This window comes from Miniopterus schreibersii (genome assembly GCF_964146895.1).
Source record: "Miniopterus schreibersii genome assembly, chromosome: 1".
NCBI lineage: Eukaryota > Metazoa > Chordata > Mammalia > Chiroptera > Miniopteridae > Miniopterus > Miniopterus schreibersii.
Window position 1 is genome coordinate 121,951,118 of NC_138101.1, and position 243,793 is coordinate 122,194,910.

Consider the following 243,793-nt stretch of genomic DNA (forward strand, 5'->3'; position numbering starts at 1 on the left):
TACAGAATATAACTGTTACTGGTTACAGAATCTTCACTACTCATGAGCTTCCAATATTTAATAATTTTATATGAATGAAAGAAACAAACGCATGTCTACCTTGCCTGCCTTAAAGGGCAGCCTATCCATTTATTTCAGAATGGTATGTTGCATCATTCGTCAGCCTAAGGTGTCCTAGGCTAGCTTTGTTGCTAGTGTGGAAGCGCTGAAGAACATCACTCTCCCTATCATTCCATAAGCATGTGAGCAATGAAAGTGATCTTACAAACCCTTGTAAGGAGAGGCATAAAATCACAGAAGTGAGAAGATGCATGTATGTGCGTCTGTGTGTGTGCACACCTTGGATAGAATTTTTTAAATTGCAAGTGATGATAAAATGGAAAACATACTTAAACTAACATTCAACATAAACAAAACTTCTGATAGGAAAGGAGCAAATTGTGCCACCAGTGAAAAGTTTCTAGGAATCAGTAAGAAACACGAAGGAAAAAGAAAAGGAACTAACAAAATGCTGTCGCTCTGCAGCTTCTAGAATAGCCTTCAGGCCGACATCGGAGGGGAGCTGAAACTTGTTTAGTCATGAAACGAAATTACTTCAGTCACCTTATTACAGTGATAACTGTCCTAGAATTAAGGAAACTAACGAGGCACGGTACGTAACTATTTCAGAAGGTACATAACTATTTGATCAATGTTTTTCCTGAGAATAAGAATAACATGAACACTGGTAAATCTCAAGGATCTTCTCATAAAATGTATAATTTTGGAAATATTTATATTAATTACACTTTATTTATGCAAACTTATCAAGGGAAGATTGAATGTGTCTTCGATTTGACAATTATTCCTGTGTAATTCCTAAGTTAGTGTCAAGCTAATTATGAAATGTGGAACATACCAAACACTCCTAATTATTCCTAGCATTCTTCTTTATAAAGTAAAATAATGTCTTTTTTATTTTTCAGGGCCTTCTGGTAACTCTCAAAGATAGTTTTGGGTATAAAAGACAGACTGATTTTATTTTTCTAACTTTAGGGTCTGAATTTGGGGAAGGCAAAACCATAAGAGTTATTAGAAGACTTTGGTTACTTGATTAAGATAGCATCATGGATGTTGAGAACTAGTACTTGGTTATCTATTTAATCAAAGTGTCAATAGAGTCTTTTAAAATAAGATCAAAGAAGGTAACATGATTGTAAGGAATTTTAGCACTTTCGCAAATGAGGAAACCCTATTCTTTATTTTGGCTTTTTAAAAAATAATGAAGGACATTATTACAGTCAAAACAGAGTAGGAAAAAAGTTATTCTGATGAGATACAGAGTCTCTACTATCTGAATAGATTTCATAGAGTGCAGAGTAAAATTTTGCTATCCCTAACTAAGAGCTCTAAGACTAATTTGTCATTTTAACAGAGAGAAAGCTAAATTCTAGTTTTTCATTAATATGATATTAGGTAGTAAAAGATTCACAAGCTCCTTTCTGTTTCTTAAATTATCTGATGAATGAATTCTTCAAAATAAAAATAAAACTTTGCCAAAATGCTGGAATATTTTATAGCTTCTTCTCAGACTCAGTTCTATAATTCAAAGCAAAGAAGATTTACTTTCTTCAAAACTTCTACAACTTGCAATACATGCTCAGATATTGTCCTTCACTATGCTCTCTCATGTTCTAGAACAAACTGACACTTCAATTTAGAATTAAATCACTCTCTTTTTTTCTTGGAAAACCAACATAAATACACAATTGTATTTCCCTCTCACTATGGTTCCTGCTGTAGTTTCAAGCACGCACACTAATTATAACTTTTAACTAAAACAACTTATATTTCACAGAGCAAACTAGAAGATAGAAAATTGAGAAATGTATCATACTTACAGATTTTATCAGCCTAACGAAACTCATGAATACTAATAACAAAGCTTTCTCCAGCTACACACAATCCTTTACACCTTCATAAAGGGGTAAACATAAAGCATTCATCAACACAAATATCCTAAAGGTATAACCACTTTATAGTGCATCCAAATCAGATGCAAAAGGATAAGAACTTGAAATTATGCTTAGTAATCAATGTTTCAGTGTCAGTAGTACTTACAAATTTTTTGTATATTCATTAATCATCCTTTGATTAATGCAATTTTTAAAATCTCAAGGTTTTAAGTTACCTACAGATCTTATAAATGATGTTCAAACTGACACACTGAAAAAAATAATTACTATTAAAATGTCAGAATTATTAAGACAAATTTGCATTGTTACAGTCTTAAGCATTATGTATCTGTAATGTTAGTTTATTTGATCAGTAAGCCAAAGTAAATAGTTTAGGAAGTTTATATTAAACTAGTCTTTTCATGACAAAACATACCAAAATAGTGTTAATAAATATATATGCTAAACTGAACACTGATAAAACGAAGAAAATTATTAAACTAGTATAATTTGTCCAAAGATTCACCTTACTTATGTGAACTCAGATTCCTACATGTTCCTAAGCTAGCAGTTTCTGTAAGAAGGATTCTTTTTCCTCAAAAGCCCAGTGCTTTTAAAGTAGTAAAAGATTGTGTTTTCTTTTATTTTCTCTGAATTCTGGGGACATTTAATTTATATAAGCAGTGGTTTATATCTAAAAGCCATTCAAAGTAGAGTTCCTTTAATTTAGTAGACATTCTAATCTAATTTATTAATACTCTCCAGAAGTAAGAAAATATTTCACATTCACACACAAGAGGTAAAGGTTTTTCTGAATTATAAGCACATAGCTTTTATCCCAGTTGTACAACTCCAGCTGCAAGTAAAAAATAAACCCAGAAACACAAAACACCAGTCTAGGTCTCAAAAGCTATTGTCCTTCCTAATAGTCACATACACACACACAAATTCAATTGATTTGAGCTCACAAGTAGAAAAACAGAAAAAAAAATAGCAAATCCAATTGTCATCTCTCACCCATCAGAAACTAGATCTCCATCATCCAGTTGACAGAAATCACCAATGGACATACCATAATACCAAACTTTCAACCATTGCTGCCACCGATAGGGAATGACTTTATTGAGCGAGCAGGAACCAGAAAAAGCAAAATCACAAAATCAATGGAGAGAGAGAAAGAAAAAACATCGGAAGAAACAGAGCATTAGCCAAGTTAAACTTCTACTGCTCCTTGGGATTTAGTCCAGGGGGCAAGAAAAGATGTGCTTGAGCATAAGCAACTGAGGTGACTGAGCTGAGGTGACTTCTCCAGAAAAGCAGTTTTTCAAGCAATGGCCTTGGACATTTCAATGGATGATCTCCAAATCTGTTGCAAGAATCATTTTCAAAAAGGTGAAGCCATGATTCTCATGCAATATGATATGAGTGTTTTTGTCAATGATGTGTAACTCATTAATTTAAATTATTAAAACTTTACAACAAAATGTTTAAAAACGAGAGAGAGAATCAAAGAGGATTCAAGAAGGTAGGTATATTCAGGTAATTTTAAAAAGGAATGTGAAGATAAAATTGGTAGGTTAGATACAAGACTGCTTAATATCCTACAGAGCCACAAGCTGTGTCCTTTGGGGTTATCTGTTCCACCAAACAGAAATTATTTTCTTTTCCAGCTGACAAAAATCCACACATTAACCTCAGCCACTACAGACTTGTAAGCTAGCTCGGTCAATAGAAAGTCAAGCCTAGGTCTGCACCAAAGAAGCACCCAACACTCTCTTAAACTTATCCCAAATTTTGGATCTTTTTTTTGCTAGCAGAGCTTAAGAATTTTTACCATGTCTCACTTTATCTTTTGACACACGTCCTACTGAAATCTGGTAAGCCCTTTCAGTGTGCAGATATAGATCTTTTTTCAAATCCTGGCCATGTTTGGCTGCTATTTCGTTACTGACCAGTTCCTCTTTCTCCTTCTGGAACTCTTGCAGTGAGTATAGCGGATCAGCCACATCGCTTCCCTAATGATTCCCATCTCCTTCAAATCAGCAACCAAATCCTTTAGTTGAAAAATGATCATTCTTAATTAAAGGTCCTTAATTATGCTACTCTTGAATCTTCTTAAATACTCTGGTTGTTATTATTATTATTATCATTATTATTTTGCTTCAGTTGTCTTCTGCCCCCTTCTACAAGTCTGTATTGCCAAACATGAGTTCTATTTGTACTGGCTACCTACCTTTCTGCTGCTGGGTCCTTTAGGTCACCTGTATTTTATTGCTGGGTTTTTGTTGTTATTAACTCCTCAGAGCTTATGTCTGGCACTTTCCCAGCCCCCTGCCTAGAACAACTCAGCCTACTCACTTGGCTGATTCTTGGCCTGTTGCAGACTGGAAAATCTGACATATTCCTACAAAGCCAATTTTCATCCCCCTTCCGCCACTCTGGGCAGAGTGTGATGGGTACAGACCTCTGCAGACCAAGCTTTTCCCAAGAGCCTCTGCTTCACCCCAGGTTTTCTCTAGTTCTGCTTCCCAAGTTCATACCCAGTCCACAAAGAAGTCAGTCCCACCCACCCACTCCCCTCGCCAGGAATCCCACAGCCCAAGGGCTCACTTGGATCTGGCTACCCATCTGCTTCACCAACCACATGGCTCAGCAGAGGCAAATAGGTTGGAATTGGGGGTGTAGGCAAAAGAAGTAGGGTTTCATTCACCATCCTCCAGAATAACTTCTGATGTTACTAGAAATCCCTGAAGCTGCTGCTTTGTCAGCCCATGATGTGCATAGAAAGTAGGTAACAGGGAGAGGGGTGTGAGGATGGAGACCGTTCATAAGATAAGCAGTTAGCATGTAAAATTAAATTGTATTTGACTAGAGAGGCTAGTCTATCTTCATTTAGCTTGAAATAAGCAACGTGCTCATGCGTAGACTCCCTGTATTGCCAAACCTCAGGCTGGCATTAGGATGGAGTTACCCTCTTGATCAGTTGTTCCTCTTTCAATGAACTTCTTTATCTGGGTCCTTCACTTCTTTTGCTGAATCCCTAGAGGGAAGGCTACTTAAAGAATGGGCCATGTCCAAAGCCACATGGAAGCAGTAAAGAGCTCTTGGTGGAATGAGGGAAAACTTAGAACTCAGGCTTCCACAGAATGGAAAGGTTGGTTTGGATTTGTTATTTTGAATTGCATTTGTCCTTTTCTCATGTTCCACCTGCTGCAGTAAAATGGAACTGGGCTGCCTGGCCATGGGGAGGTCCCCGTCCTGGGAAGGACCAAGTGGGGATGCCTTAGACCAGCACTTCTCTAGGCCTTGGAACAAACCACCTCCTCTCAGACTTCACTACAGCCTTGCTCGGTGTCTTTCCTTTCCTCTTTTCACCCACAGGGTGGTGAAATCCACACGGCTGATTAGCGTGTGGGCTTAGGGGCCGGACACCAGTGAGGCTCTCGGCTTCCTAGCAGTGGTTGCTGTGGTTTCTAGTGTGTTTGATAAGGTTCATCTCAACCACTTAGGTCTGACTGCTCTAGATTAAAAACGTTTTTGTGACATATCATGGTACAGTTCAGCTCCCAAAGAAACTGAATTTAAGTTTGGAAGTAAACCTCCTGCTATTCATAGCCTACCTGTGCCTGAATTCATCTGTTACATATCACCTTTGCAATCTGGTGCAGAGCTGAAAGGCTGATCGCTAATGATACTCTATTAAGATAATGGGCCTAGCTCTGTACAAGTGGAGAGTCACACATCCTTTGGGGTTACATAAGGCGGCTCTAATGGGCCTAAACGGATTTTATGTCTTCATAAAGAAGAGGCTAACTTGAAGCATTGTCAATATGATTAGAACCTTGAAATGGGTTCAGACATTTCCCTGCCTTGTTCCCGTTTAACATCAATAATTTTTCACAGATGCAGTAAGAAAACAAATCCGCCTGAATATTTTAACAGTAGCTTGATTCTGCTCTTTTCTTTTATGAACAGAAAACATTGCTTGCCTTTTCCTTTGACTGACTTGTAGCTTTATTATAGTTTTACTCTTTATAAAAACAGAAAAACATAGGGGAGAATATAAAAATCACCCACAGTTTTAGTAACTAGAGGTTTCCTCTTTTAGCATTTTACTAAATTCATTTTTAGTCTTATCTGTATAAATGAGTTCAGTCATATCTATATACACATTTTAGTCAATGATTTAGACTATATAGAGCTAGGTTTTAAATAATTTAATCAAAAATTTTTTAAATCATATTTTACTTTATTTTTTTCATAATAAAATCCAATAGTTGTATAATTATTAGTTTAACATTCTTTTACTTCCCAATCCTTACCACTACAACATGAGAGTATGTACCTAAAAGATCATTTAATTCTTCTTTATTTTGTCTTTTATTTTTTATTCTCGTATTTCATTTATTGGGGTCCCAATTTAAAATAATTAATTGGGCTTAATTCTACACCATTAGCAGACATTTTGTTCTGTCCAAATTGTCCAAGGAGACATTTGATCAGTAGTTTATATAAATTCTGCTCTTCTGCAAAATTCAAACCATGCCCCACCTACTTAACCCCAGCTAAGCTACGGAGACAGGAAGGTTATTATTGGCAAAACAAACACAACACAATTATTGGACCAATAAAACAACATAGTATTTTTTGTGTTAATCTTATAAATCAAAAATAGCAATAAACATGGACTATTTGAACATAGGAAAGTTTTCTAAGAGTGGTCATTTTGGATAGGACCAAATGTCCTGCAAGACTCTGCACATATATCTGGCATCAATGCCTCATCATGGTCCTAATAGGACAATCTAATATCTTTTATACTTACAAGTAGCCTGTTTATTTTTTCTGCTTGAAAACTTTAAATTGTTTTGTACTGGAAATTTATTTTTTCACCAGCATATGCCTAGAACTCATTTTATTCATTTTCCTAGAACATTTTCCTCATTCTGTAGTCTCAGGTATGTTATTCAGATCCAGAAACTTTTCTTTATATACCTTTGATTATACTCTAAGTTATAGTTTCTGCTCTATTCATATAGCCTCATTTTCAAGGGTGCCAATTATTCATAGTTTCATATTCTATCCCCTAAATCTATAATTTTCTTTCTTATGTTTTTCTGCATTATATTAAAGATTATGTGTTAACTACCTCAATATGGATTTTGATTCTGCAATAGAGTTTTAATTTCAATGACTTTTTTTGACATTAGCAGTTCTTTTTTAGTCATTATCAACGCTTCTCCAAATACTCTTTCATAGATATCCTTTTTGTCTTTTAATGACTCAAAGCAGGTGCATTCTAAATTTTTTTTTTACTATGGTGATCTTTCATACATTCTTTTAAAATAGTACTTTGTAGCAGTGGTTCCCTTTTTTATGTTAATTGAGCTTTTTAAAATATTATTTTTGTGCCCTGGCCGGTGTGGCTGAATTGGTTGGAACATTGTTCCGCATACCCAAAGGTTGTGGGTTCAATCCCTAGTCAGGGCACCTACAGAAGGCAACCAATCCGTGTTCTCTCTCATCAACCAATCAATGTTCTCTCTTACATGTCTCTCTTCCTTTCTCTCTCTAAAAATCATTAATAAGCATATCCTTGAGTGAGGATTAAAAAACAAAAAAGATTCTTTTTGTTTTTCCCCCTTATTTACCCACCATCAGTTGAGGGAAATTTTCGCCAGGTCTGGTGAGTGCCAAGCAGCAGAGGTATCTTCCCTTCGTGCCCACTCTGTTTCCAGCTCTGGCAGCATCTCCCCTGCAGGCCTTCCCCTGACTGTGGATGAGCACAGCCCCTCCAGGTGTTTATCTGGGAGACTCAGTTTCACCAGGAATATGGTGGATGAAGGAAAAACATTTTCTAAATTGAACACAGAGAGAGTATATTGTATTGTATTCCTAACTGTATTTCTTGTTTATTCACAAAAGCGTGGCTAAAAAGCAGAGCTCTAAATAGAGATGCTCAGGCACGGATGAGCTGTTTACTTTCTCATGTCATCAATTATCATGACCAATAAATCAATCATACTGTTTGGCTCCCTACAGCACTGCGTAGGGTGCCTTTTCTAATACATTGATATACTGCCTTCTATCATTACTCTTTAATTATCCTTGTATGGCCAGTTTCCAGTACTCAGTGAATTGGCAATGCTCCAAAAGTCAGCTAGAATCAAATCTTTCCATATCTATTTTTTATTATGATTAGCTTATTCACTTAACTAAGCTTAATACCTTTTATTAATGTTTATTTTAAGAACCATTCTAGGCTCATGGTAATTATATTACAGTCCTTGCTTTCATGATATACGTGAATAGTCATTATTGGAGCTAGTGTTTACAAAATGCTGCACTGCACAAGAAGCCCAGAAAAGTGGCAGGCATACATACAGAAGTAGGAATGCGTGCTCCCACCCGAGGAGATTACGGTTTCACAGAGGACTGAGTATCTGAGCTTATGTGGAAGAGCGAGTAGGTTCCTTACAGATGACATTGGGAGATAATGGAAGAACACTCTCAGTAAATGAAATTGTCTGGAAAAGCATATGGATATCTTAAAAATGGCAAGTTGCAGAATTTCACTGATAGGTGGGGTAGTTACAGACAAAAGCAGACATAATGTGGGAAATGTAGGTCTAAGATAAGTCAGGGAAAACTTTGCATGCCAGCCTTAGAATTTTCTTTTGCAATCTCTCCAGCAAATCTTTCCAGCAAAATAAACCCTGAAATTTTATTTACTTTAAAAATTCTGACTGAATATTTCCAAATTTTTCTATCTGAAGCAATTCCTTATTGACAATAAAAAAGATGTTTTCAAAATCTACAGCGTCAATGTCTTAAGTATCACTTGGGTGATTTTTTGAAATAAATTGAAATCGGACCTTTCACTGTCATTACATGTTAGACAGCGACACCTAATGGTAATATGTTACTTTACAGCCACTTCTATGATCTGGGTGGTAAAGTGCACAGAAAGGGCAAAGAAAGGAGTTAGGAGAGTCCTCCCAGCAGGGAGTCTGCCCCGGGAGAGATGGACTCAGCTAAGGGCTAAGATGGAAGGTAATTGGGAAGGGCCGTAACATGGCAAAGTGTCATAGATGCCTTCGGTCCCCTGATGCTGCTCTTCCCACCTCCAGTTCGGAGACCCCTGCAATAGCTGCCTGCAGAGGCTGCTTTGTGCTGGGAGAACTTCCCCTCTGACTACATCCGAGTCCGGTCGAGAGGGATGATGCAGGCTGGGATAAATGCTATGAAGCTCATGTGGGGACAAATCCATCCTATTGAATAGGAAGAGAGTCTCTGTCACATGCATTCAGTGACTGTGATAACGTCCAAAGCACACGTTCTCTTGCTCAATGTATAATACCGGCAAACTCAGAAAGAAAATGCTCAGCTGTTTAAATGAACAAGAGCTCACTTCCCTTTCACTGCCTGTGTTTCCTGTGAAGACCTGCATCACCTAACCGGTGGGGACTCGGGTTGCAAGCCAGTATACCCTGGGCTGGAGGAGAGAAGGTAAAAGTGAGCACCCCACACCTCAGTCCTTTCAAGTTTTCGGCTTGTCAACAGCACAGCCTTCCACATGCACCTCCAAGCACTTATAAAAAAAAAAAAAAAAAAGGAAGAAAATAATTGCTTCTATGATTCTAACTGGGTGGATGTCATTCAGCTTTTAGCCCCAGTTTTACCGGTTTTATCATTTTAGCTCAGACAAAAACTTTGATTGTATTTCTACTAAGATACAAGTTTGTGGATTTAGCTCATTTTTCTAAATGACATTAGTTTAATGCCACATATTGAATATCTCTTAGGTGGCATCGCAGAATTAGATAGAAGGGAAAGGCTGGCAGGAAAAAAACACACACAAGTATACTTTGTTTCCAATGCCAAGTGTTTGTTTTTATTCTATATTTGCATCCTAAGAAAATACTCATGGACATCAGGTTTACTGAAATCTCTTAGCTTGATTTATGCTAAATTTATATTATATAACAGCTCAAATATACTTCCAAATTTTTTAATTCCCATTCTTGTCTATGCTGTAATCTCCTGAGAACTTGTGGAACATCAGAGGAAGAGAAGGCTGTTTGGATATACAGGACTGTCCTAAGAAATGAACATACAAATGCAAATGCAAATGTTATTGTTGGATCTGGAGGGATTCCATGAGAGCAATCAGAGTATACGGGCTGGAAACTGCCTCTTCCAGCCCCCAGAGGGAGGGAACTGGTACGGGTGGAAGGACCCAATGTTTCCCAAGGTGCCCGTGCACGCATGGCAGGGCCAGAACAGGCTCCTTCTGGCTCCTCTGTGAGTTTTAAAGAGATGGCAGGCGAGATAAGTGCCCCCAGCCACCCCACCGTGGGGTTCTTTCCAGCTGGTCACAAGCATACCTCTGGGGCAACACATATTTCAAAGGGACTGATTTGCCTTCTATCGCCTCTGCTTTCCCTGCTTCTAGCAGAAAAATGTTCCCAGCAAAAAACACAAAAAAGCAGTGATGCCTTTGGTCCCCAAGTTTGTTAATTTCCTTTATCACGAACCGCAAGCCCAATTGGCTTTCTCCTCTAAACCACAGCTTGGCAACATTCCTCGTAAAATTAGATAATAAACATCTACAGGAAAATCTCTCATCTACAAGGACTTTTGAACCGTAATTGGTCATTTTGCAGTGCATGAATTTCTTTAAACAACACATAGCATGTTTTTAACTCAATCTGAACTTCTCTTTCAATTAATGAATTTAGCCCATTCACATCTTACATGAGAGGGAATACACATGCCTTGCCCCTTTCATCTGATTTTAGGTTTACTGTTTATTGTTCTTTACGGTTGTAGGTCTATCTGTTCATAGTGGCTTCCAGACACTAGAGCAGCACCACCCACAGAACATTCTGTGACAGTGGAAATGTTCAATACCTGTGCTACCCAATTCAGTAGCCCTAGCCACAAATGGCTATTAAACACTTGAAATATGGCTAATGCATCTGAGGAACTGGTTATCTTATTTAATTTTAATTAATTTTAATTTAAATGGCCACATGTGGTCAGTGGCTACTGCATTGGACAGTGCAGCCTCAAAGCTTTTGTCAGTCTGGGACACTGAGAGTCCCTTCTCAAGGGGCAGAAGCCAGGAACTTGGGGCTGGCATGGTTGGCTTCAGGCTGTTTTGCTCCAGAGCACAAAAGGGTCCAGGTAGCAGAAAGGAGAAGATGGCCACCTCCCATGGGCTCTGGGTCAGCTCTCCAGGCGTCTTTTGCGTCTCTGCAGACTCCTGGCATCAAGAGCTCTGACATGTGTCGTCTCCAGGACTCTGAAGGTTTCCACAACACCAGGAAGTCCTCTCAGGCCTCAAGGGATCTCAGGCCTCAAGGGATCTCTACCTGATGTTTTCCTGCAGGTTCTGAGAGCCCAGCCCCTTCCTCACACATATTTGGCTTCCTGCTCTGACATTAAGCTCACTTGCCAAGCCAGTGTTAAAAGATGTCAAAGTAATTTGTGGAAAAACTAAAACTGAGACCTGAACCCATGTCCCTGTTTCTCAGGCCACTGACCTTTCTATCACTTCGCAATGTTGCGCTCACGCTAACATATCATGTTTTAACATTTTCCCAGCAAATATTCCATTTGGGTTTAACTTTTCCAAAAAAACAACTCATCATGTTTTTGTCTTTTAATTTTTTAAATAAGTAATACATTTACAGGGTTTAAAATCAAAGCAACATAAAGGTATACCCTGAAAAGTCATGCTCCCGCCGCGTCCCCATGTCTCCATCTCTCCACTTTCATTAGTTTCTTGTTCATCCTGCCAGCCAGAGTTTCTTTGTGTAGATACAAGCAAATAAACATAGTCTCATTTTCTGCCCTGGTTATACACAAAAGGTAGCATATTATATAAGATTTTTGCACCTTGCTTTAATTTTTTTAGCTTAACAATATATTCTGGAAATGGATCCTTATTTTTAAACAGATACGTAATCATGTTGCCCTTTGACATTTAAGTCATTCAAACAAGATCCAGTCTGCAAGGTGTCCCTTCAGCCTGCCCTTGCCCTCTCTGGGATTGGATGCCAGATTTGAAGGCTCCCATTTTTTGATGTCTCACATCACTGTGAGGAGTGTGCTAGTTTTTAATTCATGTTTATTCCTATCAGCACTTGACTGTCTCCATCAACTATTTCCTCCAGAACTTTCTCATTGAATGAATGTCATCTGGCTGATATTTGCTTAGTGATTCCAGGCTGTTTAATTATTAGACAGAAGTAGTGACTTATTTGGAAGATACAGTCACTAAGTGGATAAATTTATAAAGCCAAATATGATATATCTTATTTTTCATACATGTTTGATGTGCAAGTCTATGGAAATTCCATTTGTAGGGCCATGTTGGCATGCCCTTCCTAACATTGTGTGCTACAAGGACTCTTCTGATGATGGAATTTTGACCAAAAGGCACTGGGAGGTGAAAAAACAAAACTGGCACTTAGAAGATTAACATCTAACGGTCCTCTGTGTATAAGTTTAACGACCATTCGTCATCCTCCCCAGGATGTAGTGAAGTTTTCTATTACCCAGCAAATATGGTCAACACTTATTTTAAAATAAACTTTATTAAAAACCACCATCCTTTTGCAAAACATTTAAAAAGCACACAGAGACACATATAAAGTATCAATCATTGGTATTGATAAGCATTCAGTATTTTGGAGTTTCTAAGTGGAAGCTTCAGAATTAATTTTAAGGACAGAGCCCTGGTTCTTAGAAGACAAATATATGCTCCTAAAACTGGTGTCAGCTACACCATCAGGAAGCCCGAGGCTGCTCTGGCTAGAGCCTTAGTAGAGCTCCTTGAGATCTGCGGCTGCCCCAGAATTAGCCGCTGGACTGGGTTCTAACTAAATGGACCCCAAAGTGTTTGTTCGTACTCTTCTGTCACTTGCTTTGAGTGAGCATGCCTGGCCGGCCCATCGGGCGAAGTGTGGAGTCTGGCCCATGCAGCAGCTTTGCACTTTCTGTTCTTCAGTCCCTTAGTTATATGTACAAATCACTTGCAGTTTTCAGTTTCTTTTGATTGTCCTGATAATAAAGGACGGCCCCTCCCTAGACAGCCAGCATCCCTAAGGGAAAATAAATGTGGGACATTAGATAAATAAGAGAAACAGACTGAAGTACACACATCCCCATCTCCTTCACAACACTTTTTTGGATGGCCAATCTCATTAAACAAAGGCTATGAAAACAAACTGTAGGCACAGTGTGGATGGTGATAAAGAACAGCAAGACCACGCGGCTTGGATTATTGATGCCAGAGATGTGAAGACGCCACATGGAGCTTGTTTTTGCCCCTCTCCTACCACCGCTCCTGGAGAGAGACATCTGGGACCCCTGCGAGAAGAGCACACCAGGCAACATGGCTGTATTTGCATCCCGCAGGGCCCAGGACACAGCCAGAACCTGCCAACCCAACTGCTAGACAAGAACGGTAGCCTTGACAGCACTAATCAGTCATTTATTTCTTCCTCATGTAGCTGAGCACTTAATGATGCGAATCTGGGGAGGGAGCTGAGTAATGTGCAATGCTGGACGACCCATCTCGACTTTGGACATTGCTACAGTTTTTCATTACCCTCAAGTGGTATCAGCAAAACCAATTTTCTTAATCACCCCCAAGCTCCCCAACCTTTTCACTAGAATAATAGCAGTAGGCTATACAAATCGGGCATCTGAGATTTCGCTGAATTAGTAACACCCTGAAGATCATTTCTGGCTGCAGTAATCAGCCTACAATTTCATCGAATTAAAGAGCAAGTTTATTTCCTAAACCTTCACTAATATTTCAAATTAACCAACAATGAAGCAATCCTGATAAGGAAAATAAATGAGTTTCATAAAGCCACCATTTTTATGGGAGTTTTTTCTCCCTCTTCATTAACCTGACCACTGTGCCCCACGTGCAAACTTAAATGTCAAAAACAGAAAATATAAGCATCTATCACAACAATCATTAGCCAAGAAACCTCCAAAGAAATCCCTCTGAATCTTCAGGAGCATTTTAACTCTGAGGCCCCCTGTCCACCAGGAACCTTGCTACTACTTTTATAGTTAAATACTTACACACTTAGGGGCAGAGACAAATCTTGTTTGGTCCCTTTTTATGGGAGTACTTAAGTATCTCTCCCAATAAATTACAGCTCATTCCCCAAAGATGTTACTTCTCAAAGGTGTTAAGCATTTTTTAAAAGGACAGTCAGTAAGATTTCATGGGGAAACGACAGTCTAAGCTTGCTCTAGCTGGTCAAACAACTTTTCCTTCTGAGACACATCTGCAGATATGTCTATTTTGAGCACACAAAAGGATATTAAAATAAACGTAAAATTTTAGACACAACATTGGTGAGTGCACTCCATAGGAAACAAGATGGGAAAAAATACAGGAAATGCTCAGAACATGGGATAGAGAATGGAGACTAGAACTGAATGAAGGAAGGGAAGGAGCGTGAGAAAGAAGACAGAAGAAGAGAAAGGTTAAAGGGTGGGAGAAACCCTGCTGACGTCGGCTTGGCAAATGGTGTGCGCCACTTCTATACTCCATGAGGGGATACGCTAGGTCAGGACTTGGGGTGACTGACTGAGTGTCCTGTGAATGTACCTGGCCTTGTCCCAAAGCTTTTAATGTCTAGTAACCCTGGCAGGGTCATTTTATACCTCGGCTTACTTGGTAACATTATTCTAAGGAAAAGAGAGAGGTTGTAACAAGAAAAGGATGTCCAGTGGGATATTAGGGAATTCTGGGTTTCCTCTCCCTCAACAGAAGTAGTTCAGGCAGGGCCCCTTAACATTTGTCCTCGGCAAAATTAAATGTATCACCCTTACCTGCCGTTTACAATGAGATGAGTACAATGGGCAGAGTTTGCAAGTTGCTTTCTGGTAACTTTAAAATGTCTAGTCATTTATTTTAAAGTTAATTACTCACTCTGAGATGTGCAAACTTATACTTCCCCCAAAAGAACCAAACCCCTTGATTTTCGGAGGACCCACTGTATAGCTCTATTAAGGCAAATGTCCGCACAGAAAAGAGGGCCTGTCTGTTTATTGCTTTCCTGCCTCTCCATAAGTGCAAATATCTCCCCAGCGGGAGTCTGGACACCTGTTTATTTGTCATCTAACAAAGGTGAAGGCTATTGAATGATGGGGTCAGATCTGAACTCCACAGTGTGGAACTCAGTGTTGGCCCATGCTTGTTCCTGACCTGTAAACCACACATCAGTCAGTCCTCGGTATTCTGATTAATTACTAAATGTGTATTTCTCAAGCTTCACAGGTATTTGAGAAGTGCTGAGATGCCAAAGAGCAAGTCAAGGGCCCCCACCCTCTGCTGGCGGGCTGCCTGCCTTGTCTGAAGCCATCCTTAGCTTGGTGGTACTGAGGACCCTTTTAATAGCTAACATTTATTAAGCACTTAAGTGCATACCAAACTGTATTCTGAACTTTGCATATGAATTAACTCACATGTTACTCACAGCTACTCTGAAAAGCAGTTATCCCATTTTACAGATGAGGAAACTGACCCCTAGAGAGGTTAAGTGGCCCACGGCCTCAGGGATGCCAGAGCGTGAACTGTGGCTTCCCGCTGCACTTCCTCGGGGACTCCACACCACCTGTGTAAAGCCTGCTGACGTTTTTCTCTACGGTCATAGCCCCCAAATGCTTGGTTTTAAAAAATGTTTTAATATACTTTATCAATTAAATCTTCTACTAAACTTGTAATTTTTCCAAATATTATTGTCTTTCTAGTATTTTATGTTGCTTTTTACTTAAAAAAAACAAAAACCCACAAAAACAGATAGTATATGGTCCCCCTCTTTCCTATCACAGACTGTGCAATCAAACATAACCCCAGAGATAACCAGGGTGAAGGGTTTGGACTGTGTGTATGTGTACCCCTCTATGTAATTATTGCATTATATCTATGTTCTATATGTATTTAAATAAACACACACATACACTCCTTTTTAACATAAAGGGATTATACCTACATGACATTCCTACAACTTACTACCTTCAAAAAACAATGGGTCTTGAAGCTCTTCCAATGTCTATGCATATAGATATGTCATTCTTCTAACAGCTGCAAATAGTCAGTCTTGTCTGAGGCCGTCCTGACCACCTTATATAAAATAGTACCTCATCCATCTGGCTTCTTGTTCCTTACTTTGTTTTATTTTCTTCTCAGCTTTTATCAATTTCAGACATATATTTATTTGTTTATTGTCTACCTCCTCCACTAAAAGGTAACTTCATAAAAGCACAACTTGTTTATTTTTACTATTATAATCCCAGCCTACGAGGCACTCAAACAGACATTTTGAATAACTGAATGCTGTGAGATGATCCTTCAAAAAGGCGTTATCGATAGTGCAGGCATGCCCGTTGACCCACATCCTCGTTAACACTGGATATTGTAAAACTTTTAAATTTTTGTTACTCCAATGGATTATTTTAATCTATACTCCTTGAGGACTTCTTGAGTAAATTACCTGGTCAGAAACTTTCCCCTTTGACAACTGGGTTTTTCTTCTTACCTATATGTGGGAGCTCTTTATACAGCTGCACATTGATTCTTTGTATCTTATGAATGCAAAACACTTTGTCTTATTCTGTCGCTGGAGTGCCACTGGTTAGGTACAGAAGCTTGGACTCACTCCTCAGGGGGGTCCTGCTTCTGGGTGGAAACCAGGAGTTCTAAGGCCTTAATATCACCACGCACTGGCTTGTTCCAGATGGGCCTTCAGAACCACTAGGTCAGGGCTGCCATTCAATCTTACCCTGAAAAAGGACAATTTGAGCACGGTGTTGAATGAGCTGCTATCCTGCTCCAGTCAAGTCAACATAAAACATTTAAGGAATATTGCTGGGGGACAATATTTCAGGCCCTTGTATGTTCTACCCAGCCTAGTTAACCTGAGAGCTGAATACTTGGCCTCTGTTCTCTTGGAGTCACCCTAACTGGCCTCCACTTATCCAGCTTGCCAGTTAACAGATGTTCCCCATTCCTTCTGAAAATGCACCAAGGAAAGCCCACGGCCAGCTGAATGCTAGCAGCCAGCAACTCCGGGCAATTTCTGTATTCCCAGTTATTTCCTTGACAACACTCAATTGTGTTTTTTCTCCAATCTATTTATACTAGTTAATTTTGTTGTTATAATCTATAATTTGGTTAAACAGTATATAAAGTGATCAAAATGTGGGTTAAAAGCCCTCAGTTGTTGAGCTTTAGCCCATGCAACCAAGAGGTTGCTGGTTTGATTCTCAATTAGGGCACATGCCTGCATTTCGGGCTTGATCCCTGGAGGCAGTCAATCGATGTTTCTCTCTCATCAATATTTATCTCTCTCCTTCTCCCTTCTTCTCTTTTTCTTAAAAAAAAAAAATAATAATTAATTAATTAACAAAAATCGATAAAAAAGGAGGGTTGCCCTAGCCTGTTTGGCCCAGTGGTTAGGCATCGGCCTAGGGATTGAAAGGTCTCAAGTTCAATTCCGGTCAAGGGCACGCAGGTACCTGGGTTGCAGGCTCCATTCCTGGCCCTTGTCGGGGCACGTACAGGAGACAACCAATCGATGTGTCTCTCTCACATCAATGTTTTTTTCTCTCTCTCCCTTGCACTGTCTCTGAAAAGCAATGAAAAAAAATCTTTCGGTGAGGATTTAAAACAAAAAAGTGGGTAAAAGAGATTAGTTTTTTTCTGTGAAAATTGTTTTCACACTATATTTCTGTTAAATGACTGTAAAAAATGAAAATTTTCCAAAAATATAGAAATTTAGAACATTTTATCACTCAAGTTGTATTGTAAAGAAAAGGCCTTGATAATGATGTTAATGATTGCCTGTGAAGGGGTTCAGAACTGGCCTCCCCAAGTTGTGCTACTTTGTCATGTGAATTATTTTGAGCTGAAGGCAATCAAGACCCTGTAGGTTCACGTGAAACTTCTACTTCTCCCTAAATAATTTAATTAGGATCCTAGCTCATAATGAGAGTTATCACCAGAAATAACTTTTTATAACTTATTTATAGGGCAAGCAAACATCTAATAACTGAACATCTACTCTTCTTATCATTCTGTGAGTGACCTTCATTCCCTCTGAAGCTACATTCTTACCTCATCCTTAGCGAGGATGCCATATGTACCTCATTTTAACTTCCTGTCTCTGAACCTCTGTGTGGGGTCTCTGACTCTCTCATGGGTATGGAGTTCCCATACATACTTATGAGATTAAATTTGGTTATTTTCCTCTTGTTAATCTGCCTCATGTGGATTTGATTATTAGACCAGCAAAAGAACCTAGCAGGGTACAGGAAAATTTTTGATCTCTTAAAGTTTAGTCCCAATTATAATTCCTTTTTTAAAGATTTTTCCTGGTCATCCTGGAGCAAAGGTTGTTTTCCCTCTAAACTCCAAAAAGCACTCTGTTCATGCCCCCCGAAATACAGATTCACATTAAGCCTCCTTGTGTTTATTTGCATATGTGCCTTGCAAGAATAGTTTGAGGAGAAGGAACATGTATCATTTGGGTACTCTGAAGTGCCTACTATATAGTAAATGCTACATTAATGAATACATAAATGTATAATAGAATGAATTAAGTACACATGATGAAAGTTTCATATGGTTTAAATTCTTAAAAAAAAAAAAAAATTGATACAGGTAGCCAATCTGGTCAGTAAAATGACCCATTACTTTTACATTTTCTTCTTTATTCATCATTCAAAGGAACTCATAATCCAAGCTTTGGTTGGGCATTTTAAAAGTTTACTCACGCCCGGCTGGGCGTGGCTCAGTGGTTGAGCATCGACCTAGGACCCAGGCCATCGGAGTTCCATTCCCTGTCAGGGCACATGCCCAGGTTGAGGCCTTGATCCCCAGTTGGGGGCATGCAGGAGGCAGCCGATCAATGACTCTCTCATCATTGATGTTTCTCTCTATCCCTCTCCTTTCCTCTCTCTGAAATCAATAAAGATATATTTTAAAAATAATAAAAATTTTAAAAAAGTTTCCTCAAAATATGTAAGACAACAAGCATGTATGATGTGACTTTTAAGTCAAGCCAAGGAGGTGCGGTGATAGCAGCAGGGTTGGTCAGATGTCTGTGTATAGAATTTGGGTGTCTGATAAAATATATTTCCATTTTTACCCAAATCACACTGTTTACCTGAAGCTTCTGGAATCATTTCTAAAGACTCACAGACCTTTAGCCAAGCTTTTTAGGTCAAAAAGCTCCCCATGGACTGTCTCATGAGGATCTGAAGGGGAACAAGGTAACATTGACTTTGGTGCCTGAGAGACAGTGCAACACAGCAGTAGACAGACAGCCTGGCACACAGCCAGCCAAGAAAATGAGACATCTGTGTGTGAGCCAAAACATCCTGCTGACCTTGAGCTGCAGGGATGAGCTTATGGCAGGGACCATAAAAGGCTCAACCTCCCTAAGCAGAGAATGAACTTTACATTCAAGTGCAGGGGAGTGGCTCATATCCTGTCACCAGCCTGGTATACAGTAGTAATGAATAAAATCAACTCTGTTAATTAGGGGACACAGAGGACAATAAAATTTGTCAATTCTCTCACCTTCTACTGAGATGAGTGCTGTCTGACAGAAATATAATGCAAGCTACAAAGATAACTTAAAATTTTGCAGTAGTCACATAAAAAGTTTAAAAGGAACAGGTAAAATTAATGTTTTTTTGTTAATCTTCACCCGAAGATATTTTTTCCATTGGTTTTAAGAGGGAGTGGGAGAGAGGGAGGGAGGGAGGGAAGGAGAAAAGAAAGGGGAGAGAGAGAAACCTCAGTGGGAGAGAGACACATCAATTGGTTGCCTCACTCAGGCACACCGACCAGGGATAAGGAACAAAACTGCAACCCAGGTACATGCCTCTGACCAGGAATTATATTTGAGACTCTCTGTATGCGGGCTGATGCTCTACCACTGAGCAACACTAGCCTGGGCAAACAGGTAAAATTAATTTTAATAATATGTTAATAATAATAAGTTATATTTAACCCAATATATTGAAACTATTAGTATTTCAATATATAATCAATATTTTAAAAATTATGGATAAGGTATGTTATACTTACTTTGCATACAAATTCTTTGAAATCCACATATCAATTTGGACATTTTAAGTGCTCAATAAGCACTTGTGGCTAGAGGTTATAATATTGGACAGTACAAACTTTAGATATTGAAAATACAAAAGTGGTAAATTAAGCAACTATAAATAATGAGAAAGGGTCCTGGCAGCCACCACAGTCCTTAGAGAGGACAAATGTGGACTGAAGTGACTGTTTCCACGTGGAGTGAGGAAGAAAGGCTCGGGTGCGCTGGAGGCTGAGAGAACATGTGGTATCCTGAGTGGTTTGGAGCAAATAGGAACCACACTTATGGAACATTCAGAATATTATTCTCAGCTTGGAATTATTAACTGGTAATTATTAAACATCTTTTACATTTCCCCCATCCAACTTCCCACCCTTCACCTTTCCTTTTTTCTTTCATGGTTGCCATTGACAACAATGCAGGAAGAACCTGCTCTTGCCCTCTGAGAATGAGGAAATTCTACAGACACAACATATCAAGCAGGTTGAAAGGCGCTGCTGGTGGGGGAAAAGGACACTTCAGGGAAAACTCTTCCTACTTAATGAAATTCAAAATAGTGTTTCTACAAGAATGATTACTTCCCACATGTTTTATTTTCTTCAGGAAGTTTTGAACTGACACAAATTTTCCAGAAGACTTGTAAAAATTGTTAGCCAGGTTTCAAACAAGTTTCACCTATGGTTTCTTGAGGTCACAGCAGCAAAGTGTGGCTCTTATATAGGAACTCCTCCCTGCTCATGCTGCTTGGCATGGGCCACCACTTTGTGCCTCTGCAGCTCCACAGGATAAAGCCAAGATAAACTTCCCACACAGCCTCACCCTGACGTGGTTCTTAATCTACACTGACTGCAGTATCATGTATTTCAAAACCACCATGGGTCTTATTGGCAAGTTATTATCTATCAGGACATCTGGAATTAGGAGAGGAAGATACCACTGAAAGCAGTGCTTTTAGACTTTTTTTTACCACAGTACAAAATAATTTTTATGTCATAAACCTGTACACACATATACAAAGTACACAAAACTATACATAAACTGAATCAAGAGAATCATGAAACAATACTTGAGTGCCCCCTTTTGCACTCTAAAATTTTAATCCCAGCTCTATTTCATCAAAAAATAAAGCAAACTTGTTGTTGCCCACTGTATTGATCACTGCCCATTAATGGGTCATAACCCTATTAGAAAAACACGGGCTTAAAGGTTGTAGTTTCATTTCCCAAGTTGCTACAGTGACATGTCAATTTGCAAGGCCTCTCACAATCTGGGCTCATCTCTCTGTCTTATATGAGTTATCACTCTCCTAACACAGCTTTTAAAATAATATAATAGCTTCCTGAAATAAAAGGCATCCAAATTGGAAAGGAAGAAGTAAAATGTCATTATTTGCAGATGACATGATGCTATATATAAAGAACCCTAAAGATTCCACCAAAAAACTACTAGAACTGATCGATGAATTCAATAAGGTAGCAGGAGACAAAATAAATATCCAGAAATCAGGTGCAGTTTTATACACCAATAATGAACTACCAGAAAGGGAAACTAAGAAACCAATCCCACTCACAATAGCTCCAGAATAAATTTAACCAAGGATGTAAAAGACCTGTACTCAGAAAATTATAAGACACTAAAGAAATTGAAGAAGACACAACTAAATGGGAGCATATACCATGTTCACGGATAGGAAGAATTAACATCATTAAAATGTCCATACTACTCAAAGAAATCTATAGATTCTCCATAATTCCTATCAAGATACCAATGGCATATTTCACAGAATTAGAACAAATATTCCAAAATTTTATATGGAACCATAAAAGACCCTGAATAGCAACAGCAATCTTAAGAAAGAAGAACAAAGTTGGAAGAATCACACTACCTGATATCAAACTAAACTACAAGGCCACAGTAATCAAAACAGTATGGAACTGGCATAATAAACAGACATGTAGATCAATGGAACAGAATAGAGGGTCCAGAAATAAACCCACACCTTTATAGTTAATTCATATTTAACAAAGAAGGAAAAAACATACAATGAGCTGAAAACAGCCTATTCAATAAATGATTTTGGGAAAATTGAACACATACATACAAAAAAAATGAAACTAGACCACCTTCTTACACCTTACACAAGAATAAACTCAAAATGTATAAAAGACTTAAACAAATGTAAGACTCAAAACCATAAAAATCCTAGAAGAAAACATAGGAAGTAAAATTTTGGACATTTCTCATACCAATATTTTTTCTGATATATCTCCTCAGGCAAGGGAAATAAACAAACAAAAATAAACAAATGGGACTACATCAAACTAAAAGGCTTTCACACAGCAAAGGAAACCATCAACAAAATGAAAAGACAACCCACTGAATGGAAGAACGTATTCGCTGATATATCTGATAAAGGGTTAATATCCAAAATTTATAAAGAACTTAAACTAAACACCAAAAAACCAAACAATCCAATTTTTAAAATGGGCAAAGGACCTGAATAGACACTTCTCCAAAGAGGACATACAGATGGCCAATAGACACATGAAAAGATACTCAACGTTACCAATCATCAGAGATGCAAATTAAAACCATAATGAGATATCACCTCACGCGTGTCAGAATGGCTCCATCAACAAATCAACAAACAACAAGTGTTGGCAAGGATGTGGAGAAAAGGGAACATTTGTGCACTATTGATGGGAATGCAGATTGGTGCAGCCACTGTGGAAAACATCATGGAGCTACCTCAGAAAATTAAAAAATGCAACTACCTTATGACCCAGCAATTCCACTTCTGAGAATTTTTCCCAAGAAACATGAAACACTAATTTGAGAGAATATATGCACCCCTATGTTCATTGCAGCATTACTTACAATAGCCAAGATTTGGAAGCAGCCCAAGTGTCCATCAGTAGATGAGTGGATAAAAAAGCTCTATATTTACACAATGGAATGCTATGCAACCATTAAAGAAAAAAGACATTTTACCCCTTTGCAACAGCATGGATGGACCTGGAGAGCATTTTGCTAAGTGAAATAAGACAGTCAGAGAAAGACAAGTACCATATGATTTCACTCATAAGTAAACTAACAAGCAAACTAGAGACAGACACATATAGCGAGCAGGCAGACAGTTGTTAGGATGGGAGGGCGTGGGGGGCAGAAAGTGGAGCAATTGAGCAAAAAAGAGAGAGAGAGAGAAAAAACTCATGGACACTGACAGCAGTGTGGTGATTGCTGGGTGGAGGTGGAGCAGGGTATGGGGGAATAAATGGTGATGGACGGAGACTTGACTTAGGGTGTTGAACACACACAATACAGTGTACAGATGATGTGTTGTAGAATTGTGCACCTGAAACCTGTATAACTTTGTTAACCAGTGTCACCTCAATAAACTCAATAAAAATAAAATAATGATTTTACTGGGTATCTACAATGTGACAGTTTCTGTACTAGAGACTACATGTATAATATCTTTATTACTAGCAGTCCTGTGATGAGAGTATTGATTTCTCCCCAATAGACAGATGAAGAAACTGAGGCTCAGGGAAGCTGAGCAAGCAAATAAGTGACTGAGCTAGAACTTGAACTAAAATGGGTATAACCCCAAACCCCTTCTCTTTCCACTGGAACACAGTGGCCCCCAAGTTGGTGCCTCTTTACTGCCCCTCCACTCACCCTGCGTGTAGCCCACTGTGTGTACGCTGTTCCCCTACCCAGAAGGCCCTTCCAGCATCTGCTTCTAGCAATTCACATCCGCCTACTCGTATATCTGGACCCAGCTCAATCCTGTACTTTTTGCAGGAAACCACCCAGGTGGAGTTGGCCCATGTTCTCCTCTCTTCTAACTCTGGGAAGCAGTAAACTTAGAGGTTAGAGCTCAAGTGTGGTAACCAGGCTTCCTGTTTTGAATGCTAGTTCAGCTACTTAGTCTGCTGATGGTGTTAAACCTGTGTCTTTGTTTCCTCTTCTTCAAATGGAGATGATAATTGCTCCTAACCCATAGAATTGTTGTCAGGATAAATGACTTAATAAACAGAGAGCAAATTAGTACAGGAGCTGGTACCTAGTAGGTGCTTAATGCATATTATTATTCAGTAATACCACAATAAGACTTCATTTCGTTGTGTAAATGTACCCTATCCTTCTCTGAATTATTTACTTGATAGTGTGCATCTTAGTTCTTTGACTAGAATGTAAGATCTCACTGGACAGGACTGCACCACATTTACATTCAGAGCTGTGCCCCAGAGTTACATAGTACCAAGTGTCCCATACCCATTTAACAATATCAGATTTAAGCATGACCATACTGGTCCATGTCAGGTGAAGAACTTTCTCTTTTTTTTTTCTTTTTTTCCTTTTTTTAAGTAAAGGAACAGCCAGTGAGGACCTGACAGTGCAGGTAAATACTGGTTACCTTTAGGGTGATTTTGTTTGGGGGACCCTCACCAGGATGGTTTTAAGTCCCACATGTAGAAGTTCTCTTGGAGAGATCTGTGGTGCACAAGTTGCTCTGTGCTCTGTGTAGTGACTAAGCCGATACAAATTTCATATATTATGTACTGAGACTGAGATCTGCAGAAATGTACATTTCTTTATTTCTCCAAAACTCATGTTATTTTAGCTGTTGGGCCTTTATTTCACTTAAGTTTACTCAGTCTCTTCAAATTTAAAGCTGTCATTTTAAATATGATTCTCTCTCTCACTTCCCTTTCTCTCCTTCACCAGGGTAGTCTGAGTTCCTAAGTCCAACCAGGGCAAGAATGGAATGAGAAATAGGCCAATAAATTCTGGAGGTTTGCTCCAGCTTCAAGCTTTTAATGAGCCTATGAACATGGCTCTCGGAGATTAGTTTTTTTTTATGAGCCTCTGCAGAAAATAGAACATTTTGAATGTCTATGTAGCCACATTCTCTGTCTCTGGCTTTCTTTGTAGCCTCACCTAGTTTTATTCTTTCTGCAAACCCTCACCCCACAATGAGTACCTACTGTAAGGAATGACAGTTACAGCAAAGGCAAAGACGTGAGCCTGGCTGCCTTTTGCTACCAGTCATAATAGAAGCACATGTTTTTCTTGTACACAGAAATACAAAACAGCAGATACCAAAAAAAATGCACAAAGACAAATCTCACAGGATAAAAACATCCAAACATCTAAAGAAAATCACATATTTTACTGTATTTATTGTCTTTTCCAAGAAGTGCAAGTGTGTGATCCCTTACATACCTGCCTACAGGAAAAACATTTCTGTTCCACTAGAAATACCCTTATTGATTTTTTTTGTAAATATCTTTATTGATTTCAGAGAGAGGAAGGGAGAGGGAGAGACAGAAATATCAATGATGAGAGAGTCATTGATCGGCTGCCTCCTGCATGCCACCGACTGGGGATGGAGCCCACAACCCAGGCATGTGCCCTGACCAGGAATTGAACTGTGATCTCCTGGATCCTAGATCGATGCTCAACCGCTGAGCCACGCCCAGCCGGGCACCCTTATTGATTTTGATGAAGCCCAAACACTGGTCTCCCTTCTAGAATTTCACCTGTTAAATGCCCCCCATCCCCACCCCTCGCCAATTCCAGTGTCCTTTAGGTGTCAATTTTTTTGGAATCCAATTATCTGCCCTAAATTACTTCTCAGCACCTAATACAGTGCTAGCTCATAGCGGGTGCTCAGTGAAACTTTGCTGAATGAATGCCTGAGAATGAATGAAGTTGTGCAGAAGAACACAGGGGGCATTTCAGGGAGTAACAAGTGCCATTTCTTGCATTCTGAAAGCCCACCAGACTAATGTTTCCTATATACTATTGTAATTATAGAGACAGATTTTATAAATTATAAACAATAAATTTGGTAAAAACTTATAGAATAATTTTAGTCTATATTCAAAGCCAAACATGACATTTCTATTAATAATTGTGGGAAAATATACAGAAGGATTCAAGTATGAGTTAATTTTAATTTAGTGAATTTTTAAATGACATATATTCTACTTCCTGCTCTCTGTTATTGTAGGCAGCTGTCCTGGCAGAAATGACGCAGAGAAAGGTATCTGGGCCAGAAATCATCATTGCCAGGTGACAAGCCTGGAACAGGTATTAGAGTGATCAGAGATACTTACCAAGGAGATAAGATCTCTATTTTTCCTGAAGTGTAGTTGAGTTTAAACTGGAGCACCATAACTCAAACTTTTTTGTGCAATGAATCATTTGGGGATCTAGTTAGATTGAAGATTCTGATTTAGTAAATGTAGAGTGAGCCCAACACTCTGCATTTCTAACAAGCTCCCCTCTAATGTCTCACTACCCGTTCAGGGATCACCATTTAAGTAGCAAGCAAGGGCCATGGGTTGACACAGGTCAGAGAGCACAATCATGCCCTGAAATAAAAAATTTTCTTCACTGAGAAGTAGCTCAAAAGTGCCAAAAGTAACAAACGGTTTAGTCACAGGTGGGGCCAGAATCTGAAGGGGAAACAGCAAAGACCATCTATCACCAGCAGGGGGCAGCAGAGGGCAGGGTAAATTGCACTGGACTTTCCACAGGCCAAACACCTGGAAGGTAATTCCAAAACTGCATGGGTAAGAGGGCAGTTGGAAAAGCAGAACACTGAGAAATTCGGTAGCATGGAGGGACATAGTCACGTGGGCCAGAATGAGCTTACAGTAGAGAGCACTTTGTAGCAGTGGAAAGAACGCCCATCCCAGAGTCAGGAGACCCAAGAGCCACTGAAACTAATAAGCAGTGCCTTTGGGCCCAGCACTCAGTCACCTTCAGCCTCACCAGTAAAATAGGAAGAAGTGCAAAGGGGGATCACTAAAAGGCATTCCTGACTTTCACATCCTGTCATCAGTGTTTCATGTTCAGACTTTGTGGCAAGTGGGAGGGTCCTTATGGGTAAAGGACAGGGAGTCAAAGGGAGCACAGAGCCCATGGAGAGAAAGTGAACCACCAGAAGGAGCCCATCAGGGCGTGTGGGTGGGCAGTAAATGGGTTTGGTCTGAAAGTCAGACATCCATGGAGGCTTTGGAATTTTTATTGTTTTTAAATTTTTTTCCCATTTATTATCAAAGATTATATCCAAATTGGTCAAACAGCACTATAAGGCTTACCACCAAAACAGTCCCTCATCCCTTTTCTCTTCCTAACCCTTTTCACCAAAAGCAATGACTTTGCACTCTTTCACTCTTTCTTCTCCAAATATGCCTCCACATTTCAAAAAATATAGATGGCCCGGCTGGGCATGGCTCAGCGGTTGAGCTTCAACCTGGGATCCAGGTGATCGGGGTTCAGTTCCAGGTCAGGGCACGTGCCCTGGCTGTGGGCTCAATAAATGACTCTCTCATCATTAATGTTTCTAGCTCTCTCTCCCTCTCCTTTCCTCTCTTTGAAATCAATAAAGATATATTTTTAAAAAAACAAAAACAAAAAATATGTATGACATAATCCTATTACTTGATTCAGTAGCTATTGACTTTTGACTATGGTGGATTAGGATATTAATTCAATTACACCATCTCTTACCCTTCATTATTCTCCAAATATAATTTTTCTTATTTTTATCATGTTTATTTTCACTGTTTCCATATTATGACTATATGAATATTATTCAAGTAATATGCTATAATTATATTTAATTCTTTATACACTTTTCTGTTTATCCTGGAATCAATTATTGTCTTACTTTGACCATCTGACTAAATTCCCCACATTCTCTAGCATCTCTCTGTAAAATGTTTGTTCCAAAGACAGTTTGCCACATAAAGGATTTCATCAGATTATTCTCGGCTTCACATTTTTTGTGTTGGGTCCCATGTTTCCTGGATCTGATCCTTCCTCCTGGTTTTCCCCTCATTTTAATAGAGCATGTCCCCTGGTGTCGATGCCTCTCTGGTCATGGCCGTGCCTAAAGCAGATTCTCTAGCAGATTTCTCAGTAAGAACTCATGGGGCCAATACTCCTAAGTTTTGGCATGGTCATGACAGCAAGTCTGACCATGACTAGTTTCTGGTTTCACAACTCTAGAATTCCCTTTTCCATTGTTTTTGAAGAGATAAACACACATGGCCTTGGGCTTTCTGAGATATGCCTCCTCTGCTCACCTCTCCCATTTTCATCAAAACTTCTCATTCCTTTGCCACTATTGCTTCCATTCCCAATTTGGATTCTACTCACAGCAGTTTCTCCTCAGTGCAGACCTTTGCCTCTGAATGGAGATTTGGGTTTTAGTTTCTAGAGTTGGTAGAAGCCAACTCTAGACTACCCCAGATATTCTCCCATTAATTGAGTCTCCAGCTCATTACACATTCAACTCAGACTCAGGTATGGTCTTTCCACTGCACCTCACTGTGAGCCAGAAGAGCACAGTGCTGGTCACACTGCCTGTATCTGGTCACCCTCCCCCACATTCATGGTCTCTTGAGTATATGTCACTTTAAGAGGCTAGGCCTGAAAAGATTCAGGGAAAGCCATAACAGTATGATTTATGAATCTCTTTAAATCCTCACCTACATAAATACTGCCAGAGCAACTATTAACCTTGAGATTTTAAATTTTAGCAGTATTTTTTCAAAAATTTGCAACTCATTGGATCTGTGGTTTGGTTTTGCTATTGTAGTTGCACAGTTAGAGCCCCTGATATTGAGGTGACCTTGGGCTTATGTCATCCACTCTTTCACCATTTTGTAAGTAGGATAAACACTAATACCCACGAGTTATCAAAATGATAAGAAGAGGTGATGTGGAAGTTGAAACATGAAACTGTCTATGATTTAATCTGATATTTAAAAATGTACTTATAAACTGTAAAATAACCTGCCTTTGTTAGTTATTTCAAAATAGATTTATAAAATATATGGAAAACCTATAGTTCTATGTTTAACTGCATTGTTTTTGCCCAATGTGCTATTTTTTTCTTCCCCCCAGAATATAAGCTTCCTAAGAGCAAAGATTTTTAACTAGTTTTGTTCAATGCCCTATCCTCACTGCCTACTACAGGGCCTGGCACATCGTAGGCACTCAATAAATACTTGATGGGTGAATGAATTATTTGTGCTAACTTTGCCTTGAAGCATATTACACAAAGGATAAAACAAATAGGCAAAAATTGAGTTATTGGTCCATTTCTGGATGGGCCTATAATATGCACTGCCAACCCATTTCCTTCAGGGTTTTGGTTTGTTTTGCATTCTTGCCTAAAAATAACATTGGCTTCCCTGCTGTAGGGATTTGGCAACACCCGGAGTGCCAGAAACAGCTCCTGCAGAAAGTGTGGCAGTGTTGTGCTCCAAGGCTGCATTCTCCAGGCCAGACTGTTTGTTAAAAGCCTGAACAATGTAGAGAATAACTGGGCCGAGAACAAGGAGCAGCACTGTCTTCCTCTCGCCGGTGTTTATAGAAGTCTGGTGGTATATTTTTAAGTAAATAGACTTGTGTTAATGGAGCAATCTGTCAAAATAAGCTGGGCTGCTCAGAGGGGCCCAGAAGGTGTAGCACCGATTCCCCATCCCCTGGGAGCTGTTTATTTGAAGAGGGTGACAAATGAGAGCAAGGCAGAGCCTACGGTAATGACACTCAAAGCAAGAAAAATAATAGCGTGAGGCTTAGGATGGGCTCATCTTAACTCAACTATAGATGGGTTTTGTGTGTTTAAATAGCCAGCCCTTTGCATTTGCATTTCAAACACGTGGAGAAGTAGCAGACAAATGCAGAGCCATCACCAGGTGGCTTCTAGTCAGTGGGTTTTGCAATAAAAGGGAGGTAAAATGAACAGATTAATGAGCAAAAGTTTAGTCTCTACAGGTTTTCTCCCTCTTTACTAATGAAGGGGTGACAAAACCAGCAGTTTGCTTCATCGCCGCACAGAATTTGATAAATGAGTAGCATGTTTACATCCTGAGATACGTGGGGCGGGGCGGGGTGCAGAGGGGCAGGTGGGGGGAGAAACTATCATGAAGACTCACATTTTGGACTTTACTCACAATATTCACTGCTTGTAAAACGACACAATGAACGGGCCAGGTGTAGGTTAACTCTTTTAGTTTGTGCCAGAACCTTGAATTCTTTGGAAAGAAGGAGAGGATTTAACCTAAACTGCAAATGCTTTAATCAAGTGGCTTTCTTCACAAACCATGAAAGCATTTTGAAACATTCAAGTAAAAAAAAAAAAAAAATCCCTTATTTTCTGAAAATATAACCTCTTAAACACCAACGACGCTGCCAGACCAAGTCCTGTCAAGTATCAAGGCACAATAAGAAGCTTAAAATGGGTAAGGATTAAGTTACATCTGTATGAATAAGCTCATTTTTGTTGTTCAGGCCTCAATCCTTAAATGATCCTACCTCGTGCATGGAAGGTGTCTCCTCATTAAATTATACATTAGTATTCTCAGTGTGGGTCCCAATGGGACCCAAAATGTCCTCAGGGCTCACCAACCTTGGAGACAAATAAACCCATCCATAGCAATAATTCAGAGTTTGCTCACGCATTGTCCCTACTGTAGGGCCCTCCCTTCACCCAACCAGGTGTTCCTGAGACGCCCCGGACACATCTCATGTCTGCAGAGCAGAAATATGCACCTGTTCCCTCAGCGAGCACAGGGCACCTTCTGAGGGAATGCTGCTCCCAAATGCCACCCCTGCCCCGGTGCGCTCCCCCTCCTGCCAGGTCTGCAAACACACCAGCTGCCCGTCAGGCCTCATAGGTCAGAGCCATGCTGGTTCTGCGGCAGAAAGCGAGAGGGTCTCTCATTCCGGCGCATGTCCCACTCTGCTTTGGGGGCCCCAAAACAGCCTGAGGTGTGCCTCACATCTCACAAAATCTTCCATGGGAACACCATCATCTGCTTCTGACTTCTGCTCCTCGCTCCACTGTCTCAGATCGAGACCAAGGCCTTGGGAACGGATAAACACCCCTCTTCCATCACCCAAAGGGGCACAGATGCTCTCCTTTCAAGAAAAATTAAGTATCCATGCAAATTAATTCCTCTGGGGCCTTCTCTACATTTGATAAACATGCCAAGATAGACTTAAACCTTAACAGAGGAGTGTCTAATCCTGCTTCACCCTGCCTCTCACACCTTTCACTTCATAAAACTCCATCCTGGCTTTTCCTTTTCCTTCTCATCTGCCACCATCTTCATTCCAGCTGACCTCTTTGCTCCGGGCTTACCGCAGAAGTTCACTAATTGGAATCATGGCTCTGCTCATTTATCCTGAAAGCTGCTCCCACAACGATAATCCTTGCATGCTGCCTTGAACACATAAACTTTTTTGCTGTAGTTTCTGACTTTCAATTGACCGTGTGAATCAGGTATGTTAAAGTGGAGAGAATGGCAGTCTTGAAACCAGTCACCCTGGGTTCAAATCTTAGCTCTGCTTGAATAACTTTTGTAACTTTGATTACTTGAAGCCTAAATTTCATCATTGTAAAGTGTGATATTAATATGTGCCTCATAAAGCTATTGTAAGGAAAAAATTTAATAATGTGTGGGAGTGGGGTTTTTTAAATGTGAAAATACAAATGTGAAGGATGCTATGAAAATTCAAACACTTCCCCTTGGAGGTAAGTCCTCCGTAAGCTGTCTGTCACCCACTTTTCCAAACTTTTCTTCAATTACTCCCATCACAAGCCCTCCTACCTGGACTCATCAATCTGTTTCATGCCCTTCAAACTTGTCTTTCACATCCAGATAATGGTAGTTGCTGTAATAGATAAACCAAAATGTCAGTGGCTTGATGCAAGAGAACTTTACTGCTTGCTCACTTAAAATCCAAAACAGGTGTTCCTATTTGGTAGGTGGTTCTCCTCCAAGTGATGATTCAAGGATTCGGGATCTTTCCATCTTATGGTCCCATCACCCTTAACATGTGGTTTCTGGGTCGCTCCAAAAGTAGAGTGGACAGGCAGTCATATAAAGGAGATGGTTATGGACCATGCCTGGAAGTGGCATATATCAGAGCTGAGTTACATAACAGCACCTAATAAAGCCCAGGAGAGTGTCCAGCGGAGGGTCCAGTAAGAAGAGGGCACAGGCTTGGTGAACAGCCAGCCGCTCTGCACCCAAAACACACAACTGGAATATATTTCCCAGAATCTGTTCCCCAGATGCAGTCTTCAAACGCTAGCTCGGGCCTTGCTTCATTCACGGGGTCCTTTTGGAGCAATCCAGCTGATGCACTCATTCTCTAAACTCAAACCCCTAACACCTATTCATAATACTGTTCTGAGACTCATTAGCCTTCTTTTGTTCAATCACAAAGGCTTAGCAACTCTCTTTCTTCTCAAACTCTCTGAGACATTAAAATCTTAGCACCTTCCTTGATGAAATACTTCCCTACATCAGGTCCATGATTTCAGACCTTCTCCTGCCTCCTGTGAGCTCTATTGCTGACTCAGGTCTTTTCCCCATGGCATAACTGTGTGAGACATCCCCGCCCCCCGCCCCCCCCCAAATGATTCTTCTGGTGAAAGTGGCTAGCAGGCTTCAGTAGGCCTTGAACCTCAACCTCAAAGCCAAGAATCACTACCTGGGGAAGAAGCCAACCTCAACCCAGAGCTCTCCCAAAGTGTCTAAAGCCTCTGTAACTGTTAGGTCAAGTTGTATGACATTAACAATTTAAACATATTAGGGTAGAATTTATACTTTTTTGTAGCTAATGATCTATGGTAAGTAGAAGGTAGTATTGGCAATAGAAATAGTAGTAACAACAGGCATAAAACATTCAAGGCCGTAGGCTGAGGATAGTGGGAGGTGTAAAGATGTCTTCACTTTGTATAGTGTTCATCAGTCGTAGTAAAGTTCCTGTAATTCATTTTCTCCCCTCAGGTGGCAACGTGTGCTCTTCGCTCATCTCTTCTTCATTGCTGTGAGGAGCAACGAGACTCTATGAGGTGAAAATAAGTATAATTTGGAGAAGGACAAAAATTAGGAAGCCGGATTCAACCGTAATTCCTTATAGAATTTTAAAATATGGAAAAAATTACCAGAATTTGAAAAACCCACCTGTGATTGTAAAATAGCCTCCAAATCCCCTCTCCCCTCCACCCTCGAACTCTCAGCTGCCCTGATCTCGCAGGACAGTTAGGAAACCCCTCCTCTGAAGACCCAGAGAAGGCCGGGAGGGTAGAGATCTTTGCTCCCCCGGGCTCCCAGCAGCACAGCGCTCCAGCCGCCCCGCTCTGCGCAGAGTAGCTGCCTCAGCCCATCCTCTTGAACAGACACAAGCCTCGCTCCCCGTTCCGCTGTTGACAGCATGGAACGCTGTAAACTAAAGGCTCCTGCACATTTATTCATGCAGCTCAGCTCTGGCCTGTTGATGTTTCTAAGCAGGCCCGAAGACAATTAGTGATGATTCATTCTCCAGGACGCCTGCTACGGCAGGCCGCCTGGTGTGAGTGAAAACATCGCTTAGCAGTAGCTGATCTTTTCCTTTGGTTGACGACCAAGTCAGACTAGGCATGGCTTTGAAGTTATTTCTGTCTCGGTGGATTAGCGGTATCAAAAGAAGCAGCTCCACAAACCTTTTAACAAATATTTACAATCCTGCACTAAACAACCTCCACCGTACCTTAACCTTTACGGTCTTGTGAAATGCTTTGCCAACGTCCCTGCCAAACGCCTGCGCTTGCCAGAGCAGAGAGGGCCCAGCTCAAAGGAAACGAGGCGCAAACGGTAAGGCAGCCGCTCTCTTTGCTGGGGAGGAGACTGGCCTCTTTGCGCTGGTCTCCCTGCCCAGGTGGGCTCCCTTTCCCAGGCCCGTCCCTCCCCAGAGGGGCCTCCTTCCACCTGAGGGAGCCCCACTCCTCCAACTGTGCCGAAGGGTGGGCCAAAGGGTGGCCCTTAGCGGCGCAGGAGGGACACGGAACAACAGGTTACACTTCAAAGGAGACTGGCTCTCCAGAATTTTGTCGGTGAGAAGACTGCAACATTTTGCATAGTTTAATGTATGAGGGGGTTTACTTTACTTGCTTCTAAAATGGCGTAGGGATTAGTTAAATGGAGGACGCTGGTGTGTTTTTTAGTTTAAAGACTCCTCATTGTGAGCACAAAGATCTCATGAGAAAAATAGATAGAGAATAAAAGGATATTGAAAGAAGCGGCAGGCGGGATACCCTGCTGATGGGGCAGGGAGAGCAGCGGTCCAGCCCCTGGCCCCTCTCCATCTCTGCCTTCCAGGTCCCACTGCCCAGTACCACTAAACCTCACCCAGAGTCAGGCCCATGATGAGATATGTCAAGGAGGCTAATAGCAGTGGTCAGCATTGGTGGGTCCCCCAAGTGGCTTTAATCAGCAACAGAGGCCTCTATCAGAAAAGTTACCAAAAAAGGCAGAGCATTAGAGGAGCAGATGACAGCCGCTGACATAACCACCACCGAAGTTTGTTGATGAAACCCCATGGCATGGTACACAACACCCCCAAACTTACGGTGAAACTCTGAGGGGATCCAACTAGAAGTCCCACAGCAGTGACAGATACAAGAGCCAAGAGTACATGCCATCCTGTTAACAGGGCTACCTCTTACCTCCACCAGTGTGACCCAGGAAATGCGAAGTAGATAAACTAGGGACTTGGTGGCTAAGGTTGTGGTCAGGCATTTCATTCATTCATTTATTCAACAAATATCTGTATGACAAAGTACAAGGTTAAATGCTTTGCAAAACAAAAATAAATTAAACGTATGTCTTGCTTACACTAGTCACTACTATAAGTACACAAATATCTATAACACAGGTTAGAAAGAGCCCGTTATGTAGTCACAGATACAATCTGCATTGCCTCAGCTCAGGGCAAGAGATGATCTCCATATTGGGGGACCTAGGAGGGTTTTATTAGGAGCTAAGAGCTGAAGTAAAATTAATTCGTGCAAGGAGATAAAGAAGGTATTTTCAAGGAGAAACAGGGAAAGATTGTACACGCTTAAAAATGAGAGCAGATGGTACAGAAAAGGAAATAATAGGAAACATGGTCGGAAGGGTGGAAGAGTCAGGGGGTGGAGGGCCGAGTGTGCCAGTTTGAGGAGTCTGATTTTCAGGTTATAAAATAATTGGAAGTCATTAAAGATTCAATAGCAAAAGAGTGACTTGATAAGATAGTTACTTCAGGGAGATTAATCTTTGTTGACTGGCCAAGAAAACTCTTGCATACAGGGCCAGGTTCACAATCGAACTTTACAGTAACTCCTGTTACAGAAATATTCAGTAGTATGAACAAGCTAGAAGATAGTCAGTTTTCTATAAGCTCAGGGGATGAACTCATGTAAATGATAGTCTATGTCAATCATAATTAGGAAGGGCTGTCCGCTGGAGGGTGGGCCAAGGCAGAACACAATGAATAGCTAATTATTAGATGTAAAGTGATTCTCACCCATGCTTACCAACAAGGGGCACAGTTTCTGGGAAGCCTTTCCAGATGCCTCACAGTCTGCTCACTTCAAATGGATTGGGGAGCCTTCTTTCATAGCCCACAGCCACCAGATACATAATCTTAATGTACTCAATATGTTGTGAAATTTTCAACCATTTAAAAGGCATATAGCCCAGTCGGGCGTGGCTCAGCAGTTGAGCGTTGACCTGGGATCCAGGCGATCGGGGTTCGATTCCCGGGCACATGCCCGGGTTGTGGGCTCAATCAATGACTCTCTCATCATTGATGTTTCTATCTCTCTCTCTCCCTCTCCTTTCCTCTCTCTGAAATCAATAAAGATATATTTTTAAAAAATAAATAAAAATAAAAGGCATATAAAATAATAAAATGAACACCCATGTATCCACCATGCATGGCAAGGCTTTCTTGAGTTTATTTTACATCTTTACTATGTATGTCAATATATTCATTTGTTTAACATTGGTGATGTTCAATATCATGTTTGTGAAGTTTATGCAATTGATATATGTAGCTTTTGTCTTTCATTTTCATTGCTTCCTAATCTATTGTATGAATAAAATGTATCATTTAAATTACTTACCCATTGCCTTGTAAGCAAAGTTTTGTGGGGGGGGGTTGTTCAGTGAACCTCTCGTCCCTACCTGCATACATACAGGTAGGGATTTCTCAAGTATATATACTTAGGAGTAGAACTGCTGTGTGCGGGATGTACACATCTTCACATTTATACTACGTATACTCCTGTTGCTCTCCAGGTTGGTCATACATTTACTTTGCTAAACTAACAGTGTATAAGAGTCCCATGGCTCCACAGACTCACCAGATCTTAGTGTTTTCGAGCTTTTAAGCTTTCACCAATCTGACCAGTTTATTTTTCCAGATGAATTTTAAAACCGTGTTGTCAAGTTCTAATAGAATATGTAACTTCATATGTTTATTTGAAAAATTAGCGCCTACATATATAATATTAATATAAACTCTTCCCATCCCAGAACACAATTTTTCTTTCCAACATTTTCTTTTGCCTCTTTGTAATGTTCTGTACTTTTTTTTAGTCTTGAACATTGCTTAAGTTAATGCATATGCTTTGCATATTTTGTTGCTATTGTGAATAAAATTTTTTCAAAAGTTGATTTTTTAAAACCAAAATTTACTTTATTCTTTTATTGACTTTAAATTTAAGTAGATTAGTGCCCCCCAGAAGATGAAAAATAACTAAGAACAAATAGCTGAGCACATCCATAGCATTATCTAAAATGTCAAATAAAAGGTCAGCACTGAAATTAAATTTCAATACTGTTATAAACACTGCTGGTCCCCCTCCTGTGACCTGCCCCACTCTCCAGAAGCCCTATTTTTCTTTTCTTTTTTTAAAAGTCACTTTCAATGGCGTCTTCTAACAGTCTGGTAACCGTGAGGTCACCCAGAATTCATCACATGGAGGACTGGACAAAGGGTGGGCAATTCCTTTGAGACCCCTGTCCGCAGGGCACTTTGCGTTACCTTGCAACACCTTCCCAAGTTCTACTATCAATTGTAAGGATAGTGTTCAACCCTTAGCTTTAACCATGTGCTCAAGAACACCATCAAGAGATACCAAGAGTAAGAGTAGGGGCTCCTACCTCAATGCTTTCCCCTTCCTCTCTGAACATCCTCCCAACATCAATAGGAGTTACCAAGCCCCTATTATGGGCCAAGGGCTGGGTCTCATGCTGTTAGGTAAGGGAGAGGATAAAAAAAGAGCCAGAGGCATGGTGCCTGTCGTCAAACGGCACATAGTCTGCCTGGAAGAGGGTAAATGTGCATGCAGAACTAGAGAACAGTTCAGCGCCTCCGAAAGTACCCTCTTTTTTCTATACTACTCTAAGCTGCATCCAATTGTAGATAAATAGATGCTTGATAGATACCTAGATAGAAAGATGATTCATGGATGGAATATAGATAGAATATAGGTAGATCAGATAGATATAGATGATGATAGGTAGATAATAGATAAATAGATGATAGGTGATAGATTATAGATAGATGATAGATGATAGATAGATGATAGATAGATAGATAGATAGATAGATAGATAGATAGATAGATAGATGATAGATGATGATAGATAGATGATGATAGATAGATAGATAGATAGATAGATAGATAGATAGATAGATAGATATAGATAGATAGATGATAGATAGATAGAGATAGATGATAGATTAGATAGATTAGATGATAGATAGATATAGATAGATATAGATATAGATATAGATGATAGATGGGATAAAGATATGAAAACTATTTGGGGTACACTCATTTCTGTGTCACTCTATGAACTGGAATAATGGAAAATATTCTTTTAATACCACAACTGGACAGAGGACCTAATTTAATGCCACTGTGTCTCAACAGTGACAACCAGATACGAAGGATACCATTACTTCCCTTTGGGCTCTGTGTCCCTCCTGCGATCAGCACTCACAGGCCCCCAGCTGGGGATTGCTCTGGACCACAGCACTGTCTTCTGCAAAGGTGTGCTGAGTTCCCAGCTCTGTTTAAACAATCTCTGGTGTGAAGCGGTAAACTAACCTGCTTCTCAGAACTTTGAAAGGATTAGGGAAAGAGTCCAGAACCCTTTGTACCTGGGATTAATTTTACCTCTGTTCAAAAAAATAATAATAATTCTTCCCTCCTCCTTATTACTTTACAATGACACTTGGAGTAACATCTACTGTGAGAGAGATTAGTCTGTTCATTTGCCTTGCATTACAGTGTACATCATTAAAGATCCAAATACAAAAGATATACACAGTCTTGAAGATTAAAAGTAAATTGCAAGCTATTTTGATTCTTCAGCAGGAATTAATAGTATCACATTCCTTAATCTTTTGTAGAGGATTTACAAAGAAGTTTCATAAATATGATCTCCTTTAATTCCCACAACAGCCCAGTCGGTAGGCTGAGCAGGTAATATTATCCCCATCAAATCCATAGATCTTAAGGCTAGATGGGACTTGAAGACCTATCCTGCAGATAAGAAAACAGGTTCAAAGCAGTTGAGTTTACACAACTGGTAGGGATGGGACTAGCAAACCTAGTTCTGACTCTCAGACCTTTCTACTACATCACGACGCCTCATCTGTCTCAAGTAGGGCAGGCTGAAAGTGGTCATTTAGTCTGCAGATGACCATGGAAGGAGAGTGAGGTGCTCAAGGGTTTCAATAGAAGAACATTTGCTTTTTGTGACGACATCATCTGAGACCCCTACATTCAGGGCCACCACAGTGTAGGGTATAGAACCCCTTGAACTTCCCGTGGTTTTTGTGCTAGTGTTGCAGCCAATGGAGAAGTGAAAGCCCCACCTTCAGCCTTTCCAACTCTAAGGAACATTGGCTCCCAGTCCATGAATCCCACTGGCTTTCTCAGGGGATGCTTAGGTCTGGAATTTCAACATCTCTGAGAAAAAAGGTCATCTCTAAGGCTGACTGTGATGCACAGGGCCCAAATTTAGTAAAAAATCTTGAAATACCATTAGAACAAATTCCACCTATAATAGAACCAAAGTTTATAGTTTTCCTCCACAATCAAAACCAAGGAATAGTTCCAGGACAAGGATTACTTTCCAGCCTCTGACTCCTATGACTAACTAACCCTTGTATAAGCCCATTGATGAACTGACAAGGTAACAACCAAGCTAGGAAGGGAATGAGGGACCATTTACTTTATCAGGAAATCTCTATGTCTACCTTCATGTTAAACAGCTGACATGGGAGATGCAAAGGTTGCTTAAGGCTTATACTGAAACCTCCTTCCCCTCATGAGGTGGGGCAGTGCATGGCCACCTAACTAAGCTCTTTACTTGGCACGCCACCAGGCATTTGGGACAGACAACTGGATCACCATGCCCCCGTGACATCAACACTGTTCAGACACTGGAGCGAGTGAAACAGGAATTTGATCTAAAGATTGGCTTTGGAGAGAACCACACTCAGACTGGAAGGCTGAGCCCTGAAAAAGATCTGTCTCGCCAGCTGGCCAAAATAAATACGTGCAAAAATAAAATAAAGGGGGAGAAAAGCAGATTATGAATAGTTTTTCCAGACATGCAATTCTAAACCTAAGTCCAGATATGTACTTTAGGGGGGGAAAAGTGCCCTAGTCTTTTGAACTATTTCATCTCTGGGAACAACCTTATTTTACTTTAAATTTGCTTCCATTCAAAAAACATAGAGTGAGATTAAGGAACTTATATGCTTTTATGTGGAAGTGTATTATTCTGGACATTAATACAAGACTGAAATGAACGTCAGTTGGTTATTTCCAATATAAAACATACATGACTGCCTTCCACATCCTGGCAGTTAATGTGGACTTTGTGTTGTGAGTTACTTAAATCCATGTTCACATTTCAAATCCTGCTTCTTCTATGAGAGTTCAAATCTCTCCCCCCCAAATATTAAGTTCATTGACTTCAACAAACACTCATCAGATGCCTACTATGTGCTGTGCAATCCGTTACTGACTTAGGACTGCTTGGCTTTTATGTTGAGGGCAGGATAAAGAGAAAGAAAGCGAAATTCTCCCTGGGGCAAAAAAGCTGATAAGAGAACTGATTGTTTAAACACTAATGTTCATGTAACTTAGAAAAAGTGCATGTCAAATTTGAGGAGATTTTAATACTTTTGTTAAGAAGAGGTGGGGCCTGGCCAGGCATGGCTCAGTGGTTGAGCACTGACCTAGGATCCAGGAGACCCCAGTTAGATTCCCTGTCAGGGCACATGCCCGGGTTTCTGGCTCGATCCCCAGTAGGGGGCATGCAGGAGGCAGCTGATCAATGACTCTCTGAGCATCATTGATGTTTCTCTCTCTCTCCCTCTCCCTTCCTCTCTAAAGATACATTTAAAAAGAGGAAGAAGAAGAAGGTATTATTTTGTTTCTGCTCACAATTAACTTAGTCATCTTATTGTATTTTCAAATGGTAGCATGCATTGTTTGTTTTCAATTCCACAGTCTCAAAGACAACATCAGTGAAACAAAATTGTCATGAATAATATATTATTATGTGCTACAAGTTTAACAGCAATGATATAACTAATAAGTAGACCATTTAAAAGTAAAGTCTTCAACAGTACAGAAATAATTCATCTAAATACTATAATATCATGTAAAATGCAAAAAGATATAATGAATTGCTATATTCCTCTGTTCTAATACTTTTGGGCTTAAGAGAGCAGAATGTTTACAAGCGGTATTACCATCCATATCCCAAATAGCTTTTTAATGATACTGCTCTCCTTTGGTTAAATTATGTCACATAAAACCTCCCAAAGAAATGAAAAAGAACACAGTGATGAACAAGACACACAAGCTGCCCACATCCTTCTCTGGCCTTGCTGATATGCTCATCTGTTACTGAGCATGCTTTCAAAGCAGCCATTCTGACCTTTCTAATGAGCATCTTTGGAGAATCACAACTGTCATAAAAGGAAAGAGATCTTAATAACCAAGAAAGTTCATATCCCACATAAGCCTCACACATTAAACATTGCATAATCTGTTCACTGGGGAGTAGGAAAGATCAATATTCTAAGTATGGTAATCTCAAATAAGCTTAAATGAATGTTTTTATGTTTGGATAATAATGACATACTTTGAACCCTAAATTATGAGTAAACATTTTAATACAAAGCACATAAACACTTCTTATTTTTTACAATCTTTTTAAAAATTATTAATTATGCCTTTGATGCCTGACCCATTTATACATGAGTTATACTATAAATGAAAGTCAAAGAGAAGATGCCTCTATTTGGGCACCACGTAGTACTACTAGTTTTCCATATCAAAGGATATTTACTCTTCTCCATTACAGATCGAGATAGATTGGAGAAGTACTCAGAAATATCAGTCTTTATATAACCTGTCCAGGTTACTGATAAATACCACATTTCTGTAGCCAAATAGCTAAAAATATCTTGTTTTGAAAACTCTCAAATCAAAGAAATGTGGATCATAGGAGATGAACATTAAAAACTTTTCAAAAACAAATCTACTCATGTTGTATTGATGTTGCATCTATATGCTTCACATGTTTAATTATGTCTTAATATGTGCCTTCCCACATCAATGATGTCAGGCTTTGTAGTAAAGCTTAGATTCATTATGTGTCTTTAATAGTGTCAAGCACATTATGGTGCCCATTTAATAAGAAGCTTTGATGATAGTTACAAACCCCCAGCACAACTCCTGGTTACCACAAGGATATTTTGTAAAAAAAAAAAAAAAAGTTAAACTTATAGTCACCAATGAGAAAGATTCTAGCACCGACTTGTCACTAGGCCATTTTTTTTAAGTACTCCTTTTTTGGTAAAAAGGCAACTTTTGAGTAACACAGTGCTTCTCAAACTTGACGTTCAGACAACGCACCAGCAGATTCTGACTCTTCTGATTCTGATTCTGATTCTGATTCTGATTCTGATTCTGATTCTGATTCTGATTCTGATTCTGACCCTGGGGTGAGGCCGAGATGCCATTTCTAGCATGCTCCCCGGTGAGACCAGTGCTCCTGGTCCAGGAACAACTCTGTAGCCAGAGAAGAGACATCTTTTTAGGAAACCGGTAAAAAGCTTCAGAACCTTCCTGGAGTGTTCCTTGGATTTTAATAAGTTTTACTACAAAGAGGCTCATCCCAGACACACCTTCTGTCTCAGCTAGATTAGTGACCATCATTGCTCTGAAGGCAGAAATTTCACATGGAAAATATAAAACATTAACAGTCCAGCTCTAATACAAAGGAATGAAATGTATCCTTTTCCCACCAAAACATTCATCCATCAATCAAACATCTGTTGACCATCAACCAAGTGCCATTATCAGGCAAGACAGTATTTAAAAAGGGGCCAACTTTGTCTATCGAAGGAGTTCTCAGTACGGTAGAAAAGGTGAACTGTCCTCCCCAAACACAAATAACTGTACCCCGATGTGGAGGAAAGGAATCCTGTCCTCAAGCACGTGAAAGCGGGTGGGGGTTCAGGGTGGGGGCTGGGGTGCGGGAGCTGAGGGGGGCGCACGGCTGTGACTCAAGGCCTCCTGAAGGGCATGGGCGCCCCTCTGAGGGACCGGCTGGGCTGAGTGCGGAGAGATGCGCGGTGAGAAATGGTCCACGCAGCCGTATAGGTTGAAATTTGGGTGTTTTTGTTAGCATTTTTATTTCTACAACCAGAATGCTTAACCACCTCACATTTTAGGGCATGTTTTATGAAGAGGCTTTTCAGGACTTCAAAGATCAGAGACTGAAAGCTCCGGCGGTCTCGGAGCAGCGCCGAGCCAGCAGCGGGAGCCCGCGGAGCGCAGGGCTTCGGCGCGCACGGCGCCCCCTGGAGGCAGCCTCGGGGCCGCGCCTGGCGCTCGGTGGAAACGAGCCTCCCGCAGTCACGCTGGGAAAGCGCGGGACCGGCTGACCCTCCAGGGGTCCGCCCTGAAGTGAACCTGCCGCCCCCCCGCCCCCCCCGCCCCCCCCCCCCCCCCCCCCCCCCCCCCCGAGACCGAAACGCGCCTCCTGGTGAGCACCGGCCCTTTCTGACCCCGGGGCACCTCAGGCCCGTTCCGAGAAACCCTGTGAGAGCCTCAGGAAAGGATGAAAGGAAGGAAGGGCTGTGAGGAGAGGCAGCGCCCGCGGGAGGGAAGGAGGGAGGGAAAACAGCTCCAGGCCGTCCACCGCCCCAGCCCGGAGGGAAGGGCCGGGCTCTGCGCGCGCTGGAAACTAACGTCGGTCCAGAAGGCCCCTGTGCAGGCAACTCGCGCCCCTCCCAGCGTTTGATGGGCAGCGCCGCCAGCCTTTTCAGCAGCCACAAACAACTCCTCTTTCATAACGGAGGTCTCTGGGTGCGACCCCTCTTGACATTACAGGTGTGGAGACATCGCTCGAGCGGTTCCCCGCCTGCGGGCCGGGAACTGGATAAGCCGGGCCGTGTGCTGAAGGCCTGTCGTTCATGGCTTGGGGGTCACAGCGGAGCTTAAGGGCAGAGACTCTTCTTAAAGCCTTGTCCCGTTTAGAGCGAGGGCTAGGCCAGCATCAGGCATTTCCTCTCGGAGGCTCCTTTCCTTTTCCTCTAGATTTTAGGGATAAATCTCAGAGACACTTGTACCTAGAAAATGAAGCTCGGACTCGGTAGAAGCTGCAACCCTAGAGCACAGCGAGGTTAATCACCAGGTTTTAAGGTTGAATTTTATCCTGCCTGATCCTCATTTAGAAACACGTTGGGGTCCGGTGATTCCAAACGGAAGACAGAGCGCGGGGCTCCGGAGGGCTTCAGGAGGCTATAATTTCTGCGGCACCAAAGGGTGGAGTTTCCAGGGCACAGACCCCCGAAACCTGCAGGCTGCTGCCTTCCCGAGTTCAGGCCTTGCTGCCCATCCCCCCTGCCGCAGTTTACAATGGGGTAAAGAGCTAAGGCCTTTTACCTAATTGCTCTCTCCTTCAGTTTTCTCATCTGTAAAATGGGCATGGTCATCCTAATAACTTCAAGGGGTGGATGTAACAATTGAAGAGGTAAGAGGGCATTTGGAAAAGGTCTTGACACTTGGCAAGCCCTTAAATGTTTTTATTATTCCACATATTTTATATAACAGAATGGATCTAAGTAGACATGAAGATGGCACTTAAAATGTTATATAAAAACACATGTGTCATTGAAAGTACTCCGAGAAGTGAATCACTCGTCACCTGGTCAATACCTCACTAGATCAGAATCCTAAAAAGCCTCAAAGAGAGGAGCTTCAGCCTCCCACCCCCCCACCCCTTCTTTATTGGTATTCGCATCCCAAGATACTCCTAAAACAGCATTTTTCAAATTTCTCAGGCGGCCTGAGTTTGTATTGCAGCTTCTGCCTTAAATGTAGGACCTTGATGGATGACCTAATCTCTCCGGACCCAAGTCTCCCAGTCTATAAAATGGACTCATGAGTGAGCACCAGCTGTGGAGGGAGCCTCAGAAAGAGTTGATGTGTCACTATGGTGGAAGCTGCTACTGTCTCATGATCCCCAGCAGCAGAGGGAAGTGACTACTGATACCTACGGATCTGTGGCACCTCCCAAAGCAGCCACCCAAAAGGGAGAAATGTCTCCAAAATCTTGTCTTTTACCTTGCAGGTTCATGTGAACTTTTATAGTTCCATTCCATGACATAGCTCTATCTTTCTATGTAAAAATGTTTTAAATTGCTTTCTAGTTAAATTACTTAAATTTCTCCATCTTATCCTCCTCTAAAACTCAAGTAAAACTGATACTCCTTGGCTGCCCATTTATTCCCCTAGAGGTAGGGCCTCCCTTTAAGAAACCCTAGAGGAAAGTTCTATGCAAAAGTCACATTTTCGCAACCAAGCTACAATGCAAAGTCTAGTGAAGTAAACTACTTCTGGCATTGCCAAGGATTTGCAATTCTCAAGGATTCTTCCACCACCTTTCTAATCACCATCAAAGATCCAATACAGGATTTGTGTGTAAACGCGCAGCACAGGAATCAAAAGCAGGAGATGCCATACTAGGGAAGCCAGCATTCCACGGAAACAAGAACGCTCTGCAGAGCTATTACACGACTCATACATACATCATTTAGCATAAAATACTTCCAGGGAAATTGTGGTGAGATGTCTTCCATATTTCAAAAGCACAGAATTGTACTATAGAATCTGTAAATTTTCAGAATAGGGTTCCAAGACTTTAGTTTGTGCGTAATGAAACACCTTAATTTGGACACTAAATCATATCTTGGTCTTCGAATTTAAAAGAGAAATTTAGATTTGTTCATAGCTTATAATAAATGGTGGTCTCACAGTCTAATAAATTCTGAATCCTGTGATTTATAACAAGCTTTAAAAATAAACTTTCTCCTGTGTAACAGTCATAATGCCATAAAACATTAAGTTAAATTCTCAGTTATTTTTCTTTCTCTAAATATATGTCAAACTAAGTTGATTTATAGATTTACCTAGCTCTCCTATGGGAAGGTTACAGAAAAACAAATGCTTCATACAATGACATTAAGGATCTATTCTTTAGGTCTTAAAACCACATTAAGTAAAAATTGTACTTTAAAGTGTGCAATAGTAATATATATACATACATACATACATATGTATTGAGAATAAATGGAATTGTCTTCCCTATTAACCAATTGAAGTAAAATTAAGGAGCATTTTTATATTTGGAATGTAAATGATGCTGTTTCCACTTAATATTTTTCTTTGAAGTGATGGTTATAAAATTACACGTATCATCAGCATAAACTACAGGTCTCTTAAGATTCCTTTTTCTATTAAAATTTGTGTCAGGAAGTTGATGGATGTGTTAACAGAAAGCTTTCAGTGATTTTTTTCTTTCCATCAGAAACTTTGGAGATCTTTATACTTTCAGAGAAGTAGAGCTTTAAAGTAAAGCACAATCACCACATGAGCACACGCAAACTAATATCTTCTCCTTTTGCAAATAAATTAAAATGTAGTTCTGGGAAGATACAAAGAACTCAGTCAAGTTGAAACAGCAAAATTTATATTTTCCTTAGAAATTTAACTATGATTATTACCTTATGTATTTTTTTAAAGATTTTTAAAGCTAAGTGTTGCGAAGAGATAGTCTGGGTGCTTGAACCTGAGATGCTTTGTGGGTAAGATCTGCCAGAACCAGCTGGACCTCCAACAGGGCACTGCCCACCAGCTCGAGCTCAGAGTTCACTGTAGGCACCCAGAGAAAAAGGCAATGTGCATCTTTTATCATTTTAAATGTTGCCTCAAATAAACTATTTAACTTAGGGACCAGGGGAGATATTTTTATATTTTTCCTATTGGAAAAACAGGACAGCCCCAGCCAGTGTGGCTTAGTTGGTTGAGCATGGTCCCATGCACCAAGAGGTCACTGGTTCAATTCCCGGTGAGGGCACATGCCCAGGTTGTGGGCTCAATCCCCAGTAGGGGGAGTGCAGGAGACAGCCGATCAACGTTTCTCTCACCGATGCTTGTTTCTCTCTCTCTCTCTCTCCTCTCCTCTCTCTCTGAAATCAATAAAAACATATTTTTAAAAAAACAAGACACATTCAATGATTAAGAAATAAATAAATCAGAGAATGCAGAAGTGTCAAAAGTAAAAAAAATTAAACTTAGGATCTCTTAAACCTCCCACACACCTTCTACCAAAAAACCTTACACTAGCAGTGTATTCTCCACAGGGACAAAGGTTGGTCTATAAAAATTACCTATGACTTTTTATGAAAATATAATAGGTATATTTTGTATATGCATAATTTTACAATAAAATGGAATTATACCATAAATGTTCTACTTGTCCATATAGAAAACTAAAATTTGCCCAGCCGAGCGTGGCTCAGTGGTTGAGCATCGACCTAGGATCCAGGCGATCAGGGTTCGATTCCCAGCCAGGGCACATGCCCGGGTTGTGGGCTGCAGCTGATCAATGACTCTCTCATCATTGAAGTTTCTATCTCTCTCTCTCCCTCTTCTTTCCTCTTCCTGAAGTCAATAAAGATATATTAAAAAAAAACAAAACTAAGATTTTATTAGATTTCTTGTCCAGGATAGAATCAGGAAGAGAAAAAGTAGTTGAATTGCCTAATGATTTAGTGGCTTAAAGCTATGACAATGGCATGCTCCATTTACTTTATGGGAATTGGTGAACTAAGAAGAGGTCGAAGAACCAGAATGTTCCTGTCTACTCTTCAGAGCAGCAGATCTGCAGACAGAGCCAGGAACACGCATATAAATGCTTGCTCTCTGACCATGCCCTCCTCCCCTCCCCCATTCTAGGTTCACTACACACCCTGCCCCCTTGATTAGTGCAGTCTTTCTTGAATAAGGTAGTAAATTAAAATTTTGTCATGGTTCTTATTCACTATACTTGACTGGATTACAGCTTATGTCATCGCATCATTCAATCATAAAAATTACAGTGATTGGCTTGAGATGTTGATACTTCATGATTTCAGACATTTCACCTTCATCACCTTGACAGTTGTTTTTCAGCTACTTGTTGTCTTTACAGCAGACTGATGTCAGTTGTTACATTTTGCTTTTTCCTAATTTCATTTTCTAAGCTTGTTCATCTTATCTTGTAGTCCTAAAGGCAATGTGTGTGTGTGTGTGTGTGTGTGTGTGTGTGTGTGTGTTAAGCATTGTGAAAGCTGTGCGGATGCTAAGGAGCTCTCCATTCACAGGAAGTGTTAAATAAGAACAAGTTAGGATGCACGCCTCACTGCCATGACCCTTGAAGATTCTGGGTTTGCCTAGGATCTCACAGAATGCTCACCTCATTGCAGAAGTAAGTAGTAAAACATATATCTGTAGTGTGTGGGGTCATATTGTCCTATGTTGTGAGTATCCAGGCCTGCATTCTATTTAAGTAAATTTATGGAATCTTTGTGAAGCACCTGCTATGAGCCATGAATGATGATAAGCATTGGTGATACACCTACGCCTTGCCCTCAGAGTTTCTAGCCTGGCGGGGAAGACAGCCCTGAGACAAGGACATACAGATATGAAAGGCAGTCCAGAACAGTAGGTAGCAGTGCTCTGGAAGTGTAGCGCCAGAAGAGCTAAGCCACCCTCCTGGGCTGGGGAAGGAATCTATTCCTGAGAAGAAATTAGCTGGCAAAGGTGAGTGAGGAGCCCTGGCTGGTGTGGCTTGGTGGTCAGAGCAGAGCATCGGCCCATACACCGAAGGGTCTCAGATTTGATTCCCTGTGAAGGGCACATACCAGGTTACAGGCTCGATCCCCAGCCCTGATTGGGGGGGGGGGTGGGAGGCAGCCAATCGATGTATCTCTCTCACATCGATTCCCCCCACCTCTCTCCCCTCTCTCGTCTTCTCTCTCCCTCCCACTCTCTATAAAAAAAATAAAAATAAATCAATGGATAAAATGTCCTTGGGTGGGGATTAACATCAACAACAAGATGAATGAGGAGAGGAAGACATGTTGAATACTGGGATCTCCTAGTGAATGGTCATAAAATGCCTGTTATTTTTGGAAATCAATGATTCTAAGATATCGGCTAACAAAGCATTTTTTATGCTATTGGAAAACCCTCTGGGAGTAAGATCTTGTTACCACATGCTAAGAATGTGGATTGAGACTCTGTAAGCGCAAGACTATTGCTTCTGGCTCTGAGCTACCAGGCCAGGCACCAACCAACTTCTGCTTCGTGCTCATTCCCTTTCCATCACCCACCTCCACAGGTATTCGATGTTTTTCCCTCCCTCACCCTAAACACTCTCCCAGCTGCACCCATCAAGCATTAATGCTATAGAGAGCAGTGTTTCCCAAAATGTAATATGACTAACTGGTATAAAAAGATTGTTTTAGGTAGAACAGGGACAACATTTTTAATGGTTATGCATTTATTTCTACACATTCCTTCCTTTTAAACAAATTTAATTAATATCCCCAAGTCAATTTAAAGAAATATACTGAGTAAATGAAAGCAAAGCAACATTTAGGTAACATTGTTATAGCAGGAGTGCTCACACTGACGGTTTACTTTCTGTGTCACATACACTCCTTCTATGGTATGGGAATAATAAGACCCGCCTCGCTGGTGCTGGTGACATGATCATGTCCTCAGTTCATAGCTGAGTTTCTGACACATGGTAAGTTTTTAACAAATGATAATTTCCTTTTTCTTCCCTTTCTTATGCCTACATGCTGACGTTTTTTCTGCCAATTCCTAACTAGTTTTTACTATTAAGGATAAAATGTAAGATACTGCCCATTGACTGTACTTCAGAATCATAGCTTGAGATAATCTTATAGTGCATTTATCTAAGGTTAGGCTAGGTAAATACATAAATATGTAGACACAGACACAGATATGCACGTGCATATGTCAATACAAAAGGAAGTGTTAGGAGACTGGAAATCCTTTTTCTACACCAGTGATCATTAATAGTTTTAATATCATTGTGATAAAGATTGTTTGACAGACTATGAGTTTATCTTGTTTTATTTCTCTCTAGGTGAAAAAGGAGCAACAGAGGTCTTTAAACTAGACAAGAGGTTGACTCTCAGCTCCACCATTTACTAGCTGTGCGACCCTGATCATAAACTCGATCCTCTGGGCCTTGGTTTCCTCATCTAATCACACCCACTACCTACAAGGTTGTTTAGAAAGTAGAAACAACGTATGTGAGGCATGGAACACCATACTTTGCTTAAAATAAGTGCTAAAATCATGATTATTATAGTTATTATTTTCAAGATTATAAGACAAAACTGTACAAATACCTCATTACAGAAAAGACACTGTTACTCTCAACTCTATTCATGAAAAAAGAAAATCCCTAAATTAGAGTTTTTTAAATCTTCAAAATAGTATCAGTCAGATTTAACTGTAGACAACAGGAGCCATTCTTATTATTTTAAGCAGAAAGAGATTTTATACAAAGAATAAATGCAAAGATTTTACACGTATCGTCTGGAGAAGCAAACAGGTTCTGGGCTGGTCCATCAGAACAATAATACGAAACAAGCCAAACTTGGGGAGCAGCTGCTGTCCATAAAGAAAACAGGAAACCAGGAAAGGGGCTCCGCAGCCATTGGTTCTAGGAAGATGTACAGTCCATTAGGGCAGGGCGCCAGGGCCATCTCGCTGTGCTCTAGCGCAGGGCTGCTACATAAAAGGATGCCTACGTAAATTTGAATTTCATGTCAACAACAAGTAATTTTTAATATAAGTGTATCCTATGCAATGTGGAATACTATACTAAAAAAATTGTTGTTGATCTGAAATTCAAATTTAACTGAGAGTCCTGTGTTTAACTGGGGCCCTGAATGACTCCTCCTTTATCTGGAATGCAAATCTGACCGGCTCTCCTGTGTTTGTTTGTGTTTTGCTAAATCTGACAGCTACAATCTAGAGCCACCCAGAGCCTACTGTTATAATAGCAGCAGAAATGGCCTTTCATGATGCTGCCTCAAGTGAGTCTCAGGATTGTATCAAATTGGCAGAAAGCAAATCACATGGGAATTCTAGGTGAGAGGACATTTGGGAGACACAACTCTTAGCTTTTCATTGTTCATGTTATAGAAGGCACGCAGGAAGTACGAAGGAACACATGAGAAGCAGACAACTCACCACAATGGCTACACTATAATATTGAGTAATTGCATCTATAATTCGTTTCATATTTAACAAAGACATGTAGCTTGAGCATCTGTTACTTTCCAGGTGCTAGAGGTATTTTTAAATACCTATAAACAAAAAGAAACAATACTAAACAAAAAGAACAAGCTTTTCACAGAGCTTATATACTAGTAAAGAAAAAAATACAATTAAGACAACTACAAAAAATATAATTAACAAAAACCCTTGTAAATTACAGAAATGCATAAAAGTGAACGTAAGAACCATTTATAATTCTACCACTCCTTCCATCTTGATGCAGGAATAAAGATCTTTTCCTGTTCTCCCCTCAAGCTTACCTCCCAGAGATCATCGTTAGTAAAGTTGCATGTGCACTTACACATACACGGTACATAAACTAAACCCGGTCACTAGGTCCTGCCGTGGTGGGAAGTACCAAGGCTCAGTTCATCTGCTGAAGGGGTCAACACTTGCAAAGCTAATTAGAAGACGAAATCCAGGCATCTCTTTCCTCCTCCCTTGGGGTCCTCAGAGCCTGCTTCAGCTCCCCCGTCCATCTGGGCGTCCCCCCCCTGCTGCACACCCCCCCCCCGCCCCCCCCCCACCTGCCTGCAACCTGCCCGGGACCTTCTCCTCACAGCAGACGGGCTCAGTCCGAGTCGGAATGGAGCACATACAGGACAGGGCACAGCTCTTTCTGGAGAGTACTGGGCAATCTTCCTCCGTCCAGTTTTTATTTGGTGATGCTAAACAGACCCCGTGCATTACTGTGAGGATGGAGGGAGAAATTGCAATAAAGGCTCGGCTGTCCCCGCCCCGGCCTCCCCTTCTCTCTCTCCCAGTTAAGCAGCTCCTTGGGCTTTGATCCTTGATCCTGTGCTGACTCCGGCTGCATGGCCATGCTGCCCCGTTTCCTCACAAACGCTCTGCTCCAGCCACTCTCCAAACGCTCTTTTACTTTTCCACTTCTGTATCTGTCCTGACACCAGTCTGCACAGAGGACCTTACCGTTGGACACCGCTGCCCATGGGCCTCTATGCTGCTCGGGATCCAGTTTCGGGGCCCTTCCTTGGTGTGAGGGAGCAGGGAGTGGGGCCGGGGAGGGGGAGGCTAACAAAGGGTGTGCATGGAGGAGGTTACACCGTGGACAACGAAGGGGGTTAGGGTTGCCCCAGGGAGCAGAGCCAGAGGCCAGTGCTCCTGTGCTACGACTCTATCGAGAAGTGCAAATCCAGGCAAGCAGGAGCAGTGACAAAAGGGAGCCAGGCAGGAAAGAAAGCAGCACTAATATGAGGTAAGTTTTGAAGCTGGCTGCCAGGAGCGCCAACTGATTGCTTCAACTCCCAGGACTATCCTCCAGGAGGCTGCATAACCTGCGCGTCTCAGGCCGCTCCACCAACAGATGTAAGGAGAAGAATCCATCTAGCTCCTTTCTCCCATCATCAAAGGTTCACCTGACAGGGACTCAGGCCTGCTGCACATCCACAGTGCACGTGGGTGGGCACTGAGAACTGCAGAGCTTCGAGGCCAGGGCAGTGGGCGACGGAGGTGTGGCTTTGTGTGGGGGGCGCTGTGTGTGGTGCCTCAGGTTGGTCTGAATCTCCTCTGTGGCTGGCACTGGGACGAAAGAGACTGGAGGAAAGTGAGGACAGGAGGACCTGAGCGGCTGATTGAATGTGTTCCTGATTCACCAACCTGCAGAAACTCCCTAGCGATGACCGTATCCTCACGTGGACCCACATATCATGCCAAGAAAATTTTCCGAAGAGTGTGAAGCATCACCACGGTGTCTTACAAATGAAAATCCCCTACCCACTGTGAAAGTCTGGCACATCAAGCTAAAAATCAAAGAAAGCTGAGTGGATAGAGGTACTTTTTCCCCCAATGCCTGATCTAGTTGAAAAAGGGTGTTGGAGGAGCTGGAGAGGTACTGGAAGAAGGAAAAGCAGCTGAGTGAAGCAGGTCTGAATGAGCTCAGTGAGGAGGCCTTGTTACTGTCGGTGAGCTTAAGGAAAGGGGCTCTCTGGTTCACTCAGGAGAGATTCTATAAAGAATGTTTAGCTGTTTCAATTTGTTTTCACTTGTCAACTCTGAAACAAATTACTAATGTATACATAGTTTTATATATGTTTATGAATTTACATTAAAGCAGAGGGAACACTCACAAGGACTCTATAGGTGCCGTACTGGAAGGGAGGGGACATACACAAAGGAGAGTGTTTAGCCGTTGGAACAACAGGAGTAGCAGGAATATGCAAGCCTGAACCGACATGGTTTAAAGGAGAGAGGAACTGTGCATGGCTTCGATTTCTTTATAGTCACCAGCTCTATATTTATTATTTTAACCTGGATACCACTGAATATGTTATGAGCAGATATTGATAAAAAGGTAGGTGACACTTTTTCTAAAATCATGCAGTATTATTTCAAAAGGAATTATTTTACCTTAAAGAAAATATTTAAAGTGTTACTATTTCTTAAGAAGCATTCCCATTTAAATTCTGCACCCTATGAAGAAGTTCAGTTATTGAATTGTTCCAAATATGCATAAAATGATCTAAAAGTTTAAAATTAATATATAGCATAAATATGTTATTAAAATGCACGAAAGGGTTATGGAGCAGAAGAAATATAATGAATACAATAATGAAGATGGAGCAACCTTTGTTTTAAACAATGAATACATTTCGATTTCTGGCTTAACTGCTGTGTAAACTGCTACAGAAACCAGTCTATGTAATCATATCACTGGGCATATTCTTGAAGATCCAGTGCTTGGTTATAGTCAGCCATAGCTCCCTCAATCGCACCTATTTTACCACGAACTTCTGCTCTAAGATTATATACCAGAGCATCATTAGGCTTCAAAGACAGAGCTGTAAAAGAAAAAAAATTTCAAAAGATGTTTTATGCTAACACTCAAAAGGTCTCATTTTTTTAAAATAAAAATTTTATAATATAACAGCTTTAGTATTACTTGTTTGAAAACATTTTTCTTCATATGCACCTATTTAGCTAAATTGAAAATATTAAATATTTCTAAGAAAATTAAATTGAGGAAACATAGTACAATGTCTTTCTTTGAAAGGCTAGCAATGCTTGTGTATAGTTTTCCTAATAAATTTTCTGTATCTTAGCTGACCAATGCTGTAAGTTATTGCATAAAGGAACCCATACTGATTACATTAAAGATGTGATATAAAAAACATTCATTCTAATGTAAGCTTTTCTAGACAAATAGACCTGATGGGATTATTCTTTTATTATTTAAAAACAAACACATCAACCACTGTAATTTTACCCAAAACATTACAAAAAAATAAATACCTTTACTTAGGTCTTCCTCAGCTAGTTCATATTGCTTTAAACAACAGTAGAACTGTGCTCTGTTCAAATATACTGCAGCCCAAAAGGGACAGCTCTTAACCACATTTGCAAAATCTTCTTCTGCTTCTTCGAACTTCTTTAGTATCGTATTTGCAATAGCTCGATTCATGGCAGCACATTCATTCTCTGGATCAAACTTTAAAGCCTTTGAAAAGTAGTCACTGGCCTATAAAATGTGAAGATAATGATAATTTGAATATATTTTAATTTGCAGCTATACAGCAATTTGAAACACTTTTAATATAAAATTAAGGCCAATGGCATTTCCCAGGGATAGTGGAAGCCTTTCATTAGAGTACAGACAATAAGGAGGCGCACTGTCTGTAGAGAAAGCAGAAAACAGTAGTGAAGCTGACCAACAGTTGCTTTGCATTTTGTTATCACCACAAGCAGGAAATTCTAGACAATGTCAATGACAAAAAATAGGAGACTCGACCACGCAGTGCAATATACAGACAATGTATCATAGAATTATACACTTGAAACCTATATAATCTTATTAACCACTGTCACTCCGATAAATTTAATAAATTTTTAAAAAATAAAGTAAATACTCCTCTCTGTTAAAGTGAAATGCTTCACTACCCTACCCCACCCCACAAATCCCACATCCCCGCACAGCACTAGAAAAAGGTAAAATATAAATTAGAAAATAAGGTCCTAGTAAGAAAATAAACTGTAAGTTAGAAAATTAACACTTTTTGTATAAAAGCAAAATATCTAAGAGCTAAAGAGATAAGTTTTGAAAATAAGGTTCTAAACCATACCAAAAGGGATAAAAACTCAGTGACACTATGAAAAGCTATAAGGAAGAATGAGAGAAGGTAAAAACCAGCTTGCCAAGAAGATCAAAGGTTCTAGATTATTCACAACTCATCATCAAACTGGAAGGACCCTTCAAAATGTGGTCTATATACCAGTATCGGAGTCTTGATCAATAACAAATTAGAATTAAAATAAACAACCACAACAAAAAAACTGGTCCTTCACCACAAATGGCTTGAGATGCTGATTAGACACCCTACTACTGAAGGCAGGAATCGCTCCTCTAACACCATGATGGATGAAAATTTGACTCCTACTTTAAAACTTCCCTAAAGGAAAAGTCATTTTCTACAACAGAGTGTGCTCTCTCCAGTTCCTTACCACTAATTTTTTCCCAGTACACCGCAATCTGGCTTCCACATACCTCTCTGTATTCTGTGAGTTCTGCTCTTGTTAAGATTGAAGATGTACTCAAGCCCAAGGGACATTTTCTAGTTATCTTCCTCCATGACATTGCTGGGCATGAACACTCTTGACCTCTCCTTCCTTCTTAAAGCTCTCTCTGTCCTTGAAACAGGGCGCCCCCCTGGTTTTTCTCCTACCTCTCTGATCATTTGCTGCCAGTGTCCTTCACTGAACTATTTTTCTCTGTTTCTCAGGGACTTTTTTCCTCAGTTCACTTCTATCATTGGTGAAGTGAAATTCTGATAGCATGGTAGCCAGGAGCCCAGGCTACTGAGCCAGATTTCCAGGTTCAAATCCTTACTCCACCACTTATTACCTCTGTGTTTTGGGGTGAGTAACTAAAGCTCTCTTTTCCTTAACTTTTCTCATCTGTAAAATGGAGGTAACAAATAGAACCTACATCCAGTGCTGCTATGAGGATTAAGTGAGCTAATAGTAAACTACTGAGAATGATATGTAGAATCTAGTAAGGACTCAATTATTATTGATATATTATTTTTCCTAGTGTCTACAAATGAAGATACATCATAGCCCAAGGCAATACTCCATAAAGCTGGCTGCCGATGACTCTTGAGAGGAAATTAGATCAAGATTTTGTAACCCATCTCGTCCCAGGATGGCAGTTCTTCTATGCTGTGGTTAAGTGTGGTTGACGGATCTGTTAAGATGGCATCAGAATTGACATCCTTCTGTGAAGAACTTAGAGAATTTGTTCCTGAACAGAAGGCTAAACTCACAATCACCAGGAATGAGGCAAGGGAATAACTCTGAGCAAGGACAAGACTTCCTTCAAAAAGCAATTTAGGCTTCATTTTAATTCACTGATAAATGATCAATAAAGGTGACACAATTATATATCACAAAAGCAGGACTTCAGTCAGGTAGAAGGAAATGCTTACCTCAGCTAAAAATAATAGAACTTAGTAAAACACAATAGTGTTTTGAACAATTTACCTTTCTATTAAAACTTTCAAAATACATTACTTAATAAATGAAAGCCTATACATTTAATGAGGTTGTTTGAAGTACAGGAGTATTAATTATGAAGCAATTAAAGGCCAAAAACACCAACCACAATGGATGACCTTGGTTTTTTAACAATTAGTCTAATGCCCTCATATCTGTAATTAATTAGAAAGCAGATCCAAGTATTTTTAAAAGTCACCTGTAGTTCATGATGCATACACATAGCTCATCCAAATGTGGTTTAAAATCAATAAGTCTCTAATTAACGATAAAAGAAGTCAAAACACATACATGTTTTAACCCTCTAGAGATTATTTGTTCTGTTAAAGGACCATTTCTCCTGACCATAACTCTTCTTTCCAGTATAGTCAGAAACAAAGGTGAGGGGGAGCAGAAAATACAAGAACTTTCTCCATAAAGAGGCCTAGAGCATACTAATATAGCTGAATGACTACTCTGAGTCTGCTTGTCTCTGGAAGGAGTGTGCACTGTGAATCCAAGCATCCAATACATCAGGACAGGGGACAAGATACATTTTAGATCAAATATTTGCCCAGCAAATGTGTCCCCAACTTGAAGAAATAGAGCCATACTAAAAAAATAATAATAATAAAATAATCAAACTACACTTCAGATCTAACCGAATAGTTTCATACATGATGCTCACAGTTATTAAAAAGACAAATACATTTAAAATGTGAAGGTCTCTTCTCATGTGGATCTTAAACATTTATGGAAACATAAAATTGCCCTGGGCATTGTATTTGTTTTCATCTCATTAACTAACTCTATGATGCAGAGAAACATAGCTAGGACCCAGCCAGACAGTGATCTGAGTTTGATGGAGTTTAAGGCAATTGGCCCTGGCTTGTCAGCCTAGGGAAACATTAGCCTCCCAGCTGTCCACTGAGGTCTGAGCTATGACAGAATCATTCGTGCCTTACAGAATTATACCTTCAATAATTCAGTGTTCTGGCATCTAGCTTCACCACTGAGGTCAACCAGGCTCATCACAGGGATCAGGAAGCTGTTCAGGGTCATGATATAACTTGGGAGAGAATAAACCTAAACTAAGGCAATGGCAGAAGACACAGAATGAAAGGGAGACATATGAGAAAAAATGAGAAATAAAACTGATGGGATTAGATGAAGGAGGAGAGGAAGAGAAAGTCATGGTTGACTCTGATTTTTTTACTCGGGTCACTTTATGGAAGATGACATCTTGAATTGAGAGAGGGCTCATATGAAGAGCCCTGGACTGGTGGTAGAGGGTATAGAAATTCCGTTTTGGCCCTACTGCACTTGTAAAATATACAGTTTAGCAACTGGAGAGAAATATGGGTCAGGAGCTCAGAAGAAAGGCGAAGGCTGATATGCAGTCTAAACCATGGGTATAGACAGGCTTTCTGAGTAAAGAAATCTAGGGAAATGAGGAAGGAATATGCTTCCACGCCCTTAAGAGCTTACAACCTAATTGGAGTGAAGAGATAAAGAATCAACACAGAGAGTCAACTGTGGAGAAATACAAAAGAACATTGAATCTGTATAGAAAAAATTGTACACAAAGCAGTACGGAGTCAAGATCTCATTTTAAATCCATAACCACAAACCTCAAATCAGAACTTAATGTTGTCTGAAAACTATGTACAGAGCCAGGTGGGAGGATTGCTTTGCAAATTATATAAATGTTTAACCACTATGAGGTACCCCTAAAACTAATATAAAATATTGATTGTCAACTGTAATTGAAAAAAAATTTAAAGAAAAAAAATAAAGAATTGTGCACTGAAAGACACAAAAAGAGAACTTAATGTTTTCTGCTACAATCCCTAGTATGTTCATCCTGCCACTTTCTAACACAGCTTTTCACATTTTCTCTTTTCTCCTCAAAATTCCTAGCCTTCCTGTTCTTCTTTTTAATGGTCCACCCTCAACTGATAACTGATACTCATATCCCATGGAGAAAATATAATGAATAGGAATGCCTACTATTAATATCTACCAAACTGTATTCAGCTGTGCCCTGACCCTCTGCCTTCCCTCATGACATAATGCATAGTGCATCCTGCTCCAAGCAAAGGCCACCCTGCAATTTCCAAACTCTAATCCCATCAAATTCTCAAAGATTTTGATCCTAACTCTCCCTGCCACTCTCTCCTGCATCACCAATTTCTCCCTTTCTACTAGATCCTTCTCATTAGCATAGGAGCATGAATCAATTAGCCCTCATCTGAAAAATAGAAACAAGAAAAAACACTTAAGCCACTCTAGCTATTGCCCCCATTTCACTGCTTCTCTTCATGGAAGAGTGTCTTGACCCAGTGGAACTGTCCCTAATTCTTCACCTCCCATTTTCTCCACAATGCTTTCCACTCAAGCCTCTGCTCCACTGCTGTTCCAACAATGTTCTTGCCAAAGTCATCAATGACCTCTTCCATTCTCCTCTTCCTTGACATCTCAGCAGCATTTGACACAGGACACTTTTCCCTTCTTAAAGCACTGATTCAAGAGAGAGAGTGATGTGCTGCTCTCCTGCTTTTCTTGCCATCCCGCTGGATGCTCCCTTCTCAGTCTACTTTCTGGCTTCTCTCTGCTTCACTTCTAAACATTGATGCTACCTAAGGCTTATTTCTTAAACTTCTCTCTCCATCTATACTGTCTACCTGGGTAATCTTATATAGTCCCACAGATATGCTAATACTGATATAATAATGCCTACAAGAGATTGTATTAAGCATGTATTGCTACAAGTATTTTCTTATTTATTTTCTATTTCTTCCTCCAATAAAATGTAAGCTACATCATAAAAGAATTCCTTCTTACCTTGTTCTACTCTGTATCCTCAATGCCTAGCACATGGCAAGTACATCATAAATATGTGGAGATTGAAAGAATGAAGAGCAAAGTGGAAACAGGAAATATCTGCTGAATTTTTCCAGCAAAGTATAAACAAGAACCATAGCTTCTTTACACCTAAAGAAGCCTCAAAGTTTGTTTTATTAAAGAGTATGGTGACAGTAGTGGGTGGTGAAGGAGAGCATAGAGGTGATAGCTCTCAAAAAATGTAAGCAATAAAAACCAAGTTTTAAAATGAGCACATCATTTTAGATGGCAAGGGTTGTGAAAAGCTCAGAGAACCACAGAGCTTGTGGTAGTCTTCCAAACCCGGGTAGGCTAGAGAGGACAAACTAAATTCCTTTACTACAGCATAGGAGGGAGCCCAACTTGGAAAGTTATCATGGCCCACCCCCCTATTCCCCACAAGAATCTCTGCTATTAGAACAGGAAAATAATTTATTACATTCAAATATGAGTAACAAAAGTAATTTACCTGCCTTCATGGTAAAAACAGGGATGAAAAATAACTTAATTTTTGGAAAGATAAAAGCTCACCAGAAAAAAAATACTGCTACAGTCTAGATTAAAAATTATAACATAGGATTTCAAAATGAACTAGAAAAAATTTATTATAGAAGCAATTGCATTTAAGAAAAAAATAATTCAGGAATAAAGGATCTTAGAAAAGTATGACATTGAAATGAGATGGAACTACAAAAAAAAAAAAATCTAAAAAGAAATTTGAATTATAACATCTACAAGGGGATAATAAATATCTCAAAAAACACAGTGAAGAATGCAACAAAAATTAAAAAGAAATTAAGAGGTTAAGAAACTGGAAAAATAGTTGATATACAGAAGTCAAAGGACATGAGATATAGATAAATAGATTATAGATAAATAAGATAGATGATAGATAGATAGATGATAGGTAGATAGATAGATAGGTAGGTAGGTAGATAGATTAGACAGATAGATAGATGATGATAGATAGATAGATAGATAGATAGATGATAGATAGAGATGATAGATAGATGATAGATAGATGATAGATAGATAGATAGATAGATAGATAGATAGATAGATAGATAGATAGATGATAGATGATAGATAGATGATAGATAGATAGATGATAGATAGATAGATAGATAGATAGATAGATAGATAGATAGATAGATAGATAGATAGAGATAGATGATAGATAGATATACATACTGAGTGTCCCAAAAAATGTATACACACTTTGAATGATTATAAAGTCAGTGTTGCCCGGCCGGGCGTGGCTCAGCGGTTGAGCATCCCCCTAAGATCCAGGAGATCGGGGTTCGATTCCTGGTCAGGGCATATGCCCAGGTTGCGGGCTGCAGCTGATCAATGACTCTCTCGTCATTGATGTTTCTATCTCTCTCTCCCCCTCCTTTCCTCTCTCTGAAATCAATAAAGATATGTTTAAAAAAAAAAAAAAAAGTTGGTGTTTATTAACATACAGTTCATTTTCAAAATTAAGTGACTTATCATCTGTTAAAGTGTGTGTACATTTTTGGGGACCCCCATATATGTAGTGAATATTCCCAATGAAGAAAATCAAAACTATGAAACAGAAAAAAATTTCCACTGAATTCAACAAAACTTTTCTGAAATCTACATATTGAAAACACACATTGTGTACTTGTTAACTTTGACTCCAGGGGTCAACTCTAAGACAGGTGTTGGTAGAACTTTATATTTAAAAACAAATCTTTGGTTATCCTAACAAAAAGAAGTCACAAATAGCAAAAATCGAATTTGCATCCAGCTTCTTGACATCAACATACAAAACCAAAAACAATGAAACAACACAAGACACTCAAGGAAAGAAAAGAGCCAAGGATTTAAAAGCCAGACATGCCCCCTTAAGATGTAAAGTCTACAAGCAAATAGTGATAAACAAGAAAAAATTCAAGGAGTACTATTTTCAGGAGCCCTTTCTAAGGACTCTACTAAAGGACTAATTTCAGACAACCAAGAAATGGTTGGTTGGGAAAGAAACTGGCAAAAAGCCTGGTGATGAGAATTGAATATACTTAACTGGCAAACTAAGATGAAAATTTGAAATAAGAGTAACAAAATAGTATGCAAATATTAAATCCTCTGGCAGTATAAGAATCATGAAATTCACTACAAAATGGGATAAAAGAGACAGACATGGAAAGTAAGCTGATACAATAAGCTCAAGCATATTTAAGAATACAAATAGAAAAAATTTAAAAGAGAATACTATGAGGATTAAAGATGGTGGTGGACTGAGTGGAAGCTACACTGACACTCTCCCTGGACCAAACTGGAATTACAACTAAAATATAGAAAAAACATCCTGAATAATCCACTGCAACTGAAGACAAGCTGGAGAGCAACCTCATAACCAAGGAGGAAAAGTGGAGACCACACAGAATCTGGTAAGAAGTGCAGAAGGGTGAGAGGGTGGCTGGGCTCCCACAGGCAGCAGCTGAAGGTCTGGAGGGATATCTCAGCTGTAGGGGGTTCCCACTGAGGACTCTGGGGCCTAAACCCCAGGCTGGACTCCCCATCCAAGAGCACCGAAACTAAGAAAGGTGCCCACATAACAACTGGCTGTGAAAAGCAGCAGGGTTCTTGTCTGCCAGGGAAATATGGCTGGAAATGCAGGCACCTTCTTAAAGAGCCATAGCACAAAGTTTCATGTGCAGCTACTCACCTTGGGCTCTGGCAGAGGGAGGGCAGAGTGGACTAGAGCTGTGTGAGGAGAATCTAGGATTGTGGGATCTGGAGATTGAGATCAGAAAGCATCCCTCTGGATCCTTGTGCCTAGTAATTCCCCCATACTGCAGAGGACATCTTTCATAGGGAGACAATTTGCTGCTTTTGCCTGAGGGGGGAAGCAATTGCCCTATCCTGCTGGAAAATCTCTCACCCTACCCTGTGGAGTTTCTACAGCCTGAAGCTCACTAAGAGAATCAGAATAATCAGCCTGAAGGCAGAGGCAGACCTCAGAGTGCTTTCAGTCTTTGCCTGATCTGCTTCTGGACCCTGGCTTTGGAAAAGCAGACTTTGGTGTGCATCTTGGTCCTGTCCAACTTCACCCAACCCCAGCAGAGGAGGCCTCAAGCCGAGGGTTGTTGATAGCTCCAAACAAGGTACTCAGGGCCAGTGACAAACTGTGTCTAACATTGGCCTGCACTAGAGACTGTCTAAAAAGACTGAGAGTCCTAGCAGATCGACCTATTACATAGAAACAAACTCAAACAGACAACGAAAATGGGGGGAGGGGGGGAACAAGCCCCAAATGAAAGAATAAGGAAAATCTCCAGAAATAGAGCTAAATAAAACGGGAGATAAGCAATCTATCAGATATAGAGTTCAGAATACTGATTGTAAGGATGCTCAACAGCATGAAAAATGATAGGGAAACTATGAAGGAAATTAAGGATGAGATAGCAGAAATAAAGACTACATTGGAAGGAATAAACAGTAGATTACAGGAAGCTGAGAATCGGATCAGAGAATTAGAAGATAGGGTAGAAAAAATCACTCAATCAGAGATCCAAAAAGAAAAAACAATTGAAAAACAGGACAGTCTAAGGGAGCTGTGGGACAATGTGAAATGTAACAATATTCACATTATAGGAGTTCCAGAAGAGGTCATAAGTAAGCAAGGGTTAGAGAACCTGTTTGAAGAAATAAAGGCAGAAAACTTCCCTAACCTGGTCAGGGAAAAAGTCACACAAGTTCAGGAGGGACAGAGAGTCCCAAGCAAGAAGAATCCAAAGAGGCCTATGCCCAGACACATCATAACTAAAATGCGAAGAATTCAAGACAAAGAGAGAATCTTAAAGACAACTAGAGAAAAGCAATCTGTTACCAACAAAGGAGCTCCTATAAGGCTGTCAGCTGACTTCTCATCAGAAACTCTACAGTCCAGAAGGGAATGGCATGAAGTATTCAAGGTAATGAAAAGCAAGGATCTGAAACCAAGACTACTGTATCCAGCAAGGCTATCATTCAAAATAGATGGTGAAATAAAGAGCTTGTCAGGCAAAAAAAAAAAGGCTAAAGGAGTTTGTGACCACCAAACCAGCATTGCAGAAAATGTTAAAGGGACTGCTGTAATTAGAAGTAGAAATATATAGAGAGAGAAACATAGGCATAAAAAATTAAAATGACAGTAGATATCTATCAATTATAACCTTAAAGGCAAATGGATTAAATGCTCCAATAAAATGACATAGGGTGGCTGAATGTATAAGAAAACATGACACAAATATATGCTGTCTACTAGAGACCCACCTCAAAAGAAAAGACTAACACAAGATGAGAGTGAAGGGATGGAAAAAAAATTTCCGTGCAAATGGAAATGAAAAAAAAGCTGGGGTAGCAATACTCATATCAGTTCAAATAGACTTCAAAATTAATAGCAGTGCAATGTACAATAGCTAAGATCTGGAAACAACCCAAGTGCCCATCAGTAGATGAGTGGATAAAAAAACTGTGGTACATTTACACCATGTAATACTATGCAGCTATAAAAAGGATGGATCTCCTATCCTTTGGGGCAGCATGGAGGGAACTGGAGAGTATTATGCTAAGTGAAACAAGCCAGTCAGAGAAAGACAAGTGGCATATGATCTCATTCATATGTGGAATGTAATACACAAAATAAACTGATGAACAAAATAGATCCAGAGACACAGAAGCATGGAACTGACTGAGGGATCTCAGAGGGAAGGTGGGGAGTGGGAGTAGGTGGGGAGAGATTAATCAAAGAACGTATATGTTCATAAACATAACCCATGGACACAGACACTGGTATGGGGAAGGACTGGGGATGGGGTGGATGCAGGGTGGAGGGGATCAATGAGGGGAAAAAGGGGACATCTGTAATACTTTCAACAATAAAGATAAAAAATTTAAATTTAAAAAATTGAATGGATAAGTAGGAGGGTATTTAATGTTTATAGTAAAGAAACTAAAAACACAAGGAAATACGGGTATAAAAGTATTTTTATAAAGGTAGCCAGTAGAGCAAAACTGTAAATTTTCCTCAATATCAGAAAAACTGGGGGAAACAATTAAACAGACTGCAGACCAAAATTCTTTTAAAATACATGAAAATAAAAATACGACATAACAGAACTAAGAGCAAACATATTATGCCAAAATGTAAATGGCCTTAACCCACCCATTGAAAGATAAATATTTTCAAATTGGCTTTTAAAGCAAAATCCAACTCTATCGTACATAAGAGAGACATATCTAAAACAAAGGATTCTAAATGTTGAAAATAAAAGGAAGGGCAATGGAATACCAGGCAAAAGCAAACCCAATGGAATCAGAGGTTACAATCTTCATATCAGATCAAGTAAAATTTATTCCAAAGAGCCTTAAAGAAACAAAGGGCATTTATAAGGCTGAAGGCTACAATATATAGTGCATATGTAATATGTATGAATATCTATAAATGAAACAATGCAGCAGCAATTTTCATAAAGCAGAAATTACAAGAAATATAAAGAAAACTATATAGAACCAAACCAATGATAGGATACTTAAACCTTTCACAGTCCAAGATCAACCAAATTAAAAAAAAAAGAATATTGACTAATTAAAAATATAATTAATAAGGTAGATCTTATACATATACTTTAACTTTACATTTTGACAGCAGAAACTTTTTGAAACGAACCCTGGAATATTTTTCAAAAGTCGTCATATATTAGACCAACATTAAAACTCAATAAATACCAAAATTAGAAAATATAAAAGTCCTTCTACCTGGACATTTCAAATGCCTTATTAATTTATTCTTGAGTCAAAGGGGAAATAAAATTACAGGTATAAAATTTGGGGAAAACAAAAATTAAAACTTCCAAGACCAAAATATATGGGATACTGTTAAAAGCAGTACTTGGGGAAAAGGCATAACCTTAATAATTTATCACAATAGAAATGAAAGGGTGACAATAAATGAATTAAGCTTCTGACAAAAAGATGGACAAAGAATGACTAGCAAGACAACTGCTGACAATTGGGTAAGTCCAAAATAATGTTTGCTGGACACGTGTTAAATGATTGGGGACAATGAGAGAATAAATCCATAGGGGTTAAATATTTAAAAAATAATTATAAACGTTCTTATGAAGGAGAACGTTTTTAAAGAAGAGCTAATGAATGATTAGCCTAGAATCTAAGGACTGAATTTTAAAACTATATATAGCAAAGAAAGCATTTAGAGTAAAAAGAAAATGCTTCACATTACCTGGGAAAACTGCCTGTGGTGAAAGTAGATATTTCCTGCGTTAAAGTAAGCCAGTGAATACGTGGGGTTTAAAGAAATTGCTGCTTGATAGTCTCTCATTGCATTTTGTTGCTGACCCATAAACTCATGAATCACACCACGATTTGTTAACACTTCTGCTGTAGTATTGATCTGCAATATAACAGTATAAGTATTAGCTCCTGGGAATAGTATTATCTCCGATTTCATGTCTGCAAAAATGAACGTTATGAAATTTACTTGTGGGAAACTAGTAACTTTATAGTTCAGGTGAAGCCCCATTAGAGCAAATATTTTGAGAAAGGACTCGGTAGGAAGTTGGTTCAAAGTCAACACTTTGCTGATTTGGTTGTAATAAAACAAATAATCTTAGTGCTTTACTCAGTTCCTTTCCAAAGAACAGACACGGGAAAAAGCTTATCTGTTTAGCTCTGTTAAAGCTGGAACAGAAATTAAAGAGTTAACATGTTTATTTGTCCTAAGCAATAGCAATTATCTTTCAGGTCTTTCCTTTTTTCTCACCTCAAGGATTACAACATCTACCTGAATGTACAGAAACAGAATCTAAAAATCTAGAAAAAATGAGGGAGATTTTCTGTCACCATATACAAAACCTGAGATATGGCCATTTCACCGCAGAAGACTCCAGGGATTTACATTGTCCTTTCTGTAGTGCCTTCAAACCCAGAACATTATTTTATTTTTTGCATTTATTTTTTTAGTACAAAATAATATTGATGCCCCATGAAACTGTAAATTGTATTTACTGAGAGAATCAACATTTATCAGGAATTTGTTTTTTGAATTTTAAATGTATTCAGGTTATAGAATTGGCAAACCATAATAACTCTTTAGGAATCTCCTGGAACAAATATATATATATATATATATATATGTGTATGTGTATGTGTGTGTATATATATGTATATATATGTATATATATGTACATATATATATAATTTCCTCTACAAGTCATTTAAAAAAAATAACAATTTTTTTACTTGACCTTATTCATTGATGGTGCTAATTTATGCTAATTGAATATAATCTAAGTGTACTCTTACCTTTATGGCACTATTAATATCCTGTATTGCAGCAAAATTATTACCCATCTGAAGACAGACCACTGCTCTTCCTTCATAGGCTAGGTAGCTCTTTGGATCAATTTCTATGGCAATGGTAAAGTGGTTCCAAGCTTTCTGGAATTTTCCTTGGGCCTAAAATAATTTTCCATTTACATGAAGTAGGAAATTACCCATAACATGACAATATTTGATTCTAACTTAATCAAATAAAACCTTTAGAAAGGGTATATTTATACAGTGCTAAATCTAAGATATTTTAAACAAGAAGTAGGCTGTACTGTGAGTGCATTCAATTGACTAATTACCTCTGAGTATTTACACTGAATTTTTAATTAATTAAAATAAATCTAATTGTCAGAGTCATCTTATACCAATCTTGGACAACATAAAATCGCAGACACCATGTAAAACACCTATGCTTTGGAAAATTGCCACAAAATTTACCTTGAGCTCAGCACACACAGGCAGAAATTGTATTTATTTGCTTGGCATTGAACCTCCAGTTATACATAATATACATAACAAAATAAATATGTGTTGAATAAATGCATAAACTATTGGTATAAAACCAATTTTGATAAATTGTACCAGCATCTAGAATTATGGGCTCACTATACATATTCCATGGAAAATGCATGCAGATCTACCAAGCATCTATTTATACCAACCTTAGTGATAACTGGAAAACAAGAAAAAAAGGTCAGGAGAGGGGCATTGTGAATAGAATGATGTCAGAATATTTCCTAGAGAAGACCAACTGGCAACTAAATACCTCATCGCAGGAAGGCAGTGAGTTGATGAATTCAGCATGGTCCAGGGCCTGTCCTTTATTCCTGTGGGCTCAGAAACCCAACTGGCCAGAATCTCAGAAGCTGATTCACATTAACCAAGCTGAGCCCAATGACTCTTGCATAAAACAAATAAGGCATATAACTAATAACATATAACCAATAAGACACTGTTTTTTAACCAGCAAATCTTCTCCCTTTTTACAAATTATGTGGAATTCACCATCACCATGACAGCTTCATTTGATAAACAAGGAATTAGGCAAATCAAGACTAAGTTATTAGACTATTAAACTGCAAACAACCTCACGGTAGGATTATACCTGTCATCTGGTTTCTGACATCTGTTTTGCTCACTTTCATATCCCTAGTGCTAAGCACACAGTGGGGAAATCTGTATTTGTTGAACAAATGGTCACTCTTTCCACTGAGTAGGATTCGATGGGCCTAACTCTCTTTTTTCAGTCCTTCCTTTCCTGATTCAATCCTTCCTCACAATGATCTGTTTTTCAATCCTCTTTCAGGTTGACATATACCCAGTGACATCTTCATTTCATGAATCTGATGTCACTGCTCTGGGTAGCGAAGTTCACATTTTTCACTGACTTGCAATGACCAGTCATTATTCAATTCTCTAGCCTCACCTCACCTCACCCCCCCCCCCTAACATTCCATCCACTGGGCCCTCCAATTCATTGTCTGGAACACTGTGTCCTATCCCCAACTCCTACCCCAACTAATTCCTAGTCTTTCACACCTCAATTTAAATGCTAATATCTTAAAAAGCCCTCCTTTACTCCTCAAAGTTATATTCCCTTGTCATAAATTGTCCTAAAACCCATCCTTTTTCTTCGTTGCACTTACAGTGCATAAAACTAAATAATGAATCACATGATAGCTCGATGCTCATCTCTCTACTAGGTAGTAAACTCTACAAGGAGAACCAAGTATGGTTTGTTCATTGCTGTATCCCTAGGCCTAGATCAGTTCCTGTCCCATAGTAGGTGCTCAGTAAATGCCTTTTAAATGCAGTAAATGATGATAACACATTTCATTGAATTGCAGTCAGCTCTAGATACTTTGGGAGTCATCCTATCTCTTTAAATTGACTGCAAATTTCTATTGTGATCCAATAATGGCTAACTTTATGTTTAATTCTCAGAAGGCAATCTTTTTTCCTTATTAATAAGCTTTTAGGAATACCTCACTATAACCACCAATTCCAACAACCACCTCCAATATTATTAGTCTCAGATCACCAAACTCACTTATTTTTAAATGAAAAAAAATTCTACTTTAATGACAGATTAACAGGAATTTCTGTGGTTTACAATATTTGAATATACTTTTGCCCATTGTTTAAATTTTTGAATATTAAAAGGGATAAAACGAGGGTTTAAGAATACTCAGTTGCTTTTCACAGAGAATACAGCACTTTTAGCACTTTATTTTGAGAATGTCACTACGTCTTTTATTAGTGCAAAGAACTTGATTAGTGCATAGGTCAGGCCAGAGTGTCCCAGAAAGCACTCAGAAAACTGCTTGGCCTCACACAGAGTAGCACTCTTCCATCTTGCTGGAAGAACAAATGCCTGGTGCCTTGCCTTCCCAGTATGTTCTAATTCACTGCCATTTGGAAGATGGCCTGAATGAAGAAGTCCCTATACAGTGACTGTGTGACCCCATTGCATGGCTAGGGTCCACTTCAAAACTTTCATACATTGTTTATTCCCTTTAGCTTTCCACTAATTCAACAGGACAAAATCTATGAAGCCCAGGTATGAGCTAGCGAAACAAATGTTAGCTAGTTTCTTATATGTGAAATTCATCAGGCAAATTTTAAAAGTTGTCTCTAAGTATGAGGTCGAGGTAGAAAAGGGTGAAGGTATTAAAGAAACTCAGATTCAAAAGATCCTCATCTCACCAGCATACCAAGTCCCCAGGTGTGTTTCCCATGCAGGCTCCCTGAGAAACTGCTTCCCACTGTTGGGAAAGGTAAGGGAAAGGTAAAATGTTTCTAACCAAAGAAATAGCATGTATCCCCATCCCAGTAAAGAGCCAAATATATTCTTCCTTTTGTCCAAAAGGTGCTTTTGATACTGTTGTAATTAGCTAGTTATTAATAATAGGAAAGGAGTAAAAAGGGAGGCCAGACATTATAGGCATGTCATTTAGGCAGCTTCACCAGAAAGCTGTAATTTCACTCTCTAGGGAACCACCGGTCCATTCCCCACAGATCACTGGGGGAAGGGATCTAACAAAGGGGAGATAGATGCATGCCCAATGAAGTTGGAGTGACATAGGGAAGGAACTTGTCTGTCAGCCAAACCTGGAAACAGAGATCAGTGGCTAGAGTAGGAAGAGCCACTGCAAGCATGAGAAAATTTGGGAATACGTGGTCCCCTAAACAAGGAGTTTGCTTTCCTGTTGCTCTTGGCTCTCTTGCATTCACCTGTATGGCCCATGGCCATGCAGAGCCCACACACACTAGACTAATGGACTGCAGCAGGGAACACAAACAAAGCTAGCCTGATACTGGACTGGAGTGTGAAGACATGGAACAGAAACTCTGGACACTGGTTCTCATTTTAGCCCTACTAAAGCCAACGCTACACTTCTTCTATGGAAGGGCTAAGGGAGAGGTGACCTTGGAAACTCAGAGATATAATTCCATGCAAATAAAAAATCACTTGTTCTCCCACACTAGTCTCAGAAAATTCTTTTTCTCTGAATATTGCAAGGAATCCACTTCCACCAGCAACCAGAAGGGACAGGACCTCTCCCCACCAGTAGCACTTTCATGGCCCAAAATGTTCTTATATAATATTACCTGCAAATTGTAGCCTAAACAAATTCTGGCTTTTGTATATGTTGGATTGAAATGTAATGCTCTCAGAAAGTCCTTCTGTGCTTCTTTGGTACCCTCATCATGACCATATTCCATGTAAGAATTTCCCCGTCCAACGTAAGCATCCACAAAACAAGGATTAATATTAAGAGCCTGGGTGAAGAAATTGACAGCATCTTCAAACTCTTTGTTTCTGAAAATAAATAAAATTATTGGTGCTTTCTATGAGTATGTAAGTGCTTTCCTGTATATAAAGTTTTCATAAAGATTTGCATTGACCCTAATACAAAATTTTTCACTTTTATTATCCATTATATGAAGTAAGTACATAAGTCCATATGACCTAAGGAAGGCTGGAGGGGTCTTTGAAGATTGTGGTAAAGGAAGGAACGGAGATAAGAGCCATTTTCATAGCAGAATATGCTGGAATAATATTCTAGAGTCCTTTTTTCAGAATTATAAAAGGCTGAATGGCACTCTTGAACTGGTTTTTAATAACTATCAGTGGCCAATATAAAAAACACACACATATGATTTATTATTGATGGAATACACTATTTCAAGCAGATTATAATACATTTATATGTATTTAATATTTCCTTATACAATAAAAAAAACCCAAAGTTTTATACATTGGAGTCCTTAGTTCAGATCTTTTATAAAGACAGGACCCTTTTTTTTTTGGACACCAGGAGAAAAGAGCAAAAGAAGAAAAATACATTTTATTTATTAGTTTGTAAATATATGTGACTAAATAATAACTCAGTTTTTCTTCCCTATTTATCCTCTTGCAGGGAGGTGAGAGTTGGTAAAGGAATCAAATATTTTTCATAAGGGAAAAATCAAATATTTTTCCATCTCATGCATATCTAATCATTATATTTCATTTCCATTAACATGGAGAAAGTCATTTTTCTATAACTATCTAGTTATCAGCACTGGCATGTATTGAGCATCCAGTCTGTTTTGACTAAGTAAATGATCATTAAACTTAAACACTAGAAAGGGACCTTAAAGCCACCTAGCAAGCTCTTCAAAGCAGATGACAATTAAAAATCAAATCCAGGGGAGGTAACAGTGTCAAAGCCAGAGACTCCACAGCTCCCTGCATCAACAGGGGGAAAATGAAACAGATACCACGATAGAAACAGCACTTTCATCTTTCTGGAGATGAGTATATCTCATAGTGTTCTGTAATTGAAGCTCTTGTTGAATGACCACATGACATTTAGACAATGGAAAAGTGCAGCAGAGTACCGATGTTATGTCAGAATACATGTTCATCAATACCTAAATTGTTAAGTATCAGTTACCACAAACGTAAAAGCATATTAAGTTAGCTTTTCTAAAATGTGTTTGTATAAAGTAATGTGATCAGGGACATAGGTGAGTGCGGACTGAGGGCCCAGCACTCAGTGTGGGCCGCGTGCTAAGCTTACAGGCTGAGCCACAGACCCAGAGGCCCACCACGTTTTCTAAATCAATCACATACGTGACCAGATGTGCCCTACTGAGTTGTACAAATAAATCATAAATACCTCCCAAAACTAAAGAATGTGGCTTGCAGAGTCAAAGATTCAAAAATATTTTATGCAAATATAAAGAGTAGTAAAATCAATTTGCTAAAGTGAAAAAGGGGATAGGATATGAAACTGAGTAATCAGGCTCTCCCTCGGTGACTTTTTTTTTCTTTTTCAGATGAAGGTGGCTTCCTCAAAGAGATCTAAAAATTAACTCTAGTACAACACTCTTCGTGACCAAATTGGGCAACAAGTAGGATATTCAGCCTAAGGAATGCTGTCTCCTAGCAACCACAAGAGTGAGAACCAGAGATATACAAAGGCATACTTCAAAAGTCTGCAACCCCATGAGTTCAAGGATCAAAGTCCTAAAATTTAAAGATTTATTCCTTTTTAAAATCTTTTTCCAATTGGGAAAATTTTTACTTTCCCCACTATAAGATACCCGTAATGAATCTCCAATACTGATGAACCATGCTGATGTGATATAAGTATGTTATAGACTACCTTGAGAAGCAAAAATATTTTTCCTGAAATAAATATAACCAATCACTAAACATTTCTTATTGTTAAATTCAGAAAAACTGTTAAAACTCAAAAACACATGGCATTGGGACTGAGTTATGAGGGCTTTACTGTTGATTTAAATTCTACTTTTATTTAAGGACAATAGAGATTCTAGTCGACTGATGAAAGTGGTTGTTTGGAATTGCAAAGCAGTATCAGCTTAAGAAGGCTCCTCCATATAGTATATCCAGTGATTACAATTCATGAGAGAGATTGGGAACTGACACACAGAGAAATTTACTGACTCTGACAGTTACAAAGGAGTGAGGTTGAGAGAAATTTTGGAGTCTGTTTTTAACTTTAAGAGAATGCAATGACCTCAGACATTTTTGCTCTGTACTCACCCACCAAAACAAACACATCAGTCATCCTTGTTCCATCTCTTTTTAAGAATGACAATTACCTAAAGGGATGGATTGCACAAAGGTTGCTGGATTAAAATAGACAATGCTGTGACTATGTTTTGCTGTCCATATAAAATAAAGGTCCCAGTTTAGGCCTTTAAACCCACAGACACCTTCACAAGTTTTAGTTATTACATTATTAAGCTCATAAAATAGAAAATGTCTCATAGGGAAATGTAGCTGTGCTATGTCCTAAAAGGGAAAAAAGAGGAATGTTGATTTCCTAAATCATTCAAAATTGGATATTTATACAGCCTAGTCTACATAGTTTATGAACTATCCTAATTTCCCCCTCCAATTAATTGCTATTATATCTCTCTTAAAAAATAATGCTATAAACTACCACTTAACCAAATATATTTTATCTCACATTAAAATCTTCACATGCTGAATCTGTATACTTTTAAAAGCAAAATGACCAGAAACTAATTTTTAGATGTCAAATGTATAGATAGAAATGTAAACATTATAGTTAGCAAAATCTATGTAATATTATCTCAGAACAAATTGTAAACTGATCATCTTCTGCTGTTCAGCCTCATGTAACCGTTCTCTTCTCCCCTCTGTAACCTGACTTACTCTTACAGCAATCTCAGAAACAGGTTTGAAGTAATGCATTTCTGTAGCTTTTACAGATACTTACTGGTACTTCTTTAATTCATTTTAGATTTATAATTGTTTTCTAAATGCCAAATTTGTTTGAAAATATTTAATTTTTTGAAATCACTCTCTCTTGGAGGAAACTGGCTTTTTAAGAGTTAGTTTCATTTTAGGAACAAAGTTAATCACTTAATTTTATTCTTAGACTTTTCAAGCTGTGCATGATTTTATTCTGTGTATCTCCCAGGTCCTTTCCCAGTAAGTGGGCTTGAATCGGGTGGGTACCCAATGCCACGATGCAGGTATTTGCTTGAAGACTTGGTTAAAATACTTTACTAGAAGGTAGAAGAGGGTTGATGACAGGGATTCTTTTGTCTCTCCCCATTTTTGCCCATCACTTACATTTTTCCTCTCTATTCGTCTTAATATGTTTTATTTACTTATTATTTTATTTTTGAGAGAGAGAGAAGGGGGAGAGAGAGAGAGAAACGATTGGCTGCCTCCTGCACACCCCCTACTGGGAATCGAGCCCGCAACCCCGGCGCGTGCCCTGACCGGAATCAAACCAGTGGCCTCTTGGCACATGGGACGACACTCAATCCACTGAGCCGCACCTGCTGGGCCTATTCTTCTAATATAATTATCAGATAGTCCCACTTGCTTTCACTTCAACATAAATTGCACTCCATACCTGTGATAGCACATGGCGGTAGCTTGACAAAGGCTCACGTCAGTCTTGCTCATTAATGCCGCCTGTTTAAAATCCTGAAAACAGTTTGATAAACTTTTGTTAACTTTGCAACATTATGCTTTTTTGCTTTCTTAAACTTCCTTCTAACTTTGCTTCTACCATGAATATACTTAGCATAAGCATTAAAATATACATCTCCTTAAAACTTTTTTTTCCTTTTAGTATCACATCTAGTGAGAATGGATGGAGTAGAGGAAATCCAGAACTGAAAACTCGCTCAGCAGATTGTGCTACTTGTCTCCACTCTTCCTGTGGTTTCGCTCTGCTATGTGTCGTGAAATCTCATTTACTTTCTTTTTATTGCTTTTTTCCCAGTGCACACCACCAGAGACTTGCCCATCTAGATAGAATTGGAAATTCACCTACAGAGAAATTTTGATGTTATAGGGCAACACACACCCAGGCCAGATAAGGGCCTTTACGTGGATTAGCTAAGGCTGCTCCTACCTTTGGAATTCATACTAATGGAAAGAAGTCTGTCACTTTGTCCAAGGCCCTAGAAGCCTCCTGAGAGGGAACAATGGGAAATTCCAAGACTTTGAGTTAGGGAAGTTAGCTGAAATGGACTGAATGGCTCTGGGAAAGAGGTGTTTTAAGAAATTTAAAAGTCTGCAAGAGATCTTGCCTCTGTGGCCATGAGCACTGTCCTCTATTAGGTACCAGACACATGGTGTCCAAAGCGCGTAAGCTTTTCAAAGACCTACAGAAATATTTGAGAACTGAAACAAAATAATACCACCACTAAACTGAAATTAATAAAATACTTAAATAAATATCTACATGTCAAAATATTATGTTAAGTGAGATGATTCTGCTTTTTCCCAAAGCACTGCTACAGCAGGAACTTCATGGACAGTTTTGATTGTAACCTCAGGTGACCAAGCTAAAAAGTGGAGAACCCTGTCACTGCTTCTGGAGTGGCAAAGGAAAGTCCCTCCAGACTCCCTCCCTAAGGCTGGGACCCTGCACTCTCCAGCCTCAAAGGGCAGGTGTCTGCCCTGGAGGAAGGAGAGGAGCTAACCAACCACAACAGACAGTCTCCCTTTCCCACCTCCCCATTTTCCTTCCTCCCTTTTCCCCCTCCACAGCTTTCCCTGACTGTAGCAGAGGGAGGAAGCCGGTTGTCTTGTGGGAGTAGAATAAGTTTTCTGCAAATATTGGGGGTGGCAGAGGGAGTAGTGGAGTCAAGCAAAGTCGCTGGGATACTATTGGAAGAGGAAGGTTTTAGTCAGACTAATATGTTTCTGACCAATATGTCAATATGTAGCATCCTCACTTAGATTCCTGAAGCATATTTTGATACTAAAAGGAACTATCTGGAAGACAATAAGAAATCTCTTGTCTAATTAAATGTAATCTAATCAAATACGCTACCAGATAACTCCCCTAAGAGGACTGTTTTATTTTTTTATCGTTTTGTGTGTGTTTTTAAATCCTCACCCAAGGACATGTTTAGAGAGAGGAAGGCAGAGAGAGAGAAACATAGAGCGGTTGCCTTCCATATGTGCCCCAACCAGGGATAGAAGCCATAACCCAGGGATGTGCTCTGACCAGGAATCGAACCAGCAACTTTTCAGCACACAGGGCAATGCTCAACCAACTGAGCCACTCTGGCCTGGCTAAGACGACTGTTTTAAAGTGGAGGCAAACTTACAAGTGAAATTGAGATTAGAAACTTCCCTATTTATTTTGGGATTGTGAGGCATGGTCAAGAACTTAAAAGGCTGAGAATACCAAGTTTAGTTTTGTAATCAGGTAAAACTTACAAAAGTCAACCTGACTCTATATACATAATTATCAGCAATAGACGTAAGTGATGACTATTAGTATTACTTAGAATAAAGCTAACAGCTGTTTTTTTATGATTTTTCCCTTCTGTATTAATCTTTTCTCTAGTATGAGGATCATAAATAACAAGCCACACATAGTCACTCATACACAAAGCAAATTCCTTCCACTGATGAGTGTATTTGTAAGGACCTTCACTCCCACTGTCTTTGTTTCTGTGTCAGAGGGTGGGCTCTTGACCTTGTTCCTTCCCCTCTCCTCTGGAAACTTGCTCCATCACATTGCTGCTTTCTGTATTTTTAATCCTTGTTTCACTGCCCTGACCTGACATGCCTTCCCTCACCCTCCCTGCCTGCAAACTACACATGGCCCTGTCTTTCTAGTTCCTGTCACTACCAATCTCCCTGAAAGCATAGTTAACACTCACTGTCTCGACATCCCCCGATTCCATCAACTTCCTATTATTCGTGCTTGTTTAATTAAAGCCACTTTTATCTTGTCATTTGTAAATTGCATCTAAAGACATATTTTATTTATTTACTTTTATTCTTATCAAAATAATCCATGTACAAAGTTTATAGGGCCTAATAAAACTAGAAAATTTACAGAGCTTGCAGCAATCCCCTGCTCCACCTCTCCTTACCCCCGAGCCCCACTCCCCAAAGACAGTTGTGTTTACATCTTGCTATTATTTCTTCGGCTGTTTATCTTCAAATTTAAAAGAGCATGAGAATTGTATCATGTTTAACTTCCCACATAGGATAGAATTTAGCTATCTTACTCCATCATTCCACACGTCTTTTCTCCCACCATCACTATACCCGTAATAATTTGTTTTAGTCTCTATTTTACTTCCCTCAAGCGTAGGACCCTTGGCTACCCATTGATATTTAAGTTGGAGGCATTAAAACACTTACGGAATGGTTGTTTTAGGTGTCTGAACATCTTTCCTCCACGATCTTTAACCCTGTGGAATTATATCCTTTTTATTTCTTTGCTGTCTCCCTGCTAGGTTTTCAAGAGGGCAAAGAGATAAACACAGGCTCTCGGTCCAGCAAGCCTACCCGTCACCTTCCTAAACAGCGCCAGGCCAGCGCCGCGCTCCACTTCCAGACGGAGGCGACCCTGCGAAGGTCACACAACTGCCGCTTGGCTCCGCGCTGTCAGCGCTCATCCTGCCTGGCCCCTCTGTCCAGTGCCCACTAAGAATGTTTCCCTGGGCAAGTGTCAAGACTCCTGCCTCCTGCTTCTTCTTCACTTAGCCCTTCTGTTAGTCAGTCTTACACTTCTTGGCTGGTTCTTTCTCATTTTTCTAATTTATTTTTTCAAATTTATTTTTTATTTATGTAAAGGAAATGAGTTTTTAGGGGGTTTGGGGATTTTTTTTTTCTTCTTTAGTGTTTGCAGGGCATATTTTCCCCAGGATTTTTACCTTACCTATCTATATCAATGTATTTAAAGTGTGATTTTTGTAGCCAGAATATAGTGGACTTTTTAAAAAATTCTGATCTGATATTCTCATTACCTAAATTGGTCTATATTTTTACCATCTACTAAACCAATAAGGTCTACTACCTTACTGTTTTCTGCTGCTCTGTTTTCTGTTTCTTTGTTTTCCCTGTCCACACTTACTTTGCATTATTTTAACTTTCTAATGTCCCATTTTAATTAATCTACCTTTTTTTTCTGACTGAGGGTGTCACATTTGAGCAGAAACCTAAAATGAAAGCAGGGCATGAGGCATACACAGATCAGTAGGAAGAGTGTTCCTTGTATAGAGAATAGCTTGTGTGCGGACCCCCAGGCAGGAAGGGAGCCTGGAATGGCCAAGGAAGAGCAAAACGCCAGAGTGGAGGGGCCTGAGCGCCGAAAAGACTGTTTGACAATGAAGTCAGATCAGTGAGCAGCAGTCAGATCATGAAGGGTCTTGGCTGGCCACAGTCAAGGGTGCAAATTTTATTTTGAGTGTGAAGGGAGGCTACTGGAGGGTTCTGAGCAGAGGAGTAACTTGATCTGCTGCTGTTTAGAGAACCGCTTGGAGAGAGAGACACAAGAGCAGGAGCAGAGGGGCCGGCTGGGAAGCTCCTGCAGTAGTCCAGGGGAAAGATGGTGGGAGACAGATAATAGTGGCAAAAATGAGAAATGACTGAATTCGAAATATGCTTTGATGGTAGAGTGACTGCACTGGCTCATGAGTTAGATGTAGGGTGTGAGGAAAGAGAGGGATCAAGAATGATTTCCACTAGTCCATGAGCTCCTCAAGGACTGGAAATCTGTCTTACCCATCTCCATACCTCCAATGCCAATGCCAGTACCTGCCTTGTTGGGGAGAACATGGGATTTGGAATCAGGTGAGACCTGAGATCAAATCTTGCCCCAATACTTCCTGGTTAAAAGACTCTTTAGCTTCTTTCGGATATCAGCTTCCTCATCTGTAAGTTACAATTATAAATTGTGCAGCATTGTTGAGAACCTGGTATGTTGATATTAAATACTAAATAAATACTTACCTTGTAGATACCACAGGCCCTGCACTGACTTCTCCAGCACTGGCTCTTTTGTTCCCGATCCCCTTTCCTGACTTCTCTACTCCCAACACTGTTACCCAGAGTCCGTAACTTTCTTGCCTACTCCAAACAAAGAAGTTCTTTAGCTCCCCTCCCTGAGGAAATGCCAAACGGTATATCTCAAAACCAAAACCTAAAGGAGTTCAATGTTTGGAATTACATTTCATCATAGTGTAAATTGCCTAGAATAAGATTTCTCAGACACTTCCCTAATAATAAGTAATTCCATGGGGCAGAACCTCAAAAGATGACCCCAGAAGTCGAAAAATAATACGAGCCATCTTTGGAGGTGAAAAAGCAGGAAACACTCCACTGCATAATAAATTTCTGCTGTGGTTCCTCAGAAACCAAGAAGCAAAGCTACCATTATTCAACTGCAAACTGCTGTTTAATTTGCCTGGTACCTCTTAATCTTTATTCCAAAATTAATTTAAAATAGACAATACAAATAAGATGAAAACATTAGAATGGTGAATTTTGTTTAATTGTTCTATAAAGAAATGCATTTTTAACCACCTGTTCCTTTTTGATATATTGCAGATGCCATCTTCTATTGCAATGCTGAGGGCCTGTTCCCACTATTCTCAGTAGCCTATTTTGAGCAGTTATTTTCTACTCTATACAAAAGAGATTTATTTTTATATATTTTCAATGGGGAATGAGGAAAATTGTAACTGAGGAGTTAGCATTAAGCAGCAAAGTACACAATACATGTCATTTTATTTGCTTAATAATTGAATTTTGTGTGTAGTCAAGATACTCCATGGGGGAAGTGATAGTCTTATATTTTCATCAAATCAGAAACTTTTTTTTTTTCACACATTGGCTATCTGCCTGTATCAAAACAAAGTAAAAATACACATCTTTCTAACAAAAGTTCTATTAGTCATTCAAAGTATTTCAATACAGTTCTTGCTAAAAGGTGAGTTATTGCTCATCAATACTGGCATTTGGTCTTGAGAAAAGGTGTTCACTATTTTCAGAAGTGCGCAAGAAAAACCAAGTGGGTTCATTTTCACAAGTGAACAGGAAGGTTTACCTCTAGAGCGAAACTGTGCTGCTTTAGTTCTACATAGATGAGTCCACGATTAATGAAGGTATTTAATGTCACTGATTTTCCAGCATCAAGAAGAAGCACAATTCCATAATCTGTTAATGCCTAAAAATGAAATAATCACTTACAATCTAGATTCAGCGCTTTAGAGCCTTACTACATTGGCCAAAGAAATATGTGTTTATGCCTAAACTAGGACCCCATAGTTAGTATTTAATTTTACTTACAATTTATGGTCCAAGATAATCATTTGTTGAATTTAAAGAGTCCCCTTAACTAAATATTTGAATAATGCTACATTTTAATAGGTGGTGCTGACTGTGGCTGCACCTCATGCTCTTTGTGACTCACCCTAAGCATTTCTGCTGTTATAGGTGGAAGGGTCATCCAACATGTTTCCCCACCTGGCAGTTTCCCACATGACTGCTGACATTAAAGCAGAGCACTTTTATCTTTCGAAAATCAGTTTCTTTTTAGTATTTTATTGTTTTCCTCACGGGAACCTAAGTTTTATGGACGCAGAGCTTATCCTTTTTTTCACCATTGTAAAGCCAGTAACTAGCACTGTGCCTGCACATAATAAGCAATCAATAAACTTTTGTTGAGAGAATAAATCATGAATCAATGAAAATGGGTCTTAATATAGCTAATGAGTAAGCACTTATTGGAAAATTACTTCAAAATATTATGATAGATATACTAGGGGTGTGGTTTTTTTTAATACATTAATCTCAGTTGAGAATTAATCAACTCAGAGAATCTTTCTCTATCACTTTTATCTTTTTATTTCATTCATTTAATAAACAAATTTTTACTGGTCATCTACTCTGCACCAGATAAAAGGAGCATCCCAAATTTGAGTTGGAGCTGAATCTCTTAACTCATTTTTCTACTGAACATTTTGTCCAAAACAGCCATATAATTTCATCAGAAAAGGGCCAAATCATATATGCCTGTAACGTGTGCTAACTGAAAATGCAAATAAATAATATTTTACTAATTGCTCAGTGGTCTTCTAGTGTTTCATGATTAGGTACTCAAGTGTCTAAAAGAATTGTACAGTTATATACATTGTGGCATAATTATTAACAAACTTTGCCAGGGTTGTAAAAATAATTCATAATAATTAATAAAACTAGAATGCTAGCACTTTTCATAGAATCACAGAACATAAAGCCTGTAAGATGCCTCAAGATCCACTAGGCAGCTGAATATGTGACACAGAGGAAACAAAAGCTATAAAATGAGATTCATGAAGGTTAATGAGCAGGATTTGTATCATGCCTCTGCTATTATTACTAGCTTTTCATTCTTGGGTATGTTACTTAACACTAAGCTTCAGTTTCCTCATCTGCAAAACTGGGATATTAATAATTCACCATATTGTTGCAGAAATTCATTTTGATGACATATTGGTAAAACATTTAGCCCAGTGCCTACCACACAATAAGTACTAACTGTTACTATTTTTATTAAGGCCATAGGAACCTAGGAATCAGAATTCACCTGTTAATTTTTATGAAACCATATCTTGGGAGAATGTCTAAGTGCATTTTCTGCAGTAAGATACTTGGGTTTTCTCAGTGTAGTGTTGGCAGGAATGCTGAAAAACAGGTGGAGGTAGACATAAAGGGAGGAGGTGACGCTGTTAAATGACATCCGGTCCCCATGCTGGAGGTCAAATGTTTTACAAAGCCACCTAAAGACTGTTAACCAGAAGCAAATAAACTTGTGAACAGCAGTGTCTTTACTCCCTGTGTGACTTGGATGTGTTTCTAACCTCTCCCTACTTCCATTTCCTCATCTGTAAAATGAGTGATTGGGTGAAATGGGTTGGGTACATGGCAGCTCTAGAGTAGTCAATATGATTTATACTAGTACTGAGGTCCCTATTTAGGTAGTTTTTTTCATTTTCCTTATTCATAGAGCACTGGGCTCTGCTCCTATGAGAGAGAACAGAAATGGGAGTTCCCTGCCCCCACCCAGCCCATTGTTTGTAACTTCAGAGTTACCCAGAAAAGGCAGGGGTGGGGGTGGGGAGGGAGTCATCAAAGACACCTGCTGAGCAAGTTACCCTGATAAATGATCCCTTAATTAGTCCTAGAATCTTAACAACTCCTTTGTTAAAAATTAGTTATTCATTTGTCAACGGTCCTCGAGGAAACCTGATCCTCTGGTTGCCAGGAATTCTACATCCTTTTAGAAACAATGTTTCTCAACTTCCCTTCCATAGCAAATAAATTTCAAAATCTCTAAATGTTTTAAACAGGTTTAACTGCCCACTTTCCAGGAGATTGGGGGAGTTTGTGCAAGCAGAAGTGCAGGAGTTTGAGGTAGTCTTTGAAAGGAGTGCCTCCTGGGCTGTGGAAGTGGATAGAAACCAGGAGGGAGACAAGTAAAGGGAGGGGAAAGAGCTGCAAGTGGAGGGCCCAACACTGAGGCCCCACGGGCCAGGGGCTCCCCACTGACAGATCTTGACTGGAAACTGACAAAGGAGGAAAAGGGGGGTAAGATTAGAAATCATAAAAAAGGGCTTGCCCAGGTGGGAGCTGCCCAGGACAAATAGCAAAAAAGGTTTGCTGCAGCCATCAGCTAGGCCTGCAAAAAGCACAAGCAATAGTTGCCACTGGCCACTGATCCCAGAGCTGGAAACCGTCACTCAAAACTGCTGCATCTGCGGTCTGAGCGCTGTGCAAAAAAATACCTCAGCAAACTGCTCTAGTTGACCCTGGGATTTTGAAGCAACAATGTTGCTAATGATCGCTGCTTAAAAATTATGCACATAGTCTATCAGTAGAAACATTTACTCTAATGAGCATTATGTAATGTATTTTAATTTATATATGTTTTTTAATAAGCACTGTAAAATCAATTTTTCATTGGACATTTTACTGAGATTGTATAAGAAAATTTGGTGAGCACTGACAAAAAATGAAATATACTTTGAAATGGTTCTTTGGTTTCTCAAGTTGTGTGTGTGGGTGTGTGGGGTGTGTGCATTTCCACAAGAATTGTTTTTCAAAATTGCAACAGAAATAATAAGAAAATATTTTACACGTGCTTTAACATTTTGTTTACTAAAATGGTCATCTTACCATTTGAAGTTCACTTATCTTGGTGTAACACAATGCTCTGTTGTAAAATGCTATATAGCTGTTTTTGTCCATGTTGATAGCTGTAGTTAAATCTGTAATCGCTAGCTTATAAGTCTACAGAGAAAAAAATAATTAGGTGAGAAGGGTTAGTCGTAATGAACTGAAATTTAATTGTAAAATAAATTCTTGATTCTATCAGAGTTTTTGGAACACTCTGTGTGGCATCTGTGATATTAAGACGATCAAGCTGCTCTTTCACAGAGTTAATTAAGAAGATCTCTTGGTAGGAATTATTATTATAGTTTCTGTTACTTGCAAATAAAATTAAATATATAAAAAACTTTAATTTAGATGATTATCTTATTGCCAATGTTGATACACAGCAAGGAGAAAATTATGCTTCTTATTGGTAAAAGAGAAGCAAGCCATATTCCTCCAGCAAACATTCACCAGAGCTCGCTGGCTGTCACTCATGCTGTCAGATCACTTAAGAGTCATGTTTTCTATCCATGTTCTTTTGCTTCCTCACTGATGTTTCTTTGATACCTTAGATCATCCATTTCTATAGACAGTAATTTTCATGGAATTAATATATAATACAAGGTCTTACCTTTGCTTTGAGGTATTATTTACAAAATATTTCATATGAAATAACTACAAAAAAGGTCAGAAAATTAGGAAAAATAATGTATTCTATGAAGTATCAGATATCAATGCTGCTACACACACGCTTTGACCCAGTAATTTAGTAATTAGCTATAAACTCAAGCAATGACTGTGTTCTCAGTGTGTATACCTGTACTGTTTAAAATAGTAAAATAGTAAAAAAAAATTAAAAACCCAAATCTCCAACAATCAAGTGGTAAAAAAAAGCTATGATGGAATATTATTCAACCATTTAAAAATGGTATCTTCAAAGGTTAAGTGGGAGAAGCAGGGCACAATGCAAGTTATATAAGTAGCATAATCTCACTTTGGAAAGTATAGACCATATATTATTAGAAGAAGAAAAGAGACAAAACAAATACACCAAAATGCTCTCAGAAATTTTCAATTGATGGTGAGATCATAGGTGACTTTAGTCTTCCTTATTCCCTTGGTATTTTCCAAATTCTTTACAATGAATAATAATATACTACTGTGCTATTTAAAATGTAAATGTCAAAAAATGTCACTGTTTTGTAACCCTTTTGATGTGCTTGAGAGTGTAAGGTGTTCTATGCAGCTCTGTCCTCAGCACCACGTGGTTCTTCTCTCAGAGAAAAAAGAAAGGCATCGGAGCATCGCCCGCTCCGAAACGTCCATAAACGAGACAGGCCCCCCTACCTTGTTGTAGTATTTCAGAACCCCTCTGCAGATGTAAGCTCGCACACTCTGAGGGTAAATTCTGATGGCCTCATTACAATTCAGGATTGCTTTGGAGTATCTGCCTTTCAAACCATAGAAGGCTACTCGGCTTAAATAGGCCTTTTCAGAGAAAGAGAGGAAGAAAGCAGGGATGGGTGTTATAGTAAAAGCACCAATTCTGCCAAAATACATGGTAGTTTGGACAAATCTATGCCACCCAGAGATGGTATAAAATGTAGTTTTTTTCTAATCCGTTATTAGAAAAAATTTTAAACACAGAATTGAAAGAATAGTACAATGAACATCTATCTGTATGACTACCACCTAGATTGAATAGTTATTAATATATTTGCAATATTTATTGTATCTATTTTTCCCTGAACTGTTTAAAAATAGGTTGTAGACATGGTAGCAATTCACCCCAAGTCTCCAGTATGTATCTCCTGTGAAAAAGACATTCTCCTGTACAATCACAGTACCATAATATGTCTAAGAAAATTAATAGTATTTCCCTAAAAGCATCTAATATTTGGTCCATATATAAAATTCATAAAATTCATAGACTTTTAAAATCAGGGTCCAATCAAACTTCACCTACTAAATTTTGTGTTGTCTTTATAGTCTTTTAAAAGTAAGAAATAAATGTGATAGCAAAACAAGAAGTAAATGAAATTAATAATAACACAGTATATAAAATTATAATTATTAATATATACATTAAAATATTAACAATATTTATATACATCACAGTTTACAAAACACTTTTACATATATAATATCTCTGTTGGAAATAATATTTTCAGCTCAAGGGGAAATACAGGTAATGCATTATCGAAACAGTTATCTGAAAAGTAGAAATAAGTAACCGCTTGTCACTAGCTAATAACAATGACTTAGAAAGGATTTAATAGTTTTAGCAAATCTATAACACACTCTCTAAATCACTGGAAGCGTTCATTTAAATACCTCATAATGTTTTGGATTGAGGGTAACTGCACGATTTAAATCCAGGATTGCGTTATCCTTGTTGAGTTTTACTTTACAAACCCCACGTTGATGAAAGCCTTCTGCAAATTCAGGATTTAGTCTCACAGCTTTTGTAAAAGAATCAAAAGCCTAGAAGAGTACATTGTTACAAAGCAAATGGTTTAATGAGTAGAATTTATATTAATTTATAATGTTAATGAATTACTATATATAGCTATTGTTGAAAGTGTTCCATCTTTTTTGGCCATTCTAAATACATTTTCCCCAGTGAACCTTGTGGAGCAAACAAAAGTAATATTTATGAACAAGTCAGGTTTATGATTATAATTTACAGGTCCCTTACTCCCACATTAATGTCTACATAATTCATGTGGTTAGATTACAATATTTTTGCAGGTGTAATTTTAATCTTTATTCTTCATACTGTGTTTCTTCAAAGAAATCACATCAGTACATTTGTTTTCCAGGAGGGCCCAAAACCATCACAGATACATAGCTGTGAAATTTCAGAACAACAGAACTCCAAAATTTTTCCCAACATTGTAAAGCAAAGCTAGGTTTGCTCTGGTTGGCCAAAAGGACTAAAAACATGGAAAAGATTTGTAATTAATCTTCTATTTACTGGAATTTCTTAAGGGAACAATAAATCAAGTGCAACTCTCTTTTGAGGTCTGAGATGCAAGTTTCTGACACTGTCCACTCTTATGAATGTAAGGACGAGAGTGTGTGCGCGTGCGTGTGTGTGTGTGTGTGTGTAGACAGAGATACAGTTGTAGAATATCCAAAATTAGCCATTGGAAATTATCAATTATTTTACGTATTTGACAATTTTGAAACAGAGAATTGCGTAAAACAGACAAATACTGGATAAGTATATAAATATTGAATCGACTGGTTTTCAATGAATTTAGCCATCTAAATAATCAGTTTTAATCAGATTTGAATTCTCAGTTGTCATTAAGAGAAATCAGTGTCCTAAACATTTTCCACTTATTCTACATTAGAATGAATCACTCAATTTAAAGTACTTACAATTTAATAGGTAAATGTACATTAATGTGATAAAATTACTTTGCTATAATAATTTCTTCCAGTTAAATTTATTAGTTTTGGTGAGAAACACACATTAGTCTTTTGAATATTGTTGGCAAATAAGCATCAAATAAAAGGTGTTGGATAAATCAATGCAGTAGGTATCGCAGGGTGCGTCCCGACTGCAACAAGCCACGCTTTATAAGCAGCTTTGGTCTACTGTATTAGTCACTCCCTGTACAGGCACTCTGCAGAAAGAGAGCTAAATGCAAGCAATTTCTAAAATCTCAAGTAACCTATGTCCCTAAGTACACAAAATACCATTTGTAAGTTGCCTTCATCCATGTAACAAAGGCCCAAGTTATACAGGGAGTCCACTGCCGCCTCTAAGGCATTTGGTCCTTTATCGGAATGAGAAAAGACATCCAACGCCCTTTTAAACAGTCTCACAGCTTCCTACAAGGGTAAAAGAGAGAAGGGCTTGAGAATGTTTCTTTCTACTGTTTACTTAACATGAAAACCTTAAACGTTAAAAGGAATCCTGAGCACACAGCCCTACTCACATGCAGATCTTGTCGGTACACCGCGACAAGAGGATCACGGCCTGTCTGACCACACAGCGTCCCGCCAGGTGCCTAGCCCACGAGCCAGGACTTCAGCTGGCTCACAAACATGGACTTTTGGAACTATACTTTCTAAATTCTAAAAATTATTTTCTTAAAGCCTTAAACTTAAATTTATACACTAGTTTATGACCAATTTCCTAGTAATTTTCCTGAAGGTAATACTGGGCAGCTTTCAGGCAGTAAAATATCTCCAATGATAATATCTAGTGGTTTTAATCAACCTTTGTATTGTCCTGTTGTGCTCTTAATGGAGTTCTATTGACACCAGAAAATAAACTAACATCAAAAATCACCCATTTAAACCATTTAATAAAAATAGTTGAAACTCATTAATGAAAAAAATTCAATTTTTCAGATAGAAATGCCTTTTCAAAATTAGCTAATTGATATACACATCTATATAGGAACACAAATACTTGTGACTCTTTAGCCCATTTTCTTAATTCTACTAAATTGCTAAAGAAACAATAGAGATTTAACTTGGATATACTAAATGTTCATTTCAGTAGGTTAGCATTTTCTCCACACGTTTACATCCCACATCAACATCCATCCTTCCATCCCTACTCTCAGCACTTGATCTTGACATAGGAAAAATCATCATCTCAATGTCCTTCCTTTTAACTTTTCATGTATCTATAACTTCCTCCATTTCCATCTTTTTCTCTCCTGTCTTCGAATAATTTTTCTTCATCCTTTCAGAGCTAACACAAGCTGTGCCGTTGACCCTGTCTCCTTCTGCCTGACCTGAGCACAACCTGTTATTTCCTTACTCTTTTGGACCTCGGTCCCTTCACTGTCTCCTTGAGTCCATAAAGTCTCCCATCCCATTTAAATGTAAATGAACGCATCTTTACTTCCTCCTGCTTGCTCCTCCAGCTGATGTCCACCTCTCTCTCACTGCTCTGAAAAGTCTCCTCAACAGCTCTCAGGGGCTTGCAGGTAAGGCATATTTATTCACATTCTGGAAACAGTACTGTGGCTGCTGTGTAGGTAAATGTTTAGAGTGCAACACCGTTGCTATAATTCAAGCAAAATAAAAATATGTTCTAACTAGAATAGTGACCACACAGATAGAAAATGGAAGTAGAATTGAGAGATATTTAAAAAGCAGAACCAAGAGAACATCATTATTGATATCATAGAAGGCAATCAAAGGTGGCCCCAGTTTTCTAGCAGAGCAATGAAGGCACTAGGGGAGGTTAAAGTAAATATAAGAGCATTCCTAAAAGGAATCAATATCACAAAGGTGTTATTCTCCCTAAAATAATCTAGAGAATCAAAATTCAATCAAAAATCCAAAGGGATTTTTAATAGATCTTGACAAGTTGTTGAGAACAAGAAAAGCCCAGAGTAAGCAGAAGGAAGGAAATAATAAAGATCAGAGCAGAAATAAATGACATAGAGACTAAAAAAACAATACAAAAGATCAATAAAACCAAGAGCTGGTTCTTTGAAAAGATAAACAAGATTGATGAACCTTTAGCCAGACTCATCAAGAAACAAAGAGAGAAGACCCAAATAAACAAAATCAGAAACGAAAGAGGTGAAATAACAACTGACCCAACAGAAACACAAAGGATTGTAAGAAAATACTATGAACAACTATATACCACCAAGCTGGACAACCTGGATGAAATGGACAAATTCCTAGAAAAATACAACCTTCCAAAACTCAATCAGGAAGAGTCAGAAAACCTGAATAGGCCCATAACTGCTGATGAAGTTGAAGCAGTAACCAAAGGGTTCCCAGCACACAAAAGCCCTGGCCCAGATGGCTTCACAGGGGAGTTTTACCAAACATTCAAAGAAGAATTAAAACCTATACTCATCAAACTATTTCAGACAATCCAAGAGGAAGGAACATTTCCAAGTTCTTTTTATGAGGCCAGCATTAGCTTAATTACAAAACCAGATAAAGACAATACAAAGAAAGAGAATTACAGGCCAATATCCCTGATTAACAAAGGTGCCTAAAATCCTCAACAAAATATTAGCAAATGGGATCCAGCAATACATTGAAAAGATCATGCACCATGACCAAGTGGGATTTCTGCTAGGCTGGTATAATATTCACAGATCAATAAACATGATACATCACATAAATGAATTGAAAGAAAAAAATCACATGATCATATCAATAGGTGCAGAAAAAGCATTTGACAAAATCCAACACTCATTTTTTATAAAAACTCTCAGCAAAGTGGAAATAGAGGGAACATACCTCAACATAATAAAGGTCATATATGACAAACCTACAGCCAATATCATACTCAATGGGTAAAAACTAAAACCATTTCCCCTAAGAACAGGAACAAGACAGGAGTGTCCACTTTCACCACTCTTATTCAACATAGTACTGGAAGTAAGTCCTAGCCACAGCAATTGGACAAGAAGAAAACATAAAACACATCCAAACTGGAGAGGAGGAAGTAAAACTGTCATTATTCACAGATGACATGATATTGTACATAGAAAATCCTAAAGACTCCACCAAAAAACTAGATTTAATAAATGAATTCGGCAAGGTAACAGGATACAAAATTAACAGCCAGAAATCAATGGCATTTTTATACACCAATAATGAACTCTCAGAAACAGAAATTAAAGAAACAATCCCATTTACCATTGCAACTAAAAAAATAAGATACCTAGGAATAAACTTAACCAAAGATGTAAAAGACCTTTACTCGGAAAACTATAAGACACCGAAAAAAAGAAATAAAGGAAGATAGAAACAAATGGAAAAATATAACATGTTCATGGATTAGAAGAATTAACATCATTAAAATGTCCATACTACCCAAAACAATCTATAAGTTCAATGCAATCCCTATTAAAATACCAACAGCATATTTCACAGATCTAGAACAAACACTTCGAAAATTTACATGGAACCAAAAAAGAACCCGAATAGCCATGGCAATCTTGAGAAAGAAGAAAGTTGGAGGGATCACAATACCAGATATCAAGTTAAACTACAAAGCCACTGTAATCAAAGCAGCATGGTACTGGCACAAGAAGAGACACATAGATCGGTGGAACAGGACAGAGAATCCAGAAATTGACCCACACCATTATCGCCAATTAATATTTGACAAAGGAGGCAATAAATATTTGACAATGGAGTAAAGACAGTTTCTTTAATAAATGGTTTTGGGATAATTGTACAGGTACATGTAAAAAAATGAAACTAGCCCACCAACTTACACCATACACTAAAATAAACTCAAAATGGCTAAATGTAAGACATGAAACCATAAAAATCCTAGAGGAAAATGTAGGCAGCAAAATCTCAGACATCTCTTGTAGCAATATGTTTGCCAATATGTCTCCTAGGGCAAGAGAAACGAAAGAGAAAATAAAGAAATGGGGTTGCATCAAAATAAAAAGCTTCTGTACAGCAAAAGAAACCATCAACAAAACGAAAAGGGAGCCCACTGTATGGGAGAACATATTTGCCAACAACACATCTGATAAAGGATTAATATCCAAAATATATAAGGAACTCATATAAATTAACAAAAGGAAGACAAACAATCCAATTTAAAAATGGGGAAAAGACCTAAATAGACACTTCTCCAAAGAGGACATACAAATGGCCAAGAGACATATGAAAAATGCTCAACGTCACTAATCATCAGAGAGATGCAGATTAAAACCACAATGAAGTATCACCTCACACCTGACAGAATGGCTCCATCAACAAACGACAAGCGCTGGTGAGCGTGTGGAGAAAAGGGAACCCTAGTACACTGCTGGTGGGAATGCAGACTGGTGCAGCCACTGTGGAAAGCAGTGTGGAGTTTCCTCGAAAAATTAAAAATTGACCTGCCATTTGACCCAGTGATCCTACTTCAAAGAATATATCCTAAGAAACCCAAAATACCAATCACAAAAAACTTATGCACCCCTACGTTCATAGCAGCACAGTTTACAATAGCTAATATCTGGAAACAGCCCAACTGCCCATCAGTAGATGAGTGGATAAAAAAGCTGTGGTACACTTACACTATGGAACACTATGCAACTGTAAAAAAAAGAAGGATCTTTTATCCTTTGAGACTGCATGGAGGGAACTAGAGAGTATTATGCTAAGTGAAATAAGCCAGTCAGAGAAAGACAAGTACCACATGATCTCACTCATATGTGGAATATAATACACAAAATAAACTGATGAACAAAGTGGATCCAGAGACATAGAAGCATGGAACAGACTGAGTGATCTTAGAGGGAAGGGGGGGAGTGGATGGGGAGAGATTACTCAAAGAACTTTATAGGTTTATAAGCATAATCCATGGACATAGACATTGGTCTGGAGAAGGCCTGGGGGTGGGGTGGATGCAGGGTGGAGGGGATCAATAGGGGTAAAAAAGGGACATCTGTAATATTTTCAACAATAAAGATAAAGAAAAAATAATAATTATGCCATAAAAAAATATATAGGGAGGGGTAAAGGCCCAAGAATAACCAGAAATTTCCTGGAGAATATGTTGTGGGTCTCTATTCTACCAGATATCAAGAATTACAATAAAATTGTAGTAATTAAGACATTTTACTATTAGGCCAGGAATTGAAAAATTGACCAAATGAACAGAATAGAAATCAAGAGCTCAAAATCAGATCCATGCATACATGAAAACATATTATGACAGATGTCACACTTCAGATCTTTGGGTTAAGGAGAATATTTCAATAAATGATAATGGAACATGAATATCTACATGAAAAAAATGAAACTTCATCACAGTCTCACACTCAAAAAAATATATTTGGTTTTAAATGGAAAAAGCAAAACTTTGAAACTTTTAGAAAAAAATATGGGACTATCTTTATGACCTTGGAGTAAGGAATAATTTCTAAAACAAATTTTTAAAGACATGACAACAAAAATAAAAAAAATAGATATATTCAACCACATTAAAATTAAGAACCTCTGTTCGCCAAAAGGCACCACATTGATAATTAAAAGACAACCACAAATTGCAAGAAGATATATGTCACACAAAATCAGCCAAGAATAAATAACAGAAATTAGTTTTTCAATGCCTAAAATTGATACAAAAAAAGACCCCAAAAAAATGTGTAAAGGAAATTGGTAGAATAGGAAATATGAGTGGCTAATAAACATATAAAAAGATGTTCAATGCATGCTCAAACTAAGAAATGCGAATTAAGACCACGAGGAGGCATCAGTCTTTACCCTCCAAATTGACAAAAAACAGTTTGACAACATCAATTTTTGTAGAAGGTGCAGATCAGCAGGACACTCATACTGCAGGTAGGAGAATAAATTAATAAAACCATACAGAACAATGTGTCATTTTCTTGAAAGTTAGGCATTGACATTCTCTACATACCAACAATTCCACTCCTAGGAAATTCTGGGAAATCCTGGAAAACTACTCCACATGTTAACAGAAGACATGAAAAAGAATATTTAGAGTAGCCCTACTCTAAGAGAAAAAATAAGAATAAAAGGAGAGGAGATTAAAAATGGTTGCGGACTGAGTGCAAGCTACACTGACACTCTTCTGACACCAAACTGGAATTACAACTAAAACATAGGAAAAACATCCTGAATAATCAACTGCAACTGACGACGAGCTGGAGAGCACCCTCATAACAAAGGAGGAAAAGTGGAGACCATGTAGAGACTGGGAGGGAGGAAGTGTGGAGGCCAGAGAGGGCTGGCTGGGGTCCCACGGGCAGCAGCTGAAGGTCCGGAGGGATATCTCAGCTGTGGGGGGTTCTCACTGAGGACTCTGGGGCCTAAACCCCAGGCTGGGCTTGCCAGCCAAGAGCACCAGAACTGAGAAAGGTGCCCAAAACATCTGGCTGTGAAAAGCTGCTGGGTTTCTGTCTGCCAGGGAGAAATGGATGAAAATGCAGGCACCCTCAAAAAGAGACAAAGCACAAAGTTTCATGCGCAGCCACTCACCTTGGGCTCCAGCAGAGGGAGGGCAGAGTGGACTGGAGCTGTGTGAGGAGAATCTAGGGTTGTGTGGGCTCTGGAGATAAAGCTCAGAGGGCACCCCTCTGGATTCCTGTGCTGAGTCATTCCCTCATACTGCAGAGACAGACATTTACCTTCCAAGCAGCTTTCGCCTGAGGGCAAAGCAATTGCCCCACCCTGCTGGAAAACCTCTCCCCCTACCCCACCGAGTTTCTACAGCCTGAGGCTCATTAAGAGAATCAGATTAATCAGCCTGCAGGCAGAGGCAGACCTCAGAGTGCTTTGAGTCTTTGCCTGATCTGCTTCTGGACCCTGGCCTTGGAAAAGCGGACTTTAGTGTGCATCTTGGTCCTGTTCAAATGTACTCAGCCCCAACAGGGGGACCTCAAGCCATGGGTTGTTGATAGCTCCAAACAGGGTACTCAAGGCCAGTTACAAACAGCATCTGAGATTGGCCTGCACCAGAGACTGTTCAAAAAGATTGAGAGTCCTAGCAGATCTACCTAATACATAGAAACAAACCCAAACAGACAGCAAAAATGGGGAGACAAAAAAAACAAGTCCCAAATGAAAGAACAAGAGAAGTCTCCAGAAAAATAGCTAAATGAAATGGAGATAAGCAATCTATCAGATATAGAGTTCAGAATACTGATTGTAAGGATGCTCAACAGCATGAAAAATGATAGGGGAACTATGAAAAATGACGAGTCAGAAATGAAGAATGACAGCAGAAATAAAGAATACACTGGAAAGAATAAACAGTAGATTACAGGAAGCTGAGGATCAGATCAGAGAATTAGAAGACAGGGTAGAAAAAAATCACTCAATCAGAGATCCAAAAAGAGAAAACAATTAAAAAACAGGAGGATAGTCTAAGGGAGCTGTGGGACAACATGAAACATAACAATATTCGAATTACAGGAGTGCCAGAAGAGGTCAAAAGTAAGCAAGGGAGCCCTGCCCGGCGTGGCTCAGCAGTTTAGCATCGACCTAGGATCCAGGAGATCGGGGTTCAATTCCCGGTCAGGGCACATACCCAGGTTGCAGGCTAGGCAGCCGATCAATGACTCTCTCATCATTGATGTTTCTATCTCTCTCTCTCCCCCCCTCCTTTCCTCTCTCTGACATCAATAAAGATATGTTAAAAAAAAAAAAAGTAAGTAAGCAAGGGATAGAGAACATATTTGAAGAAATAATGGCAGAAAGCTCCCCTAACTTGGTCAAGGAAAAAGTCACACAAGTTCAGGAAGCAGAGAGTTCCAAGCAAGGAGAACCCAAAGAGGCCCACACCCAGACACATCATAATTAAAATGCCAAAAATTCAAGACAAAGAAAGCATATTAAAAGCAGCAAAGAGAAAAGCAACCTGTTACCTACAAAGGAGCTCCCATAGATTGTCAGCTGATTTCTCATCAGAAACCCTGAGGGCCAGAAGGGAATGGCATGAAGTATTCAAGGTAATGCAAAACAAGGATCTGAAACCAAGACTACACTATCCAGCAAGGCTATCATTTAAAATAGATGGTGAAATGAAGAGCTTCCCAAACAAAAAAAGGCTAAAGGAGTTTGTGACCACCAAACCAGCATTGCAGAAAATGTTAAAGTGACTGCTGTAATAAGAAGAAGAAACAGAGAGAGAAACATGAGCATAAAAAATTAAAATGGCAATAAATAAGGACCCATTAATATTAACATTAAGGATTTTAAGGGAGAGATCAACAGCAATACAGTCATAGTCATGGACTTGAATACCCCACTGACTTCACTGGATAGGTCTTCCAGACAAAAAGTCAACATAGGAACAGTGACTCTAAATGACACATTAGATCAGATAGATTTAATTGATATTTACAGAACATTTTACCCCAAAGTTGCAGAATATGCATTTCTCTCAAGGGCACATGGGTTGTGCTCGAAGATAAACCACATGTTAGGACATAAAACCAGTCTCTACAAGTTCAAGAAGATTGAAATCATACCAAGCATCTCAGATCACAATGGCAAGAAATTAGAAATCAACTACAATAAAACACTCAAAAACATTCAAACACATGGAGGGTAAATAGCATGTTATTAAACAATGAATGGCTTACCAATGAGATCAAGAAAGAAAGAACTTCCTGGAAACAAATGAAAATGAATACACAACAACCCAAAATCTATGGGACACAGCGAAAGCAGCCCTGACAGGGAAGTTCATAGCATTACAGGCCTACCTCAAGAAGCAAGAAAAATTTTTAGTAAACTCTCTAACCCTACAACTTAAAGAATTAGAAAGCTCCCCTGTGAAGCCATCAGACCAGAGCTTTTGTTTGCTGGGAGTTTTTTTTATTGCTGCTTCGATTTCATCAGTTGTTATTGGCCTATTCAGGTTTTTTGATTCTTCCTGATTCAGTTTTGCATGATCTCACTCATATGTGGAATCTAATAAACAAAATAGACTGAGGAACAAAATAGATCCAGAGACATAGAAGCATGGAACAAACTGAGGAATCTCAGTGGGAAGGTGTGGGTGGGGGAGTGGGTGGGGAGAGATTAATCAAAGAACTTATATGCATATATGCATAACCCAAGGACACAGACAATAGTGTGGTGAAGACCTGGGGGGGGGGCGGATGTGGGGTGGAGGGGATCAATGGGGAAAAAAAGGGGGGATATCTGTAGTACTTTCAACAGTAAAGATAAATTAAAAAAAAAAAAAGAATAAAAGGAAACAACCCAAATATTAATTAACAGAATAATCAATAAATAAATGATGTAATTTAGTTTTGTAAAAAGATATGGAAGCAGTCATTCTAAGCAAAATATTAAAATTCCATTAATAGGCTTAGTAAACAAGACTTTATACCTTATTTCTCAAGACTTTATACCTTATTTCTCTTGGCCTTCATTTGGGCTTTTGCTAATAGAGTAATCATGGTGATGTCAGGCCTATTCAAAGTGGCCTCATCCAAGACCTGAATGGCTTTGTCATGATTTTCACAAAATGAATAAATGAGTGCTTGCTGTATAGGACTCAACTCAATGAGACCTAAAAGAAAAGGAAAGTTTACCAATACCTTTGTCAAGTATCTAAGATTTAGAATATATCTAATATTTTGAGAAAGTCAAGCAACTCAGTGACCTATCTTTTAATATGAATTAACAAATCAATATGATACTAAAATCTATTTACTATCAATAAACAATAAGACATTCCAACACAACCAAAAAAAAAAAAAAAGTGTAAGCCTGGTATTTCCTATAATTATCCCTCTCACAAAATTCGCTATTATGAACCATTTTACTAATTGATTATTTACAAATGAAATGGAACTTTTAAAGTTTCAAAATCTAACTTTGATTTTCAAGTGAACCCTTCAAGCTATCTATACACAGCTATTGCAAAGAGTGTAAAAATTTTAAAGAGATGTTTACTTTTAAGTTAATTCAATTATAATTTTGCATTAATTATATTTACCTTTGTTCATGTCTGCTACTTGATAAATAGTGAACTTTGCAAGGTCATAACATTTCATCATAAGAAGATATTGTCCTCTGGAAGAAATAATACCATTTTAACTCTAAACATTTAAAAAGAACTTTTCCAGAGCAAAAAGTTTCTTATAACCAGTTACTTAAAAATTTTAAATTATAATACATTTATTTATTTATACTTACATATGTATGATAAAAACATGAAAATTATAAACATTTTATGTAGTCTAAATGGACCAGTTAGCTTGGAGATGTGATGAGAAAACAATTTAGGAAATATGAAGCTGAAAGAAAAAAACTCAAATCCTTTTGCAGTTATCTGTATTTAGAATGTTAAACTCTGGCCCTAGCCAGTTTGGCTCAGTGGTTAGAGTGTTGGCCAGAGGACTAAAGGGTCCCGGGTTCCATTCCAGCCAAGGGCACGCACCTCAGTTACAGGCTCGATCCCCGGCTCCAGTCAGGGTGCTTGAGGGAATCAACCAATTGATATCTCTCTCAGATTGATGTCTCTCTCTCACATTGATCTCTCTCTCTCTCCCTTCTACTCTCTCTGAAAAGCAATGGAAAACATATTCTCGGGTGAGAATATATAAAAAAAGTTAAACTCTGTTGCTGAGAAATTACTAAAAGATAAACACAGTTCAAGGGACATAAAAATGGAAAAGTATTTATATAAATTGTTAAAATGTGGTTCAAGAGTTTAAAAACAAAGCAAGCCCCTATCAGAAAGCATCCTTCTAGTCCATTTTCCCATGCCTTTAAGTCCGTTTCCCGTGTTAGAGACTATAACATGTTTTTGATGGTGATAACTCATAACTGGCAGTGGGTTTCTTTATGGAAAGCTCTACGATATTGAAATGCAATTCAATATCACCTTTTTTTCTTCACTGAACTAGCTGAGGCTTACATTTGGTACCTCTGTGGACACAAACAACTGTTCAAAACATGTTACCTTACTTTCATGAAATATGTGATAATTATATAACCAGCCATCTAGAGGTGCCTCAAAAGACATAAAACAGTTGTGTTCTGATGCAAAGATAGAGCAGAGGGGAAGTTCTGGTTATCTTATATTATAAATTATCTCGAAGCTTAACAAAAACAATAACTGTATCTGACTTGGTAGTTGGCAGGTGGCCGGTGCTGAAAGATTAAATGTAAAACGAGGCTGCTGGAAGGATCAAGGGAGAACTTGAAGAATCCTGCTTCTATGCCCGTACCTTATTATGTACAACTGTATTCCATCTGGCTGAAGGTGGATAGCACGAGATAGCTCTCTTACTGCCTTAATCAATTTATTCGCCTGTGGATTAATAAACAGACACTTAGCTCATAATAACACTCACTGCCTCCTTTCTGATGTTGATCCCCTCTCATCCTTCCACACAGAAATTCTGCAGAAACAACTCCTAATATACTTTTTTCTTAAGAATTATCATAGCAACTGGGATACAAAGAAGTAAAAAGAAAAGACTGCGATGCAGTCTTTTGGGTTTTTTAAACCATTTATCTTTCTTTTTGAAGAATTTTTATATATACCCACACATATAATTTTACATAAGAGTGATTATATCATACATTCTGGTTCGTTTTTCCTTTTTGTTTAGCTTTTTGGTTTTTCTCCCTCATCCATAATTCCTTTTCCACCAAACTTTATTCATGTTAATAAATAAGCTGGCATGCAAAGGAGGGTAACATTTAAAAGACAATTCCACTTAAAAATCGGGGGGAACAAACAGGCTTGCACTTGGGCGAATAAAACTAAATACAAGAATAAGAAAAAGACGTCTGCTTAAAATCAATATAAACATTATCAACATTGATTCTTTCCTTAATACAGAAGCATAATCTGGATCTGTACAAATTTAAGACAAAAAACCTACTACCTTTGGGAAGATTACAAAGGGAGGACTACACGAACCCCAGCAAAACGAACCTGGACAGCCAGTGACTCCTCTTACTGCGACCCGGTGGCGCAGAGGGGAGAGTGCACTGAACTGTGCGTGGAAGCGGACAGAGCCCGTTGAAATGGTGCAAACTGTCTGGAGGAAAGAGTGGGTAGGGTCAGAAGAGGGAACCCAAAAGGAGAGAGTCTGAGATGTGTTTAAATGAACTTGAGAATTCTGTGGAACTTCAGGCCTGCTGCTTCTCAAGCGGATTCGCTCAGGTTGGTGTAATTATTAAATCACCTATTCCCATGTCTGTTCCACCCGTAAATATTTCTGTATTGAGGAACCCTGGCTGGGAAACATGGAGGCTCACTCTGATCTTTTCCAGCTGTCCTGGGGCTGGACTTCTCCAGACAGCCCTTGGTTAGATTCAGCCTGGAGGCTGAACCCACACAGCAGGCACACGCATTCTACACACACACTGATTTGTTATTTTATTTACATGGAGTCATATTATAACACTTTACACTCCTTTCTGACTCTTGGTTTTCTTATACCAGTCAGCTGATATAGTTCTGTTTTTAATTAATTTCTTGGTGTAACACTGGTTGATAACATCATATAAGTTTCACGTGTACAATTCTTTAGTACATCAGCTGTATATTGCATCGTGTGCTTACCACCCAAAGCTAGTCTTCTTCTGACACCATATGATATAGTTCTAATTATTTTCTACTGACTACATAATATTCTGTGTGTGAATACAACACAATATATTCATTACTGCGCAGAGATTTTGCCTCCTCAGAACAATAAGTCTTTGAATACATGTCCTTACCCCTGACATTTTGCTGGGGTTTTGCTTTCTAAGCGCACTCGAAGGAAGTTCCAGAAGCCCTCGGCTCCAACAACATGGAGTTAAGCGAAAGGACCACATACCACAAGGATGTCCATCCCTTCCCCAGCAGGAGTCAAGAGCAAACTTTCCCTGGGCACCATACTAAACCGATCCTACCCTGGGTCTTCTACCTCAGTCATCAGGAAGGTAAGTGCTGTGAATGGGACCCAGCACACTGGGTCCTGAGATGTAGACAATGGAGAACAAAGCCTCTAGCCAACTCTCTGCGGACAGGCAGTGTGAGCAAGAAGAAAAAACCTTTGTTATTTTAATACGGTGTGGGGGTTTACTTCTGTTTGTTTTATGGGGTGCTGTTTTGTTTTACTTGTGTGGCTTTCCCCCCACAGCATAACCTAGCCTAGCCTAGAACCAGTGTGACTAGAGGGCTTGTAGGAGACGAGGGCAGAAAGGTAATGAGTCCATTCACGTGGGCTCTTGCAGGCCTTTGGCTTTTGCAAGACTTGGCTTTTATTCTGAGTGTAAAGGGAAGCAATTGAAGGGTTTGGGGCAAAGAAGGGAAATAATCTGACATGTCTTAACAGGATCACTATGGCTGCTGTGTTGAAAATCCATCAAACAGGAGTAAAGAACAGAAGCAAGAAGACCAGAGGCTACCGCAATAATCCTGATGAGAAATGACGGGCTTGGACAGGGCAGTCAGTGGTGGAGCAGTGGAAAGGGATATCTATTTTCAAAGGTAGAGTCAACGGTTAACAGTGTTTCTCTCTGGAAAGTCAGATTTGGTTGGAGTCAGCTAAGACTTCCTGTTTGTTGTATTGTCTGAATTTGTTACACTAAGTATATATTACCTTAAATTCAAATAACTTGTAAATTTAAACGAGATCTAAAGGAAAGTATGAATGAGTAGGATCTCATTTTATGTACAAATTCCATTCTACAAACCCACCCACTCACTAATACACACACACACACACCTGATAGACTCGAAAATGTTAATAGCACTTATCTCTAGAGAAAAAAAGTATGGATAGTTTTAAATTTATTTGTATTTATATACAAATAAAATTATTATATGCAATAAATATATGTTGCTTTTGTAATTAGGAAAAAACAGGTATTTTTTAAAAAAGAAAATGAAAGACAAAAATTCATACCTCATCAATACTGGTTTTATGACTGGGCAATTATAGTTAACTGTATCTACTTAATATTTATTGCTTATAAATGCATTAGCCTCTGTAATTTGCTGAAAAAGAATACATTAATATATTTTAAATTATACTGAACAAAGATCCAGAAAATAAAAACATTTTTTAAAAAAATCAAGGTTCTCAATCCTTGAATACCTTATGATAAGCTTCTGCTTGACAAATATAGCTTTGAATATATGAAGGATCAAGTTTAAGAGCCTCAGAAAAATACCGAATGGCTTCAGTGTAGTTATCCAAGTGTAGTAGATATATGAGGCCAATATTTATATAAGCCAAAGTAACAGTTCTAAAAAAATGGGAAAGCAAAATCTTGTTAGACATTTTAATTACTCTAAGTGTTCTCCAATTATGAATGAACTTAATGAAATACATCAATATATAGCAGGTTTCTTTTACTGTCTCATTACAGCAAAGTAAATTAATTAACCACTCTTTGTTAAAAATTATAAACACCTTTATAAAATCCTAAGCAGAGAATGAACATTTGTTAAGTTTGTGCTAAGAACAGAATTCCTGAAGTCTTCTAGACTCTTAGCAATACTTTACTCTTCCTTGACTTAATCTTGATTTATCTTGAGTTACAAGCTCAGGTTTCCTCAACTCAAAAGTTTCAGGGCTCTCTCTGGGTGGCTCAGCTGGTTGGAGTGCCGTCCCGTACACTCCAAAAGGTTGCAGGTTTGATCCCCATTTGGGGCACCTACTGGAGGCAACCCATCGATGTTTCCCTCTCACATCAATGTTTCTCTCCCTTCCTCTCTCTCTAAAAATCAATAATATATGTATTATAGTTAATACATATACATATTATACACACACACATATATATATATACACACATCCTCAGGGAAGATTAAAAAACAGTTTTTGCCTCAGGTTATATTATATCCGCCATGAGAAACAATGATAGTCCCAGGCCTGGGGTTAAATATCCTCTCCGCGTAGGTATTAACCCAGCTTCTTTTATATAGCAAATAAATGTTTTCTCTCTTAGAATCAAACAATTTTCAATATATAAATGACCTTAGAAATTACCTATTCAATGCCTCTATTTCAAAATTAGGAAACTACACATCTTACAACCCACCTTCGTGGAAGCCCTGACCCCTTACCTAAAAGACACCAAAGTTCTTACTGCCCATGTTTTGGCTTTTTGCAACTGAAACTCCCATCTTTCCTTTTCTGGCTCAAAAATATCCAAAGAAAACCACTGTGGCTACTCTGGAGCCATACTCCATGACTTTCCTGAGTTAAGTTCAAAATGTACCTTATTGATAAGCTGAGTAAACAGCCTGGTGATTGGCATGGAATTCTCATGCTTTATTACTCTTTCTGACATCTTCCATTTTAATAAATGCTTCATTGGGAAAAAGGAGGAAATATTTTATTAAATTTTGTTTTACAGCTTAACTTTCTGACTAGTGTGTATTATGTTCAGTCTGTGTTCCTTATACACACTAGTTCTAAATGTTATTGGCTTTTTTTCTTTTGCTTTACTAAGTAAAATGAAGTCAGAAGTTCTAAATAGAAGTTTCCTTCTTTTGAGTTGTGTGTTGTGCATAGCAATGATATATCAAGCGGAATATTTTGTCATCAATTTAAAACTTGATGACAGTGTTGCATAAAGTTAACTTCGAAAAGCTCTAACCTGGACACCCCCAAGCTCCTTTTACAAACGTGTGTTTTTGTTACTCATGGATTTAATTCTTCACAAACCCATTCAAGCTCTAAAATTTTCAAAAGCATCTGAGGCAAAACAGATGTTAACAACAGGTCTTATTTTAGAAGTAATCTTATAGTTAGAAGTAATATTCTAATTCTAGCATACTTCATAATTGTCTCACTTTTATTTTTTATTTTTTAATTTTACACAAAAGGGATGTCAGTAAAAATGAAAAGGAATACCTACCTTTCTAGAGAAATAACAGTTTCAAAGTCACAAATCGCCAGCCACCAAAGTTTTAGATCTGCGTAGAGTATGCCCCGATGTAGAAAACAACCATGATTCTCATAGCCATCGTTTATGAGAGCTTAAAAATAAAAGTGTATTTCTTATTCAGGTTCTGAACAAATATATGAGTTATATTTTAGTCTATACCCTTCCTATTTCTTTTTTAAGATTATATAAAAGAAAACATGTCTACGGTGAGTGTACTTATTTAAGAGTACAAAATAGTATTCACATAAAATGTACTTGTTTATAAGTAACATTGTAGCTATCATGGTTCACAAATTCTTTAGAGCTGGAATAAATCCTGGTGGTAATCTAGGCGAGGCCACTCACTTGACAGATGAAGAGATTAAGGTCCAGTGGGGTGGGACTTGATACACTGACCAGGGTTGTGATGCAGATCAATGGCAAAGATGGGCCTAGAATCTAGAACTGAACTTCTCATTCATTTCAGTGGATTGCAGTCAGAAGGGTGCCATTGCCCCTGATGGCCCTAGTCACTAGGACCTAGTGGAAGACAGGAAGACTTTTTTTTTTTTTGCTAATGGCCAAAGAACAGTCTTTAGATATTGCCTCAACTAGGATTCTAGCTCTTTGCGCCCAGGTGAACATAGTCATGTTTGTTACAAATCCAGACTGGGGCACACGGCAGAGTTCTAGCTGACACACATAAACACGGATTGGCAACTCCAAGAGGCTACTCCAAGGGAAGGAGAACTTGGAATTAAGGCAGATAACTTGACCACACATGTCCCAAATAACAGAAGCTTGGGGCAAAAAAAGCCTCCTCTCAATACTCCAGGTCTGTGGCTCTCATCAGTAACCAGTCAAGAGGTCACCTCTCGTACCAGTCAAGAAGTCACCTCTCGTCTCCTCACTTACTGATTCCCCTTTCACTGTCCAAAGCATGCTACTGAGTTGGACGGGTTTCCACAATATTCGATCCCCGCCTTCTATGCTTCTCAAGCTTGTTCTGGCAAAGAAGGGGAAGTTTTACCAAAAAGTGTGCATTGTTCTCACAGATGGGTCGCAAATATTCGTAGTACTAGATTTTAGGAAGAATGCTTGGTGTAAAAAATGGTCATATAGCTTAAGGAAATAATCCCTTGAAGGCTGTCTTGACTGTTCAGTTCACAGTATGATTGCTAGCAAAGAGGAAGTCAGCTGCAATTGGTTGCTCTGGAAAAATGGAAGAATACTTCCTAAGGAAACAAATATTAGAATTACTTAACTTCCCTGTGCCTTGCTTTTCTCATTAGTAAAACAGGGATGATATTAATGCCCCCTCATAGCATTATTCTGAATATTAATTGAGACACTCCATATATAGCACTTAGAATAATGTTTAACAAGAAATAAGTGCCCAAGAAATGTTAGATGTTATTATTAGCTTAGAAAAACACCCTGAAGTTCCTTTTTGACTGTAGAAGATAAAACTCCTTAGGCTAGACTAGGAAAGAATTAAGGCCAAAATCAAGATGATCTACTCTGAATAATTAACTAACAAGGATTTTGTATTATTGTGATAGCTTAGAAAAGAGGGGTGAGAAACCCAAAACATGGAGAAGAGGGGAACATGAGAAAGAGGCCTTCAGAGGCCAGGGTGAAAGGGGCTCAGCCAGATGGCAGACGCACAGAGCTGAACGAGTTAGATAAACTTACAGAGATAGGGGTGACCGACATTCAAATTAAACTGTCTATGCTAACTTTATCCTTTGAACCCTAAAACATTCAGTAACAGACGGTGGCCACAAGAAATGAGTGGGTGAGCAAAAAGTGGAGAATCAATCATAGGGCGAAAGTTAGCTACAAAGATTACAAGAGAATTAACTAGGAATCCGAAGGCCTCTCTTCCAAGAAATCTTGGAAATAGAAGGGAGGGCACTAAACTCCTCTTGGCACATAGAGTGGGATATAAGTTATTTTATTTGAATAGTCATAAAAAGGGTGACCTTTTCAGAAAGCAAGTGGACTTGAGAGACATCAGATAACAATCATCTTAGATTGCCTGCCCGAGCAGCTCTGTATTCTCTTTGAGAGTCTAGTTGCCTCAGTCTCTAGATGTTGCCGCATCTAGGAGCCTAGCTCTTTGCACCCAGGTGAGCATAATCGCGCTTGGAGCGTTGGGGGGGATTTGCCGGTCTGGATGGGCTAATTTATCCAGCTAGGGACTGTTTACTGAGCAGTTCACTCTGTGCCCAGAATTGTGCTGGGCGTATTTACATCCCAAAAATGCACTGATAATAGGGTCAGGAGGAAATGGCCACCTTCAGCTGCTGCCATCCTCTTACTGAAGATTATCAAAGCCCATTTTTAGTTTGGGGATTAAGAAAATTCTGAATGTGACTAATCCATGGGCTTGGTTTATGCAGTAGGACATAGCCCACCAAGGAAATTCACTACCATTTTAGCAACTAAACTTGAATTAGATTAGCAAATAGACTTGAATTTCCAGAAATATCCTCAGGACTCAAAATGTAGAAGGATTTCTTTGATAATGATATTCTCTTTTTGCCACAATTATTCACACATGTAAATACATGTATACTTGCATACATTAAAAGGGCATATTAAAAACACTTTTAGTTAAACTATTGAAGCTTATAAGCATATATGAATATATATTAGGTAAACATACATTAAAAATGTATATATAGATATAACTATATAATAAATACATATTACATTAGTCATCCCACTTTAGTATTCCACTCCGTGAAAGTGATATGTTGAACCTCAGATCAAATACCTATATATGTGCAGTTGAAGACAAAGTACCTGAAACACTATAATCCTGTAGCGCTCTAAAAGGGTTACTCTTTCTAAATAAGCAGGCTCTGTAATACAGTGCTAACCAGTTACTAGGATCTAAGTGAATTGCAACGGAAAAATCTTGAGTTGCTTGCTTATAAAAGTGCCGTTTAAAATATGCTCTCCCTCGGTATGTCCTAGAAAGAGAAAAGAAATTCATTTTAACATGTATTGAAAAATATACATTTTTTCTGTTTGGCAAACCTATACAACTAATTTCATATTTAAAAATTTGTGATTGGCCCTGGCCAGGTATCTCAGTTGGTTAGAACACTATCTTCATACACCAAGGTTGCAGGTTCGATGCCTAGTCAGGGCACATGCAAAAATCAACCAATAAATGCATAAATAAGTGGAACAACAAATTGATGTCTCTCTCTCTCCTCTCTCTCACTCTCTCGCTCTAAAATCAATTAATTAACTTGTGATTATTTCTCCTTGCTTTCCAATAAAGTTTGATTATAAAATTAATAGCAAAAAGGATATACACTGTTCATAAATAAATCAATTATACTTTATTTTATATATAATGAATTATGCTTATTAATAATATGCTCCATATTAATTATTTGCTTACTAATTTTATCATATTTATTATATTTATCAGAGAGGTGTGTCAATAAAATAAGTATGAGATTTTAAAATTTTTATTATTTTTTGAGTACCCAAAATGTAAGGCTCTAATTTATACAAGATAGTTCTATAGAAAAATGAAATAATTCATTTTGAACAAAATGGGGTTCACTGGGTAGAATTTTTATGATATTTTTCCCCTGATGGTGAAGCTATGCCCAAATAAATGGGAGGCTGCTCTGCATAGATAAAAGCTATTATATCAGTTGTGTGAATTGGATTCTATCTCCATTAACTTTGACTCCAATTTCAAAATTATCATTGACTTATACTCAAAATTATCATAACTATATCAATTCCTGAAAATCTCATTTTCAATTATTTAACAATGTAAAGCAAATCAGCTTTTAGAAATAAAAGAAAAACAGGAGGAATAGCTAGTAGTTTGCCTTCTTTGAAGAAAATAACTCCAAAGGGGAAAATAAAAGATGCTCAAAAAGGTTAAATTATGAAAACAATAGTAATTTGGAGAAAAGAAAGCAGCCAGGCCCTGGCCGATGTGGCTCAGTTAGTTGGAGGGTTGTCCCATACACCAAAGGGTGGTGGGTTTGATTCAGGTCAGGCACGTACCCCAGTTATGGGTTAGATTCTGGGTCAGGGCACCTGTGGGAAATAGTAGATCTATGTTTCTCTCTCACATCAATGTTTCTGTCTCTCTCTTTCTCTCTCTAGCTCCCCCTCTCTCTTAAAATCAATTTGAAAAAAAAAGAATGCAGCCAGTATATTGTCAGACTAACTGGTAACAGAGATCTTCAAAAGCACTAAGCATCCTGAGACCCAGGATATTTTATTCTGGAGCAAAATATTTTCTTTTGCCTGGTCTTTAAGAAATTCATTTTCTAATGAATACAAGAATTCTGTATTTATGTTTAATTATTTCTGATTGCTAGAGAATATTACTAATTATTTTTCAGCATATATATGATTCTGAACTTAAAATCTTACAGAATAAACCTCTAGTAATATTTTTGCGGGATGCCATTAAGTCATGTCAATTCTTCAAACACACTGACTTTTACATATGCTCCTTCTTTCATTTTTACTGCCTTAATTCTTCAGGCCCTCATCTGAAGTACTGAACTAGGGTGCCCCTTAGCTCACACCTGGGCTACTCTTTTTTCCATTCCTAGTTCTAGAGTGATAGGATTTGATCATCAAATGATACAGATCTCTTTTTCAAAAAACTTTCTACAGCTCCCTGTTGACAATGGGATAAGGCCAAATTCTTTAAAATGGGACGTAAGCACCCCCCCAAGATAACAGCATCTACAATATCTTGAATTAACCACCTTCTTGTTCCCCAACTCATTTGATCCCTTCCTGCAATTAATCCCCCTTTACATCAAGAGGTAGACAACCAGAATAGACCAATAACTAGGGAAGAATTTTTAGAGTTTCAAAAAAGTTTTCCATCTCTTCAAATGGAATAATTTTAGAAATGAATTATTTTAAACTTTCAAAGAACAAAAAATTATCCAATTATAAAGGACATATTTTTCAGAAAAGAAGATGATGAAAGGTGTAATTCATTTTGAGAAAGTAGCCAAATTCTGAAATCAAAATCTGACTATGAAACTAGTGAACAATCTTACTGTGAATATAGATGAAAAACCTTAAAGAAAGTAAAGATGCCCGGCTGCTGTGGCTCAGAGATTGAGCATCGACCACCTGGTTTGATTCCTGGTCAGGGCACATGCCCAGGCTCTGGACTTGACCCCCAGTAGGGGTCATGCAGAAGGCAGCCAATCAATGACTCTCATCACTGATTATCTCTCTCCTCCTCTTCCTTCCTCTATCGAAATCAATAAAGATATATTTTTTAAAAAAAGAAATAAAAAATAAAACATAAAAAAGAAAGTAAAGACAGAGAATTCAGTCTAGTTTAATAATATTCTATCTAAAAATATATAATGGTCAAAGGCATTTATCATTCAAAATTAGCTTATTAGCATGAGATTTAAGAAGTAGATCACAGAAAATAATTTTAATAAGAATAAAAAGATATTCCCTTGAAATAATTAAAGAACATATGGCTCAAAAAATAACTATGGCCTAGCTGACATGGCTCAGTGGTTGAGTGTTCACCTATGAACCAGGAGATCACGGTTTGATTCCTGGTCAGGGCACATGCCTGAGTTGCAGGCTCGATCCCCAGTAGTGGGCGTGCAGGAGGCAGCCGATCAATGACTCTCTCTCATCATTGATGTTTCTCTCTCCCTCTCCCTTCTCTCTGAAATCAATAAAAAAAAATAATAATTTTTTTTTCCCAGCCCACATGGCTCGGCAGTTGAGCATCGACTCTATGATCCAGGAGATCTGGGTTCGATTTCCATCAGGGCACATGCCTGGGTTGCCGGTTTGATCCCCAGTGGGGGACATTCAGGAGGCAGCCAATCAATGATTCTCTCATCATTAATGTTTCTATCGCTCCTTCTCCCTCTCCCTTCCTCTCTCTGAAATCAATAAAGATATATTTTAAAAAATTTTTTAAATTATAACTGATATTTTTTGGTAAAAGTCAAAGGCATTTTCATTAAATTAAAAAGATCAAGATTCCTATTACTACTAACATTATTGTTAAATTAAAGTCAATGCAATGATAAAAGGAGTTGGGAGATTAGAGTAGAACAAAACTGCTAGTATAGGAAACTCCAAAACTCTATCCTTCCACAAAAGCAATGGATAAGCTGGCAAAAACTGTCAGAAATGTTTTTGGAAACCCTGGAATCTAATTAAAAACTTAAAACAAAGGGGGAAATGTTTAATAAAGGGGAAAAAACTTCTGAAATTTTAGTATAAGAGCTCTGTGGTCTTCTAACTTACCCTATTTCCCCCTCCCATTTCCCAGCTCAGTGGTGGCCTTGAGGACAGCAATCTGCATTCCTGGGGCAGGTTACTTGTATAAGAGGAAGCAATACAAATCTTGTTCTCCAAGGACTGTGGCTGTGTGTTTTGACCCCTCTGGTGGTTCGTTGAAGGATTGGCTCAGAGGTTTCCCTTTGTTTTGTCTGCCTTGGAGCATTCCCAGGGCTCATGTGGCTTCCTGGGTGGTATTTATAAAAAACATTTAAAAGAGCCCATCAGTAGATGAGTGGATAAAAAAGCTGTGGGACATATACACCATGGAATACTATGCAGCTGTAAAGAAGGAAGATCTTGTACCCTTTGGGACAGCATGGATGGACCTGGAGAATATTGTGCTAAGCGAAATAAACCAGTCAGAGAAAAACAAACATCACACGATCTCACTTATATGTGGAATCTAAAGAACTTAATAAACTGATGAACAGAAATAATTCAATGACATGGAAGCATGGATCAGACTGATGAATGTCAGAAGGATGGAGGATGGAGGAGGGTGGAGGGGAAGAGAGTAACCAAAGAATTCATATGCATATATGCACAACCCAAGGACACCGACAATGGTGTGGAGAGGGACTGGGGAAAGGGTTGGGACAGGGTGAAATAGGTCAGTGGGGGAAAAAGGGACATCTGTAATATTTTAAACAAAAATAAACAAAAACAAAACAAAACAAAAAAAGTAAATGTAATAACTGCTGCCATCTGGGGACAAGGATAACAGTTGAGGCAAGCAGTAGACAGACGGAACAGCCTGGGAAGGAAGAATCTGCAGAAGGAGATACCTAGGGGAGCGAGAGCCACAGAAAGTTTCCACATATTCCAAGGAATCTAGAAGGGCACACGCAAACCCGAGGCTGGAAGTATGCACAGAAAAATCATGAAGAAAATAACAATTCAAACCCAGTGAGTTAATTCTACATGCCCACTAGTTTGGCTAAAATTTGAAAGTCATAATTAAACCTAGTGCTGGTGTGGACTCGCACACCCTGCCGACAGTACAACCACTCTGGGAAACGGGTCTGGCCCGTGAGCTGAACGCTTGCTTACCCCATGAAAGAGTCCAGTCCCGTTGTACAGCCAACAAAAATGCATAGGAAGTAACCCTCCCTCCTCCGTGGGGACACACTTCAAGAACCCCAGGGGACGCCTGAGACCACTTGTTTTTTTCCAATACGTACATACTTATAATAAAGTTTAATGTATAAGTTAGGCACAATAAGAGATTAATGACAATAACTAATAATAAAATATAATAATTATAACAATATGCTATAATAAAAGTTATGTTGATGTTCTCTCTCAAAATACCTTATTGTACTGTATTTACCTTTTCATTTAAAGGAAGTGCTTCACAACTTCTCTTGGGCACATCTGAATTGCCAGCATCACTACTCTTGCACTTTGGGGACATTATTAAGTAAACTAAGGGCTATTTGAGAGAAAGCACCGAGATAGTCAGTCTGATAAGCCAGATGGCTACTACGTGACTAACAGGTAGGCAGTGTACGCAGCATAGATACACTGGACAAAGCGATGATTCACGTCCCAGAGAGGAGGGAGCAGGACAGCACAAGATATCATCACACTGCTCAGAACAGCATGCAATTTAAAACTTATGAATTGTTTATTTTGGGGCTTGTCCATTTAAAATTTTCAAATCCCTGTTGACCACAGGTAATTGAAACCAAGGAAAGTGAAACCGAAGATAAGGGGTAACTATTATATGTGTGTTTCAAGAGACATGTACAAGAATGTTGAAGGAAACAATATTCATAATCATCAAAAACTAGAAGCACTCAAATGTTCATTAACTGTAGGCTGGAGAAGTAAATTGTAATATATTTATGCAACTGAATACTGTAAAAAATTAAAAGGAGTAAACTAGAGCCATGTTCAATAGTACTTAATGTTCAGCAAAACAAGCTATACACGAAAGTCCAGCCAGTGTGGCTCAGTGGATTGAGCGTTGCCCCATGCACCGAGAGGCTGCCAGTTCGATTCCCGGTCAGGGCACATGCCCAGGTTGCGGGCTTGATCCCCAGGAGGGGCGTGCAGGAGGCAGCCGATCAATGTTTCTCTCTCATTGATGTTTCTCTCTCTCTCCCTCTCCCTTCCTCTTTATCTAAAAATCAATAAAACATATTTAAAAACAATATGTGAAAGAATACTTCCACAGGCTTCTGTTTATATACAGTTCAGGAAAATAGGCAAAACTAAACTAAGAATGTTTGGGGACACAGACTTACGTGATGAAACTATAAAGAACTACCAGGAAATGATTAATATAAGTCAGGACCATGGTAACCTTCCGGGGGAAGCAAAGGCACGAGGGGATTGCTAGGGTGCCAGGAATGTTTCTTGACCTGGTGATAGTTACACAGGTATTTCCGTTGTAATAAGTCATTAAGCTGTACATTTGTATCTTGTACACTTCTGAATGCATGCTTTATTTTACTATATAAATTTTAATATTAAACAAAACTTGTGAGTGAAAAGATGAGCAGGTATGACTAGATACACATTTTTAAACCTCTTCATAATAAAGCTTAGATTAAAAGAAAAGCAACAAAATGAGAACTGTGTTATGCACAAGGTTGGAAGAACAAAGTTTAATATCCAAGTTACTGTGAGATATTACAGAAATCTAAATGAACAGTTCTCTATACTCAATGAATGCAAAGGATATGAAAAGATATTCAAACAATGAAAACATAGGTCAATTAAAAATTATAATGTAACTAGTATTTAGAAAATGCTAATGAAACTCTAAATTGCTGTTTATGTCTACTAAATTAAATTAGCCACTACTATTAGGGTACAGGTGAAGATTTTCATTCACTGGAAACATTGAAAATACACTATTTTTAAAGGGCTTTCTGATGTATTTCAAGCAATTTTCTCTTCTGAGAATATATTTCAAAGAATATTATAATTTCAAAAATCACATATAAAATAATTCTTACCTGGCTTGAGAATTTTGGGGATTTATTTTTAACAAGGCTGTAAAATCTTGTATGGCTGCATTCCAGTTTTCATTTTCATAGTAAAACATTCCACGCTTCAATAATGCATCTATTCTTTTAGGATCATAAAAAAGGCACTACATGGGGAGAGATGTCAGGTTGTAGGGGAGACACATAATGAAAAAAAAAATAAGAAAAATATATAACCCCTTAGCAAATTAAATGGACTAAAGCCACTTTTTTAACTTCAGATTATGTAAAAGCAAAGTACTTTAGATGCAAAATTTTTGAAATTTGCATTTAAAAACCATGTCTTTAGGAAACCCACTTATCATCAAATTCTAGAAAGGGGGGGTTTTCTGAAAGAGAAATAAAATTGCATATACAAGCAATCAAGACTTTAGCCCACTGAAATTTTTACAGGAAAAATTTCGTAAGTGAATTGTTCAAGTAGAGTAGTGTTATATTGGTTCTATCAATTTTACCCCAAGGATATCCCCAGCATTTTATAAGGCTGATTCTATCAAATGTAATATGGATTAATCTAGTCCCTAAACTAGTAAAAACAAATGAATTGGTATTGCCATGTTTCATTCATTTCACATTGACATACAGGCAATAGAATGTACAGGCCAAGTCATTGTGTACTCAGTTATAAAGTTCCTTACGTATTAATACTGGGGGTAAAAGTGAAGCACAAAAATTACCAAGTATTTTTAAAACAGGGGGGAAAAAACCCTAAAGATTTTGAAGTTTGACCTCAAGTTACCTCATTAGTCAATTTTTAAACTATTGGTACCAGATGGAGGAAATGAACAAAATAATCTAATGATTTCAATATCTTCAAAGGAAAATATTGAAAAGATTTTATTCAAGACCAGAGGTTACCCAAACTTACAATATTCTCTTGAAGCAAAAATAATGTCAAGCATATGGCTAGCTATCAAGAATTAAGAAACAGAGCAATAGGGAAAATGAAAAGGTAAATTATTTAAATAACTTCTAAATTTGCAGTTGTACTAATGGACCTAAGAACTTAGAGTTAAAAGGAGATCAAGCTTACAATCCTGCTGCAATCAGAGAATATTTTGCCTGACTATAGAGCCTCAATGTACAATTCAGCCACAAGTTCACTTCCTCAAGAAAATTTCCTGTATCCCCCTACCAAATATAAATTACTCCCCATCTTTTTATTTCCTTTATAGGAGTCATCATAATTTGTAATTGTATATTTACATACGTATTTATTTCTTTAATGTCTGTCCTTTAAACTATAAGCTCCATATAAGCAGGAAGCATATGTGTTTTATTCACGAAAACTTATTGACTACAGGATAGAGTGCCTTAGTCAATAACTATCTGTTCATGAATGAATGAATGAGTGAACGAGCCAGTGAGCACAGCTTCTTTAGGAGCAGACGGGTTTGCTGCAGAAGAGAATCAGCTGTGTCTCAAGAGTTAAGTGGAAAATGATTTTCTCTACTGTTTGAAGGGAAGAAGCAATTTTCAAATGATCCCTTAACCACTGTTTTATGGTTGAAGAGAGAGCTGGAAAAGTCAAGCCCCTCCAAGGGTTGTCTCAAATGCTCCAACACTCAATCCTTTGTTTAAATCCATTCATTCACTAGTAATAATCATTTTAAAATTTTGACATAGTGGTAATATCAATTCCAGTGGTGAATGCTCTAGGTCCTAACCTATAAGAAATTAGCTTTGATTATACAACATATATGAAAGAACTTCAGCAATTTGCTATAATATTAAGATGAGAATATCATAAACTAAAATATATAAATAATGACAGCATTATATGTGATGCAGCTTACTGTAGAAAAGTCGTCAAAGGCCAGGACCTTGTTTGTTATTTCATACATCTCACCCCTTCTGAAATACATATCAGCATCCATGGGCTTGCACTTAATTGCCTGGGTATAGTTTAGAATTGCCAGAGTAATATCTTTTCTTTTTCTGAAAATTTCTGCCTTTGACAAATATGCCTCTAAAGAAAATATAAAAGGTACAATTTAGTGTTACAGTTATTTTATTAACTATAAAAATTTCTAAGATTAATCCTTTATCTCCAAAACTGTAGTCTTAGAATAATGTTTCTCTGTTTTACTTTCTTAACCATTCAATGCAAGATTTTGTTTTTGTTTTTTCAACAATGAAAAATTTGTTCTCAAAGTCTGGATAAATGCTCATTTATGGTTGAAAGCATTTTTAATTTCAACTTGAAGTAACAAAATTAACTATTACCTTTTTGTATGTCTGAAATATTTCCTAACATTTTAGTGTTTGTAGTAAATGTTAGATTTTGATGGCACCAAATTGCATGCAGTTTCAGCAGAGATAAAAAATATTTATTAAGCTCATGATAAATTCTAGGGGTATGTTGTGGATGCTGGGGATACAAAGATGAGTATGACATTTCCTCACTCCCAGAAAGTTTCCTGTGTGTGTAGTCATTCAAGTTGGTTAGAATATGTTACATAAGGTCAAACATTTCATCCAACCAAGAAGTCTTAGGAACACTACAACTCTAATTCAGAGATTTGTGGTTAAAAAAAGACTTGTGAATCACTTCTATGGCTAAAATTTTTACATATTTTTCTTGGTGGATAAAAAGTAAGCAACCAGTTTATTATAATGTACACCAAGGACATTAACATTTCAAACCAGGGTGAATATTTTAAAAACAATGTAGGATCACAGGAGTCTTAAATTTATAATATCAGTAGTAAATTTAACTTTGGAGTGTCAAAACCTGTCCGGAGACCTAAGTCTATTGATTTATGTATCTTTATAAGACCACTAAATGGCCAAAGATAAGGAAAAGGTATAATTAATATAACTGTCTTCACAGACAACCCACCTGCACTCTTTTTATTACATTTATTTATATAATTCAAGTCATCCAAAGCTTCATCAATTTTGTCTTGGAAAAGATAAATGAGATGTCGGTGCCAATAGGCATTGAGAAATAATGGTTCCAAGAGTATAGCCTAGAAAATATATGTATAAATTCAATTAAAGTTTATTTATTAAAGGAAGGTATCTTATCAAATTTCAAACACTATTGATCCCAATGGCTTTGCATGTGTATGACATAAAGTAGTACCTCCCGGTCTGACAAACAAAAGCTAGTGCTTTTAGTATTTATTATTTGAAAATGTTGATAAATATAAATATAATCTCAAAGGTACACTACAAATTCATTGTTCAAAACTTCAGTAAAAATTACTATATAATTACATGTAAGTTTAAACTGTTAGCATTGTTATTATGATTAAATAAAACTTACTTTCTGTAGATCATCCATGGCACTCTGTAACTTCCCCAGTTTCCTATACAGAGCTCCACGCCTACAATATGAAAATGCAGGATATATTTTCTTACTATTTATCTCTTTAGTCAAGATCTCCACTTCGGATTCATAATATTTAATGACTTCTGGAGGAAGATCAGAACTGAAAGAATCACTCAGTTCTAGTTTTTGTGGTTCTTTCACTTCATCAGGCAAGTCTTTCTGAACAATTATTTTAACAGCGTTCTCTTTTCTGGCTTTCTTCCGAGGCATATGCTTAGATAACATATCCAGGGCCCATGTTCGAGGGTCAGTATTTTCTGGAATTCCTCCCTTACTTTGGGTAAATTTGTCAAAATTTAAAAGCGAAGGTAGGCTGGGACACCGGATTTGACGTTCATATAATGGAACTTTGAGCAAATATTTCTTCTGTCCAGGAAGGATTCCATGAGACACTGGCCTAGTTTTTAAAGAATGATTTTTAATTTACAGAAATATAATTATTTTTATAATCAATAAATCAACTCAGCCACAAACAAAATTATTATTTCTCTGATGTGCATCAGAGTCACTCAGAGACTTGTTAAACATATATTTCTGGTGTATTAGCTGTATCTGGTGGTCACAATGACCAAAATAAACCACAGAGATAGAATGGTAATCGCATGATTTTAACTCACAAGGATCTGTGGCAATTACTAAATGAGATAGATGAGCAGCCCACTAAGGTGGTCTTTGATTTATGTAGGTGAAAACCTTCTAGTTCTTCACAACCTCTTACCCAGCTCTCAGACCTAAGCCCGTTCACAGTACAAAACCTCTCACTTGACAGGAAAGTGAGGCCAGGTCCCACTGAGGAAGGGTCTTGCTATGTGGCCTAAATATAAAGGGTGTCCCAAAAAAGTGTGTACTCACTTTAACAGCTGATGCTATTAAATGTATTTTGAAAATGAAATGTATTGTCTTTTATTTATTTATTTTTTGAAAATAAAATACATTTTATTTTATCTTATTTTATTTTAAATATATCTTTATCGATTTCATAGAAAGGAAGGGAGAGGGAGGGAGAGATAGAAACATCAGTGGTGAGAGAGTCATTGATCGGCTGCCTCCTGCATGTCCTCCACTGGGGATCGAGCCCACAACCCAGGCATGTGCCCTGATTAGGAATCGAACCTCGATTTCCTGGATAATAGGTCAACTCTCGACCGCTGAGCCACACTGGATGGGCAATGAAATGTATTTTAATAAACACTACCTTTATAATTATTCAAAGTATGTGCATACATTTTTTGGGACACAATATTTAATGAATTATCCCCCGAAAGCTTCCAAAGATCTGGGAAAGAGTAAATACCCAAACCTTCTGGAGATTATTAGATATTGGCTCTAAACTTATACTGATCCACAGATAGACACTGTGGATGCCACTGAAGTCCATCAATCAAATTAGGGAAATATGAAGGTCAAGTGGTAGAAAGAATCTTGACCTGAAACCACCTAACCGCGGATCTAGTGAGATGTGGGCCCATCCTGTGATGACTTCCCTAGTACCAGAACGTGTAGTGGCAATGAATCAACTTGATAACTAACATAAGCTGTACATTGAGAGAGATAATGGTAATAAAGGTCAAATGGAAATCTCTGGAACTGCCCCATTCCACCCCATACCACCATCCACCAAGATAGTATACTAAAAGCAATACCTTACCATCAGGAAAATTACAGATTAGTGGCCTTAAGGAAAATGTGTCATCTCCTACTTGTAGAAAATAAATCTGCCTCTCTCAGGGGTGTACAGAGCAAGATGGGCCAAGAAAACCAAGACTGAAACCACAGATTGACTTTCAGGAGCAGGTCAAGTTTGGAAGTGCTGACAGGGGAAGTCAGGACTAAGCACTTAAGGGAGCTAGTCAAGAATGAGTGTGATTAAACAAGCTTAAAGGCCTGATATAAAATGATAAGACAGATATTTCTGTGTTATCCAAATTAAGGTTAGTGAAAGATCTCAACCTTAAAAATAAAATTATTTTTAAAGTTGTTCCATAAACTTGTTTTAAAATAACAATTATTTCATAGCTGTGATTCTGTGGTAATTTAAGATTTTTTTTTTAAAGAAAGTAGGAAAGCTGTACTAATGTATTATCTTAGATCAATACTCCCACAGTTTGTTTCACTGCCTCCACTTCTGCCTGTTGGCAGTTTATACAAATTTCAAGTTCAGTTATTAAAAAGCAAATAAATCTCTTTAACTGGTTAAACTTTAGAATCAAAATGATAAAGGGCCAGGAAGCAGTAAAACATCCCACCAAAGCAGTGTTGAATCTGCTTATATCCTCTATATAGATAGAAGTCACTTCAGTCATAGCCAAAATGTTGCTGTATAGTATCCTTTCTAGGATGATGAAGATTCATAGTACTTTGAAAAGAGCAAATGTATCAAAAATGTATAAGCAATTTTCTGATTCAGATCTAAAACATTTGTCAACTTTGAAACACCTACCTAAAGTCTTCTAAAGATGACCTAACAACACACCTTCCACATATATTTGTTGCAGGGGAAACTTAAACATAAATAGTGTGCAAAGAACTTGGTACTTGAATGGCATTGTCCACTAGGGTTGGTCTCTACTCTGCTCTGTCAGTTACACCTACATAGGGTTATTCCCCAGCCTCCAGTCTTCTAGGGGACAGTAAGTCACCACACTAACATATAATGAAAAATTTTCAGAACCAGAAATTCTTTATAACAATAAAGTGAACAAAACATTTGTGACTTTCTTATCACCAGGAAAGTCTTTACTTTTCACAAGGGCATAAGTTCAATGAATTCTTCGTTGTCATTTGGGAATACTGAAAGAGAACAGAGCCCAGGGCTTTTTGGAAACTATTTTGACAACACCTGGGTCAAAAGAAAGTTACATCCTGAACACTTAAGTATTAACATACTTGAACTTTCAGTTGTTGTTAATTTAGGTCCCCCTCTATATTTTTAAACAAGATACTATTACCTCCAAGTAGGAAGAAAAATCACTTCTTTGTGCTGATCTCTAAATTAGGGCTCATAACATACAAAAACCAGTTTGTCTACCTGGATTTATTACTAAATTCAATAGTTTAATTTTTTTAAAAATGTTAAGCTCCAGCAATCTATTTTAGTTTTTGAATGGGTGGTATTTATTTGTAGCAGAGGTTGGGTTTAGGTCCTAAATCATTTCAGAAAAACAACTTAGTAGATTTTACTTCTTTCCACTAAAGGATTTCATTTAGCCATCAAATAGACTTAGTCTTCCTTCATGTCCTTATAGCAGTCCCACATTCAGTGAGTGAAATTATAAAAAGTCAAGGCCAAAACCACAATGCATTTCTTAAACTATAACATTTCTTAAACAATTATTGGTTAAACAAGACCTTTTTAGAATTTTTGGAGGCTTGGATAACTCGTCCAACACAATTGTAAGTTTACCAAATTTCAATCCTTTCTTCCATTTCATCTTCTTTCTCTTGGGATAAACAATGTAACTAATGCCAGCTTTTCTAGATGCTTCAATGAGAGAAAGAGACAGATGTTTCATACTGTGAGTGTCCTCTATGGTATCTAAGATGGTATCTATATTCTCTTTCACAGAGGTGGTTTCCTCGGTTTCATTTCTGTCCATCATCTGACGACGCTCCAACTCCTTTGCTTTCTGAAGCAGCACTTCTTTTATACTGCTTTGGATGCTGGTCTTTATCTCTAATGGAGCTTTGGTCCCCTCTTTCATCAGTTCAACTGCAGAATTTACTCTCTTATTAATAAGGAAACAAAGAGGCAGAAAAAAATAAAATTGATTTAGTTGCTATACATTTAAAATTAATTCAGTTACAGTTACTGTTAATGTAGTTTGGCCATTGTTGAAAACATTTAAAACCATGTATTCTTGATGTTTTCCAAAACTCAGTTTATAAAGTTAATAATGGGAATGTAATGTGCAGCATTATAGTATAAAATACTGTCTTGTATATTTGAAAGTTGTCAAGCTCTCATCACAAGAGAATAATGTGTAACTATGTGGTGATGGATATTAACTAGACTTACTGTGTTGATTATTTCACAATATATACAAATATTAAATAATTATGTTGTATACCTTTAACTAATATAATGTTATATGTCTACTATATGTCAATAAATCTTAAGAATACTGTGTCCCATGGCATTGCAGCATTATTTTAGCCAAGACATGAAAGTGAGACATGCATGCGCACAAGGGAACACACACACACTCACACACACACGCACACACACAACGCATACACACACAAGCATGCACACACACAGGAATGTTATGCAGCCATAAAAAAGAAGGAAGTTTTGCCATTGTGACAACATAGATGGACCTTGTGGGGATTATGCTATGTGAAATAAGTCAAATAGAGAAAGACAAATACTGTATGATCTCACTTACATGTGAAATCTAAAAAAAAATAAGAACTCAACAGAACAACCACCAAAAAAACCCAAACTGACAGATACAGAGAACAGGTTCATGGAGGCCGGAGGTGGGAGTGGGGGATGGGTAAAGTGGGTGAGGGCGGTCAAAAGATACAAACTTCCGGGTACAAAAGGTACAGACTTATACAATAAATATCCTGCACATGCAACGGACAGCATGGTGGTCACAGCTAATAATACTGTATTGGATATCTAAGAAAGTGCTAAGAGAATAGAACTTAAAAGTTTTCATTACACACGCAAAAATGTTGTAACTATGAATGATGATGAATGTTAACTGAACTTTCTGTGGTTATCATTTTGCTTTATACACAAATATCCAATCATTTTGTTGTGTACCCAAAACTAATATTGTATGTCCATTATACCTCAATAAAAATTTTTAAATTAAAAGAAAAAAAAGAATACCGTCAGTGCCCAGGGATACAAAACAGAGGAATCAAAGAGTCACTAAGAAAGGAGAATGTCAGAAACAAAATAAGAAGCATGATAAAGTTAGGCAAGCTACAAGCAAGTTAGAAGCAATTTATGTGGAGAATCAAGGAAACTGACTGTCAGATTTTGGAAGGGAAACACCTGGGAGCTAGGGGGTCAATGCCACTGAAGGTAAGAACCAGCTGCTCAAAAATGCCCATGAACTCTTGGTAAAGAGGAAAGTACATTTCATTTCGTAATAAGAGGTGCGGGTTTAGAGCACTGCTTCTACCATTTATCACTTTCTGACCTCTGCATTTTCATGCATAACAATGGATAATATCTCTCTCATCTTTCTTCTCATCAGGACATTATGAAACTCAAGGTCAAACTGGAATAGTGTTCATCAAAATGCTTTAAAACTGTGAGCCCAGTGCAAGTGTAGGTCAATATTGTAGGTGACTTGATTTATAATATACCAGGTAAAGTCAAACTATGACTATAAGACACTTCCAAGTGCTGTTGAAAATCTTCACTTGGAACCACCAACCACAATCATACGTGGGCTACCATGTACACACTCGAATCCAAACTTTCACTCAACTCTGGATGAACCTACTGGCCACATAATGTCAGGAAAACAAAAAAGCATAGGTAGTGATTATTACTAGTAAGATAAATATTTCTTTTGAATAATAAAAACTGAAAAATTATTGTACCTTTAATTTTGATTGTGTGCTGCAACTCTTTCGGATGCTTTCCAATGATGAAAACTTTCTTAAGAAAAAAACCTGAAATAGTAAAATGGCAATTAGGCCCTGGCCAGGTAGGTCAGCTGGTTAGAGTATCGTCCCAATATGCCAAGGTTGCGGATTCGATCCCCAGTGAGGGCACATACAAGAATCAACCAATGAATGAATCAATAAGTGGAACAAACTGATGTTTCTCTCTTTCTCAATCTCTCTCTGTCTCTCCCTCTCCTTTCCTCTCTCTCTAAATTCAACCAGTGAATAAAAATTAAAATTGTATTTATACACTGACTTTAGAAACTATGTGGTAAATTAAAATATCATTTGACAATTCACTACTGACAACCACTTAGGTAAATTAACAAAATTCAGAGAGACTAATTAAAGTAAGGTTCTTACTGATTTTGAAGTCATTGAATTCACATAGAAGAGAACTTAAAATCCATCAATTAATTTTGAAATTCTTTTTAAAATTTACCTAGTTAGTACCTACTATGTGTAAGGTGCTATGCTGCAAAGTTTTCCAGTTGGCATAATGGCACAGGTGTGTGTAAATGTGCCATAGATATGCTGAGCCATTAATCCCCTTAGACCCGGGGTTGTGATTGTGGAACCTGGAGCAGCTTCTGTCCCCTGAACAGTTACCTCTAATCATGAGTAATCTCAACTTTCTACTCTACAAGAGCACACAAATGTCATCATTTATTCTGTGACCTATTTTATTAAAAGAGTTGGGAAGTAAGTCAGTACGTTCCATGACCTTGACCAGTATATACATAATGGTGGAAACAGACATAAAGAAATAACTATAGCCCAGCCGGGCGTGGCTCAGTGGTTAAGCATCGACCTAGGATCCAAGAGATCAGGGTTCGATTCCCGGTCAAGGCACACGCCCGGGTTGCGGGCTGCAGCTGATCAATGACTCATCATTGATGTTTCTATCTCTCTCTCTCCCTCTCCCTTCCTCTCTCTGAAATCAACAAAGATATATTTAAAAAAAAAAAAAAAAAAAGCAGAAACTTTAAAAACTAAAAACAAAAAAGAAATAACTATAATCCAAAGTGGCTGTGGCAATGACTGTGAAGATGGCATAAATCAGGCGTGAAGGAAACCAGGAGAGGGAGAGGTCCATTCTGAATGGGAAAGAACCTGAACAGACCTGCTTGAAGGGGTAGCATCAGGGTTGGCTGACGAAAGGCAGTGACTTAGAAGGGATCGAGAACATTCCAGGCCAATGGAATAGCCTAAAGGTGACCCTAGGTAGAAGTTCTGGGATTTTGGACCCCACGGACACTGGTGCAGGCAGAGTACAGGGTAAATAGAGGCTCCATGGAGGCAGAAGTGTAATAGGAAGTAGGATAGAAAATATAGTTGAAGCCAGGGTGTGAGACTTAGTTAAGCAATATGACTTTATTTGGTAAGGTGGGGTTTTGTTCAGTTTGTTGAGACATGAGTAACATAATCTTACCTGTTTTAAGAATATAGCAGGGGACAGGAAGGAGGGTGGGTTGGGAAAAGCACCTACTAAAAATGGAAATTATCTGACAGGTAGGTGTAGGGAATGCTTCTACAGTAATCTAGAAAGTGCAAATGGCATTTCAAACCAGAAAGAGTCATTTGTTGGTTCAACTATTTGCACGGGATGGTCACTGCTCTCGTCGATGTTATGGGCAAAACAGTGAACAAGAACGATATGGCCCCAAGCTGGTGAGGATTACAAAGATCAAACACACAGAAGGACAAATATTTAGTAAATGCTAAAAGGAAAAATGGCAGGAAAGTAATCTATATTAAAGAGAAATATTGTCCCCTCCAAAATAACAACAACAGTATTACCTGACTGTGTGGGAAGAGGCATGGACACAGGGTCTATTTAACTGACTGGAACAGAGATTTCATTTGTCCCATGGGACTCAGACTCTGTTGTGTAGCATGCAGCTTCCCAAGATATCATCAAAAGGGAGTCAAGGGCTGAAGGCACCAATGAGAGAAAAGTAACTGTTTCTTGCTTGTCCCCATAACACTCAGGACACTTATTAGACCAACTATATAAAATTTCACCTTTCCTCTCTCAATCGCTATCTCTTTTCTCCCCAATTGTGTTCATTATTTAATTCGCTTACTTGGATACCCTGTAGTGATAAAGATAGCACGGGTCTAATCAACATTTAAAGAATTCTGTTTTACTCTGTTTCATGACCATGAACAATTCCCCCATTCTAAAGATATTTATAAACATGTTTCTTTGATCATTTAAGACCTGGACAAGAAGTGGTAAATGAATACAAAACCAGAAGTTTTAGAAATTTTAGGAAAACTCACAGCAGATATCCTGCCACTGATTAGTAAATAACATCTTCTGAGTGTTATAAAGACAACATGTTTGAAAAAGAGGAAATATGTCCTCAGCAAAGACACCCACGAATGTTCTGACACATTTTCTGGATTGAGGAAGGACCAATAAATAATTTTGGGATTTCTAGAAATATCTGTAGGCAGATAAAGCAACCAATCTACAATTCAGAATTAAAATTATACATACCCTCGAGCTTCTGCTATGCTGATTCAAAGTAATGACACTTTCCTTGCTTTCAGATGAAAATTTCTCAGTTAAAATTCTACTTTTGAGAACACTCTGTGGTAAAAAGATAACAGTTTTAAATTATATAGTGAAGTGCTTTAAAAAGTTTATGATCCTTGTCACTTTACAGTACAACATTATTATCAAAAGAGAAATGTATGGAAAGGACAGATTTGTCGAAAACATTCACCAGAGATGCATCAAAGTTCAGCTACAACCTTAGTATTAGGCCAAAACCCTCAATTTGGCTTCAGCATTGGCCGTTAATCAAGTGGATATATCTACATTATTTCTGACAACCCTGATCTTAGAAACAATCAATGATTTTGTGATCTCACAGGTTAGCATTGAATCTATGCAGGGTGTCAACATCAGGACTATGAATAAAATACATCATTTTAATTGACTGTTAATGTTACTACTCAATGTAAAATACAAGTAAACATTCTAAATGTTAAATGAAATGAAAATCTCCTTATAATTCAAACTCTATCAGTGAATTGTTATATATGCATATTTATTGTTGCATGGGTAAACTGCTGCAATGATTACAATTATTATTAAATGTGCTACTTCTCTGTCCTGTAATCAGTGATTTAGATATGTAGAAACAACGAGATCTAAGTTTGAGAGCTGGGTGGATTCGTGATGAATTAAATTATGTTGTAAGTTTTTAGGTCTCAGCTTTAAAACTGCAAATTCAAAAAATACTTATTCAATATTATTCAATAGAAAATCAGCTTTAAAAGCATCATGTAATTATCACTGAAAATGGAGCAGATACGGAGAAGGCTATGGGAACTTCGGAAGCACCAGTATTTATTTTTTTGCTCATCTTCTTCTAATGTATTTTTAGAAAGTAGCTAGGGCCTGGCCTGGCGTGGCTGAGCGGTTGAGCGTCGACCTAGGATCCAGGAGATCGGGGTTCGATTCCCGGTCAGGGCACATGCCTGGGTTGTGGGCTAGGCAGCCGATCAATGACTCTCTCATCATTGATGTTTCTATCTCTCTCTCTCCCCCTCCTTTCCTCTCTCTGAAATCAATAAAGATATATATATATATTTTTTTTTAAAAAAAAAAAAAAAAGAAAAAAAAGAAAGTAGCTAGAACACATGGTAAGAAAATTATTGGACATAGCAACAAGAGACTTGGTCAATTTCATCATTATTCTTCAAAGACAAGCTATGTGATACACAAGAAGTTTTGGAACTATTTTGTCACTTGCCTACACAAAATATTTAAATATGATGGAATAGTAGCAGTTACATACAGGGTAGGGCAAAAGTAGGGTTACAGTTGTTTGTATAGAAAATAGCACAGTAATTAATAAAAATATAAGATTAAACTCTGTGTTTCACATACTCACAACTGTAAGCCTACTTTTGCCCCAACCTGTACTTAAAAGACTGCTTTTAACAATAGCAAGGACAAAAACCTTAATACAGCAGGTCCTTGAGTAATGTTTTATAACATTGATGTGATGTCATAGGAAATTAACTATGTTTGTATCAGTTAGCCTCTGGTAAAATCAGTTTTGTTATATGTCATTTTGCTTAAAGTCATGAAATCTATCCATGGTGTTAAGTGACAACTTACTGTAGTGTATTTTACAGATATTAAAACAGCAGAACTTAGGATCAATGATTGCTTTTTAAAAGAGAATGTGGTTCATATGTTAGAATTTGCGAAGATACTGCCCAAACTAATTTGCTTGTTAGGGCAATTACAGCATTGCTTACATGGTATCTGATGTAAAAATTCTCCTGCTCCACTCCAGGGATATTGCTCAAATTGGTATGCATGCTAGGATGCAGATGAAAATGAAAACAGTTTTGCTACTTTAGAAGTCAATTATGACTTCTGCTTCTAATTATGGCACGCTAGGTAATTCTGAGGAAGACAACTAAAAAAGCTACATGTAATATGAAAAACATAATATTCAAAGCATCAAAGAGCTAATAAGATGATGAAGGGATACTAGGCTAAAATCTAAGAAAAGGCATGAACCTGGAAAGGAAAGTCCAGAATTCAAAGATGGTTTTTTTCTCAGGATACTTGCTAAAACAGCTGCCTATCAGTGATGCAACTTCTTGAGGAAAGGGTGACAGAAATTGAGGACCAGAATCTACCTGATCTATCTGAGGTAGAAGCCTGATTTTACACACACACATACACACACACTCACACATATATGTAAATATTCAAAATATACAAGTATTCAAGGCTACAAGGATATTATAGGGCTACACACTCAGGTTAAGAGTGAATGGAAGAGTCCTGGCTGGTGTGGCTCAGTTGGTTGGGGATTGTCTCATACACTGAAAGGTCACTCGTTCGATTTCTGGTCAGGGCACATGCCTGGGTTGTGGATTTGATCCCTGGTTGAAGTGCATGTGGGAGGCGGCCAATCGATGTTTCTCTCTCACATGGATGTTTCTCTCTCTCTCCCCCTCTCCCTTCCTCTCTCTCCAAAATCAATAAAAGCATTAATATGTGTGTGTGTGTGTGTGTGTGTATATATATATGCTCACAAAACAATCATATGTGTCAAAAAACAAAAAGTAAATGAAAGAAAATTAACCTTTTTGTAGACTTTCAGCTGGGGCTCTGTTACCAGGGTGATCAGAGAAACTCAAGCCTCAACCTTATATTAAGGCTGACTCTGAGTGGTAAAGATCCCAGGTTCTGACAAAACTTTTTCCTGGAGAAAGGAATTGCCATTCTAGCCCTCAAATACTTCCTAAAATCAATGTCTTAAATATAATGATAAACATTTAAAGGCAGATACACAAAGAAACAAAACACCACAAAATAATATATTTGGAGAAAAAATATAAATTCTAAAAGGAAAAATATGAAACCAAATTTAAAAATACAAAGTAAACAGGTTTAACAATATATTAGGCACAACTGAAGAAAAAAATGTATGAACCTGAATGGTATGATAGATCAAAAGAAATTGCCCAGAACCCAGGATCAGGAGAAAAAGGTAACTAATAATGTGATTAAAGACCCAGAAAATGAGAAAGAGAATGGAATGGACAGGAGCAAAATTGAAGAGATAATGCCTAAACATTTTCCATAGCTGATGAAAGACATCAAACCCAGATTCAAAATCCCAGTGATTCCAAAGACCATTGATAAAAAGAAATCTGCAACTAGACACATCTTATGGAAACTGTAGAAAGAAAAGAGAAAACTTTTAAAGTAATCAGTTTGGGGGGAAGCACAGAATTTATTATCTTCAAATGATTCATACTTAAGAATTACTTCCAACAACAATAGTGCACACCAGAAAATAGTGAAACATCACGAGTGTACTAACAGAAAATATTTGCAATATATATTTTGCCCAGGTAAAGTATTTCTTAAGAATATAAAGACGTTAGAAATGAAGAAAAAACAGGCTTTTCACCAACTGCAGATTTCCCACTTCCTTTAAAGAATATTCTAAAATATATACTTTATGCAGTAGGTAAAATGATTCCAAAAAGAAAGCTCTGAGATGCTAGGAAAAGAAAAGAAGAAAAAAAAAGTTAAATACATGGGTAAAATGTAAGGAATATTTCATACAATGGTAATAACATCTGAGTGCTTTTAAAAGATCCGTGTAGCCCTGGCCAGGTGGCTCAGTTGGTTGGAGTGTCCTCCAGTGCACCAAAAGGTTGTGAGTTCCGTTCCCGGTCAGGGCACATACCTAGGTTGTGGGTTCAATCCTGGGTCAGTGCACATACAGGAGGCAACTGATCCATGTTTCCCTTTCACCTCTCTTTCTCTCACCCTCTTCCTCTCTCTCTAAAAATCAATAAACGTCCTTGGGTGAGGATTAAAAGAAGAGATAAGTATATAGTAACATTTCAAAGTAAGCATATTAAGAAGGGGTACATGAAATTAAAAGGTTTTAATAAAAAATTCATTGTATTTTCTTAGGTTTTGATAAAGGTATTGGTTTCAATTAATTATTGATTAAAGATGTATAATCTAGGAAAACCACCATAGGAATAAGAAACTATATATATATATATCTTCCAAAATAGAATGATAAAACACAATTTATCCAAATAGTTGAAAAACAAAAATAAATAAATTCAGGATATATTATATCCAGAACACTACATTTTTTAAGTAAAAAGGGCATAAATTTAACAAAAGTAATAAAAGAAAAAAATTAAGCAAAAGACAGAATCAATTAAACAAATTAAGGGAAATTAAAAACATCAGTAATTATACATATAAATAGGTTAATTTTGCACTTCAAAAACTGGGGCAACTAGATCTTTGAATCTAAATACCAATTCTCATGCAAAGGAAGCAGGAATCTTTGAAAAAAGGCCTGGTATCAGTTCTGATATTTGGAAAGTGTCCTGGGCCATCGTTTTTTGTGCCAGGAAGTCCTTTTGAACACCTCCCAGTGGCCAGTACCGATTTCCTTTCGGACGGCTTTTCTGATGGGTCGCTCCATCAGGACCTGATCTAACCGATCGTTCTTATTCTTGCTGCAATTCCTGCTTCAGTTCAGACGATTCTCCCTCCTCTCAATTCGCTGTATGAACACTTTCCGTATACAAAGACAGAAGCATTCGTGGCCAGGCTTTATAAGCGTACAGTTTGGGAAACACCACTATTGCAGGCGCCCTGGGTCAGTTCCATTAAAAGTTGATACTAGGAGAGGAGGAGAGAGAGGGAGCAGCAGGCAGGGGGCCTTCAGCTCCTGGCTCGGGTCTGACAGCTGTGAGAGGGGAGGAGAGAGGCTGCGGGTTCCAGAGCAGCGCTGAGGAAGGTTCGGCCAGGCCCGTGGGAGGTCCCTGAGCCAAGGATGCCTATGAAAGCAACCCCGCGTCGAGCTGGACTGGGTCAGCCTGGGCAAGCCCCGCGCCCAGTCCCCGGCTGGGAGCAGCCCGGAGGAGGAACGGCCCGGGGTGGCTGCCGCGGCTCATGGCCCACTGCAGCTTAGGCCGGCGGGCAAGCATGCTCCTCCCAACAGGTTCTCTCCAAGGAGATGTGAGCATCAGGTGTTCGTGGATGTCACACAGCTCATGCAAATTAATAGTCACCAGTCTTTTCCATTAAGGCAATCTTTATATATACTTTATGCTATTAACCTCTTTTTAGTTTATGGCATCTTTTCCCCACACAAAAAAATATTATTTTTTCCTTAAGTAAGTGAAAACTTTGGACCACACTAAAAAAAAAAAGAACAGAAAGCAAACATACGTAACAACCTTCTTAGATTTAAATTACACATACACTTTGACCAGGAATTCCAAATAGAAAAATACATATATATATGCATATATGTGTGTGTGTAAAGGTATATGTACAAGTATGTTTTAAGTGAAAAAAATCAAAATGCAGAACAGCATAGGCTACCTGACCACACACACATTAAAACATTAATTTGAATACACCTGCATTTCATCAATGAAAATGAAAATGTCTGAAAGGATACACACAATGCATTTAACAATGGTTAACTTCAAGGAGAAAAGAACTGGGGAAGGACAGTATTCAAGTTAGGGAGTGCTCTTTATTGTATGAATTTTTCCTACAAGAAAGCATTCATATACTACTTGTGCAAGTTCTTAAGCAATTTTACTAAGCCTCACCACTCTGACAATAATATTGCTAAAGAAAGGAATGGTAGTTTAACAAAAGACAGAACACAAAGAAAAATTTTAAAAGACAGAAACCACAAAATAAAACATTACTACTAAGACCAAATTAACCACATGCCACTTATATAGTTTGTTCATCACTTCACACCTGTCAGAATAGCTACCATCAACAAGTCAACGAACTACAAGTGCTGGTGAGGGTGTGGAGAAAAGGGCACCCTGGTACACTGCTGGGGGGAATGCAGACTGGTGCAGCCACTATGGAAAGCAGTATGGAGTTTCCTCAAAAGATTAAAAATTGACCTGCCATTTGACCCAGTGATCCCACTTCTAGGAATATATCCTAAGGAACCCCAAACACCAATTACAAAGAACTTATGCACCCCTATTTCATAGCAGAGCAGTTTACAATAGTTAAGATCTGGAAACAGCCCAAATGCCCATCAGTAGATGAGTGGATAAAAAAGCTGTGGCACATTTACACCATGGAGTACTATGTGGCTGTGAACAGGAAGGACCTTTTAGCCTTTGGCACAGCATGGAGGGAACTAGAGAGTATTACGCTAAGTGAAATGAGCCAGTCAGAGAAGGACAAGTACCAAATGATCTCGCTTATATGTGGAATGTAATAAAAAAATAAACTGATGAACAAAGTGAATCCAGTAACAAAGAAGCTTGGAACAAACTGAGGGATCTCAGAGGGAAGGCGGGGAGGGGTGTAGGTGGGGAGAGATTAATCAGAGAACTTGTATGTTTATGGGCATGGCCCATGGACGTGGACATTGGTATGGGGAGGGCCTAGGGATGGGATGGATGTGGGGTGGAGGGGATCAGTGGGGTTAAAAGGGGGACATCTGTAATGGTCTCAACAATAAAGATAAAGAAACATAAACAAATAAATAATATTTTTTTTATTTCAAAAAATTTAAAAAAAATTTTTAAAAATAAAAGACAGAAACCACAAAATAAAACATTATTAGTAAGACCAGATTAACCACATGCCACTTATAGTTAGTTCATCTAAAAACAAACAGAAGAAAGGGTTAAAATTAAAATATTCCTGAACAAAAATCAGAAAGAACATAGCGCCGGCCATATTAGAATAGAATTCTAATATTAAATAAGCCAAAGTAGATCACTTAAAATTGATGAGAAAGAATTCATGATAAAGAAAAAACACTGTTAAACTCATAATAAAGACAAAACAGCTTCTAATCACATAAAATAAAAACTATTAGTGCCCCAGCTGGTTTGGCTCAGTGGTTAGAGTGTCAGACTGCAGACTGAAGGGTTGAGAGTTCAATTCCCTGTCAAGGGCACATACCTCAGTTGCAGGCTCGATACCCTGGGCCCCAGGCAGAGTTTGGGAGGCAACCAATCAGTCTCACATCCATGTTTTTCTCTCCCCCTCTTCCTCTCCCTCTCGGTCCTTCTTCCCTTCCACTCTCTAAAAAAACAATGGAAAAAATATCCTAGGGCGAAGATTAAAAAACACACACAACTATTAGTAACACATGGGGAAATGGCAAAAATACAAGTGCACTGAAAAATTCCAGTGTTTTTTAGATCAGATGAAAGAAGGGTGCCACAGAAGAATGGAATAATATAATAGCTATAGCTATTATTAACTGAGCACTCGCTATTCATCAGGCAATATGCTACCAAATCTCTCATTAAATGCTCAGAATATCCACTTTGCATACAAATAAAAACTAAGACTTCAAGAGGTTAAGCCAGTAGTACAAGGTTACCTAGGAAGTAAGTGGAATTAAATCCAAGACTGTTTGATTGCTCAGTGCTGCCACACTGTAAAAACGGTCACCACATATAATATCACTGAATTAATATCATAAATTCCAAGAAACTGGTATTCTAAAGAATATAGCTCCTTATATTATTAAGGATTAAGAATAAAATTTAAATAAAATAATTAAAACAAGTTAAAAAAATAAAAAAACACTTTCCCACATAAGCTGTGTATCAAAAAGATACTGAAAACCTCAATAGAAATCATTTAGAAAATAAATGAATACACTATAAATAAAAATTTATGAAATAAGGTCAAAGTCTTACACAGAGAAAATTCATGAAGGACATATATTAATTAAAAAGAAGAATGATAAAGAAATTAAAATTTAATGCAAGAAATTTTAAAATGTCCAATAGAAATGTCAACCTTCTATGAAAAGCAGAAAGCCAATAACCAAAAAAATTCAAAGAGAGAGATAACGAAAATTCAGAGGAGCAAAAATTGAATTATTAATTAATCCAAAAGTTTTTTGGTCAAAAATGCTACCATTTAAACTCATTTGTTTTTCTGGTTGACTGGCCATGCTGTCTAACAGGTAGATGATTGTACATAATAATCCTTGCTAAAAAAAGTTAAAGAAATTATATTGATGGTTTTATACTGGTGTATGTATAATAAGTAGTTTGACAAGTAGAGACTAAAACATTTGCAAGTGAAAACAAAAGAGAAAAGAACCCTAAAAAATTATACTAGTTTCTAAGAAAATCTATTCTAGTGCAGAAAAAAAAAATCTCAAAAACATGATTAGAAACATGTAACAAATTATGCAACATTAGAAATGGAAATTAAAACTGAAGAGAGAATATATAGCGTACAACATAATTTCAACTGAATAGATGGTTTTCTACAAGGATATACATTATATTACTAATTCACCCAAGAATAAAAGTTAAACATGAATAATCCTCAAATCAGAAAGTAAAAGTTTTCTCAATCATCTTCCAAGTTTTCAAGATTATTTCTATCCTATCTTTATCAATTCCAGAATATTTAACAAGATGAACTGTTACTCAATTAACATTATGAAGCAAGAATAGCTGTAGAATTCAACTAAGGAAAAAAATAAAGTACATACAGGTTTCACTCATAAATATATATTAAAAATAAATGATTGTCTAACATAATACAACATACTTTCTGAGAATAATACACTATGATCAAGTAATCTGAGAAATATAAAGACAGTTCAATATTAACATTTTATATATATAGTATCAACAGGTCAAATATGAATGTGATTCTATCCCTGCCTTGGTTGCAGAGAAGCTAAGAGGTAAATTGATGGCCCCATTTGAAGCAAGATATATATCTTGATTTCTTTGATTTAATCTGATCTCTGACTTTATGACGCTATTACTCTTGTTATGTTTCCCCAGTGATTTCCTTAACTATTTTGTCTTATCTTTTTTTGATATGTTTTAGTAAGTTGCCTAAAATTTTGTGCAAATAAAATATATTCTAAATACCAATAAAATTTTATGCACAATGATGTTTATCACAGACTTTAAAAGGAAAAAATTAAGGAAAGAAAAAAGGGTAAAGGAGAAAGAAAAGAAAGATGAGGCAGAATCTTCGAGAATGAAAGAAAGCGGGCCAAACAGCGGACAATTGTTTTTCTGAGGGAGAAGAATAATAGATGATTTTGGTTTTCTTCTCTTGATTTTTCTAATTTTTAAAATAATCAGTATAACATAAAATTAAAACAAGCAAACAATATTTAGAAGAAAAAATAACAATTATATTGGGTAGTGGTAACATTTTTTTTAACATTAAATAAACTAAAAATGCACTTTTAAAAGCAGATGAAAATATCATGAAGATCTTCCAAACAACCCAAGTAGTTTCACATCTTGGAACCACAGTCAAATTAAATATCCTTTCAAAAAGAAAGCTTGACTGGCTAAAATAACATGGATAAGTATACATTTGTAAGAAATATATATAATATGTAAGTATACATGTATACTGGGGTGGGCAAAAGTAGATTTACAGTTTTGAGTACACGAAACGCAGAGTTTATTCTTATGTTTTTTATTAATTATTGTATTATTTTTCATATGAACCACTGTAGACCTACTTTTGCCCAACCCTGTACTACATAATTGTGTATTATATACATAATTTCTATAGTATAGCTTAATCATTAATTATGACAGCAGTTGTGTGACAATTTACATAACAACTGTCCAGTAAAGTTTAATCTAATAATCAATAATAAAATTTAATTATTAAGCAACAAAATTAGAGAAAATTCAGTCAGTATGTTACCTCATATTTTGGATATAGTCTTTCCTTCATGACAGATACGGGAACAGAGAATTTGGGTGAAGTTAGATTCCAAAACAACTTTGTAAATCCTGGATAAGCAGATACCTTTGAAAATAACATAAAAGGTTATTAAAAACTAACAAATGGTCCCCAGGGTAAATACCCAAGCTCCTGTCAAAATCATATCTAGTTGCCCAGAAAGTGAGGTGATTGATTCCACAGCTTCTGAAAGTCTGGGAAAAACTTTTCATACCTATCAGATTAGCAAAAATGTAAAGTTGGCAATTCCAAGTGGTGCCCAGAATGTGGGGAAATTAGTAGAGCCACACTGGAGGCCAATTCGCCATCTCTAGTAAAACAGGAAATGGGCATGGCACATGATCCGGCAATTTCACTTCCCCCAAATAAGTCTAAGGAAATTCTTACACATGTGCATGAAGAGGTATGTACAAGGATGTTCAGACTGCATATGAAATAGCAAAAAGCCAGGTCCAATCTCAATGGCCATTAAGAGAGAAACAGATGACTAAAATGTAGTATATTCATATAACTAAACCCTAGTAAAGCCATTCAAGCTCAAAAATTATAAACCATAGATGGTTCTTAGCAGTAAAGTATTGACAGTAAAATAAGCAAGTTTTAGAAAGATGCATACAAAATAGTGCCTTTAAATACATGTATACAGAACACACAGACCTACAGTGTTTATTGTTTAGGGTCACAAATACACCCAGTAAAGTATAAAATCATGGACTGGAAAGACCACAATTGCAACAGTGACTGCCCTCGGGTAAGGAGGAAGAGAAATGGAACTAGGAAGTACAAGAGGACTTAATTAAATTACTTTTAGTTTCTTTTATTTAAAAAAAAAAATCTAAAACAAGTATAACAAAATGTTAACATTTATAAATTATTGATAACATGTCCCGAAGTGTGTCTTAGTTTAGTTTTGGTATTTATTTATGCTTTTTAAAACTTTTTCCAAATAAATATTAATCGGGCATAAGGGAATTTTACGGAGGTGAAACTATTCTGTATGATCCTGGAATCGTGGCTACATGACATTATGCATTTGCCAAAACCTACTGAACTTTACAGCGCAGAGTAAACCTTAATGTATAAAAAATTTTTTAATTTAAAAAATCATTTAGGAGATCAGGAGGAATCCCAAGATGGAATACAGAATGTCACAAAACACTCTAACTGTATTATAAATGTATGAAACAACCTCATAGAAGGGAGAGGGGGGAAGTCGTTGACCTTACTAACTTGGAGATGAGTGGATAAGTAAAACTAAAGGCCAAAGAAACTGTGCATAGCACTGTACTTAGTTGATAAAGTTATGTCCCACGGGAATATAGGTTAATAATTCTGATACATCTCTACGGGTGCACTTCTGTACTGGAACTGAGCAATTCAGTAAAGGGATGGAGAATGGTAGGACCCAGGTTTGTCACTGTTGGAACAGGAATTTAAAGATGAGCGAGGGAGGAGACTAGAATGCTCCATGTGGTAATGGATTATAGTTGGAGACAGCACTATGAACTCGTGTTTTAGACACGGATGGTTACCTATAGAAATATTGTTTAATATGTGCATTTTACAGGAGTTAGGATACACACATGTATTTCCTTGCTGTGTCAACTGAGAAGGCCTAGAAGCCACAATGCCCCAGTGGCAACAAACACACCTAATGCCCAGATCTTAGTTGTTAGCTACATTCTTTAAAAAAAGGAACCAGGGCTTCTTGCAGAAATTGCTGATTCTACGGACTGAGGCAGCAAATATACAAGATAACCGGAGAGCATCTTATATTGCCAGAAATTAAGAAAGGGTTTTCCAAAATCCCACAATAGTGGGGTATGTTGAAGGGACTCAGGAGCCCAGTGAAGGAGCTCTCAAAGACCAGAGCTCAAACTATGTTAACAAAATAATAGTAATAAATAGTATTGGATTATAACTCAAAGTATAAAATAAATACCCATGAGCCATACTGATATAAATAATTGAATATATAAATAAATGGAAAGAATAGACAAATCTCTTACACAGACAAATTTAAAATAATTTGTGTATATACTGTGCCCTCAAGGAGGTAGAATATAACCCTACACTACTTAAGTGTGAGCTGTACACAATGATTTCCTTCCAAGGTGTACAGTATGGGAAAGGGGACAAAAGAGAAACTTTACAGCGAAGGCTGGCAAATGCTATCTTCGGCAGGTGATCAAGGTTCAATTCAACAGTGATAATTCATATTAATAATATGAAGCCTAACATGACATGGCAAAAATGGCACAGTATCTCAGTGGTCTTTCTCCCCAAAATCACATGAGGCAAATCCCAATTGGGGGACATTCTACTAAATAAACATTTGACCAGTTCTCCCCCAAAACTGTCAAGCACATCAAAAACAAGAAAGTCTCAGAAACTGTCATGGTCAGAAGACTAAGGAGACATGACAACTGAATGTAATTGGTATCTTGGATAGGATTCTGGGTCAAAAAATGAACATTATGCAAAAACTATGGAAATCTGCATGAAGCATGGACCTCAGTTAATAGTAATGTTTAAATATTGGTTCATGGATTTTAACAAACATAGAATACTACTATAATGGTAAAATAGAATAGAAATGTATTTTCTCACTGTTCTGGAGAATAGAAATCCAAAATTAAGGCGTAGGAGGCTCCATGCTCCCTCTGGTGTTTCTACTCTTCTAAGGTTATCGGTCCTATTGGCTTTAGGACCCACCCTAAATCCAGGATGATCTCATCCCAGTATTCTTAATTACATCTACAGAGACCTTATTTCCTATTAAAGTCACATTCACAGGTACTGTGGGTTAGGACTTTTGGGGCAACTATTCAACCCACTATTATCATATTAGTAACAGGGGAAACAGACTGTGTGGTATTTGGGAAATCTCCATACTGTCTTTGTAATTTTTCTGTAAGTCTAAAATAATTATTAAAAATAAAGTTTAGCCCTGGCCGGTGTCGCTGAGTGGTTAGAGCATCAGCCCCCACACCCAAGGGTCTTGGGTTCGATTCCTGGTCAACGGCAAGTACCTAGATTGTGATTCGCTCCCTGGGGCATTTGCAACCAGTTGATGTGTCTCTCTCACATCGATATTTCTCTCTCTCTGTGTCTCTGTCTCTCTCCCCCCCCAACCCCCCTTCCACTCTCTCTGAAAAGCAATGGAAAAAAATATCCTCATGTGAGAATTAACAACAAAAAAAATTCTTTTAAATGAAGTTTATCATCAATAAAAAAAAATACAAGCATACCTCGGAGATACTGTGGGTTTGGTTCCAGACCACGGCAATAAAATGAATATTGCAATAAAGTAAGTCACATAATTTTTTGGTTTCCCAGTCATATAAAAATTATGTTTACACTATACTGTAATCTATTAGTTGTTCAATAGCATTATGTCTAAAAAAAACAATGTATATATCTTAATTTTAAAAGACTTTATTGCTAAAAATTGCTAACCATCATCTAAGCCTCAGCAAGTCATAATCTTTTTGCTAGTGGAGGGTCTTAGCTCCGTGTTGGTGGCTGCTGACTGATCAGGGCGGTGGCTGTTGAAGGTTGGGGTGGCTAAGGCAATGTCTTAAAATAAGACAACGATGAAATTTGCTACATCAATTGACTCTTCTCTTCACTCAAACACTTAAGAAGCCATAGCAGGGATATTAATTGGCCTAATTTCAACATTGCTGTGTCTCGGGGAACAGGGAGGCCTGAGGAGAGGGAGAAAGATGGGGAAACGGTCGGGTCAGTAAGCAGTCGGAGCACACATTTATCGATTAAGTTCTCTGCCTTATATGGGTGCAGTTTGTGGCATCCTAAAATTATTCCAACAGTAACACTCAAAAATCATTGATCACAAATCACTATAAACAATAATAATGGAAAAAAATTGAAATAGTGCAAGAATTGCCAAAATGTGACACAGAGACATGAAGTGAGCAAAATGTGGTTGGAAAAATGGCCCCAAAGACTTGCTCAACTCAGGGTCCTTTGTTTGGCGCATACACTTTTTAAGATTGTTACTTTTTCCTGGTGGATCCACGCTTTTATCATAACATAATGAACTTCTTTGTCTCTGGTCACTTTCTCTGCTTGGAAGCCTACTTTATCTAATATTGAAAGAGTCACTCTGCTTTTCTTTGATTCATGTTTGCATGATAAATCTTTTTTACCCTTTTACTTTCAACCTCCCTATGTCATTATATTTGAGGTCAGTTTCTTGAAGACACTTTGTAGATTGTGTCATTTCTTAATCCACTCTACAGTCTCTGTCACTTAATTGGTGTATTTAGACAATTAACATTTAAGTCAGGAATTTATCTTCCATTTCATTTTTGTTTTCTCTTTGTTCTTTCTGATTTCTTTTGTCTCCGTTTTCTTTTCCTGCCTTCCTGTTACTTGCACATATTTTAAAACGCTACTTTCATTTAGCTATGGTTTTTCGAGTGCATCCTTTGTATAGCTTTTCAGTTGTGCTCTAGGTATTACATTATATAAACATAACTTCTCAAGATCTACTGATGTCATTATTTTACCAGTTCAAGTGATGTGTAGAAACCTTCCCTCTGTCTCTTTACCCTTCCTCGTTTATAATATACTTGCCTTAAACATTTCCTCTATATACATTTAACAATATGGTAATTTTTGCCTCAACTGACAAATTTAATTTAGAAAACACAAAAGGAGAAGAAAGGCCTTATTTTGAATTCTTATTTAAGTTCTTATTTTGAGATAACTGTATGCTAACATGTAGATTTAAGTCTACGGGCAACAAATTCTCGTAGGTTCTCTTTAATCTGAAATGTCCTGATTCCCCTTCATTCCTGAAGAATGTTTCTCAAGACACAGAACCCTGGGCTCATAGTGCTTTCCTTTCAGCACCTGAAAAATGTTCTGCCACTGACTGTTCAGCTTCTGGCCTCCACAGTTTCTCATGATAAACCCACTGCCACTCAAATTCTTTTTGTTTTGCTCCGATGGAATATATTGTTTCTCTCTTGATGTTTTCCAGGTTTTTTTCCTTGCCATTATTCTCAGAAGTTTGACTACTCTGTGCCTTGGCACAGTTTTTTTGTTTGTTTTTGTTCTTTTTAGAGTTTTCTTGCTTGAGGTTTGCTTAGCTTCTTTTTTTTTTTTTTTTAAATATATCTTTATTGATTTCAGAGAGAGGAAAGGAGAGGGAGAGAGAGAGACAGAAACATCAATGATGAGAGAGTCATTGATCGGCTGCAGCCCGCAACCCGGGCATGTGCCCTGACCGGGAACCGAACCCTGATCACCTGGATCCTAGGTCGATGCTTAACCGCTGAGCCACGCCTGGCCGGGCGCTTAGCTTCTTAAATATGTTTAAGTATTTTGCCAAATTGAGGACATTTTTAGCCATTATTTCTTTCTATACATTTTAAGTCATCCCTCTTTCTCTTTTGTCTCTTTCTAGTATTGCAATAGCACAAATATTAGATCTTTTGTTAGATTCCCACAGGTCCCTGAGTTGCTGGTAATATTTCTTATATTTATTCTTGAAAGTATTACAGATGTCCCCATTTTCCCCCCTTGAGCCCCTCCACTCCTCATCCACCACTCCAGGCCTTCACACTATTATCTGTGTCCATGGGTTATGCATATATGCATATAAGTTCTTTGATTAATCTCTCCCCACCCACTCCCCCACCCCCATGCCCACTGAGATCCCTCAGTCTGTTCCACGCTTCTATGTGTCTGGATCTGTTTTGTTCATCAGTTTATTTTGTTCATTAGATTCCACATATGAGTGAGATCATGTAAAACTGAATCAGGAAGAACCAGAAAACCTGAATAGGCCAGTAACAACTGATGAAATCGAAGCAGCAATAAAAAACTCCCAGCAAACAAAAGTCCTGGTCCAGATGGCTTTCACAGGGGAGCTTTCTAATTCTTTAACTTGTAGGGTTAGATAGTTTACTAAAAATTTTTCTTGCTTTTTAAGGTAGGCCTGTAGTGCTATGAACTTCCCTGTCAGGGCTGCTTTCGCTGTGTCCCATAGATTTGGGGTTGCTGTGTGTTCATTTTCATTTGTTTCCAGGAAGTTCTTTCTTTCTTGATCTCATTGGTAAGCCATTCATTGTTTAATAACATGCTATTTAGCCTCCATGTGTTTGAATGTTTTGGAGTGTTTTTACTGTGGTTAATTTCTAATTTCATGCCATTGTGATCTGAAAAGATGCTTGATATGATTTCAATATTCTTGAACTTGTAGAGACTTGTTTTTGGTCCTAATGTGGTCTGTCTTTGAGAATGACCCATGTGTATTTGAGAGGAATGTATATTCTGCAGCTTTGGGGTGAAATGTCCTGTAAATATCAATTAAATCCATCTAACCTAGTGTGTCATTTAGAGTCACTGTTTCCTTGTTGACTTTTTGTCTGGAAGATCTACCCAGTGAAGTCAGTGGGATATTAAAGTCCCCTATTATGACTGTATTGCTGTCTATCTCTCCCTTAAAGTCCTCCAGAAGGTTTTTAAATATTTAGGTGCTCTTATATTGGGTACATATATATTTGTCAGGGTTATATCCTCTTGTTGGATCGATCCCTTTAGTATTATGTAGTGACCTTTCTTGTCTCTCATTATGGTCTTCAATTTTGAAGTCTATTTTCTCAGATATGAGTATTCCTACCCAAGCTTTTTTTTCATTTCCATTTGCATGGAAATTGTTTTTCCATCCCTTCACTCTCATCCTGTGTGAGTCTTTTGTTCTAAGGTGGGTCTCTTGTAGACAGCATATATTTGGGCCATGTTTTCTTATACATTCAGCTACCTTACGTCTTTTGATTGGAGCATTTGACCCATTTACATTTAAGGATTACTAATAGGTACTTATATACTGTCATTTTAATTCTTTATGCCTATGTTTCTCTTTATATATATATTTCTACTTCTAATTACAGCAGTTCCTTTAACATTTCCTGCAATGCTGGTTTGGTGGTGGTAAACCCTTTAGCCTTTTTTTGGTCTGGGAAGCTCTTTATTTCACCATCTATTTTGAATGATAGCCTTGCTGGATATAGTAGTCTTGGTTTCAGATCCTTGCTTTTCATTACCTTGAATACTTCATGCCATTCCCTTCAGACCTATAAAGTTTCTGATGAGAAATCAAATGACAGACTTATGGGAGTGCCTTTGTAGGTAACAAACTGTTTTTATCTTGCTTCCCTTACAATTCTTTGTCTTGAATTTTTGGCATTTTAAATATATCTTTATTGATTTCAGAGAGAGGAAAGGAGAGGGAGAGAGAGAGATAGAAACATCAATGATGAGAGAGTCACTGATTGAGCCCACAACCCAGGCACGTGCCCTGACCGGGAATCAAACTCCGATCGCCTGGATCCTAGGTCAACACTCAACCACTGAGCCACGCCCAGCTGGGTGAATTTTTGGCATTTTAATTATGATGTGTCTGGACGTGGGCCTCTTTGTGTTTTTCTTGCTTGGGACTCTCTCTGCCTCCAGAACTTGTGTGACTTTTTCCTTGACAAGGTTAGGGAAGTTTTCTGCCATTATTTATTCAAACATGTTCTCTATCCCTTGCTTACTTTCTTCCCCTTCTGGCTCTCCTATGATGCAAATATTGTTGCATTTTGTATTGTCTAACAGCTCCCTTAAGCTGTCCTGTTTTTTAACTGTTTTTTACTTTTTGGATCTCTGATTGAGTGATTTTTCCTACCCTGTTTTCTAATTCACTGGTCCTATCCTCAGGTTCCACTATTCTGTTATTTACCCCTTCCAGTGTATTTTTTATTTCTACTATGCAATTTGACCAAGTGATCTCACTTCTAGGAGTATATCCTAAGAAACCCAGAACACCAATTAGAAAGAAGCTATGCACCCCTATGTTCATAGCAGCACAATTTACCCATAAGTAGATGAGAAGGGAGTTCTAAACAGCCCAAGTGCCCATAAGTAGATGGGTGTATAGAAAAGCTATAGTACATTTATATAATGGAATGCTACACAGCTATAAAAAAAGAAGTATCTCTTACCATTCGTGACAGCATGGATAGCCTGGATATTATTATCTTAAGTGAAATAAGCCAGTCAGAGAATGACAAATACCATATGATCTCACCTATGTGTAAAATCTAATGAACAAAATGAACTGATGAACAAAATAGGAACAGAGACATGGGTACATAGAACAGACAGGTCTCAGAGGGGAGGAGAGTGGGGTGGACTGGAAGAAATTAGCCAAAGAATATATATGCATAGCCCATGGACACAGACAACAACAATGTGGTGAAGGCTGGAGGTTGGGGGGCATCAGGGTCTGAGTGGAGTGGGGTAAAGGCAAGGAAAATGGAGGGCATCTGTAAGAGTGTCAACAATAAAAAAAAAATAGCAGACATAAGAATCCAACCATCTTCTATTAAGCCAGACATTAGAGATTTTTGAAACAAGTAACAATCCTGGTTTTCTCTTCAATTTTTTTGTTTAAAAATATAATTATTTTTCATAAAAACACATTATTTATGTTAACATATGTGACTTCATTACTGTTGTTTTTAATAAACAAAAATTAAACACATCATTTTCTCAGTTTTAATTCCCAACATTGTAAATACCAATAGATATAACCCACATAAACAATTATTGAGGTCTTCAATAATTTTTAAGAGTAAAAAAAGGGCCCTGAAATTTAAAAGTTTGAGAACCTGTGAGATAGAGAAAACTGCTATTAAAGAAAGTTCTTACTTCTTCTCCAGACAGTTGTAGGTGTGAGTGGAGAGCATGCTGTCTAGTTTCTTGTGCCAATTCAGGTGGTATCCCTGGTGGTGTTGGAAGGATGGGAACATATGCTTGGTTGTCACCCATAACAGGGATTCCTTGCAGTACTCTACAGAGTGACAAAAACAATAAATTTCTTTTTTAAGTCACTGATAAAGCAAAAGACATTTGCTCTCATTGCATATCTCTGTTGAGATAAGTACACAGACATTGGATAACTATTAAATAGAGATTGTTCAGAAGTCAGATAACTCAAAAGTGGAAATAATTAAACAATTATGTTTGATTCTATATGCATTTAAGTCATAACCTTTATGATGGTTCTATTTTACTACATTGAAATAATAAATTCACCCTATGAAAAACCTGATTACAAAAGAGATTAAAAGTTCTGTGCCTTCTGATCACTAACCAATTCCCAACTCTAAACTCACAGAAAATACTTTCTTTTCTTAGACTGAGGCAAAGATCAGCCTTAGCAGAACTCCCTTCTCACATTAAAATTTTCTCTTATTGATTCATATCTTGTTAGGTTGAACAGAAAACTCTTACAGCATCAGGTGTTTCCTTCTATGCTACAAACTGCATATACATTAGGATATATGTGAGGTACAAAACTTATCAACAAAAGCCTTAATTAAGCCTAAGAGATGAGCCAAATCAGAATTTGAAGGCAAAATGTGCCACTAATGACTGACTTCCAGACCACTTGAAAAATGCATTAATTCTTGTGTTGCAGCACTTACTGTAAAAGAAATATAAAATAAGTGAATCTATACAAACTATAGCTATGCCAATTTCACATGGAAGTATTTCAAGCCAATACTGCCTCTAATTTTTTGATATATCATTATATGAACATTCAATTATGAGCCGCCAAATGTGAAGATTAAGCTTACAGAAACCCAACTGACTTTAGTTAATTAATAACTTACTGAAACCTTCAAATTCCATCATATCAGCTGTTCAAAAACAGCCCCCCCCCCCCAAAGCTAGGCTGGAAAAGACAGGGCGTTGTCAAAGCAGAGTCATGAAAAAAGCTTCCTATTTCACATAGTCAAATATTTGAATTCAAAGAGAAGATAAAGTTCGACTCCCAGTATGGTGAATATAGTAGACTGCCAGTCAACAACCAATCCATTCTAATTCTCATGTGCTTTTCTAAACTGCTGAGGGTGGACAGGTAAAACTCTCCTACAGCCAATGTCCTAGATATAATTTAAGATCCACTAACCAGATGCACTCACATACAATTTGGAAGGCCGAAGGTTCTGATGTTTTTTTGGCAAGTGATCATGGCAACACTGAGTTCTGTAGCAATGTTCCAGTTACTTCTTGTGTGCGTTTTTAAATTTCCAGTGAGCATATCAACAGGCATAGTGTGACTCCAGAGACAAAAGTTGTGACACAAATCACCTCATCCCACAGCTAAGGTGGTGTGTTGCCAGTGTTGGCTTCCAGATTTCACACCTCCCTGACTATGCCAGAAGTAGCAGCTCCCAGAGCCAGTTAAGATGCTGTGTGAGTCAACTTTGGAAGCCCTCCCTGCATAAAGGCCATTTTCCAATCTTACCATTGATTTTGTAAACACTAAATTCCCATTACTAAATCCCCTTTTGCTTAAAATAGTTAAAAACATTTCTTTTTTCTGAAACTGAGTCTTGACTAATATATCCAGGAAAAACAAAGAACAAGGTAAGGTCTAGGAGCTACAAGAATGAACCAGAAAAGTACATACATCAAGATTAGTAAAGTATTTCTAAGATCAGGGAGGAGAGGAGTGACTTAAGAAGCTATCTTGAGGCACTGCTGTATTTTTATCTGGTCCTACACCAAAAACAAGGTAGTAAGAATCTTTCACAACTTATTGTCTTTTCACATTCCAAATGTACACTGAAAAAATTCTGGTTGGTTAGAAGAAAAGCAGAAGAAGTCATTAGACATTTTAGAACTCATAGCTCTGGTAGACAGGAATGCAGAAACAGTCGAAAAGCTACCCAAGGTTAGCAACTGTTCTTGTATGACAAAGATGAATCACTTTGAAATTCTACAGATTTTCCCTGCTTCCTTCTTTATTTCCAGAGGGAAGAACCAGTCCTTTCTAGACTTCTCCTCTGGAAAGCACCACCATTTCAGTTGTTCAGACTGAAAATCTCTTCAACTCCAGGCTCTCCCTGACTTCCAATAGGATCACTAGTACTGATCCCTCTCCATCCAGAGTGTCGCTCCTGTCCATTACATTTTCTCTCATTTGAGTCCTATGATATCATCTTTGCTGGTCCCTTACCTCCAAACTCTCCCTCCTCCAACCCGCACTATATACCCCTGACAGTTATCATCAGTCACTCCCTTTCCAAATACTTTAATGACTACACTCACAGTAAAAAACCTGAGCTCCTGTGCCTGGCATTCAGGGTCCTCCACATCTGGGCACCATCTACCTTGCCAATCCTACTTCCCTCCCCTAACACCTGGCCCAACCTACATTCACCCTGCAAAACGTGCTCTAGGTGCTGAGATCACTACAGGGGTAACAAGGGAGACAGGCAAACCAAATTACAATACAGTGATTAAAACAATGCTTTCAGATCTCAACTCCTCCATGAGGCTTTTTTTAAAAATCCTCACCTGAGGATATGTTTTATTGATTATTTTAGAGAGAAGGGAAGGGAGAGAGAGAGAGAAACATTGGTCAGTTGCCTCCCATATGTGCCCCCATGGGGGATCTTATTTGCAACCTAGGTATGTGCCCTGAATGGGAAATGAACCCACCACCCTTCGGTGTTCAGGATGATGCTCCAACCAACTGAGCCACACTAGCCAGGGCTCCATGTGACCTTTATAATGCCCCTCTGCCCAGTCAAAATTCACCTTTGCTTCCCTGGTTTTCCTGCTGCATTTGATCTGCTCTTTCATTATAAAATATAAAATATATTTTATTCCATATATCTTTTTCAGAGTCGATCATAGAGTGGTTTGGAGGGCAACATTAATTCTTATTCATTTTCTGTTTCCCATGGATGCAAATGTATTAGGTACTGAATAAGTATTGTTGAATTTTGGCTGAGCAAGAAAAATCCCACAGCAAAAGCTAGCCCCAGACCCTGTCCTGGGGAACTGAGAACTATGTGTCAGTGTGATGTGCTGCAGTGGTTCTCTAAGTGTATTCTCTACCCAACATTATTGGCATCACATAGGAACTTGCTAGAAATGAAAAATCTTGAACCCCGTCATACCTAATGAGTCATACTCTCTGGATGTGGGGCTCAGCCATAGGTGTTTTAACCAGCCCTGCAGGTGATCCTGATGTAGGCTGAAGTTGGAGAACCACTGATACACTGCAGTCTTCCCTAAAACAGCCTGACCATAAGATGCTGGGATGCTTATCAAATCCATAGCTTCGCAGGTTCCTCCTCTAGAGATTCTAATTCAGTGGGTTAGAGATAGAGCCTGAGAATTTGTACACAAATCAAACACTGCAGGTGGTCCTTATCCTTAGGGGAAACCTAAAAAAATCACTGATATAGTGGAAAGAGTTAGCTTTTGGAATGAGGCTAAAACCAAAGATTTAGCCCAGTTTGGCCATTTGGTATGCCATGTGGGGGTAGGTCACTTTTCTTTCCTAAGTCTCAGTTTCCTCATTTATATATGGTAACAGTGATTAGGTCTTTTAGGGTCTAATGCTCAGAAATAATATATGTGTGAGTTTGTACATAGTACATGCTCAATAACTGGTTGATATTATAATCATTACTGTTATTATGATTAAAGAGATTGAATGAAGGAAAGGCGCCCTCCTCTCTGGAGTGAGTTAAATCTCCTTCCCAGTCAATACCAATCTCCCCATGGGGCCAGAGATATAAAATGTATTTCTTATTGTAGGTTGCTGTCAAAAAAAAAAGTTCGGAGAACATTTGTACTAAGCTGTGAGCACATGCTAAAAATCTCTGCACATATATTCTGTGGGTTACATAGAAGTGACTATGAGCTCTGTCCTGTAGTGTAAAGTATGGAGAAAAGTTCTCTCTCCCACAACCCTCTCGCCTCCTTGGATTGACTCCAAGTCCCCCATCAAATCTTCATTCTCCCTTCCTTAGCGATTTAATTGTGCTCCTTGGGGTACAAAACCTGGGGGAGGCTTCACAGGATGGAGCTCACAATCACTTTTATGTAACTCAAAGGAGATGTACACAGGGATATTTTAAGAGTGTTCATGTACAAAGGTTTCACCAAGTAATACTTACATCCAATAGAGTATTCTATTCCAGGGATTTTAAAAGTGCTGGTAGCATGCCACTAAATTGATTTCACAACCCATTTATTGGGTCACAATCTAATATTGAGAACACAGTAACTTACAAAAAATGTTGTTTGAAAAGCGAATTCCTAAATCTAGAAAAGACTTTGGGAGTTCACCTTCTTGAAGATGCTAAATTACAACTAATTTTCTTTAGTATAGTCTTTAAATCTGCATCGTCTGTAAGGAATATTTTTAATAATTTTTAAAAATTCAGAGAGTATAGTCTTAATAAAATAATAAAGCTAAAGAAGAATAAGTGTAGAACTATGTAATATTTTTGCAAAATATGATTGGGGGTGTTATTTTTAATCATTGTATCTTCATTGCTACATGCAAACAGTGACATCTGGTGGAATCACATCACTGTGCTTTAAAAAAATTCCAGCTTTCACACACTGGCAGTTATAAAATCAGATAAATGTGCAAATAATTCCTTTTTTTTTTTTTTTGGTATTTTCATATAAAAACAAAAATATACTAATCTAATATACTATTAAATATTGATAGCACATACTGAAATGACTTCTTGTCATCCCAATCTGTATTTTTTTAAATGTACATAGGGCCTACTTAGGTAGGGGCTAATTTTAAAGATGGCTATAATAGAAATCTTATTGCAGTTACTATTTATTACAGTTCTAAATCTTCCACCAATTGTGTTTGAGGATGCAAAATTCTGCCTCCGTTTCCTCATCCATAAATATAGGTAGTTTAGGTTAGGGGAAGGCTAAGATGTCTCATGGCTCTGAATATATGTGCTTCTGTGACACATATCACTAGCTAGACCGCAAACAAGGATTAAGTCTTACGGGTTGTGGCATAGCAGCTGGGGTCATTCCCTGGATTATGCAGCAAGGAGCAAAGCCAAGTAAGGGTTGTGGTGAGGATAGGATAAGATTGAACCCAGCCACTGAGGAATGGCAGGACAACACAGGAAACGGGGACTGGCGGGGAAAGTCAGTTGCAGGTGCCCACGTGGAAGGAAATGCAGAGCAGAAGACAGAATATTCCAAATGCAATACGACGGACCACAGGTGGTGCATTACGAGTGCCATCAGAAAGGTCTAGCACGGGACAGTGTTCTAGTGAGGGGCAACCAGCGACGGGAGTGCGAACCAGGCAGAATTTCAAGCAGCCTTTCAGGATTTAGGTAATTAACATCAGGGAAGGCTCCCACAGTTTTCGAGGCCCCAGCCCTGGCCCAGGAACCAGAAACAGGATTTCAGTTTCTAAGAAGGAATACGCAATATATGATCGAACATCCACCCTATTCTGAGCAGAAACTCTGCTTCCAAAATTGGTCACAGTGGATCAAATCCAAAACAGCAAGGGTGAGTAACATAGGCTTATCTCAGATTATTCAACTAGAGCGCCTCAGATTCTTCCTAGCTTATAGCAAGATTGTTCTGAAAACAAGATGAGGATGAGTATTTGGATGAAGCATAAAGAGAAAAAATGAGAAGTGAGGGTCTTCGCAAGTTCACAAAACAGTGGGATATAATGGAAGCCACATTTAGAATCAGTGAGACCTGGGTCCTAGCTCTTACCAGCTCTCTATATACGTGGACTAGACAATCTCTGAACCATATATCCTTCCTTTGGGGAATGCAATGATTTAATCTACTACATGGAGTTGTTAAAACTAAATTACATGACAATTGTACCTCAATGCATTTTTTAATAGATGCTTTTTTCCTATTCAAATATTATTACTCTATTTGTGGGGTTCAGATAAAATCTTTAGACTGGAAACATACTTCATATAGTCAATTTGTAAACTATAAGTAGTAGAGACAGTGAGTCAAAATAATTACTCAACTGCCTTTCAGTTTAAAAAAAAAATCTTCAAAGAAATAAGTGTCAAAATATCTTTAATGTCATTTTTAAAAAATATGTCTTTATTGATTTCAGAGAGAGGAAGGGAGAGGAAGAGAGAGAAATAAGCATCAGTAATGAGAGAGAATCACTGACTGGCTGCCTCCTGCACGTCCCCTGCTGGGAATCGAGACCTCAACCCAGGCATGTGCTCTGACTGGGAATCAAACCTCCATCACCCAGATCATTGGTCGAAGCTCAACCGCTGAGCCACTCCAGCTGGGCTTTAGTGTCATTTTTTTAAAGATGTATGTATATAAAATACATACGCATGCACAGAAAAAAAACCTAAAATAATCTTTATCATATAGAAAACCAATAGTAAAAGGTCAGCCTCTACTACAGTTGTTTTAACGAGCACAGAGAAAAATTGTACAGGCAAAATTTTCAGATCCTGCCCTATCCCACTCCCAACACCCTCCAGAATTCTGAATGACTAAATTAGTAATATTAACCTGCATCTTCTGGCTCTCCCACTTATGGTCTAAAAGTAGTATTCTAATGCCTCCCAGATGAACAGTCAATAAATGTCAGGTAAACCTACCCAATATTAACTTTGGGTAGCCGGACATGACCTAACTTCCCTCAAAGATGAGTACACAAAAATCAAATATGAGTTCTATGAAGAGAGTCTGCAAAGTAGAAGAAAGAAATATATCATTCAAAAAGTTATATGAAAAATATCCTTCTGAAAAAGGTTTATTATAGAAATTAAAGAGAAAGGGTTTGTTTTGTCAAGGCAATTTTTTAAATGCTTTCACGAAACAGAACAAAATTCAGATAAGACAAAAGACTTAATTTTCTTAAGAGGTTGAAGAATTAAGAAAAAATAGAAAAATGCCACAACTGTATTAAAATTGTAGTTAGAAGGAATTTTTAAAATTTATGACTCAGGAAATGAAACCACTGATGTGGAACAAAGGTTTGAGAGATGAATGTAAGCAGAGATGAAAACTGTGGAGGGTTGATAATGAAGATCCAATGTGGCTAATTGATATTCCCGAAGAAATGCACCAAATAAATAGAATGGAAACACTACTCAAAATAAAACAGAAAAAGCCCTAAACTGAAGAGCTGTATTTGCATATCAAAAGGCTTTTCCATGTACCAAGAAATATTAATTAAAAAGCAATACGCTCCACACATATGCTAGTGAAATTATTTCATTTAAGGCAAAATTTTAAATCCTATAAACATCTAGGAGTGGAGGAAAAACAAATCACAAGCAAATAAAAACAAGCTGGCTTCAGATTTCTATCTTAAAACATATATCAAATAATGACACAAACAAACAAAAACACATAGACAAATGTTGACAAATATGACAGATTATAAGAAATAGCACGGAACCAAAAAAGAAAAAAAGAATACAAAATAAGATGACAAAAATAATACCAAGTCCATCTGATACAACAATAAATTAATATGGAATGATTCAATCTATTACAAAAAATTTCTGACTGGCTTCAAAAATTCAAGTCTATGCAATCTACAAGGGAAACAAATAAGAAAGATTAAAAATAAAAGGAAGGGCGAACATACACCACGTGAATAAAGCACAAAATAAGAGAAAGCACAGTTTCACGTTTTATGTATTTAGTGTATAATCTACAATGAAAACAGGACCACAACTAACAGTTTCTTGAATTTCCTTCGACACAAAATTGTTCCATATGATGACTACCAATGTACATAGTATTTAGTCCTACCTCCTTTCAGCGCACAGAGCTCTGCCTCATTCTTGATCATGACTGCAGCCCATCCCATCACTAAATGCACCATGAAAAGTCTTCCACTGATGAACACTGAAGTTGTCTCCAGCTTTTTGTTATTATAAGGACAATGAATATCCTTATGCATTTATCTTAGTAAATGGCCATGATCAGCCTATAGATGGTATTTAAAGCCATGGTCCTGGATAAGGTCACTTTGAGAGTATAGGCCGGGGGAAAGAGGTCCCAGGATAAGCTCAGGGCACTTCAATGTTTTGAAGTCAAGAGATGAGACACCAGCAAGGGAGACTTGAGGACGCACAGCCAGGGGGGCAGGAAGAGAACCAAGAGAGAATGTGGTCTCAGAGGTCAAGAAATGAAAATGTTGTAAGGAAGCAAATGCAACTGTGCCAAATGCTACTGAAAAGTCAAGATGAGAACTGTGGTATCTTAAAGTAAATCTGTTCATGCCATTCTTCCTCAAAAAACACACGTTTTCACTCTCATGTGGAATCTAATGAACAAAATAAACTGATGAACAAAATAGGTCCAGAGACATAGAAGAATGGCACAGACTGATGAATCTCAGAGGGAAGGCAGGAGTGGAAGGGGGGCAGTTAAGGGGGAGAGATTTACCAAAGAACTTATATGCTTAACCCATGGACACAGACAATAGGGTGGTGAGGGCCTGGGGGGTGAGGGCTGGGTGGAGGGGGTCAATGGGGGAAAAAGGGGGACATCTGTAATACTTTCAATAATAAAGATAAGTTTTTAATGCTATCAATGGCTTCCCAATACACTGGGAATAAGAATCTCTCTCCCTTTACAATAGCTAAGATCTGGGTACAGCCCAAGTGCCCATCAGTAGATGAGCAGGTAAAAATGCTCTGGTACATTTACACCATGGAATACTATGCAGCTATAAAGAAGAAGGATCTCTTACCCTTTGAGATAGCATGGATGGACCTGGAGATTATTATGCTAAGTGGCATAAGCCAGTCAGAGAAAGACAAATATCACATGAACTTACTTATACGTGGAATCTAGTGAACAAAATAAACTGACGAACAAAATAGGTCCAGAGGCATGGAAGCATGGAACAGACTGACAGATCTCAGGGGGGTGGGGATGGGGAGGGATGGGAAGAAATTAACTGAAGAATTTTTATACATACATATATATAGCTTATGGACACAGACAATAGGATGGTGAAGGCCTGGGGTGGGGCAGGGGCTGGGTGAAGGGGGAAAAAGGTGAGGAAAATGGGGGACATCTGTAATACTGTCAACAATTAAAAAAAATTTTTTTAAAAGAATCTCTCCCCCAAGCCCCAAGATCTCACACACATACCCTAAACAAACACATACAGGCCGTTTATAGAATCCTATATAATGAGACTCTTGCCTCTTCTCCTGCTTCAGTTGCATGATGCTCCTCCTGTTCTCTAATGCTGGACTTCTTTCCAGTTCTCAGATAAGTTCCAGTTGTCCACAGCAAGTACTCCAAACTTCAATGTGCATCTCTAACAAGTTCCCAGGTAATGTTGGTGCTACTAGACTATACTTTTAAGTAGCAGAGACATAAAAAAATATTCTTTCCCCTCCTCCTAGCTATCTTCTATTCATTCGTCAGGTTTCAATTTATCATTTCCTCAAACCTCCCAAAATAATGAGGAACTCTTCTTCCATGTTTCCACAGCACCCTGCACATCTGCATATTAATTGTCACATTTACAATAAGTAATTCACTACCTTTCTTCTCTGCTAGTCTCCAAGTTCTCTGAGGGCAGAGATTATGTTTCTCTTGTATATAGAAGCTTCCTTAGTGCCTAACTCTATGCCTGCCACATAGCAGGTTCACAAAAAATATTTACCGATCACTTTAAGTGACTATTCAGACCTGTAGTTCTTGACATGGAAAGATAATCACAACATAATAAGTTTTAAAAATCAGGTGACAAAACATTATGTTCACAGCATTAATCCAAATAAATATGATGTATCCACATATAGAAAGTCTGGACTCATATATTTCAGAGTGTAAGCAACATTACCTCTGGACAGCAAGATTTTGAGTAATTGTTTTTCTTTTTACTTTTTCTTGCATATTTTTGCATATTTGCTAAAATATTGTATTTTTTATTATTTTGTAGCAAAGTAATAAATAATATTAAACACTGAATTCTGACACTTAAACTTCAGTTTTCCAATATGGTTGTAGTTGCTGTTGTTTTCATGCATAAAATTAAAAGTCTGTCTACTTTTTTAAAAAGTGACTAGGAATTTCCCTTGTGATTTGAAGCTAATTTGAATGTTAGGTCTGCGGACTATAAGGGGTACCTAATTTGGGAAGGTCAGCTAATTTTTGTAGAACAGCGTTTTTGTTAACTCTTTCTTTATTAATGGTGGATCAACAAAATACACAAGCAATTTTACATAGACAAGTCAGTGAAATAGAACATAAGTCCATAAATAGATTCAATAACACAATGAAATTTAAGGCATGCAAAGCTGGCATTTCAAGCTAGTGAAGAAAAGTGGGTTTATTGAATAAATGGTATTATGCAATTGGCTAGTCACTTGGGAAAACAATAATGCTTGTTCTTCTTATCAGAGATTTAATTTTTTTTTAAAGAAAGACACAGAATTAGTAGATGAAAATATGCGAGAATACATTTAAATTTAAGAGTAGAAAAGCTCTTTCTAAGAATGACACCAAGAACACATAAACAATTGCTGAGTTTTACTATATAAAAATTAAAACTTCTATATAGCATAAAACATCATAAACATACTGAAAAGCAAACAACAAAGCAAAAAGAAATCTACAATATATGCCCCATTAAAATCTTTAATATAAGATCTCTTACCCCATGAGAAAAAGATGATTGATAGCCTAACAGAATATGAATCGGTAATTCTCAAAAGGAGAAAAAATAGGCAAGAGACATGTAAAAATGTGTTCATCATTACTGGAAATAAATTTAAAAAATAATAAAGATGTTTTTCCTGTTCAGATTAGAAAAAATAAAGATCAACAATTAGTAGTTTGACAGGGCGAAAGGAAGTAACAGTGTCATAAATTGTTGGTAAGTGCGTAAGTTGGTATAATTTTTCTGGAAAGAAGGTCAGCAATATGTATCACATTCTGAAAATAAAAAGTTTAATAAATAGATCCACACCTAGGAATTTTCTTACACTGCTGCTTGGTTGTTAGTGAATAACATTAAATAATTTCAATGTTCACACATAACCTTGAGTGAAAAAGACCCTTCAATAGAATGTCATACATAGTTTAATGCCATACATACACATACAAGAGCTATTCAGAGGCTGTGAACCAACGTGTTAATATTAATCTAGGTGTTTAACTACCTTTAGTGATCTCCCTTATTTTAAATCTCAAAATCTAAAATTCCATGCTAAGGGAGGGGGAAGATGGCGGCACAGTGACAAGAAGCAGAGTGCCCTTGCTCCCAGCCACGAACTTGATTTACCACTAAAATACTGCATAACCAGCATGGAAAAACCAGAGAAATATACCTGAGTGGACATATTTCAAGTAGAGATCACTGAAAAAACATCATAGAGTTTGGTAAGGGGGGGTGTGTAGAAAGTGTGAGTCCCCCTTGAAGCCTGTGCTGGGCTCCAAGGCCTGAGGCTAGAGGCTGCAAAGCTCCCGCCCCTTGGGAGTGTGGACCCACATCCAAAAGCTGCGATCTCAAACCTGCAGCAGAGGGGAAGGGAAGGAGGGCCTCTGTGCGGAGTACAAAGGGACCCAGGGGAACAGTGTGCCCAGGAGGGGGAGACCACGCCTTCCCAGTGAAACAAAGCTTCTAATGGCTGCTGGGACAGGAGTCTTCCACACCAGTTGTTGACCATAGGAAAAGCTGTCCCATAGTATGTGGCTCCCAAATAGAAAAGGGCCAGAGGGCTAAACTGAGCAGCGACATACAGGGATCCTCTGCCTTCCTGTAAAGCATTGTGTAGAACGCCAGAAAGCATTCGATCTGTGTGGCGTAGGGAAGGGGAAGAGAGCCCTCCTGCCACCAGAGAAGGTCCAGAGGCACCAGCAGGGCAGATCGGGACTCCAGCCCCTAGAGCTGCAAGTGGAGCAGATTGGGTCTCTAGCCACAAGAACTGCCAGGTGTGGCAAACTGGGGATTTTTGACCTGCTCTGAAGGGAGCCAGGAGAGCATACAAGGAGCCGCACCAGCTTTATTGAGATCAGCTGTGCAGGAGAGCTGTGTGGGGCTCACTTTGTGATTCTTCCTGCTTGGTACCAGGGCACCTGGGGGTGATGGGACCTCCTGGGGTGGGTTCTCTGCCTGTGTGTTGCTTTGTGTGTTTTTGAGTTTTTGATTGCTGAATGGGCATCCACCTTCCTGGCTTGCATTGGGAAGACAGACCAGTGAAAGCTGGGATTTGTGTCTGCATAGTGAAGAGTTTGAAATAAGTGCCCAGTGCAATCAGCCAACCAGATCTGAGAAAAGGGGGCGGAGCATGCCTACCTCTCCTGTAGGCTTGGATCACCACCCCCAATAGGAAAGAAGCTGGTTCAGCTCACTGAAGCCCCAGATATCTCCCATGGGGCACAGCCTTAAGGCGAAAGGGAGATCAGCTCACAGGATGACAATACAAGAATAAGACTCTCAGGGACTATTGTTTGGGAACTAGAGGAAAAGCTTAAAACCCCTTCTGGAGGGTAGGCAGGCAAAGTGCTCACTAGACTTTTTTTTTAATCAAACGCACTGAGCCCAGGCTGCTGAAACTGCCCATACGGAAAAGGCAACAGACTGAATTTGGTCTGAACCTGCAGCAGGTGACTGTATGGGGAATCAGAACTGGAGGATAAGGTAGAGACTGAGGAGTTGATTTTGAAGCAGAGGTTGACTTCCTCACAGTGAGTGCCTGACAGTGAAACCTCTAAGGGGAGCAATATCCTGATCTACATTAGCCGGCCTGCACACTAAAGACTCCCAAAGACTCTGGAGTAAGAGCAGGCAACCACAGAGGGAGGCAAAATAGTTGACAAGTGGAGGTGGTCCACAGAGAGCCTCAGATCCACCAACTAAGGACACCAGAGCCAAACCTAGACAGCTCCTGACATTGGCTGATACACAAGTACCTCCCAGGAGAACTGAAATCAGCATACAAAACAGCAAGCCTCAGACAACATAAACAGCTGCCCAGATGAAACTCACCTGATTGACTGTTTTTATTTATTTTTAGAAAAATGAGTGAAAAGAAAAATTTTTCTTTTTAAATTTTTTAATTGTTTTTAATTTTTTAATTAATTTTTTAAAAATTTGTTTTGCTTTGCTTGTTTTTATTTTTTTGCTTTTTTTATGTTCAACTCTCAAGATTTTCTTGATATTCTCTGCTTAATTGCTGGGATATTATCATTATAACCAATAAGTTTAATGCTTTCCTCTATAGTTTCCACCATATCTCTTACTGGACTCCCTCCATGCCCTTGCTTTATCTCTCTCTCTCTCTTCTAGTTCCATTGGCATAACAGTTTTCTCTTTATCTCCCCTTTTATTTTCTGTCTTCCAGTCTTTCTGTTTGTTTGTTTGTTTCTGTTTGTCTCTTTATTGTATTTTTATTTTTTATTTTTCAACTATTTTCCTATTCCTATGCTCTACCCTCAACTTTTTGCTCACCCTTCTTTCAGAATCTTTTCTATCCCCTTTTTATCTCCCAGTAGCTTCTCTATTTTTTACTTTTTATTTTATTATTAATATTTTTAATTTTTCTTCTGTATTGGCAATACTATTCTTTTCTCTCTCTCTATATATATATATATATTTTTCTCTTTTTTTCTGTTTTTTTGTTGTTTTTGTTTGTTTTTTTGCTTTAGCATGTGTGTTCTCACTTCACTTCACAATTCTACTTTCTCTTGGGATGTTCTCATTGTGATTGTCAGGATGTTTAGTAAGATATTGCTTGATTCCTGGAACTTTAGTTGTGTTTTCTTTTGCCTTGCCAACACCTGTACAACAGCTAACACAACATGGTTGGAACTGAGCCACACAGTTAGCCAACCTGAGAGGAAAGTCCTCCCAAGAATGGGGAAACAATATAGACCCAATCTCAACAGGACAGCCCAAAGAACCCACAAAAGGGACACCCACAAAAGGGACACGCCTAGAGCAAAGAGCTCAGAAGTATAAGGAAAACACACCTCTGGGCTCCACTGGACTCACAATACAAAATGCCACCCCACAAGACTGGGAGACAGCAAATATATCTAATATACAGGTACAAACACAAAGAGCCACCAAAATGGGGAGGCAAATAAACAACCCCCCCCCAAACTAAAGAAAAGGAAAAATCACCAGAAAAAGACCTTGATGAGATGGAGTTAAAACAAGTCATCAGAAATACAGTTCAGTGTAATGGTTATAAAGATGCTCAAGGAAATTAACAAGAACAACAAGACACTTAGTGGAAAAGTCCAGGACCTTAGTCAAAACATGAAAAAAGAGCTAGATATCATAAATAAGAACCAGGCAGAAATGAAGAAAATTATATCTGATATCAAGAATACGCTGGAAGAAATTAAAAGCAGGCTCAATGAAGCAGAGGATAAAATAAGTGAATTAGAAGATGAGGTAGAAAAAAAACACTCAATCAGAGCAGCAAAAAGAAAAAACTCTTAAAAAGCATAAGGACAGTCTAAGGGAGCTTTGGGGCAACATGAAGCAAAACAACATTTGCATCAAAGCGATTCCAGAGGGGGAGGAAAGTGAGCAAGGGATAGAGAACTTGGTGGAGAAAATAATGACAGAAAACTTCCCTAGGCTGATAAGGGAGAAAATCACACAAGTTCAGGAAGCACAGAAGGTTCCAAGCAAGAGGAAACCAAATAGACCCACTCCAAGACACATCATAACTAAAATGGCAAATGTCAAGGACAAAGAGAAAATATTAAGGGCTGCAAGAGAGAGAAAAGCAGTGACCTACAAGGGAACCCCCATAAGGCTGACAGCATATTTCTCAACAGAAACACTTCAGGCCAGAAGGAAGTGGTAGGAAGCTCTCAAAGTAGTGAAAAGCAAGAATGTGCAAGCAAGACTGCTTTACCAGCAAGGCTATCATTTAAAATTGAGGTGAAAGAAAGAGCTTCCTAGACAAAAGAAGGCTAAAGGAGTTCAGTACCCCAAACCAGCACTGCAAGAAATGATATAAGGAATGCATTAAGAAGAAAAGGAAATATTGAAAGAAAGGTACATCAGCATAAAGGGAGAAAATGGCATTAAATAAGTGTATCTCAATAGTAACCTTAAATGTAAATGGAATAAATGCTCCAATCAAAAGACATAGGGTAGCTGAATGGATAAGAAAACAGGGTCCAAATATATGCAGTCTACAAGAGAGCCACCTGAGAGCAAAAGACTTACATAGGCTGAAAGTGAAGGGGTGAAAAATAATTTTTCATGAAAATGAAAATGAAAAAAAAAGCTGGAGTGGCAATACTTATTTCTGACAAAACAGACTTCAAAATAAAGACCATAACAAGAGACAGAGAAGGTCAGTACATAATACTAAAGGGATCAATCCAACAGGAGGAAATAACCCTTAGAAATTTATATGCACCCAATATAGGAGCAACTAAATGTACAAAAGATTTCTTGGTGGACTTTAAGGGGAAGATCGACAGCAGCGCAATCATAGTGGGGGACTTTAACACCCCACTGTCATCATTGGACAAATCATCAAGACCAAAATCAACAGGGAAACACAAACATTAAATGACACACTAGATCTAATGGATTTAATTGACATTTACAGAACACCTCATTCCAAAGCAGCAGAATACACATTCTTCTCAAGTGCACATGGAACATTCTCAAAAATAAACCACATGTTAGGGCACAAAGCAAGTCTCTACAAGTTCGACAAGATTGACATCATATCAAGCATCTCCTTGGTTCACAATGCCATAAAACTAGAAATAAACCACTATACAAAAACTCAAATATATACAAACACATGGGAGCTAAATAGCATGTTATTAAAGAATGAATGGGGTAGCAATGAGATCAAGGAAGAAATCAAACTCTTCCTGAGAAAAAAAAAAGAAAATGAACAGAAAACAACCCAAAATCTATGGGACACAGTGAGAGCAGTTCTGAGAGGAAAGTTCACAACATTACAGACACACCTCTAGAAACAAGAAAAAGCTCTACAAAAGCATCTAACACACCAACTAAAAGAATTGGAAAGAGAACAGCAAGAAAAGTCCTGAGGAAATGGAAGGAAGGAAATAATAAAGACCAGAGCAGAAATTAATGACATAGAGACTAAAAAAAAACAAAAAACAAAAAAACAATGAAACCAAGAGCTGGTTCTTTGAAAAGATAAATAAGATTGATGCATCCTTAGCCAGACTCACCATGAAACAAAGTAGAGGACCCAAAATCAGAAATGAAAGAAACAATATAACTGACCCAACAGAAATACAAAGAATTGTAAGAAAATACTATGAGCAACTATATGCCAACAAACTGGAAAACCTGGGTGAAATGGATAAATTCCTAGAAGCATACAATCTTCCAAAGCTGAATCAGAGTCAGAAAACCTAAATAAGCTGATAACAGCTAATGAAATTGAAGCAGTAATCAAAAAAGTCCCAGCAAACAAGAGTCTGGGGATATAGATTTACAGGAGAGTTTTACCAAACATTCAAAGAAGAATTAACACCTCTTCTCCTCAAAATATTCCAGAAAATTCAAGAGGAAACTCCCAACCTCTTTTTATGAGACCAGCATCATCCTAATCCCAAAACCAGATAAAGACACTACAAAAAAAGAAAATTACAGGACAATATCCCTGATGAACATAGATGCTAAAATCCTCAACAAAGTACTGACAAACCCAATCCAGCAATACATTAAAATGATCATACACCACGACCAAGTGGAATTTATTCTGGGGTTTCAAGGCTGGTATAACATCCACAAATCAATAAATGTGATACACCCCATAAACAAAATGAAGGGCTAAAATCATATGATTATATCAATAAATGCAGAAAAAGCATTTGATAAAATCCAGCACCCCTTTTTGATAAAAACTCTCAGCAAAGTGGGAATAGAGGGAACATACCTCAATATAATAAAGGCCATATACAACAAACCTACAGCCAACATCATACTCAATGGTCGAAAACTAAAACCATTTCCCTTTAAAATAGGAACAAGACACGGGTGACGGCTTTCAACACTCTTATTCAACATAGTACTGGAAGTCCTGGATACAGCCATCAGACACAAATAAAACATAAATGTATCCAAATTGGTAGGGAGGAAGGAAAACTGTCATTATTTACAGATGACATGATATTGTACATAGAAAACCCTAAACAATCCACCAAAGTACTACTAGATTTTCTAAATGAATTTGGCAAGGTAGCTGGATAAAAAATAAACACCTGGGAATCGACAGCATTTTTATACACACCAGCAATGAACTCTCAGAAAGAGAAACTAAAAAAACAGTACCATTTACCATTGCACCTAAAAAAAATAAGATACCTAGGAATAAACTTAACCAATTATGTAAAAGACCTGTACTCAGAAAACTACAGGTCACTGAACAAAGAAATAGAGGAAGATTTAAACAAGTGGAGGAATATACCATGTTCATGGATTAGAAGAATTAACATCATTAAAATGTCCATACTACCCAAAGCAATCTATACCTTCAATGCAATTCCTATTAAAATACCAACAGCATATTTCACAGAGCTAAAACAAATATTCCAAAAATTTATATGGAACCAAAAAAGACCCAAAATAGCCACAGCAATCTTGAGAAAGAACAGAGTAGGAGGGATCACTTTACTGGATATCAAATTATACTACAGAACCATTGTGATCTAAATAGCCTGGTACTGGTACAACAACAGACATATAGCTCAATGGAACAGAACAGAGACCCTAGAAATAGACCCACGCCATTATGGTCAGTTAATATTTGACAAAGGAGGCAAGAGCATACAAGGGAGTAAAGACACTCTCTTCAGTAAATGATGCTGGGAAAACTGGACAGGTACATGCAAAAAAATGAAACTAGATCACCAACTTACTTCATACACAAGAAAAAATTCAAAATGTAATAAAAGACTTAAATGTAAATCGTGAAAGACTTAAATGTAAATCGTGAAACCATAAAAATCCTGGAAGAAAACATAGGCAGTAAAATCACAGACATCTCATGTAATGGAATTTTCACTGATACATCTCCTAGAGCAAGAGAAACAAAAGAAAAAATAAACAAAATGGACGACATCAAAGAAATCAGCCTCAAAATAAAATGGAACCCCGCAGTATGGAAGAACATATTTGCCAAGGATGTATCTGATAAGAGGCTAATTTCCAAAGTGTACAAAGAACTCATTTAACTCAACAAGAGGAAGACAAACAACCCAATTAAAAAATTGCAAAGGACCTGAATAGACATTTCCCCAAGGAGCACATACGGACGGCCAAGAGACACATGAGAAAATGCTCAATGTCACTAATCATCAGAGAGATGCAAATTAAAACCACAATGAGGTATCACTTCACACCTGGAAGAATGGCTCCATCAACAAATCAACAAATGACTTATGCTACTGAGGATGTAGAGAAAGGGGAACCCTAGTACACTGCTGGTGGGAATGCAGACTGGTGCAGCCACTATGGATAGCAGTATTGAGGTTTCTCAAAAAAAAAATGGAACTGCCTTTTGACCCAGTGATTCCACTTCTAGGAATATATCCTACGAATCCTGTAACACTTATCAGAATGAATATATGCACCCCTATGTTCATAGCAGCGCAATTTACAATAGTTAAGATCTGGAAATAGCCCTAGTGCCCATCAGTAGATGAGTGGATAAAAAAGCTGTGGGACATTTACACCGTGGAATACTATGCAGCTGTAAAAAAGAAGGATCTCTTACCCTTTAGGACAACATGGGTGAAACTGGAGAGTATTATGTTAAGTGAAATAAGCCAGTCAGAGAAAGACAAGTATTACATGATCTCACTTACATGTAGACTCTAAAGAGCTTAATAAACTGATGAACAAAATAGATTCAGTGACATGGAAGCATGGATCAGACTGATGAATCTCAGAGGGAAGGTGGGGGGTTGTGGGGAGAGATTAACCAAAGAATTTATATGCATAAATGCATAACCCAAGGACACAGACAATGGTATGATGAGGAACTGGGTAGGGGGGTGGGTGCTGGGTGGAAGAGGTCAACGGGGAGAAAAAGGGACATCTGTAATATTTTGAACAATAAAATAAAATAAATAAAATAAAATATTCCATGCTAAGGATTCTAATTAAATGTCTATGAAGTTCTCTTTCAATACAGACATTTTGAAAGCAAAAATTTGAACAATATAAAGTATTTTAGAGTTGCCATCAAAATTGTTGTTTAGCAAAATAAACTTAACTTTGAACAATACATTATTTTAAATAAACTAAAATATGTACCCATGCTATTCCATTAACATACCCTTTGTGTTTGCCACAAATAATAATTACTATATACAGAATTAGGAAAGCATTAAAATTACACAACACAAGTATTATTATCCTTTGTAGTGAACAGTTTATTACACAGAAAACCCCAAAAGATACCAAGTGTAAGGGCATTCATTTTCTGTTTACAATGGCCTTACTTGAGAATACTTGTTAGTGCAGAAAAAAGTATACATTTCTCTGAACTTGCAGGCTTATCAGACAGATATATTTTGTAAAGGTTAAGCTATGTGTAGCAAGGTAACCCTCAAGAGATGTATGCCAGAGAATTAAATATTCAGTACTTAAATGAACTTCTTATTTGGTACTTAGGAACAAACTGCCAAGAACTAAATTATCATCATCAAATAGAACATTTATTGACTTTCTTGAAAAAAGAGAGTGAGATCTACTTAAAGGAAAAAAATCCAAATTAGAAAGAAACCAGTATTTTTAACACTTTGCATGATTAATAGAAGCTATAACTCCTCAAAATGATCTTTTGTTTGCAGATTGCTAATGGAAATGACTCAAAATAGTAGTTTCATGACTATTAGATTATGTTTATGTCTTTATTTTCTACTCTCAGCTTTAGGCTTTTAAGAGATATTCCAAAGAATATCACATAAAACTGCTACTTTTGGCCAGAGATAATGGAGGAGTTTGAAATTTCCAAAATTCTTTGCATATTTTTTCAAAAATATAGCAAATATTGACTTGATAAATTAAAACTAAAAGACTTAGATATATAAAGTTATAAATAACAAATCCTAAAAATAAATCTTTTTGCCTAAACAGGAAATAAACATAAGAATGACCTCTTTTTAGGGACTCAAATTGAATCTGATTGTGATTATTAAACAGGAAAAACAGATTATTTTAAACCATGGAAAAAGGCAGTAAAGTGTTATAATTTTTACTAAAAGTCAAGTTTGAGGAAATGGGCTCAGAATATTCCATAAAAAGTGTAGATAAATTACTAATAATTTTGTGATAGTGTAATTTTAAAAGTGATCTTTTAAAATATTATTCTACAGACCTCAGATGGTTAAAATATAATACTGAAGATATTTCTATTTAAACTTGTTTATGTTTAATATTTTTAATATTCTTAAAATGTGTAGGAGATGATTTTTCAGGATCCCTAGCATATCTTTTAAAAGGCAAGAGACTTTAGAGCTAGTATACATTCTCAATAGGCAGGTGACATTGCCCCCAAGGGGTGAAAATTGGTGCCTTGTGAAGGGGTGATATAAGCTTACTCTTTTTACGTATAGAGCACAGCTATGCAGGACCACAAACATGTACATTATATCTGGGGTATTAAAATTTAATGCGAAGGGCAATTAGGGGAAAAACTCTAGAAAGGCTCCTTAAGGGGGTGATAGATTTAAATAGGAAAGATGCAAAGCACACAGCACAGTAGCAAAAATATAATTACTGCTAAATAAATGTTGGCCACTTCCCTTTTCTCCTCTCTTTTGTACTCCTCACAAAAGAATGCTCAGATTCAAAAGAAAGTGAGACACAAGGAGAAATGGAAGAAACTCCAGAGGTAATGACTTTTGAACATGATATCTAGACCCAAGTATGCCCAATGATAGTGAAATCTAAGACCAAGCCCCAAATCTGTGATTTCTTAGTTGTATAACCCAGGCAAACTTACTTGATTTTTGTGAGCCTCAATTTTAACATCTGCACTCCAGAGTTGTTATGAAGAACAAATGAGACAATGGTATATGACACTCTTTGGGAACCATAAATCACTAACGTTACCTTATGATAGGGCACGGTTCGTGTTAATGACAGGAACTAAAGACACCTAGACTGTGTATGTACAGGGAAAAAATGGAAAAAGACAAAACTAGACAAAATTTACCAAAAATTTATATGGACCCCGAATAGCAATAGTAATCTTATGAAGATTGAAGTTAAAGGAATCATGCTACCTGATATCAAACTATACTACAAGGCCATAGTAATCAAAACAGCATGGTACTGGCATAAAAACAGACATATAGATCAATGGAACAGAACAGAGCCCAGAAATAAACCCACACCTTTATGGTTAATTAATACTTGACAAAGGAGGCAAAAACATACACTGGGATAAAGATAGTCTATTCAATAAATGGTGTAGGTAAAATTGTACAGATACGTGCAAAAAAATGACCTTAGGCTGCCTTCTTATACCATACACAAGAATAAACTCAAATGGATTAAAGACTTAAGTGTTAGGTTCAAACTATAAAAATCCTAGAAGAAAACACAGGCAGTAAAATCTTGGACATTTCTCATAGCAATATATTTTCTGATATATCTCCTCAGGCAAGGGAAACAAAAAAATAAGTGAGACTACCTCAAACTAAAAAGCTTTTGTACTGCAAAGGAAACCATCAACAAAATGCAAAGACAACCCACTGAATGAGAGAACATATTCACCAATGTTACATCTGATAAAGGGATAATATCCAAAATTTATAAAGAACTCATACAACTCAACACCAAAAACAAACAAACCATCCAATTTAAAAATGGGAAAAGGAAGAACAGACACTTCTCCAAAGAGGACATACAGATGGCCAAGAGACATGAAAAGATGCTCAATGGCACTAATCAGAGAAATGCAAATTAAAATCACAATATCATTTCACACTTGTCAGAATGGCTATCATCAATAATCAATAAACAACAAGTGCCGGCCAGGATGTAGAGAAAAGGGAACCCTTGTGCACTGTTAGGAATACAGACTGGTCCAGCCACTGTGGAAAACAGTATGGAGTTTCCTCAAAAAATTAAAAATGGAACTGCTGTTTGACCCAGCGATTCCACTTCTGGGAATTTATCCAAAGAAACCCAAAACACTAATTTGAAATATATGAATCCTGTGTTCATAGCAGCATTATTTACCATAGCTAAGATCTGGAAACAGCCCAAGTGCCCATCAGTAGATGAGTGGATAAAAAAGCTGTGGTACTTTACGCCATGGAGTACTACTCAGACATAAAAAAGAAGGAAATGTTACCCTTTGTGACAGCATGGATTGACCTGGAGAACATTAAGCTAAGTGAAATAAACCGTTCAGAGAAAGGCAAGTACCACATGATTTCACTCACATGTGGAATCTAATGGACAAAATGAACTAATAAGCAAAATAGAGATAGATTCATAGATAGAGAACAGTCTGACAGCTGTCAGGGTGGGGTCGGGGGGTTGCTGGGTGAGGGTGGAGGAACTGAGCAAAAAAGAGGAAAAAAGAGGAAGAACTCATGGACAAGAACAACAGTGTGGAGGTGGTGGGGGGGGAGTGGAAGAAGGTATGGGGGGATACTTGGTGATGGAAGGAGTCCTGCTTGAGGAGGTGGACACACAATGCAGTGTACAGATGATGTGTTGTAGAATTGTGCACCTGAAACCAGTATAATTTTGTTAACCAGTGTCATCCAATAAATTCAATAAAATGGAGGGGGGAGCGGCAGAAACTGCTCCTCTCCAGTGTCCAAGAACAGAATCATGTCTTCAAATCTAAACCTCAAAAGGCAGAATTTCTGTGCCAGTTTAAATCATTTAAAGCAAAATTACCAGCAGAACTCTTACCGATCTCTTTGCTCTTCATCTGTGAAGTGATCATCTAAGAAGGAGTTTCCAAATACCCCAAGTAGAGTATTGTGGCCTTGCTTGTCGGCTGTATGATACACTCGAGAAGCCAGATGCAAGTCAATGGGCAGCACCCGGGCTGGGACAGCGCTGCACAGATTGTGAAGAGCAGGAGTGGCGCGGTCTTGTGGAATTCTGCAACAAAGAAAACATAGTGGGATTCTTTCTTCAGTGTGTGGTCTTCTGATGTAAAATTTACACTGACAGTTTAGTTCAGGGTCTGAAAAGGATGCCTAATGTGGGAGATGAAATTTAAAACTATCACAATGATTTATAACAAATTTAACATCACAATCTCAGGCCACTAACCAGATATTCAAAGTCATATACCCAACTGCCTGCTGATGTCAACCTACATGTCTTAAAGATACCTCCAAATCAACAGGTTTAAAAGCAAATTTAGCTTGGCCAGGCATGGCTCAGCCATTGAGCATCAACCTAGGATCCAGGAGATCGTGGTTCGATTCCCAGTCAGGGCACATGCCTGGGTTGCAGGCTGGATCCCCAGTCGGGAGGGTGCAGGAGGCAGCCGATCAATGATGATTCTCTCATCATTGATGTTTCTATCTCTCCCTCTCCCTTCCTTTCTCTGAAATCAATAAAGATATGTTGGGGGGGGGAGGAGAAAAAGGAAAAGAAAACTTATTTTCATCCCACCCCAAACCTCTTCTCTCTTGAGTTCTCTAACTCAGTTGGTGACACCATATCCAGCCATCATGCATTACTCCTTTGCAACTCTGCTCAAATGCTAATGTCCCTGAAGAGGTAGAACAATATAGTATATTACCCATTAACTAGCATGAGCGGAACCTCGGGTCAAAGTTAATGTGATACCTTCCTTCCACTATGCGAAAACTCGCCTCTCCTGCCTTTCCAAAGTAGAGAAGAGGGCATGAAGAATGCTTTCTTAATCCCCAGTGTCACTTGCCATCCAATGAACAAATACCTTGGAGCACTTACTCTGTGAGAGTCTGTGCTAAGTGATTTACACACATTCTCTCAACTATGAGCCTGTATGGGAGGTATTATTATCCTTGTATTGCAACAGGCCTATTTTGGATAAGTCACAGAATGAGTGAGTGGCTACTAGGACCTAACACAATGCCGCTGACTATAAACCAAATTTTTTTCCTATTACTGCCTCTTAATGACCACTGAGGTGGAAGTGGCCCTTATCTAGCACTACTCCACCCCCAGCTCCCTACTTAAGTTATAACCAAATGACGACTCTTTCATCAAGTCAAATAAACTTTAGATACTTAGATCGCATTCTCTATGAAGCTACAGCTGATGATACTGATGGCCTTTCTTGAAATTGCTCTTCCTCCAGGAGCTTTGTAAAGCCTGCTCTGTCTCAGCTCTATATCTACATCTCAGATTCATCACAATTTGACTTAGTTACTGGCTTTTCTTTCTCCGTCTTCTAAACTGGGTATGGCTTCCAAGGTTGAACTTTTCTTTCTACATCAGCTTCAGTGTCAAACTCTTTCTTCTGCTGAGAGTTCCCAAATCTCATCTCCAGTATCACTACCTCACCCAGATCCCTCACCTTCAAGATACAAAACACTGGAGCCATCTTTGACTGCTCTTTCCTTCGCCTGCAGAGCCAATGAAAACCTGAGCTTCTGCCCTGCAGGGTTGTTCAGGGGTGCTCCTTTCCCTCCTCGCTTCCAGCACAGTCAAGGTCCTCATCGCCTCAACCTGCATTAGCAATAGGCTAATGCCAGTCGGATCGAGCGCTGCACCGTCTCTTCCCCTCTCCAATATCAACAGCAAAATTCTACCACATCGATCTTTAAGTACTCCTTCACCCAGCACGCTGGATCTTTGTTACTTGCTGCATTCATCTAACGTCCTCTCTCTAAGTTTCAAGGAGCCTAGCACCTGGCTCCACTTCTAACTTAGTGGTTAAGAGTGTAGAGTATAGTGAAGTCAAACTGCCTCTGTTCAAATCCTGTTTTAAATTATCACGTGGTCGTAAGCAAGTCAATTAATTTATTTATCTCTCAGTAAATTGGGAATAACAACATTAGCACATCCTGGATGAAATTATTTTAAGGAAGGAGTGAATGCATTTAAAACAGTGTCCCTCACATGATAGATGTTTGCTATTACTGTCCTTCCCCAGGACAATTCACAGACCAGCAAGGCCTGTCAGTGCCTTCAGAATAGAGCTGCCGATCCTTTTGTCCAAGTCTAAACATCCTTCAAACAATACCTCCAAAACAAGCTTCTCTGAAAAATTTAATCATTTTCTTTTTTTACAAATAGATCTTTTCATACACTGCCCTACTCTTGTGCCACCCATTCGGACCGTTTATCTAACAGGTTAATGCAGGCCTGCCCACAATTGCTCTACATGCACGATACACAGAACATAGTGTTTGGAGTTGGCAGGGCCTGCATCAGCAGCTCAGCTCTAACACTTGCAAACTGTATCACGGACCTCCCTAAAAGATCTTCTGTAAAACGAGAACAAAAAATCCCTAACTTTTGCCTTTGTAAGAATTGATGAGCATGCTTGTTTTATTTGTATTGCTATTGTTATCACCTTTCACCGCACAGCACCTAGCCCGTTGCGAGGCATTACTGAATCACAGATAGAGAGCGGTTCGTGTCGTTCCTAAAACAGCACAGGGACCAACAAGCACAGAATCTGAAATGTGTGCACGTTCGAGTGGAGGAGGGTGAACGGAGGTGGATCTAAGCATTTGGAAATGCCTGGCGGAGAGGCCTGCCTGAGAGGGTGAAAATGGGGTCCAGGGGGCAGGGGCCCTAAGAAAGAACTGACAAAAAGAGGGGACAGAAAGGTGAGCTCTGATGTCAAGCTCATGTACATTATCATTCTGTCTGGGACAGGTCCCGGCTAGTGAAGTGTACTGGAGATTACATTACTTTTTTTCCCCCCTCTTAAAAAAGCAGCACAACCAATCTGAATTTCTACGTTCCCATCATACTCTAATCACATAGATCTGTGAGTGTATATCCCTTGGTTATTGAGCTAAATAATGCTGTCTTTTCAAAAGAGGGCTCAATTCCCAAGAAAACAATTTAATTTATGGGCTAGTCATAGGTGACAAAAGTTAGGTAAAAAAATGTTTAAGAAAAATAGAAGTGAGGAATAAAAGATTGTCAGAAACATTCTTTCCATAATTCTCTTTTATTATATAATTTTTAATATCAGATTTGTATTCCTCTGCATCTCATTCTTATTTCTTTCTCTAATTTTCTAATTTCAGTTTTAATGAATTAACTCAGTACCATATATATCAAAAAGATCTACAAGTATTTTTGGCATGCTCAAGAAAGGCTGTGTGTTTTTATAGCATACTCTCCTTAAACAGGACTATTTGTCATTCTTTGAAACACGAAGACATAAAAAAGAAAAGACTCCGACTCTGTGTGTGGCCACGCTACTCTGCCTAATGCACTAAATGCAAGGTTTTCTAGGGGGGAAAATCAAGAAGTTTCTGCTTCATTGATAATCTGACAGTAACTATTTATTGAAGGTAAAATACTTGTTGTCTGCTGTCACTATTTGTTTTAATACATAATCTTGCTAACTAAATGAGCTTAAAGCAATGCAGATAAGCAATGGCATGTACAGGGTCACTTAAATGCCAATTTGACTCTTTCATAAACTTTGGAATTCTTTTTCCATGAGTCCATTTCCAACTACTAAATTGTGAGTAATATCCATTTACAAAGTTTAGGCTGGCCATAAAAAGGTTGTCTTCCATGTCCAGCACACCTTTCAGTGCCCTAAGCAACAACAAAAGCTAATAATTAAAGCTTCTTTAAGCCCCCATAAACAGTTAAATGAAGAAGAATCTAGAATAAACCAACCCATAAAATCCAGTGGTGAAATAAGGAGAAAATCCATTTCAACAAGGTGAATGGCAAAAGATAAAACCATAAATTTAAAATGCATTTACAAACTATTATTCAAAATTGTGGTTACATCCTGATATAATAAGACAATCCATTTAAAATGTGTGTCGGGGGGGGGGGAGGAATGAAACATGAAAGGACAGTAGAGAATAAAAAAGCTATCTAAATAACCAATTCTATTGGCCAATGGAAATTCAGTGTTGGATTGTCTTTTATTTTACTTTATAAAAGCAAAATTAACCAAAAGCAGTTAACCTAAATTAGGCATTACAGTGGTTGAAAGAAATCAAATCTAACTTAACATTTAATTTTCTTTAGTCTCACAAAGAGCTATTTTTATTCTACCTATTGTTATGTCATTAAACCAAGAGCCTCGATTAAAGATAGAAACAGAAGGTGGAGTCAGCATACATGCCCTAACTGTCCTATCTGCCACCAACTCTTCTGTGAGAAGGTTTAACTTAAATCTCATATGTAAACTTCCAAAACATTCCATTTCCTTTAAAAATCCATTTTCAGGAATCAATGCTACTAAATCTCTTTTCTTCAGACAGTAAAATTTGTAAACTTAAGTTACTTTTTTTTAAATAGTTTTTGATCCTCCAGGGGTTTTATAGACTTTCTTTGTCGTGGAATTTCTAGTTTAGTTTGTTTAGTTCTTTCTGTTCGTTTAACTTCTTTTCCTCTGATTTGCAACAATTCTGATGATTTCACCTTTAAAAAAAATATAAAAGTATGCTGTTAAGAAAGGTTGTAACATGAAATTAGAACTTTCTCTCATATTTAATGGTCCATCTCATATTTAAACTCCCAATTTGTATGTATATTTTATAACAAAATATAAATCCTAAAGGTGAGTTGATATATTCCTCTAAATCCCTCCCTAAATGTTTACATATATACCTTCACAGCAATAAAAATATTAGTACCATATTTATTTATATTTTTATTGCCTTAAAACTAGTAAAGAAGAAATATCAGATTTTTCCTCCCACAGATCTACTCTTCTTGATTGGTGTTTTTAATAGGACTTACCCTTAGTCTCTTTTTTTGTTTTCTTATCCTTAGCCTCTTAAAGTTTGACATCACTGGTGGTTGCAAGTATAAGCCCAAATGAAATTTAATGCTTTAATACCTATTTTGAGAAACGTTTATAAATTTGTACTTCCTTAGAGTTGTACTCTTTTCTGTTTCTACTGCTTGGGGAAAATCAAATGCATGTTTGTCTCATAAATCATTGCCTTTTAATCATTATAGGTATGAGGAGTACTGTTTTCCTAGATTTCCTAGAGAATTTGCAGAATTCATGGTAATAATTCATCTAAAAATATTTTTCTCCATAGGTTATCTGTTGTTTTTCGTTTGGTTGGTTTTTTGAGACTAGAATTAAGAAAGAAAGCAGTGTGGCTTTCCTTGGAGAAAGCAGAGAGATATGACTGAATAAGTAGAAGGAGGCCAGAAAAGAGGGGCTTTATAAGTTAGGTAGCCGGTCTGGGCTCAGTGCAGTAGTAAGGAGAGAGCTATTGCAATTTCTTGAGTAAGAAAGTGGTGACAAATAAGGAAAGCTCAGAGTACAGATCATTCCATCTCACCACCCAGTTAATGTTTAAATTTCCTCTACAGTTTCTTCACCAAATGGTTATTCATTCTGGCTTGAGCATGAACAGGAACAGAGGATTTGGAACTCTTTGAAACTCTTCTGGTTGTTAGAATTTTTTAAATCTCCACCAGAGGATATTTTCATTGATTTTGGAGAGACAGAGGAAGGGAGAGAGAAAAACACTGATGTGAGAGAGAAACATCCATCGGTTGCGTCCAGTAGGTACCCCAACTGGGGATCAAACCCACAATCTTTTGATGTACAGAACAATGCTCAACCAACTGAGTCATCCAGCCCGGGTGTCCCCAGTCTTTTAATGGTTCATTAAATCATTCCAGAATTTTTCCTAAGATAAATCATACATCACAGAAGCCATAACACTGACCCTTAAAAAAATAAAATTCAGATTTGCCATTGTCAGTCTCCGGGCATCTAGCTCGTCCCTCTCCCACTGCAGCAGCTCCTCCAAGCTGCTGCTGACAGGCGCAACAGGCTTAAACCTATCTTCCTAAGCCGACAAGCTCAGCTTTCTACGGTAACTCAAAATCTTTTACCGATCTTGGGGGCTTCAAGTTTCTTTTATCAATTCTTTTTCTCTTCTTTCCAAACTAAAAATCATTCTCCTTGTCAGACTTAAGAGAAGCAAAGTGCAAATTTATCAGCTTCCTTTTCTCTGTCATATTGCTATTTATTTAAAACCTCACCCTTTTTCCAAAAATAAATTAAGGCAGCTCTGTTATACATTGTCATCACACTATTCATTGAAATGACATGGTTATCCTTCCTTTTTTCTCTCTTTGCTCCAAAACTAACATGAACAAAATACTTTTTATTTTTAGCATTATTCACAGGCCTCAACCCATTCTGAATCTTAGCCTTCTTCATATAATTATTATAGCCACATGCCACTTTTATGTTTATCTATGGATATGTATTTCTTCTTTCATCTTTTGTACATTTTTAAAACTGAATGCAACAGATCACTCGTAATTGTTTTGTGAGAATTTGGGAGGTCTTTAAAAATACAACAGTTTTTTTATTTTTTTTTGAGAGAGAGAGGAAAGGACAGAGAAATATCGACCTCTTCTTGTTCCACCTATTTATGTATTCATTGGTTGCTTCTTGTATGTGCCTTGACCGGGGGTTGAACCCACAACCCTGGAGTATCAGGACAATACTAACCAATTAAACTACCTGGCCAGGGCCACATCCCACATCTCTTAAACTTCCTTCTGTTTAGAATCTCAATACATATAATAGCTGAATCTATTTTACAGACTTTTGACCTTTTTTCCTCCTAAAATGCTCAACAATCCTCTCATGGGCTCCTGTGTCAGTCATTTCTTCACAAAGTCTCCATTATCTAATTTCTCCTTTTGTAGTCATGGCTTAGACCAGAAACTTAATAACCTCTATTATACTAATGAGCTTTTAAGAGTAGAAATGGTCAAAAAGTACAGATTGATCAAATTCTCTGCTTTTTAGCTGAAAGAGACATTGTGGTATATATGAGTGCAGTAAAAGCGCTGCACTGCTTCTTTAACACACCTCTGTGCTAGTTCTATTAGCTACGAGCTATGCCAAAAAAGATCTTTTAAAAAAAAGTGACCTTTTCCCGCTAATGTGGCCTGGTTTGCTGAAGTATACTGTTCCTCATTCCTGTGACAGAGATGCTAGAGACTAAATTTATGGCTTCAAATGTCCAAACGGGGTAAACTTCATGGATAATAACTGATCTTGAGATGTTAACATAAATAAATTCATACAAGATACTTGGTGAAGGCTTCATGGGATGAGGCACAGCAGCACATGCAATGCTATTTCCTATGGCATTTCTGCTGTGCCCACAATATCCCACAACAATAAACCATAAAGTCTTATCAGACATTCTCTTCTCCTCCCCTTGAAACACTTCTGTGGTCAGTTTAGAGTTCTCTTCACCCATTCTCCAAGTCTCTCTTGCCAGATCATTCCTCCTAGCTTCATGAGGGACACTCCATCGCTAGTCATTCTTGCTACTGAGAGTGTTCTTGTACTTAACCAGAAGATTTCTATTAATTGTTACTATGAAAGGGCAGCATTGATAAGTAGTAAAGAGTGAAAGTTCCAGAATTGGACCGCCTCAGTTCAAGTCCTGCCTTTACAACTAAACTAGATGTTTGTACTTGGGCAAGTTATTTATCTTCTTTATGCCTCCTTTTTTTCAACAATAAGATGAGGGTAATAATAGAGTTATTATTAGAAAAAGTAAGATAATACATTAGCAAACTGGTTCCCACATAGTCAACACTCGATAAATTCTAGTTACCTTAGGAAAGAACTGCCAGGCCATGGTAGTTAAACCACTGTCCAGAAAATCCATTTCAGTTTTTGACACATTTAGTGGCTAACCATTTGCTTCTCATACCCACATTTTATTCCCAAAGTCCCAATGTTCAGGTAGAAGAATAGATAACACTACCTACGCCCACCAGTCTAACACTTTTTCAAGACGTCATAGCCGTTAAAGATGCTTTCCAAGGTCTCCACACCTCAAAGGTGTCAGCCTCGCCAGGCTTCACTTCATACCCCACACGCATCTTTAGAAAAACAGCACGACTTCTGAAGGAGTCGGTGAGCAATCGCAGGGCAAGCCCCTTCTCCCTGACAGCAGTGGTAGATTTTCTCTGGCCAGCTATTACTTGTGGATCTTCCTTATTACTCATTATTCCCAGAGGATCAACATGCTAGTGTCATATAGGATGAAACTAAGTATGGCTTGAGAAATTAAATAAAAACAGGAGGCAACGGCACTAATCCAGACTTAAGGTCACCAGGACCCAGACTAGAATGGAAACAACTGGAAAAGAGAAGGAAAAAACTATAAGCAATAACGTTTAGGAGAAATCTAGGCCTTGGAGATGGATTATATGTGAAAAGCAAAGGAAGGGGAGGGTGACAGATAAAGCCAAGGTTTCAGAGTTGGGAGTTTTGGGCAAAAGTTGAAGAACCGGTAATGGCCAGTTGTCTTGGGTGAATCATAGTAGAAATACCGTCATTGGTGGGGATAAAGGGATCCAAAAAAAGGGAGGTTGACCAGGAAGTTTGTTACCCAAGTTGTATTTATTTGAATCAGTCAGAGAGAGGATCCCTGGTGATAGTCAAAATGATATGCTGTGGTTCAGTGAAAAGTGGCTTTTTTATAAATCCTAGTAATAACATATCTAGTTTAAAATAAACTCATTTATTTAAGTCAAAAGGTGGCACAAATTAAAGAAGAGTACTAAATAAATAGTAGTAATGTGCAAATATGGTAAAAATTATTTCAATTATAAATAAGTAAAATTAATCTGGGAAACATTCTCACAATAAGGAAAACACTTAGGGGTTAGGATAAACCTAAAAGGGGCAAAGTTATAAATGCTACAATTTACACCAGTCCTGGTCCCAGGGCTACAGTTCCTGATTCCCTCAAGATGGTAGGGGGAAGGCTCGGTCTGAAAGCCCTGAGCTTCCTTCCCTCCTTAAAAATCTGTCTTTTCTCCCCAGTATTGCAATTAGGTTTGAGACTAAAAGCCTTCAAAAAACATATGTTCCATTTTCCTAAGTGGACAATTTGCATATCAGAGGCCTTTTTTCAGGGTGAACCCCCCCACATTCTTTGGCCCTTTCCTGGGCCATTTCTTCATACCTGCATATCCTCAACTCTCATAATTCTGTTTTCAACATAAATAGTGTTTTACCTGTAAAGGTACCTTTTTGGCTGCTTTTGAATCACCTGTGGACTGTTCAGCTTCCAAAAGTTTACTTGAGTCATCTGCTGGCTGAATTTCTGAGCTTTCCTGAGGTTTTAATAACAAACTTTCTGCTTCTGAGGCTCCCCATTCTAATATATCTTCTTGTTCAACTGGGAAAACATTTGATACAGTCTCAGAAATTTCCTCAAACTCGTTCTGTTGGGAAACATAAATGTATAAGAATGCTTTTTCCTATTGGTCCTTCCAAAGTTTTAAGTTTTCTCTCTGACAACAAAATAATTATGAAAATGCATGATTGAAATTAAAAAGAACTAGTAAGTTTCCTTTGACTATTTACAAAGAGAAGCTCAAATTAACTTAAGAAAAATATGAAGTCTGGCAAATTATTTTCCTCAGCCCTTATCTCAGAAAATATAACTACTCCACAGTTATTATGCACCAACCCTAAGGAAATAACAAGACTCCAATCTGACCCTGACTCTACCCCACATTCACACAAAATCAAGGCCCATTGAAACATCTAACCTCTGCCCAACCTGAGGTTCTTTGGTCCTGAAAAAGGGGGTTCCTGATAGCTTGATACTCTTTCAGAACCCTGACTTCAGGTACTCAGAAAAGAACTGCCCCAAAGACCTCAAGAAGACCACCCAGACACCCCAGCTCCATTCCAAGTCCAAATAAAAAATTCTCACAAAAATATCGCTTCTACACCCGTTTTGAGTTCCTTAAAAATGTCTCACTCTCACCACTCATTCAACACAGTTCTGGAAGTGTCAGCCATAGCAATTAGGCAAGAGAAAGAAATAAAAGGCATCCAAATAAGGAATGAAGAAGTAAAAGTACCACTTTTTGCAGATGACATGATTCTATATATAGAAAATCCTCAAGATTCCTCCAAAAAAACTAGTAAAAACAATACACAAATACAGTACAGTTGCAGTATACAAAATCAATGTACAAAAATCCACTGCATTCCTATATACTAACAATGAAATTTAAGAAAAGGAAATTTTACAAAAATCCTTTTACTATTGCAACAAAAAGATAAAATACCTAGGAATAAACTTAACAAAAAAAGATGTGAAGGTCCTATATACTGAAAACTACAAAGCATTATTAAAAGAGATTTTAAAAGGCACAATGAAGTGGAAAGGTATTCAGTGTTCACAGTTTGAAAGAATCAACATAATTAAAATGTCCATATTACCCAAAGCAATATACAGATTTAATGCAATCCCCATCAAAATTCCAACGTCATTTTTTTTAAAGAAACAGAACAAAAAGTCATCAGAATTGTATGAAACTACAAAAGATCCTGAATAGCCAAAGCAATCCTGAGAAGAAAGAACAAAGTTGGAGGTATCACACTACCTGACTTCAAATTATACTACAGAGCAATGTTAATCAGAACAGCATAGTATTGGCAGAAAAACAGATACACGGACTAATGGAACAGAATTGAGAGCCTCAATTCTGTATATGGGCAAATAATTTTCGACAAAGGAGCCAAAAACACACACTGGAGAAAAGAAAGACTCTTCAATAAATGGTACTAGGAGAACCGGAAAGTCACATGCAAAAGAATGAAATTAAAGTTTGTCCCCATGTACAAAAATTCAAAATGGATCAAAGACCTAAAAATAAGTTCTCAAACAATAAATTACATAGAAGAAAACACAGCTACTGAACTTCCAGATCTTGATCTTAGAGAAGATTTTATGAATTTAGCCCCAAAGGCAAGAGAAGTAAAGGGGGAAAAAATAGGACCATATCAAACTAAAAAGTTTTTTCCAGCAAAAGAAACTGCCAACAAAACAAAAAGGCAACAAACCAAATGGAAGATAATATTTGCAAACAACAGATCCGACAAGGGGTTAATATCCAAAACATATAAAGAACTCATACAACGCAACACCAAACAAACAATCCAATTTAAAAATGGGCAGAGGACCTGAACACTTCTCCCAAGAAGCCATACAAATGGCCCATAGATATAAGGAAAGATGCTCAACTTCACTAGCTATAAGGAAAATGTAAATCAAAACTACAATGAGATCCCACCTCACACCTGTCAGAATGCATATTATCAACAAGGCAAGTAATAACAAGTGTTGGAGAGGTTGTAGAGAAAAAGAAACCCCCATACACTGCTGGTGGGAATGCAGACTGGTACAGCCACTATGGAAAGCAGTCTGGAGGTTCCTCAAAATACTAAGAATCAAGTTACTGTATAACCCAGCCATCTCTCTCTTAAGTATCTACCCAAAAACATCCAAAACATTTATTTGCAAAGATTTATGCACCCTTATGTTCATTGCCCCATTATTCATGGTGGCTGAGACATGGAAACAACCAAAATGTCCTTCTATAGAAGATTGGATAAAGAAGATGTGGGCCTGGCCGGCGTGGCTCGGCGGCTGAGCATCGACCTCGGATCCAGGCGATCAGGGTTCGATTCCTGGTCAGGGCACATGCCCGGGTTTCGGCCTTGATCCCCAGTGGGGGGGGTGCAGAAGGCAACTGATGAAAGACTCTCTCATCACTGATGTTTCTATCTCTCTCTCTCTCCCCCTCTCCCTTCCTCTCTCTGAAATCAATAAGGACATATTTAAAAAAAAAAAAAAAAAAAAAGTGGAACATGTACACAATGGATATTATCAGCCATAAGAAAGGATGAAACACTGCCATTTGCAACAACATGGATGGACCTTGAGAATATTATGCTAAGTGAAATAAGTCAGGCAGAAAAAGCCAAGAACCATATGATTTCACTCATATGTGGGATATAAAACTGAAACTCATAGACACAGACAACCGTATGGTGGTTACCAGAGGGAAGGGGGGATGAAGGGTAGTACAAGGTAAAGGGGATCAAATATGTGGTGACGGAAGGTGATTTGACTTTGGGTGGTGGGCACACTACAATATACAGATCATGTATCATGAAAATGTACACTTGAAACCTATCTGATCTTATTAACCAATGTCACCCCAATAAATTTAATTTGAAAAAGAAATAGCACAGCCATCAAAATAAAAGTCTCACTGACTTAATCTGTATCTCAACAAGTCTTCAGGAGAACATCTTTTTAGTCATATTTGGGTATGACCCAATTTTAAATCAAGATTATTTGGGATTATGGAGCACTGGCCATTAAAACTTCACTCCTCAGGTTAGCAGATGATAAAACAAATCTGATTAAATAAAAATCTGAATTCTATAGAATGACTTGAAAATGCAATTGTATCTCTTTGTTCTTTGGTACACTCAATTGCTAATAAGCAAAATAAGTGGTAAAGATGGCATACAGTATCAAATGTTATAGAAGTTTCTTTATACGCAAGGGGTGGCTGAACCAAGAAATTTATATTTGTAAAATGTAATTGGAATCTGGAGCTCATGTATTTATAAATCTACTGGATGACGCTGTGGAAAGAGTAAGAGCTTTATAACCAGATGGGAATTAATTCAAATCCTGGATCTGTCAATTAATAGATGTGTGATCTTGATCAAGTTATTTAACCCTTTTTAGCCTAATTTTCCTCATTGGTTAAAATGAGTTAATAAAATCCTTTTCATAAAAATGGCATAATAGATACACTGGGGTAATATGTGTTTGGGGCCCTATACTGTCTACCAATGACAAATTCATTCATTTTATGTTCCATAGTTTTGGGCACTCCCTTTCTTTTTAATTTCTCTATTCCTGGCTTCCTCAGCAAGCTCTCCCAGGGTTCTGGTTTGGGAGACTGAAGAGGTGAAGGTACCACCCTCCAAAATAGATAACGGAGGAAGAAAAGCATCAGGAGAGGGCAAAGGCAGTCCTCCAGCTGCAATGGTCCTCTTCTGGACTCTGCCCAGCCTCACCTCCTCCACGAAGTTTCTCCTGACCTCAGCCCTCCCTCTACTTTAGCATGTATCACACTATATTACAATTGTCTATGTAATCATAATCATAATCATCAATATATATGAGCATTACCTCATTTAATTTTCATCTCTACCACAACTCCATGAAGTAGGACCTATTTGTAACCCCATTTTGTGGGTGAAGAAACTGAGGCTTACAGAAGTAAAGCAACTCTCAAGGTCACATGGAGAGTAAGTAACAGAGCTGTGGTTGAACCTAGACAACCTAATCCCAAACTGTACTCTCTTAGCCTCTTTCTCCTCCACCCAATAGTCTAGTGGTTCTCAAAGTGTGGTCCACAGATTCCTGACAGTCTTCAAGACCCTTTCAGAGGATTTGCAACATCAAAACCATTTTCATAATATTACTAATGCTTTTTTGCCTTTTTCACTGTGTTGACATTTAGACTGATGATTGAAAAGCAGTGGGGAGTAAAACAGTAAACCAATACTTTTCAAATGATTAACACGTGAGATTACAAAATCATGCAAGGGTTAAAGATCTGTTCAAAGAACAAGGTGGATCGATGGATTTTAATGTAATGATATACAATAAGTTCATCTGTCTGGTTTCAAACCCCCACTGCTACTAATCTTTAAGAAACTACCATTTGTGGAGTTTTAGTATATTAACAAAGAAGAGTATCTGTAACTATGTAAAAAGGCTATTAAACTATGACTTCCTTTTTAATTTGGGACTAGATTTACTTAATATACTTCAACCAAAAGACCATATACAACAGATTGAATGCAAAAGCAGATAGGATAATCTAGCTCTTTATTAAATCAGATATTAAAGAGATTTGCAAAAAATGTAAGGCAAACCTACCCTTCTCACTAAATTGTTTTGTTTTGGATAACATTGTGTCCAAAAAAGTGATTTATATTAATATGTAATTGGCTTATTATTATTTTAAATAAATGAATAAGTATTTTATATTTTTCTCTATTTTAATTTCTAATATGGTAAATATTGGTTGATATAATCCACATAGACTAAAACTCCTATGGGCCTGTAAAATATTTTTTAAGAGTTTAAAGGTATCCTGAGACCAAAATGTTTGAGTACTTTAAAACTTTAAAATTTGAAAATTCCCTTTTTAAAGTTGGGTCTCACCTATATTTTACATCTCAAGCACTTAGATCATTGAAAAACCTCTGCCGTTATTTGTCAATGAGTGAATGAATAAATAAAATGAAATTATATCAATGTTTTCTCTACTATGCAATTAGTTTCTATTTAGGATATATATTAAACACTATTGTATTTTGTCTCTTTATATATTGGTCTCCATACAAGTTCCTCAAGGGGAAAAAAACTGTCTTGTCTATGTTTGTATCAACTATGACTAAAACTGTCTGCCACATTATAGGAAAAAAGTGAACGAATGCATTCCTTGATTTTTTAATAAGTATGTCAGGAAATAATTCTCCATGATCATTGCAGGGCTGGGTGAAAAAGGTAAAGGGATTAAGCAAAAAAAACCCACCAGCTTGGCTGGCAGGGCTCAGGGGTTAAGCATCAACCTATGATCCAGGAGATCTTGGCCAGGGCACATGCCCAGGTTTCGGGCTCTATCCCCAGTGGGGGGGGGGGGTACAGGAGGCAGTCAATCAATGACTCATCAGTGATGTTTCTATCTCTCTATCTCCCCCTCCCTTCCTCTCTCTGAAATCAATAAAGACATATTTTTTTAAAAACACACACACACACACGAAAAAAACCACCTCAGAGACAAAGACATTATGGTGATTACCAGATGGAAAGGAAAATGGGGGGAGGTAGAAGAGGGTAAAGGGAAGATAAATGGTGATGGAAGGAGACTTGACTTGAGGTGGTGAACACACAGTATAACATACAGGTGATGTATTATAGAGTTGTACACCTAAAACCTAAATAATTTTATTAATCAATGTCATCCCAATAAATTCATTTAAAAAGAAAAAAGAAATGGTGATTATTTTAATTCAAAAAAAATCAAAATCTCTTATACTTAAAATGATGGGTACTTAAAAAAAGATACTACAGCTCGGCCGGGAGTGGCTCAGCGGTTGAGCGTCGACCTGGGATCCAGGCCATCGGGGTTCGATTCCCGGTCAGGGCACATGCCCGGGTTGCGGGCCCGATCCCCAGTCAGGGGCGTGCAGGAGGCAGCCGATCAATGATTCTTTCATCATTCATGTTTCTATCTCTTTCTCTCCCTCTCCCTTCCTCTTTCTGAAATCAATAAAAATATATTAAAAAAAAAAAAAAAGATATTCCATTAAGAATGCTCTTTTGTAAAAAGAAAATAAGGTGCATCCAAGAACTGAGAGCCCTCTGGCCTGTGGAATCGTGAAGTCCACAACTGATGCTGCCGTGCTCTGCAGGGAGGGTGCTGGCACCGCTTAGAAAGAGCAGGCCCCCTGGGGATGGGAGCATGCTGGCCACTCCTTTCCAGATAAATCTTAACCAGCAAGCTTCTAGAAGTATAAGGAACAAGTAGGATGGACAGATAGAACTCTGCTCCCTGGCACAGAGTAGGCACCCAAAAACTGAGTTTGGAATGAAAGATACCACAGAGGAGCCTAATTTTTATCATGGCCAGTTATCAACTTAAAAGGTATTTTATGTCTAAAGAAGTGGTAAACTTCATCTTAAAAAGCCAGTGGCTGTAATCAAAACGGCCTGGTATTGGTACAACAACAGGCTTATAGATCAATGGAACAGATCAGAGACCGCAGAAATAGACCCACGCCACTATGGTCAGTTAATATTTGACAAAGGAGGCAAGAGCATACAATGGAGTAAGGACAGTCTCTCCAATAAGTGGTGCTGGGAAAATTGGACAGGTACATGCAAAAAAATGAAACTAGACCACCAACTTTCACCATACACAAAAATAAACTCAAAATGGATAAAAGACTTAAGTGTAAGTCACGAAACCATAAAAATCCTGGAAGAAAACATAGGCAGTAAAGTCACAGACATCCCACGTAGTGGACTTTTCACTGAAACAACTCCTAGGGCAAGAGAAACAAAGGAAAAAATAAACATATGGGACTACATCAAACTAAAAAGCTTCTGCACAGCAAAAGAAAACAGCCTCAAAATACAAAGGAACCCCACGGTCTGGAAAACATATTTGCCAAGGATGAATCTGATAAGGGGCTAATTTCCAAAGTGTACAAAGATCTCATAGCACTCAGCAAGAGGAAGACAAACAACCCAATTAAGAAATGGGCAAAGGACTTAAATAGACACTTCTCCAAAGAGGACATACGGATGGCCAAGAGACATATGAGAAAATGCTCGACGTCACTAATCATCAGAGAGATGCAAATTAAAACCACAATGAGGTATCACTTTGCACCTGTCAGAATGGCTCCATCAACAAATCAACAAACAACATGTGCTGGCGAGGGTGTGGAGAAAGGGGAACCCTAGTACACTGCTGGTGGGAAGGCAGACTGGGGCAGCCACTATGGAAAACAGTATGGAGGTTCCTCAAAAAGTTAAAAATGGAGCTGCCGTTCGACCCAGTGATTCCACTCCTAGGAATGTATCCTAAGAATCCTGAAACATTCATCAGAAAGGATTTATGCACCCCGATGTTCATAGCAGCACAGTTTACAATAGCTAAGATCTGGAAACAGCCCAAGTGCCCATCAGTAGATGAGTGGATAAAAAAGCTGTGGGACATTTACACCATGGAATACTATGCAGCTGTAAAGAAGAAGAATCTCGTACCCTTTGGGACAGTATGGATGGACCTGGAGAATATTATGCTAAGTGAAATAAGCCAGGCAGCGAAAGACAAATATCGCATGATCTCGCTTATACGTGGAATCTAAAGAACTTAATAAACTGATGAACAGAATAGATTCAATGACATGGAAGCATAGATGAGACTGATGAATGTCAGAGGGATGGAGGAGGGTGCGTGGGTGGAGGGGGAGAGAGTAACCAAAGAATTTATATGCATCTATGCACAACCCAAGGACAAGGACAATGGTGGGGAGAGGGACTGGGGAGGGGGAAGGAACGGGGTGGAACGGGTCATTGGGGAGAAAAAGGGACATCTGTAATATTTTAAACAATAATAAAACTTAAAAAAAAAAAAAAAAAGCCAGTGGCCAGAAGAGGTCCAGTTATTGCTCATAAATGTCAAAGCTGAAAGTATTACAAATACCCAGAGGATTACAAATAAAACAATATTTTTGTTCAAATCTTTATTTTAAATCATCAAGATGATGTCTAAGCCAGGTACCTGAAAATTGGCCTTTTTCATAGTTTCCTTCAAAGTGGTCCCTTTCTTATACTTTACATAAATATGTAATAAATGGTACTGTCATTCATTCTATTAGTAAAGATTTCTATCTTTCTAAACCTAACTAATACTATATTTTCAGTTTACTATAACTGTTAGAAACTTAGCGGTCAGAGGTTTTCATATCTACCTATGAATGGCAGAGAACCCTAGAGGCACTACACTAGATGCCAGTTTTAAGCCCACAGTATATATGGTAAGGCTTCAAAATTGATTTATCTACATATTAGTGCCACACATGCTAGGTCCTAAGGCAGGTGATGAGACTACAAAGGGGGAAAAGACATGGTCTCCACCCAGAAGCATCTTGATCTCCCATAGTTTAACCATTTAAAAACACTAAAATTATAGGATCCATGGTTTTTGTGAAAAGATTCCATACACTTTCTAAATAAAATATGCTAGCTTAAAAATAAAGTTTGATCTGAATTTTATGCATGTGGAATCATATTTTCAGGAACTAAAAGAACTTGCTATTTAATGATATCATTTTATAAATCTTCTGTAAAGGAATTGATTGTCACACAACCATTGTTTTACATAAATGTGGATCTCTATATACAGAGAGACACTTCTCATTCACAGGGAACATGTCAGACGCTTTGAATCCCATAAATATTTTGATAATGATGGATGTAAAAGAGCTTTATTTCTGAAACAAACTTCTGTCCACATTTCTCTACAAAATTCTCCCCCTGTCAATGTTTCACAATTCTAGCTAAATTAAGAATAATGTGATGCTTTCTTAGAAGCTAATACTTTCAATTAATTCTCCAACTACCTTCTAGATCTCAATGTCTCTAGACCAGAAGAACTGTTAAAATCTTTCCCTTCTGAAAAATGTTTGGGACCTTAGCTCCGAAGGTCTATGATAGGCAACAACAGTGATCCAAAATAGCCAAGACTCCCAATGAAGTACAGAATTAGTTGTGCTTACAGTTAAACACACCTTTAAAATACATCAAAGGAGATTTTTTTTAAACTCTCTAGATACACATTCAAGCAACAGGAGGCAGACTATAACTTTAATATAGGCAAGGAGAATTTTTATTAAAGACTTTACCATTTGCGGTTCCTCAATACTTATCTGTAATCTTTGCTCTGGTTGCATTTGACATGCTCTGTGCCAGTACATTTTTCCCATTAAAGAAATATCCTTGAAGGGAAAAAAAAGAAACAATTAAAACAACATCAACTTTAAAAATCATTGAGGCATATTATTCAATGCAGCAAAATCCTAGTCAATATAGTTCAGTAACGAGGATTATATAAAAGGGAAATATAAGTGAGTCAATATTATGCATGAAATGAGAAATACAGAACAAAAGATACAATAAAAATATGTTGTCTATTATTCCAATTTTATGGCTTTTTAAACCATTGGTCTCTTTAGATATGCCATCAGATTGAATAAGAAAATTAGGTAATATTAAATCAAATACTGTAAAACACTGCTATTAAACAGCTACACAAGAAAGATAAAATCAAACTAAAATTTAATCTAACCAAGAGCAAGAAAGAATATGAAAATACTTAAAATTTTAATAAGTATAACTGTTAGGGTCATTTTTGTCATTATTAATGCTAAATTCTATAATATACTCTCTACACAGTTGAAAAGGTAAGAAGACAGCACATCACAATATCTAACAATGGACAGGAATAAAGAGACCAGCTTCTGCCCAAACTGCAAAGTCACAGAACAGGCATCAACACTCAGATTATTTTGCTTCCTTTCACCTGAGTTTTATCTTCATTAAAATGGGCATTCGAGTACATGACTTTTTAAGGCCTCTTTCTCCTCTAGCCTTTTAATAACGCCAATAGCAATATATGAACATTCATTGTGCTTTAAAACTCTGTTTTTCAACCTCTTTTCATTTAGAAAAATCCAACTGAGGCCACTGGCTTCTACTCTACCCTCTTGTCATAAGTAACTATAAAATTGGACAAAATATAAGAACTCTTTTAAGATTGGACAACAGGTAGTGCAAGACTATGTTGACTAAGAAAATGAATGCAAAAAAAGGTTAAGAGCTAAATTGCCCCAGATTTCTGCCTTACACAACTTCCAGACCCTAACACAATGGAGGGGAAACCGTACAGAGTTCAGGTGTCTTACTGAGTTGAAGAGACAGAAATTAGAGTAAGGAGAAGACAAAGAGGGTAGAATTTATTAGGCACAGTATGGAGAAAGAGGCTCCAGAAATCTGCAGAAACCCCCAAAGGGTCCTTGACTCTTTGGCTATATACCAATCTGCTGATGCAATGGTGAAACCCATGAAGCCAAAGAAAAACCACCATGGGAATAAAAAAAAACACACAACAACTACCAAAGAGCTATAAGCCACAATTCCCAGAGCTCACACAAGCTAGGAATTATTAGCTCTCCCACCAGACATACAGAGTACATGGTACATTCATCATAAACCTCAGAAAGATCGTACATTAGTAGAGCCCTAGGGTAAGGCTTCTCTGAACTTCAACATTTTAAGTAAGGCTTCTCTGAACTTTAACAACATTTTAAGTAATACTTCAAAAGATCCAGGTGATCTTCAGGTAGCTTAACTGCTTATCAGATTAAACTCTTAACATTTTAACATTTTTTAAATGAAGACAGCAAAATCCAGTACTCTACAACGTAAAATTCACAATGTTCATCATCCAATCAAAAGTCACTAATTATAGAGAAATCATAAATATGTAATATATAACCAGGAGAAAAATCAGTAGGAAAAAACCCCAGATATGACAGACATGTTGAAATTAGAAGATGCAGATTTTGAAACATTTAAATAATAAAAATACTATAAATGTTCAAAGAGATAAACATAATGAAGAGGAAACATATGATATAAAAGAAAAATCAAATGCAACATCTACAAAAAAATATGCATTATCTGAAATAAAAATTTCACTCGGTGGTATTAATAGCAAAGAATACATTGCAGAAGAAAATATCAGTTAATTGAAGACATACAAAATGAATTACAGAGCTATATAAGAACTGAAACAAATATTCAATCAAACATATATTTAATTAGAGATCCAGAAAAGAGGTGTGGAGGGAACAGAAAATATTTGTACAAAAAATGACCAAAATGTTCCAAATTTGATTTCAACTATAAACATCCTTATGCAAGAAGCTTCATGAACTCCTAGCAGAAACACACAAAGAACACTGTGCGAAGCATATTATAATCAAAATGATGAAAACCAGCAATAAAGGAAAAAAATCTTATAAGCATCCAGAGAAACGTTAAGCATAAATAAACAAAGAATTACCAGTGACTAATTACCACAAATTAATGCTGCAGGCTTCTTGTCAGAACTATAGAAGCCAGAACACAAAGAAGCAACGTATTTTAGAGTACCTGCACTGAAGAAAAACAGCTGTCCACATAGAATTCTATACCAGCAAAATATCTTTCAAAACCAAAGGTGAAACACTTTTTCAGCAAACAAAAGGTAAAAATATTCATCATCATCAAACTTGCATTACAAGAAATACTAAAGGAAATTCTTCAAGCAGACAGGAAATGATATCAGATTAAAACCTGAATGTTCACAATAGAAATAAATGGTAGAATGATAAAAATGTGGGTAAATAAAAGACATTTTCCCTTTTTAATTATTTCTTTAAAATATAATTAACTGTTGAAATAAAAATAATGTATTGAGATTTGTTACATAGGTACATGTGAAGCATGCATTAATGATAGCATAATGGTGGAAAAAGGAAAAAATATACTGCTATAAGGTCCTTATACTATGTGAAATAATATATTATTTACTGGGACAAATTAAATATGCATATTTTAAACCATACAGCAGCCACTAAAACAATAAAAAAAGAGGTAAATAAGCAAATCATATGGAATAGCATAAAATGCTAAAAAAAGTAATCAAAAGATGGCAGGTAAAGAGGAAAAAAAAGGAACAAAGAACAAATGTGACAAATAAAAACCAAATAACAAGATAATAAATCTAAACCAAACTATATCAGAAATTACATTTAAATTGAAAGACAGATTGTCGCACTGCAGAATAAAACAAGATCCTACTATATGATTGCTATAAGAAACCTACTGTAAGTGTAAAGACAAAACAGGTTAAAGTAGAAGGCCAAAAGAAGATATAACATGCAAACACTAATCATAAAAACAACTGGAGTGGCTATAATTATATCAGACAAGGTAGACCTCAAAAAGAGAAATATTAGCAAAAGAAAGAGGATTACTTCTAATAAACACTAAATTCCTCAGAAGACATAAAAGTATGTACTAATGACAAAATTTCAAAGGGCATGAAACAAAAACTAACAGAACTAAAAATAAAATTTGAAAATTTCACTACTATAGTTGGAAATTTCAAACCAAGAGTATATCTGCTCCAGAGACTTCACTTTTGATAAATATACTAGCTAGACAGTTAAAGTGAAATGGGAAAGCCTGTAAAACATTCTTTACAACCTTTTAGGTTTAAAAATATATCATTAAAGTATAAAAAGGTGACAATAATAAACACCAAATTCAGAATAGTGTTCACACCTAAGGAAGAAGAAAATTATTGGAAAGAGGTAAGAAGGGTGCTTCTACTTTACTTGCAACTTTCTACTTATTTAAACAATCTGAGGTGAATATGACAAAATATTAACTTTTAAAGAATCTGAGTGATGAGTGCTTTTTCTACAGTTGAAATATTTCATAATATAAACACTTTAAAGAAATTTCTCAACTCATTTTATGTGGGTTAACATGACAATATCAAAGATAAATAAAAATATCTTTTTTAAAAACCTTATAGTTTACCTCACTTATGAACATAAATGCAAAAATCCCACTTAAAATATTTGCAAATGAAATTAATCAGTATATTTAAAAACAATACAACTTTTTTTTCAATTACAGTTTATATTCAAAATATTAATTTTTATTAGACTAAGGTGTATAGCATAGTGGTTAGAGAATCACATACTTTACAAAGTGTTCCCCCCAATATTTCCAGTACTCACCAGGCACCATACACAGTTTTTACAATATTACTGACTATATTCCCTGTGCTGTACAGAAACAATACATCTTGACCAAGGAAATTTCCCCCTGAACTACATGGATAATTTATTGCTAGTTTATGAGATTAACAGATTAACATGACATTTTATATAATCATCACAATAACTGCTGAGGAAAATAAATAAAATTCAACACTTATTTCTGAGTAAAAATAACTATAAATAGAATAAAACTTTCTTAATACCACAAGAGATATTTGCAGATTCCTGCACCAAACACTAATTCATAATAAAGCATTACACAGTTCAGACCCAATACAACAAGAAAAGAAAATAATAAGTGATAAAAACAACATAAAAGAAAGGACAAAAACATCACTATTAATAGATTATGTGACCATAGATTTGGTGAAAAAAAGAAAATCAATTGAAAAATTATCAGACCAAAGTAGGAGCACTAAACATATTTAATAAACTCAACAAATAAAATTTCATACCAGCAATAACCAGTTAAGGTTCCATTCTTAATTTCATACTCTGCTATTCAGCTAAGCAGTAGCCTTGAAGAATAAAGATAACAATAAAATAAATATTTTAATGACTTGCAGCCATGTGAATACGTAGGCTAATTACTTGGGGTTGGCCTCAGCCTATTAATAGTGATGCTATTTGCTAGAAATACCTGTGGGCACTCACCAAGCTGATACTATTTGTGGTAAAACCCCACAGACATTTCACTGACTGGAGCCAATGTTGTAGCTGCACCAGATCTTTCATTCTTGTTATGACTTAAAGATGCACCTCAACAACAATCATTAGGGAACTTTGAAAAGGCAAGGTTTATTACTTACAAGTCTATGATACACCATGCCCAGGGTCACACAACAAGCTCACAGGTAGACAGACAGAGAGAGAGAGAGCATAATATTAATATTTTGCCTTTACTGGAGTTGAAAATGGGGTACCCAGGGCTCAAGGAATTTACTCTTTATTGGTGAATAAGAGTGGGAATTAAGTATGGAAATGAAAAAGCAAGCAGTCAGTTAAATGGTCAATTATCTAGGTCAACCAGAGCTTTCCAAAAGGGGAACTTTGAGGGTGTGGCAGCCTAGCTCTTTATCTAGTTTGTAACTGGCAATGTGTTTATTCAAGGTAGGTGTCTTTGGAGTGAATGTCCTGGAATCCAAAGCTTGATGTCCAGCATTTACATTACAATCAAAACAACTAATTGTCAGGTGCTTACACTACATTGATGTGCATGCCAAAGGCTGTGCACATGCTCAGAAAAGGCATAGAAGCTGTAAGGTTTCACCTCTGGCTGACCTTGAAGCTCTAGGAAAGCTGGACATGAGAGCTAACAGAGACTTGTAAATTGCCTGCCTAAGCACTGAAAGTATGTCCCAGACACACACAAAGAAAACCCTCAGCAAAAGCTGAGAGACATTGTTTCCAGGCACTCATGGAAATCTATGTTCAATCATTATCTGACCACTAAGCTAACCAGGAAGAGACTTCAGTGATCACACACAACAAATAATATAGACTTTAGAAAATTAGTTAAAGCAAATCATGAAATTTTTTTAACTGACAACAATAAAATCAAGAACCACAGAAAATAGCAACAATAACAAAACCTGGGACAAAAGGAGACTGATTTTTACAATTATTACATTACATTATTTTAATTGTCCCGTTTATAACAAAAAAAATATATGAGATATGCAAACAAATAAGAATGTATGGTTCAACACAGGAAAGACAATAGAAAGCATCCTTGACGAAGCCAGATGTTAGATCCACAGGACAAAGATTTTAAGTCACCTATTTTAATATGTTCAAAGAGCTTAAAAAAACATGACTACGCTGCTCAAGTATGACAAAATGTCTCATCAAATAGATAATGTCAATAAAGGAAAAGAAATTATAAAAACAAAGTAACAGAAATTCTGCAATTGAAAAGTACATTAACTCTAAGGAAAAATTCAATAGAGGTGCTCAGCAAATTTGAACAGACTTTGAAGACAGAATCAGTGAATTTGAAGATAGGTCAACTGAGGTTATTTAGTCCGAGAAACAAACAAACAAAAAAAGAAAATTGAACAGGGCTATGGGACACCAAGCAAAACAAAAGTCCCAAAAGAAGACAGAAAAAAATATTGGAAAAAATAATAGCAAAAAAATTCTCAAAGTTGATGAAATACATAGATCTACATATTCAAGAAGCTAGAAAAACCATAACCAAACTGTCAAGCTATTGAAAGATGAAGAGAGAGTCTTGAAAGCAAGAAAAAAGCAACTAATTACACACAAGGGATCCTCAATAAGATTAACATCTGATTTCTCATCAGAAACCATGGAGGCCAGAAGGCAGTGAGAAGACATATTCAAAATGCTAAAAGAAAAAAAACATCAACCAAGAATTCTAACTCTAGCAAAACTATCCTTCAAATATAAAGAAAGAATTAGGACAATCTGAGATAAACAAAACTGAGTGAGTTTGTCACTAGCACAATTGCCCTATATGAAATACTAATGGGAGTCCTTCAGGCTGAAATGAAAGGACACAAGACAATAACTCAAATACACATGAAAAGTAAAGAACAAAAATAAAAGTAACTAGATTGGTAAATATAGATAACAATATAAATGAATTTTTGTATATAACATTTTTCTCTTACCTGATTTTAAAAACAAATGTATAAATCAATAATTATAAATATGCTGATGGACACATAATATATAAACATATAATTTATAACAATAGCATCACAAAGAGAGGAGGAACAGAGCTATACAAGAAGGAGCAAAATGTTTGTATATTATTGAAACTATGTTGATATAACCTGAACTAGATTGTCATAAATTGGGATATTAATTGTAATCCCAAAAGTAATCACTAAGAAAATAAGTTAAATATATACAGTGAAATACATAAGGGAATCTATATGGACAATAGAATTCTACAGGTTTTCATTAGTCAAACATTTCAGCAAACCATACCATGGATACTGAAGAAGGTGCCACTAAAGTGAAATAGAGATTCCATAGTGAAAGTTTTCTGACACCAGGAAATGAGACTCAGAGCTAGGCAAGTCAACCTACCCAATAGACAGAGCTCTGGGGAAAAGTGCAGGGTAAAAGGTGTCTACAGTCCGTTTAGCTTACAAACATCTAGAGTTTACAGAACATATTCAGTTCATAAATAAAGAATATGGGCAAATTTAAGGCCTAAGAAAAAATCGTTGCAGTACCTCAAAATAATAAAGGCCATATATGATAAATCCACAGCCAACATCATAATCAATGGGGTGGAAACTAAAAACATTTCTTTCCCTTAACAGCAGGAACAAGAAAAAGATGTGTACTTTCACTACTCTTATTCAACATAGTACTGAAAGTCCTGGCCACAGTAACCCGACAAGTAGAAAAACTAAAAAGCATCTAAATTGGAAAGGGATAAGTAAAACTGTTACTATTTGCAGATGACATGATACTATATATAGAAAGCCCTAAAGATTCCACCAAAAAAATTACTAGAACTGATAAATAAATTCAGTAAAGTAGCAGGATACAAAATAAACATTCAGAAATTGGTTGCATTTTTACACACCAATAATGAACTACCAGAAAGGCAAACTACATTCATAATTGAATCAAAAAAATAAAATACCTAGGAATAAATTTAACAAAGGAGATAAAGAACCGTATATATACTTGGAAAATTGTAAGACACTGAAGAAAGAAATTGAAGAAGATACAAATAAATGAAGGCATATACAATGCTCATGAATAGGAAGAATTAACATCATTAAAATGTCCATACTACCCAAAACAATCTATAGATTCAACACAATCGCTATCAGAACACCAATGGCATATTTCACAAATCTAGAACAAATATTCCAAAAACTTATATGGAACCACAAAAGACCCTGAATAGCCACAGAAATCTTGAGGAAGAAGAACAAGTTGAAGATATCACACTATCTGATATAAAACTACACTACAAGGCCACAGTAATCAAAACAGCATGGTATTAGCATAAAAACAGATACATAAATCAATGGAAAAGAACAGAGAGCCTAGAAATATACCCATGTATACTTGGTCAATTAATATATAACAAATGAGGGTAAAGACAGTCTATTCAGTATATGGTGTTGGGAAAACTAGAAGATACACGCAAAAAAATGAAACAATACTACCATACACCATTTACAAAAATAAACTCAAAATTTCTTAAAGACTTATATTAAATGTAAGACTCCAAACCATAAAACTACTAGAAGAAAACAGTCAGTAAAACCTTGGATATTTCTTGTATCAATATTTTTTCTGACATATGTCCTCAAGCAAGGGAAACAAACAAAATCTAAAAACAATTGACTCTATATCAAACTTAAAAGATTTTGCACAGCAAAGGAAATCATTAACAAAACAAAAGACAATCTACTGAATTCGAAAAGATGTTAACCAATGATACATCTGATAAAGGGTTAATATCCAAAAGGTATTAGAAACTCAGGCAATTCAACACCAAAAAAGCAAACTATCCAATTAAAAAATGGGCAAATGATCTGTATAAACATTTCTCCAAAGAGAACATACAGATGGCCAATAGACATATGAAAAGATCCTTAACATCATTAATCATCAGAGAAATGCAAGTTAAAACCACAATGAGATATCACCTCACACCTGTCAGAATGGCTATCATCAATAAATCAACAAACAAGTGTCAGCTAAAATATGGAGAAAAAGGAAACCTTGTGCAGTGTTGGTGGAAATGCAGATTAGTGCAGCCACCGTGGAAACCAGTATAGAGTTTTCTTAAAAATTAAAAATCGAACTGCTTTTTGACCCAGCAATTTCACTTCCGGGCATATATCTGAAGAAACCCAAAACACTAATTTGAAAAATATATATACATCCCTATGTTGATTGCAGCATTATTTACAATAGCCAGGTTATGGAAGAAGCCCATGTGCCCATCAATAGGCCAGTGGATAAAAAAGTGGTGATGCATGTACAATGGAATATTACTTGGCCATATAAAAATGAAATCATGCTACGTCCGTTTGCAACAGCATGGATGGACCTAAAAGGTATTATGCTAAGTGAAATAAGTCAGACAGAAAAAGACAATACCATATGATTTCACTTATATGTGGAATCTAAAGAGCAAAAGTAGGTTTTGGGGAAGATGGCAGCACTGTGACAGGAAGCAGAGCTCCCTTGCTCCCAGCCACAAACTCTATTTATCACTAAAATACTGCATAACCAGCTTGGAAAAACAAGAGAAATATACCTGAGTGGATATATTTCGAGTAGGGAAGCACTGAATAAACATCACAGAGTCTGGTAAAAGAAGGTGGTGTAGAAAGGGTGAGTCCCCTTGAAGCCTGTGCTGGGCTCTGAGGCCCGAGGGCTAGAGGCTGCAAAGCTCCCCGCCCTTGGGAGTGTGGATTGACATCCAAAAGCTGGGATCTCAAACCCAGAGTGGAGGAGAAGGGAAGGAGAGCTCCTGCGTGAAGGGCAGAGGGAACTAGGGAAACAGTGTTCATGCGAGGAGGGGATCACGCCTTCCCAGTGAAACAAAGCTTCTAATGGCTGCTGGGACAGGAGTCTTTCACACCGGGTGCTGACCATAGGAAAGGCTGTCCCACAGTGTGTGGCTCCCAAATAGAAAGGGGCCAGAGGGCTGCACTGAGCAGCCACATACAGGGGCCCTCTGCCTTCCTTTAAGGAATTGTATAAAACCCCAGAAAGCATTTGATCTGAGTGGCATGGGGAAGGGGAAGAGAGCCCGCCTGCCACCAGAGAGGGTCCAGAGCCGCCAGCAGGGCGGATCAGAACTCCAGCCACCAGAGCTGCTGGTTGCGACAAATCGGGGATTTTTGACCTGCTCTGAGGAGAGCCAGGATAGGACACGAGGCGCTGCCTCAGCTTTACTGAGATCAGCTGTGCAGGAGAGATGTGCGGGGCTAACTTTGTGACCACCTCCTGCGTGGTACCGAAGTGGGGAGAAACCAGACCTTGCAGGGTAGGTTCTCTGCCTGTGTGTTGCTTTGTGCATTTTTGAGTTTTTAATTGCTGAATGGGTGTCCACCTTCCTGGCTTGCATTGGGAAGACAGACCAGTGAAAGCTGGGATTTGTGTCTGCATAGTGGAGAGTTTGAAATAAGGGCACTGTGCAATCAGCCAACCAGATCTGGGAAAGGAGGGGTGGAGTATGCCTACCACTCCTGCAGGCTAGGAGCACCAACCCCAACAGCAAAGGAGCTGGTTCAGCTCACTGAAGTCCCAGATATCCCCCACAGGGCACAGCCTCGAGGGGGAAGCGTGACCAGCTCACAGGATGACAAGAATAAGACTCTCAGGAACTATTGTTTGGGAACTAGAGGAAAAGCTTAAAACCCCTTCTGGAGGCTGGGCAGGCAAAGTGCTCACCAGACTTTTTTTTTAATCAAATGCACTAAGACCAGGCTGCTGAAACTGCCCATACAGAAGAAGCAACAGACTGAACTCAATCTGAAACCAGCAGGTCATTGTATGGGGAACTGGAATTAGAGGATAAGGTAGGGACTGAGGAGTTGATTTTGAAGCAGAGGCTGACTTCCCCACAGTGAGTGCCTGACAGCAAAACCTCTAAGTAAGCGGAGCAATATCCTGAGCTGCACTAGCCATCCTGCACCCTAAAAACTCTACAGAAGACTCTAGAGTAAGACCAGGCAACCACAAGGGGGAGGCAAAATAGTTGACAAGTGGAGGTGGTCCCCAGAGAGCCTCATATCAGCCAACTATTTAAGGACACCAGACCCAAACCTAGACAGCTCCTGACTTTTGCTGATACACAAGTACCTCCCAAGAGAACTGAAATCACCATCTAAAACTGAGCCTCAGACAGCATAAGCTGCCCAGCCGAAACTCACCTGAATGACATTTTTTCTTTTTTAGAAAAAAAGAGAAAAGAAAAAAATTTCTTTTTAAATTTTTAAATTTTTACATTTTTTAATTAATTTTTTAAATTTTTTAAATTTTTTGCTTTGCTTGTTTGTTTTTTGCTTTGTTTTGCTTTGTTTTTTGTTCTATTATCAAGGTTTTCTTGATATTCTTTGCTTAATTGCTGGGATATTATCATTATAACCAATAAGTTTACTGCTTTCCTCTATCGTTTATACCATATCTCTTATTGGACTCCCTCCATGCCCTTGCATTATCTCTGTCTCTCTTCTTGTTGTGTTCCCATAACATTTTTTTTTCTTTCTTTCTTTTCTTTTCCTCCCTTCTGTCTTCATGTCTTTTTGTTTGTTAGTTTCTGTTTGTCTCTTTATTGTATTTTTATTTTTTTATTTTTCAACTATTTTCCTATTCTGACACTCTACCCTTAATTTTTTGCTGGCTCTTCTTTCAGAAACTTTTCTCTGCCCCTTTTATCTCCCAGTAGTTTCTCTATTTTTTACTTTTATTTTATTTTATTATGATTTTTTATTTTTGGTTACTATTAGTAATAATATCCTCCCTTTCACTCTCTGTATTTTTTTCTATCTTTTTCTTTTTTGCTTTAGCATTTTGCATTAGCATTCTCACTTCACTCTCCCAATCCTACTTTCACTTGGGATGTTTTCATTGTGATTGTCAGGATATTTTATAAGATACTGCTTGATTCCCGACAGTTTGGTTGTGTATTGTCTTGCCCTGCCAGCACCAGAACAACAGTTCACACAACATGGTTGGGGCTGAGCCACACAGGTAGCCAACCTGAGGGGAGAGTTCTCCCAAGAACAAGTAAACAACACTTAGACCCAATCACAACAGGAGCCCAAAGAACCCACAAAAGGGACACCCACAAAAGGGATATGTCTAGAGCAAATAGTTCAGAAGTATAAGGAAAACACATCTCTCGGCTCCACTGGACATACACTACAAAATTCCACCCCACAAGACTGGGAGACAGCAAATAAATCTAATATACAAATACAAACTAAGAGCTACCAAAACAGGGAGGCAAATACACAACCCCAAACTAAAGAAAAGGAAAAATCACCAGAAAAAGACCTTGATGAGATGGAGTTAAAGCAAGTCATCAGAAATACAGTTCAGAGTAATGGTTATAAAGATGCTCAAGGAAATTAACAGGAACAACAAGACACTTAGTGGAAAAGTCCAGGACCTTAGTCAAAACACGAAAAAAGAACTAGATGTCATAAATAAGAACCAGGCAGAAATGAAGAAAACTATATCTGATATGAAGAATATGCTGGAAGAAATTAAAAGCAGGCTCAGTGAAGCAGAGGATAAAATAAGTGACTTAGAAGATGAGGTAGAAAAAAAACATTCAATCAGAGCAGCAAAAAGAAAAAACACTTAAAAAGCATGAGGACACTCTATAGGAACTTTAGAAGAACATGAAAACAAACAACATTCATATCAAAGGGATTCCAGAGGGGGAGGAAAGTGAGCAAGGTATAGAGAACTTAGTGGAGGAAATAATGACAGAAAACTTCCCTATGCTGATAAGGAAGAACGACACACAAGTTCAGGAATTGCAGAGGATGCCAAAGAAGAGGAACCCAAAGAGAGCCACTCCAAGACACATCATAACTAAAATTGCAAATATTAACACAAAGAGAAAATATTAAGGGCTGCAAGAGAGAAGCAGCAACCTACAAGGGGACCCATAAGGCTGACAGCATATTTCTCAACAGAAACACTTCAGGCCAGAAGGGAACGGTAGGAAGTTCTCAAAGTAATGAAAAGCAAGAACCTGCAACCAAGACTGCTTTACCAGCAAGGCTATCATTTAAAATTGAGGTGAAAGAAAGAGCTTCCCAGACAAAAGAAGGCCAAAGGAGTTCAGTACCCCCAAACCAGCATTGCAAGAAATGCTATAAGGAATGCTTTAAGAAGAAAAGGAAATATTGAAAGGTACATCGGCATAAAGGGGGGAAATGGCATTAAGTAAGTATATATCAATAGTAACCTTAAATGTAAATTGAATAAATGCTCCAATCAAAAGACATAGGGTAGCTGAATGAAAAAGTAAACAGGACCCAAATATATGCTATCTACAAGTGACCCACCTGAGAGCAAAAGATTCACAGAGGCTGAAAGCGAGGGGTGAAAAAAAAAGTTTTTTCCATACAAATGGAAAAGAAAAAAAAGGCTAGAGTAGCAATACTTATTTCTGACAAAACAGACTTCAAAATAAAGACCATAACAAGAGACAGAGAAGGTCAGTACATAATACTAAAGGGATCAATCCAACAGGAGGAAATAACCCTTAGAAATACATATGCACCCAATATAAGAGCAACTAAATATATAAAAATTTCTTGGTGGACTTTAAAGGGGAGATTGAGAGCAACACAATCACAGTGGGGGACTTTAACACTCCACTGTCATCATTGGACAGATCATCAAGACCAAAAATCAACAGGGAAACACAAACATTAAATGATACACTAGATCTAATGGATTTAATTGACATTTATAGAATATTTCATCCCAAAGCAGTAAAATACACATTCTTCTCAGGTGCACATGGAATATTCTCAAAAATAGACCACGTGTTAGGACACAAAGCAAGTCTCTACAAATTCAAGAAGATTCACATCATATCAAGCATCTCCTCGGTTCACAATGCCATGAAACTAGAAATAAACCACTATACAAAAACTCAAAAATATTCAAACACATGGAGGCTAAATAGCATTTTATTAAACAATGAGCGGGTTACCAATGAGATCAAGGAAGAAACCAAACACTTCCTGGGGAAAAAAGGAAAATGAACAGACAACAACCCAAAATCTACGGGACACAATGAAAGCAGTCCTGAGAGGAAAGTTCACAGCATTGTAGGCATACCTGAGAAACAAGACAAAGCTCTACTAAACCATCTAACACAACAACTAAAAGAACTATACCGAGAAGAGCAAGAGAAGCCCTGAGGAAATAGGAGGAAGGAAATAATAAAGATTAGAGCAGAAATTAATGACATAGAGGCTAAAAAAAAAAAAAAAAAAATCAATGAAACCAATAGCTGGTTCTTTGAATAGATAAATAAGATTGATGAACCTTTAGCCAGATGCACCAAGAAACAAAGAGAGAGGACCCAAATACATAAAATCAGTAATGAAAGAGGCAATATAACAACTGACCCAATAGAAATACAAAGGATTGTAAGAAAATACTATGAGCAACTACATGCCAACAAACTGGACAACCTGGGTGAAATGGACAAATTCCTAGAAGCATACAATCTTCCAAAGCTGAGTCAGAAGGATAACAACTGACTAAATTGAAGCAGAAATCAAAAAACTCCAAGCAAACAAAAGTACTGGACCAGATAGATTTACAGGGGAGTTTTACCAAACATTCAAAGAAGAATTAACACCTCTTTTCCTCAAACAATTCCAGAAAATTCAAGAGGAGGGAAAACTCTTAACCTCTTTTTTGAGGCCAGCATCATCCTAATCCCAAAACTAGATAGACACACTACAAAGAAAGAAAATGATAGGCCAATATCCTTGATGACACAGATGCTAAAATCCTCAACAAAATACTAACAAACCAGATCCAGCAATACAATAAAAAGATAATACACCACGACCAAGTGAGATTTATTCCTGGGGCGCAAGACTGCTACAATATCCACAAATCAATAAATGTGATACATCTCATAATGAAAATGAAGGACAAAAATCATATGATCATATGAATAAATACAGAAAAAGCATTCGACAAAATCCAGCACCCATTTCTGATAAAAACTCTCAGCAAAATGGGAAAAGAGGGAACATACTTCAACATAATAAAGGACATATATGACAAACCTATAGCCAACATCATATTCAATGGTCAAAAACTAACACCATTTCCCTTAAAAACAGGAACAAGACAGGGATGTCCACTTTCAACACTTTTATTCAACATAGTACTGGAAGTTCTGGCCACAGCCATCAGACAGAAGTAAAACATAAAATGTATTCAAATGGGAAGGGAGGAAGGAAAACTGTCATTATTTGCAGATGACATGATATTGTACATAGAAAGCCCTAAACAATCCACCAAAGTACTACTAGATTTGATAAATGAATTCTGCAAGGTAGCTGGATACAAAATAAACATCCAGAAATCGACAGCATTTTTATACATCAACAATGAACTCTCAAAAAGAGAAAGTAAAAAAACAATATGATTTACCATTGCAATAACAAAAATAAGAAACTAGGAATAAACTTAACCAAGGATGTAAAAGACCTGTACTCAGAAAACTACAGGTCATTGAAGAAAAAAAAATAGAGGAAGAGATAAACAAGAGGAAGAATATACCATGTTCATGGATTGGAAGAATTAACATCATCAAAATGTCCATACTACCTAAAGCAATCTATACCTTCAATGCAATTCCTATTAAAATACCAACAGCATATTTCACAGAGCTAGAATAAATATTCCAAAAATTTATATGAAACCAAAAAAGACCCCAAATAGCTGCAGCCATCTTGAGGAAGAAGAACAGAGTGGGAGGGATCACTTTACTGGATATCAAACTGTACTACAAAGCCACTCTAGTCAAAATGAACTGGTATTGGTACAACAACAGGCATATAGATCAATGGAACAGAACAGAACCCTAGATATAGACCCACGCAATTATGGTCACTTAATATTTGACAGAGGAGGCAAGAGCATACAATGGAGTAAAGACAGTCTCTTCAATAAATGGTGCTGGGAAAATTGGACAGATACATGTAAAAAACTGAAACTAGATCACCAGCTTACTCCATACACAATAATAAATTAAAAATGGATAAAAGACTTAAACGTAAATCTCGAAACCATAAAAATCCTGGAAGAAAATATAGGCAGTAAAGACACAGACATCTCACATAATGGAATTTTCACTGATACATCTCCTAGGGCAAGAGAAACAAAAGAAAAAATAAACAAATGGGACATCAAACTAAAAAGCTCTGCCCAGCAAAAGAAATCAGCCTCAAAATACAATGGAACCCCACGGTATGGAAGAACATACTTGCCAAGGATGTATCTGATAACAGGTTAATTTCCAAAGTGTAAAAAGAACTCATTCAACTCAACAAGAGGAAGACAAACAACCCAATTAAAAAATGGGCAAAGGACCTGAATAGACACTTCTCCAAAGAGCACATACAGATGACCAAGAGACACATGAGAAAATGCTCAATGTCGCTAATCATCAGAGAGATGCAGATTAAAACCACAATGAGGTATCACTTCACACCTGTAAGAATGACACCATCAACAAATCAACAAATGACACGGGCTGGTGAGGGTGTGGAGAAAGGGGAATCCTGGTACACTGCTGGTGGGAATGCAGACTGGTGCAGCCACTATGGAAAAGTATAGAGGTTCCTCAAAAAATTAAAAATGGAACTGCCTTTTGACCCTGTGATCCCACTTCAAGGAATATATCCTAAGAATCCTGAAACACTAATCAGAAAGAATATATGCAACCCTATGTTCATAGCAGTGCAGTTTACAATAGTTAAGATCTGGAAATAGCCCTAGTGCCCATCAGTAGATGAGTGGATAAAAAAGCTGTGGGACATTTACACCATGGAATACTATGCAGGTATAAAGAAGAAGGATCTCGTGCCCTTTGGGACAGTATGGATGGACCTGGAGAATATTATGCTAAGTGAAATAAGCCAGGCAGGGAAAGATAAACATCACATGATCTCACTTATATGTGGAATCTAAAGAACTTAATAAACTGATGAACAAAATAGATTCAGATTCAGTGACATGGAAGCATGGATCAGACTGATGAATCTGAGGGAAGGTGGGGGTGGGTGAGTGGGTGGGGAGAGATTAGCCAAAGAATTGACATGCATAACCCAAGGACACAGACAATAATGTGGTGAGGGACTGGGGATGGGGTTGGGGTTGTGGGCAGGATGGAAAGGACCAATGGGGAGAAAAAAGGACATCTGTAATATTTTGAACACTAATATAAATAGATAAATAAATAAATAAATAAACAAATAAATAAATAAATAAATAGCAAAAGTAAATGAATAAACATAATTAAAACAGACTCATAGATACAGAGATCAAATTGATGGATGACAGAGGGGAGAGGAATTGGGGGACTGGGTGAAAAAGGTAAAGGGATTAAGATGTGGAAATTGATAATACAAAATAGTCATGGGGATGTAAAGTACAGCATAGGGAATACAGTTAATATATTGTAATAATTATGTATGGGGCCATATGCATACTTGAAATATTGGGGGGCCAGTTTGTGAAGTGTATGACTATCTAACCCTTATGCTGTACACTTTAAGCTAATACAAAATAATATTGAATGTAAACTATAATTGAAAAATAAAATAAAGTCAACACTGTCTACCTGAAGATAGCATCAGATCCCACAGGTTAAGGGTTCAGTCCAACAAGACTGTGCTACAACCACTTCAGATACCAACCACAGGGCCAGGTTGTCACCTGTGTTTCTGACCTAACAGTTATAGTTTGGATTTTGACACGATCCCCTACTTGGGTTTAATTAATTTCCTAGAGTAACTCACAGAGCACAGAGAAACATTTTATTTACAAGATCATCAGTTTATTATAAAAGGATATAACCAGGAACAGCCAGATGGAAGGGATGCATAAGGTCAGGTATGTGGGAAGGGGTGAGGGGCTTTCATCCCCTCTCTGAGCATGTCTCTTTTCCCAAATCTCCATGTGTTCACCAACCCAGAAACTCTCGGAACTTGTTCTTTTGGGTTTTTATGGAAGCTCCATTACATAGGTATGATAGATTATATCATTGACATTATTGATTGACCTCAATTTCCTGGGGAAAGGAGGTAGTAGGGGGTGGGACTGGAAGTTCCAACCCTCTGATCATGTGGTTGGTTTCCCCAGTAACCAGCTTCCAGCCTTAGGTTACCTAGGGACTTTCCAAAAGTCACCTTTGCAACTAAAGACACCTTTATAGGTGTCTGCTTATCACTCAGGAAATTCCAAGGGTTTTAGGAGCTGTGCCAGGAATGGGATGAAGACCAAATATTATATATATCTCATTATAAATCACAATAGTACAAAGCCAAAATTAATTTGTTCCCCAGGCCTTGGTTTTTTACCAACACAAGCCAGGCAGTGTGGTACAAGTGAGGTGGGAGCTCCTTGCAAGCAGGGGTTTTGTTGCATACACGGCAGTGGGGCTCTAGAGAGGACTTACAGCCTCAGTCCTCCAACTGTGGTCCAATAGTGCAGACACTCAGGGGCTCAGGTCCCGCCCCAGAACAGCTAAATCAGAATCTGCATGTTAAGCATATCTTTACATGATTCATGTTGTGGACCCTGAGAAAAAAAAACATTGATTTGATGTGAACCTTCAACTCTGGCTTCCCGAACTATGCCCCATTTGTTTATGGGTCTGAGTCAACCACTACAGGAAGCCCTGGTTTTCTACCAAAGGACTGAGACCTGCAAGTTCAATCAGAACTGCACATATTGTATCCACACTTACATAAAACAGACCTACTTGGGAATTTGGCTGGGAACTTTCACTATTAAATGTGGCGTCCCCTTTGCCTCGGCAGAACACAATTTAGGTTGCTACCTAAATCTGTGTCTCCTGGGCTGCAGTTTCTTTTGCTCAAATAAATGCTTATTATTTTGGGGGGGGAAAAGAAAGAAAGAAAAATCAACACAGAGTATGGAAAATGAGACACCTTGTAATCTCAAAGGAATAAATTTTAATAAACTATGTCATGTGCTCAAAAGATGCAAGAAGATATGAATTCTATCAAAACATACAGAAATCCAGGCAGATTGAGGTGAAACAACAGCAAGATGAAAATGAAATTTAAACTGAATAAAATAGGAAGCTCTGAAGGAAAATACACTGCAATGATAGTACAAAAATATTTACATATTAATTTTATATATTAAAAAGCTGAGTTTTTAATATGATAATGAAGAAAATTAAATCAGAAGGTACAGGACAAATGAAAAGGTCTTCTAAAATATGGAGGAAAATGACCAAAGAGCAAGTGGTGAGCAGGAAGGCAAGCAGTGGAAAGGTAGTGATAAAACCAGAGAGAAATGGAGACAATATGGAGATAACTGATGTTTCTGAAGACAAAAACAAATGAAATATAAGCAAAGAGAAAAAGATATAACTGATTTAAAAACAATCAAAAGAAGTGTAAGTAAGTTAAAAAGGAGTTGCATTTTCATGTTCGGGGGGAGGAAGTGAGTGAAAATAAAAGCATTCCTAAACATATTCTGTAAATTATTTAATTAGAAATATAGCAGATGTGTGAGTTTGTACCCAGAGAAAGGAATTCTGACATATTCTGGAAGCAAATGATGACCTGGAGGGAAGAGCTCCCAAAGGTCAATTTGGGCAAGAAATGTTTCATTTAACTTTAGGAAATTCATTAATTTATAAGCAAGATTTAAAAAGAAACCTATAATCATCTCCATGGTAGTTTCAATTGTGACTCACATGGGCGGCATGCCAAACGATAAGTTGGCTGAGCACACATGCTTCGCAGTCAGACTGCTTGCATTCAAATCCTGACGCAGTCACTTCAGGGCAGACTTGTGTAAGTTACTCAGTCTCTCTGGGTCTTGGTTTTGTAAACAGGGGATAATAATAGTACAGACCTATGTTTATTGTGAGCAGTAAATGAGATAATACATTAAAAAAGAACATAACTTGTATATAACAATAGCTATTATTATTCACATTAAAGTAAAAAGCAAAATAAGGATGCCTTTGTTACCATCGTAATTTGACACTATACTGGCAATTCTAGATGTAAAACATAATTATAAAAAATAAATTAAATGAATTACTGTGATTTGAAGAGGCTATGACTATATGCTTTAAGAAAAAAACCCAAGAGCTATGATAAAACTATTAGAAATAAGGTTATTTAGACAGCAAATCAATTTACAGAATACAAATTGAGAAAATGAGAAGAGGAACAAAATCACAAAAGCAACAAAAAATATAAACTACCAAAACAGTGCCTTAAGAAATGTGAGGAAAACTAAAAACTTTACTGAGATATAAAAATGGTCTTGAATCAGAAATCTTGGACTTGGGACTAAGCAAAAATCAAAGAGAATTTAAAAAAAAAAAATACAATTATTATTTTGACTAACATATATTAATTCTATCTTGTCTCCAGCTGAGTCAGAAACTATAATGGGTTGTTATACTTCTACATCTTTCAAAGAGCTGGCACAGTGTCGAACAATTTTTTAAATACTTGAAAATTTATGAAGCCATGAGCAGTCCATTTCCACAATCCTGGATACATTTTTCATGTGTTTCACAAAGCAGTTTCTACCTGTGGAGTCTAACTTAAAATCCAAATGTCAGCACTGAAAAGAAACTGAAAGACCAGTAAAGTCTGAAGGAAGCACAAATTTCACAGACACTGAAACCAGAGCTTTGAGCGCCAAGGGTGCTGTGTAGTATTCAAAACAGGTACATGGTCCTTCCCCTAAACTGCTTCAAGCAGATGGACCAACAACAGAAGCAGTGGAGTTCCTCGGCCTGTTAGGCAGGCCCAGTATCTTTCAATGACCTTTAAAAGAAGACATGGAGAGAGCAACTTCCCTGCACTCTTTCCTCATGGAATCCAGGTTCTCCCCCAATGAAGCTGGCTGCAAAGACATGGGCCAAAAAAGCGTTTCTAACACATACCCTTCTATGGTTTCATCAGCACTTGTTCAGGTTCATTGCCTTTAAATAACTTACTACAAAGTTCAAGTTTCAGAAAGAAGGAAAGAAAAGGCATGTTCATGGCCATAAACAAATACTTGTCCACACAGGCTACTTTCTTGAGAAATGGCCCTGATTTGCACTGACTTTCTCTTGCATTCCCCCAGGCAAAACCCTGCAGGCATTGGCCTGTAGAATCCTGCTTACGGCACAAAAATGTGCCAGAGCTACTTTGCATTCATTCTTAACCACATTTGACTTTTTTTTAAATTAAACATTTTATATGATAGTTCTGGGTGGCTGAACCCTGTATGCAAGAAACTGTCAGTTCTGAAAAATATGATTTGGGAAAAAAACAGAACTTCACTGGCTGCCACATAAATTTAAACATCAAAATTGCTACAGAGGTTAAGTATATGTAATATCTTTTCTACAAAGTCCTAATAGAGTACATTTTTTAAGCCTGTTCTAAAAACAGAATATTTCCAGAAGCACTGTGTTAAAAACAAAATGTTTCCAGAATCACTGTTTCAAGTAGATTTCCACTTTTTATATCACTTTTCTAATGGATACCCTACACCATAAAACTATATAGTGCTTTTAGGAAAATAACACTGAAGCATTTATGAAAAGCTTGTTTAATCCAGGTTGTCTAAAGCAGGTGCAATCGGGAAAATATTTCCAAAATGTGATCAAGCCAATGGTCAGGCTTGAACTTCTTTACTCCTTGACATTTGTACAGGGAAGCCAGCACAAAATCCATTTGTTTCATTTCAGAAGCCTATAGTTATTTTTAAATTAATATGCTTGCTTCTAGGCTATAGCATCTGCTGTTACAGAGATTTCATTCCTTTGAAATAGGCACCAACTACTGAATTACAATCAACTATGCTAGCGACGCTGTGCTACAGCGCTTCAGGTCTAGGAATCTAAGAGAAATATAAGGCAAGATACTTTTCCCAAGTAAGATTAGAATCTAGTTAGAAGGACAAAAATAACAGACTAGAAATAATGTTTTCTAAAATGCAAAGCAATGTATTCATTCAAACATAATAATTATGCACAGGCTCCAAGTTCAGTTGGATTTCAGTTTATATAGAGAGATGAGAATAACAGTATAAATATCAGAAAATGCACCAGTTCCAATTACGCCGTTGAGAAATAAACTTGGGAAGGGCTGGGTTCTTGGGCTGCAGGGCAGAAGAGAAGAGGGAGAGCGAGGCTTCTCATTCTGTGTCTAATGTAAGACAACTGAAAATAAGTATGTGCCTGTGTCATTTAATTTTAAAGGTCTTATATCTCTTCTGTTTATTTAGTAACAGAAATCTATAAAACTAAAATTTTCAAGACACTAACTGAGAAAGGATGAATAAACATATTTGTTGCTGTTTCTCAAATGACACTAAATCTGATAAACTGTTTTTGCAGCTCCTAACTCAAATAATAAGTTAAATTAATTTCTTAAATGTTTTCTATTGTAAAATCATTCAAGATATTTCAACTAAAATAAAACTTAAGTTAATATGCAGCTAATGTTTAGCAAAAACATTTGTAGTACAATTTTCAGATCTTATTGCAAAAAGGCTGTGGTAGCCACTGTCCAAGATGGTCCCAGGGATTTCCACCTCCTGGTATTCATGCCCTGAGTGGTCCCTTCTCAGTGAATAGAGCTGACCTATGTAATCAGGAAGATGGGGCAGAAATGGCAGTGTGTGGCTATGGCATAAAAGGCACTGCAACTTCCTTCCTTTCTCTTAGGTCACTCACTCTGGGAGAAGCCAGCTGCCATGTCATGAGGACACTCAAGCAGTTCTATGGAAAGGCCCACATGGTAAGAAACTGAGGTTTCCTGCCAGCAGCCAGCACCAAATTGCCAGTTGTGATTGAGGCAGATCCTCCAGTCCCAATCATGTCTTCAAATAATGGCAGTCCCCGAGAAGACCTTGACCACAACCCCATGATGTTCTCAAGCCAGAATCACACAGCTAAGCTGCATCTGGATTCCTGACCCACAGAACCTGGGGGAAGTAATAAGTGCTCATTGTTTTAAACTAGGATTTGAGGTAATTTTTGAGAAATAAATAACTTAAAAATGAGCTCTAAAGGTAAAACTCTTGCTCTTCAGATATTTTGTAGCATTTCCTAAACAACCTAACATCTCGAAATCATATAATAATTATTATTTATTTAGGATCGTATGTGCTTTCTTCCTTATTACTTATTATTTCATAATTTTTCTTAGTCTTTTTAAAGACATACACTGTTTAAGAAAACCCATTAAAAGTGAAGCATTTTGTGATAGATTTTGAGGGGGGAAAAGTATGTGAATATAAACTGAGTAATGCTTAATACTCCTTTCTTTGTTCCACATAACTATCTCATACATCATGAAATATTTTAACATTTCATTACATATGTTAGCAACTTTAAAAGATACATCCCAGCACCATTACTACAGTATTTGTGAAAACTACAGAACTGCAAAGAATTAAAGAGCTTACTAGAAGCAGGACATATTATAAACCCACACCAAGAACCTGGTTCTGTCCTCGTATTAAACAAAGCTAATTCCGTAGGTCCCCTGAGTAACACAAATTTTTAAATAACAGCATCTAATCTATGTTTCCATATAAGGCAATGTATACCCTCCCTCAGTTAAGATGAAGAATGACTGATAAATAGCATCCATAAGGGAGCATTTATACGTGAGTCTTCAGTTATCTCTTCTCCATACTAAATCCCAGCCCCTCCAAACTTTTCTCATATGGATCTGGAAGTGGAAATAATAAATTTACTGAAGAACCCATAAGAATGTTTTTGAAGCCTAATCTCACACATGATTTCATAACATAAATACTTCTATAAGAAAATTCAGGTCTCCTAGAGCAAGCATATTTTTGTTTACATCATTTGGTAAATATTTATTTACCGAGTGACTAGAAAGTCCAAGGAAATCTGGGGAGTGACATGAGGGGTAAAAAGGCAAAAGATAAATAATCTTGCCTCCAGGTTGTTTATAGTCTTATAAGACAGATTCAGCATTCATTTGATCCATCCAACTAAAAATAAAAAGATGAGTAAGACTCTGTTCTGATCACTTACATATTTGCAACCTAGATAAACATATATATTGGTATGTACCTAAGTAATAATACATGTCATAGGAGAGGCAGAAAGTAAATCTGTACCGTGGAGTTGGGGTGAGAAGGGGCAGATTAAATAGATTTAGAATAGAAGGCAAGACCTCCTTAAAATGGGCCATAAGAGAAACGAACTAAATGTGTCCAGTGGATGCGGAAGTCATTCCATGTAGGAAAAGACTCTTTGGGAAGACTGTCAGGTCTTTTCTCTTCCCTGGGGCAGGCACACACATGCCACCTACTGCAGATAAGCAGGGTAAGGATGGGAGGTGCCTTCACATTGGCTCCTTCGTCCCCTATCCCCAGCTCTACCTCCAACGGGTGACGATGAACCCTATGACTGTGTGTGCTCACGTGAGTCTCCAAGATGGCTTTGCTAACAGCCAGATTCCAAATCAAAAAGGAAATAACCCTTTTCCTCTGATGTATAAAAAGTTGTAGAAACTTGTATTGCATTATCTACATCCTTAATTTACTTCTCCCCACTTTGTAAATTTCTGAATCAAGGAAGTTAATCTCTGGGCCAAAGCAAGGAGTTTATTCATGTCATCACATGATCCAATCAAGGATCTCAGGAGCATCAGAAACAGACTCTTGTCATGTAGGAGGCACTGAAAGGCTGGCAAGACTCACAGAATCCGTGGGAGAGAGACTAAAGGACTCACAGGACCAAGAAACTAAAGCACCCTAATAGTCTTTCAGCAAGAAGACACTTGCTGGGCTTCCTTATGATACAATGGTGCAGAATGAATCCTGACCACCCCTTTCCTAAGCAGATGTGATGTGTCCAGGACATTTTAAAAGTGCGGTGGACAGCTGGTGTTAAATCATATTAGTGGCCTCAATTCTTCAACTCTCACTTTAAGCACACCTTTGCTATGTGAACCTTCAGTTTTCCTATCAAGAGGCAAAGTATGTTTTCCTACTTCTTGACTCTGAATTCATCTATGTGACTTGCTCTGAGACTGGAGTAGGATGTACCAATTTCAGTCCTAGGGCTCAAGGCATCTTGTGTGTTGTTCTCTTGAACTTCTGCTGTCACTGTGAGAAAGGGATGCCTGGTGAGAACAATGGTTCCAGGGTGAACACATGCATAGATATTCCTACCTAGATGCTGGTTCCAGAGGGAAGACACATGGAGCAGAGCTGCCCACAGACACATGTGCAAGCCTATCCTAGATCAGCTCTAACCAATCAATGGATGTGAGAATGACAATCACACTGTTTTTAAGCACTAGGGTTTTGAAAGTTGTTTGTTACACCACATTAGCTGACCAATACATCTGGTGAATGACATTAGATGGCAAGAGAAAAGTATGAGGCAGGTAAGGTCAAATCATGAAGGGCCTCTATTTTATCTGTGCTTTAGGGTTGAGCTCTATCCTGTGATGAGTAGGGATACAACCAAATTTTTAGTGAGAAAATAACATAATACAAATCTCTGCTGAAAAACTTCCAGTTCTGAGTAAGAACTGGAAGTTGGTCCTGAAGATGTTATAAGGAGCCAGGTGAAAGCTGGTGAGGGCCTAATTTAAGGCACAGTCAGTGGACATAAAGAGAAGTTTAAAAGAATTTTTGTTAATTCCCATTCTCCATTCCTTAAGGATACTCTAATAGATCAAAGGAAAAGATTAATAAAAAACAACCCTCAAGTTTTTTAAATAAAGGGGAGCCCCATCTTGAGTCTAAATAGGATTCAAGTATGTTTGAACATATCTGGCAAAGTCTGATGGGACACACATCCCAAAATCTCATTTACATTAGTATGGAGAGTCACCTGGGGGTGGAGGGAATTGACAAAGAAGAAAGGAGCTAGGTATGATGCATAAAATCACATAAGAAAGTCTTCGTCTTCTGAAAGAAGAGACAATTCTGTCTCTCAGATTTGTTTCCTGGTTTAGCCCAATAGGACTCAAGTCTGATTCACAGTAGGTATTTGCTGGGCTGGGAAGGGGGGTGGTGTGGAGGGGGCACCAGAAAATGAGGATGGGTGCTATAAGTACACAGTGAAAGAATTACTTAACATTGCCTTGTTAAGAGATGAAGAATAAGCCTCCTCCCTGAACCCAATCCCCCTGCCTTAACCAGGGCTGACTTATCCAATACACTCAGTAGGAACAGTGCCTAGGGCCATGATTCTTTAAGGACCTACACAAATGTTTTCACTTTCATTTCTTTTAAAATAATAAAAAAATATATTTAATATTTTTTATGGCAGAAGGAGGCAAAAATGCGTAGAGTCCACAAAAGTCATAATATAGCCCTGGTGCCATCGCAGTACAACTTTGGAACCCTGAGCGCCCTGAGGTACAATGGACATTACCAGGACGGGTTTGTGTAATTGTCCTTCTCCTCCTGCGCCCTCAGAAGTTATACGGAATAAATTATAAAGCTGGAGCAGGGGGCGCATTTCACAGATTAAGAGCAAACAAGTCTGGGCATATCTTCTTAATCTCCTCTCCTCTTCTCTCCTAAGGGAGCCTCTGCCCCCTGACAAGGCATCCCACCAGCAGCATGAGAGCTGCCACCTGAAAGAAACAAGAAATTTCCCCAGGGGCCTGAGCAGACACTCTGCTTGCATGGCTATGCAGTGTGGTGATATTGGAGAATTAAGACTGTTGGAAATAGACTTTAAATCAGTGGCTTTCAACTGTTTCAAGCAGGATCCTTTTGTCAAACAAATTCATACTTGGAGGTCAGCTTATAAAGCAGATCCATAGGGAATGTTGCAGTTAGGTGAGGGCTGATGGAGAGTGCCCTGCTCACTCATCTCCCCTCCCCCCTGCACACACGGACCACAGGACTCTCTGGGACACTGGAAATCACTGCTCTTGCTAAGTTACAGTGCAATGTAGAGAAGCTTTGCATTCAGAACTTACTTTACTTGCAAGTTGCTTTGTAAACATACAAGGTGTCCTCCCAAAATGTACACACACTTTAACAGCTGATAGCTCAATTGATGTTTCTCCCTTTTCAGATTTAACCCACTGGAATTAATGGTCTTCAAAGTGTGTATACATTTTGGGCGACACCCTGTATATTCATTTAGCTCCCAAGATTCAACTATGTCTACTGGGAGTAGGGAAAGAAAAGGAAGTAATGTATTTAAGTCGAGGCTTTAGTGTGTGCGTGAGGTGACAAGCTGAGCTGGGCTGCTGCCTAAGTCAGCCTCAGTTCCTGGGGTAGTGCTGGAGACAAGCATCTCACCTGAGGAGCGTGATTCTGGTTTCAAGGAGAGGTGATGCCGTTGTAATAATAACCTGATTATTATTTAACAGGAAAGGAGCAAAGGAAGGCTAAATAATATAGACATGACATTTATACGGTTTTCAAAACAGCTGCATTTAACACTCCAAGTCTGTTCCCTGCTGATTGATGGGGGAAGGGACTAGACAAAGGCAGTTTAGACACATGCCCAGTAAGGTCTGAGTGATGTGGGAAGGCGCCTGCCTCTCTGCCAGTCATACCTGGGAACAAATTAGTGGCCAGGATGGGCGTGGCCACTGCAAGCACCAGGGCCACTCTCTCTCGGTTCCAGGGCTCCTGGCTCCTGTGACTCCTGTTGCAGGGCATGCTCCCCTGTGCCCACATGGCACACAGCCATGTCGGACTCCACACATGGACTAATGGACTTTAATTAGCCTGAATGTGAACTAGACCTGGCTGCAACATGAAACGGAAGCTCTGGACACTGGGCCTGGTTTTGACTTTGCTGAACTCCTAGCTGCCCCTCTTTAAGGATTAGCTGGGGGGAAATGGGACATTGCAACCTGAGGAATGTAATTTTACACAAATAAAGCCTTCTACCACCTCTCCTGAAGATGGGGGCTTCTGAAAGTTCTTATTTCAGCAGTACCCCAAGAGTCTCACCCCCACTCATGTCTGGGAAATTCGACCCATTCATTCCTCCTGCAACAGAGATACAGCCCTAACCATTAACCAGCCAGGTCATCTGGGACTCAGCTGAGCTCCCCTGGATGTGTTTGGAGACAGTGCAGTCATCTCGCACGGCCCCTTTTCCTTTGAGATGTTCAAGGGTAATTTATCTGTTCTTCATTTTCAACTTAAGTGCTGGTTTGGGAACCCGACCCTCTCATTAAGTAAAATTCCCCATTAACATTCATCATTGCAATTCTTTGACTTTCAGACAATCAATAGCTGTGTAAGTGCCACTGTTTTCTCAGACCCTTTTTCAAGTCAATATATGAACATCCCTTCACCTTTTTCACCCAGCCCCCAACCCTCCTCCCCTCTGACAACTGTCAGTCTGTTCTCTCTACCTATGAGTCTGTTTCTATTTTGTTTGTTAGTTTAGTTTGCTCATTAGATTCCACATATAAGTGAAATCACATGGTACTTGTCTTTCTCCGACTGGCTTACTTCACTTAGCATAATACTCTCCAAGTTAAAAAAAAAAAAAGAAAAAGAAACTTGATAGAGACACATAGCAGTATGGAGATTACCAGAGGGAAAGGGGGGTGGGAGGAGGTAGGAGGTAGAAGAGGGTAAAGGGGAGTAAATGGTGATAGAAGGAGACTTGACTTGGGGTGGTGAACACACAATACAATATACAGATGATGCGTTATAGAGTTGTACACTTGAAACCTATATAATTTTGTTAACCAATGTCACCCCAATAATTTCAGTAAGAAAATATCATGAACACCATGTCTGAAGTACTTGGTATAACTAATAAAGTAAAATAGTTTTGATTTAATAATATGACTAAGAGAATTAAGGATTTAGATGAAAGCTTGCAGTCAACCTGTAAATTTTGTAATCATCATATAATTTATATTTCAAAGAAAAATAAACTCTGTGCCCCACAATGATAATGGTTTTGTGAGGCTAAGATCTAAATTTTAGAGGGGAAGCACAGATATAGTCTCAAAAATGTCATGAGTTTCCATAATCACTTCATTTTACATACACACTTCCAAAAATGAAGGGGAAATACTTTTCAGACATCTTACTTTTCCGGGGCTCTTCCACGAACAGAAAGCCAAGACTAGCCAAACCTAGTGTGCCCCCACTGGGGGCCGTGCCACCTCCCACACTCTCACGTAACAATGGCCAATGGCCTTGTGGTCTCTCTTTTGTTCAAAAAAGAAAGATAGGATCACATAAAATGACTGGCAGACTCTTTCACAATATAACATACATTAAGAGCTGGCAAAAATAACAAACAGCCCGACCCCCAAATACGGCCGACCACCTGCTTTTGTTTGGCCCACAAGAATGGTTTTTACATTTTTAGCCAAAAGGAGACTAAAATTCATGACAAGTGAAAAGTGTATGAAATTCCCATTCCAGTGTCTATTTGAACTTCATCTCTAAATATTTGTGGAAATTCATTTTCTCTCTATTAAGTACCTAAATACTATCCCTCAATTACGTCTTTTGGCCCCCAGAGCTTAAACTAGTTACCGTCCAGCCCTTTACAGAAAAAGCTTGGTGGCCCCTGCGGTAAAAGACTGATAATAAAAGATCACCACATGGAGAAAAATGCATCTCTTATGGGAACCAAAGGAATGAATTCTTCACTCTGGGATTTCAGATAAAACTAATACAGTCCTTTAAGAGTAAAGGAGGTCAAACTGTAAAAAGGAAAAATAAAATTACATTGTTTATTTAAAAAATTAGTTGGTACATATCAAGAAAGAAATCAACTCTCTCCTTATGTAGAGGTACATGGGTTACACTGATTTTATCACCTCATTACCTACAATATTGTCTGAAAAACAGATAAATTGGGATTGCCCCTTAAAATTAATTTCATTGAGAGCTTAGGGCTAAGAGTTAACCACTCTAATTTTCCCTTCCTCTTTAATTTGACAAGAGCTTTATTAATCAAAATAATATATTTACAAAACTGATATCTGTGAAAAAAATCTACTTAATGACAATTAATGTTTTAAATAATTTTCAATTCATAAAGTATATCAATAAACCTTTTATTTTTCTTTACAGATTATTGAAATCATTCAGAGTGAGACAGTTTGTCTCCCAAATGTCCGGGCGCTTTCCTGGCTCAGCACCCTTGCTTATGCGTTTTCCGCCATCAGGAATCTCTTTCCTCCTGTGGGGGTTTCTTTGGGGTTTGGGGAGAGAAGGGCCCCTTCCTTCCTTCCTTCCTTCCTTGCTTCCTTGCTTCCAAACCTTCTGAAACCCATTTTTTATTGAAATGCCTCTCCTCCTCGAAAGCTCACTCAGAATTCATCATTCCCAGCAAGTTACTTGTACTCCTATTTCACATTCGCGCCACTCTATCTGGTTGAAATGTCCTTTAAGAATCCGTCACCTCTGGTTCTTTACAGATTTCCAGAAGCTGGTTGTCTTCTGGTGCTCCTCATCGCTGGAATGGCATCCCAGAGGAGCCAGCTGCAGATGACAGAAACTAGGAGTCATCCTTGATGTCTCTCTTCTCCCCAGTCCAATGCATGACCAAATCATAAATTTCCGCCTAAATATATCCAGATCCCCACCGTAGCCTCTTAACTATTATAAACCCACAACGAATCTCACCACCTCCCATCACAGCCATTCATTCCTAACACTGGAGTCAGGGCAATCCTCTCACATCAAACTCTGGCCAGCAGACACACAATACTGACATCCTGACAGTTCACCTCTCCATGGCACTGGCGGTCACAGCACCGTGTGGCCTGCAAAACTGTGTTAGCGTTTGACCCCTGCCTCTCCCACATCGCAAGGGCGGGGCTGTGCCGCAGCGCCTGGCCCACGGAGGCCGCTCAGAGACGTCCCGTGGCCGCATCAATGCGGGCGACGCCTTAATCTTTGCAGCCTCGACTCGAGGTTGCCAGCTGTGGCAAAGGAGTCCATTCTGGAAGTTCTACACTTCTGTCGTTTTTGGAATTGCCTTCAGAAATAGTTTGCCATCCCCAGAAGAAAATGTGTCCCCTTCTTCATTGCTACACCTGGATTTTTGACCCACGGTGGGTTTACTATGTTCAATTAAAGTCACTAAGACATTGCTCTAAGTGACATTTGGTTGTTTCCAAAAAATCCAACCTACCCTCAAGTTAGATACTTGACAAGTGATAAGCAAAAGAATGGACCATGGACTATGAAAGCTAGCAATAATTGAACACTTACAGTGTGCCAGGCTTGCTGAACACTTTACGAACATTATTTCATGTAGTTCTCACAACAAATTATGTGGTTATTGCTATTATTACTCCAACTTAACGGATTTAATAAAACCAACAAACTGAAGTTTAGAAAGGTGGTTAAGAGTCTGAAGATGTGCAGCCTTCAACCTTGGACTCTAAAGAGGGGTGATTTTGTAGCAGTGTCCCTCATGAATACCCATGAATGAAATATTGGGTGGTGATTGTATCAGATTAACGTTTGTCTCTGCATTTCCTGGGAATCCACCGTCTTACTTTATAATCTTTTGTTGGTCTTTGTCCAAAGTATCTGAGGCCCCTTCACGATGCTGAGTCATGCTGAATAAACCTGGAAGGAGCTATTAGGAAAATAAAAATCTAAAACAGGAATATCACATGCCTTCATTACAAATATAGCAAAGAGTTCAAGGGAAAGGAAGGTTACTCAAACTGACACAAAAGTAGTGATAAAAGTAGTTCTGGAAGGAAAGATTAAACCTGGTTGGTTGTTCATTCTCATAAATTCAAGATATCATGACTCATTAATAGCATGGTAGCAAAGTAGCAATAGAGAAATTAAAACAAGAGGTTTTATTTTAAAACTGCTGGAAATAATTTAAAATACAGAACATTAAAGTGAAAATAGAAAAATTAATATAGAAAACTACCCATTTTGTACATTTTTTTCTTTTTTAGTCTTCCTCTTCCGGGTATCATTCAGTTTCTCTATTTAGATAAACATAATTGTTTTATCATAAATATTTATCTTTACAGTATCATAAGTATTTATCTTTACAATTCAAGAGTGGTACTGGCCACGATTCTGACTTTTCCAGTCTTTATGTTAAAACCCCCAGGCCTGCTTCACTAGACAAGCAAGCGGTTTAACAGCTGAGGGGGGATGGGTAGGGGTCAGTGGCTGCTAAGACAGCCAAAACAACTCACTCATAATATTCTCCAACCCATGAAATCACACACTTAGTATGAGTTTAGAAATTACCTGAGGAACAAATTGGTAAATGGAAAAGTACATTAGGAAATGACAGTCAATTGTAAAATCTAGCATCATTCCCTGTAGATTAGAAAACAAAATTTTTCAATGACTCAAGTACCTGATTTACCCATGTTTCTGGGAGTACTATTATTTAAACTAATCTAACTCTTATCTGAGTTCCAACTATATATTTTCTCTTAAATTCATGAGACTAAATAAAAAGGAGAAAAAGTATTTATCCCTGAGTTGCTTTACTCTCTAAATGACAATTCTCTCAGTTACAACTTCTATTTTCTTAAAGTTATGTTTAATATATTCTCAATAAAAAGAGGATCTCTAAAAAGCATTTATAGAAAGAATTACCTTAAACATGCTCTAACTGAATACTTTATTTAAAAATATCGCTTTAAACAAATACTCTTCTAACTGGGTACAAATATATTAAAGGAAGTTTACTTTGGACATGTCCTGATAGACAGTAAGAACCTCAAAATGTATTCTACAAAATGGCTATTTATTCTTGTGTCTCACTATTGTGATATATAGAGTAAGCTGCCAATATATAAATGAATAAATAAAGTTGCATATTAGAAACAATAAACATTGATAAGCTGGCATGAGAATGTCTTGTAAATATTTTCTTATTATTCTATCAAACACTCTCTATGATATGTAACCACATTTTACAAAAATGAAAGCCCAGAAGCAAAACAAGTCCTACAATAAAACCTCACAAAGATTTAGGGATTGGAAGTGTCAGTCTCTGCAAGTGGGGCTGAAAACAGCCTTCCTGGATCTCCCTCCATGCAGCCAAAAACTCTCTCACACCAAGGCAGAAAATGGAAAGTTGAACATAAAATATGCTAGCAGGAATGAATACTTTAATACAAAGAAAGTTCCTCTTTGTTCTTTTCTTCTCTTGCTCCCTTCCTTTGTAGTTTGATGACTTTCTTTAGTGGTATACTTATATTTCTCTATCTTTGGTGCATTTACTATAGGTTTTTGCTTTGTGGTTAAAATAAGGCTTACATATAACAACATATCTATAACAGTCTACTTTAAGTTGATAACAACTTACACTCTATCTTGTTCTAAAGCTCAACATTTTTACACACACCCCATATTTTATGTTTTTGATGTCTCATTTTACATTGTTTTATCTTGCGTATCGATTAATTATTGCAATCATAGTTATTTTTACTACTTTTGTTTTTTAACCTTCACACTAGTTTCATAAATAATGTACTACCTTTAGTATATATTTACTTTTCCAGTGAGATTCATTCCTTCATATGTTTTCTCGTTACTAATTAACACCCTTTCTTTTCAGTTTAAAGAAGTCCCTGTTACATTTCCTTTAAGACTGGTTTAGTGGTAATGAATTCCTTTAGCTTTTGCTGGTCTGGAAAACTCTTTATCTCTCGTTGGATTCTGAATGAAACTTTGCCAGGTAGAGTACTCTTGGTTGAAAGTTTGTTTTCTTTGTGCACTTTGAATATATTCTAATAATCCATAATAAGAGCTGGGAAATTCTCTTGTTTTAATTCTCTCTTTCTGGAATTCCTATTTTTGGGATGTTGGTCCTCTGGAGTGATTCTCTTATTTTTACATATATTCTCTCCCATTTTCCTCCTCATTGTCTTCTCTTCATTCTAGAAGTTTTTCCACACCCACTTATGATAAAAAACTCTCAATAAAGTGGACAGTAGGAACATACCCCAACATAATAAGGGCCATATATGACAGGCCCACAACTAACATTGTACTCACTGGTGAAAAGCTGAAAGTCTTTCTCCTAAAATCAGCAACTAGACAAGGATGCCTACTCTCATCACATTTATTCAACATAATATTGAAAGTTCTGGCCAGAACAATTAGTCAAGAAACAGAAATAAAAAGCATACATATTTAAAGAAAGAAATAAAATTGTCACTATTTGCAGATGGCATGATATTACATATACAAAAACCCTGAAGACTCAAAAAACTGTTTGAACTAATAAACAAATTCAGTAAAGTTGACAGATACAAAATCAACATGCAAAAAATCTGCTGCATTTCTATACACTAATAATGAACTTTCATGAACTATCAGAAAGAGAAATAAAGGAAACAATCTCATTTAAAATTGCATCAAAAAAAAATAAAATACCTAGAAATAAATTTAACCAAGGAGTTGTGAAAGGCCTGTATATTGAAAACTTTAAAACATTAATAAAAGAAATTGAAAAAGACACAAATAAATGGAAAGATATTTCATGCTAATAGATTAGAAGAATTAATATTGTGAAAATGTCCATACTACCCAAGGCTATCTATAGATTCAATGCTATTCCTATGAAAATTCCATTTTTCAAAGCAATAGAACAAATAATCCTAAAATTTGTATGGGACTACAAAAAACTGTAAATAGCTAAAGCAATACTGATAAAAATGAACAAAGTGGGAGGTATCAGGCTCTCTGATTTCAAACTATACTACAAGGCCACTGCAATTTAAAAAGTGTGTAATAAAAGCAGACCATAGGCATAAAAGAAGACCACAGATCAGTGGAACAGAATAAAGACCCCAGAAATAAACTCAAGCATACATGGTCAATTAATTTACAACAAAACAGCCAAGAATATACAATGGGGCAAAGACAGTCTCTTCAATAAACAGTGTTGGGAAAACTGGACACCCATGTATAAAAGAATGAAAATCAACTGTCTTATGCCATACTCAAACATTAACTCAAAATAGATTAAAGACTCGAACATAAGACCGGAAACCATAAAACTCCTAGAAGAAAACATAAGTGGCAAGCTCCTTGACATAGGTGTTGTTGATGATCTTTTTAATCTGACATCAAAAACAAAAGCAATAAATGCAAAATAAATGTGTGACTACATCATACTAAAAAGCTTCTACACAGCAAAGGAAATCACCAACAAAATGAAAAGGTAACCTACTGAATGGATGAAAACTTTTTCAAATCATGTATGTCTGATAAGGGGGCTAATATCAAAAATACATAAAGAACTCATGCAACTCAATAGCAAAAAAAACCCAAAAAACCAATCCAATTAAATAATGGGCAGAAGTTGGGGAGATGAGTGAAAAGGGGGAAAGGAGTAAGATTACAGACTTCCCCTTATAAAAGCAGTCACAAGATGTAAAGTACAGCATAGGGAATATAGTCAATAATATTGTAATAACTATGTATGGTGTCAGATGGGTACTGAACTTATCAGGGTGATCACTTCGTAAGTTATACAAATGTCTAATCACTGTGTTGTACACCTGAAACTAACATAATATTGTATGTCAACTATAATTTAAATTTTTTTTAATTATTAAAAGAATTTTAAAATGGGCAGAAGATCTAAATAGATGTTTTTCCAAAGACACACAGATGGCCAACAGGTACATGAAAAGATGCTCAACACTGTTATCAATAGGGAAATGCAAATCAAAACCACAATGAGGTATTACTTCACCTATGTTACAGTGGCTATTATAAAATGAATAAATAAAATAACAAGTGTAGGCAAGGATGTGGAGAAAAGGGAACACTGTGCATTCTTTTTGGAAATATAAATTGATGTAGCCATTATGAAAAACAGTATAGAGATTCCTCAAAAAATTAAAGATAGAACTACTATATGATCCAGCAATTCTACTTCTGGATATTTATCCAAAGAAAACAAAAATACTAACTCAGAAAGATATCTGCAACCCCATGTTCACTGCAGCATTCCTTACAATAGCCAAGACATGGAAACAGCCTGAGTGTCCATCCATGGGTGAATGGATAGAGACATTGTGAGATATATATTCAGCCTTCAAAAAGAATGAAATCTTGCTATTTGGGATGATATGGGTGGACTTGAAGGGGACTATGCTCAGTGAAAAAGGAAGATAGAGAAAGACAAATACCATCTGATCTCTCTTATATGTAGAATCTAAAAAACAAAACATGAAACCAAGCTCATAGATACAGAGAACAGTTTGGTGGCTGCCAGAGGAGGGTGTTGGGGAGGGTAAAAAAAAAAAAAAAAAAAAAAAAGTGTGAACTGTTTTTTGTTTCTTTTTTTTAGTTTAATAAATTGTTTAAAAATAGAAAGAAAGGATTATCAAGGGCCCACCACAAATAAATGAATAAGGGACCATGTCAAGTCATGTCATTGTGAGATCCCAGAAAACTTAGGGTAAAAAGTTTTTAGAGCAGGAATAAAGGTCATTGGAAAGGAACATAAATGAGAACATCATTGGCTTTCTCACTTGCAACCACAGATGTTAGAAGATGATGGAGCAATGCTTCCAAAATTCTGAGTAAATGATTTCCAACCTAGCATTCTGTGACGAGCCAAATTAACTTTTTAAGTGAAGATAAAATAATAAAATTTTAAGAGATGAATTTTTTTTAAAAAAAAGTACTTCCCATGTATCCTTTCCTGAGAGTTAGTAAATCAAGGAAGAGGGAAACTTGGGATCCAATCAACAGATGATGAAGGCAAAAGCCAGGGCCACAGCTAACTAGTGGCCCAGAGAGCAATGAAACCTGATTATACCAGGAAATCAAACAGCTCCAAGAGGAATGTCTTTTAAAAAAGAACATGAGAGATTATCTGATATGTCTGAATGTGTTTAGGGGGCATTTACAGTTGTATCAAAGAGCTTAGGGATAAATTAGTGATGTATAAAAAGAAACTAAGCCCGGCTGGGCGTGGCTCAGCGGTTGAGAGTCGACCTAGGATCCAGGCGATCAGGGTTCGATTCCCGGTCAGGGCACATGCCCAGGCTGCGGGCTCAATCCCCAATGACTCTCTCATCATTGGTGTTTCTATCTCTCTCTCTCCCTCTGCTGCCCTCTCTCTGAAATCAATAAAGATATATATATATTAAATAAATAAATAAATAAATAAATAAATAAATAAATAAATAAATAAAAATAAAAAGAAACTAAAGTATTTAAGGGGGGGGAATCTTTGCAATCATCAACTCTAGGAAAAAGCACTTACTCAGGGAAAGGAAATGTTACCTGTGATACCTTCCTAAATATAATATTTCAAAATCCAAAAACTATGCTTATACTGAGAAGATAGGAGAGTGTATGCAACATTGGTGGGGGTGAGTGGTAGTAAAAGCACTAAAATAAATCATCATATTCCATAATGGGAAATCAAGACATGCTATCTAATAGGGAGAAAAATCAGAAACTAGCAGCATTAAAATATAGATTCAGAAATATAAAGATATATATGAGATGAAATAGCTAAAAGGTTGGAAAATAGTTGTCTATAGGGATTAGGAATGTGAGGTATGAAAAGGTTTGACAGGAAACTGTTGTTATAAACCTAGTAGTACTATATGACTTTTTAAACTATGTTTATGCATTACTTACACCAAGATAAAAATCAAATTAAAAATAAAACAAAAAATAAACAACACCTTAAATCCATTTCTTCTTGTATCCTTAATCTCTCTCTCTCCCCTATGTTTTTCCCCTCAGCATATTAAACATCCTTTCAAAGAAAATCCTATATAACCTCTTACAACTATTGTCCAATTTATTTTCTTTCCATCACAGTCAATCGTACTGCAGATTATTCTCCAGTCGGGTCCTCACCATTAGTCCGTAATCTACTGCAATGGATGAAGTTGAACCGTATGAAATTGCTGATTCGATCATTTTTTACCTATAAAAACAGCGATTTCATGTGGTTCAAACTAACGGCTTACTGTCATCACCACCACCAGGTTTGGAGCCTGTCACCGGAGTAAGTCTCCCTCTCTGTTTCATTTGTGCCCTGCTGTCGGGCCACCTGCCCCACCTTAATTTAGACCCTCCCTCCTTATTGCTTTCTGGGTGAAGGCTTCAGTCTCCTAACTCTTGCTTCCCACCAGTCCATGTTGGCACTGCCGCCAGAATAATCTTTCTAAAACATTCATTGTATCACATCACTCCCTTGCTTAAAATCCTTTAGCAGTATCCCAATGGCATCAGAATCAAACATAAACTCCTCCCCTTGGCCACAAGCTGGCCCCTGCCTTCCTTTCCAGCTCCGTCTCCCTCCAGTCTCTGCACTACCCCCAACTTGACCTCAACCTTGCACTCTACTCCTGAGTCATATGAAACAACTCACATGCGGAAATGTTCCATATGTATGATTATATATATACATATATATATGGAACCTAGATACACAATATATTTAATTATATACCTCTAATATTTTGCACCTTGAAGGCACTTGGTAAATATTTATGAAAGGAAAATTTAGTGTTTTCATAAATTACCCAAAAGGGAATCATGGATGAAAAAATAGAAACATTCCATTTCTTCCGAGAGCCAAGTGACTATTGAAAAGGTGGACGGGCTATGTTTGCTTGAATATTCAAATACATCCTGACAGGAAACGAAGGACTTGTACATTGTATTGGGAGGGGGAGAGAGAGGGGAAAGACTGAGAGGAAGAAAGAAAATAGGAATGGGGAAAGGAGGGCAGGAGGAGAGCCTGAAAAAAATAGCTTCCCTTCAATGCTATAATGTAACAGCTAAGTGAAGAAAACCTGTAAGTGCTGCAGTTAATCTGTGTGCAGGAAACTGCTCTCCATTTTCCAAAAGGTGATAAAGCGAAGGCCTATGGCTGGCCTGAAAGAATACTTGAGGTTAAGTACCAGCACTGCTATTTGTTTTCGGGGGGGGGGGGGGGGGGGGGGAAGAAGTGGGCAATTTAAAAGCTGTCCAACCAGTTCTCGAACCAGCACCCCTCCAGCAAAAGTTTAATTAGGTTTGGAGTTTTGTTTAAACTGACAGCTGTGTTCAAAAAGCCCCCAAGGTCAGCGGTGTAGTTTGCATCTTAAATGATCAAATTGCCCAAAGGTATTCTGTGGTTCTGCAGTTGTTATTTTTTTATTCCGATTTGCACATATCTAGTTAATAGTTCTATGCTAAGAATATAGCTTATTCTAATGCAAATATTTTTACAATATCTCTGAATCAATAAAAAAAGAAAAGAAAAAAACGCAGCTATTCCTCACCTACTCACTGTGCAGACATCCTGCAACCTCACGGATCTAGCAGGGGCAGGAAGCAGGATGTGAGCCAAAAGGGCCTTAGAGCAGGCAAAAGAGATGTCAGCAAAGGAAGCTCACTCACTTTCCCATAGGAAAGCTGCTGGGGCCCTCCCTCGGAGACTATTTACTCTCACTTTACAAACAATATCACCGGGCTTATTAATCTAGTTTCGAAACCTAGGGCAGAATCGAAATAAGATATTAGAAAGAGAGCTGTGGAAGAGGAGCTGCCTACAGTTTACTTAAATACTGACTGCAAAACGGGCAGTCAGCCTAGTGGGAAGGAGGAAACAGAAAATATGAAAAGAAAACAAATGAAGTCAAAGCACAGCTGAATATAGGGTGAGAGGCAAACACTCCGTTCACCCAATCAGGCCCTGAGCATCATGATGTCATAGCACAGTACAGGGAACCAACGTCCAAAATGGTGCCCTTTGGCCTCAAGCAAAGGATCAGCGCAGCACCCTGGGACATACCTGAGCTCGGAAATACGAATGCAAGGACAAACAAGTCACTCCTGTTTGTACAAAGGGAAAAAGCTTAACAGACATTGGACAATGTTTCTGCTAAAAAAGTAAACATTAAAAAGGGCATATTTGTCCTTAAAGGACTGAACTCATAATTATTAAGAAAATTCAGCAAGTAAAATGATTCATTTGCTAAGGACCCTCATGATGGCAGTTGCAATGTATTTTTAAATCTAGGTAAAATACGTATTGGGTTGCAGAACCTAAAATCCATGTGTTTCAAATAACTGTTGGAGAATATTAACATCAAAGAACAGAAGGGAAGCAGGGTATCTGAAGTTTGTTTGGTGTCTGTTCCATCACCAAATGTGTGTGGCTTTGGCAAGTCAGTTACTTCTCTGAGATTCTGTCTCTTCACCTGTTAAATGAAGAGTCTGAAGAGCTAGTTTTGAAGTATCCACTGATGTTTCCCTCCAGCCCACATGCCCAATATTCTCCCTTTACCCAACTTGGCCATTCTGGGCCCAAAACCTCAAGTAAAAGGCACTATTGCATAACATAAAGTAAAAATAAGAGTCTTTCTCTGGCTTTCAGTTTTCAAAAATCTAGGGATTTTTGGAACAAAAGAACATAAGACAATGACAATTTGAGAGAAAACAAGATGAATTTGTTTCAGTAATATTTCCTCTCTCTGCAGCTAGAAAACAATTGAATTCCTGGGCAAGGGGAAGTTGGCAGAGAAGTGATTAAAATATAGATGCTGCTCGGTCCCTGGGATAGGGGCTCACACACAGCACCCCAGGGCTAAGCCCAAGGAAACAAATTCTGAGAACACTTCCTATGGAGAAGCCAAGAAGCAGCAAGATCCAAGAGAAGAAATGTCCAGCAAGATCCAAGAGAAGAAATGTCCATGTGGGAGTGTGGAGGCAGGTGGAGTATTATATAATCTCTCAGAATTTACCAGGCCCCAACATGGCTTGAGAAAAGCAAAATGACTTCTGTATGCCCAAGAGTTGCAAACGCAGATGGGAAAGCTGGGGAAACTAAAGAAGCCTCAGACGTGGGAACAACGGTAAATGCAGCAGAGATCTGTGTGGACTGACAATGGAGGGAAGATCTGTCCAGCCAATGGCATCTGTTGCCTAACACCAGGAGTAGAAGTCCAAACACTTCCGCCCACTACATCTTGGTATTGGAGTTGCCAGAGAAAGCACTACACAGTCAAGCACTGATGGGGAAATGTTACATCAAGAAAGAGACAGAGCAAGATCAGCTTTAGTAGCGGCTATCAGTCTGCCATGGCCAGCAGGACCCTCCCAACAGCCAATGCAAAACCACTGACCTTCACACACCCCTCTTGTGCTGTAGAACATAGGGACCTGTCCCCTCCCTATAGGGGACAGATATAGTAGTGAGGCTGGTCAGGGGCTATAAGACATATATATAAGACATATATATAAGACATACATATAAGACAGGACAAAGAAGCGCACATTGAGTCTAAAGAAAAGACATTCCTACACAAGGTTACTAGCCCAGCACAAGCTGTGAGGACTCTCTTGATAATGAAGTGTTCCAGGCGCAAGGCCCATGCTTATGGGAGAAGCGGGGATCAAAAGGCTGTATGCCTGGAGCTCCTTTTCCTAATCAGACCTAAGTGGACCAACAGAATGAAAGTATAAAGTCTCAGCAGAGGTCAGCATGGCACATGACCTTAGGGAACTCTGCAAATATCTCAGGGATGGAGGCTGAATCTCCAAATTGCCTAACACCAAATTTCTGTGGTCCTCATGGCATGGGAACTTCAAATAAAGACTAAATTGAGTTCTAGAGAAATAAACATATTTCTTGCACATCTGTGTTTGGAGACTGAGATTCATACCCACTACACACTGAAACAGATTCCACAGCTATAAAATCAAAAGACTAAGCCACAGAATAAGAAGAAATAATCTATGAATAACTTCATGCCAATAAATGTGGGGAAACTTAGATTAAAAAATTATTTTCTAGATATACATGTCACAAAATTGACCAGGGGGTGGGGGGTAGGGTGAAAGCCTGAATAAATTAATAATTAAGGAAACTGAAATAATTTTTTAAATCTCTGTTCACTCAAGACACCAGCCCAGACAATATTACAGGTGAAAATAACCAAACTTTCAAAGAACTAATAATCCCTCTCTTATACAAACTGTTTTTAGAAAACAGAAAAAGATAGAAAAGCCAAACTTACGCAGTTAGTACAATCTTGATACCAAAAATAAAAAAAATAAAAAAACAGTTCCAGAAAAAAGTGTATACCAGCCTCACATATGAACACAAATGCAAAAACCCTAAAATAAATTCTCAACATATAAAAGCATACTAGAACATAACCAAGAATGTTTGTCCAGAATGCAAAGATAATTCAGATGGACTAATATATCACAATAACAGATTAAAGAGAAAAAGTATGATTATCCCAATGGAAGCAGAAAAAAATATTCAACAAAATTCAATACTCATTCATAATAAAAATTCTTAGTAAGCTGAGAAAGGAAGTTGAACCTAAGTAAGAATACCTATCAAAAAGCTATAGTACACATTATACTTAGTGGTGACACTAAGAACCAAGGCTTTGTTTTAAAGTCAGGAATAAAACAGGTGCTCATTACCAGCACTTTCATTAAATACCAATTTTACTAAACAAGAAATTCTACAGGCAAACTATTAAAACAAATAAGAGCACTCAGAGAAGCTATAGGATACATGATCAACATATTAAAACCAAGACGATAATAAACGATTTAAACTGTAAACAGAAAAGACATTCCATTCACAAGACAATATAATATAATAATATTATAATATAATATAATAATATAATAATTCACAATATAATCTATAAGATGGGGGGGGTGTTTGTGTATAGTTAAATGTTACAGTTATAATGTTATAGTTAAACCTTATAGCCCTCATCTTACTTGACTTTGCAGGATTTGATACAGTTATTACATCCTTCTGGAAATACTTTAGTCACTTGATTTCCAAGACACCATACATCTGGCTCTCCTTCTCAGTTTCTATTAATCATTCTACCTCTTCTCTCTGCCTCTAAACAATGGTGTGCTCCCAGGCTTTTAGTCCAGCTATGTTCTTCCCCTTGACCATCTCTTCCAGTTTAATAATTTCAAATACCATCTAATCACTAATGATTCCCAATCTTTCAATCCCTAACCTCCCCCCAGCCCTACTATTATAACTAACTGCCTATTGGACATCTCTACTCAGAAGTATATGGGGCATCTCAAACTTGACATGTCTTAAATCAGCCCCACAACCTGGATCACCTTTGGTCTTCAAAATCTCAGAAAATAAAAAGTATATTCTACCAGTTAGTTTCACTCATCAGAAATCATGGCGTCACCCTTGACTCCTCTCTCCACACATTCAACCTATAAGCAACCTTCAAAATGTATGCTAAATCAGAGCATTTCTCACCTCCTTTCACCACTATCACCAGTGTTGGCCCAAGCACCATCTCTCTCACTCGGATTATTGCAATTAGGTGCTAACTGGTCTTCCTTCCTCCACCATTCCTCCCTGTATACTCTATTGTCCACACAGTAGTCAGATAATAATTTTATTATTTTTTTAATTTTTATTATTATTTTATTTTTATTTTATTATTATTTTTTAATACCCGAGGATATTTTTTCCATTGCTTTCTCAGAAAGAGTGGGAAGGAGAGAGAGAGGTAAGGAGACAAGGAGGGAGGGAGAGAGAAACATCAATCAGCTGCCTCCCAACACTCCCTAACCAGGGCCGGGGAACAAACCCGAAACCTAGGTATGTGTCCTGACTGGAAATCGAACCTGCAACCTTTCCATGTACTGAATGATGCTCCCACCAACTGAGCCACACTGGCCAGGCTCAGATGATCATTTTAAAACTAGGTCAGATCATGTCATGCCTCTGCTCAAAACCTTCCAATGTTTTCCAATGTCACACAAGTGTAAAATCCAAAATTCTTACCATGGCTTACAAGACCACACATCGGTGACCTTCAGCAGGGAGGATACTGCTCCCTAGGGAGCACTTACAAACTGCCTGAGGACTGGGGGCAACATTTTCGGTGATTACAATGGGAAAGTGCTACTGGCACTTAGTGGGCAAGGAAAGACCATAGCTGCTAAACGTCCTGCAGTTCACAAGACAGCCCCACAAAATGAAGAAATGGCCCACATCCTGCATTAATTCCCAATGTCTGGAAAGGCTTTCATGGGGGTAAAAATCATTTTAGAAATACCTGAGACCAGAATCAACTCCATTTTCTATATTTAAACATGAACTATTTCCTTATCTAGCCCACATTACTTTCTCCAGGAATGCAACTACTGTGTAAACTGAAGGAAGACTGTACTTCGTTTTCTTGGGAACTTCTACAGGAGTTCCTTTCCATTTTAGAACAGCCTAGCCAAAGGCAACTCTGCTAGTAGTAGTTTATTCACTAAAACACCACCAGTTTCATCCAGCATTGGTAGCAGCTGCATACAAATATGTACAGAGGATACATCAAGTTCATTTTAGGAACTTAGGACCAAACATAATTAATTTAGCAGAGACATGTGAAACATGGGAATAATGAATATTTATTAATATTTTAAAGTTTTAAATATATATTGTTGCCAATTACGTAACTTTTAAATACTTTTAGCAAAATGATGATAAATTTGTCATGGAAACTACACACTGAAGTTATTTAATTTTGAATGACCTGTTGTTTTTGTTTTACTCTCAAACTACCCACAGAGATCTCTCTCTCCATGTTTGCCCGCATTACTCTTCTTTCTTCCAGTCCATCGTGCAGTCTCATCATCTATCGAAAGATAAGGCTTCCAAGATCTTATAAAGTTTCAGAGACAGAATATGTCCCAACATATGTTGAAATTTCAAGTTGGAAAATACGGAGTTTTATATATATATGTATCTACTTTGTCACTTTGTCCCATGTCACAACAGGGGGTTTATTCTGACACTATTCTTATAAAGAGGCCTGCCTCATTTTCTCCATTTCAAGAGAATTTAGTCATAGCACACAGTACATCTCCTCTTCACTCCAGTTTATTGTCCACTTTCTCTTACAAGCACATAAGTCTAGTCTGCTGTTCTGTATCCTGTCATGTACTCTAGGGCCACCTGCACTACTGTTTCATCTTCTGGTCATTCTTATACCTTATGGCTGCTTACATTCCTACCCAAAACACATTTATTACCAGTAGACAAAAGCAGCTAACCACTTGATTTTGTCTTCCAGTGTAGTCACTAATAATTCTAAATTTATCTCATTTTTCCTTTACATTACAAATAGGGCACTATATTAATTTTTGACATTACATAGGTAGGTGATAATTATCTATTCATTTGATTTCAGGGTAGTGACAGGGCAAAATATATGCAAAGTATATGCAATAAGATGGGAGGGCTGGGTCTGATAGTATTGAGAACCACTGCCTTGGCTGATTTGGTCTCTAACTTTATCTCTAATTTTCTCTCCTACCATACCTCCATCCAAAGCCCTCCACCTTGATGTTCTTCAAACCCCACTCCTGCCTTGGGGGCTTGCAGTGTTTCTCCCCTCTGCCTAAAATTATCTTCCCCCACACATGAACTGCATATTGTGCTCCATTACTTCCCTCAGACCTCTGCTCGAATGCCATGTTCTCTTACAGTCCTTTCCTGGCCATCTGATTCAAATCTCACTCCACCCCATCATACTTTGTCTCTCTTACCTTGTGTTACTCTTTTTTATGTCACTTACGACCACCTGAGAGACATTACTGATTTGTTTACTCTCTGCCTCCTCCCTCTAGAACATAAGCCCCAGGAAAGCAGGGACTTCCTTTGTTCACTGCTGGTTCCCAGTGGTTTGTATAGAGCCAGACATAATAGGAAGCGAGTGAAACTGAATGGATACCTTACACTTGTCATGACGGCTATTACCGAGGAGTCAACAATTAACAAGCGTCACTGAGGATGTGGAGGACGGGAAACCCTCACACACTGTTGGGTGGGAATGTAACTCGGTGCCACTATGGAAAACAGCATGGAGATTTCTCAAAAACTAAAAAGAGAACTATCGTATGAACTAGTTCTATTGGCAATTCCACCTCTGGGTATTCACCCAAAGAGTGGAAACACTAATTCAAAAAGACATATGCACACCTATGTGCACTGCAGAATTATTTACAATAGCCAAGATGTGGAAGCAACCTAAGTCTCCATAGACAGATGGATGGATAACTGGATGTGAGATATATATAGATGTGCATATATATATATATATAATGGAATGTTACTCAGCCATAAAATCTTGCCATTTGCAACAACATGGATGGACCTAATGGGTATCATGCTACGTGAAATAAGTCAGGCCAAGATAAATATCATGTGATTTTACTTATATGTGGAATCTAAAACAAAACAAAAACAGACTCATGAAAATAGATAACAAACTGATGGTTGCCAGAGGGGAGGGAGTGGGAATGGGTAAAAAGGTGAAAGGAATATAAAAGATTAATATCGTGATAACTTTGCCTGGTGACAGATGGTTACCAGACTTAGTGTGGTGATCACACTATAAGGTATATAGATGTCGCATCACTATGTTGTACACCTGAAATTAATATACTGTATGCCAACTACACTTTAGTAGTTTTTTAAAAACTGAATGGATAGGCCTGATGGCGTGGCTCAGTAGTTGAGCAGCGACCTATGAACCAGGAGGTCACCGTCCGATTCCCGGTCAGGGCACATGCCCGGGTTGCCAGCTCGATCCCCAGCAAGGGGCGTGTAGGAGGCAGCCTATCAGTGACTCTCATCATTGACGTTTCTATCTCTCTCCCTTCTTCTCTCTGAAATCAATAAAAATATATATATATTTTTAAAAGCTGAATGGATAGATGAATGTCTTAAAGGCCAAAGAGTGTGCTAGTAGGGGACTGAATCCAGCAAGTAGCTGGGTTCCAGGTCCCTTGCTCCCAATAGAGACATTGCTGCCACGCTATTAAATGTTTGGGATTTTGAACATTCATTTAATATTTCATTTGAAGAAAGATTTCCACAACTGAAAAGTATTGAAAAGCCACTGGCCTTTCAAATTAGCAGATTCAAAAGCACAGTAATACACAATGTTGGTGAAGATACAGGGAAACATATTGGTGCTCACTATTTGTAGGAATATAGGTGGTTCAACTTTACTGGAAGGCAGTGTGAAAGTAGGTACTAAGAACCTTCTAAAATGCATTTAACAGTTGTTGTTTTACTTAAGATCATTTTACTCTCACAGTATTATAAGGTAAGTATTACTGACTGTACTGCACAGATGAGAAAACTGAGGTGAGGCACCAATAATTTTAAGGAACAAATAAATTACAACTCATGGATCCCTTCGAGGTCATTAAACTGCAATCCCAAAGCTTTCTCCACCGTTTTCCATTGTCTGCTAGTTCTCTGTTATGTCACCTAACTCAACACTAAAAATTGTGTCACATAAAATCTTTCAATTCTTAGTACCTAGTACAATGCTAAACATTGCAGGTGCCCAATAAACCTTGCTGGAAGAGGGAATAACTCTTTGAGCCACAAAAGTCGCCATAGAAACTGCATGACCCTTAGAGACTATGACAAAACCCACCCTAATATCTCTTTTACCCTCTTCCATAATAACAGAGTGTGAACACTGGCACATACTTGCCCAGAATAGTGACTTCAGTTTCTCCTCTTTTGTAGCTAACATGGTCTTGTGGTTAAGTTTTGGCTAATAAAATATAAGCAGAAGTGGCAGGAACTTCAGACACACAGTTTTCTTGTTTAAAACCTTCCTGCTGGCTGGAATGCAGATGTGATGGCCAGAGCAGCCACACTGGACCTTGAAATGACCTTTGTAATGAGGGTCACAGTCAACGAACCAATAAGATGGCAGGATACTGGATCCCTAACTCTGTAAAACACACTATCAGTCCCACATTCCCGTTTCCATGGCCTTTTACAAGAAAAAAATTAACTTGCATTTTTTCTAAATCACTATTATTTTGGATTTTCTGATTATCAGCACCCATTAGCTGCCCAGAACTAGTACTATTAGGACTGCCACTTACTCCCATTTCCTTGTTACCTGATATTTGGCTAAACTGATTTGGCATTGTACTCATGACAGCCTATATGAATTATGCATTCCACTTAGCATTTTCAAAGATTCCACTGTAAATGGATATTTAATAAGCTTTTTCACTTAACCCTAAAAAGCAATAGAACAGAGTCATGCATAAAAAGCCATAATTCAGCGAACTGTTTAATAATCACTTTCCAGAGTAATAATTGATTGTCAAAGGCTGCACATCTAGGCAGGTCTCAACAGTATAATGAAATAGGAACAATGAAAAGTGTCTCGGCCGTCTCAGTCTTTCATTTCTTCAGAATCCGGTTGCCAATGATTAAGAGATGAAGAGCTTGAGACTGGAAATGTTCTTGAGGGGAAATCTGGCTGAAATGATAAGGTCTGGCTTTATTATAATCTCCTCCTGTGTGCCTAATAAATTTGTAGTAATCCAAGCAAAGGACAGGAATTTTATTTACTGTATTATCTGTGAGATCTAGAGAGAAGACAGACTACCAATTTAAAAGGTGGGGTAAGGGGCAGCGGGTGCAGGAGATTTTACTTATTATCAAAACTTGTCAAATCTGATGACCAGTATGACAATGACCAGTTAACCATGTGATCGGGGCAATCCTATAGCCTTACTTAGATAATGCCCAAAGCATTGGCTCTCCCTCCTAGCTTTTGGGAATTCCTAGTAAGGCCTCTGACCCAACACTCCATTCTATCAAGTCAAGGAATCTCAACAAGACCCAACCCAACACAGATAATAAGATTTCAAGGATGTCAAAAGTAGATGCTCTTCCCCAAAAGAATGGGGACTCATAACCTGTACCAATTGGGCTAAAAAGAAAAAGTACTGATAGGTATTTCTTCACTTTGATGATAGCACATAGATTTCAAAATAAAATAAAGCTAATAAGGTGAAGTAGAAGTGGGTTGGTCTGTTACTCTGCCTTTATTTCACATGAGAGACTGCAGATAAGGGATATCTTACCTTTTATTCATATTAATAGCAACCTAAATTGGCAGAATTAATGTTACTTGACTGAATGCACTAGTTTGTGATCATATAACCAGCAACTTATGTCATTACTACTTGTAATTCCTCTCACCTATACCTTTTCACCTTATGACACAATATAGTATGTTACATGCCCAGCCAGAGTCCCATCTCACACCCACCATCTCTACCACCACCACAGGGCCCTGTGAGCAGCACATCCTTGCTTCTTGCTGACCTTCCCCAGGTTTAAGTGTGCTGGGCTCAGAAGTCACCCACAAGATGCTACGGGTGGCCATCCCGGGGGAAGAGTGTGTGATGATCCTCACACTGATGCAGTGTCATCACAGAGATCTGAGAGGGGCGAGCTCACAGTGAGAAAGGATTCTGGGGTCCTGAGGTCTAGGTCTTAAAACAGGGAGGGGAAAAAAAGGAGGGAAAATGGGGCAAAGAAAAAGGAAGGTGCCGTCAAAATGACATGGCAAGAATAAAAACAGCGCTGGCCTGGCTATCAGAAGAACTAAATAGGTTCTGGTCCCAGCTATCTAGTTAGCTGTATGGCCTTGTAAAAATCACTTTCTCTCATTGGGTCACGGTTTTGTTATCTCTAATACAAAGTTAATTAGGTGACCGTCCAGCTTCAGACACTATCTTAATGAAAAAATGAAGGTAAGGGAACGCTATGGAAAAACTGATCACCAAGACTCTGAAAGTTCTTTTCCATATGATAAGAAAACAAAGTAAAGTGTGCGAAATTGTATTAAATGAGAATGTGTTATTTTTTCATTTCAATGCATTAGACTAAGAATCTAACCTTTTTCTTACTATGCTTAAAAAAAATGCATAGGATAATAAATATGGCTGATTTTACCAAGTCATCGTTCTTTTCTATGATGAGACCAAGGATTAGCACACTTTCCAGTGAATGAAGGAAACCAAGTACCTGTAAAAGAATACTCCTCCCAACATGAAATGTATATTAAACACAACTCAATAATGTGCTGCACAGTCTATGAGACTGCTTTCATTTGGGATGAGAGATGCTTAAACATGATTGTGGTTGGCTAGTTCTCAAGATTTTGATTTACTGTCAAAACGACTTATCTACCCATCCTTATTAAAATCCGCGTTTACCCATTATGCTTTAAAATAAGCATTGTAAAAAACACAGCTGCCTAGCTTTAGGCTGTTTACAGCTACAGACTGATGGACAACCAAGTACTATACTTTTCAATAATAAAAATAAACAACTTCCCATGTACAGTAAGTCAACAACATGCAACCTAACTGGGATATGCAGTTCCTTCAATCTGCTGTCAAGGTAGCTATATGATTCTAAGTCCTAATATCAACGTTAAAAAAATAATATATTTTTTAAAACTGTTTTAAATTGTAAAAATTCTTTCCTCCTGTTTTACACAAAATAAATGAAAATTGTTGCTTGAAAATATCACAAAATTACCTTTAAAGTAGACTAAAACTCTACAGTGTTTAGATGGCAATTAGTGCTGGATTTTAAATAAGCAGTTTATCACCTTGTGCCCACCTCACCTTACCCTGAAAGAGATTCTAAGCACTACGACTAGTCCTTAATATTTAAAAGCATTAATAAGGTCTACATTAAGAAATCAAAGTTACAATTGAGCTATGTATTAAAATAACAATACACAAAGGGAAATGCTTTCATCCTAAATATCTAAATAACTGTAACTGAAATAGCCAGAAAAAGCAATTATTTTGCCAACATCTAAAAATTCTTCAACTTACTTCACATGTGCTTAAACCTGGTATATGTGAAAATGGATCATTTTCAAGATTCAAATGAGAGGGGAGAACTCATAGTGAGAAATAAGTCTGGATACCTGGGGTCTATGTATCCTTTATGGTCTATGGTCTAAATTAAGGAACTTTCTTATATAAATAGACAAAAAGGGAAAAAAAATCATTTCTAGTCAGCACCTATACTAAAAATGAGGGAAAAAAGGCATCTGGATTTTACAACAAATTAGCATTTCATTTTTCAATTAACTCTGTATTTCAATCTTGAAAGAAAATCCTCATGGAATAAGTTGATTTTAAAGAAACATCTTCTAGCTTGGTTCAAAATCATTACTATAATCACTAGCAAAAGGAATAGAAATTGTCCTTCAAGAACTAATATAAATATTTTATTTTCCATGTTTAAAAATGAATGACAATTAAATACATTAGCATTTTGTATTTATTGAAAGCATTCAAATATTATCTGAAAGATTTTAAATTTTCACATACAAAAAAACTGTAATTTAAGAATCTTCTTACTAGCTTAAAATACTGCACAAAGGGAATGTGTAAAAGAAAAGTGTAATAAATGTGTCTCATTTTGAACGGAAAATATTTGTCCAAATTAGTCCCTCCCAATTGTACTGATGTCATTTAAACAAGATAGATTGCTTTTCTTTGCTCCGATCCTTTTAGGCTCCCTGATTTATGCCTCTAATGAGCAAAAATTGTGTTCCTAGGGTAGGAAAAGATGAAACTGAAAAGTAAAGAGCTAAGAAAATGTTTAAATACTATGGAATAACATGCAGCTATTTAAAAGAATATATTAGAAGCTATACATACTGATATATGTCTAGAATGTGCACCATATGTTATTTTTGTAAAGAAAGAAACCTTATATACATATATAGATGTGTATGTATGTGTACACATTTGTACTAAAGAATTAAGATAAGTGTGGAAGGATAAAAAATAGTAAGTGTTGGTTACTGTTTGGAAGCAAATGGGGGCTTAGAAGAGAATAATTAGTTTCCTTATGTTAAAGAATCTGATAACATTTTATTTTGAGATAATTATAGGTCCAAATTCACTTGTAACCAACAATACAGAGATATCCCATTACCCTTTATTCAGCTTTCCCCAGTGGTAATATTGTGCAGAACTATAATACAATATCACAGCCAAGATACTGACACTGATACAGTCAAGACAAAACATTTCCATCACAAGGATTTCTAATGCTGCCTTTCTAAAGTCACACAACACTTGCTTCCCACCATCCCCTCCCCCAAGTCTGTTCTTAACCCTTGGCAGCTGCAAACCTGTTCTCCATTCCCATAATTTTGTCACTTTAAAAATGTTGTATAAAAAAAAAAAATCATCTTAGAAGAGAGACCAAGATGGTGGTGGATTAGGTGAAAGCTACACTAACCTCCTCCCAGGACCAAACCGGAATTACAACTCAATTATGAAAAAAGTCATCCTGAATAAGCAACTGAAGACTAGGTGAAGAGAGACCTTATAACCATGGACTGAGAGAAGAAGCTACATTGAGACTGGTAGAAAGTGCAGGGGCCTGATAGGGCTGCCCAGGCTCCCACAGGTGGCAGCTGAATTTCTGGAGGGATATATCAGTTGCAGGGAGTTTCCCCTGAGAAGTGTGCAGTCTAAACCCCAAGCCAGGCTCCCAAACCCAGAGCACCAGAACTAGGAAAGGTGCACACATAATATCAGGCTATGAAAAGCAGCAAGGTTTCTATCGGTCAGGGAGAAGTGGGGTAGAGAGGCAGGCACCCACTTAAAAGGCCAACACACACTGTCTGACTGGCATGGCTGAGCAGTTGAGCATCGACTTATGATCCAGGAGATTTGAGGTTCAATTCCTGGTCAGGGCACATGCCCAGGTTGTGGGCTTGATCCTCCCAGCAGGGAGGGTGCGGGAGGGTGCAGGAGGCAGCTGATCAACGACTCTCTCTCATCACTGATGTTTCTATCTCTCTTTCCCCTCTCTGAAATCAATAGATTAAAAAAAAAAAAAAGGCCAACACACAAAATTTCATTCACAGCCACTCACCCTAGCCTCTGGCAGAAACAGGGCAGAGCAAACTAGAGCCAGTGAGTAGAGTTTGGAGTTGGTGGCTCTTGCGAGAGAGCTGAAGGGTCAGTCGCCACGATCCCTGTGCTGAGTCAGTCTCCCATACTGTAGAAGTCATTATTCTTCTGCAGAGCATTCCCCTCTATGCAGCATCAACTTGGAAGGAAGCAATAGTCCCACCCACTGGAATGCCTCTAGCCCCATCCTTGGGAGTTTACTGAAAAGTACACCTGGAGGTTCTTTCAGTGACTACAGCTACTGGACAATCTGCAGGCAGAGGTGGAACTCCAGGTGCTTTGAGACATTTGTTAACCTACCCCTGGGCCTGGTGCTGGTAAAAGCCAGCCTTAGTGTGCAGCTTGATGCTTTCTGCACACATCCAGGCCCAACAGAGACAGCCACAAGCTTTGGGTCACTGATAGCTCCAAACAAGTTGCCCAGGGCCAGTCACAGGCAGTGTCTGACACAGGCCTGCACTGAAGTACCTTTGAAGAGCCCCAGAACCAATACATCCAGTGGCCAGCTTCAGACAGCCACAGAGAAGGATCCAATAAGCTTCACAAGCAGCATATCCAACAGGAGAAATCAGTAGGCACCAAACCCTGCACAGGTGACTTTCACTAAAAGTAATCAGCACCTGTAGAGCAGCTTGCATGCTGTGTTGGTGGTTGAGGGTCACAGTCAGCCAGCCTAAGGGTCAATCCCAGGCACAAACAGGCCAAGAGCAATCAAGACTCAATTACAACAGGAGGGTCCACATAACACACACAAGGCACATCCCTAGAGCACCCAGCTCCGGTGATCAGGAAGACTGCGCCTCTGGGTTGCACATGACGCCTACTACATACAGCCACCTTACCAAGACTGAGAGGCATAGCAGATTTAGCTAATACATAGAAACATTCACAAAGAGTCAGTCAAAATGGGGAGACAAAAAAAAAAGGCCCCAAATAAAAGAACAAGAAAATTCTCCAGAAGAAGAGCTAAATGAAACGGAGGCAAGCAATTTATCAGATATAGAGTTCAAAGTAATGATTATAAGGATGCTCAACAGCATGATAAAAGACATAGAAGTCATACAAAAGAACCAGTCAGAAATGAAGAATGCATTATCAGAAATAAAGAATACACTGAAAGGAATAAGCAGTAGGTTGGATGGAGCAGAGGATGAAATAAGTGATTTGGAAGACAAGGTAGAAAAAAACACCCAATCAGAGCAGCAAAGTGAAAAAAGAAGTTTAAAAAATGAGGATAGTTTAAGCGACCTGTGGGAAAACATGAAGTGTAACAACATCTGCATGATAGGGGTGCCCGAAGGAGAGAAGAGGGAGCAAGGAATCAAGAACTTATTTGAAGAAACAATGACCAAAATCTTTCCTAATATGGTGAAGAAAAAAGACACATGTCCAGGAAACGCAGAGAGTCCCATAGAAGATCAACCCAAAAAGGCCCACACCAAGACACATCCTAATTAAAATGTTAAAAGTTAAAGACAAAGAGTGACTTTTACAAGCTGCAAGAGAGAGGCAGTTAGTTACCTACAAGGGAGCTCCCATGAGATTGTCTGCTGATTTCTCAACAGAAACATTTCAGGCCAGAAGGGGTTGGCATTAAGTATTCAAAGTGATAAAAAGCAAGAATCTACAACGATGGCTACTTTACCCAGCAAGACTATCATTTAAAATTGAAGGAGAAATAAAGAGATTTCCAGACAAGAAAAAGCTAAAGAAATTTGTTACCACCAAACCAGTATTATAAGAAATGTTAAAGGATCTTTTTTTTTTTTTTTTTTAATATATCTTTATTGATTTCAGAGAGAGGAAAGGAGAGGGAGAGAGATAGAAACATCAATGATGAGAGAGTCATTGATCGAGCCCCCAACCCGGGCATGTGCCCTGACCGGGAATAGAACCCCGATCGCCTGGATCCTAGGTTGATGCTCAACCGCTGAGCCACACCCGGCCGGGCTAAAGGATCTTATTGAAGAAGGAGGAGGAGGAGGAGAAGCAAACAAACAGAGAAACATAGTTTTAAAAAATAGCAATAAATGCATACCTATCAATAATCACTTTAAATGTAAATGGCTTAAATGCTCCAACAAAAGACAAAGCATAGCTGAATGGATAAGAAAACAAGACCTATATTTATGCTGTCTTCAAGAGACCCACCTAAGAACAAAAGATACACACAGACTAAAAGCAAAGGAATGGAAAAAGATATTTCATGCAAATGGAAAGGGAAAAAAATGAGGATAGAAAAACTTAGACAAAATAGACTTTAAAACCAAGGCTATAGTAAGAGACAAAGCAGGACACCACATAGTGATAAAGGGAGCAATCCAACAAAAGGACATAACCCTTGTAAACATTTATGCACCCAACAAAAGAGCACCTAAATATGTAAAGCAAATCTTAATGACCATAAAGGGAGAGAGTGACAGTAATAGTTATATTAGAGGATTTTAACACCCCATTGACATCAATGGATAGATCTTCCAGAAAGAAAATTAACAAGGAGACAGTGGCGTTAAATGACACACTAAATGAAATGAATTTGATACCTTCAGAGCATTTCACCCCAAAGCAGCAGAATACACATTCTTTTCAAATGCACATGGAATGTTTTCTGGGCTAGACCACATGATAGGACACAAAACAAGTCTTGATAAATTTAAGAAGATCAAAATCATATCAAGCATCTTCCCTGACCACAATGGTATGAAACTAGAAATCAATCACAGGAAGAAGGAACAAAAGGCATCCAAATTGGAAAGGAAGAAGTAAAACTGTCATTATTTGCAAATGACATGACACTATATACAGGGAACCCTAAGGATTCCATCAAAAAAACTACTAGAACTGACAAATCAATTCAGTAAAGTAGCAGGATACAAAACATCCAGAAATCAGTTGCATTTTTATACACCAATAATGAATTACCAGAAAGGAAAACTAAGGAACCAATCCCATTCACAATAGCTTCAAAAAGAATAAAATACCTAGGAATAAATTTAACCAAGGATGTAAAAGACCTGTACCTGGAAAATTATAAGACAATGAAGAAAGAAAATGAAGAAGATACAAATAAGTGGAGGCATATACCATATTCATGGATAGGAAGAATTAACATCATTAAAATGTCCATACTACCCAAAGCAATCTACAGATTCAACTCAATTCTTATCACAATACCAATGCCTTATTTCCCAGAACTAGAGCAAATATTCCAAAATTTTATATGGTACCACAAAAGGCCCTTAATAGCCTCAGCAATCCTGAGAAAGAAGAACAAAATTGGAGGGATCACAATACCTAATATCAAATTATACTGCAAGGCCAAAGTAATCAAAACAGCCTGGTACTGGCACAAGAACAGGCATATAGATCAGTGAAACAGAACAGAGATCACAGAAGTAAGCCCACACCTTTATGGTCAATTAATATTTGACAAAGGAGGCAAGAGCATACAATGGGGTAAAGACAGTCTCTTCAATAAATGGTGTTGGGAAAATTGGATACATATAAAAAAAATGAAACTAGACCACCAACCTACACCATAAACAAGAATAAACTCAAAGTGGATTGAAGAATTAAATGTAAGTCATAAAACCATAAAAATCCTAGGAAAAAAACATAGGCAGTAATATCTGACATCTCTCGTAGCAATATTTTTGTGTCCATATGTCCTCAGGCAAGAAAAACAAAAGAACAAACAAGTGGGACTACATCAAAAGTTTTTGCATAGAAAAAAAAATCAACAAAACAAAAAGGGAAACCACTGAATGGGAGAATATATTTGCCAATGATACATCTGATAAGGGGATAGTACCCATAATTTATAAAGAACTTATAAAACTCAACAACAAAAAGAAAAAAAACAACTCAATGGGCAAAGGACCTGAACAGACACTTCTCCAAAGAGAACATACAGATGGCCAATAGACATAGGGGGGAAAAAACCTCAATATCACTAATCAGCAGAGAGATGCAAATTAAAACCACAATGAGCTATCACCTCACACCTGTCAGAATGGCTCCATCAACAAATCAACAAACAATAAGTGCTGGTGAGGATGCAGAGAAAGGGTAACCCTAGTACACTGCTGGTGGGAATGCAGACTGGTGCAGCCACTTTGGAAAACAGTATGGAGTTTCCTCAAAAAATTAAAAATGAAACTGCCTTTTGACCCAGTGATCCCACTTCTGAGAATATATCTGAAGAAACCCAAAACACTAATTTGAAGGAATATATGCACCCCTATGTTCATTGCAGTGTTATTTACAATACCCAAGATCTGGAAACAGTCCAAGTGCCCATCAGCAGGTAAGTGGATAAAAAAGCTGTGATACATTTACACAGTGGAATACTTACTCAGCCCTAAAAATAAAGGAAATCTTACCTTTTGTGACAGCATAGATGGACCTGGAGATTATTATGCTAAGAGAAATAAGCCAGTCGGCAAAAGACAATTACCATATGATCTCACCTATATGTGGAATCTAATGAACAAAATAGACTGACGAATAAAATAGAAGCAGAGTCATGGATACATGGAACAGACTTACAGCTATCAGAGGGAAGGGGTACTGGGTAGCTGAATGAAAAAAGGTGAAGGGATTAAGTGAAAAAAAACATACATATATAGCCCTGGCCAGTGTTGCTGCGTGGTTAGAGGATCGGCAGCAGGGGGGGAGGGGGGTTGCAAATGGTCAAGGGTTCAATTCCCGGTCAAGGGCACTTACATGGGTTATAGGTTCCAACCCTATGGCTGGAGGCAACCAATCAATGCATCTCTGTTACATAGATGTTTATCTTTTTTCTTTTTCTTTTTTTAATATATCTTTATTGATTTCAGAGAGAGGAAGGGGGAGAGAGAGAAAGACAGAAACATCAATGATGAGAGAGTCATTGATCGGCTGCCTCCTGCACACCCCTGAGTGGGGATCGAGCCTGCGACCCGGGCATGTGCCCTGACCGGGAATCGAACCCCAATTGCCTGGATCCTAGGTCGACGCTCAACCGCTGAGCCACGCCCAGGCGGGCTAGATGTTTATCTTTCTCTCCCCCTTCCCCTCCCTTCCACACTCTCTAAAAATCAATGGAAAAAAAAATATATATACACACACACACATAGACACAGACAACAGTGGTGATAGCCAGAGGGAAAGGGGAGTGGCGGGAGGTGGGGGTAGGCCAAGGGGGGATAAGGGGGGACAGAAAGAGACTTTGCTTTGGGTGATGGGTGCACGATGCAGTGTGCAGATGATGTTTTGTTAAGTTATACGCTTGAAACCTGTATGGTTTTGTGAACCAATGTTACCCCAATAAATCCAATTTAAAAAGCATTTTAAGAGGCTGGTTTTCACTGAAATGTTACACAACTCTTATAAATTCAATTCCTTAATAGTAATATATTGATCATCTTAGAATATAAATTTACTGCTAATAATGCTAAGCTGTAACAGAAAAAGACGAGTTTTTCATATAAACATCTGTTCTGTTATTTCAACACTAAATCATCGCAAACACGAAAGGAAACGTGACCAGGGGCGTATTACGCAGGCCTGCTACTACTGTTCTTTGAACCAGTTTTTGCAATAACCTCTCAGTGTATTTCCCTTTGAAAGACACACCTTCCTTTGATGGAAAACTCAAAAATTCAAATTCAAAATGCAAAAGACTTGAGTAACACTGCAGTGTTTTGTCTAGCTTAGAGCACACCGTAGGCAGTGACATTTTACCCCAAGGCTGCATTTCCCCAGGAGAGCTATGGCCCCCTTTTCACCTACTTCCATCTTAATGTCGTAGTTCTGACCGAGGACACTCTGTATGAGCTCTTTGATGGTCTGGTCGGAGGCCAGCTGGGCCTCGGACTGCAGCGAGGCGATGATCTCCTCTATGGACGTCGGGATCACCCGCACGGGCAGCGGGGCCCGCAGCGGGTCCTCTCCGCCCGGCTGCAGGGTTTCCGCCTCTGATCTGGAAAACAGCTCGGCGGCGCCCTCGCGCACGAAGTGGGTGCGGATCCTCACTCTCCTGCGCTCGACGGCAGCCTCGGCGCCGTCGTCCCCGCCGCGGACGGAGCCGCTCCTCCCGCCCCGGGCCTCGGGGGCCGGCGCGCCCGGGGCCGCCTCGGGCTGCGCGCCGCGCGCGGGCGCCGGCCCCGGGACGAGCTGGGGACCTGCGGGCCGCGGGCTCCTGGGGCCCCGGGGCTCCCCCGGCTCCCTCCTCGGCACGCACGGCGGCATCAGGACCGCGGGCCTGGACGTGCCGGCCCTGCTGGCGATGACCGGCGGCTCTTTGGACGGCCGGTGCCGGAGGAACGCGGAGCTCCGCAGGTAGAAGTCCCGGGGGCGGAACGGCCGGGGCCTCCAGGGCGCGGCCCGGCCCGGGGGACGCCTCGCCCCGCCGCGCGCCGGCAGGAGGGCCCCCGCGGGGGGCGCAGGGCCTTTAGGCCCAGGGAACCCAGACGGCTCCTGGGGTCCAGCGCAGGAAACGCTCCCCTTCTCAGACCCGGCGGGGCCAGGGGCCTGCAGGCCACAGGCAGGAACTTCATCCACCGCCGGCTTAGACGCCAACTTCTGCTTGAATCGGAGAAAATCCTTTTTGGTCTCCCCTCGAACCTTCTCAAGCTCTTTAAAGATGTACAATTCTTCTTTGTAGCTCAGTCCAAAGTGCTTCGAAATCGTGGACATCTTGACTAATTTGCCCTGTGAAAAAACAATATATTAACGTATAACACAAAAGTTCTGTTGACAAAATTCCAACTCAGTAAAGCTTATAGCAGAACACTCGCTGTGCTTCCCGAGACAACAGTGGATAGCAGCAGTTTGTATCACTTTAAAACCAATTACTACCCTTTGGGACAGTATGGATGGCCCTGGAGAATATTATGCTAAGTGAAATAAGCCAGGCAGCCAAAGAAAAATATCACATGATCTCGCTTATACGTGGAATCTAAAGAACTTAATAAACTGACGAGCAGAATAGATTCAATGACATGGAAGCATAGATGAGACTGACGAAATGTCAGAGGAATGGAGGGGGCGGGGGGGGGGCGGTTGGGGGGAGGGGGGGAAGAGAGTAACCAAAGAATTTATATGCCTATATGCGCAACCTAAGGACATGGACAATGGTGGGAGAGTGACTGGGGAGGGGGAAGGAAGGGGGGGGAACGGGGCATTGGGGAGAAAAAGGGACATCTGTAATACTTCAAACAAAAATAAAAATTAAATAAATAAATAAATAAATAAAACCAAGTACTGACCTTTTCATAGGAACCATGAAAAACCTTTAAAGCTTTTTGTAAAAGCTTTTCTTTACTGTGGGTGTTTCTGAAACCCCTGTTGGGTTTATTGTAACATTTCTTTAGACTATCACGTATAGCGTCCTACTTCCATAGTACACACAGTACACAGCACACAGCACACAAAAGCACAGAAAATCTCAAGTAATCCTGGTAGGATAGCCCTTTCCACTTCCTTCTCCAGCTGGTCCTGGGTGTCTCCATCCCACACAGCCCACTTCCCTCACTGTGTCACCTGAGCTGCAGCAGCCAGAAGGTAGGCCTCAGTGAAATCAAGAGGCCTCATGGGCCAAGTGTTTGAACTTTTTACGTGGGCTACTAGAAACCATTCAAAACCTTTATAACAGAAAAGTGGTTTGATAGGATCTAGTGCTTAGGGGATATAAATTTTTAGTGGGAGAAACAATAAAGGGAGGGAGGGCAAATAAGAGTATCCACAGTTTGAGCCTTAGGCCTGGCCTTGGTAACCTAGCAGAGTGAAAACAGAGACCTAAGGAGATAAAACTGGTAGGACCTGACCAATGATTTGGAATAAATGGGAGCAATTAACGTTCCTTCATAAAACAGGAACTCTGAATCTCTTTCATAAAGCCTTGGTCATAACCAAGTGCATAATAAAACTTCTGCTATTCACTGAACTGTACACTTAAAAATGGTTATGATGGTAAATTTTATGTTATCTGTACTACCACAGTTAAAAAAACAAAACAAAACAAAAAAACACTTCTGCTATTCAGCAGGGCAAGCTATCTATGACCATTAGTGGATTTTGAGATCTTAAGAGCTCTGAAGTCACTACCAAAAACCAGGACAGGAAATATAAATAGAAAAGGGCCAATGATAGATTGTTTGGCACTGTCACCTGTGGCAGGTAGGATGATCAGGAGCAAAAAATAGTTAGGAAAATGAGACTAGAGTTCCACAGAAGCCAAGAAGAGAAGGGTTTCAAGATTAAGGGTAAACAGCCCTGGCTCCCCTGGCTGAGCTTCATCCCATCACGAGAGATCCCGGTCAGGGCACATGCCCAGGTCTCAGGCTCCATCCCCAGTGGAGGGCATGCAGAAGACAGCCAATCAATGTTTCTCTCTCTTCCTCTCCCTTCCTCTCTCTTTAAAAATCAATAAAAACATTTAAAAAAAAAAAAGAATAAAACAATGAAAATAAAAGCAGAAAATAACAAATTAGAAAACCTAAATGATTTATTTTTTAGAAAACCCAAGGGCAAGGTTCTTTGAAATTAAAACAATAAAACCTCTGGAACATCATCATTGTTTCCAAATATGATTATCTACAAAACCTAAGCACTAAAAACTAATTGGAATTATAATAGAATTCTGCAAGGCATTTAAATTTTAAAAGTTTATACAAAAATCAATAACTTCCCTCCTATAAAATGATCCA

At 38.0% G+C, this 243,793-nt stretch overlaps 1 protein-coding gene across 1 annotated transcript; it reads right to left on the bottom strand.

The window, feature by feature from the left end:
• Positions 1-52,928: 52,928 nt before the first annotated feature.
• TTC6 (tetratricopeptide repeat domain 6) lies at positions 52,929-241,781 on the bottom strand (the record flags this gene model as incomplete). The annotated part of the gene is made up of 31 exons (XM_081118398.1): positions 52,929-53,490; positions 53,942-54,167; positions 65,307-65,477; positions 66,389-66,541; positions 70,028-70,238; positions 73,828-73,901; positions 79,282-79,401; positions 82,392-82,505; positions 83,718-83,858; positions 84,705-84,854; positions 86,079-86,213; positions 95,210-95,370; positions 95,800-95,876; positions 97,037-97,119; positions 99,911-100,061; positions 101,682-101,802; positions 104,502-104,671; positions 110,993-111,129; positions 112,819-112,991; positions 113,865-113,994; positions 114,294-114,751; positions 117,703-118,084; positions 122,497-122,589; positions 132,229-132,333; positions 140,995-141,136; positions 164,033-164,227; positions 168,561-168,697; positions 172,115-172,309; positions 173,306-173,515; positions 182,604-182,696; positions 240,876-241,781. The coding sequence occupies 31 exons, from the start codon at positions 241,779-241,781 to the stop codon at positions 53,360-53,362; spliced, it is 5,745 nt and encodes a 1,914-aa protein (XP_080974524.1). The 3' UTR covers positions 52,929-53,359.
• Positions 241,782-243,793: the final 2,012 nt, after the last annotated feature.